The 278,941-nt window shown below is 38.5% G+C and overlaps 2 protein-coding genes across 7 annotated transcripts; one reads left to right on the top strand and one right to left on the bottom strand.

Annotated features, from left to right (window-relative positions):
* Positions 1-2,319: 2,319 nt before the first annotated feature.
* BCL2L14 (BCL2 like 14) lies at positions 2,320-54,205 on the top strand. 5 transcript variants are annotated; one of them, XM_032347327.1, is made up of 8 exons: positions 2,320-2,515; positions 21,141-21,195; positions 33,946-34,101; positions 39,164-39,603; positions 44,591-44,767; positions 46,834-46,904; positions 49,028-49,294; positions 53,492-54,204. In XM_032347327.1, exons 4-8 carry the CDS (start codon positions 39,171-39,173, stop codon positions 53,528-53,530), a joined length of 987 nt encoding a protein of 328 aa, XP_032203218.1. In that variant the 5' UTR covers positions 2,320-2,515; positions 21,141-21,195; positions 33,946-34,101; positions 39,164-39,170; the 3' UTR covers positions 53,531-54,204. The 5 variants fall into 5 exon arrangements, with proteins under 5 accessions (XP_032203218.1, XP_032203220.1, XP_032203216.1 ...); XM_032347325.1 differs by lacking the exon at positions 2,320-2,515 and adding an exon at positions 19,653-19,750; XM_032347326.1 differs by lacking the exon at positions 2,320-2,515 and adding an exon at positions 19,653-19,750 and having other exon boundaries at positions 33,950-34,101.
* Positions 54,206-68,483: 14,278 nt separating this feature from the next.
* Positions 68,484-241,649, bottom strand: LRP6 (LDL receptor related protein 6). 2 transcript variants are annotated; one of them, XM_032347330.1, is made up of 23 exons: positions 241,266-241,649; positions 215,426-215,819; positions 183,320-183,517; positions 152,009-152,205; positions 150,121-150,252; positions 146,571-146,967; positions 145,303-145,474; positions 128,375-128,591; positions 127,516-127,805; positions 125,943-126,169; positions 123,178-123,362; positions 121,975-122,301; positions 114,602-114,804; positions 112,283-112,494; positions 111,143-111,333; positions 101,532-101,741; positions 98,727-98,852; positions 85,427-85,663; positions 84,461-84,571; positions 78,909-79,139; positions 77,551-77,687; positions 76,779-76,879; positions 68,484-73,920 (listed from the first exon to the last, which is right to left on the bottom strand). In XM_032347330.1, the coding sequence occupies exons 1-23, from the start codon at positions 241,318-241,320 to the stop codon at positions 73,623-73,625; spliced, it is 4,848 nt and encodes a 1,615-aa protein (XP_032203221.1). In that variant the 5' UTR covers positions 241,321-241,649; the 3' UTR covers positions 68,484-73,622. The 2 variants fall into 2 exon arrangements, with proteins under 2 accessions (XP_032203221.1, XP_032203222.1); XM_032347331.1 differs by having other exon boundaries at positions 73,623-73,917; positions 76,782-76,879.
* Between the last annotated feature and the right edge of the window lie 37,292 nt (positions 241,650-278,941).

Here is a 278,941-nt window from a genome sequence, read left to right on the forward strand (position 1 = left end):
GATACAGATAGAGTTTGCAGACAAGGACTTTAAAATGACAAAAATGAGTATGTTCAAGAATTTAAAGGAAAAGAACAGACATAAGGAATGAGTAGATGGATAATCTTATCAGATAAACTACAAAAGAGAACAAAATGGGAACTGTATAATTTAATAATGTACAGTAATTGAAATAATGCACAACAGGCTTAGCAGCAGATTGGACACTGCACAAGAAAAGACTGGTAAACTTGAAGACAAAATACTAGTAACCAAATTGAAGCACACAGAGAAAAAGAACTGAAAAAAAGAACAGAGCTTCAGTTACATGTGGGACAATATTAGCCCATCTAATATAGGCATATCTGAGGTCTCTGAAGGAAATCAGAGAGAAATTGGGGAAGAAGAAATATTTCAAAAAAGTAATGACTTCCAAATATGATGAAAAATACCAACCCACCGATTCAAGAATCTCAACATATCTTAAACAAGACAAACACAATTGGAAGGCAAGATAAAGATATGTCTAGATAAACAAATGCTGAAAGAATTTATCACCAGCAGATCTACACAATGAAAAATGTTAAAGGGACTCTTGCCTGGGTGGCTCAGTCAGTTAAGCATCCAGCTCTCAGTTTCGGCTCAGGTCATGATCTCAGGGTCATGAGATGAAGCCCTGCATCAGGCTCTACACTGGGCATAGAACTTGCTAAAGATTCTCTCTCCCTTCCCCTCTGCCCCTATTTGCCTCCCCATCTCACTCCACTCATGCTCTCTCTCTCCAATTAAAAAAAAAAAAAAATGCTGAAGGGAGTTTTTCAGGCCAAAGAGAAATGATATCAGATAGAAACCTGGACCTACAATACAGAAAGAAGAGTACCAAAAATGGTAACTATACTGGGCAGAAATACAACACTTTTTTCTTTTGATTTATTTAAAATACATTGGTTCTTTAAAGCAAAAATAATGACAGTGTGTTCCTGGTTCTGTAATATACACAGAAGCAAAACACATACTGACATCACAGAGGAGAGAGGCAAATAGAAACATACTGTTATAAGATCCTTATATTTGGAACACCTGGGTGGCTCAGTGGGTTAAAGCCTCTGCCTTCAACTTGGGTCATGGTCTCAGGGTCCTGGGATCGAGCCCTGCATCCGGCTCACTGCTCGGCCAGGAGCCTTCTTCCCCCTCTCTCTGCCTGCATCTCTCCCTACTTGTAATCTCTCTCTGTGACAAATAAATGGATAAAATCTTAAAAAAAAAAAAAATCCTTACATTTCACATGAAGTCTTATCATATTAACTCAGGTCACACTATGATAAGCTAAAGACGCATATTTTCACTAACCACTAGATAAAACAAAGAGTTGTAACTAAAAGGCCAATGGAGGATGGGGCACCTGGGTGACTCAGTTAGTTAAGCATCACACTCTTGATTTCCATTCAGGTCATGATCTCAGGGTCATGAGATTGAGTCCTGCCTCCAGTTCTGCATTGAGTTGCAGAGTCAGCTGAAGAATTTCTCTCTCCTCCTCCCTGGGGCCCTTTCCCCTCTCCTTGCATTTGCACTAGCTCACTCTCTCTCTAGAAAATAAAGAAAGGAAAAATAAAAATAATTTTTAAGATAATACTTTAAAAAAAAAACCCAAAAGGCCAATAGAGGAGATAAAATAGAACACTAACAAATACTTCATTAATCCAATAAAAGACAGGAGAGGGGGAAGGAGGGAGTAGATGGCTAAAAGAGCAAACGGCACGATGGCAGAATTAGACCCAACCTAACTTACAGATCTGTTGCGTATGTAAAATAAAATAATAAAGCAATCCTCCTAAGAGAGAGGAGGTTTGGGCAGTGGGTTTTAGAATGGAGGGGAGGGTGGTAATACAGGAAGTGGGGAAGTGGGGGATGGGAGACCTCTAACAGAACGGGTTCCCAGCGGTCACGCTGCTGCTCACACCGATCTGTCTGGGCTCACACAGCCAGGTAGCAAGCACTCTCAGCAGTGAAGCATGCAGTTGGCTCCATAAAGCCCACGGGTGCCACTTCCATGGCTTTATGGAGCCAACCCCATGAACTCCGCTTGGAATCTACCCCCGCAGGAAGGCAAGTGGAGCCGGTTTACTGTGCTGTTGTTCAAGACGCATGGAAGGCAGAAGACATGCTTCTGACCTATCTCCCATACAAACACTTGGCACGAAGAGGGCCCAGCTGAAAAAAAACAGAGAGCGACTCTGTCCACTGCGCCGAGACGGGAGAATATGGCGGAAGAAAACAAAGATGGCAGATCCGGAACCGGAAGTTCTCATCATGACCTGGGCAGCAGGTAACTGAACGCTTAGACTGTGACACAGTGATTAGCAGGCAGAAGATTGCCGGCGACAGGGCTCTCACGCAATGTGTGAACCAGCTGCTGGTTGTTGACCGCTGTGAAGCCCCCTTGAGTGGCAACAGCAGCATCTCACTTAACTGTGTCAGCGCCAACACCATGTCCCCTGGATGACAGAGAGACGTGGCGGAGGGTCATACTGTTCAGGTAGGCCCTCATCCACAGAGCACCTGCTGATGCCAGGCCCTGAGCCAAGTGCTGGGGGTACAAAAATTACTAAGACCGTGTCCGTGTCTACAAGAAACAGCCAGATCCCCCGGAGGGAAGAGGTATAGAACCCCATCAGAAAGCAGAGTGGCTTTGGTCCTTGCATCCCTCTGCCATTTACTTGCTCAACCTCAGTTCTCTCATCCATACGATGGGGACAGCAATAGCTAGCCAGCAGAATTGTCATGGAAATGGTCGCGTCCACGATTTTAAAAGCACCTAGCACGGGGTCTCACCCTAATTCAGCGACTCTCAATTGAGAGCAGAGTGCATATTAGAAACTGATGCCAGACTTGAGGAGAAATCCCTCAAGGCAAGGTTCACTCGGCTCGCTTGGCTTCGCCTCCCAGACACCCACCAGAACTTCACCCTAAGTAGGCACCCAGTTTGTTGAACAGAGTCAAAATTAGTAAACTTCCTTCTCCAGTCCTTTTGCACCTCAAACTTTATCTCCAACCAAGGGATTCACTCAGTTGTGGTTTTTATTAAGCCTCCCAAGGGGTATACCATGGAGTGAGGAGAAAAGATAGAAAAGCAAATAATTACAATACAGTAAAACAAAACAAAACAAAAAGGTTGTAATTCCAGTGCTTGCAAAGTACTTTAGGAGATAGGAAAAGAAGCAATTAACTGTCAGGGGAATCCAAGAAAGTCTCCACCATGAAAGACATACTTGAACCGGGTTTTGAAGGAAACATAGGAGTTCAAAAGTCAGAGATTTGCAAGTTATTCCAGCTTGAAGGTGGGCAGAGGTAAGGAGGTAGGTGAGGGATCTGGAAGTTTCCAGGACCAATGATTGGTACTTCCATTCATGGCAGATTCGATATGAAATATAATGAGGGGAGAGCCTAGAACAGAGGTTTTTCAACCCAGGCTGCACATCAGAAACACCTAAGGAGCTTTCAAATGGTCGTATGCCCAAAGTACCCTCCAAACCAATTAAAGCAAGATCTTTGGGACTGGAGGCCAGTTGTCAGGGATTCTTTCTTAAAGTTCCCAGAGTGGATCCCATGTGCTGCCAAGTTTCAGAACCACTAGTCTAGAAAGAAAAAAAAATAAAGATTCACAGCATCTCAAGAGGTCAGGCCCTCTTGGTGCCTCCGCAGTCCGGAACACATGCCCTCCCCCAACTGACTCCGCCACAGGGGCCAAAGACCAGCCCAAACAATAGCCTTGGGCTTCTTACTGCTGCTCCTTCTCCCCCTTCCAGCTCTGTTCTCTGAAAAAGCAGCTCTAGAAATTTGGTCCCCAGTCCAGTAGCATCTGCCTCACAAGGGAACTTGCTAAAAACACAAAATTTTTTTTACTGCACCCCAGACCTACTAAACCAGAAAGTGGGGCCCAAGAATCTGTCTTAACAAGCACCCCAGGTGATTCTGATGCATGCTGAGATATGAGAACCAATGTTCTGGAACATTGATTCCTCTGAAGCAGCAGCCAAGCAGCGTCTGGGTGTGAGTCCATGCCATGGGAGTAGGGGCGCTGGGGGATTGTTGCTGTACGTGAGGAACCTGGTGGAGTCATTGTTAAATCAGCAGAGATGCCAGGAACTGGCCTGGGTGTTATTATGTTGGTCTGGTGTCAAAGATGCCAGAGGCAGACAGCTCAGGTGGTTTTCTGTGGTACCCGGAAAAGCTTTAGGGTAGGAGGCATAGGGTTTTATTTTCTCCTTAAGCACAAAGCAGTCCTTTGAAAGCAAACTTTCAAGATATTTTAAATCAGGACTGGCAGGAAAATCCATGATGTCAATGGGCATGGACATACTATTTCCGTTTTTCCTTTGAAGGAAAGGGGCAGGTTGAGATGCCGGGGCCGGAGGGGTGGGGGGTGGGGGTTCTTATGTAGGGAAGGGTGGGAAGGAAGAAAGGGCACGGTTGGCTCACTGCTCCATCCATCTCCTCCTCCCAGGTCCCAACCAGTTGAGAATTCACAATTCTTGGGAGGAAAATAAAATAAAGGAAACAACAAAAGGAAATTAGCTCCCTGTATAGAAATGGAAATTGCCTTTCCCCTAAGGTCAGAGGGCCAGGCATAAAGGAGTACACCCAAATGACCAAGGAGGCTGGAGCCCTAATCCTAGAGTGATTTGCCCTCACAGGGTAACTCTGGTTTTTCCTGCTGGAGCCTGTCACTTCCTGAGTCTGCACTCACTTGAGGAGTCAGCAGGCTCCTTATTTACCCAGCGAACTCTAAGGACACAAGTGCCTTCTCTGCCACACAATTAAAGAGGGCAACTTCTTTGGAGCTTTTAACCATCTCCTTTCAGTCCCACTGTTCCAAGCTGAAAAGTACTGGACCTACCCGTATTTTTGTTGTTTTTGTTTTTTCCTGCTTCAGTAAATTAGGGGAAATCCCCCAGATTTGAAAAAAACTGCTAACTTTGACAAGCGTGTGTGTGGCGCCACCTTGTGGTCATAGCTCATCCAAGCAGTTTTCTTCCTGCCTTGCTTGTTAATCGGAGGCACCGGATTCCAGGCAGGTACGTATTCCGCGCTCACTGCCTGCTCAACTCTCTCATGGGATTATCAGCTACTTTGATTTGCCTTGGCTGAAAACCCCTTGTTTTCTCACAGGCACAAAAACAATATAGATAAGCGACAGAACTTTCTTTTTCTCTGAAGTAGCCAAGCATTTAAAATCTTCTAAGGTATAAATTTCTCTAATTGACAAAAGGAAACGAGAAATTTCTGGTTGTGCCTGTAAATCATGACAAAGTGTCAGGAATTCTTTCTTCCTTCCCGTGATTTTTGGGGTCCAAGCATATAGGAGAATCGAACATCCTGAGTTTCAAGTTTCTGAGGCAGTATTTTCTTTTATTGAGGTGTAATTTACATATAACATCATATTAATTTCAGGTGTACAACATAATGAGTCAATATTTGTATACCTTGCAAAATGATCACCACAGTAAGTCTGGTTAACATCTGTCACCATACATACAGTGGGGGGAAGATAAGATGGTCTGGAGAGCTGTTAGTAGTGAAACATGCTATCAACTAGACATCAGGAGAAATCAGTTCTAGGCTTGGCAGTGCTGCTAACCCACTGTGTTAACTTTAACAAGTTACTTAATCTTTGTGGACCTTCCTGCCCAAGAGTTGTTACCCTCCTCCCGGCTTTCCCCGTAAATTCCATGAATTTTTAAGACATTGCCTTCCAAATGACAGCTCTAAAAATTTAACTAATAACTTTTCTGTCTTTAATTGTGAAATGTATAAATGCCCACTGGTTCTTCTGGTCATCATGAAGCAACTGGAGTAACCACAATAAGTTTACATCCAAGACAAAGGCCAAGGCACTTGAAAGCTCCTTTTTCTATACCCAGAACATGTATGATTTCTGGAATACTTTTAGAATATTGGAGGTAACTCACAGACCCTCGTTACAACTTTCTCAGGGCTGGGGAATCCCAGTTAGGGAACAAACAGACTGGATAATCCTCAACCTGGGTAACTCGAGTTCTTACAAACTAAGACGAGGGAAGAATGGAAGGCTGTGGTGCATGTATACAGGTAGAATCTCAATTTAAGAAACATCATTAAGGGAAATTAACATTTAAGAAATGCCAGTTCTGGGTGCCTGGGTGGCTCAGCCAGGTAAGCATCTGCTTTTGGCTTAGGTCATGATCCTGGAGTCCTGGGATCGAGCCCCACATGCAGGGAGTCTGCTTCTCCCTCTCTCTTGTTCTCTCTCCCTCTCCCCTTGTTCATCCCCTCTCTCTGTTTCTCTCTTGCAAAAATAAGTAAGAACTTTAAAAAAGAAACCCCAGGTCTATGCCAGGAGTTCTAAATGGAGAATTCCCGTTAGTCCCCACAATAACCTCTAAGGTAGACTTGCTGATGAGAAAGCAGGCGCAGAAGTTAAGGAAATTGTCTTCACCACGCAACTGGGATCAGAATCATGTCTGTAAAATTTCAAAATGCATAGTCTTTCAAAATAGCCGAACTTTGATACAAAACATGGCAATTTCCAGATAGGGACCAAACACCCAAACTTAAATCACTTTGTTAAACAGATATCTGAGATACTACCATGTTTCCACAAGTTCCTATCTTCTTCAAATATAATATTTTTAGTTTAATGCTTACTGACAAACCTTTCAAATATCTATGCAATGTTAATTCTTCTTACGATACATTCTTTTATTGTAGTAAAGCCAGTCTCCTGACCTCTGCTCCATTTATCTGAAAGCAAACTGTGAAGTACTTCCATTCTACATCCTGGTGATTTTTAGGGACTTGGGCTAATGTGTTGTTTCAAGATATGAAAGCTTAGTTCTGGGATATTTTCTTCTTTTGTTCCATTGATAATTTTTTTCCACCCATTATCTCTGTTTTCTCTTTCCAAAACTCCTAACAGTTGAATATTGGACCACTTGAACAGATAGTCTAGCTGTTTTGTTTTGTTTTGTTTTTAGAGAGGGGTAGGGGCAGGGCAGAGGGAAAGGTAGAGAGAGAATCTTAAGCAGGTGCCACACCCAGTGCAGAGTCCAACACAGGGCTCCATCTCACAACCTCAAGATCGTGAACTGAGCCAGAACCAAGAGTGGGACACTTAGCTGACTGAGCCACTCAGGTACTCCAGATATTTTCCTTGAACTTTTCTCTCTGTGTTAGGGAATCTGATTCAGCTAGGAGTAAAAGAATATCCAATTAAACAGCTTAACACATTAGGGTTTGTTTTTGTTTTGTTTTGTTTTGTTTTGTTTTATTCACACAGGAAGTCAAGAGGTGGTTAGACTGGTACTATTTCAGAGGGTTACAAATCTCAGGGCAAAGATCTCTGGAACTCTCTTGGCCTCTCAGCCATGGCCACAAGATAACTGCTGCAGCTTCAGACATCACTTCTACATTCAAGGCAGAAATGAAAAGGAAAGGGAGGAAGCAGGAAGGGTGGCATGTCTAGAAATCCCCTGCAGACTTACACTTACAACTCATTGATCAGAAATGTGTCAAAATGCAAATCTAACTACAAGAAACTCTAGGAATGGAAAAGAGACAAGAGAAAAGTGGGTTGTAAAAGAGGAATGAGCCAATCCAGTGTCCTATTTTCCAAGTTTTTTTTACTATTCTATGCAAGAATTCCTCAATTCCATTTCCCAAACTCTGTTGAATTTTTTTATTTCTACCCTAATCATTTTCTTTTCTTTTCTTTTTTAAGATTTTATTTTATTCGTTTAAGATTTATTTCTTTGACAGACAGAGATCATAAGTAGGCAGAGAGGCAGGGAGAGAGAGGAGGAAGCAGGTTCCCCACTGAGCAGAGCGCCCAAAAAGAGGCACAATCCCAGGACCCTGAGATCATGACCTGAGCCGAATGGCAGAGGCTCAACCCACTGAGCCACCCAGACACCCCAAGATTTTATTTTGAAGTAGTCTATACACCCACCATGGGTCTCAAACTCACAACCCCAAGATCAGGAGTCACATGCTCCAACAACTGAGCCAGCCAGACATCCCTGATCATTTTAATCTTTTTCATTCTTGTGTTTTCTGCTTTTCTCTGTTTTTGTCTGTTTTATCGGCATCCATTCTTGTTTCATGGCTGCAATATCATCTCATCTCTCTAAAGATACTTATAATTTTTCTTTAAAATTTTTGCCCCTTCCTTACAACATTTCCTTTTTCTTCTAATTGATAGTCTTCCCATACCTACACTTCATTCTCAGTCTTTTATTTCGATGGTGTCTCTCAAAAGTCTGATGATCCTTGGCTTAAAAATGAGACACCAGGTAGTTGTGTGGAAAGGCTGTGTGGTTGGATCAGATTTGTCACCTGGTGGCCAGAAGCGTGATCAGGTGTTGAGTCATTCTGTCATTAGAACATACACACCTCCCTCCTAATTGTCATTATGTGTGAGTATTTACTCTGGAGCCATCGAATTTTTCCATGGACTTCTCGCTCTGATCTCCAGCATGATGGGCTTGGTGAACTAGGTCTGTGTAGTAAGCCTGGCATGACAGTGGGAACAGAGTGATGATAGGGACCAGCTGTGATGGACCAGCTGGCATGGCCCAGAGCCACTGACTCTGGTCAGTTTCTTCAGAGAAGGAATTCCCTGATCTACAGTGATTAGAGAGAGGTTGTCCCACAATGGTGTGGGTCAGAGGCATAATATGTTCATCTCCCTCTTCTCGAGTCCATGACTCATCCTTGCTCCTTCCACTTGGCTAGTACCTCCAATTCCAGAACCCTTCAAGGAGCTCTAGGCAACAAATCTCTTGCTGCTCATCAATCTTCATTTCCACAGGCACTTGGGTTTCAGCCATTTCTATCTACTAAGTTGGTTACTATCCTTCAAAACACCTTTTGTCTCCCAGGTGTGAATACATCTCTTCTCTACTCCTATTTCCCCTCCAATTCTCTTCGTCTTTATGGGTTTAAGCCACTTTATTTTTTTTTTTTCCACTGTAACTTTGGATGGAGAAAGAAAGATGGAGATGGAGCTCAGATAAACGTATGTTTAAAGTCTACATATATATTTTTCAATTTCCTCAATTTCATAATACTTTTCCCCCCAAAAAAACACCTCATAACTATTTTATTATAAATGCGGCACCTGCCTTCAGTAAGAATATGCCTTAATTGGGGTGCCTGGGTGGCTCAGTCATTAAGCATCTACCTTCAGCTCTGGTAGTGATCCCAAGGTCCGGGGATTCTGCTCAGCAGGAAGCCTCTCTCCCACTCTCCCTGCTTATGTTCTCTCTCTTGCTCTGTCTCTTCCTGTCAAATAAGTAAATAAAATAAATTTTTTTTAAAAGAATATACTTTAGCAAGTTTATAAATATGTGCTAAATTTTAGACATTTGATAAACATTATCCTGAAAACCCACATTTGGTTGGTAGTCCCTATGGATTCTCCAAAGTAAATATAAAGAGAAAGAAGGTAAAACAAATCCGAATTGTGTTTGTGTTCTGTAAGTCACAGGGTTTTAAGGAGTAAATCCAGATCTTCCAATATTATAAGATCTGGAGGGTCAGGGTAAAGTGAGCTAGGCTTGTACATTAAAGAACTAGTTGAATACCTACAAAAAAAACTGATTGCTAAAGGAAACCAAATTGTGAAAATGTATAAACAACCTCATGATAATTATAAAGAGAAAAATGCATTTTCAAAAGTTAAGAGACATTGAGAAAAAAAGATCTAGCCTAACCATAAGGAAAAAATTAATGCACCTAGGGCTTATCTCATAAGAGAGAAAGACACCAGCAGGGTCATTGGCACAGCAATGAGCCAGAGCTAGGACTCACTGGCCTGTGTAGGATCCATTTAACAGTGATGTTTCAAGCTGCTTGTGCTCTCAGTCTCTCCAGATCTCTACCTGGCATTTGGAAACAAGGCTGACCTCGGACTGAACAAATTCCTGGTACAGACCATGGAAGGAGCCTGGGCTTTCTTCTCCACCTGGCAGTAAAGAGAAGCCCCTCTTTTTCCTGCTGAGGAGGCCTACTGGAGGGTCTGGATTTTTCACCATCACCCAGATTTATAAAATCACCTCCACCATGGTGTCAGTGGAAACTATACAGGAATTCCTCAACCCATGGACATAACAAAAGAAACAAAAGATCATATATCCATGACGTCCGAGTCCCAGGAGGAGAGAAGGAAGAAGGCAGAGAGAAAATAAAGAATTATCACAGAAATAAGGGTTGAAAACTTCCCCAATTTGCCGAGACGTAAACCTATAGTTTCAAAAAGCCGCGCAAACCACAAACAAGACAAATCCAAAGAAATGTGCACCCAGACACATCATAGCCAAATTTTTGAAAACTGAAAACAAGGGAAAATTCTTGAAATCAGCCAGAGAAAAACAGAGGCAAAACAATTAGAATGGCAGACTTCTTACCAGAAACCGTTTTTTTTTTTGCTATAATAAGCAAAAAAAATGAGGTGGTGAAATATTTTTCAAGTGGCGAAGGACTAGAACTGTTAATCCAAAATCCTATACCTCCAAAAAATATTCTTCTAGAATTAAGGAGAAATCAAGATATTCTCAGATGAAGGAAAACTAAGAAAATTTGTTACCAATAGAACTATCCTAAAACAATGTTGGAATGAAATTCTCTAAATAGAAAGGAAACAAGAGAAAGAAACTTGGAATACCATGAAGCAAGGAACAGAGTATATAATAAGCAAAAATATGGACAAATGCAATAGTCTTTCCTTCTCCTTTTGAGTTTTCAAAATTATGTTTGATGGTTGAAGCAAAATTTATAACACAGATGTAGTTCTTAATGTGTGTAGAGGAAATATTTAAGATAATTTTTAAAAAGAAAAGAAACAGATGTGAAGAGTAAAAAGGTTTCTATGCTTCAAACTGGTAAAATGATACCAGTTGACCATGATAAGTTGTGTATATATAGTATAATACCTAGAGCAACCACTGAAAAGGCTATACAAAGAGATAGATTCAAAAATGCTATAGATAAATCAATATGGAAAAATGTTCAACTCACCCAAAAGAAGGGAGAAAAAAGTAAACAGAGAAACAAAAATCAAAGAACAAATAAAAAACAAAAATAAATACATTAAATACAACTGGTTAAAACAGATCAGCTAAAAGACAAAGGTTGCAGAGTGGATTTTAAAATATGATGTGCCCTAATGATTTACTATATGCTGGCTAATTGAACATAATAATAAAACAAAATAAAATACGACCTGCTTAACTGTATTTGCTATATACAACAAATTCACTTCAAATAATGATATAGATAAATATCAGTATCTACATAATAACTTAGATGAAAGTAAAAGGATGGGGAAATATATGTCATGCAAGCATTAATAAAAGGAAAGCAAGATGGGCTATATTAATATCAGATAAAGTAGACTTCAGAGCAAAGAAAATTACCAGAGACAGAAAGGGACTTTATAAAATGATAAAAAAAAAAAAAGTCAATCCACTCAGAAGTCATAGCAATTCTGTTTATGCAGCAAAAAAACAGAGATGCAAAATACGTGAAGAAGAAACTGATAGAAGAAATAGACAAATTCACGATTGTGGCTGGAAACTCCAGCATTTCTAAACAATTGATATAACAACTAAAGTAAATATCAGTAGGGTGTAGAAGAACTCTCCAACATTAGCCAATGTAGAATACCTGACCTGACTGCAGAACATATATTCTAATACACATTCTTTTCAAATGCCCAATAAACACATACCAAGATAAATCATATATTGGACAAAAAAAAAAGAACCTCAACAAATTTAAAGGAACTATAAAAAATGGAACAAAGCTAAAAATCAGCAACAGAAAGATATTAGGAAAATATCTAAATACTTGGAAACTAAACAACACACTTCTGAATAATTCATGGATCAAAGAAGTCTCAGCCACATATTGCATTGGTCTCCTTGGTCAGCAGGGAGCCAGCTTCTCCCTTTCACTCTGCCTGCCACTCTGCCTTCTTGTGCACTCTCTCTCTCTGTGTCACATAAATAAATAAAATCTTAAATTAAAAAAAAAAGTCTCAAGAGAAATCAAAAAAGTACATTTAACCGGTTGAAAATGAAAATGTAATACATTGGGCACCTGGGTGGCTCAGTTGTTAAATCTGCCTTCATCTCGGGTCATGATTCCAAGGTCTCCAGATCAAGTCCTGCTTTGGGGAGTCTGCTTCTCCCTCTGACCTTGATCCCACTCATGCTCACTCACTTTCTCTCTAATAAATAAATGAAATCTCTTAAAAACAAAAGAAAAAGAAAGAAAGAAAGACAGTAAAGCAGTGTTAAGAGAAAAATGTATAGCGCTAAATGCATACATTAGAAAAGAAGAAAAGTCTCGAGTCAGTAATATAAGCTCCCACCTCAAGGACTTAGATAAAAGAAAAGGCAAAATATACTCAAAGCAAGCAGAAGGAAGGAAATATAAAGACAAGGGCAAAAATCAATAAAATTGAAAACAATGGAGAAAATCAAAAGAGTTGGTTCTTTGAAAAGATCAATAAAATTGACTAACTTTAACAAGACTAACAAAGAAAAAGAGGGAGAAGACACAAATTACCAATATTGGGAATGAAACAGGAGCTATCACTATGCCCCCTGCGGACATCAAAAGGATAATAAGGGAATTCTGCAAACAATCTTACGTACCTAAAATTTGACAACTTAGGTGAAATAGACCAGTTCCTAAACACACACAGACACACGTACACACACACGCACACACACACTACCCCAACTCACCCAAAATTAAACAGGCCATGTGAATAACCACAAGACTATAAGGAAATTGAATTAATATTTTTAAAATTTAAAAAAAAATCCCTAGGCCCAAATGGTTTCACTAAACAATTCTACTAAATATTTAAAGAATTAATGCTGGGGGTCTGAGTGTCTCAGTTGGTTAAACATCTGACTTCTGCTCAGGTCATGATCTCAGGGTCCTAGGATTGAGCCCTGCATCAGACTCCCCACACAGTGGGAAATATGCTTGTCCCTGTCCCTCTATCCTTCCCCTGCTTGTGCTCTCTGTCTCTCTCTCAATTAAGTAAATAAAATCTTAAAAAAAAAAAAAAAAGAATTCATGCCAATTCTACACAATCTCTTCAGAATATAGAAGAGGAAGAAACACTTCCCAATTTGTCTGATTTATGCCAAAAACAGACCAAGGAAGAAAACTATAGAGCAATATTCCTCTTGAGTATAGTTATAAAATCCTTAACAAAATATTATCAAATAGAATTCAGCAATACATAAAAAGAATTATACACCATAATCAAATGAGGTGTTTTTTTTTAAGATTTTTATTTATTTATATATTTGACAGAGAGAGAGATCACAAGTAGGCAGAGAGGCAGGCAGAGAGAGGAAGGGAAGCAGGCTCCCCGCTGAGCAGAGAGCCCGATGTGGGGCTTGATCCCAGGACCCTGGGATCCTGACCTGAGTCAAATGAGTTTTATCCTAGGAACAGAAGGCTCTTTCAGCAACATCTGGGTGGCTTAGTCAGTTGGGCGTCTGCCTTTGGCTCTGGTCATGATCACAGGGTTCCTGATCAAGCCCCGTGTCAGGCTCCCTGTTCAGTGAGGAGTCTGCTTCTCCTTCTTCTCTCCCTATATCTCTCCCCCGGCTCATGTTCGCTCCCTTTCCCCCCACCATCAAATAAAAAAAATTTTTTTAATGCTTTTTCAATATTCAAAAGTTAATATGTATAATTAACCATATCAACAACTGTGGAAGAAAAATTACATTATCAATTGACGCAGAAAAGACATTTGACAAATTTCAACATCTATTCAAGATAAAAATATTTAGAAAAAATGTGAATAAAAGGGAAACTCCTCAATTTGATAAGAGCATTTGCAAATAGCCCACAGCAAAATTATACTTAATGGTAAAAAACTGAACGCTTTCCCCTCCCAAGATAGGAATAAGACAAGGATATTCACTCTCATCACTTATTCAACATGATGCTACAAGTTCTACTCTGTGCAATAAGCCCTGGATCGGGCTCTCTGCTGAGCAGGGAACCTGCTTCTTCCTCTCTCTTTCTCTCTCTCTGTCTGTCTTTCTGCCTACTTGTGATCTCTGTCCGTTAAAAAAATAAATAAAATCTTAAAAAAAAAAAAAAAAGATAAAAAGACAAGGTACAGGAACATCAGTGTGTCTCAGTCTGTTAAGTGTCTGATTCTTGATCTCAGCTCAGGCCTTGACCTAAGTATCATTGGGTCCCAGAGTTTCAGCTAGTTATCAAACCATTGAACACCTACAAACTCAACAAGCAATCAAAGAGAAGAAGAGCAGCAATTCTAGGAACCGAAAAGCAATCACTTTCTGGACGGTCAGACGTGTGGAGAAGTGAATCCGAGGCAACATATGGGAAGAGAGACCATGGTGGGAGGGGCTGGCTCCTGGCAAGTGGTAGAGCAGTGGAGCACAAAATCAGAAATTTTATAAGTCAGCTCTACTGAGGGACATTGCTCCAGAGGATAAGCCTGGGTGGAACCCTCATGGAGACAGTGTGGTTTTAGGACCCACGGGGTCACAGAAGGATCAGGGGTGTCTGAGTGTAGCAGAGCTTACAGGTATCAGAGCAGGGAAACCTGCTATAGAGATGGAGCTAAGGGGTGAGCACTCAGCTCTGAGTTACCTTAAACCATGATCCACAGTGTTATCAGGCTACTGCTCTTTGAGCAGGGACCCCACAAATGGCAGATCTGGAGAGACTCACCTTCCTTCTCTGATGCAGGGATCTGCTGAGTTTGGAGACTCCAAATGGGGCCCTGTGCCAGAGACAGAAATGCTCAGTCACAGGCCAGGTGAGCTTGGAGTGCAGCCAGAGACCAGGGAGACAGGAAGGATTGACTGCTTTTCTCCGAGGGTGTACAGAGGAGTACAGCCCCAAGCTCTCGGCTCCTCCGGCCAGAGATTGGGAGGCCACCATTTTCATTCCCGTCCTCCAAAGCTCTATGGAAAGCGTTCAGGGAACAAAAGCTCCTGATGGTGAACTCGAGCAGATTATTTAGCCTGGCCCCTGTCAAGGGCGGTGCAATTCTGCCTCAGGCAAAGACATTTGAGAATCATGGCAACAGGCCCCGTCCCCAGAAGATCAGCAAGTAGATCCAACCAAGTCCGAGTTTACTGATCAATGAGAACTGCAGAGATCCAGAGCTAGGGGAAAGCAACACATAGAATTCATGGCTTTTTTCCCATGATTCTTTAGTCTTTCAAAGTTAAATTTTTTAATTTTATTTTTTTCTTATTCTTTTTTTATTCTTCCTCTTTCTTACTTTAACATTTTTTAACTATTTTATCTTATCAATACCTTTTTTATAATCTTTTAGAATTTTCATTGTTATAGTCATATTCTATACCATCATTGTATTTAACCCTATTTTTTGTATACATATAGAGTTTTCTTTCTTTAAAATTTTGGGATACAGTTTCTTCTAAAAGATCAAAATATACCCTAAATGGAGCACATGGCTTTGTTCTAATCTACAGCCTGATTGTATTCTTTCCTCTTTTTTTTTTAATCTTCTCTCAACCAACTTCTCATCTTACCAATTTCTTTTTTAGAATCTTTTTAAATTTTCATCTTTACAGTCATATTCCATCCCTTCATCGTGTTTACCCTTATTTTTGTGTATATATTTCTTTAAAATTTTGGGAGGCAGTTTCTTATAACAGACTAAAATACACCCAAAATATCAATTGTGTGGCTCTGTTCTATTCATGTATACATGAATAGATATACATATATATGTGTGTGTATATACCATATATATGTATATATACACATGTGTATATATACACACATATACATATATACACATGTATGTATATACATACATACATGTGTGTGTGTGTATATATATATATATATATATATATATATAGTCAACTAATCTTCAACAAAGCAGGAAAGAATGTCCAATGGAAAAAAGACAGTCTCTTCCTCAAATGGTGGGAAAACTGGACAGCCACATGCAGAAGAATGAAACTGGACCATTTCCTTACACCATACACAAAAACAGACTCAAATAAAAGGCCTCCGTGTGAGCCAGGAATCCATCAAAATTCTTGAAGAAAACACAGGCAGCAACCTCTTTGACCTCAGCCACAGCAACTTTTTCCTAGAGACATCCCCAGAGTCAAGGGAAGCAAGGGCAAAAATGAACTATTGGGACTCCATCAAGGCAAAAAGCCTTTGCACAGCAAAGTAACAGTCAACAAAACAAAACAAAACAAAAGACAACTGTCAGAATGGAAGAAGATATTTTCAAATGATATCTCAGATAAAGGGCTAGTATCCAAAATCTATAAAGAAATTATCAAACCCAACACCTAATGAACAAATAATCTGATCAAGAAATGGGCAGAAAACATGAACAGACATTTCTGCAAAGAAGACCTCCAGATGGCCAACAGATACATGAAAAAGTGCTCCACATCATTCAGCATCAGGGAAATACAAATCAAAACCACAGTGAGATACCACCTCACACCAGTCAGAATGGCTAAAATTAACAAGTCAGGAAATGACAGGTGTTGGCAAGAATGTAGAAAAAGGGGAACTCTCCTACACTGTTGGTGGGAATGCAAGCTGGTGCAGCTCTAGAAAACAGTATGGAGGTTCACAAAAAGTTGAAAATAGAGCTACCCTATGACCCAGCAATCACACTACAGGGTATTTACCCTAAAGATACAAATGTAGGGATCCAAAGGGGCAGAGGCACCCCAATATTTATAGTAGCAATGTCTATAATAGCCAAACTATGGACAGAACCTAAATGTCCATCAACAGATGAATGATAAAGAAGCTGTGATTATACACACACACACACATATGTGTATGTATGTATGTATGTATATGTATATATATGTATGTATGTGTGTGTGTATATATATACACACACACACATATAGATATAGATACTATGCAGCCATCAAAAGAAACAAAATCTTGCCATTTGCAATGACATGAGTGGTATTATGGTATTATGGTATATATAGGGTATATATGGTATATATATATGGTATATATACTCTCTCTCTCTCTCTATATATATATATATATAAAATATAGGGTATTATGCTAAGTGAAATAAGTCAGTCAGAGAAAGATAATTATCATATGATCTCTCTGATATGAGAGATTTGAGAGGCAAGATGGGGGGTCATGGGGGAAGGGAGGGGAAAAAAAAGAAACAAGATGGGACCAGGAGGTAGACAAACCATAAGAGACTCTTAATCTCAGGAAACAAACTGAGGGTTGCTGAGGAGGGGGATGGGGTGGCTGAGTGATGGACATTGGGGAGGGTATGTGCTATGGTGAGTGCTGTGTATTATGTAAGACTGATGATTCATAGATCTGTACCCCTGAAGCTAATAATACATTTTATGTGAATTTTTTTAAAAAGAACTCTCAAAATTCAACAGTAAAAAAAAAAACAAACAATCCAGTTGGAACACACACAAAACACATGAAGAGACCTATCACCAAAGTAGATATAGAGATGACAAATAAACACTTCATTATTAGACATTAGAGAAATATGCATTAAAACCACTATGAAAAATGATCCCATACCCACCAGAATGGCTAAAATAAAAAGTAATGACAATACCAAATTCTGACAAAGATGCGGAGAAAATGGACTGCTAATATATTGCTGGTGGTGATATAAAATGGTAGGATTTGGCAGGTGTTTTTTTTTTTGTTTGTTTTTTTATTTTCAAACTAAAATGCCATTATAACCTAGAAATTTAGCTCCTGGGCATTTATATCAGAGATATGAAGACATATTTACACAAAAATCTGTACACCAATATTTGTAGCAGCTTTATTCATAATAATTCCACATTAGAAACCACCCAGATGTCCTTCAGCAGATGAATGATTAAACAAATGTAGTCCACCCAGACCTTGGAACACTACTCAGTAGTAAAAGGTAATAAACTATCAACAGATGTGGTAACATAGGTAAAGCTCCAGTGAATTATGCTGAGTGAAAAAAAATCCAGTTCCAAAAGGTTACATATTGCATGATTTCATTCATGTAACATTCTTGAAATGCCAAAATGATAGAAACAGGATAGAATAGGTGTGGCCAGGGGTTATGGAGGGAGTAGGACCCAGAGGGAAGGGGATGTGGCTATAAATGACAACATGAAAGATCCTTATAATGATCAAGGTATTTTGTATCTTGACTCTATCAATGTCAATATCCTTGTTAGGATACTATACTATAGTTTTGCATGATGTCACCATTGAGGATAAAGGGTGCATGGAATCTTTACTATTTCTTTTTATTAAAAGATTTTATTTTATTTATTTTTTATATTTTCTGGTTTTTTAAGTAATTTCTACACCCAGCGTGAGGCTTAAACTCACAATCCCAAGATCAAGAGTCACATCCTCCACCAACTGAGCCAGCCAGGGGCCCTGGGATCTTTATCATTTCTTACAAGTGCATGGAAATCTACATTTATCTCAAAATTAAAAGTTTAGTTTTTCAAAACAAGAACCAAAAAAGCCTTATTTTTCATAAGTTTTCAAGGTTCAGCTAATATAGACCAGGTGGCTCTATTGATCTTGGCTGGCCTTCCGTGTGTGTGTGTGTGTGTGTGTAGGGGTTTAGGGGATCGAGGCTAGGCTCCTCTGTGCCAGCTGGAGAACTCGACTCTGTTCCATATATCTCTCATCCTCAGTGGGCAGGCCTGAATATATTCTCATGGCTACTGAACAGTACCTAAGAAAGCAAGCTCTAATGGACAAACCTCCCTCAAGCCTGGGCTTCAGTCTTGGCTTTGACATTGTAAAGGCTTAGCCTTACAACTTAGCCCAGAATCGAAGGCAAGGCAGATCATTCTAGTCATGATGGAAAGACACCACAAGGCCACAGGCATTGGCACCAGGAGAGAGGAGCAGCTAGGGCCATGAAGGACTCTACCCCACCATCCAGGATCACCTCCAGGACAGAAACCACCCCTGGCCACTCTTTCCTCTTCTGGGCAGTCTGTGGCTATTCTCTGTTGTTTCCAGGGCCTTACGGATCTCAGTGTTTCTTGGCCAAAGAGAGGTCACTGGGGAAGAGAATATACAACCTTTAAGACCTTCGTGCACTGACAGTCTGCCTCGACACGTACCACTCCCACGTGCCTCCACCTTTCCCAGCCTCAGTCTTTACTTTCTCCACCACCTGCACCTGATTCTCTTCCCACTATATCTTCTAGAATCCTGTGCCTTTCCTAGCACTCACCAGACTTTATTTTACTAGAATCCCTGTCCAAAGTCACCAAGATCAGTTCTTTCAGCCTCCCATTTCCTCATTTGTAAGACGGATAATAGCAGTACCTATGCGGCTCCATTGGTGTTGATGCGAGGATGAAACAATGTAATTCACAGAATGAGTTTACCCTGCTTGCTGCGTAGTAATTCCTCAATAAATGGCAGTGGCTTTATTTTCTTTTAAGATGGAAGCAAGGGGCGTGCTTAGTCTAACTGTAGGCCGTTAAAAGCATCCCAGCATTCCGAGTGAGAACTCTGAAAATACTTCCCCATGGAAACACCATTCTACATCGTCACTATATTCTGTCTGACTATTATTACCCCTAACAATTCTATGGTCCTGGTGTTTTAGCTTTAATCCTGCACGTTCAACGGGCTCTCCTGGACGGGCCTGGCAAACTAATCACCATGAGGAACATTACTGCAGGGGGAAAATGTGAGTTCCAAACAAGGCCCTTACAAACGAACTTTGGAAATAGAACCCACTCTTAAGTTTGGTATTGCCTAGAAATGAATGTTACGCAGGCAGATACTTTGAGACTGTAAATGAATCAGGCTGATGAACAGCAGATATTCTACTGACCTGGGCTCTCTGAGCAAGAGCCTTATGAATGAGGCTAGATGGCAGAAGAGCTCACAGCCAAGGGTAGGAAGCAAAACTGTGTTGTAAAGAAAACCAGGTAGACCTTAGGGGAGGGGACCTAATGGGATGTCACAATCAATACCTGCAACAGTTAGGGAGACATCTTGGAAAGGAGGCTCAAAAACGGGGAAAACAGGGACCTGAGAGCAACACCAGAGGGGTACCTACTAAATGTTGAGAAGCCTATGAAAATCAAAAGATTGTAGCCAGAAGCTTACAGAAGTCTATCCAGGACCCAGACAGGAAAGAAATAGCTAGGACCATAATTTGAAAATGTAATGGAATGGCAAGAAGAAACAGAAAAACTATACCTTCAAGTCTAAAAGCCCAGAAGGGACGGGTTTGGGGCCTCCAGGTGGAAGGGCTTGTTACGTTTTGAATAATGCAGTGACCCAAAACTAAGCTGCAAGGTTTCAAGATACAACCAGGAGACACTCAGGACTTTTCACTGTAGTAAATGTTCAGCATGAAGTTGACCTTCTGAGTGCATGGGACAGCAGTGAGCAGGACAGGAAAACGCAATGGAAGGGATATTGCAAGAAACACAGCAAGTGAGGAGAGGAGCTGGCTTTTCGTGGAGATAGTCTCCTTTAGCACACCGGGCTCATGAGAGCCAAGAAGGCACCTGAGTGCCATCCCTGAACCCAGGTCTGCCAGGCTCGGTCTCAAACCAGTGAGTGCACCAGGCACCCCTCCCATCTGCTGTGTCTGGGACTCCACGTGGATGGACCCTAACGCGGCACCAAGATCTTTATTGTTGCTGAAACGCAGCTAGCTAACAAGGAAACTCAGGGATGTAGCCTATATTCCTGCCTACTGCATCCCTGACAGTGGGATCCCTCTCTTTGAATAAGTTCACTGATGGGCTCTCACTTCTCATGAGACTCCCATGTCCTCGTTAAAGCACTGTCATGTGCAGAATTCTCTCCAATCAGCTGGATCATATCTGCCCTCTGGTGACTCCCAGCCCCCAGTCCTCATTCTGCTCTCCGGGGCTAAGTAGTTAAATCTAATCCTCCCTCCCCCTGAGACCGAGTTCCATTCTCCTTAAATCGTCACCCTTCTAGGATAAATGGTCCACATTACACAACCTTAATGACTAAGTTGATGAGCATTTCCTGATGGTCTTGATGTGAGCAGAGCTCAGGGCCCATGCTGAGTAAGTTGTCTCTTTGCTCTTCAGGTCAACAAGATGAACACAGAAGCATGGATAATGAACTCTAAAACAAAGAAGACTGGTAAGTATCATTTAAAAATGTTCAGAACTTGCTATGGTGTAGCTCTGGGGAAAGCGTAGACTAGTTCTCATTGGGGGATCTGAAGAGGCCTCTAAGAAGTGGGATTTGAGCTGAGACTTGAAAGATTTTGGCAAGCAAATGCACGGAAGGAGGCAGGTGGGGAGTGAACTGAACAGAGGACATGGGCTGGAGGACCCTGGTCCTTAATTTCCTACTTGATCTTGAGCATATTTAAAATGAGGGCCCTAGGGGCACCTGGGTGGCTCAGGCGCAAAGCGTCTGCCTTCGGTTCAGGTCATGATCCCAGGGTCCTGGGATGGAGCCCCACGTCGGGCTCCCTGCTCAGCAGGAAGCTTGCTTCTCCCTCTCCCACTCCCCCTGCTTGTGTTCCCTCTCTTGCTGTGTCTCTCTCTGTCATATAAATAAATAAACATCTTTAAAATATATATAAAAAATAAAATAAGATAAAATAAGATAAACTAAATGATCTCTAGTGTGTAGTGATAGAGACCCCAAAGGTCTGAGTCAGAACATTCCAACTCAGGCAAGAATCCAAAAGTATGATCCCTGCTCATATTAAGGGAGTGGTGTGAGTGTTTGGAACAGGTGGCGGAGGGGGATAAGAGGAGGATCCTTCCTTCACTGTTCTTCCTGTCACACTGATACAGCACCCTTCACCATCCTGACCATGTCATTTTGGGACACTGACAATGTCCTTCTTAGAATAGCACTTGCTATGAGCCAGACGCCTTTGGAAGCATCATATATTTACACTTACATCCCACTGAATCCTCAGAACAACCCTCTGAGATAAGTACAAATTTGATCCTTCCCATTTTACAGATGAGAAAACAGAGGCACCGAGAGATTAAATACCTTGCCCAAAGTTCCTTGAGCAAGTTTTACAGCAAAGCCGGGATTTGAACTTAGGGAATCTGGCTTCTGCTTTACTTTTCCAATAAAAACAACAAGAGCAGAATGGGGCGCAGCCCTGTAGGCATGCTCTGCCTCACGGGGGGAGAGGTCTATGACACTGTCTCTCCTCACGCATTCCCATTACTCGGCCTAAGACAACACCAGCTTTCTCGGCAGCCGTGGCACTTCAGTGATTCATGCTGAGTGGGCAGTTCCCTAAAGCCCCTAAAACACTTTGAACAGCAGGTGCTCCCAAACCAGGTCAGTCCCATTCTGCTTCCGCACAGTTGGTTAGTTATCCCAAACGCTGGGTTTTCCTTTAAGCCCTATGATAGACTAGGTCTTAGCTCATAGTTTCACCCGACATAATTCTGAAACACCATATGTTAGCCGACGTTCTCTCTCCCAGCTTAGTAATAATATAACATGAATGGCTACGGGTCAATGGAGCATTCCTTAACTGAATGTTTTTCTGATGGTATCTTCTATGATCATTTAATCTTTACATGAAGTCTTTTATGACTGTTGTTACTGCTATTCCCATTTAAGGGGACAGAAAATCAAGGCTAGTGAAGTTAGGAACCTTACTCGACGCCCAGTTAGGAAGTGACGGACCCAAGGTTCATATCCAGGATTGTCCAATTCTGGAGCCAGAACTCATCCATATGCTTTCTCACCTCTTTGCATTGTCCATAAGCTTACCATTATCTAAGTCGATCACAAAGAAATGTCAAACAGAATCAAGGACATAACTCAGAGGGAAATCCCATCCCTCCAGACACATATAAACCAATTACCCATGTAGTCATACAGAGAGGGAGGCATTTTTTACATATCGTATAGAAAGGCCAGAGAAGTGCAGCAGTTTGCCCGAGCTCACACACCAAGGGAATAAAGGAGATGGGAAAGAAAACAATCCAGAGAGCTCAGACCCTTCATTCCATCAGCACACACTTGGAGTGGAAATGAGTAGAAATAAACCCAGAAAGTTTTGTGATTGCAGCATTCTAGACTGCAATTCTCCAACTTGTTCACATGCATCTCACGACAATCTTTATCAAAATCCTTGCCTGAGTGAGCGGGCACTTTACCAAACACAACCCCTGACCCACGGGAGATGGGATGAGTTGGCCATGACCAACTCTCAGTGAACACTCGGAACCCCGCATTCTAACAGTTCGTAAATCATCTGTTTACTACTGTGGTGTAGGATTTTTTTTTTCTTTTGAAGATTTTTATTTATTTATTTGACAGAGAGAGAGAGACACACACACTGAGAGAGGGAACACAGAGAGAGTAGCAGAAGGAGAGGCAGGTTTCCCGTTGAGCAGGGAGCCTGATATGGGGCTCAATCCCAGGACCCTGGGATCTTGACCTGAGCTGAAGGCAGACACTTAGCTGACTGAACCACTCAGGTGCCCCAACTTTTGTCATAAATATTTTCAAGAACTTCAGGGCAGGCTGGCACTCCAGGCCTATACCACTCCTTTGTATTTGCTTTTTGTCCTAGCCACTGACAAAGATTCTGTTCTTGACTGAACCCCAGCCAGGCTCCTCTGGCCCAAAGAGGCCCCATCCTTGGGCATGTTCCCCAAGAGCCCAGTTTTACAAGAATCCTGCCAAGTTGGTTTAGCCAGAATCCCCCACCCTTGATATCTGACCAGATCCTTCATTTCCAACCATGCCCCAGGGAACGTCTGGCCACCCTGGCCTGCCTCCAGCAAGAATCCTATCAGGTTGGTTTAGCCAGATTCCCCTCCTTATCCCTGATTCTTCTTCTTGCAATTTTCTATCCACTGACCCCTCCACCCTGCTCCTTGGCTAGGAAGTCCCACTATTCCCAGCCAGATTCAAAGCTAAGCCCAGTCCCCCTCTCCTACTGCAAAACCTCAACGCAGGGTCCCTCTACCTAGTCCTGAATATTGTCTACCTTGTCATTTTAACAAGTGACAGAGTAGCTTTTTAACAATAACTCCTTTGGGTACCTTTTGCATGTGTTCTTTTAAAGTGAGAGCTCATGCAAGAACTTCCATTCAGCCTCAGAATCAAATGTCTTGTCTTGGCTTCCTTCTCCAGATGACTCCCTTCTACTTCCTACCTAATAAGAGGCAGAATCAGGATTCAGCTCCAACCTATTAGCCTATACAGCCAGAGCCCTTATGATACTGTCTTATTTCTAAATGGGTCAATAAATCTGTTAAAAACAGTCAATGCTAACACCTTGAGATCTCTATCCAAATGCCTCTCAATGAATTAGACAATCAAAGAAGAGTCTGACGGAAACATGAGGTGCAGAGAATGAATTGATTTAACCAATGTTAGGAGATAATTTCTTCCAAGGTAAAAAAAAAAAAAAAAAAAAACCTGGGTAAAGTGGTAAGGACAGCTTGTAAACAGTAGAATACTACTGCCATGGGGAAAAGAGTCCAGTGTGAGCTGTACTAAACTTGGATTTGCTCAGGGATGAATGGGTATTTCAAAGGGAGAATGAGAGCCAGTGAGCTGCAGAGAGTGAAAAATTTCAAAACAGACTGAGAGCTGGGTCCATGCAAAACCATCTGGGTTGGTTGGGCTCTAACCCTCCCACAGAGACAGCAGACAGGGGCCCTGTGCTCAGGTGTTGGCTGGAAAAAACAGTAAGTTCTTTTGTGATTCTTGAGTTTGCTGGGCAAGCACACTAAGGGAGCTTAGCTAGGCCACTGTAGGGTACGGATGAGGCCATGTGCTCTTGGAAATTATGTTAGAGCTCCATTCAAGTCTTTACGGGCCAAGGTGGAGGCTTAGTCAATAAAGAGCTCAGAATGAGTCTGGTTAGATTATGGTCAAAGAGAACCTTTGTCAACTCCTACATAATAAAAAAGAACATGTCAAATATTGTATTTACCTTATTAATGGAGGGTGGAACTGATATAATATTACAACCAGTTCAAGGGAGAACTCAAACTGTGCCCCATTTATAGTCAGCTAAGGAATACTGGAATCAATGACAAACAGAGGCAAACTGGAAAAACAGGTCAATACCCTCGGACAATCAAGAGCCCCATTCCTCTGGGAAACCATCTGCATTTTAATGGAAAGAACACTTTGCTGTTACTATCAGTCTTAAGTCAGCTTTGGTCTTACTGAGTTGTAAAATAACCCAATTGATGGAAAGCCCGCAAAGGTGCACATAGATATAAAATCAAAAAAATCTCCAAGGGCGGGGCACCTGGGTGGCTCAGTGGGTTAAAGCCTCTGCTTTCGGCTCAGGTCATGATCCCAGGGTCCTGGGATCAAGCCCCACATCAGGCTCTCTGCTCAGCAGGGAGCCTGCTTCCTCCTCGCTCTCTGCCTGCCTCTCTGCCTACTTGTGTTCTCTGTCTGTCAAATGAATAAATAAAATCTTAAAAAAAAAAAATCTCCAAGGGCTCCAGCATTCCACTGAAAAGATATGCAATAATATCTTTTGGTCAATTTCAAAATCTTCTTGTTTTTCCCCATACAGCTCAACAGCAGTAAAAGTGATTCAAGAAAATAAAAAAAATTTAAAAAATTAAAAAATAAAAATAAAAAAAGAGGGAGAGCCTGGATGGCTCAGTCGGTTAAGCATCTACCTTCAGCTCAGGTCATGATCTCAGGGTCCTAGGATCAAGCCCCACATAGGGTTTTCTGCTTGGATGGGAGTCTATTTCTCCTCCTCCCTCTCTCAAATAAATAAACAAAATATTTAAAAAAATATTAAAAAGGTAATTGAAAAACATCAGTGATCAGGGATAGGTCTATACAGTAAGTATGAAGAAGACAGTCAGTTTCAGTGGTTAGGTTCCTGAACTCTGAAGCCTGGCCACCTAGGCTCCCTCAAATTCCAACTTCGCCACTTTTGATTGTGTTATGTTGGGCAATTTTACTCAGTTTCTTTGTGCTTCAAATTCCCCATCTGTAAGATGGGCATAACTAGTAATTATTACATAGCTGAGTTAATCACTGATAAAAGTTCAGTAAATTACAGATGCCACCGTGATGCCTGTTGGAGCCTGTGGCCATGAAAGCATGCCTATCTTTAGTCTACAAGGCAGGCTTGGCTAGACCAGAATTCTATCTTCATGATCACTAAATTCTACACCAGGGTCAACATTAATTCTTTCTCCCAAGTTTCCCATTGCTTTTAGTAGACTAACCAGTTCTTCTCTCCCACGCATAACATTCGAGTGTAGGCAAAATTTATCACCATTGCTTCCTTTGACTTTAGAGATGACATTAGCATCAAGTACAAGGTTCTCTTTGTTTGTTGGGAATGTTTAGTGAAAGTCAAGTTAGTTTAAGTCTGCTGTCACAATTAAACTCTGCTTCTGTGCCAGTGCGATCTCTGTAACCACCATCCATCTTCCTTCTGGTTATAACAACTCCCCAAGACTATCACTTTAATTCCTTTATTTTGTCTTCACTCATACATTCTAACCACAACTTACCACATCTTTATTTGTAGATGACATATTATAACTCTAACCACAACTTACAACTTACTCATACATTCTAACCATAACTTAGAGGAGGGTGAAAACTTCACCTGGGACCCTGCAAATTAGACAAAGGCAGATTAACAACAGAAAAACAAATATAAGTTTATTAACACATACAACTTACATACACATGGGAGAAATTCAGTGATGAGTAACTCAAAGGGGTGGCTAGAACTTGGGACTTATATAGCATCTTAACAGAAGAACAATACATCTCCACAACTATAGCAAACAAAGAAGCCATTATTAATAGGCATGTAAGCACTGGCTGTGGCCATCCCCTAGGGCTCTGAGCAGAGGGAACAGGCAAAAATTCTCACTTTAGAGTCTTACCCAGGAAAGTTTGTACTTTACAAGTTGCTGCCCAAGGGTCTTGCTTCTAATTAGCAGACGTCTAAGTGCTAACTGCAATCCTTCCCAGAGCCTGAAAGAGCTGATGGGCACTTCCCCTGCCTCCTCCCTCCTACTGACTCCAACAGTAAAACCAAATTGTTGGTATCTCCTTGGAAGGATCTTATCAACACATCTAGTGTCCCAACTTTTAAGATTGCCACCTGAGGAATGGGCTGCCAAATCCCCCAGCTCTGATAGCCAACATAGCTTGCCTCTGCCTTTTCCCTCTAGCCCACTCCAAATCACCAGCATCTCCCTGGAAGGAGCTTATCTGGCACTCCAGCTTTTGCAGATGCCAGCCAAAGGATGGGCCCCCCGATCACCTGGTTCTAAAAGCCAACGGGGCTTGCATTCACAGATCCCACAGGACTATAGCAACCAATGAAGAAGTTCTTAAATGCATGCAGGGGTGCCCACCATCACAGCTGTACACTGAGATCCTGTGCAAAGGAAGCAGGCAAAAAAGCCTACCTCCCAGTTTCTACTGGAAGAACTCTAATTACATACTTTCCCAGCTGCTGCCTAAGGGTTTGGCTTCCAATCAGCCAGCATCTAGGTGATTCTACCCTTTGGGACACTGACAGGCTTTGGCACACCTCAGCTATTGGGCGCCACTAAGAACAAAGCTTAGATCATCACAAACTTTTGAGAGACAACCAAGAACCCCTAGTAAAGATATTGAATCAGTACTCAAAAACCTCCCCACAAAGATAATAAAGATGGCTTCATTGGTAAATTATACTAAACATTTAAAGAATTAATACCAATACTTCTCAGTCTCCCAAAAAATAGAAGGCAAGGGAATACTTCCAAACTCATTTTATAATATCAACATTACCCTGATACCAAAACCAGGCAAGAATACTACAAGAGAAGAAAATTAAAGACCAAAATCCCAGATGAACATAGATGCAAAAACCCTCAAAAAATATTAGCAAACCAAATTCAATCATACATTAAAAGAACCAATACACTATAATCAAGTGGGATTTATTCCAGGGATGCAAGGATGGTTCAATATTCACAAATCAATACGACCACTCCATACAACAAAATGGAAGATAAAAATCATATGACCATCTCAGTAGATGCAGAGAAAACATTTGACTAAAGTCAATTCATCTCATGACAAAAACTCTCAAGAAACTGACTATATAAGGAACACACCTCAACATAATAAAGACCAAATATGACAAACCCACAGCTAACATCATACTCAGTGGTGAAAACTGAAAGCTTTTCCTCTACGATCAGGAGAAAAAAAAGGATGCCCACTCTAGCCATTTCTAGTCAACATAATACTAGAAGTCCTAGCCAGAGCAATTGGGCAAGAGAAAGAAGTAAAAGATATCCAAACAAGAAAGGAAGAAATAAAATCATCTCTATTTGTAGATGACATATTATAACCCTAAAGACTCCGCCAAAAAAACCCTGTTAGATCTACTAAATGAATTCAATAAATTTCAGATACGAAACACAATACACAAAAATCAGTTGCATTTATATATACTAACAATGAACCAATGGTAAAAGAAAACAATCCCATTTACAGTATCCATTTTATAGTAGCATCAAAAATAATAAAACACAGAGCGCCTGGGTGGCTCAGTGGGTTAAAGCCTCTGCCTTCGGCTCAGGTCATGATCCCAGGGTCCTGGGATCGAGCCCCACATCGGGCTCTTTGCTCGGCAAGGAGCCTGCTTCCCTTCCTCTCTCTCTGCCTGCCTCTCTGCCTTCTTGTGATCTGTGTGTGTCAAATAAATAAAATCTTTTAATAAAATAATAATAATAATAATAATAAAACACTTCAGCATGAATTTAACCAAGGAGACAAAAATTTATACCCTGAAAACTATAAAACATTGGTGTAAGAAATTTTAAAAGACACAAATAAATGGGTAGATATTCATGTTCATGGATGGGAAGAATTAATACTGTTAAAATGTCCATACTACCCAAAGTCATACACAGATTCAGTGCCATCCCTATCAAAATCCCATTGGCATTTTTCACAGAAATAGGAAAATAATCCTAAAATTTGTAAGGATCCACACAAAATTCTAAAGAGCTAAATCAATCTTGAGCAAGAAAAACAAAACTAGAGGCAACACACTTCCTGATTTCAAACTATATTACAGACTGTAGTCATCAAATCAGTATGGTATTGGCATTAAAAACAAATACATAGATCCATGGAACAGAAGAGAAAGACAAAAAACAAACCCATGTGTATAAGGTCCATTAATTTTCATCAAAGCAGCCAAGAATATGCAATAGGGAAAGGATAGTCTCTCAAATAAATGGTGTTAGGAAAACAGGATATCTTCTGCAGATGAATGAAACTGGAGTCCTACCTTATACCACACACAAAAATTAACAAAATTGATTAAAGACTTGATCGTAAGACCTGAAACTGTAAAACTGTTAGAAGAAAACATGAGTTAAACTCTTTGGCATTGGTCCTGGTGATGATTTTTTTGGATTTGACACTAACAGCAAAGGGAACAAAAGCAAAAATAAGCAAATGAGACTACATCAGACTAAAAAGCTTCTGCATAGCAAAGGAAACCACCAACAAAATGAAAAGTCAGTGTATGCTGTGGGAGAAAACATTTGTAAAGAAAATGTCCACTAAAGGGTTAATATCCAAACTGTACAAGGAACTCACACAACTTAATGGCACAGAAACTGCCAGTTTTGTAAATGGGCAAAGAACCTCCGCAGACATTTTGCCAAGGAAGAGTTACAGCCAGCCATCAGCACATGAAAAGGTGCTTGTATTCTCTAATCATCAAGGAAATGCAAATCAAAACCATGATGAGTATCAACTCACACCTGCTAGGTTGCCTCTTATCAAAAAGGCGAGAAGTAGTAAATGCCCTTGAGGCTGTGGAGAAGAAGGGAACTCTCCTGGGCTGCTAGTGGGAACGTAAACTGGGAACACACACTATGGAAAACGATGTGAAGTTAACTCAAGAAACAGACATAAAATATTTTCAGCCTTAAAAGAGAAGGAAACCTTGCCATTTGTGACAACATGAAGGAGCCTGGAGGGCATTATGCTAATTGAAATAAGCCAGACAGAGGAAGACAAATATTGCATGGCCTCACTCATATGTGGAATCCGAAACACAAGAACAAACTCACAGAGACAGTGTAGAGTGCTGCCAGGAGCTGGGGGTGGGGAAATAGGAGGAGGTTAAAGGTTACAAAGTTTGTTATAAGATGTGTAAGATCTGAGGATCTAATGTATAGCATGGTGACTATATGGCTGATAAGACTGTATCGTAATATCAAAATTTAAGAGAACTTAACGTGTTCTCAAGTGATGAATGTGCTAATTAACTCTGTGATGAAGATTCTCTCATATGTATCAAATACGTTTCATATATCAAATCAAGATGTTGTACATTTTAAACGTATTACAATTTTATTTGTCAGTTACACCTCAGTAAAGCTGAGGGGGGACAATAAATTTGTACAGAAGTGACAAAGCAAAGTAAAAGGGCTTTTGGGCTTTTGGGGATGGCAAACCGTGGGCAGGTAAATATATGGCGAAACTAATGGGAGATTAGAGTTGTTGTAGTAAGGTTTCTCTGTCGATTCCTCTCGTGCCAGCTCTAGGCTGGGAAGAGTCTGGTGTAGTCTCCTGTGGTTCAAAATCATCCTTCTTAATCAGGCAGAAGGCAGACTTTTTCTTGTGTCGGCTTCTTCTTAATTGTTCTCAGCTCAAAATACTCCTGGGGGCCAAAGTGGCACGTTTTGAAGTACTTTAGTCTGAACCCCTCCACAGATAGACTTTGTAACAAATGGTGCTTCTCCTCTGCTCCTTTTTTCCCCTCAAATGTTTCATTTGAACCAGTTGTGCTCCTCTGTTGCTTCATTTCATCCAGTTTCATCATTGAGATTGAAAGAAAGATGAGAGTCAGCCCCAGAATAATATGGTGTCCATTCCGAAGTCTGCTCATCTGGACTTTCAAGTCTTATTTGGTATTCACTTGATTCTCACTTACAGAGATGGGCAAAAACCCCAGCGTCTTCCTGAGGGTGAGCTTCTTATCCATACCTCCAAACACATAGGGATTTTTCCCTTGGACATAGTTCCCATAATAATTTAAACAAATTCCAGAATCTAAGATTAAGGCAAACTCAAAATAAATGTAACAATTTCAAAAATAGCCATCATTGGGGCGCCTGGATGGCTCAGTGGGTTATAGCCTCTGCCTTTGACTCAGGGCATGATCTTGGGGTCCTGGAATCAAGCCCCGAATCGGGCGCTCCGCTCAGCGGAGATCCTGCTTCTCCCTCTCCCTCTGCCTGCCTCTCCACCTACTTGTGATCTCTGTCAAATAAAAAAATAAAATCTTAAAAAAAAAAACCATCGTCTATAATTCAACTCCTAGGAATCATTCCTCAGGAAACAATACAAAATACGGGCAAAGATGACAAAACTATACTCTGCAACATCGTTTGTAGTGGCAAACACATGAAAACAAACAGAACATTTGGCAAATAGCTGCCTGGCTGAATAATTTTAGTGCTTCCATTCCCTGGACTTACGCAGCCATTAAAAATTCTATTTCAAAATATGTTGGTGTGGAGATAACCTTATGATAGAGGTTAAATGCAAAAAGCAAGTCAGAAGGGGCACCTGGCTGCCTCAGTTGGGAGAGCACGGGGCTCTTGATCTCAGGGTGATGAGTTCAAGCCCATTGGGCACGCAGCCTACTTAAAGAAACGAGAAGAGAGTCACAAAGCTATGATAACATCTTAACAATGTAAAACCATGTACATTGTATTTGTTCAGGAATCCTTCTGGTTGAAAGAAACACTCTAATTAGCTGAATTTTTTAAAAAAATGCTTTGGTAAAAGGTATCTTCCAACCCCCAGGTGGTAAGTGGAGAGCTCTGAGGAACCAGGCAGCACTGTCTCCTACTCCCCGGGACCTTATTGCTCCCCAGTTCTCTCTTGATTGATTAGTTCCTCCATCACTTTGTCTGCCAGCTTTTACTCCTCTGCTGCGTGGGACCCAAGCATGACCTCCCAGTGAAAACACCCAGAAGAGACTGGCTGGAATCCCAGTAACGTAGTTCCAAATTTCCGGCTTATGGAATTGAACTGGCCCGGCTTGGGTAATAGGCAATCCGCCTCTCATCCAGTTGGCTATGATTAGACAGGCAAAGGGTCATTTTGTCCAGGGCCAGGGCGCCTCCCCATAAGTGCATAATAGGAAGTGGTGCCGAAGGGAAGGGAGTGGACAGGGCAGACGCTCGAGAGGTAGTTAGACGTTATTGTCATAGAAGGAAATACACCAAATTTTTAATAACATTTACCAACTGACGGGATCATGATGGGCTTAATTTATGTATATGCTATTTTACATTTTACAAGTTTTCTATAACACTATGTGTATTTTTAGAATCAGGAGAACAGTGGGTTTGTTTTTTTGTTTTTTTGTTTTTTGAATTTTTAATATATAACATGTACTAAATCCCTTCCCTATTATGTGCTAGCTTTTGGGTATGGAAGTTGGCCAAGTAATGCTTAATGGACGGTCTCTATCCTTGATGAGCTTGCCTCCCTGTGCAAGTTCCCCTTCTTGTGTTTGTACTTAACCTTGCCAAGACCTTGTGGGATTGTAAATGGTTTCTGCGACCAATGTCACTAAGTGATACAACTCTGAAAACCAATAACAACTCAAGCCCCTACTATCTGATTTAGTTATTGATGATAGGCATTTGTTGGTTCTTGAAATGTTTCAAATGAATAGATTTTTTTTTTTAAACAAGGTTTTTTTTTTAAGACTTTATTTATTGAGAGAGAGAGAAAGTGCACGTGTGTGCACAGGTCAAGCAGGAGAAGGGCAGAAGGAGAAGGAGTGAGACGCTCAAGCGGACTCCCCACTGAGCTCAGAGCCCCACGCGGGGCTCCATCTCACAACCTTGAGATCACAACCTGAGTGGAAATCCAGAGTCAGACGCTTAACTGACTGAGCCACGCTAGGGCCCCAAAACGACTAAGTTTTTTCTAAAAAGAAAAAATATTCTTAGTATTTTGTTACCCCTTGAGGTGACTGACATGCACATGTCATATTCTGTAAATACTAGTTTGCTGGGTTAACATTCTTGAGTCCCCAAAGATCCCATAACCCCTGTCCATTTGCTTCTCCGGGATCTGTTTGCCTAATATTTAAACGGCCAGTTCTTCCTTCATTTTTGTGCAATTAGCCTTAATTCCTTTTTCCCCATTCACACTTCTTCATCTTCATGTTCCCCTGGCCAGCTCCTGAGTTTTCAGGATCACACGTATGGCCATAAATGTCTCTTTCAGTCAACAATCTGGGTAGAATGTGAAATCATTTTTAACTCTCTTCTTTCATATACATAGGGAACTCCATCTTTAAAACTGTGGGGAAAAAATGAACTTGTGTGGCTTCTATGGCTGGGGTTAAAGCCTGTTTTTAAGGTTTTTCCAGTGGTCCCATTTGAATGTAATCTTTGAATTACAGAGGAAGGGTAACAAATACATAACGGGAAGCTAGGAGGGCCAGGGTTTGGCTGTCAGCTCCACTGACAGGGACCACTAGCAAAAGATGTTGCTTTCCGGAGTCCGATTCCTCATCCATAAAATAGGAATCCTAACACCTACCTCTCCGTGCTAAGATTAAATACATAGCCAAGGCTGTTCTCTACTAGGTGGTCAGTAAACGTTTGCTAAACTGATGAAAAACGTACAGAATGAAAAGAACTATCAGGGAAACACCCACCTAATCGTCCTGAAGGGCAGCGTTAGGTTTTGATAAAGGATGCAGAACTATTTCTAGAGTCAAATTACATGGGCAAAGGTCGGCCCCTCCTTCAGTGATAAAGCTGGGGGCAGGACTTAACGAGGAAGTGGTCATCCTTCTCCGAGCCTTACTTCAGCCTTGGTCCTCAGCCTGAGGAAGCTACAGCCCATGGAAGTCTTGGTCACATGAGAAGCCAAGAAGACCTGGTGAAAGTTTCCTCTGAAGTTTCGCGGAGAAGGACTCAGGTCTAGAAATTTCCTTGCAGCCACCTGCCCTGAAGAGAGGGAAACCTGTGCCAGCCCCATTCCCAGGTAAGACCAAGGAGGGCCAGTCCTGGTTCTCAGCCTTCTCAGGAGGACACGGTTGGGTCTTCAGTCCTGGTTTTGCTAAGGAGGCAAATCTAAGCAGAGGAGAGGTTTACTGGGTTTCTAGAAACTTCTTATCATGTTAGTCTCGGGAAGCAAAATGACAGCTAAGAATATGGGATTATTTCCAGGAAAAGGAGAGAAAAGATATATGAGGTTTCTCTTTCATTTCTCCTTGCTACAGAAGGTTTGAGAGAGTGCAGTTAAGCATCCATAACTGACTGGTTTGTTTTTTAATATTATGCAGCCCTCTATCATTGAGTGTATGACAGCGTGTGTGATGACATGACCGCAGGTGGGTGGCCAAGAGCCCGTGGCGATGCTGACTCCGTCCCCCAGAACCGGGATGGGGCTGAGGGCAGGAATCCATGGGTTTGCACCCAGAGTTCCGAGCACCTGGTGGGAAAGTGGTCTTGCTCTGGCTTGACCCCCACTGGCTTCCCTGAGGACAAGCCCCAGCTAAAATGGGCAAGCCCTCTCTCTCCCCTCTAGAAAGCTCCCTCCTCTCTGAGTCCAGGCCCCTCATCTTAATCACTAATGTGCCCTGAGGCACTCTCAGTTTAGTTTCTCTGGTGGGAAAAATTAAGACATGTTACCTTATTTCACCCTTAGGATTAAAAAATGGGTCATTCTCAGAAATGACAAGCTGGGGAGCGACATGGAGATACTAGGAAGTCTGAAGTTTGGGGAGGAAGGAAAAAAAGACAGGTCCCGAAGGGCCCCAGGGTTCTGACCGGAGGCTCAGGGCAGCCAGACATAATTTAGCTGACAATCTGGTCTGGGAGACCCCCTTGGGGGTGAATGTCTATGGGCGTGAGTGACAGCTGAGCCTCACCTGTCTGTCCAGAGCAGTGGAAGTCAGCTGTTCTGCTGAGCTTGTGCCTGTGACTCCCCTCCCCCTGCCCCGCACCCCGCCAGGCCTGGGCACAGCCAGCTGAGTCAAATGCTGCCCAGTTTGCTCTGGGCACTCATCGTGGCAGCCTCTGCTGGAACCCCAAAGAACGCATGCTTCTCCATAACCTGCCACAGGGAAGAGAGGTGAAATCTGACCTCAACAAGCAAATCCACTGCTAAAAATCCCCAAATCGGGGCTGGTGATAACAGCTGAAGGAGCTTGCCAGCAGGTTCCACCTTCCCAGCTCCATAGGTGGCCCCAAGGCCAGGTGGCGGGGACCCTGGGGGTACTTGGGCCACTTAGGAGGCTGGCGGGGAGAGGATCTGTGAGAGAGGGAATAGAGGCCAACCCAAAAAGCCTGGTGACCTTGCCTTTGAAAGTAGGTTTGCCGTCATCTGTTCCTGGTGAGGATGTGAACAGAGGGTAGAAGGCATAGGCTTGTGTCCCCTGAGTCACAGTGTTAGCATAAGCCTCACAGGTGTTCTTCGGCAGCAGATTCCCCAGACTCTGGGTCAGATCCACTGGTGGGGGGGGTCAGGGTGGGGGAAGCCGGGCTTCCTTTCCATATATGTGCATAATATTTATGGTGTAAGTTTCCATAAACCCAAAAGTTGGGCTTCTACTTTCAACAGGCATGGCAGAGAGCAGTAGGGACCCACTAGTTTATCCAGAGATAAACTGTCCCATCTGCTTTAAAGTAAGACTTAGCTACAAAGTTAACAAGTAGCTCTCCTTGGTGTACAGTGAAGATCAGTAGGGGGAGAAAACCCTACGCTTGCTAAATGCATTTCAAGTGTTGGAACCCATTCTTTGACGTGTCCACTGTTTGGTACTAGCCCAGTGTTTTCCAGGCCCTGGTCCCAGCACACCCCCACACCGCACCCCACGGTGGGCTTGCCTCATCCGGGCCATTCCAGAGGAATGAGCCCTGCAGTTCTTTCTGCGTCTTTCTCATTTTTGGCCCCCAACAGTGGGGGCCAAGTACTCCATTCCTTTCCGTGCCTCGCATAGGACAAAAATCTCCTCTTTCACAAAATGGAAAGACCGTGTGCTCCATCTTGACCTCATTGGTTTTCCCCTTTTCTGATGTTGCTCCTGCATCAGCATTCATTAAGAAACTTGTTTCTTAAAGAAGTCAGACCCTTCCTCTCCCCTTCAGTATCACACAGGTGCACGCGTGCGCACGTGCGCGCACACACACAGACACACACACACACACACACACAATTTCAGTCTTCCCACCACGTTAGAAGAGTGCGGGTGTCTTTGGAAGCATAGATAGTACGGCTTGAAGAGTGAGCTCACCCTCCCACCCAGGACGGAGTTCCTGCAGACCCTGAGTGTATTTCCTGCCTAGAGCTGTCCCGGGCTGCCCAATTGTAAAGGAAGCTTCACATTTAAAACCTCACTTCTGTCCTGACACAGGCCAGCTCTGGGCTCTTTCCTGGGCACAGGTCCTTGCACACCCCAGCTGCTGCCCCAGTTCTGACCAGCTGTCCTGTTCTCGCCTCACCCTTTCTGGCTCCTTCTCTTGCTTGTCTCAGGTTGCTCACTCTCCCCCGCTCCCTCGGGGAGGAGCCACTTACATGGGTCTCAGTTCTCACTATTTCTAAGCTACATCTTTCATTCATAGAGTTGCCGGATTTGCATATAAAAATGCAAGACGCCTAGTTTAGTTTGCATCTCAGATAAAAAAACAAATATATATTTTTCAAGTTAATATGTAAAAAACATGATCTGTACAATACTGGGGACATATTTATACTAAAAAATATTTGTTTATCTGAAATTCAAATTTAATAGGATGTCCTGTATGTTATCTGGAAGCTCTATAATCATTTTTCATTCATTCATTGAAAAAATATTCTTGGAGAACTTACTATGTGTCAGGCATTGTGCTGGGTGCTGGGAAAGCCGGCCAGGTCCTGGTCCCAGTCTTCATACCTTACAGAATATATACTTTATATACTTTGTACACACACATACTATATACATATGCACATATATATACACATATGTGTGTGTGTGTATAGGAACATAGGAAGAGCGTGGCTTTTGTACTAAACCTAATATTTGTATGTCACTAGTTAGTTTTAACTGAATTTGATGAGCTCGCTTTTATAAATGCTAATATTTACTTAACCAAAAAAGTAACCTATTACAATAATATAATTGTAATAAATAATGGATGCCAATATTTCTGGAACATTTATCATCTGCCATGCACTATTTTAAGTGATTTACACACACTAATTCTTTTTATCCACATACAAAGTTGATGAAGCAGATTTTTTTTAATCCCCATTTTGCAGATGGGAAAATGGAGACCCAAATAAACTAAGAAATACACCCAGTCACACAGCTAGTAAACAGATGACCCAGGATGTGAACTAGATTATCTAACTCAAGAAACCAACAGATAAACCACTACTCTGTACAGATCAATACTTGTTTTAAGGATTTTCACAGTCTGTAATTCGTCCTCCTCCATGGTCAATGAGTTAGATGATATGAGTCACATTTTATAAATAGGAAAACTACACCTCAGTGAGGTTAGTGATTTGCCTCAATCCCTTTGCCAGTAAGTAAAAAAGCAGTTCTTCAACCCAACTTCTCATTCCAAATACTGCACTCCCCCATACCATCCATAATCCTCTCGGAGCTTAATTAAAACGGTGGTGCCCAAAGTGAGTTTCATAAATATTCTTTACTGTAAGACTTAATCAGGCACTTGTCCGAACACTTAAGTTCTACTCTAAATGCTTTACAAGTATTAACTGATTCAATCTTCATAAGATGGGTACTGCTCATGAGATGCGTGCTGTTATCATCCCCATTTAAACATGATAAACTGAGGTGTAGAGTGACAGAGCCAGGAACTGAGCCCAGTCTCTCAGAATAGCAAAAAAATTCCACCAATCATTGTCAAATGATTGTGGTCCCTATTGTAGGCAGGGGGCCTATGGCTGAGGTAAAACATACCGACATGCCCGCCCTGTGGGGCTTATCTGGTGTTGAGGAGAAGAGAATAAATCTAGACAAACTTGGGCAAGGATCCTAATGGGGGTGACTAAGACCTGCACCAGGAGGGGGCAAACTGATGGCCTGTGAGACCACATGGCAGGAGAGGGGAAGAATGTCGGGTGGAGGGGGACGGAGGTGGAAGAGCGGGAAGGAGCATATGCTTTCCAGAGATACTGAAGTGACTCCAGACAGAAAGGTTTCACTGTGGTGCATCGTGACCGTGACATTGGGAGATGGTGAGAAAAGAAAGATTGTCAGATGGTCAAGTCCTGGAAGAGGAAGTGGGTATGAGGAAACGGAAGGGAGGAGGGAGCAAAGCAGTCATGACCCCCACCTCACACAATAGCCCTCAAGTTTTACTTAAGTTCAGTTACCTGAAGCAGATCTGTGGGACTCAGACCTCAACAAGCCAAGGCAGAGGATAAAGGAAGAAGGAAGAGAGTGGGGAGAGTCAGGAAGAGCCAGATATTTCCCTTTGCTGAGTCAGCCTCTCTCGTTGCCCACCTACCCTCCCCAAGAAGCTCTTTAACTGCTTCCCATGGTCTAGGTCTCCTTTTGAGGTATGCCGACAGATCCACTAAGACCATGCAGAGCTTTCAGCCCCAGAGTCGAAGGCCCCCATGGTCGGCCCTACTGCCATGCCACTTCCTGTCCCTCCACAACCCTCAGCCCCAGCTCTTCAGGAAGAGCATGCTCTGCCAGCTCTCTCACCACTCTTCACACACATTCTAGACTAACCAGAGTCTGCCCTCTGTCCACCCTGTCCCACCCACCTGCATAACCCCTTCCAGTCTGTCAAGGAGACTTGGCTCGCCCTTTCTTGGGAGCTGTCTGTTCCTCCCCACACAGGCTATCTGCACCTCTGATTCAGCTCCTCGCCCACTCTCTCTGTGCGGAGCTGTCTGTGTACCTTCTCTTGTCCTCATCTTTCACAGAGAATCCTGGATTTTCCATTTCTGAGGACTCCTTGCCTCCCTGCACAGAGTAGGTTCTCAGTAAATGCTGGTGGAGCTCCACGCCTGTGCCTCCTGACCCCCAGAGAGCAGTGCACCCACAGGGGAGAGGTCACTGTGGACTTTGTTGTTCCAGGCCCACCATGTGCACCGCCAGTTCCTGTGACCTGGAGGAGATCCCCCTGGACGATGATGACACAAACAGCATAGAATTCAAAATTCTGGCCTTCTACACCAAACACCATGTCTTCAAGAACACCCCTGCCATCTTCGCGCCAAAGCTGCTAAGAACAAGAAGTTTGTCCATCAAAGAGCAGGGGGGTTGGTCAGCAAACGAATCATGGACACAGGTGTCATGGCCTTGCAGAAATTCTCCATCCAGGGAGAAGCCCCTAGACCTGGCCAAGAAAAAGTCTTCCTGGAGGACATTCTTTGGAGTAATCGAGAAGGAGGAAGATGCACAGAGCCCAGCCGTATTCGTTTCGGAGGGTGCCACCGTGAAACGTCAGGATGGTCCTCAGAGTCAGCAGTGGTCGCGGTCCCTCACCAACGTGGGACCGCGCACAGAGCAGGAAGGTAGGCTTTGGGGGCCGCTGCTCTCCCACAGGAAAATCTTTCCCTTCCTTGTATGTGTGGTATTTCATCTCCTCCCAGCTGGTAATGTGGCCTGATGCAGGGTACTCCACTGTGCCTCAGTTTCCCAACTTCTTGATATTCAGTAATAATTGCCCTGCTTTTCTCGAGATTGAGTAGGAAGTGGGAGGCTGTCAGTGAAGGGTGGCAGGACTGGCGTCTGGCTCTGCTGGCTAGAGATAGGCTTCCTGCCCCAAGTCCTGATCATCTGTGCCAGAGACCAGGATGGAAGGAAGAGCCCTGAAGGGGGCTTCAGGCTGCCGTTCTTCTTGAGGTAAGTCAACCCACCTCTCTGGACCTCTGTTTCCAACTGTATGTTGGGGTATCCCACCCTCCCTACATGTTCGGGTGGTGGATGGAAAGATCAGGTAGCTACATACAAAAATACTTTCCAAAGTATAAGGGACTCTTAAAAACAAAATAAAACAAAAACCCAACAACTGAGAAGCATTTTGTAGGGGTTTTTTTGTGGTTTTTAAATTTTATTTCTTTTTTTTTTAATATTTTATTGATTGATTTATTTGACAAAGAGAGAGAGAGAGCAAGAGAGGGAAGACAAGAGCAGGGAGAGAAGGCAGAGGGAGAAGCAGACTCCCCACTCAGCAAGGAGCCTGATGCGGGGCTTGGTCCCAGGACACTGGGATCATGACCTGAGCCTAAGACAGACATTTAAGGACTGAGCCACCCAGGCACTCCTGGGTTTTTTGTTTTTTGTTTTTAAGATTTTATTTATTTATTTATTTATTTATTTGAGAGAGGGAGAGAGAGAGAGACCACAAGCACGGGGGAGGTTAGAGACAGAGAGAAGCAGACTTCCTGCTGAGCAGGGAGCCCCACTCAGGACTCGAACCCAGGATCCTGGGACCATGACCTGAGCCAAGGACAGACACTTAACCTACGGAGCCACCCAGGTGCCCCAGCTGAGAAGCATGTTGACAAAACCTTTCCTCAGTGGGACAAAATACATTATATTGAATAAAGCATTTTCATGAAGGGCTTCAGCAGAGAAAGCTGCCCTTCATCCACAAACCTGGGCACAAGCATCTTCTTCCCCTTCAATAATACCCAGTGCCAGCTGCCCAGATCTTGGAAGAAACTCCCTCTCCTGTGGGCTTTGATTGCTGGGCTATCGTGTCAATAATTAGTCAACAGGTGGCAGTAATGTCTCAATTTTAGAATGTGTGACTGTCCCGCTTTACTTGGGGAATCCGCCCACATTTGGCAGTTTTCCATCACTCACTATGATAGGGGAAACTTTTACTTCCCAAACTTTTGTAAGTCCCACAGACTAATAACATTTTAGAACAGAAGTTAGGGGTGAGATTTCCTGGGGGACGTCTCCTCTCCCCATCCCCGCCCCCAGTAGTACAGCAAGCTCCTGCTGGAGATGGTAGCCGAGCTCTCGGGCCTTAACAGTTTGGAGACATCTCAATAGGCTTTTCTGCTCTGCTCTCCCTTGGACTTCACTGAGAGGCAGACAGAGCATTTATAGACTCTAATCCTCTGGTTTCCTGAGCTAAAAGACACTCTATCTCCATAGTGCCAAAGTGTCATTCAACCTCTTTTATTTACTAAAATTTCAAAATCTTTATATAGATATTCTCAGAAATAGCAGAAATGATTACTTCCTAAGGAGCCCTTGCTGTAGACACTTACATTCAGTGTATCCTCCCTGCCCACCTTTCTCTTGCCCGCTTTCTGGTTTGGTGAATTACGTAGGTGGTTAGGTGGTTTTACATTGGACATGACTCAAGAAAGCCTCACGTTCTATTTCTATCTTGCCATGTATAAATCAGAGCATAGCAGTCATGTCACCTGGGTTCTCTAAATTATGAAGGTCACAATTTAGACCTCGCTGCCATGTCCAGGACTTAGACACCAGGCCCCATCGAGAACTGTAATCTTATGTCCCAAGATCAAAGTCTAGAAGTGAGAGGTCTTAGGAGGTAGAAATATGGGCATCAATACAAAACCAGGTTCTTTGACTTTGAACCCTTCTTTTGTCCACAGCTAGAATTTGCTACATGTGGAATGTTACAGGTAGAATTAGGTTCGGATACACAGAATGGAAAACTCAAATAACTGTGGCTTCAACAATGTAGAGATTATTTTTTCTCACCCATAAGAGAAGACCAAAGTTTGGCAGCCCAGGGCTCATGCAGCAGCTCCAACCATCGTTAAGAGAGTCTTACTCTGCCATCCCTTGGCTAGTGGCTTCCAATCTCAAAATCCCCTTGTATTCCAAGGTGGCTGCAGGGACTCCAGCCATCATCTGTACATTTCAAGCTGGAAGAAGAGGAAGCAAGTGGGGGTTGGGAGGCACAAAAGGGTGTCTTCTTTCTAGATAATTCCATTCCCTTTTAGAGAGTCTTCCTAAACCCATGCTCAACTTTTCTTATATCTCATTGGCCACTCCTGAATGTAAGGCAAGCTGGAAAATGGAGTCTGTTCAGCTGCCTGTGACAGCTCAGGGGGCGGGGGGTTGGGGGGGGGGTCTTTCTAAGAATGAAGGAAATGAATACCGGGAAGGAAACAGCTGTCTCAATCACAGAGAAATGCCCTACCCCCTCTATTTGAAACAAATGCCTCGGGGTGCCTGGGTGGCTCAGCTGGTTAAGCGTGGAACTCTTGATCTGGGCTCAGGGTCGTAAGATCCAGCCCTGGGTCAGTCTTTGCACTCAGCCTAGAATCTGCTTGAAGACTCTGTCTCCCTCTGCCTCTTCCCCCACCCACGCTCTCACTCTCTCTCTCTCTCTTTCTCTCTCTCAGATAAATAAATCCTTTTTTTTTTTTAATTAAAAACACACAAATGCCTCAGGCCAAAGGCTGACTGGCAGCCTCTCAACGGTGCTGTGCTCTCTTTCTCTCCTCAGCGCCACCGTGACCCCTCCCCCAGACAGACCCCACAGGAGGGGCGGCCTTCCCGTCCTCTCCCTCCCCCATCCCGTTTTCCCGGCCCATCAGAGGAAATCAGCTCTAAGAAGAAGGGAATCGTTTCTTTGCTCCGTGTTTAAAATTACGGTTTTTAAAATGGGAGTCTCAACGAGAGCCGGTTCCTCCAAGTCGAAACGTGTTTGCTTATCCTCTTACCCACACATAAGTCACCTGTTTCCCTCACCCCATGTTGCCCAGTTCATAGAAGTGGATACGCCTTAAGAAGGCGAGTCAGAGTGCCTATTTCCATGTCTTCCAGTGGTCTCCTGATTGCCCTGCCACAGAAATGGGCGCTGGGGGATGAGGACGGACCGCCTCTGAGGCCTTTCTCTGCCTCCTCTGAGTGCAAGATGGGCCACGCTCTGACCACTGCAGACAGGCTGCCCAGGGTTACAGAGGAAGAAAACACAAGCTTTCCTTTCCCACCTTCTGCGGACACAAGGGAAGGCTCCCACTGGCTTCGGGATTCAGCCTTTTCCCATCTCCCTGCTGGGGGTCATGCACAGCCAGTGTTCCAGAGGAGGCTGGTTGGGCAGCAGTAAGGTGAAAATTGTATATTTGGTTTGATTGTGAAGCATTGGTCCTTTTCTCCTTGAAGATTCTGTCCTCTCTCTCTCGATTCTCTCATCTGTTTTTGAAGCCGATGGGCCAAGCATGAAAAATGTGGCTTTTTAAGAAAACCATTATACTTTTCTTTAAAGGAAGGCATTGTGGACGAAGCATTCATTCCCATGGCTTTTCAGAGATGACCAGAGAGTGAAGGGAAAGAACCAAAGCACCCATGAAGCATCTAGGGCAAGAGGGTCAGAAATCACCTACAGGATGTCAAAGCTATGATTGTGACAATATCCCTCCTGGGACCCAGGCTTTGCCTCTCTCACCACCCTGTTGTACAAACCAGGAGTTCCCCTGGACATGCCAGCCTTCTAGCCAAACCCCCACTCTGTTCCTTTCTTTAAGTGTGTGAACTGAATAGTAGCGTTTTTTCAAATGTCCCGTTCACTCCATATGGCGTCAGAGACAGAGCTTCCACAGGTTTCTAAAACTTAAGAACTTAGTGACAAATCACCAATGAAAATGTTCATCCCAAATGACTCGGCAATACCACCTGCCCACCCCCACCAGCCCCCATCCCGGACCAGAGACAGAGCTGACTGGTCCTTTACAGGCGAGGACATTCAGGGGCCAACTGCCACTTGAACCTTACTGTCCTCACACACTTTATTCCGTAGTTACGTGTGCAAATACATAACTCTCTTCCTGGGTGGTAAATGCTTAAAAGGCATGGATCACAGCGCACTTCATGTATCCTGGTTTACCTGTTTGGCATGAAATGGATGTTTCCCATTAGACGAGGAGGAGAGAGAAGACGCATGACCGTATGTGCAAGGGCAAGGAGACGTCGGTGTTCACTTGATAATGGGCTTGAGTGATGAATATGGCCTGAGAACAGGGATATTTCTCCTCTTCTCTTTCCCAGTGTCCAACCCCCAAAGGCTTGTCAGACTATTAACTGCCCGCCTCTGCACATAGGGACCCACTCTCCAAGGTATAAAGGATAATAATAATAATAATAATAATAATAATAATAATAAAAGCATAATGAGAATTCCCTCAAACAAAGAACTAAGCACTTTCTTTTGTGTTTCTTCCCTTGCAGAAGGGAAAGGGAACCCTAATTTTAAAAGACTTCAAAAAGAGGGTGCAGAAGGGCTATTGTTTCAAGGTGGCAATCATTCCTTGGTGCACCCCGCCCCTACACCAGCCTCTGCCAGGCAACTCCCAGTGCTTTCTGAAGAATGGGTTCCCCTCACACCCCACACCCCACAGCACACACACACCCCCCATACTCCCCACACCCCCCAAGCACCCTACTGGCCCAGCAGTTTCCTCTTCCTCTGGGCGGGCCTTTTCACTTGGGGCGACTGTGGATACCAGTGAGCTAGACAGAGTTCTCCTGGGAAGGGCCACTCAGCCCTGTTTGGTCTGGTTTCAGCTGTGGACCCCAAAGTTGCTTCTATTGCCCACCGCGTTGCCGAAATTGTTTATTCCTGGCCACCCGAAGAGCAACAGGACCTGGTAGGAAGCTGCAAGTCCAAAGGGAGCTTTGTTCATCAGTTCCTCCGCCCCCAGGGCCAGTGTTTCCAGACTCAAGCCACCAGCACTAAGAAAGGTAGGAACTTCCTTACGCACACTTGGGTCAGGTGGAGGGTTTGGCGAGCAGAGGTGCATGAGCGCCAATGTCTATAGCCAGCACTGGGCATCTCTGATTTAACCGGCAGAGATTTCTGAGGCCTCTCTGCTGCCCTGGACCAAAAGCACGACAGCACTGTGCTGGAGGCCCCCACCTTTAGCCCTGGAGAGACCAGCCCCGGACAGGTGGAGCGCGCCAGCCACACACTGAAGCAGCGGGCCAGGTTCATTGCAAAGTACAAAGAGAATTCTCCTCCTGAGGGAGGGGAGGAAGTAGAAAGTGGGCACCTTGCCCACAGAGGGCAAAGCAGTCCTCAACTCAGTCCTGTCAGCAACGCCAGGGCAATGGTCTATTTGGTGATGGAACCGCACGCCGTTTTCTAACACTGCCGGGAGTTCTAGGGAAAAGCAAGGCATCGTCAGTCACCAGGTCTGGGGCAGCACACGAAGCAGAACCCAGAGGTAGTGACCAAGACGGGGTCCATTGCCAGCAGAACCAGAGTGGGAGCTGGGACCGCAGTTCCCATCAGAGGGGCAGGAATCCTGGAGGCGAAGGGAGCACAACCAAGTGCCCCAGGAAGAGACGTTCTGTCCTACTTTCCCTCCCGACGACTGTCCTTGCTCCCGGCTCCCTTTCCCCAAACTGCAGCAGAGGGGCTGAGGCAGAGGTGGCCCCCTGGGTGGTCAGTGTGCCCACATGCCAGGAGCTGGTGTCGGCACCTCCCCACCTTGGAAGCAGAGTGCTGGGTCTGCCTGCATCCTGCTGTGCTGCGGGGCTCAGAGTGAGCGGCTGGAGGAGAGGGGTTCCCTCTGGGTGCACTGAGAAGAAAGGTGTCTCCACTTTCCTGCAATCCCCTGGCTGTCTGGGTGACATAAAGTGATACCCCGCGCCAGGCTCAAGCTAAGGCTCTTGTCCCCTAAGTACATGAGAAATTGGGGCCCCAGTTACAGGGGCCGCAGCATCAGAGAAAACCTCCGCAGGGGCTATGAAGACCCTCGTTCTTGCTTCTCCCGCAGGACCTGGGTCTCAGACCTCTGCCTACCTTGCCTTTCGCTGTTCATTCTTGGGATCAGACTGGCTGGCTGGAAAGTAGCCAGACGATGTCCCGGCCTGCCTTTCCCTCTTATCTGGAACAAACATGAGCAGTCCACGACTTCAGAGATGGTTGCATGAATGATAAGTGCCACTGGATCGGTCACTAGCTTTTCTCTGTTTGGATCCTGTTCTGGGGCAACCGCCATTTTCCCTTGTGGGTAGCTTGTTTTGAGATGAGAAAAATCATACTCTGCTCCCCCTCACTCCCCCATTCCAACATCTACACCACAGAAACTGTAGCCAGCTCTCTCTCCACCTGCCATTTTAGCCTTTGGGGTGGGAGAACTTAATCATTTTATTTATTTCTACCCCACCTGGTTGTAAAGACAGCAAAGTTTACATTGTTAGTAAGAGAAAATAAATCCCACTTGAAAGATAATGGAAAATGAAAACACTCGCGGGGAAAGAAGATGGGTTTAGGAATGAGTTTAATTCCCAAAATGCAGGCCAGGAAGACGGTATCCTCTCTCACATGGGAGCCCCAAATTTGGCTCTACAGTTTCTAGCAGCACAAAGGGGGGAATATGAACCAAATGGAATTTATGGTGTCCACATGGAAAAATCACCGTCTACTAAGGAGAATCCTACAGACCAGAGAGAAAGTTCTCCTGAATATCTTCAGAGATGGGATCCTGAGCAGTGGAAGTAACATCTTCAAAGCCATTCTTACAATAAGTATATGATGCATTTCGTGGTGAGAAGTGGGGCGCTGAGGGGAAAAAAGAAGAAAGGAAAGGAGGGGTCTGTAGGAGACGGTGGCTGGAGTAGTTTGTGCCTTGTCAGACAAGGTGGGGTAAGAGTTAAGTTGCTAAGAATTATGAAGCACGTGTCTCCCTCAGTCCCTAAGCTGGCTACCCGTATTGTCCCTGGGGAGAAAAAAAAAAAATTAAGATTATATTTTTTCTTAAAAAAAATAAATAACGGGAATTTCCCCCCCCCCCCCCCGACAGATGGAGAAGACGAGATAATAGCGAAAATCGTTGAGCTGCTGAAATATTCAGGGGATCAGTTGGAAAGAGAGGTATGGAGCTTCTTGAACTAAAGTGATTTCTTTCTGTGCCCACGCTCTGGGACAGAGAATGGAATCGTACTCCAGATTGTATTCCTTTGCAAGTTCTGGTTTCCACTTAGTCCTAAATTTTATTTCCCTTGGAGTGAAAATTCTTCATGCTGGCAGCATCTCAAAAATGAATCACTTTGGAAAACATAAGTAAACCTTCTGGAGCCTCCCTGGAATTTTTGAAAATGAAAAATGTAACTTTGTTATTGCAAGAAAAGACACCAATAAATTAAAATTTGCTGAATAGAATTATGAATCTAGTTCCCCATGTAACTGATCCTTGGGGAAGTTCAGACTCTCGCATTCGCCCTGCAGTCTGGATATTAATGTCCCACGCTTGGCTCCAAGGCTGGAGTCCTTCCCAAAATCTCCCCCGAAAGTGGTCGGGCTGTTCTCTGCTCAAGGTCTCTCTCAGCAATTTGGCCAGGGAGGCGGGTAAAGTGTTATTTGGAGAACTTGGCCTTCCTGCTGTTTAGAAGTTGAGACTACATCATTCCAGTCTGTAAGGAGTGAGAGTGCCTTCAGATACAGAGCTGGGGAGCGGGACCGCACTGTCATCAGAGGGGAGTTCCGTGTGGCTCCCCATAGACTGTCGAGTAGTCTCTAGGGTGTGTTGGTCAGGGACTGGCCTGTGGACCCATTTCCTCATCCTACCAGGATCAGTGGGAGGAAGTCTGGCCTCATGGGGCTTGTGCAGGAGGAGAAAAGCACTATCTGGCCGACCAGACTTCCCCTGTCCCGACATGCTCAGCAGCTCCTCTCCCCATGCATCTGTCAGGGGTGTGCCCAGCAGACCCGGGGTGGTGCAGAATGAGAAACAGAGAGAACCAGGGACATAGCATAAAGAAAAGAGAACAGGGTGTGTGAGCTCCAGGTCCACAAGTAGAGGAACAGGAGTGCAGAGAAAGAACATCGAACATGCCTGCCTATGTTTCTCCAGAACTAACATCAGTGGATAGGAATCACAGGGCGATTGATTGCCCCATTCTAGGAATGGGCTTTCTAGCACTCAAGACCGACTTGTTCACAAGGAATGAGGTTCTTGAAAATTTCAAGGAGATGCTGATGACCAGCCAGCAGCACAGGACTTGAACTGGGAGGGACCTACTCGAATCCTTGAGGATTCTTTATAGCTTGAAGATTCTGTGGCTTTCTCATGGCCTTCTCCTTCCCAGCCTCCCTAAACGGTGACTTGCATTGAGTCCTGGAGGCAAGAAACGGGAGGTGGCAGGAAGCCGACCTCCATGGTTAGAGGGAGAGAAATGCTTTCCTTTTCACCCCATAAATCACTACTTTTTAAAAATCTCCCTTTTGTTGATGATTTGGGGTGATACTTTACATTCTTTATGTAGAGAACATGATTGTTTCCCCAGTAGCAGACATGGGTAGGAACACACAGACGGTCTGACTTTGCCGTGTGGGTGGGGGTTCCCACCAGGCCAGGACAGTGACGATGGGGAGGGCCACTCCATCCATGCTGCAGACGCCATTCATCCCGGAAAGCCCATGAGGCCTCCTCCAGCCCCTGCCTGAGAGGCCAGGCAGAGGCAGGGGCCACCCGAAGGAGCAAGGCTGGGACAGGCCAGGGCCCTCTGTGGAAGATATTTCTTTCTGGCATTTGATTTCCCTACTGTTGTGGCAAGCGCAGGCTTCCAGCTACCCACTGGGGTTTGAATCGAGCTGCTTCCACTGGGCCCCTGGTCAAAAGCAGGATGGTGAGGACACTAGCTCTTCTTGCTTCAGATTTGTAATTCAGACAGGCTCCTTGTGTATCACAAAAGTTGGGGGTATTGGGCTGGGCTCACATCAAGAACATTGCTCCACCAGAATCTTTATACAACAACAGATGCACCCCCAGAATATTCCTTTTAGAAACAATATTTATTGAGAACCTGCTTAGCTTAGCATTCCCCAGAGACAGAACTAGAGGACTTCTAAGGAAACATGGAGTCCTCGCTCACTAAGAAATTTCTGTATGACTGGAATCAAGGGTTTCCCACTGAGTGTGCGGGTGGCCACCGCAGAGCTCAGGTCTGCTCCCCGGGGCCAGGCTGCTCACTGATCGCATCTCTTCTTGTACGCAGCTGAAGAAGAACAAGGCTTTAATGAACAACTTCCAGGACCAGCTGTCCTACCCTGTTTTCAAGACCATCACGGACCACTTCTTAAGGGGTGTGGACACCAGGGGAGAATCAGAGGTCAGAGCTCGGGGCTTTAAGGCTGCCCTTGCAATAGACGTCACGGCCAAGCTCACTGCCATCGACAACCACCCCATGAACAGGGTTCTGGGTTTTGGAACCAAGTACCTGAAAGACAACTTCTCACCCTGGGTCCAGCAGCAGGGTGGATGGGTAAGCGGATCCTGTCTCAGAATCAGTCTTCCCAGATTCAGAGAAGGCGGAATGGAAAGTTACGGTTTTGTTTTGTTTCTTTTTTTTTTTTTTTTTTTTACATGAAGGGAACACATCTTTGAAGCGGCTCTCATGGATTTAGAACAGCCGAGTGGCAAGAGATAGATCCCAGTGATGGGAACATATTTTTAGTGATTATCTTCCTCATCAATAAATATTTACTGGACTCCCAAAGGGGACAGGAGTATGTGTGTTGGAGGGGAGTCACTGGTCAAATAGAACAGGAAATGCAGAGATAGTGAGATATAAAATGTTTAGATAGATATAATTTCTGTTTTTGCAAATTGTGGAGGCAGCAGAAGTCTTGGCAGTGAGACAAGGAGAGGCAAACAGTTCCTTATTCTCTCAGATGCTGACAGGCAGAGGGAGAGATGGCGCTCACGATATTTGGTCATTGCTGCTTGGACCCAGTCGTTCTGACAGGGACATTTCCATACAAACCAAAAGGCAAACAGTGAAACTTGTGTCTGTTTATTTGTTTGCTTTTTAAATTAAGTTTATTTATTTATTTTTTAGTAATCTCTGTACCCAGTGTGGGGCTCAAATTCACAACCTTGAGATCAGGAGTCACAAACTCTTCCCACTGAGCCAGCCAGGCGCCCCACATTTGTGTCTAACTCCTTGCTATCAGGCAGAACAGACCACTTCACCCCCATGCTTCAGACTCACCCCTCCGCCATCCTTTATCCTCATTCCGTGGGATTTCCTCCAAGCTGCCATAACCTCGTAAGGTTAACCTCTTCAAAACGCTTTAACCTATCGCTTTAAATCTCAGTAGGCTCAGGGCACTTTTGTCTGTTCAAACCCTTCCCTGGAATGACAGGCCTTTGCCCCACATTATCCTTAGTCATCCTTCCACCAAAACGGTCTAAGAGTACCAGGTTTGATTCTGCTCTACGCATGGCCCAGCATGGCCCTGCAGCCTTCACACAGGCTTGTATCTTGGCTACCAGAAGGAAAATATAGCTGATCTTGATAAAGGGCGGAAGGCACCAGCGTGGACTTCAGTGGCTGCCTATTGATATTGTAGCTGCCTATTGATGTCACCTAGTTTTCTGTTCCTTTCCTATTTTCCTCATTTGCACCAGATATGGTAGCCTTCAGTGACTGATCTGAACAACTAAGTTCTCAAGTATTCTAAACTCAAGCTAAAAGAGGGATAGATAATTTGACTTTATTTTGGCTTTATCTGTTCTATCTTCCAGGACCCCCACAAGTCCCTTCCCTGCCCCAGAGACTTTCCTGACCATTCTAGCTTAAGTGCCTCACCAGCCTCTGAACTCTTATAAGGCCTCATGTCTGCACCATAATTATATACAGGAAAGAACCATTCTTGTGGGTCTTGTAGGTATATTTTTCCAAAGAGATTGTAATTACCAACTGAGCTCACAAGCCTGTTCTCAAAAGTCTGTTTAGTTAGTTAATGGAGCTGGAAGGCCAAAAGTGTCCTATAAAAAGGTGATACCAAAAGCACAAACAACAAAAGAAAAAATAAATCAGACTTACATCAAATTTAAAACTTGTCGGGACGCCTGGGTAGCTCAGTTGGTTAAGCGGCTGCCTTCGGCTCAGGTCATGATCCCAGTGTCCTAGGATTGAGTCCCACATCGGGCTCCTTGCTCGGTGGGGAGCCTGCTTTTCCTTCTGCCTCTGCCTGCCTCTCTGTCTGCCTGTGCTTGCTTGCTCTCTTTCCCTCTATCCCTGACAAATAAATAAAATCTTTAAAAAAAAAAATTTAAAACTTGTCTCCTTCAAAAGAAACTACCAAGAAAGTGAAAAGACAGCCTACAGAATGGGAAAAAATATGTTCAAATCACAAATTGGATAAGGAACTTGTATTCAGAATATGTAATAAACTCTTACAACTCAACAGAAAAAGACAAACCCCAATTTTTAAAATGGGCAGTGGATTTGAATAAACATTTTTCTGAAGAAGATATACAAATGACCAATAAGCACATGAAGAGATGCTTGATTTACATAGTCATTTCAACATTAGGGGAATGCAAATCAAAACAGCAATGAGCGGCACCTGGTGGCTCAGTTGGTTCAGTGTCTGACTCTCGATCTCAGCTCAGGTCTTGATCTCAGGGTCATGAGTGGAAGCCCCACACTGGGCTCCACGCAGGGCTTAGAACCTACTTAAAAAACAACAACAGCAAAACACAATGAGATATCATTTCACACCCACTAGCCGTGCTTCCCTTTGGAAGCAATCTGGCAATTCTGCAAAACATCAGAGTTACCAATTCTGCTCTTAGGTATCTACCCAAGAAAACTGATAATAAATGTTCCTATAAAAACTTATACATGAATGATCCTAGTAGCATTCATTATTCATAATAGCCAAAAAGTGGAAACAACCCAAATGTTCATCAGTGATGAATGATGACTGGAAATATCAAAGTGGTATGCCCCTACAATGGAACAGTCTTTAGCCATGAAAAGGAATAGAACAGGTGGATAAACCTTTTTTTTTTTCAATTTTTTAAAATTTAAATTCAATTAATTAACATATAGTGTATTATTAATTTCAGAGGTAGAGTTCAGTGATTCCTCAGTCTTACATAATACCCAGTGCTCATTACATCACGTGCCTCCCTCAATGTCCCAGACACATGAACTTTGAAAACATTATGCTAAGTGAAAGAAGTTAGACAAAAGGGCCCTATATTATATGAGTCTATTTTTATGAAATATCCAGAATGGGCAAATTCATAGAGACAGACGAGAGGGAATGGGGAGTGACTGCTAACGAATAAGGAGTTTCTTTCTGTGTGATGAAAATGTTCTAAAATCAGGCAGAGTGGTTGGTTGCACAACTCTGTGAATACACCAAAAGCTACTGAATTATATACTTTAAAAGGATGAATTCTATGGTACATTTCAATACATCTGTTGTGGAAAATGGTGGTTCTAATTCTAGTAAGCAAATAAAAAGAGGAAATATATAAGAATATATTTTTATTTACTTATTTTTTAATTTGGCTGCTGGTGCTAGAGAGGAAAACAGTATCTATGTAGAGAAAATACATGGATTTTTGGTTGAGATAATAAAGGCATTCTCAAAGGTTTGGGAATTTGATGGCATTTAAAAAAATTACTTGTAATTTATTAGTTTACTTTTCCAGGCCATCATAACTCCTATTTTAAGTCTTGGCCACATTTAGGTTTAATTTGGAGCATGTAGCTGGAAATTAGGAGAGGGAGAAAAAAGAATGAGAGAGAAAGGACTAATTTTCCCAGAGCCGATAGAAAAGGACTTGCAAAAAATAAAGGAGGATGTTGATAAAAGAATATTTACACATTGATAGGAGTTATTGAATGCGGAGGAGATGTGGACTGAGACCTGTGTTTAGTGTCCATGAATAGGAAAGAAAGATGATGTTGGGGTGGCAAGCGTCTAGGAACTTCCATTGGCCCCAGGTATTTTGGTGGCTCTCCAGGGTGTGTCCTTATAGTGGTGAAGAAGGAAGAAAATGATTCCCATGCCCAAGGGTTCCAGGATTCCTGACTATCTCAGTATTCTGCATTTCACACAGGCGCATCTAATCTTCCCAACTAAACTGTAGATCTATGGGCTGGCTTAAGTATTTTATGCCTTTTAAGTATTTTACACCTGTTCTTTCTATATACATCATAGATTTTCAGCCAGTTCTCCTAACATAACGAATCAATCAAATGAGTAGCAACCGTATCTAAAAAGCCTGCTAAACAAACTGCCATGAGATTTTAATTCACTCGGCCATTTTTCCTCATTGTAAAGCACTGTTCAAATAGTTATGCTGTAACTGCAACCTCACCCATTTTACAGTAAATTGTAGGGAGATGTTTACAACCTCCCTAGTCTTCAACCTTTTAGCATGTACTCTTTTGAATTTTAAATACAACATCAAAGCTTTTCCCCATCTAGCTTGTTAGCCGTGGATGTATAACATAACTCCTTAGCATATGTTCTCCTTCCAGAATAGCAAGGCTGCTGGTCATCTTCCCAGACCCTCCCCCAAATCCTACCATAGTCTCAGAAGTCTGGGTCCTGCCTGGGATAAGAGAGCCGAATTCACAGCTGTCTGTTTTCAGTTCAACCGTCAGTCAGACTTGGAATGTTATGTGTCTATTTCTCTTGTTCCTCTCTAGGAAAAAGTACTTGGAATATCACATGAAGAGGTAGACTGAAGCATCAGAAGAGTTGTCATCTGGAATACACATGATTCAGCTGGGATCCTGTCTACACTGGTTTCAGCATAGAATGTGGGAGAAAATATGAATGTGCAAGGCAAAGGTTTCCCAAATCATTGTTCCTGTGAATCCAGAGGCATCAGGAGAGTCCTCGTCTGTCTCCAGCTCACAGAATGTAGCGTGGCCCATGACAACCATGTTTTTCAGGTCCTCCACTGAATGCGGGAGGAAGTCTAGGAAGACAAGTGGTAATTTTCCGTTCAAACATTCAGAACAGAAGCTATCATCTTGCTTCTGTTGGCCACCTTAGGGAAATTTTGTTCCAGATATTTGCGGACTCCATGAGGGTGAAATGATAAATAGTGCATGTGCTTACTCTTTGGTTTCTAGAACTATTTATTTTTAAGCTACACTTGGGATGGCGTAATAATGGCATTCTTTCAAGCCTACCTTTAGGAAGATGTTGCTATTTGTGTCGGTAGACAAAGTTCAAAGAGAATCAAGTTCACTGCACTAGTTTGGGGAGATACAGCCATATCTGCCATTTGACTCATTCCCCTAGAAAAATTCTTTGGCAGTTGGAAACACTTGGATTTGGCAGAAAATAATTACTCCTACCATGCTTAACCGTCTCAGTGACCCCACCTCTATTTCTTAAGGTCTCTGAAATTTTCTTTTCTTTTTTCTTTTTTCTTTCTTTCTTTTTTCTTTTTTTTTTTTTTTTTTTGGTGGTGGTGTAACAAATAGTCACTGGTAAAATAAATACATGGAAAGACCACTGCCAAAAGAGTACCTAGTGGTTAAAAGAAGTAAAAAGTAATAGTACTAAGATCTCTGTAAGGATCAATGAGTTAATTTATAAAAAGTGCTTACAACAGTGCTTGGTATTTAGTGCTGAGTTTTCACTTATGATCAGTATTATGTGCTGCCCTCAAAGATGAAAATTTCCTCTCAAAGCAGTCACTGATTGTTTTTCTGAAATTGATCCTGTTCAGAATGAGGTTTTATGGTAAGTGAGATATGTTTCACAATTGTTTAACAATTATTTAAGACAATAATTATTAAAACAATTTAAAAAATACTTTCAAATTAAAATCTTAAAAATTTCTGGATCCGTTGCTCTGGATGTAGCCTGATGTAAAACAGATGTTTAATAAACCTTTGATGAACAAATAAATGGATAAATTAATCAGACATATATTCAGCTTTGTGAGAAAATTGGACCTATCTAATATTGCATGCTTCACTACTCTACCAGTCTTAATTAAAATGAGTTTTGCCCCCAACATACACACGCACAGAAAATCATAAATGTTAGGGATAAAGGAGTTTCCTTTTACAGAAGGAAGCACTGGAGACTGCCTCTTTTCCCATGTTGATCCAACCATTCCACACTATTTGCAGTTTCCCAAATGTATCCTGCAACATTGTACCTCTAAGCCCCCATAACAATAGTTTCTCCACTTGTCATGTCCCTGCCTCCTGGTCCTCTCTCCCCTTATTTCCACTGATTGAATTAACTCCAACCTATCTTTCCAAATTTACTCCTTTCTTTCCTCTAGGAAACATTTGCTAAGCCTCCCTTGGCTGCCATAGGGCTATACTTGGATGCCTTTCCTCAAAAGCATGCACCATAACACACTGTTTATAGACAGTATACCTAATACATTATGCCATAAGAACTAGTCTTTTGCACTGGATTATAAACTTTTGTAAACAAGTATTTTGTCTAATTTAACTTTGTCTATCTAATGCCTGGGACATTTTTAATGTACAACTGCAAAATTATGTACCCTTGTCTTGCTGCTATAACCTGTAAATCATTGAGATTGGAGTATGGCCCAAGATACATGTCATTTTAACAAACTCTCCAAATGTTCCAATATTATTTGCAGCTTCCAGCCAAGATGAAGTAGTAGTAACTGAGTTTAATCTCCTGCTTAAAACACTGGGGGGAAAAAAACAGATGAAATATATGAAAGAATAGTTTTCAGTTTTCAAGACATTGTGCATCAGGTAATGAAGGATTGGTCCTGAAGAGATGAAAAATAAAGGAAGCCCTGTGACTGCCCAGGAGTACTGCAGATAGAGTTTCCAAGCTATGCTGGAGGGAGGGGAACCCACATAGGGCTCAGCAGTCTCCCAGAGTAGAGGAAATAGAATCTTAGAGTCTGGGAAGGTCAGGGAGCTCAAGTCTGCAGGGCAAATAATGGACAGAAGGGAATGGCACACAAAGCTCTATCCCATGTCTAGAGATTTATGGACAGTCCTCTCAAGTTTTCAGATGGCTACTGATCAGCACATGTGTGTGAAGAAGTTATTGAGAGGAACGCTCTCCAACGTTCAAGCTCACACAGGGCTGGGAGTAGCCCCCTTTTCCACTAGCCAGAATAGAAAAACCTCAAAATTTGCATGGCAGTAGGTAGAAAACCCAGAAAAACTTTGCCTCAGTATTGGGGGAAAAAAAAAAAAAAAGCTTTAGATTAGACATTCTTCTGGTTCTGCCCAACAAAGATGAAGAGCAAGAACCAAACAGGATTAAGCTATGATCAAGTAACTTAGCTGTGTTCCAGAACAAAGCTCAAGAATCTTTTTAGGATCACAAAAATATCCAACACCCAACAAGGTAACATTTACAATGTCTGACACCTAATAAAAAATTACAAGTATGTAAAGAAGCAGGAAAATGAGACCTATAATGAGAAAAAATAAAGAAAAGCCAACCCAGAAATGATACAGCTGATATAATTAAACAAGACATGAAAACTACTATAACTATATTCCATATATTCAATAAACTGGAGGGAAGGCTGAACATGTGAAGAACACATAGAAATTATACATATGACTCAAATCAGAAGAAATCTAGAACTCTGAGATGAAAAACACATTGCATTGAATTAATAGCAAAAAGACATTGTAAAAGAATAGATAAGAAACTGAAAGACATAGCCACAGAAATAAGGCTGGGGAGAAAACATTAACAGAGTAACAGTGAATTGTGAGATGACTTCTACTGGCCTAATTTAGGTGTAGTTGGAGTGATGATTTCAAAATTTGATGAAAACTATACACCCACAGAGCCAAAAAAGAGTCAATGAACACCAAGCACACACACCAAAAAATGTGGGCAACTCCACATTATAAGGCAGCTCACAAACTGCTCATAACCAGTGATAAAGAAAAAATACTTAAGAAGCCAGAGAAAGAGCACCTGGGTAGCTCAGTTTGCTAAATGACTGCCTTTGGCCCAGTTCAGGATCTTGGAGTCCTGGGATCAAGCTCCACATTGGTCTCCCTGCTCAGAGGGGAGTCTGCTGCTCTCTTTTCCTCTGCCCCTGCCCACCTCTCATTTGCTTGCTCTCTTTCTGTCTCAAATAAATAAATACATTCTTTAAAAAAGAAAGAAAGAAACCAGAGGAAAAAGATACATACAGAGAAACTAAAATAAAAACAGCAAACTTTTCTTGGGAAATGATACGAGACAGAAAAAAATAGAGTAACATCTTCAAAATAGCAGAGAAAAAAAAAATGTTAACACGAAATTCTATACCCAACAAAAATATGTTTAAAAAAACGAAGGTACTTTGTGAGATATACAAAAGCTAAAAATTTCATACAAGTAGATTTGAACTACAAAAAATTATAAAGGATGTCCTTTAGGGAGAAGGAACATTATACTACATAGAAATCTTTTCTACAGAAAGAGCCCTGGAAATGATAAATATGTGAGTGAATATAAGACTCTCTTCCTTATTTAAATCTCTTACTTAAAAGATAATGGAGGGGGAGGCACCCGGGTGGCTCAGTTGGTTAAGTGTCTGCCTTCACCTCAGGCCATGATCCTGGGGTCCTGGGATTGAGCCCCATTGTGCTCTCTGCTCAGCAGGGAGCCTGCTTCTCCCTCTCCCTCTGCTTGCTGCTCTGCCTACTTCTGCTCTCTCTCTGTGTGAAATAAATAAATAAATCTTTAAAAAATATATAAAAATTCTCTTTTAAAAAAATAAAAGATAATGGATCATTTAAAAGAAAAATAGTATATTATAGTGTTTTTAACATACATAGAATAAAATATATGACAATACTACAGAGGCTGGGAAGAGATGAAGGTACAATTTTAAGTCTCCCCACTATACATGAAGTGTATAATTTCACTTGAAAGTAGACTTGTAAGTTAAAAATGTATGCTATAAATCTAAAAAGCCACAGAAATGTATATATACGCCTACTAGTCACAGAAGATTTATAGTTAATAAACCCAACAAAGGTGATAAACTGGAATTATAAAAAATACTTAATCTAAAAATAAAGCAGAAAAGGAGGAAAAGGGCAACAAAAGACAGACAAGACAAAAAGAAATCAAATAGCAGGTTGGTATATTAAATCAAACCATATCAATATTTGTGATAAATGAAAATGTCTAAATATCCCAATTAAAAGGCAGAGATTACTGGGTTAGATTTAAAAAGCCAGACCTAGCTATATGTAGTCTACAAAAAGCCACTTTAAATATAAAGACATCATTATGTTAAAAGTAAAAGGGTGGAAAAGTACTATGATAACACTAATCAAAAGAAAGATCGAGTGGCTATATTGACATCAGTCACAAATTTCAGAGCAAAGAATTTAATATTAGTAATTGTCATTTAATAATATGGGTCAATTCATCAAGAGGACATAACAATTATTATTATTTTTTTTTTAGTGGGTCAAGTAATACAGCACAAGAAATGCTCCTTTTACTGCCCATCCACAGGGAAACTTTGTTTTTTAACAGCTCCATTAGGAGACAATACACGAACTATAAAATTCATCCATTTAAAGCATACAATTCAGTGTTCTTTAGTGTGTTCACACAGTTGTGTAACTACCAGTACAGTCTAAGTTTTAAAACATTTTTGTCTTCCCAGAAAGAAACTCCATACTCAAAAGCAGTTCCTGTGTTCCCCAGTCACACTCCTCAGCGCTAGGCCACCACTAATCTACTTTCTGTCTCTGGAATTTTACCTATTCTGGACATTTTTTAAAAAAATTTTTTTAAATTTTTTATAAACATATATTTCTATCCCCAGAGGTACAGGTCTGTGAATCGCCAGGTTTACACACTTCACAGCACTCAGCATAGCACATACCCTCCCCAGTGTCCATAACCCCACCCCCTTCTCCCAAGCCCCCTCCCCCCAGCAACCCTCAGTTTGTTTTGTGAGATTGAGAATAACTTATGGTTTGTCTCCCTCCCAATGCCATCTTGTTTCATTTATTCTTCTCCTACCCCCTTAACCCCCCATGTTGCATCTCCACTTCCTCATATCAGGGAGATCATATGATAGTTGTCTTTCTCCGATTGCCTTGTTTCGCTAAACATGATACCCTCTAGTTCCATCCATGTCGTCACAAATGCCAAGATTTCATTTCTTTTAATGGCTGCATAGTATTCCATTGTGTATATATACAACATCTTCTTTATCCATTCATCTGTGGATGGACATCTAGGTTCTTTCCATAGTTTGGCTATTGTAGACATTGCTGCTATAAACATTTGGGTGCACGTGCCCCTTTGGATCACTACGCTTGTATCTTTAGGGTAAATACCCAGTAGTGCAATTGCTGGGTCATAGGGTAGTTCTATTTTCAACATTTTGAGGAACCTCCATGCTGTTTTCCAGAGTGGTTGCACCAGCTTGCATTCCCACCAACAGTGTAAGAGGGTTCCCCTTTCTCCGCATCCTCGCCAGCATCTGTCATTCCCTGACTTATTAATTTTAGCCATTCTGACTGGCGTGAGGTGATATCTCATTGTGATTTTGATTTGTATTTCCCTGATGCCAAGTGATATGGAGCACTTTTTCATGTGTCTGTTGGCCATCTGGATGTCTTCTTTGCAGAAATGTCTGTTCATGTCTTCTGCCCATTTCTTGATTGGATTATTTGTTCACTAGGTGTTGAGTTTGATAATTTCTTTATAGATTTTGGATACTAGCTTTTTATCTGAGATATCATTTGAAAATATCTTCTTCCATTCTGACGGTTGTCTTTTGTTTTGTTTTGTTGACTGTTCCTTTGCTGTGCAAAAGCTTTTGGTCTAGATGAAATCCCAATAGTTCATTTTTGCCCTTGCTTCCCTTGCCTTTGGTGATGTTCCTAGGAAGATGCTGCTGCGGCTGAGGTCGAAGAGGTTGCTGCCTGTGTTCTCCTCAAGGATTTTGATGGATTCCTTTCTCACATTGAGGTCCTTCATCCATTTTGAGTCTATTTTCATGTGTGGTGTAAGGAAATGGTCCAATTTTTCTGTACGTGGCTGTCCAATTTTCCCAACACCATTTGTTGAAGAGGCTGTCTTTTTTTCCATTGGACATTCTTTCCTGCTTTGTTGAAGATTAGTTGACCATAGAGTTGAGGGTCTATTTCTGGGCTCTCTATTCTGTTCCATTGATCTATGTGTCTATTTTTGTGCCAGTACCATGCTGTCTTGATGATGACAGCTTTGTAATAGAGCTTGAAGTCCAGAATTGTGATGCCACCAACTTTGGCTTTCTTTTTGAATATTCTTTGGCTATTCGAGGTCTTTTCTGGTTCCATATAAATTGTTCCATTTCTTTGAAAAAAATGGATGGTATTTTGATAGGAATTGCATTAAATGTGTAGATTGCTTTAGGTAGCATAGACATTTTCACAATATTTATTCTTCCAATCCAGGAGCATGGAACATTTTTCCATTTCTTTGTGTCTTCCTCAATTTCTTTCATGAGTACTTTATAGTTTTCTGAGTATAGATTCTTAGCTTCTTTGGTTAGGTTTATTCCTAGGTATCTTATAGTTTTGGGTGGACATAACAATTCTAACATTAATGCATCTCTCAGTGTGTTTTTTCCTACACCACCAGAAATTCTCTGACACCAGCTGTTACCCTATAAACCAGCTTAATTAAACTATCTACCCAGAGATTATGTCAGATCCCACAGGTTAAGGGTTTAGTCCCATGAGCCTGGCTCCCCACAACACAGTCTTTAAACATCATGTAGGCTTCGGACCAATAGGCTATAAATCAGAAGTTCCTTCTTGGCTTCAATTAATTTGCTTGAACAGCTAACAGCACTCAGGGAAATATCTCACTGACTAGATTACTGCTCTAATATAAAAGGATAGAACTCAGAAACAGCCAGATGCATAGGGCAAGGCCTGGAGAAAGGAGCATAAAGCTTCTATGTCTTCTCTGAGTGTGCCACTCTCTCAGTACCTATATGTGTTCACCAACCTGGAAGCTCTCCCAGCCTCTTCCTTTGGGTTTTATGGAGGCTTCATTATACTGGCATCATTAATTAAATAATCAGCTATTGGCAATTGATTCAACCTCCTGCCCTCTTCCCTCCCCAGAGTCAGGGGGTGGGACTGAAAGTTCCACCCCCTCAATTCACAGGGTTGGTTCCCTTGACAACCCATCCATAGGTTACCTAGGGACTTTCCAAAAGTTGGCTCATTAACATAACAATAAACACCTTCATTGCTCACATCACTTAGGAAATTCCAAGGGTTTTATTAGTTCTGTGCCTGGAGGAGCAGGGACAAAGACTAAATACATATTTCCTATTATAAATCATAGTATTACAAACCATTAACAGCTCAAAGTACACAAAGCAGAAACTGATAGAATTGCAAGGAATATAGACAAACTCATAACCATGGAGATTTCAATGCCTCTCAATAGCTGATAGAACAGGTAGACAGAAAATCAGTAAGAATACTGTAGACTTCAATGCTGCTAACCCACGAGATCTAATTGACATCATAGAGCATTAAAACCAATAATAGGAGAAAACACATCTTTTTCGGATGCATACAGAACATTTACAAACTATATTCTGGGCCATAAAACAAATGTCAGTAAATTTAAAAGGATTCATATAATACAAAGTATGTTTGCTGAGCACAGTGGAATTAAATTATATATTGGTAGTAGAAAGATATCTAGATAATCCTCAAATGTTTGAAAATTAAATAACCCATGTCTAAATCACCCATGGGTTAAAGAGAAAATTTGAACTAAAAGAAAATGAAAGCATAGCATACCAGACTTTATGAAGAGAACTTAAATACTTATGGGGGTACTTAGTACTTGAGGGGAAATTTATAGCATTGAACACCTACATTAAAAAGAATGGTCATTAATTGATGACTTCAGCTTATACTTTAAACTATAAAAAGCAAATGTAGAGTAGGTGTAAGAAAGGAAATAAAGTGAATCAAAGAAACAGAAAACAGAAAAATAGGGAAAAGCAATGAAACCAAAAGATGGTTTGTTGAGCAGATCAATACAATCTTTAGCTTGACTGATCAGGAGAAAAGGCACAAATTACCAAGGAATGAGAGAGGGAAGGTTACTATAGGTTCTACAGATATTAAAGGGATAATAAGAGAATATTATATGCCAAAATTCAATGACTTAGATGAAACGGACAAATTTATTTTTTTAAAGATTTTATTTATTTGAGAGACAGCATGAGCAGCATGAGGAGGAGAAGGGGAAGCAGACTTCCTGCGGGACAGGGAGGCTGATGAGGGAATTGATCCCAGGCCCCCTCAGAATGAGCAAAATTTTTAAAAGACAAACTACCAAAACTCACTCAAGAAAAACAGAATGTAAAATTTTACATTTCCAAAATGGAAAACATTTTAGCAGTTTCTTTAAAAGTAAAACATCTACCAGTTCACCCAACCATTTCATTCTTAGGAATTTATTCAAAAGAAATGAATTTGGTCTAAAACTTATACCAAATCTAGTAACTATATTTGTTAAAGCCCTAAATGGGAAAAAACATTAACAGTTGAATGAATAAACAAATATGGTATATCCATATAATAGAATACTATTCAGTTAAAAAAAAAAGATTGAACTATTGGTATATGCTGTAACATGAATATGAATCTCTAAGTGAAAACTAAACAAAGCACATGCTATAAATTTATTTATATAAAATTCTAGAAAATGCAATTAATTTATTGTGACAGAAAACAGGTCATCGATTGCCTGGGAATGGAGGGATGGAAAGAAGGAATTACAAAGAGGCAGAAGCATTTTGGGATGATAGAACTGTCAGTTACCTTGTCTTATTATTTTGTGGGTGTATACAACACAAAATGAACTACTGTATACTTCAAATACATGCAGTTTATTGTGTGCTGATTATACCTCAATAAAGCTGTCATAAATTGTTTTTAAGTGAGGGCAAAATGAAACCATTTTGGACTATCAAAAGCACAATTTGTCATGATCAGACCAAATTTGTCATGATCAGACCATAAGATACACCAAAGGAAATTTCTTCAGCCCAAAGGAAAATTATACCATAAACCCAGATCTATAAGAAGAAATGAAAAGCACCAAAAAATAATAATTATATGGGTAAGTAAGAATATTTTACCCATGTTTAATTTTTTAAAAGAGAATTTAAAAATAGAACATAAGTAAATCTTTTAAAAAAATGATTGAAGCAAAAACAATGTATCTTGACGTAATATGTGGAACATGTATGATAATAGAACACAAAAGACTGGAAAGGAGAAATAAAACAAGACTGTTATGAGGTTTTCATATTATATTATGTATATTATTCCTAATAGACTACAGCAAAGTAAAGATATGTACTGTAAATCATACAGCAATGACTACATCTGAGCACAGCTGGTAAGTTCATACTAGAAATCAACTGGACTCCTAAAAGATATGCAATTCAAAAGAAGGCCAGAGAAGAGAAAAAAAAGGAACAGATGGGACAAAAAGAAAATATCAAGATGGCAGACAAAAATCCAACTGTAGCAAAAATTACATTAAATGGCAATGGCTAAAATCTGTAATTAAAAGGCAGAAATAATATTGATAAAATGAGACCCAACTATACACTATGTTTTATGTCTAAACATGAAAGAGAGATAGGTCAAAAGTAAAAGAATAGAAAAATAAATGCAAAACTAGTAAGAAAGTTGGAATGGGAATATTAATATCAAAGTAGACTTCAAGTCAAGAAATATGGTGGCAAAGAGGGACATTACATAATAAAAGTGTGAATTACAAAGAAGACAATGATCCTAAGTCATGGAGAGCTCAAAAATGAAGCAAAAACTGACAAACTGAAAGGGGGAAATAGACAAGTCCACAATTACAGTTGATTTCAACACTCTTTTCCCAGTAATTGATAAAACAGAACAGGAAATCAGCAAAGATCTAGAAGACTTGAACAATAGCATAAATCAAACTGACCTAATTGATCTTTATTGAATACTGTATCCAACAACTGCAGAATATTATTATTAGATAACAAAAATTCAACCAAGTAAATTTTAAAGATCTAATTGACTTTACTGAACAATTCATGAATTGGCAGTATCCCATCAAGCAAGTGGAGGAAAGCTCCAAAGTGCTACAGAAGAGGAAAGGTTTTTAAAGGCAGGACAAGGAAGTTGTAAACAGGAAAAAGGATTAATTAGAGTGAGGTCAAGGAAGTTGTAAACAGGAAAAAGGATTAATTCAGGTGGGGTCACCTTCCTTTGGTGAATAAAAGGATCTTATGAGGTGGATTATTCATCTCCTTTGGAGAATGGGGAGAGCCCATGTGACAGATTACCTTATTGGTGCTGACCAGAAAATTCCCGACAGGTTGAGACTACATTTCTGGGGGAGGGTGAAACTGCAATTAAGTTAAGCATTACACCCCGATTTGTTGATGTGGCCTAGCATAAATTACTCCATTTTGGGCCTGTGATTTTCTTCTTACCACTACTTGAGTGCCCATAAAACATTCACTAAGATAGACGATAGTCTGGCCTATAAAGCAAGTCTCAATAAATTCTAGAGTCAAATTCATACAGAATACTTACGACCCATATGGAACTAAATCTGAAAGTACCAAAATGATACCTGGAAAATCCCCAAATATTTAAAAATTATACATACTTTTATGTAATCCATGGATCAAAGAAGAAATCACAAGTGAAATTTAGAAAATGTTTTAACTGCTTTAAAAAACAAAACAAAAAAAGAAGTGCCTGGGTGACTCAGTTATTAAGTGTCTGCCTTTGGCTCAGGTCATGGTCCCAGGGTTCTGGGATTGAGCCCATCAGGCTCCCTGATTGGTGGGAAGTCTGCTTGTCCCTCTCCCACTCCCTTCTGCTTGTGTCCCCTCTCTTTCTCTGTCAAATAAATAAAATCTTTTTTTAAGAAAAGATTTTATTTATTTATTTGACAGAGATCACAAGTTAAGCTGAAAGGTAGGCAGGGAGAGAGAGGGGGAAGCAGGCTCCCTGCTGAGCAGAGAACCTGAAGTGGGGCTCAATCCCAGGACCCTGGGATCATGACCCGAGCCGAAGGCAGAGGCTTTAACCCACTGAGTCACCCAGGTGCCCCAAAATAAAATCTTTTTTTTTTTTTTTAAGATTTTATTTATTTATTTGTCAGAGAGAGAGAGAGCACAGGCAGAGTGGCAGGCAGAGTCAGAGGGAGAGGAAGGCTCCCCGCGGGGCAAAGAGCCCAATGTGGGACTCGATCCCAGGACGCTGGGATCATGACCTGAGCCGAAGGCAGCTGCTTAACCAACTGAGCCACCCAGACGTCCCCCAAAAATAAAACCTTTTTAAAAAGAAAAATATATATATATATTTTTTAATTTTTTTTTAAAGGTTTTATTTATTTATTTGACAGAGAGAGATCACAAGCAGGCAGAGAGGCAGGCAGAGAGAGAGGAGGAAGCAGGCTCCCGGCTGAGCAGAGAGCCCGATGCGGGGCTCGATCCCAGGACCCTGGGATCATGACCTGAGCCGAAGGCAGCGGCTTAACCCACTGAGCCACCCAGGCGCCCCAAAAAGAAAAAAATATATATTTTAACTGAATGATAATGAAAACATCAAAATTTGTGGGGTGCATCTAAAGCATGCTTAGAGGAAAACATATAGCTTTAAATGATTTTATCATAAAAAGAAGGTCTAAAATCAGTGTCTTAAGCTCTCATCGTCAACAGCTAGCAAATTTAACCCAAATAAGTAAAAGAAAATTTAATCCAAATAAGTTTAATCCAAATAAGTAAAAGGAAATAATGAGAAAACAATGAAACAGAAAACGGACATAGAATAGAGAAGAATAAATTAGAACAAGAGCTGATTTAAAAAAAAAAATCAATAAAGATATACCTTCAGTTTAACTGTCCAAGACACAAATTACCAATGCCAGAAATTAAAACAGACATTGAAAGGATAAGAGACACATTTTAGGCCAATAAACTGAAGCTTAGAGGAAATGGACAAACTCCTCAAAGGCCTAAAAGACAACAATTGACATAGAAAATATAAATAACTCCAAATCTAAACCGAGTTCTTGCTTAAAAACCTGTCCTGATATACATCTGCACCGAAGAATCACAGTATTGCATAAAACTGGAGGTCCCTTAATCCTTTCTTTCCCACGGAACCCCCAAGAGAAAAGGTTCTAATTACAGGACAAAACACATAACTCTTCAAGCCTGTGAAATTGGGTAATGGTAGTGGGGGAGCTTGTGGTAGGATGATCGGAAGTCAAAACGCTCTTAAAATAATCTTTTGTCTGCCATACAGGTAGCATATGATGGGCCGCACACTAAGTCTCTTGTGAGAGGTATAAATTACTCTGGAATGCGGAGCAAGACTAGAGAAGGGGCCAAGAGAGAAGGATTCCTCCAATAGACATCAGCAGAATAGCACACTTCACAGGTGTTTGGCCTCCAGCAGACTCTACCTGTAATACTGTTCATTGCCTAGAATGCCTTAGGTGTAAGCAGCTCTCTGGAACAAGTAGTGGAACTGGCCAATTAAAGAGTCAAGGTTCAGAAAACTCTATTAGAGCCTAATACCAACAAATACTGAGAGATTAAATGAGTGCAGGCATGCCTTGGCAGTTAATTAAAATAGAACAGAGATTAGAATCTCAATCTCCGTTTAGTGTCCTTTTCCCTCCACCCCTGCCAACTGCCTCTGATCAAAATTTTGCACTGGAGTTTTTCATACTCAAACTGGGCATTTCCTGTCCAGGTTAGGTATTAATCAGTTGATTGTTGAGGGGAAAAAAAGGGGGGAGGGGACACTTAGCATAGTACCTGGGGGGCACAGTAAATGCTGGACAAATCTTAGCAAAATTGTCCCTTATTTTTGGCCTCTTAATGGGGAAAGTTTGGCTTTATATGGTGGTTAATGATTAATTTACAAATGCAAATCTTGGGTAGATAATTTGCAGGGTTGGGGAGGAGGGGGCGGTGGTGAGTATGGGTTGTGTTTAACAAACTGGGACAAACTCAGCAAGGCCAGCTTGTTCAGATTCCTCTTCTGTGTCCCTTTGTCTTCTGAGGTAAGGATGCGCCTTTCCTCTGAGTACAGGGAGGGCACTTCTCACATTAGGGTTTGTGACTTGCTTCAGGGGAAGGTCAGAGGGTTCTTCCTGCATATGCCATTTCTCAAATTTCTTCAGCTTAAACTAGTGACTGTGCTAAGGTGCCACATTTTGGTGTAGCATGTCCTGAACCTCATCAATACTCACTCCCCTTTTATTTTCAATTTACAGAAATGCAACTGTACTGGAAGCAACAGATTAAAATGTAAAAGGCTGTATAAACTGAGCAGAAAACCCACCTGCAGAGAGAATTACCTGAAACAACTTGCACTGTCCTTCCCATTCTGAGCCTGCCTTTAAATCAGGCAAAACCATCATGGTTCTGCCTCTCCTTTCTTTGACTAGATTGAGAACAGCACAACTCATGATTTTTGTTTTCCAGAAGACTGGGAGTGAGTGTTAGTGGTATAGTGGTGAGCATAGCTGCCCTCCCGAAGACTGGGAGGGGTCAGCGAAGAAGTCAAGGTAAGCTCACTTACTCGAGAGCATCTGCTGAGAAAAGACCTTTACACTAACATTTGCTCCATCTAACCCCGATGTTTGAGCTTAACTAATGCCAGATAATAAACTTTCCTCTCTTCCTGTTAAGCCAGCAAACTTTGACTCAAGTAGAGGTTTTGAGTCCTCATTGTTTCTTTCATCCCTCTCTGCAAAGAGTATTGTAGGGGAGGAAAATAATATTCTGCCTACCCTTATCTAAGTTCTTAGTTGAGGCCCTTGTAATAAAAAAACAGATTAACAAGAGAAAGCAAACAGAAATTTATTAATGTGTACATCTTATGTACACACTTATTATGTATACACGGGAAATACCAAGAAACTCCCCCAAATGACTTAGGATTCAGGCTTAAATAGCATATTAATAGGAAAAGGCGAGGGATGATGCAGGCCTCTTGGGAAAGAGTGACTTTCAGGAAAGATGAATGGGCCCTTAGGAGAGGAGGTAGGAGGTGTGAAAGTTGTAGCAAAGTTTGTCAGGCTGTTTTTTCTAGTCCCCTTATCTATGATAAGAATCAATTATCCCTGGTTGATGAAACTCTCCAGGAGGGGATTTATGATTTATGTCATGTGCTCCTTTTAAAGGATCTGTCTTTAGGCTGATAAGGGGAGCTCAAAGAAACCCTCTATCTGTATCTGTTTTTATTATTTTTTTTAAAGATTTTATTTATTTATTTGACAGAGATCACAAGTAGGCAGAGAGGCAGGCATAGAGAGAGAGAGGGAGCCTGCTGAGCAGAGAGCCCGATGTAGGGCTCGATCCCAGGACCCTGGGATCATGACCTGAGCCGAAGGCAGATACTTTAACCCACTGAGCCACCCAGGCGCCCCTGTATCTGTTTTTAAAGCGCCTACCTGATGCAAAACAATCAAGAAGCCCGAGTGGCATATTTTGAGGTGCTATATTCTGCTACTCTTCAGTATCATAGCATACTGGACTCTGCATCAGGAGGAGCAATGTTTATTTTTAATGCTAATTTGGAGAAGAGGGAGGTTCGGCATCCACAGTGGAGTTCCTTCCAGGAGTTGAATGAAAACCAGGGCAGGAAGCACAAAATGTTTTCTTTTTTCTCTGTTCCCAACACAGGTATGGCCAAACACTGCAGTATGCAACAGGCCTTCTCAAACCTCTCTTCCAAGGTTGTATTTTACTTGAAATGTAAACAATAAAGGTGGGTTTTGTTGTCTCCCAAACACTAGTCACAGCAAAGCACAATCAGCTGTTTTGATTTCTTGCTAAAAAGAAATGACACTTTTATTTTCCACTGTTTTATTATAAAAATCAACATTTCATTTGTTACAACTCAGCTTATTGTAATAATCAAAAGGGGATTTATACAAGGTATTTTTATACAGTTTACAATTAAAGCACTTATTTTACAAAAAGGGGGAAGTGAATAGTGGACAAGGGCTGACCAAATGTTGGCCATTAAAATATAAATACATCCTTGCAAAGCACCATCGTACCAAAGTCCATGAACAAGAAACACCAGCTGACTTTAAGACAATAACAAAGATTAAAGCTTAAGAAAAAAATTTAAAAACACAAAGGATAAACATCTGAAAGCAGCACCAGATCCTTCACTTGCAAATAAGGCTAGTCCAGCTTAAGCTTCTTGGTATCCTCTTAACTCTTTTCAAATTTTCCTACTAACCCCAGATATTTAATTTCATGTAAAATTAGATTTATTCACTTTGTTTTCCTTTTAATATTCATATTTATGTATATACATATATCCTGCTTATATTTGTTTAAAAAAATGGACAGTTAAGCGTAAGCAAAAGCACACTGTTTCTAAATCTTTGGTGTAAACTTCTGGGTAAACCCTACCTAATGGTGAAAATCTATAAGTTAGTTTTCGTTAGGTCTATACTCTGAGTACAAGGAATCACATAGTTTATAGTTTTATCTGTAAAGTCATGAAGATTTTTTCCTGCAATAAACTTAACAACAGTTTAAGGATGTGTTATGAAAAAGGAAAACCAAGTAAAATTTACCGGGACTGAAGGAGGGAGAGGAGGGTAGTCAGTAAGATCTAAGATTCCTACTGACTACCCCCTTCTACTCAGGGGCAGGCTTAGTTTAATGAGATGCAGAATCAAGTCCAATGGAAATACCCTGAGTATATGGATTCATGATGCTCATAATTTAAAAATTTTAAACTATAAATGTAAAACGTTATCCCCTAAAACTGAAAATTTCAAAAGCCAAATTTTGGGACTATGATGAAATGATGCCATCCCAGAAGTCAGAAACCACACATATGCTACCAGTACTTTCTAAAATCATCTGTTATTTCTCTTGGCTCATTTTAGGCTTCGGATAAAGAGAGGAGTATCAAATAAAATTAAATTTGAGTTCAAGAATTCTGAGAACATGTTTTAAACAACACTTGATTATAAACTCATGACTCAGTCTCTGTCTACACTTCATGTATAGTCTCATTTGTGGATGCCCAAACATTTGTTGGCCAACTGATATTCACATACTCATAGCCACACTCCAAACATACTACGTATGTCATTATACAGACTTAAGCTTATTAAAAGCTTGGGGTATGAAAAGCCCAAGACTTTGTTTCTCAATTTTGTTAGATGTGTAATGGTAACCAATACACAACTCTTACGGCATGCCAATTCAATGAAGTGGCAAGTTTCCCCTGCAAGAGAAAAAACAATTTTAAAAACATTTCTAGGAATTGAATCTGGGCACAGGACTCCACCAGCACAACTATCACAGAGAAGCAGAAGTAGTCTATTATGATGGCTGGTATCAGGTTGCACAAACATACACAGATTCATCAATAGGCTAGCTAAGCTGCAGCTACTAACTCGGCTTGAAGTATTCTTCATTAATAGGCCTTGACGGCAAAACAAAAAGATTTTACCCCAAAACTAATGGCTACCTAATGCAAATGGTGGAGTTGGCCTTATACAATTACTGACTTTAGAGTATTTTAAAATGATGAACAAATATATCAATTCATGCTAAAATTTTACTGCTCAAAAGTCCTGCCCCCAAATTAATGGCCTATAGATGGAAATGTACTGTAAAGTCTTCATTTCTAAATATATATCATCCCTTCAGAATAGCTGTTCTCAAGGGTCTATAATAGCGCCTCATGGTGTATCATACAGTATTTTATATTAAAATAACTAATTTCCTGCTAGACAGACATCTAAGCTACTACAGAAGAGCAGCAGCATCAAAGGCATAATAAAATTTCATGAAAGAAAAATTAATACCGAGAATTCTATCCCTTAACTCTGTTTTTTTTTTTTTTCCTTGTGACTATGCCATTATCCGATTTAAGCAGCAAAATCCCTTAGGCCACTGTTCAGAGTTAAAAAGACCACCTCAATGAAGTCTAGTCTACTACATAGTACATAAAAAGTATGCTATGCAAGAGCTCATTTCTCAGATAATTTTAATCACATCAGTAAATAGAATACTTTAAGGCATATGTTCAAAATTAAATACTTCAGTATTTAAGGACTCTAACAACATTTTATTCTTTTTTTCTTCATGGATAATGAATATAGCAACATACCAAATTCTAAATCCTTTTCTACTTTTTCCCCTGATTTGTGCTCATGTTTATTTATCTGCAGTTTCTCCAATTAAACCTCTTGTGTCTAATAATCAAAAGAGTTTACTTATGCTTAACTGTCCATGTAATCTGAGGGCCAATCTTTCCTGAATTTTGATAATTCTCTCATTTAAAGGTACCCTCCCCAAAACATTAAGAATCCATCTCAAATACACCAGAAAGAGGATTCTGAGATTAAGCGGAACTGCCTTCAAATAATTTCAAACAAATTGGCACACAAATCAGTATTTTGCAAGAAGAGGCCATTGCCATCGCAGTACAAGCACTTGGACTGAGATATAACAAGGCAGTATTCTTCTTAATTCATTATAGTGCAAGTTTCCACATGGGAAGCCCACCGGATAAAGATGCACAATAAAAATGTAAACATATAGAATTCTCAAATTCTAATTGATACCCAGTTATTGCTAACCTTTCTATCTTCATTTAAGCATCAAAGGCCCCGTGTCACAGAATACAACTCCAGTGTCCATTCTGTTAAACTGTGAGCACTTTGTCTACCAACAGGAAGAGTTAATGCTTGTTCACCTGAAATGCAAGACACTGATGGATCACCATTTCTTTATATGCAAAATCAAGTGCACCTGATTCATATCAGGTGTCCCCAACAATCTAAGCATTATTCTGAAACCACATATTTTTCCTCTTTAAAAAGATTCCTTAGGTATTTTTAATTGCTTAAAAAGTTTACTTCATCCCTGCCAGAATTCTGAATCTCTTCTTCCATTGTTTTCTCTTGGCCCGAAAATCCAGAGAGGAGGCCTCAGCAAGACAGAATTAAAAAAAAAAAAAAAAAAAAAAAAAATCATTTGGTAACTAATTGACTGACATCTGGTAAAGTAAAAATACATTAATTTAAAAACATTTTCAGTTTTAGCAGAGAAGTGCTGGAAACACGTAAAAAGCAGGAAACTGACTTGTGGCAAGGTGGCAGAGCAGTGCTAGAACTGTCCCTCGTCAGCCCTTGAGAGCTAAAGATGCAGCAGCCCAAGGACCAGGCGGGGCAGGCTGATTATGTAAGAGCCTTCCATTATTCCCCTCCACCCAAGTTCTGACAGCTGAGAAGTTACTAGGTTGGCCTTCTCATTTAATCCATATTGATAAATTTGTTAAATCATCTTAATCCATAATGGGATAAGAGAGAACACACAAAAATATATAAGAGGTGAGTATAAGAATAATTTGTGGATAATCTGAAAACAATCTTAACATTCACATTGGGTAACAGGAAGATATTAAACTCACGTCACACATTAAAAGAGGTATGTATGTAGACATTGTTCTGAGAAAAAGTAACCTAAAGAACATGAAAATGTCACAAACAGTTAATAAAGGGAAAATCTAATGATAACAAAAAAATTCTCTTTTTAAATAGATTGTCTCTAACCAGAACATATTTAAATGTTTTACTAGGAAAAAAACATATATATATAAACGATTTCATATTGTGATATTATGTGCTGAAAGTACTGCAAGGATATATGATTAATTTACAACAAAAACATAATGGTTAAATTTGTAATTCTTAAACATTGCCTATATGTGTTGTAAAAAGAGATTTTAATGAGCATTAAAACAATCTTGGAAGAGGAGCAATAATATGTCTAACCTTTGATCATTATGCAAAAACAGCAGTCAAATTGAAGAGCTAAGCCTACAGAGGAATGGAGCTAGTAGAAATATTAAAATGCAACCTTAATTTAGGAAATTCCATTTAATCAATCCTCAGATAAAAAGTTGTGAATAAATTGTGATATTTTGGCAAAATGTCCTACAAAGCTGCTGGGGGAGGAAGCAAGGTAAAAAACACCTAGTGAAAAAATTAATTCTTTTGCCAGAAGTTGTGGGTTCCAAGGTAGGGACAGAAGACTTGCACACACAAAGAGCCCCACACCTTCTTACCAGACAGCTGATCTCCTAAAATAGCAACACCCAGAAGGGATTTTTATAAATACCTATTTATTCCTCACTAAAATAATTGGATTCCTAGAGAAAACAAAGCCCTTTGTCCAAAGTTAGTTTTAATTCCTTTTTTTTCCCTTTAGTGATTTCTTAAACTTGTTGGCCCTCAAATGTTAGTTACCATGAAGGCTATTTGGCTACTTCCAAGTATCTGTGGTTTGCTGCTCTGAGATGGACTTAAATTTTTCTTCTTCTTCTTCTTCTTCTTCTGTCTCTCTCTCTCTCTCTCTTTTTTTTTTTTGGTATCAATAAAGCCCAGACATTCCTGGTCAGTGATGCCTTTATTATTTCTGTTTCCTTTGTATTCAGTCACTTCACTGGGTTTAAGGCATGCTTTGTGTATTTAGTTTGCAAAAATAAAACTTTTAGTACAAATTTATTTTTTATACAAATTTTTATGGCACAAGCAGCAAATCTGCTGTTTTAAGAAAAATATATAAATATCCTTTTCTTCTGTACAAATATCTCCAGTATTCCCTACCCCATTTATAATTTTTAACTGTACATGGTCTGCCTCATCTTTCTCTAATAGCTCCCTCCCCCCCTCCAGATCTCAACCAAATTTGTATTTACATTTCTGCATTGGAGGCAGTCAGAGGAGGAGGGCCCCTCCTCAGGAGGAGTCTGTACAGGGAGAGGGCGGCGGTGGGTAGAGGTGATGAGAGTAGCTCCTCTCTGTGTATGGAGAAGGTGGGCAGCTTTCATAGTTCTCTTCTGCTGATAGGTACTGGCTTCGGGGTGTGGGAGGTGGAGGCACAGGCTCTGAGTCATAGTTCAAGTCACTAGTGTAGCCCTTGGCTGTTGCCACTGAGGTCATTCTCCGGCTGGGAGCATAGTCACTGTCACAAACATCTGTGCTGCAGGGTGTGGTAGGGGGTGCAAAGTGCCGGTAACTGTATGGCCTGTAGCTGGTATAGGAGGAAAATCAAGAGAAGCAGACACTTAGTTTTACAGAAAAGCTATTTTCCCTATCAGAATATAGAATTATTAAATGTAAACTTCACTTTGAAGATAATGCGCTACTACAGTTTAAATTTGTACAGACCAAGAGACAATTTGCAATGACCAATTAAAGGAAGATAGCATGCATTTCATATTTGCAAATAAAATGTGACTAGAGGCATTTAAAAATGGATAGGTTGGTCATACAGAGGTAAACTCAACCTAGCCTCTGGATGTGTTCTTATACCTTAAGTTAAACCGTTTCACTATATTCAAAGTTGTACTTAATGATCATCTCTGGAAAGTCTGTTATACGTTTTGCATTTAGTCTATATAGTGGACTGACCTCACCAATTCTTTTCTTTTCTTTTCTTTTTTTAAGATTTTATTTATTTGACAGACAGAGATCACAAGTAGGCAGAGAGGGAGGGGGCAGCAGGGCTGGAGACCCTGAGATCATGACCTGAGCCGAAGGCAGAGGGTTAACCCACTGAGCCGTCCAGGTGCCCCACCAATTTCTGCTGCCCCATAGTCTGTGAGAAGAATGGGTCTTCACATATTTGATCTTACTCAATCATGTTAGTATTCCTTTAACATTCTTTAACTTAATAATCTTATTAATTTATTAATAATAAACTTAATTTAACTTCATAATCTAAAAATGTCTGAAGACTTCATTCTCTCTTTAAAACAAATATTGTGCAAGCCATGCTGAATTTTGGTAGACAGCCTAAGGGGCATATCCATCCCATTACTGTCACTATCAGCCAAGAAAAAGTGCTATGGTTTGGAGGAAAGAGTTTTGATCCCCTGTATACAGACAAGCATACTGTCCTAACAAAAAAATGATTAATTCTAAATTATCTAAATAATGTAGGGACAGTGTATTTTCCAATATGTGTTTCAGAGACCTAATTTATTTCTTATACTTATTGTTCCACCTTTTCAAATAATCTATAGCCGTTAATCAAGTTTACAGCATGGCTCACTAATAAAAAAGGAACTGAGAAGATATGAACACACCAGTGAAGAGAAGAGCTAGAAGTGCTAGCCTTTCTATCGTTTCTACTTCTATCCGTAACCTCATATACCACTTGTATTCCAAATATCGTAAAGCTGATCTTATTTCATATTTATCCCAAGGTTTCTACAAACGCTTTGTCATCAAACAAAGTGACTACCAGAGAGGGGTAGGAGCATGTGTAAAACTGAAGGAACAAGCCATAAGATGATCAGTGCTACAGACTACCACAAGATACTATCCCAAGATATATACACCATTTGGTGTCACCCAGGGTTTGCCTCAAAAGAAATGGCTGCCAAAGACCAAAAGTTACATGACCTGCTGAGCAGGTTCCCAAGCGTTTTCACTACCAATATTGACATGATGTCATAGTACTTTTTAGGTTTTATCTTTCTGTCCAATCATACATTGAGTCCTGGTGAAATTTCCTGGCTCAACATTTAAAGGCCCAACACTTCCATATTCATGGGGAAGAAAAAAAAACAAAACAGCTAAGAAGAAAGGAAATAAAATTAACAAAATTCTTTTACATTCCAGTCCAGACAAAATCTCAAATAAGAAATGTTTTTGATGCAATTATATTCATTTTAATCAATGTTTTATTCAATATAAATATTTATTTATTTATTTATTTTTAAGGTAGGCTCCATGCCCAATGCAGGGCCTGAACTCATGACCCTGAGATCAAGGGTTATTGGATGCTCTACCAACTGAGCCAGCCAGGTGCCCCAAAGAAATTAGTTTTTTAAAAATAAAAATTAAGGTCTTTCATTTTGTTTTTTCAGTTTACAGGTTTCTGCTTCCTATTTTGGCTTTTGAGAACAAACTAGTGGCAAGGAAATCAACACTTAAAACACAAAAACATCAGTTCAATGTCAACATCAGACAGAATCAAGCCTGTCTCAAACAGTCTTATCTATAAAATGAAATGCAAGTGCTGAATAAGATGCTATAAACAGTTTCCACTTGGCTTCTCTACATCTGTAAGGCTGTATCAGGATAATTTGACTACAAGTCTAGGAAACACCTTAACTAGAAGATAACAGGCACTTCAGGGATGCCAATAAACACAACACTCAGTACTTAGAGATCATCACGCTGTTGACTTTCTGCTGGCCTTTGAAAGATAGTGAAGAGAGTAAGGATACAATACACTAGTACTTCTGCTCACTATGATCTACAGACACACAGTAGCAGAGAGGCATAATTTCCCCCTTTCTGTCTTACAAATATATTTCATTCATTTTAGTGAGTCACGATTTATTCCAAGCAATTTTATGAGAAATTTTTCATTCCCGATTGTAATAAAGTATGTGAAGCAAGGCCTGAACTTCAGCTTCTCTCGATTTCTCTCGAAATCTGTGCTTACTCTCCCTGCTATTTACAGCTCTCATGACTCTCTGAAGTTAGGTTTGATTGACAGTCTAAGGATGGGGTTTTAGACAGTCTTATGTCAATAGACTATCTTATGTCAATTAGACTATCGGTCAAACCTAACTTGAGCAGTCACCTATTTTGAGATCAGTTATTTTGGTGGGTAACTTTTCCTTAGAATTTTGCCAAAAAAATTAGGGGCTCTACTTTAGTACTTTGAAACCTAGCATTTGTGACTCTCTTTAAAAAAATATATAATGTCCGGAAGAAAAGGATGTGTGGTAGGGGCAACATTAGCACTACCAAGACAAAATGCCTATTCTCTCTCAAGTTACCATCATCTATTTATGTAGGGCTCCATCAAACACACAACTAGAATCCTTCTTTCTTTTAATAAATACCTTGATTATACTAGAGGAAGATACGCATTACCTGTAGGACCTATGAGTAGAAGGACTATTCGAAGAATAACCAAATTCCATAGTGTAATGTGATCGCTCTGTGGCTGGGGATGGCGGAGGGTTCAAAATCTAAACGGAAAAATAATTACATTATTAAAATAATAATAGTCTATGCCACATAAAGACCATTACACTTTCCTACATGCTCTTCATTCATCTGTTTGGTATTCCTTTCCATTACAGGATCAGCACAATCCTTTCCCAAAGAACTGACCTCCAATAGTGCTTAGGAATGGGGCTCTCTACTCCTAGAACACCATTTCATCACGGCTACACAGCGAAATGTGATAAGAAGGAAATCTGTAAGTCACTGATTTAAGTTCAGCACAGCTGGGTTCTGATTTTTTAAAATTATAAATGTTTAGAGAAACATTACTGACTTGGGAGAAATACCAGGTATGCTTCCTTTTTTAGAGAGGTCACAGAATGTAGATTCTAACCCTCTCAGGAGATACTACTCAGTAGTTCTACTTTTACCCAAACTATGAAATTACTGCCTAATGCTTTCAAACATGCTGGTTACTACATGGTAACTTAAAGATTTAGATTTAAGGGTGCTTGCATGGTAGTGGTAAATCCTACCTGTAAGCCCTCTATGCCTAAATTCTACACTAAAAAACTCTTTACATTACCATCTTTAGTAGTACCAAACTTTAATTACCACTGAGTACCCCCATTTAAATCTAGGATCCCATTTAACTTAGCATTTAAAGTCAAACAAAGGAAAACAGACTGCTTACTGCAGGGAAGTAAGTGCCTTTGGTGCTTGAAGAACTACTTGATGATGCTCCTGTGACATGAGCTCGGTCATAAGGGGGTCCACTGCTGCCCCCCATGATACTTAGGGAGCTGATCATTGATTTACCTCGAGACATTCCTAAAATGAAGGATAAATACTGAAGATGAATCAGATCTATAAAAATTATTTCCACCCACAAAAAGGTTTTATTCAATACTAGGATTACAATACCAATAGCCAAATGGTTTGATTTCAAAACAATTTATGCTCTCTTTTCCTAATAATAATTGAAAATACTTAATGGAGAAGAGAAATGAATATTCTCTAGAAGTGAACACTTCTGAGAGCTGGCCTAGAACAAGGCCTAGTAAATACCACCATCCCTTCTCTCCAAGGACAGAAGCAGAACTCTTCAAAATAAGAAGTTTTCAACTTTAGAGGATTTGCAGAAGAAAAGGACTACGGAGCGTGGGCAGGACAGATTAAACAACAGATTTACTCAGGAGGAAACTAATCCAGTTTTAAAGACATTAATACAAAGTACAGATTACTTCTTCATCTTCTGGATGCAAATGTTGTTGGAATCACAACCACTGATGCTAAAGAAAAAATTCTATTATTTTCTAAGTGACTTCCCATATTTCATTAACTGAAAATAGTTATAGCAACAAGGAATCATTAACTGTTTCAAAAATCTTAACCGTTTTCTTAGATTTATACCCAGAAAAACTTCTTTTTTTTTCTGAGAGATTTTGCCTGACACCTCCATATTCATTTAAAAAAAGACTTCTTTTCACTATAGGCACCAGAAGGCACTGAAAAGAAAGCCATACCTCCCTAGGGCAATATGGTCTACCCAAGGACATTGAATTTCTGGCTACTTGGCTATTACTTAGGCATAGCCTAATATATAGCCTAATATATCCCTCCTTACTATCACTCAGCTAATTCCAAATCTCTGCTGAAAAGGAATCTTAATCTTTTTTTTCCCCCACCTTTAGTTGCTGGGCTCTGTAGTACTGAGGTCCCCTGGTAGTGTGCCTAAAGGACCTGTGGTTTATGACTCTCCACCCAATGTCTAGTGATTTACTTTCAGGAGAGGACATCCAAAAATGCAGTGTATTTGTATCTGCAATAAATGCAGTTGGTATGTATAAATGGGCACTATTATGTATTTGCTTCATAACCTTTTATAAAAAGAGTGCTAAAAGTAAAAGAGAACATTTGTTCTTAAAATTTTTTAAACCCAAAGTAGTCTCGTTTGAAACAGACTCTAGGTAATACCCTGTTTCATAATGGAAAGTTGGCAATCCTGCCAGGATCCCAGACTTGATTCTCAGTGGATCAGTCTTAACTCACCTGGAAGAGATCCTGACAAAGAACTTGGATGTGGCACATAACCAAGGGGCACAGAAGCTGGTCCATGAACTACATAGTCATTAGTCATGGTTTCCCCATCTCCCTTCATACGTGGACACAACATTCTCTGGCAGATAAAGTATATAGTTCCGGACACAAAGATGGTGACAATTACTCCAATAACTGAACCAACGGTGTTGGTGGCCTGTGGAGCTGGTTCCTCAGTTGGATCTAAAATGAGAATGCAGTACAGTTATATAAAGGAGAAATAACTGTAGACTCAAGATAGTTATTAAAAAGAGGGCTTCTGAGTAGAATGTCTAGTGAAGACAACGCACAACCATTTTTTTTGTTTCTATAAATACTTACTCACCATGCCCCATTGGGTATACAGGTTAAGTATCACTAGAAATCAAAATGAACTATTTTTAAGTGAAGACAGAAATAAAATACATTGAAAAGTATATCTATAAACTGATGAAAAAAAAGTGAATCATAGATTTAAATGTCATTAAGTTCTAAACACATAGATAAAATTTGTTCTACTTCATTTTGTATGTCATAAAGTAACATGGTTATTTTGAATTTCTGAGAAAATTCTAGGCTCAAAAGGGATGGACCTAGGAAAGTCATCAAATGTTTTACCCGGCATAATGAAGAAGCCAAAAGCAGCTCTGAGCATGATTTTAGGTTTGAAAAGTAACATCCAGGCCTGGTGAAGGGAGATTAGAAGCTAAAGAGAGCATTAGCTCTTACACCCAATATGCTGGTGCTTTCAGGGTGAATCTACTGCCTGAGGTCTCCAAGACTTGAGTACTTACAAAGGCCAGAACTAGAGAGCATGAGAGGAAGATCCTGCCCATGGCATTCACCTTTACCAGATCCGTGAGCTATGTGAAGCTTTAGAAGCAGGGGGCATCAGTATCACAGGAAAAGGTAAACAGTAAAAGGGCTCAAGTTTAAAGCATTACTCCTCTATTTGGAAGGAAAATCGTTCCATTCTGAATAGTCGGACCGTATCTCACACTGCAGCTCTTTCGTTTGTGTGTGTGCATGTGTGTGCGCGTGCGTGCATGTGTGTGTGTGTGTGTGTATATATATATATATATATATTTTTTTTTTTTTTTTTTTCGAGACAGCGAGTGAGCGAGCAAGAGTGAGAGCAGAGATGAGGGAAAGAGGTGGAGGGAGTGGGAGAAAATCCAAGGCAGACTCCTTGCTGAGCAGAGATCCCTACAAGAGGCTCAATTCCATGACCCCGAGATCATGACCTGAGCCAAAATCAAGACTCAGATGCTTAACCGGCTGACCATTCAGGGGCCTTACACTTGCAGATTCCTTAAAAACCTTTCTTCCGCTTCATCTTACCTTAAATCTCCCACCCACACAGCTAAATTTGCCCTCCACTAGATTAAATAAATGAGAGAAAATGCTATCACTAAGTTTCAGAATATGCAGGAGCTGGCAGTTAGATACTTTGTCTGTGGACTCTGGGATACAGATTCCCCCTACTCCTTCTGAGCAGCCATCTATCTTTCTTATCCCTTTCCAGTGCCTTGACATTGCCTTCTAATGCCAAGATGCAAGAAAGGATAGTTTATACTCACTATCTCCAATTCTTAGTCTTCACATCTTAACTCACTGAAATCACACTTCTATCTTCATGGCCACAGTGAAACTTGTCTGACAAAAGTCAAAATTCTCCTATTTGCCATTCACTAAACTCTTCATCTTACTGACCTCTCCAACCATTCAAAACCGATGGCTCTTGTTTTCTTCTTAAAAATGTGTAATAAATATCCTTCCAAAATACCACTCTCTTAGTTTTATTACCTCTGACTATTCTTTTTCTGTTTCCATTTGTTGGCTTCCTTCCTTTCCATCTCTTAAGTGTAGGTGTTTGCCAGAGTTCTGTCTCTGTCCCGCTATTTTCCTCTACTAAGAAGGACTCTAAGAGAGTTCATCCACTGTCTCAGCTTCAATTACCTTTAATAAAGAGGCCAAATCTCTCCCTTGAGCTAAAGACTTATACAACTGACAACAACTTCCCGAATAGCTTCAATGGGATATCCCATTGACAACTTGAATGCAACCTATCTACCCTGCATTCATCTTCACCAATATCCAACAGGTTTTGTGGCTTCCAGGATAAAGCAGATCATAAATAAATGATGGCACCTGTGGCAAATCAAAGGCATTTAAATTAAATTTTAAAAAGTAATAAAAAACCTATATCAGACAAATATTATATCTGCAGCCCAAGATATGGAATGATTCTTCAGTTTTCAGTCTCTGCTATATGTTCCCGTTAATGACTCCAGTCACTCAGTGTGGTGCTTGTAAGTCAACCTAAACCTGTCATGGTTACAAAAACTTTTTTATTCTATTTCTAAAATCTAACCCCTCCTTTCCACCACCACTGCTTCTCTTGATTTAGAGAATCATCTTCTGCCTGAACTATAAGAGCCTCCTAAGTATTTTAAATTAGAGGCTGCAAGCCAACAGATGATGAAAAAAAATTAGTGGGTTGCAACCCTCACTTTAAAACAGAAGACTTCAAAAAAAAAAAAAACACAGAGAACTTCAGAATACATTCTATATCATATGAATAAGTACTGCTGTATGACGCTTCTGTTTCTTTATGTGAACACCCATATCTTTGTATTCCTCTTGATGTGATCAAAAAGTGTGAAAGCAATCAACCTAACATTTCCCTGCCTATAATCTTATACTTAAAATCCATCTAATTTTACAGCTTTCACAATTACAGAGCCATGCCAGTCCTTTACTTAATTAAGCTTCTCAATGGCTCTCTGTTACTCTGGATGCTGTCTAGGCTCTTTCAAAGAAAAGTAAAGTCTTCTCTGATCTCACCTTTACATGTTCTCTTGCTGATACCCCTCCTCAAGATATTGCCTGTATTCTGGCAATCCCAGTTACATGTAGTTTCCCAAAGGTGCCTGTTTCACTCTGTTTTTGGATAGCATATTCCTCTGCTTGGAATACAATCTCTCCATTTATCTGTTTAATTAATGCTATCACTGATCAAGACTCAATCTTAAGTACCAGTTTTCTAAGATGTTGTTTCCTTGATGAACTCCATCTTCATTCCTAAAGATTGGACCACTCTCTTTTTAAAAAATTTAAAAAATTAACATATAATGTATTATTAGCCCCAGGGGTACAGGTCTGTGAATCATCAAGCTTACACACTTCCCAGCACTCACCATAGCACATACATTCCCCAATGTCCATAACCCAACCACCCCCTTCCTCCACCCCCACCCCCCCAGCAACCCTCAGTTTGTTTTGTGAGATTAAGAGTCTCTTATGGTTTGTCTCCCTCCCGATCCCATCTTGTTTCATTTTTTTCTTCCCAACTCCCCAAGCCCCCCACTTTGCCTCTCAACGTCCTCATATCAGGGAGATCATATGATAATTGTCTTTCTCTGACTTATTTCACTCAGCATAAGACCCTCTAGTTTCATCCACATCATTGCAAATGGCAAGATTTCATTTCTTTTGATGGCTGCATATATTCCATTGTGTGTGTATGTATATGTGTACACACACCCCCACCCCACACCTTTATCCATTCATCTGTTGATGGACATCTAGGTTCTGTCCACAGTTTGGCTATTGTGGATATTGCTGCTATAAACATTCGGGTGCATGGGCCCCTTCGGATCACTACATTTGTATCTTTAGGGTAAGTACCCAGTAGTGCAATTGCCAGTTTGTAGGGTAGCTCTATTTTCAACTTTTTGAGGAACCTCCATGCTGTTTTCCAGAGTGGTTGCACCAGCTTGCATTCCCACCAACAGTGTAGGAGGGTTCCCCTTTCTCCACATCCTCGCCAGCATCTGTCATTTCCTGACTTGTTAATTTTAGCCATCCTGACTGGCGTGAGGTGCCATCTCATTGTGATTTTGATTTGTATTTCCCTGATGCCGAGTGATATGGAGCACTTTTCATGTGTCTATTGGCCATCTGGATGTCTTCTTTGCAGAAATGTCTGTTCATGTCTTCTGCCCATTTCTTGACTGGATTATTTGTTCTTTGGGTATTGAGTTTGATAAGTTCTTTATAGATTTTGGATACTAGCCTTTTATCTGATATGTTGTTTGCAAATATCTTCTCCCATTCTGTCAGTTGTCTTTTGGTTTTGTTGACGGTTTCCTTTGCTGTGCAAAAGCTTTTGATCTTGATCTTTGTCCTTGCTTCCCTTGCCTTTGGTGATGTTTCTAGGAAGAAGTTGCTGGCGGCTGGGGTCGAAGGGACCACTCTTCTTTTTTGATGCTACTACTTACCCAGATCTCTATTACAGTACACTTAGTATCACTTATTACATTCCCTTATCAAGAGTGTCTACTATGAGCTGGGCCATAGATATTATATACATTGAATTGTTTCATTTTCTCACAGCCACCAAGCTAAATATTATTTTCATTTTAAAGATAACAACAAATAATTTGCTGGTAAGAGGTGGAGCTAGAATTAAAATCCATCTCCATTTAGCTTTAAAATCTTTATTCTTACTATTACCTCAACCAGAGAGGACTCTAAGAAACTTGGTACAGGAACCCTCAACACATGGCAGGTATTCAGTCAAAGCCTGCTGAATAAATGAATAGGTTCTAAAAGTCTTAGCAAGGACCCCATTTGAATTTTGTAAAAATACCAGCTTGAAGTTTTCATTACGTGTAAAGAGTTTTTAAATGAATTCTACCTAAATTCCATTAAATCAGTCTGACAAGGTAGACCTGCCTTATGCTGAATTCTATTCAGAACTAAGTTTATCACTTTGGGATATATTTTATGTCAGGGCATTTGTCAATAGTTATGAACCTTGATGAAACTATCAGTTATGTACACTAGAGTCCTTAGGCATAGGGGTATATATTGGCCTACGAATCCTCAGCCTTCATTTTAAGGAAGCTCTTAAAGTCATTAAGAAACTGGTAGAAACATGTCAAGAAAAAGTGAGAGATGATAAACATGGGCTAATGTTCAGAATCTCAAGTTTACACCACTGATTTCTACATATCTAAATGGTTTGAGCATTTCCTAACTTTAGTTGTGGCAAAATAATATTTATTCCTTTCTGATGTTTTCCTTAATGTTTCTGTGAAGATATTTGTGCAAAGAAAACTGCTATCTGTAAGGAATTATTAAAGCAAAACAAAAAAATCCTGGTACAAATAATTAACTTAATATTAATGCTTCTTTTCTTCTTCTTCTTTTTTAAGATTTTTGTTTATTTGTTTTAGGGAGAAAGAGAGAGCACAGCAGGTGGAGAGGGAGAGACTCTCACACAGACTCCCAGCTGAGCAGGAAGCCCAATGTAGGGCTTGATCTCCTAACCCTGAGATCATGACCTAGCTGAAATCAAGAGCTGGACACTTAACTGACTGAGCCACCCAGGCACCCCTAATGCTTGTTTCTTAATAAAGAAATACTAATTATAAGAGAAACTCACCTATGAAGAAAAAGAAAAAGTATTTTAAAAATTCTCCCGTAAGAGCATTATATAAGGTTTTAGTCCTACTTACAACAATCCAATTCATCTGACTTGTCACTGCAATCCACATTATGATCACATTTCTTATGTTTTCCAATGCACTGACCGTTGGAACAGCGGAACTGATCAATTAAACAAAGCACTGGGGGAAAAAATGTAAATAGTTTACTTATTTTTACTAGCATGTAAAGTCAAAAAGTACTTTCTGGGTGTAAATGAAAAACAAATTAGACTTTAAAATATAACTTAAAAATTATTCTCTAGGGATTTCCATTGGTAGAGAGAAAAGAGTAGAAAAAAAGAAATCCAGCAGGAAATTTCCTATTTTGTTCTTTATATGAAATTAGGATCCTCTTTCACTAATAATTCTGATAAGAATTAAAGAATTCTATATATGTGCATTTTTTTAAAGGTTTATTTATTTATCTGAGAGGAGAAAGTGCACATGAGCAGTGGGGAGGGGCAGTGGGAGAAGGAGACTTCCTGCTAAGCAGGGAGCCCGACATGGGGCTGGATCCAAAGGATATTGGGATCATGATCTGAGCGGAAGGCAGAGCTTAACCTATTGAGATACCCAGGTGCCCTCTATGTGCATTTCTAGACATTAAACAATTCTAGAGAATTTGTTTTTAACCATGTTAAAGGTTAGTGGTGCAAAGAGGAAAATATGAAACTATTTTATATTGTAATAAACAAAGCTACTAATTCAGAGTTCACTGGAAACAAGGACTATTTTTACATACTGAAGGTCTAACTTTTGTGCCTCATCCCTCAATCTGCAAAGCTTATTAAGGTGTATAGACCCCATACACTTAAACTTATGTTTAAGTGGAGTAAAACAACAATTTGGAACATGCTATTAGGTTAAACAACATAAAGTCAAATGCACTTGAAAAAACCCCAAATCTACTAAGCCAAAACAATACTCTAAATTTCAAACAACTGAACATTAATGGAAAAAAAGATGACACAACCAGGCCCCAGGAATTTTGGATACCTTCACAGTTCTTCTCATCTGATTTATCCTGGCAGTTTGCATCTCCATTGCATCGGAGGGCACCATCAATACACTGCCCACTGGCACACTGGAACTGGGATTCTGAGCATACAGGACAGTTGAGCTCATCACTATGGTCTTCACATTCAGTAAACCCATCACAGCGCCATGCCACAGGGATACAGTCAATTTCTCCCGTGAAACAAGTAAACTGCTGAGGAGAACATGTTGGGGGTTCTTCAAATGAACAAGGGGGAGAAAAGTGACAAAAACACAACAGTCACACAAATGTACAAACATACTTGAGTGAAGCTCTCTTAATAATTAACATAGGCAAAACATTTAATAGATAAAATATGTAAACTAACCCATCTAACCAGAGGAGAAATACAATTTTTACACTACTACATTTAGATTTACCAACTTGCAAAAGTATAAGACAGAAAGTTTGCTCATATATTATAATTCAAGTACGATTATTTGCAATCCATTATAATCTCACACATAACCGAGGAATAATCACTAAAATCATCAACCTACAAATGTTTTAAAGTTAGCCTAGAGTTCATAAGTTTTCTAGTGCTGAGGTTCTCAAAGAGTGCTCCAGGAATAGGGGATCTACAAAGTCAAAACCATTTTATAATAATACTGAGATGCCATTTGCCTTTCTCGCTATACTTGCCCTGACTCATCAAAAAGGAATGACTGGTAAAAGTCTTGGCACCTTAGCAAACTCAAGGCACTGGTATCAAACCATTACTAGTAGTCACTGCATTCCATACAACCACACACTCACAGTTAAAAAAAAAAAAAAAAAGCCAGTTTTATATTTAAATGTTCTTGATGAATCAGTAAGAATATTAACTACATTAAAATCAACTCTTGGAATACATGCTGTCTCTTCAATAGAGTTTGAAAATGGGAAGAATGTGTAAAAATTCATGTTGTATACCTCAGTATGACAGTTTCTCATGGGAGACTGTGAGGTGTAAGCTCAGACCAAAATGGAATGCCATTTTTATATTAAATTGAAAGAACTGACAAATAAACTATAGTTATTTACACTTAGGTATCTGGCAAGAAGTTAAAAAAGAAAAAATGAATTAGCGAGGAGAGAGTCAAGGTGGTGGAGGAGTAGACCTCAGCTTCGTCTGGTCCTAGGAATTTGGCTAGATAGCTATCAAATCACTTTGAACACCTGTGAACTCAACTGGAGATCTACGAATAACTGCAACTCTACAAATAGAAAAGTGACCACTTTCTGCAAGGTAGGAGGTGTGGAGAAGTGAATCTAAGGCCATATATTGGAAGATAAACTGAGGGGGAAGGGAGCCTCCAAAAGCCAGCACCCAAAAGTGATAGAGCAACAGATCTCACAACTTTTAGAAGTCTGCCCTGGTGAGAGATGTCCCTGACTAAAAGGTGCCAGATGGCGAAGCAGGGCAGAAACCTGGGTGGGACAGTGTGGTCTCGGGATCCTCGGGGTCACAAGACAACCAGGGGTGCCTGAGCCAGCAAAGTTCCCAGGCATTGGAGCAGGGAAGATGGCTGCAATCAGTGAGCTCAAGAGTGGGCTCTCAGCTTGGAGCTGCCATATACTGCCAACCCAGGCACGGTGGGGCAACTGCTCTCTAAGCAGGGGCTCAGTGAGCAGCAGACCCACAGCAAGACCCTACTTTCTCCCCTGGGGAGAGTGGCACAGGCGCACACCACACAATTCTGTAGGGGTTGGATCCTTGAAATGGGGTTGTGGGCCTGAGATAGAAATGCTTGGTCACAGGCTGGGTGAGCACAGATAGCGGTCAGAGATGGAAGTGACCGACTGCTTTTCCCCGAGGGCACACTGAGGAGGGGGGCCCCAGCTCTCTGTGCAGGGGCTGGAGATTGGGAAGCCACCATTTTCACCATCATCCTCTAAAGGGAATGGAAAGCCTTCAGGGAACAAAAGTCACAGAGGATAATCTGGAGCCACTTACTTATCTGCCTCCTCGCAGAGGCAGCGCAATTCCACCTGGGGCAAAGACATTTGAGAATCAATGCAACAGGTCCCTCCCCCAAAAGATCAGCAGGAACATCCATCCAGCTAAGCCCAAGTTCATCCACCATCATACACAAATGCAAAACTACAGAACCAGGGGAAAATAGTATATAGAATTCATGGCTTTTTCCCCCCATGATTCCTTAGTCTTTCAATTTTAATTTTTTTGTCTTTCCTTTTTCAACCAATTTCTTATTTTAGCAACTTTAAAAATTTTCATTTTTACAGTTAAATTCTATCCTTTTAATTTTTGTATATATATAAGTTTTTCTTTCTTTATAATTTTGGGATGCAGTTTCTTCTAACAAACAGACCAGAGCACACCCAGAATCTAGTGTATGAACCTGTTCTCTTTACCTGTCTGATCATATATATTTTTTTTACTTTACTTTTTTTTTTGCCAAAGTCTTTTTAAAAAGTATCTTTCTAATCACATTCTATCTTTTCAATGTATTTAATTTTATTTGTGTGTGTGTGTGTGTGTGTGTGTGTATACATATATATATATATGTTTTTCTTTCTTTACAATTTTGAGATGTAATTTTTTCTAACAAACCAACCAAAATACACTCAGCACTGTTCTGTTCACCTGTCTGTTTATAATCTTTCTTGGTTTTTTTGTTTTTTTTTTCTTTTAGCATTCATTTTTACAGTTACATTCTATCCTTTAATTGTATTTAATTTTATTTTTGTACATATATAAGTTTTTCTTTCTTTACAATTTTGGGACCCAGTTTTCTCACAGACCAAAATATACATAGGATCCAGTGTACTGCTCGGTTCTGTTCAAATGTCTGATTATATGCTATATTTTTTTAATTTTAATTTTTGTCTTTTTTCTATTTGGGGTCTCTTCTGATTTGTCTAGTCTATATTTCTCTGGCATTGCTGCCATTTTTTAGTACTCTGTTCTCTCATTCAGCTATTCTTCTCTGGACAGAATGACAAGACATAAAAACTTACCTCAAAAAAAGAGAACAAGAGGCAGTTCTGACTGCCAGGGACCTAATCAGTATGGATTTAAGTAAGATGTCAGAACTAGAGTTCAGAATAATGATTATAAAGATGTTTGCTGGGCTTGAAAAAAGCACAGAAGACACTAGAGAATCTCTTTCTGGAAAAATAAAAGAATTATAATCTAATCGAGTCAAAATAAAAAATGCTATTAGTGAGATGCAATAAAAAAATGGAGGCTTTAACTGCTAGGAGAAATGAGGCAAAAGAAAGAATTAGTGATAGAGAAGACAAAATGATTGAGAATAAAGAAGCTGAAAAAAAGGGAGAGGAATAATTACTGGATCACAAGGGGAGAATTTGAGAGATAAGTGATACCATAAAGAGAAACGATATTATAATGAAGAGGAAAGTGAGGGGCAGTAAGTATATGGGAGCAAATTATACCAGAGAACTTCCCTGATTTGGGGAAGGAAATAGGCATTCAAGTCCAGGAGGCACAGAGAACACCCCTCAAAGTGAATAAAAATAGGTGAACACCCTCACATATAAAAGTGAAACCTGCAAATTTCAGAGACACAGAGAAAATCCTGAAAGCAACTCCAGACAAGAGGTCTGTAACCTATGAGGGTAGAAACATTAGACTGAACCACAGAGACCTGGCAGGCCAGAAAAGACTGGCATGATATATTCAGGGTGCAAAATGAGGAAAAATATGCAACCAAGGACACTTTATCCAGCTAGGATGTCATTCAAAATAGAGATATAAAAAACTTCCAGGACAAACAGAAACTAAAAGAATTCATGATCACTAAACCACCCCTGCAAGAAATATTGAAAGGGATTCCGTAAGTGAAGAGAGAGCCCAAAAGTAACACAGACCAGAAAGGAACAGAGACAATATAAAGAAATAGTGACTTTATAGATAATACAATGGCACTAAATTTGTATTTTTTAATAGTTACTCTGAATGGTAAATGGGCTAAATGCCCCAATCAAAAGATATGGAGTACCAGTTTGGAAAAGAAGCAAGACCACTGATATGTGCTGTCTGCAAGAGACTCATTTTAGGCCGATAGACATCTCCAGATTTAAACTCAGGGGATGGAAAACCATTTATCATGCTAATGGAATCAAAAGAAAGCTGGGTGGCAATCCTTATATCAGACAATTAGATTTTAAACCAAAGATGGTAATGAGAGATGAGGAGGGACACTATATTATAACTAAAGGGTCTATCCAACAAGAAGATCTAACAATTGTAAATATTTATGCCCCTAACATGGGAGCAGCCAATTAAATAAACCAATTGATAGAATTAAAGAAACACATTGATAATAATCAATAATAATAGGGGACATCAACACCCCATTTTACTGCAACAGACATACTGTCTAAGCAGAAGATCAACAAGGAAACAAGGGCTCTGAATGACACACTGGACTAGACAGACTTCACAGATATTTTAAGAACATTCTATCTCAAAGCAAAAGAATACACATTCTTCTTAGGTGCACATGGAATATTTGCCAGAACAGATCATGTACTGGGTCACAAATCAGGCCTCAACAGGTAACAAAAGACTGGGATCATTCCCTGCATATTTTCGGACAACAATGCTTTGAAACGTGAACTCCATCACAAGAGGAAAGTTGGAAAGAACTCAAATATAGGGAGGCTAAAGAGCATCCTACTAAAGAATGAATGGGTCAACCAGGAAATTAAAGAATTTTAAAAATGCATGGAAACAAATGAAAATGAAAACATAACTGTTCAAAACCTTTGGGACACAGCAAAGGCGGTCTTAAGAGGGAAATATATAGCACTGTAAGCCTTACCTAAGAAAGGTCTCAAATACACAACATAACTTCATACCTAAAGGACTGGAGAAAGAATGCAAGTTAAGTTCAAACCCAGCAGGAGAAGAGAAATAATAAAGCTTAGAGCAGAAATCAATGAAATAGAAACCAAAAGAACAGTACAAAAAGATCAAAGAAACTAGAAGTTGGTTCTTTGAAAGACTTAATAACATTGATAAGCCCCTGGCCAGACTTAAATCACAAAGAAAAGAGAAGGGACCCAAATAAAGAAAATCATGAATGCAAGAGGAGAGATCACAACCAACACTGAAGAAATACAAACAATTTTAAGAACATATTATGAGTAATTATATGCCAACAAATTGGCAATCTGGAAGAAATGGATGCATTCCTAGAGATGTACAAACTACCAATACCAAAACAGGAAGAAAAAGAAAATCTGAACAGATACATAACCACGAAGGAAATTGAAGCAGCAATCAAAATTTCTTACAAACAAAAAAACAAAAAAACAAACCAAGAATCCAGGGCCAGATGGCTTCCCAGGGGAATTCTACCAACCATTTCAAGAAGAATTAATACTTATTCTTCTGAAACTGTTTCAAGAAATAGAAATGGAAGGAAAACTTTTTTTTTTTTTTTAGGTTTTATTTATTTATCAGAGAGAGAGAGGGGAGAGAGCGAGCATGGGCAGATAGAATGGCAGGCAGAGGCAGAGGGAGAAGCAGGCTCCCCGCCGAGCAAGGAGCCTGATGTGGGACTCGATCCCAGGACGCTGGGATCATGACCTGAGCCGAAGGCAGCTGCTTAACCAACTGAGCCACCCAGGCGTCCCGGAAGGAAAACTTCTGAACTCATTCTATAAGGGCAGCATTGCCTTGATCCCAAAGCCAAAGACCCCACCAAAAGCGAGAGTTACAGACCAATATCTCTACTGAACATGGACGCAAAAATTCTCACCAAGACACCAGGTGAGGATTCAACAGTGAATTAAAAGGATTATTCACCATGACCAAGTAGGATTTATTCCTGGGCTGCAAGGGTGATTCAACATCCACAAATCAACCAATGTGATAACACTATGTTAATAAAAGAAAAGACAAAAACCATATGATTTTTTAAATAGATACAGAAAAAGCATCTGACAAAGTACAGCATTCTTTTTTAATTAAAACTCTTCACAGTGTAGGGACAGAGGGAACATACCTCAATATCATAAAAGCCCTACACAAAAGCCCACAGTGAGTATCATTCTCAATGGGGAAAACTGAAAGCTTGTCCCCTTAGGTCAGGAACAAGGCAGGGAAGTCCACTATCACCACTGTTGTTCAACATAGTACTTATGCTAGCTTCAGCAATCAGACAACAAAAATAAATAAAAGGCACTTGAACTGGCAAAGAAGTCAAACCCTCATTCTCCCCAGATAACATGATACTCTATGTGGAAAACCCAAAAGACTCTACCCCAAAACTATTAAAACTCATACAAGAATTCAGCAAAGTGACAGGATATTAAATCAATGCACAGAAACCAGCTGCATTTCAATGCAAAAAATGAGACAGAAGAAAGAAAAATTAAGGACTTGATCCCATTTACAACTGCTCCCCAAACCATAAGATACCTAGGAATAAGTCTAACCAAAGAGGTAAAGGATCTATACTCAGAAAACCATAGAATGCTCATGAAAGAAATTGAGGAAGACACAAAGAAATGGAAAAATGTTCCATTCTCATGAATTGAAGAACAAATATTGTTAAAATGTCTCTGCTACCCACAGCCATCTACACATTCAATGCAATCCCTATCAAAATACCATCAGAGCTGGAACAAATAATCCTAAAATTTGGAAGGAGCCAGGAAAGACCCTGAATGGACAAAGAAAAGTTGAAAAAGAAAACCAAAGTGGATGGCATCACAATTCCAGACTTAAAGCTCTATTACAAGTTTGTAATCATCAAGACAGTGTGGCACTGGCACAAAAAGAAATGCGAAGATCAATGTAACAGAATACAGAACCCAGAAATGCACCCTCAACTCAATGGTCAACTAATGTTTGACAAAGCAGGAAAGAATATCCCATGGAAAAAAGATGGTCTCTTCAACAAATCGTGTTCAGAAAATTGGACAGCCACATGCAGAAGAATGAAACTGGACCATTTCCTTATACCTTACACAAAAATAGACTCAAAATAGAGGAAAGACCTAAATATGAGACAAGTATCTATCAACATCCTAGAGGAGAAGACAGATAGCAACCTCTGTGACCTGGGCTGCAGCAAATTCTTGCTAGACATATCTCCAAAGGCAAGGGAAACAAAGGCAAAAATGAACTACTGGGACTTCATCAAGATAAGAAGCTTTTGTACAACGGAAAGAGTTCATAAAACCAAAAGACAACCAACAGAATGGGAGAATATATTTGCAGATGTCTTATCAAATAAAAGCCTATTATCCAAAATATTTAAAGAATTTATCATATCCAACACCCAATGAACAAATAATCCAATCAAGAAATGGGCAGAAGACATGAACAGACATTTCTCCGCAGACATACAAACGGCCAACATGAAAAAGTACTCAACATCACTCAGCATCAGGGAAATATACAAATGAAAATCACAATGAGACACCACCTCACACCAGCCAGAACACCTAAAATGAACAAGTCAGGAAACAACAGAGGATGTAGAGGTGAGAATGTAGAGAAAGGGGAACCCTTTTACACTGCTGATGGGAATGCAAGCTGGTGCAGTCACTCTGAAAAGCAGTATGGAGGTTCATCAGAAAGTTGAAAACAGAGCTACCCTATGACCCAACAATTGCACTACTGGGTATTTACCCCAAAGATACAGATGTAGGGATCCAAAGGCACACGTGCACCCCAATGTTTATAGCAGCAATGTCCACAATAGCCAAACTATGGAAAGAGCCCATATGCCCAGTGACAGATGAATAAAGATATGGTATATATATATATATATATATATACACTATGGAATACTACTCAGCCGTCAAAAAAAATGAAATCTTGCCATTTGCAATGATGTAGACTGAACTGGAGGGTATTATGCTAAGTGAAATAAGTCAGTCAGAGAAAGACAATAATCAAATGATCTCACTCATATGTGGAATTTAAGAAACAAAACAGAGGAACATATGGGAATAAAGGGAAAAAATAAAATGAGATGAAATCAGAGAGAGAGACAAACCATAAGAGACTCCTAATTACAGGAAACAACCTGAGGGTTGCTGGAAGGGAGGGAGCAGGAGAATGGAGTAACTGGGTGATGGACATTAAGGAGGGCAAGTAATATAATGAGCACTGGGTGTTATACAAGACTGATGGATCACTGACCTCTACCACTGAAACTAAGAATACATTATATGTTAATTAATTGAATTTAAATAAAAATGAATTAGCAAGCCTGTTACTTCAAGGAAAACAATGGCAAACATCACTGTACTTTTGCAACATATTATAACACTGGAGCTTTCAATCAGAAATTATAATTTTGGGGGCGCCTGGGTGGCTCAGTGGGTTAAGCCGCTGCCTTCGGCTCAGGTTATGATTTCAGGGTCCTGGGATCGAGTCCCGCATCGGGCTCTCTGCTCAGCAGGGAGCCTGCTTCCTTCTCTCTCTCTCTCTGCCTGCCTCTCAGTGTACTTGTAATTTCTCTCTGTCAAATAAATAAATAAAATCTTTAAAAAAAAAAAAAAAAAGAAATTATAATTTTGGAAAACCTGTATCCAACACTTGCAAGCTTGACAGATTCCCCTACTTAAAAAAAAGTTTTTTCTAATGAGATTGGTGGTGATATAAACACGTGATTTTTGATATTGTTTAAAATCTGAAGATCTGGAATTTCTGACTGGAATTCTAGTATTTCCAAATGACCATGGTGTAAAGTTACAAAATCATGCCTGGGTAAAATATCCATTCGGAGCACAAAACAGATCAATGGATTTTAATATAAGAGATTATAAAAAGTTAATATGGTTTCAAATTCCATACAGCAACTTAACCTACAGAAAACTACCACTTGCAATATCTGATACAGAATTCAAGATATATGCAATATTATTTGAAAAGACTATTACTATAGCTCTCTGTTCACCAACTACACTTCTGTCTGAGGCTAAATTTCCTTATGTATTTCAACCAAAATCACATACTATAAGAGATTGAATGCAGAAGCAGACATGAGAATCCTGCCACCACTGAAGAGATTTACAAAAATGTAAAAACAATGTCGCATTTCTCACTAAAATTATTTTGTTTCAGAAAACATAGCCAACTTTAACAGGTTTAACTTGAGAACATGTAAGGGTTTATTATTTTTTTTAATTTTTCAATGTTCTTGGTTTTAATTTCAACCACTAAATATAGATAAACATAACCTATGCAAACAAAAGGTGTTTGGGGTCCTCAATAATTTTTTAAAATGTAAAAGTTGCTGAGGTTCTCTGAGAATTCCCATTCAAGCCCAATTTCCTTGTTTCTGCAAATGAGGATACTGAGGCTCAGAGATGCTAAGTGACTGCCCAAGCTCACAGCGCTTCCTATAAAGAAGTGATAATTTAAAAAAAAAGACAGGACCAGAGGGGCAGTCTCCTTAGTTTTAGCCCACTGCCTCTACTATTATAGCACAGCCGTGCTGACTTCATTTAAAAACCTGTTAGTAAATTTACTAGATAACATAACTTTATTAACATGACTATGGATCAGAAAACCTTTTATCATTTTTTAAAAGATTTTATTTACTTGTTTGAGAGAGAGAGTGGGAGAGAGAAGGAGAGAGAATCTAAAGCAGACTCAACACTGAGCAAAGAGTCTGAAGTGGGGCTCAATCTCATGACTGCAAGATCATGACCTGAGCAGAAACAAGAGTTGAATGTTTAAAACTGAAGCACCCAGGTGCCCCAAACCTTTTATTTTTAAAATGGAGAATACTGTAAATCACAGGTGAACAGTTTGCATGGGGTATTTGAGATAGTATTTAGACAGGAATTTGAACTCATTACGTATTCAGCGTTATAACAGATCATGTGGAGATAAAAATAGGTAAAATATATGGTCCATGTTCTTAAAGAACTTTTAATTTAACTGGGGCTAGGAAGAGACTCATTAGTACAACACAAAACATCATTCTGAATTGCGTATCAGGCAAACTGTGGTAACAGGGCTATAATTCAGAGAAACAGGAGAACAATAATGGCTATTGAAAGTTTAAAGATCATGAGGAGATGCTCCCTGAAAAATAACTAAGGTTTAGGATGGCATGAAAAAAGAAAAAAAAAAAACTCTGGAATACCACAAGTCAGTCCACTGAGGTAAAGCAAAACAGGACGTGCAACAGTAATCATCAAACTCTAAATAGCCAAACAAAAATAAAGTGAGATACAAAAGGCAATGGATAGGTAAGACAGGTTCAAATGAAAACACATCCTGAAAGTCAGGCAGATGAATTAAAATTCTGTATTTCATTTGCCTCCACAGTAAAATCAATGTTAAATTACAAAAACAAAACAAAACAAAAAACACACCTTTTTTATTTATTTACTTGACAGAGAGAGAGAGAGAGAGGATGAGCACAACTAGGGGGAGCAGCAAGCAGAGGGAAAAGCAGGGAGCCCAACTCGGGGCTCGACCCAGGACCCTGGGGTCATGAGCTGAGCTAAAGGCAGATGTTTAACCCGTTGACTGAGCCACCCAAGTGCCCCCCCACCCCCAAAATCTTTTTTTAGAAAAGATCTTATTTCATTTCTTAAATATTTTATTTATTTATTTGACAGACAGAGAGCACAAGTGCAACAGGGGAACTGGCAGAGGGAGAGGGAAAAGCAGACTCCCCATTAAGCAGGGAGCCTGATGTGGGGCTCCATCTAGGATCCCAAGATCATGCCCTGAGCCCAAGGCAAACCCTTAAACTGACTGAGCCACCTAGGCGCCCCTGCAGTTTTATTCTTCAGAACCAAAAAACAAAACAATTAAAATGCCCCTCAACAGAATAAACTGTGGCATATTTTTACAATGAAACACTACTCAGTAATAAAAAGAAACAAATTACTGATACACTCCTCTATATGGCTAAATCTCAAAATCTTAAGTAAGAGAATCAGACACAAAAAGAATACATATGGGGCACCAGGGTGGCTCAGTGGGTTGAAGCCTCAGCCTTCAGCTCAGGTCATGCCCCCAGGGTCCTGGGATTGAGCCCTGCATTGGGCTCTCTGCTCAGCAGGGAGCCTGCTTCCCTCCACCCCACTGCCTGCCTCTCTGCCGATTTGTAATCTGTCAAATAAATAATTAAAATCTTAAAAAAAAAATGCCATGATTTCTACATAAATTTCAAGAACAGGAAAAGCTAAATTATGGGGATAAAATCAGAATAGTGGTTACTTCTAGAAAAGAAGTGGTTATGGAAGGATACCAGGGTACTTTTTTTAATGACAACATTGTATATCCTGGTTTGTGTGTTGGTAACACATTTACTAAAAGGCTCCATTATTTTAATACATATATTTAAAAAAAAAATTTAATACATGCATTTAAAATACTCACTAAATGTGAAGAAAAAACGCAAAGGTCTTTTTAAAAAAAAATATATATATATGTATTTTTATACCTTTTTTTAAAAAAAAAAACATATATTTTTATCCCCCAGGGTACAGGTATGTGAATCACCAGGTTTACACACTTCACAGCACTCACCATAGCACATACCCTCCCCAATGTCCATAACCCCACCCCCCTCCCCCCCAGCAACCCTCAGTTTGTTTTGTGAGATTAAGTGTCTCTTATGGTTTGTCTCCCTCCCAATCCCATCTTGTTTCATTTATTCTTCTCCTATGCCCTTAACTCCCCCTGTTGCATCTCCACTTCCTCATATCAGGGAGATCATATGATAGTTGTCTTCGCAAAGGTCTTTTAAAAGACATTTTCTAAGTGGAAGATGATATCCTTGACTCAGTTTTATCTATGTTACCATTACATAAAAGTAATTTTTCTAAGATTTGCCTTATAGTAACAACCTAGGACCTTGATATGAAAATACTGGCTAATTTTTTTTATTGTGGTAAAATATATGTGACAAAGTTTACTTATTTTTTAAAAGACTTTATTTATTTATTTGACAGACAGAGCAAAGGCAGGGGGAGCAGTAGGGAGAGGGAGAGGGAGAAGCAGCCTCCCCTCGGAGCAGAGAGCCCAATGTAGGGCTCAACTTCCACGACCTGAGCTTAAGGCAGATGCCCAGCTGACTGCACCACCCAGGGGCCCCAACCTTTACTATTTTAACCACTTTCAAGTATACAGTTCAGTGGCATTAAATACATTCACATTATTGTGCAACACTTGCTATTTTGTGGAAAGACACTTCAAGTACCAGAGCTTAACGTTTACCACGTTTACCACGTTTACCACACACATAGTTGCTCTCCCCAACTAAACTAAATGCTCTTTCTCAAAGATCTTCAAATCTCCTAGAGTCCAAGCAGAGTGCCTCACAGCTGCTACTCAATATGTTATTTATTTTTTTTTACAAAAGTAAACTTAGAATAAAATATTCTTATAATACCATCTTATCAATAATTCTGTATTTTGAATGTATAAACCAGTCTTTGTTCACAGAAGTGTGTACTTTATGCAGTTGTCATCATAGAGAAACATGTAAAAAAATTTTTTTTCTATTTAAGCCAAATTTTGGCTACATTCTTTACATAAGTTGATGGTCATAATGTTTAACAGCTGTATAAACTCAGTTATTTTACTTCATTTTCCTATCATTAGAAATTAAATGGCTTTCAATCTATAAACTGCCACTGTAGAGAAGAGTCTTTTCCCTTCAACTGAATTAACTTAGAATTATTGCCAAGAGGAGAATTTCTGAATTAAGGGAGTGAATATTATTACGTTATTTGATGCTACCACACTATGCTTTAACAAAGGAATGTACCAATTTGTTATGCTCTCATGAGTGATTGAACCAATTTCGCTACCATATTATATTAGAGTGATATTAAAAAAAATTTTTTTTTTTGGCTAGGTAAATAAGTAAAAACAATAGGCAACTACCTATAGATGTGAATAAAAGAATGTTCTTTTCACTGGATACATTCCTGGCAATGACACATAAACTTTGTAGAATCTAGAATTCAGTAGATGGAGATTATAGGAGGTAGAATTAATTCATTTTTTCACTCTCTGGGGTGAAAAAAGCTACTTTATTATTAGGAAATGCATTCATTCACAAGATTAATTTCCCCCCAAATAACGGCACTTCTAACTTAGTCCCAGGATAGGTTATGTGCTACCCATCATGATGGATTGATTCACTCTCAAAGTAACCCAAAAGGCTAGGATAGTACAGATGAATGGAATATAAGTGACTAATCAAGTTAGGGGAAAGAGAAACTTCATTGCCAAATCACAGAATGCTAGATTAAGTCACAGAACAGGTTAACTGCACAAGAAAATAACATATTTACCTCCGCATGACAGCTCATCTTGAAGCAGAACCAAATGCATGGGACAAGAGCACCTTGTAGTACCATCTCCTTTTACAAGACAAATATGTGAACAGCCACCGTTATCCTGAGCACAAGGGTGCTGTCCTGAAAAAGAAAAAAAAAGGAGAAAGAAAAGGAAGGGAGGGAAGAAGGAAGGAAAGAAAGGGCAGCTAAGTCAAAATTAATTATTTATGAATTAGCAAGAACACCAAATTTAAAATTACCTTGGACTTAATTCTACTAACAATAGAATATTGTGTATCCTTACACAATTGCAAGGAGGACAATTTAATAATGCAAAATATTTATATCTAACCACTGTCTTTAAATATTTATATATATAAAAAATTGATCATTGAAACTAAAAACATTGCTAGGGAGAATGCAGAAACCTGGACATTATTCTACTTAAAATACAAAAACTCTTCCAAAGATTTTTAACTCAGAAATTCTACCATTCTAACAGATGATTTTATTCAAAAACTGTAGTTTAATGAAATACAGAAATAATGAAATATGGAAAATTAAGAGTTATTATGTTAGAAGAAAAAAGTTCACATGGATTGCAACCACTCATAGACAATCAAAATTATTTGCTTAATCAATTGCAAAAGGTAACTTGCAATGTTACAAATGTTTAATTTCCTTAAATTTGGGCTAAATTAAATAAATACAAACTTGGGCAATTTTTCAAAGTCTGTTTTACAAATTAGACTTAATGAAGTTACTTTGAATTTTCTACTTAGCCTGTGTTACAAGCAACTTGATATCTGTCATCAGAATAGCGGCATCTACTGTAGCCTCCTATTTATTATCTGTGTTCTCAATAACACCTCAGTCCTGCTTCAGTGTGCATGGATGAGACTAAGGGAGGCAGCTATCTGAAACTGAACAGAAGTGTTATACTACACAGATGTCCCAAAACAGACATCAGTTCATACTGCACTAAAACACACAACCTACAAAGTACAACATTTTAATTCCATGACACTTTTTTTTTTTTAAGATTTTATTTATTTGAGAGAGAGCAAAAGAAAGAGAGATCACAGAGGGAAAAGGAGAAATAGACTAGCTGCTGAATGGAGAGCCCAATAAAAGGCTCAATCCCAGAACTCTAAGATCATTACCCAAGCTGAAGGCAGACACTTAACGAACTGAGCTACCCAGGCACCTCCTCCCGGCCATGACACTTCTGATAAACAAAAATCTCACTCTCTTTAAAGTCATTAGAAATTTGAAAAAATGCTTTTCCAAGTCTAAGACCATATTTAAGTGTCTAATTATTAAAAAAAAAAAAAAAAAGACATTCCCCCCTAAAATTCTGAAAACCTCCAAGGAGATTTTCTGCAATAAAATATTCATTTGTCAAGTGAATAAATAGCTTAGAAATTAAGGCCTTATTTCTATTAAATATTCAGCTTGAGTCACATGTCATAAATTAGAATGACAACAATTCTAACTCTAATTCTCAAATGTCTCTAACTTCTAAAAGCTCATCAACAGTGACAACAAAATGAAGACTTGAACAAGCAATGGTGTTCCCATTCCACTATTCTCCTTTCATATTCCAGTCTGATTTGAAAGCATCAGGTTGAGAAGTTAAGGAGTTCAATAGTTCTCTCTTTAATATTTCATTTAACATTAGCATTCCTGGGACAATCACATAAAACCCATAGTAGTAACTGCTATGAGAAGTCTTTTGAAATTAACAAGAAATTAAGGCAAGATGATTAGCCATATTCAAAAGCTTTCAGAAAAATTTGAGTACTTTTCTAAGATGAGAATACAATTGAGAAATTTATCTAGAAGAAAACAAAGTATCCATTAAGCAATCTTCTCTAAGTTCACTTCAAAAACTTCTGAACACACTAGTTTTTGTTTTTGCTTAATAAAGTTATTCCAAGATAACTATATTATTATACAAATACAATTTTTGTTCTTGTTCAAACTATGGGGGCACACAGGGAACAAAAAAAAAATACATACTTTATACCACTATTCTTAAAGGGGTTCAAGATTTAAAAAAAAAAAAAGCATGACAAGCAGTCTCTCTCTCTCTCTCTCTATATATATATATATATAAAACATAAAAATATAGGGGCGCCTGGGTGGCTCAGTGGGTTAAGCCTCTGCCTTCGGCTCAGGTCATGATCCCGGGGTCCTGGGATCGAGCCCCTCTTCGGGCTCCTTGCTCAGCAGGGAGCCTGCTTCCCTTCCTCTCTCTCTTCCTGCCTTTCTGCCTACTTGTGATCTCTCTCTGTCAAATAAATAAAAAAAATCTTCAAAAAAAATTAAAAAACATAAAAAATATATAAATATATATTATATATATAAATATCTGAGGAAATTTTTGAAAATGAGCCAGACCATTCCTTTCCCCCACTCCTGTTTTATGGGGAAAAGGTGTTTAATTTGAAAAAGCTCCCAGGTGAGTTCGATGTAAGGCTTTAAAAACACAGTTTAAAAAATTGGCAAGATTAAAAGTGCACGAAAATCTTTAAAGAAAAGGGTGAGAAGGAGCACCTGGGTGGCTCAGTTAACTGTCTGCCTTTGGCTCAGGTCATGATCTCAGGGTCCTGGTACTGAGTCCCTCAGAGGGGAGGCTGCTTCTCCCTCTGCCCCTTCCCCTGCTCTTGCTCTCTCTCAAATAAATAAAATCTTATAAATAAATAAATAAGTAAAATTTTAAAAAGGTAAGAAGACAGACAGGAACATCTTAATTCAGTCTTAATTTCTTACAATAAACATGATTCCTGCAATTATCAGTCTGCCATCAGCACTTACTATATTCCTGAAGGTTCAGCTCTTTCACTGCATGAATGTCACTAAGCTGGGCAATTCGAGCCTGGACTTTGGTTCTACCCTCTCGACCTGTCATGTCAATTTTTTCAATCATTTGCTGCTGCTTATCAATCCAATATAGCCAGTTTTCAAACACAGTCAGTCCCACAGGCTGTAAGATATTGGAGTCTTCTAATACTATCCGGTTGGCACCTTGGAAAAGAGAACATTCAACAGAAATGATTCATGTAGGTCAAATCAAACATTCAGCAACTACTTTTGATTCCGAAAGTACTGAAATGGAAAATATAAGGTATCTACCACAAAAATTAAAACGCATTCTGAAAAGATATATACATACCACAGAACAGACTAGACATTTAAATACAAACAAAAGCAAGTAAGTGCCCAATACATAGTAAATACTCTAGTTCAAAGAAACATAGAAAACACAGAGTGTTTTTCAAAAATTTTTTTAAAGGCAGAGTCCACTTTTCAAATTACATTTTATGAAAAGCCTTAACATATAAATCAGATAAAAACGGACTTCTTTGGATAAAGCAGTGGTGGTGAGCCCAGAGCTCTGAGCTCTTGGCCTCCCCTATTGCTGAGTACACCTGAGGCCTCTGTGAAGAACCACTCCACCCTCACGCCTTCTGGCCACTCAGAACACAGAAAAAATGACTGATTCAAAGATTATCTGGTTCAAACCACACCACAAAGTAAGAAGTCTTTCTACAACATCCCAGACATGGGATGTTAAATCTTAACAGGCAACCGTTCTACTGTTGAACTATATGGAAGTTCTTTCACACAGTGTGTTGAAATCTGTGCCCCACTCTCTCCATCCCCATAGTTTCTCCCTCATTCAAAAAGAAAAAAATATATTCATTCCCCCTACTCCCCATAATAGTCCTTCAAATAGCTATAGAACATTTTCCTGCTACCTAAGTAATGAGAATTTAATTAAAAAAAAGGGCCTTAGTTTGTATTTTAGAAATATCAGGGGAAGTTCTAGGAAAGAGGCAAGCATAATGCTAAGTTTGATAAAGGGAGAAAAAGGGGGAGATGCTCCAGATGAGAAGTCACTGCCTAAGTCAACATTCAGATCAAGGGTGGGTTAAACACAAATTTTCTTAGGCTCCTAAAATTTGTAGTAAAAAGTTAAGGTAAAACCCCATAAAGACAAACAAAAAAGCAGAGCACAAAATGATACAAAATTCAGAAATTGGAGAAGACCAGGGACATAGTAGCCCATAGAAAACTAAAAGCCTGCAGTTCGTGAAGCCAGCAACAAAATCAATTAGCTCAGGAACTGGGAGCACCAGGTAATTCAAAACAAAACAAAGGGAGGAGTTACATGGTTGGGGCTGAGAGAAGAGGGCTGAGTGAAAATAAGTATAAGAAGTTATTCAGCTCCTGGGTCTCCTCCCTTCCTTTATCAGGAGACCGAACATATACTTTCTAAAGAGGATGAACTAGATTTTAACACACCAGGCAAAGACAAAGAGGTGGTGCCATACATGGGATTTTACAGGGGCATTGAACATATACTTTCTAAAGAGGATGAACTAGATTTTAACACACCAGGCAAAGACAAAGAGGTGGTGCCATACATGGGATTTTACAGGGGCATTGATTAAAAGTCTACTTTCTAATTGGTGAGACTCTCCATTGTAAGTTGTCTCTTTTCCCACTAGATTCCACGAATTCTAGCAGCCAGCTTTTATCCTCCTACAGAAGACTTTCCTATACCCCTATAGAAAAAACAAACCAACAACAGCAATAATCAAATAAAAACCCTGAAGTTTCCAAGAGAAACAAACTTCAGACAGTGTCACCTGGGAATCCCATTAGAAAACAGCCAGGTGTCCTTAAGATTCCTACTCCTTCACAGGCAGCAGCAATGGGAAAGGCAGCATTTTTAATGCCTCACTATTAAATATAGACAACTAAAGATCACCAGATATTTAAGGAAAACAACTTTTAAATTCAAAGTCCAAAACGAATAAATAGAATAAAGGAATTTAGAAAAACAGATGCAATTAAAAGCAGAAAAAACCCCCAAATCAATAGCAACAAAACCCTAAAAAACATGCTGTTTTGATGGGAGCAAGACATCCACAGAACATAAGAGTCCTTGGAAATTAAAAATATGATACCTGGGTGGGGGGGGGGGGAAGAGGTTTGGAAAAAAAATTTGAAAAACTCTCTCAGAAAGCAGAACAAAAAGATAAAGAGACGGGAAATGAGTGAGAAAAACACAGTTATAGTCAAGATCCAACAACAGAGTAGAAGTTCCAGAATGAGAAAACAGATCATAAGAAACATTAAAACACACACACACACACACACACACACACACACAAAAGAAACCCCTATCCAAAAACCAGCTTTCCAGAACTCAAGATGTAAGTTTCCAGATAGAGAGGACTTGCCAGTTCAATGAAAGAAAGAGACAAAGAGGGAAGTCAGGGAGAGATCACACAAAGGCACATTATCATTAAATTCTACAACATCTGGGAAAAAGAGAAGATATTAAAAGCTTCTGGAGGGGAAAATAAAGGATCACATAAAAATAGTCAAGAATCACAATGACATCAGACTTCCCAACAACATGAGATGCTTGAAGACAACAGAGATAGTTCTGCCTTCAAAACTGGGAGAAAACAGTTATAAAACATGAATGCTATATACATCTGAATTATCAACCAAGTCTGAGGGGAAAAAAAATTCAGACAAATACAAAATATTTTAACCTCCTATAAACTCCCTTAAGAAGCTAAAAGAGGGGGCACCTGGGTGGCTCAGTGGGTTAAAGCCTCTACCTTCTGCTTGGGTCATGATCCCAGGGTCATGGGATCAAGCTCCACATTGGGCTCTCTGCTCAGCAGGGAGCCTGCTTCCCCCCCCCCCTCTTTCTGCCTGCCTCTCTGCCTGCTTGTGATCTCTGTCTGTCAAATAAATTAATAAAATCTTAAAAAAAAAAAAAAAAAAAGAAGAAGCTAACAGAGGATGTGTTCTAGCAAGAAAAAGAAATTAGCCAGAGAAATGGAATCAAGTAAATAGGTTTCAGCACCAAGGAGACTGGCAAGTACATTACCAGAATTAATAGTGAAAAGAAGTTGGCCTAAAAAGCAAGAAAATTCACACTGGAGCAAATGATAAAGAAATTCAAGAGGCATGCATTCAGTTAAAAAGAAAAAGGATGGACTGCTCAATGAACCTATTCTATAGGTACTGAAACAATACTTATATTAGACAAGATTAACTTGGGGAAAAAGAGCTATAGAAAGAAACATGCTAATGGTAATATTTTCGTAGCCATAAATAATAAGAATGAACTTAAAAAATTATGAGGGACCCCTGGGTGGCAGTCATTAAGCGTCTGCCTTCAGCTCAGCTCATGATCCCGGAGTCCTGGGATCATGCCCAGAGTTAGGCTCCCTGCTCAGTGGGAAAACTGCTTCTGCCTCTCCCACTCCCCGCTGCTTGTGTTCCCACTCATTCACTCTCTCTCTCTCTTTCTCTCTCTCCATCAAATAAATAAATAAAATATTTTTTAAAAATATAACTATCCTGGGAGGATGGGAGGAGAGTTCATATGAGTATTTTGGGGCTATATAGTTTAAGACAACAAAATATTTATTTTCCATCAAGGGAAGTCAACTTGTGATGTCTTAAATTGAAAAATCAAGAAATAGCTGTTTTAAGCAAGTTATTTTAAAAATAACAAGCAGATGTCTCAGCATGGGAATTGAGAGTAGTAGGTAGGACAGAAGACTTGTTTCTTATTATAAACTAAGTAGAAACATTTGATTTTCACAAATATTTACATGTATCACTTCAATGAAAATTAAAATTAAACCTAAAATAATAAGAGTAAATAAAAAAGATTAGCTGATGGTAGTGTGAGGATGGCTTCAAGTGGTCCTGGAGAAAAAAGAGCTGTCAACAGTGTCACTGCAGGATCCCAAACATGATAAGGACCTGATCTATTTTAATGGCAGTTTTAAGTAAAACTCTGGAGTCAACAATGAAAAAAGATGTTCATTTATTCAATAAACTACGCAAGTACTAAATACAACCCAATGTATAAAGCTCCGTGGGAGGTTAGAAATATAAAGTAGAAAGAGAGCCCATGATAAAAGTGTTTGTTTGTGAATATATAAGGAAGGGGGAAAAAAACCCAACTATCAACATTATGCCAACCTTTTTCAGAAAACAGAAAAAGAGGAAACAATTATTTTCATGAGGCTAATGTAACCTTGATGGCAAAATGCCAATAAGTACATTGTAAGAAAGAAAAATTATAGGGTACTCATCCTCATGAACACAAACACAAACATTTAAACAAAATCCAGCAATATATAAAAAGGAAAATGTAGCATTTTCTACAATGCAAATTAGGAACAGAAGGGAACCTCCCTAATCTGATAAAAATGTCATCTACAGAAAAACCTTAGTAGGTAATACCTAATCATGAAGTACTGAATGCTTTCCCCCAAATTAAGAAAAACAAAAATAAAACAAAACCAAAAAACCCCAAATTCTATTATTCTATTCAACATTGTATTGGAGGTCCTAGCCAGAACAATAACGCAACAAGGAAAAAGAAACCTTCATTAATTTGTAGATAAATGGTTCTATGATGTTCAAATCTTAAAGAAATCACAGATAACTGAATTTAGCAAGGTCCCTGGGTATGAGCTCATAATAACAGAATGAGAGAAAAAAAAGTAACTATTTTTTATTCCTGCCACAGTCAGACAATGAAATATTAAATATTTAGAATACTCTTTACCACTAACATTCAAACGCCTCAAATACCAAGGAATAACTAATGAAAAATGGGAAAGATCTCTATACAGAAAACTATAAAACACTGAGGGAAATTCAAGTTCTAAATAAGTGGAGGTATATACCATGTTCATGATTTGGAAGACTAATATAAAAAATAGTAATTCTCTCTAAATTGACCTATAAATTCAAAGCAAACCCAGTCAAAAATTCTACTAGGTTTGGAATTTTTTGGTGGAAACTCAGAGGCAGATTCTAGAATGTAAATGGCAATACAAAGGGTCAACAAATAGCTATCTTGAAGAAATATTAAAGATGAACACTGCCAGAGAAATTTGTTATAACATTATAAACAATTAAGACAATAAAATATCACATAAGACAAAGTGACCAAAGGAACATTAGATTCCAAAAACAAACTCATACAAATACAGTCACTTCATTTATAACAAAAATGATGTTGTTAGAGAACAATGGAGAAAGAATTATCTTCTCAAAAACTGATGTTAAATCAAATAGTAATATGGGGAAAAAAAATTTTTAACCCCTACCTCACAACATACACACAAAAAAGTTCCAAATGGATCATACATCTCAATGAGAAAAGTTAAAAATTTTCGGGGAAAAAAAACCACAACAGAATATCTTTGTGACTTTGCAGTAGGCAAAGATTTCTTAAATAGAACATAAAAGGTACTAATCTTAAAGGGAAAAATTAGTAAACTATACTGCACTAAAATTAAGAATTTTTTCATCTAAAGATACCACTGGGAGAATGAAAAAGGAAATCACAAACTGGAAGAAGATTTATGTAATATCTCTCCTTCTCTACAGAGGAAAGTGTAAAGATATACTAAAAATTATCAAACAAGACCTAAAAAAATGGAGGGATACGCCACAGTCATGAATGAAAGACTGAATTACTTAAACATGCCAATTCTCTTCCAATATATATGTAACTTGATAATGGATAAACAGTCAGATAAAGAATTTTTAAAAATCAGTAGTAGAAAAATGGGCAATATAGCAATTCATGGAAGAAATAAGAATAACTAATAAATTAATATCAGAGAAGTGCAAATTTTATTAATAAGATATACTTTTTAAACTATTGGACTGGCAAAAATTTAGAAGTCTAACAATATCAAATATGAGAGGGACAACTCATATACTTCTGGTGGGGGGGGTTAAATTGATATAATCACTGAACAGCAACCTGGATGTATCTGCTCAACATGAATGTATACATAGCACATTACAGAGCAATACTACTACAAGGTTTAGGCCACAGAGAAATGTTCAAATAACTGCATAAGAATACTCATTAAAACACTGCTTTTAATGCCAAAATGCTGGGAATAGCAGTTTAGACAGACAGAATAAAGTGTAGAATGATTCATACAATGAAGTACTATTTAGTGATGAAAATAAGTGAACAGAATTATAGATCAACAGGGATTATCTCAAAACTATATGTGAAAAATTCAAGCTACAAAGGGATACATGGGAATATTATATTAAGTTTAAAAACAAAAAAAATGTTCAAATGCATATGTGTGTAGGTATGGTAAAAAACACACACAGAATACAAAATATGCATGGCCATGAAAAACATCAAAAGTTATCTCAGGGAAAAGAGGGAGGAGAAAAGAATTGGGAAGGGATATGTAAGGGCTTCAAAATTGTAATGTTTCATCTCAAGTAAGAGAAGGAGGAAGGGAAGCAAATATGGACCCAAACTCTAGATTTAACAAAGTTGGATGGCAGGAACTTTATAATTTCTGTATGTTGGAACCATTTCATAATTAAGGGTGGGAAAAAAAATGCACTAAAAAAAATGGAAGTTTGGGGAACCTGGGTGGCTCAGTGGGTTAAGCCTCTGCCTTCAGCTCAGGTCATGATTCCAAGGTCCTGGGATCCAGCCTCGCATCCGGCTCTCTGCTGAGCAGAGAGCCCGCTTCCCCCCACCCCCCGCCTATTTCTCTCTCTCTCTCTGTCAAATAAATAAATTTAAAAAAAAAAGAAAAGGAAGTTAAAGTGTTACTAAGTGTTACTAATAATAGTGTTTTGGATTTTTTCTTCTTTTTCTTTTCTAAGCTGTTTTTAATGGACATTGCTTTTAAAAACGAAAAGTAAACATCACAAATGCAAAGAGAGGGAAGGAAAGAAGGAGAAAAAACCCCACCCTCAAGACTAAAAAGAGTTAAAACACTGACATAAATAACTATTATTCAAATTAGAGGTGACATATGAGATACAAGTGATCCGATGAGGGAAAGAATATACGGTGTGAGGTATGTGTACATAAATGTGTGCATGACCACAATCAGAAAAGGCATAATGGAAGGAGGCACCTAAATCTGAAAAGATCGAGTATTTTCTAGGTTTTAGAAAAATAACAAATGTATTCAACATAAAAATTCAAATAATACAGAAATAAATACTCTTAACAGATTAGTATGCTAGCCTTCCAGTCCTTTCTCAAGATATATCTGCTTGCTTATTCCTTGAGGAACATACAAACATACATTCGTATCTTTCTTTCTTTTTTTTTTTTTATTAACATATAATGTGTTATTAGCCCCAGGGGTACAGTTCTCTGAATCACCAGGTTACATACTTCATAGCACATACCTTCCCCAATGTCCATAACCCCGCCACCCCTTCCCTACCCCCTCATGAAGATATTTGCAAACAACCTATCAGATAAATGGCTAGTATCCAAAATCTATAAAGAACTTATCAAACTCAATACCCAAAGAACAAATAATCCAGTCAAGAAATGGGCAGAAGACATGAACAGACATTTCTGCAAAGAAGACATCCAGATGGCCAACAGACACAGGAAAAAGTGCTCCATATCACTCGGCATCAGGGAAATACAAATCAAAATCACAATGAGATGGCACCTCACGCCAGTCAGAATGGCTAAAATTAGCAAGTCAGGAAATGACAGATGCTGGCAAGGATGTGGAGAAAGGGGAACCCTCCTACACTGTTGGTGGGAATGCAAGCTGGTGCAGCCACTCTGGAAAACAGCATGGAGGTTCCTCAAAAAGTTGAAAATAGAGGTACCCTATGACCTGGCAACTGCACTACTGGGTACTTACCCTAAAGATACAAATGTAGTGATCCGAAGAGGCACGTGCACCCGAATGTTTATAGCAGCAATGTCCACAATAGCCAAACTGTGGACAGAACCTAGATGTCCATCAACAAATGAATGGACAAAGAAGATGTGGTGTGTATATATACATGATGGAATACTATGCAGCCATCAAAAGAAATGAAATCTTGTCATTTGCGATGACGTGAATGGAACTAGAGGGTATTATGCTTAGTGAAATAAGTCAATCAGAGAAAGACTCGTATGTTTCTTAATAGTATGTATACCTATTGGTATGAGTGTACACATACACATGTGTATACACAGTATAAATATTTTTAGAGAGCAAGCTGTCATCAAATATAGTGTGTGTGCAGACATATATAAAGTTAATTTAAATTTTAAACAAAACTTGGGGCACCAGGGTGGCTCTGTCGGTTAAGCATCTGTCTTTGGCTCGGGTCATGATCCCAGGGCCCTGGGATGGAGGCCCACGTCATCCTGCTCAGGGGAAGTCTGCTTCTCCCTCTCCCTCGGCAACTCGCCCTGCTCCTTCTCTCTCACTCACTCACTCACTCCCTCTCCCAAATAAAATCTTTAATAAATAAATAAATAATTTTTAAACAAAACGATCTTAATAAACATTGTTATGCAACTTAGTTATTAAAAATTACCCTCCTATGTCAGTGCACACAGATCTACCTCATATTTTGGAAAATGATTGTAATATTCTATACACTAGATATACCAGAATGTTTCTCTGCAACAAACTATTATAAATAATGCTCACAGGGACCCTTATACAAATGGGTATTTCTGTAAAAAAAAATAAAATAAAAAAATAAAAAAGCTATCCACAGGGGAAATTCACTGGCAAATTGCCCTCCAAAAAGATCTTACCAATTCCATTTATACCAAAGTGCATGAGAGCATGCCTTTCTCTACCATTTTAACCAATGTTGGGTGTAATCAACTTTAACATATTTTTGCCATTCTGATAGACATGAATAATGTATTATTTTAATTTCATTTACCTGATCACTAGTGAGGCGACACAGAGTTATTTGGACATCAGAAACTGGGGGGAGGTGAAGTAACTATGATTTAGACAGAGGTGTGAAGACAATAAAAAAGTAAAAGTACATGTGAAGAACCAAAAAATGATTTAATTTGGTTACAACACCAGCAATGGTAAGATTATTTGAGTTTGACGATGGGTTTGTGAAAGGCGAATACCAAATTAAGTATACAACTAGACTTTTTCTTCAGGTTCTGAGACTATCCTGAAGATTTTTTTAGTAGCAGTGACATGATTAGAAACCATGCTTCAAAAAATTTAGGAACAGTGTATAAACTTTCAAGGGGGGAGAATCAGCAGGGAGGAGATTTCATAGGCTAGACCCTAGGCCAGAGAAGACAAGAACATAAACTAGAACATAAAAATTAGGAAGGGAGAAGTGATGCATTAGAAATATATTATTTACAGAGCCCAAATCAAGAAAATTAGGAAATTATTAGATAACAGAGGAACTAATCATGTTGACAGTTGAAGAAAAAGTACTTCCCAACCAACATGATGCTAATTACCCTTTAGTAAATAGAACTGTAAAGAAATGTGCATAAAATGAATAGAATGGAAGAAAAATACATGTTTAACGAATCATCTCAATAACTCAAATTAAAATAAGGAAAAACACTTCTTGGGTACCTGAGAGATCACTGCTTTCAATTCGCCGGAGATCTGAATCTGCCCAAAAGAGCTTGCCCAATCTGCTATCAAGGGCTAATGCAATTGGTTTACTTAAGCCACTGAAAAAGAGGACCTCCCGTTCTGTTCCATCCAAAGCAGCCCGTTCAATTTTGGGAGACCTTTCCTGAAGATTGGTAAAATACATATACCTGAAGAGAGAAGGAAACAGGTCAGCAAAGAAACCATGCAAAATGAGAACATTCTTAAGATAAAAGGAGAATATTTTAAAATCTTATTTTTAAAAGTTTTAAAAAATATATTTTTAAGGCCATGGGATACCTTAATTACTTTCAGTAATAGTAACACAGGGTACATAGAAGTTCTTAGGGAGCTAATTTTCACGGATTAAAATGTAGTGATAGAGGTGCCTGGCTTGTTCAGTGGATAGATAACTCTTGATCCCATGGTTTTGAGTTCAAGCCCCACGCTGGATGTAAAGATTCTTAAAAATAAAATGAAGTAATAGACACAGGCATACTTATGCTCTTGAAATATTACAATATATAAATAAAATAAAAGAAATAAAAGAACAGTTAACCAGGAAGACCTGAACACCAAATTTTAAATTCCTTCTCCAATTAGTCTATTTCATAACTAAAACTAAGTCATACATGAATTATTTCTCATATTTAACTTCTAGAGCTCATCTCTTTCCTCTCTTCTGAAATAAGCTAGTTCCCCTGATGAATTCCTTATTCATTCAGGTGCAAATGAGTCTAAATGTAAAGCTCTGTATTGAATGAAGAAAATGTATTGGTTCTTGTCATAAAGGAACTTACAGTAGAAAACATAACCTGAAAAACAATTGAGTGTAAGGTAGAGTACTAAGAATAACTAGAGAGGCACAGATAGAGGGCTGGATACTTGGGAGAGGGGAAAATCACACCTGGCTGGGGTCAGATAGATCAAGGAAAACTTCGTACAGGATGTTGAGGTTCCAATCGTCCTGAAGGTACAGTTAGAAATTAGAACTATAGCAACAGTGACTAAGGAAAGAAATTCTAGGCAGTAAAATCAGTAAAGAACACATGAGCTGAAAAGGAAGGCTGATGAGGGTCTCAGACACCAAGATATCTGAATGCAACTTCAGTAACATACCCCTTCTCCGGGTTCACCACAATGGCTCGAGGTCTGTCTTGCTCGCCTTTTAGTACCACTCCAATTGATCTCCCATCTAATCTTGTTACGTTAATGACGTTGGTGGCCTCACAAGTCCAGTAAATGTAGCGGCTATAAATGTCAATGCTGAGGTCATAGGGTTGTATTTCTAGGTTCTGATTTGGAACTGAGCTCACAACCACAGTAAAGCCCTGGGGAAAGAAAAACACATACATACAGAAAATTAGACTCCAAGCCAAAGAGCCCTGAGGTGATCACTCACAATGCTTACACATATGTCGTTACAAACTTGAGAAGGAATGCTCAAGTCTCACCAGACATTCCTTACTAATACATTTTTTTATGGATAATGTGCCTCCTTGTTACCACGCATTTCAAATGTTCCCTTTGGTTACTATGACCTGGGCCAGAGGAGAGAGCGGAGGCCACATAAATTGTTCTAGGGACCTGACAGTGCATTGATTAGAGTGAGGAGGTGGCAGCTGTCTCAGCTAGAACCACTCCTCAGAAATACCACTAAAGCAGTGGTTCTTAACTCGGGGCACTTGGCATGGTATGGAGACATTCTGGACTGCTAGACCTATGGAGATGTAACTAGCATCTAGTGGATAGAGATCAGGGACGCTACTAAACAGCTTACAATGTACAGATCATCCCTCCACAACAAAGACCTATTTATACAGCCTAAAAAATGTCAACAGTGCTGAAGGGGAGAAATTGCTTACAGAGACAATAGCAATTAGGGCTACAAACCACACCTACCAGTCATGTCTTTCTCCAATCCTCAAACCACCGAAAAAAAATTTTTTTAACAAAGTAGTTAGAGATGTTCAGTTCATCTGTTCTACCCAAATAAATGATACTTCCTTCATTTGGCAACTCTGTGGTAACATATTCCTTAATGAAGCTATCTCATTTATCTTCTGTCCTCGGCTGTATAATAACAGCAATAATATAATTTCTATCTACTACTTAGCCTGTTAGCCCTGGCCTCTGTAGTAAAAGGTGCATCTGTAATACACCCCTATAACTGTACCCCCTCAACAACCCCTCAATAGCCCCTAAATACATTATCTCCTTGCTATTTTTTTCTGAAATAGTAGACATATCAAAAGTTAGTAATCCAATTTCCCCAAAGTTTGATACACTCAAAATCCACCATCACTGCTATAAGGAAGACTAATAATTATTTATGGCAATCCCAGTTTAAAACTGCTTAGCCACAGAAAGTCATGTAGTATGGATAACAGCATGCAAACTGTGACTGGTGTGTAAGCATAGACAAGATTTGTTAATAGCATTTTCATCCCCATCCCACAGTCACCATATAATAGCCCCTCCATCTCATTAGGTTAGTGATAACATATCCTAGATGTTTTTAATTTTACTGATAAGTTTCCTATCCTCTGAACGTTTTAAAAATAGTTAATAATAATAGAACTGTTATTTACTGCGTCCCCACCTACTATGTAACAGATAGTGGACTATGAGCTTTGCATAGTTTTCAGCTAAAAAGTTCATAAAAGGGGTTCCTGGGTAACTCAGTCAGTTAAGCAGCCTACTCTTGCTTTCAGTTCAGGTCATGTTCATAGCCAGTTCCATACTCAGCAGGGAGTCTGCTTGAGGATTCTCTCTCTCAAATAAATAAATAAATCTTTAAAAAAGAAGTTCATAAGAATCCTAGTGAGTGACAGAGCTGAGATCAAAATCAAGGTCTATTTGATTTAAAAGCTTCTAACATTCCATGTAAATGGAACCATAATGGAAAAAACTACAAAAACAGATATGAGTGGCAGCGACAAAGTCATTCCCAACATATGAGCATAAATTTTCCTTGTATAATTTTTTAAAAATTTATTTATTTGAGAGAGAGAGAGAGAGCATGAGAGGGGAGAAGGACAGGGGGAGAAGGTCAGAGGGAGAAGCTGACTCCCCGCAGAGTTGGGAGATCAATGTGGGACTCCAACACGGAACTCCGGGATCATGACCTGAGCCAGAGGAAGTCGACTACCCAACTGAGCCACCCAGGCACCTTCCTTGTACAAATTTTAATCCAATGGAATCATCAATTGTTTATTCAAAGATCATTAGGAGGGAAAAAAGCTGCTAGGTCCAGAATTCGAAGTCCCCCTCCCTTCTCCTCTTTCCCTCTCTCTCTCTCTCTTTCTCACACACACACACACACACACACACACACACATTCTCTTTCTCTCTCAAGAATTAAGTAAAACAGGATGGTTGGTTACTCCAACTACCAGGAAAAAAAAAACCCAGATTTTTAACTGAGCCCTGAATTACCTGGCTGCCATCTTCTTGTGCTTTTCGGATCATGTTTTGTCGTGAGTCAATCCAATAGAGTTGCTTGTCCAGTGGGTCATAGTCTATGGCCCGGACATTGCGAAGGCTGTGGATAGGAAGGATGATGTCAGGGCTCTGCTGCTCATCAATCACCATGCGGTTGATAGCACTCTTTTGACTGAAGAGCAGGAAAGTAGTTGGAGCTTAAAGAAGGACAAGAGCAAATTTGAAACACAATTACTCTAAGTCTTGTATCACCCAAGTGTTTGATTAACTTGTTGCCTGTATTTCATACAAAACAAACACAGATGCTAAGGAAGTAGGGCTGAGAACAAAACCCTTTGGAATGTTCCCAGAAACTCTCCTCAAGGTGACACTAATCAGCACTATGCAACCAAACCAGTTATGAATTTATTCAGTGACACGCTGCTAGCCTATTTTGTTCCATCTTGTCCACAGTGGTATAAAAGGAGACTCAATTTCAAGAAGCATTTGATAATGATATCAAAATTCTCCTTGTCCACCAAATGAATAATCCTACTCTTCCGTAACCTATTCTTGTGGGTGGCAGGAACATAGCTTCCATAGGTCAAAGCAAAAGCTTCACGACTGGTTTTAGTCTCAGCTGTCTTACTATCTAGTCACTTGATCATAAGTAAGTCAATGAACCTCTTTAGGTCAAAGTTTGTCCAACTCTAAAATAAGGTTATAATGATCTCATCCTGCGCATTAAGTTGCTCTAAGAATTTTACAACATATATAAAGATACTTTAAAAATTGTAATGCATTATGTCAATTATACCCCAATGAAAAATTATATAAATGTAGAGTAAAATAACTATTGCTCATTATTATTGAGCAGTAGCAGTAATAAAGTTGGTATTAACAGAAATTAAACAAACCCTCATGGACTACAGATACAGGTTTTATTTTGCATTGTGTATATATGATAACTGTAAGGACAGAGAGCCAGTAAAAATCTCTCTCTCCTCCCCTTTCCATCCTTCCTTCTCGTTTTCTCTCACACATACACACAGACACACACAGAACTAGTAAAAACAAATGCGTTATACTCATTAGCTCCGATCCTCATTAAAAAAAAACCTTGTATTTATATTTTCACTAAAAAATATTCTGTTCTGATGCTAAGATGATATCCTAAACTTATGAAATAGGGAAATGCAACACAGACTAAATTTCCCTTTCCTGGGGAGTAAGCCACTGATTACTACTATGTAATTATCTTTAATGCAGGCAAATATCTAGAAAACAACAGCACCTGACAGTGCTTCTGACAACTTCAAAGTCTACTAGCATTTTGAACATCTTCATTAAAACATAATATATAAAAATTCCATAATTACACTCTATTCTCTTGGTATCCAGTCATCACCTAAATCCAGTAGAATTTTGTCCTTCTCATGAATACAAACATAAATGGGCGATCCAGAACTCCTTGCTTTATTTCTTCCTAAGCCCCATTCTTCACAACTCCATTATGTGTCCTTCCCTGGTTTACTTTACATTTATACCCAAATGTACATTGGCTTCAATCCCAAAGAAACTCACTGGTATTCATAAAGAAGCTTGGTATTCACAACACTGAATTTTTTTTTTATTTTTTAAGTGAAGCATCATTGACACACAATGTTACATTCACAACATAGAAATCCTGCTTTATATAAGTACTTCACTGGCTAAAAGCCCATACCCAGCTTAGAAGATCAGAAAGTATTCCAATGATTCCAGTGGAATCCTTCATTATCTGGAGTTGACTCCATCACATATTGACTTACAACTTTTAGCAGTTTTAGTAGAACCCATGCCTTAAGTAGTAAGAATACATGTCACAACAGAGTAGCTATCTTTTTTTTTTTTTTTTAAAGAATTATTTTTTTGGCAGTATTACTTTCTTGTAAGTCAAGAAAAAAAGGGGAGGGGCTCTAAACAGTAAGTTTCTAACAGAATAATCACCACTTACACTAAGACATACAATGAAGCTTAGACTAAAGAGTTTTAGTTGCCAACTTCTCCTGCCTGGAAAACAATTAATCAAATATATATTTGGCTCCTACTGTTTTACTGGGCTTTTTGGTTTTTGGGAGGTTTGAGTCAGTTTTAACCTTCAATTAGATTCCATAGTTTGGTGTTCTAGAAATGTAGAATATGGCTCCAAAGAAATGCTTGTTTTTTTTGTTTTTCAAGATTTTATTTATTTGACAGAGAGAGAGCGTGCATTAAGTAGGGGGCAGAGGGAGAGGGAAAAGCAGGCAGAGGGAGAGGGGGAGTAGCAGGCAGAGGGAGAGGAAAAAGCAGGCTCCTCGCTGAGTGTGTGGCCTGATGCAGGGCTCAATCCCAGGACACTGGGATCATGACCTGAGCCAAGGGCAGATGGATAACAGACTGAGCCACCCAGGTCCCCTATATGCTTGTTTCAAGAAGTTTGTGGATGGCATTAACAACATTAGTTGGCTCAGTATTTCTAAGAGGAAGCTAATGTTCTGACTTACTTCAAAGAAGACTTGATTCAGTCATTCAGTGCTTAAAGTAAAAAAGAATATGCAATTTTATAAATCTAAATCCATCTTAATTTATGTAACCTCTAACCCAATTAACTTCTGCAAAATGGTACTTTAAAAATTGTCATCCAGGCTGAGTCTTGCATTTCTACAATGAAGACAGCTACACAAGTTGAAAGATGAGGTGTTACATAGGAGGGAGGTTTTCAGCTCTCTTCTGAAGGTACAACTGTTCACCTGCAGCTTAAAGGGAGGCAACGCTCTTGTGTAAGACCTTCATAAACTACAAGGCCAAGTCCATTGCATGTGATGGGCCATTTGTGCACTATGCCAAGGGCACCGAGTATGGACCAACATCCAGTTCACATGTCATTAACCAAGCCATGCACCTTTGGGCATGGCTGCCCAAAGCAAACACCTTTCCCTAATTTGCACAAAGGTGCCACAGAGACCTGGCACCTTGGTGATGAGCAAGGGATTCCACAATTTGGCTTCCTGTTTCCTCTGTGACTTAATCTCTTTACTCACTGGCCTCCTAGGTGTTCCTCTGATATGCCATTCTCCCTCCTTAGGCCTTCCCATTTGCTATCCCCTTTACTTAAAAGGTCTTCTCCCAGCTATCCACCTCGCTCATTTCCTTACCTCTCTCAGTTCTTGACATAATGTCACTTTATCAGTAACGATTTCTCTGATCATCATATTTAATGTTGCAATCCTCCTCACCCTTTCTTGCTCTTAATATTTCTCCATAACATTTATCTCCTAACGTGTGATATAGTTTTACTTATTGGGTTCAATATCTGTTCCACTAAAATAGAAGCTCCATGAGGGTAGAGAGTGATGTTTATTTCATCCACTGCTACATTTTCCACTGGCTCAAATGATGCCCATTATGTAGCAGACATTCAATAAATATTCATTGAAAGAATAAAGGAATAAACACATAAAGAAATATACATTAGATGACAATAACTATGGAAAGCCCTATAGCCATAATTCTGAAGGTAAAAGAATAAAATTGTTCTAGAGAATTGGGAAGGAAAAGAAACAAACATTTATTTATTTAGGACCTCCAACATATCACTCATCATTCTAGATGTTAATCCCCAAAATTATCACCTCCATTTTTAGGTAAGCAAACTCAGAAATGTTAAGCTTTTCCCCAAGGTCACATAGCTGTTGAATGAAAGAGCACATGTATTTTTCCAAGTCCTGTCTGTACTGCTTCTTCATCCTTTTATTTAACAATGATCTCCTGAATCATTACTATTTACCAAGCACTATTGTAGGCACCTAAGATATATCACCTAAGATATATCAGTGAAAACAAAACAAAAAATGCTGCTTCAAGGAGTTTATATTCCAGTAGACAGACAAAAGCAATTAACATAATAAATAAGTTATAGTATATAAATATTAGAGTATATAAATTGTATAGGATATAAAAGAGTGGTAAGTGTTATAGAAAAAAGAAAAAGTACAGGTAAAGAACACTGGCAATGCTAGAAAGGATGAAAGGATGATTTGGTTTAAATAAGGTAGACCAGGTCTCACTGTGTAGGTCACAATTAAGCAAAGACTTGGAGGTGAAGTATATCCATGAAAATATTTGCAGGAAAAACATTTCAAAGAGCAAGAAGCAGTACAACAGTCCTAAGGCAGAAGTAACTGGCATATCTGAAAGTAACAAAAAGGCTAGTGCGGTTGTCATGAGAAGAACAAGGGAGAAAAGAGTAGAAGCTGAGGTTAGAGAAGCAAAAGGGGAGGGATGCAAAGTGTAGGGTATGGAATAAGAAGTAGGTTTTTACTTCGTGTAAAATGGGGAGCCATTGCAAGGCTTTGAGCAGAGAAACAACACAATCTGATTTCACTTTTGAAACACAGGTCAGGGGTGCATGGGTGGCTTGGTTAAGCGTCTGCCTTAGGCTCAGGTCATGATCCCAGGATCCTAGGACTGAACCCTGCATCAGGTTCCTTGCTCAGCAGGTCTCCCTCTCCCTCTGCTCCTTCCCACTGTCTATTTTCTCACTTTCTCAAATAAATAAATAAAATCTTAAAAAAAGAAAGAAAGAAAGAAACACAGGTCAAGGAATAAATCACACACAATGCTGGAAAACATTCTGATGGCAAGTACTTTGTGTTAAAATTCTCTCATAATCTGTCTTGGAATCTAATATATCTCTACACAAACATTAAATAGTACTCATTATAGAAAGAGCACACAACAGAAAGCCTCGTGGAACACTAAAGATCTATCACCAAAAGGTAACCAAAGAGAGACGGATATTAGGGACTCCCAGCACTGATTTCTCATGGCCTTCACTCACCAACTATTATGCACAGATATAAGCAGCTAAAATAATGATCTCAAAAAGTCTTTCCATATTTCCCTTGTCTCCACCCTCCATCAGTCATTACCTCTATTTTCTCCTTCCATTCAAAGTCAAACTTCTTGAAAAAGATACTACCTCCCTTTCCCTTTCTCCTTTCACATTTTGACCAACTCTAATCTTTCACCACTACTTCCCTGCAATTACTCTCTTTAGAGTTACTAATAACCACCTTATTAAAAAATCCAGTAGATTAGGCTTCACCTAACTCAACCTCTCAGCAGCATTCAACAGTTCTTTTTGGGAGTAATCCTATTTCTGGTGCCTGCTTTTCCTTCTACCTCTTTGGCTGTGCTTTCTTTCCTCAAAGTTCCTTAGGTTACCAGATCCTTTCCTGTCTCTACACCCAGAGTTGGCAAACTATGGCTCACAGCTATATCTTGGCCTGCTGCCTGTTTTGGAATAAAGCTTATCAGAATTCAGACATAATTTAGAAATATCTTGATAATGGCTGCTTTCATGCTACAGTGGACAGAGTTGAACAGATGTGACAAACTATGATTCACAAAGCCTAAATATTTACTCTCTGGCCCTTTACAGCAAGTTTGCGGACCCCAGCTCTAAACCTTCTCCCCTAAGTCATCTTACCCATTTTAAATACATGCTAGCAATTCCAAAATCTATTATCTCCACCCTCATGTCTCCCCTCTTCTATTCAACTATATAATTAATATGTCTATTTCAGTGTCCCATAGGAAAATCAATACAAACATGCCAAAAACTGAACTTTTTAATTAGTCTTCCTCTCTAGTCTTCTAATCTCCTATCAACTTAACTATTCAAACCAAAAATCTAAGTCATCCTTGCTCCCTCCATCCTCTTCTTCCTCACATCCAACCGATTAACAAGTTCTGTTCACTCTAGCTTCAGAACAGACCTTTAATCTGCAGCTTCTCTCCATCACCACCGTTACCATCCCAAGCAAATCTACCTGATTACCACACCAGTCTAGTTCACTTCCCAGCTACCATGCCTTTTCTCTTCAAATACAATTAAATCATGTTGTATCTTAATTTTCACAGCAACCTTACACAGTAGTTATTATTATTCCCATTTACAAATGGGAAATTTAAGGCTTAAAAAATTCATGGCTTGGGGCACTTGGATGGCTCAGTTGGTTAAGTATCTGCCTTCAGCTCAGGGTCCTGGGATGGAGCCCTGCCTCAGGCTCCTGCTCAGCGGGGAGTCTGCTTCTCTCTCTCAGCCCAGCCCTAACACTGCACACATAAAAAAAATTTGTGTGACTTGCTTTAGTAGAACACAAAACTAATACATGGCAAAGACTCCAAATCATTGAACATAAATTTATAGTCTTCCTTTTTCACACCCGAAGCCTTGTGTCAGAACACACTAAATCCTTTCCTATGTGACTTCTTATACTTCCAGGCACAAAATAATTTCAATAGTTAATTGAATAGTTAATAGTTATTTTATATCATGCTATTATTTGTTACTTTATCTACTATAATTATATATGTTATATTTAAATGTTTATATATTTATATGATATATATTTTTACTTTGTTATATGTAATGTTTTCTGTATCATGTATTTATTATATGTTGTTATATATTACTAATTGAATAATTAATAGTTAATCTAATATCCTATAGCAGTTCTGTTACCACTTACCCTAGTGAACCATTTCCTACAATTCTCTGCCATGAATTTACTCTTTCTGATTGAATTCTCTATTTCTTTATCATATCTACCACTTACTTCTTGTCTATCCATCAAGACATGGGCATTCACATATACTTGAGGCAGAAACCAGGTTTCCCTAAGCCAAAAATGTTTATTACACACTGTGTTTTGCTGTTCTTAGCAAAGTGTGTGTGCGATTATGTGTGTTTAATATGTAATATTATTGCTAATGTTTATATATCAGAAGATACTGCAGCCAAAAAAAAATATGGATTCGTGACTGGATGAGGAGATCTGGTCATCTGGTCATCAACTGGAATTGAACACCCACTACGTTCACACATGTGCTAATTCCCATATATTTACATCTGTTTCATACCAGGCTAAATTTACTCATATGCATTTTCCACGGACTCTTACACACTTAAATTTTTTACCTTTAGTCTATTTTATGAACTTCAAAGGACAAGGAGGTTGTATTTTGAAGATTCTCCTTGTTGTACTGTTTTTACTGCTCTTCCTTTATAAAAATGAATGAATATAAATTATGTAGAGTAATGCATGTGTGACTATCTTTCTCAATGAAGCTATGCAATTGTGCACTAAATATTTAATGCTCAAAAGTAACAGCAATTAGATATCCTCAAATAGTAAGTTACAAAAACTTGCATTTTTCCATCTTTAGTCTTTCTCTTTTGTTAAACAATCAACTCTGGACTTCAACTACTTTTTACTCTAGAAAGAACATGAACGACACAGTGTTTTCAAAATCCTCCTTTCTCCTTGAATTCTAGTTTGCTTTACGGGGAAACAGCTTACCACTACAAGTCCTATTGTCAGCGTTGAGAGAGTAGTGGGCAGGGCATCCACAAACAAAACCTCCAACTGGCACAGCTAAGCAGAGGTGGGAGCAGTGCCCATTGCTGGAAGCACACTCGTTCCACCCTGCCTGCCGAGAGGAGTGAAAGACGAGGATGTCCATCACATAATCCAAATGGCCCTGAATGATGGTGCGGTTTTGGCCACTGGTTTTGTTGGCACGTTCAATGCTGCGTCGGCTCCAGTCCGTCCAGTAGATGTAATCTTGGTACTGAGTTAAGCCAAAAGGATGAGGCAAGTCATCTGCTATAACTTCACGGTTAAGTCCTATTTTCAGAAAGGCAGCAGACAGGGGAGAAGCAGAGGTATGAAACGTGAGAGTGTAAGTCTTATTGGTCAAAAAAAAGGGACTGTAACATATAAAATATAACATCTGTAAGCAATTTATTTTTTTTTAAATATTTTAAAAAAGATGTTATTTATTTATTTATTTGACAGAGATCACAAGTAGGCAGAGAGGCAGGCAGAGAGAGAGGAAGGGAAGCAGGCTCCCTGCTGTGAGCAGAGAGCCCAATGCGGGGCTCGATCCCAGAACCCTGGGATCACGACCTGAGCCAAAGGCAGAGGCTTTAACCCACTGAGCCACCCAGGCACCCTGACATTTGTAAGCAATTTAAAATAGGATTTTATTTATCTCAACTTATTTAAAAGCAATTTTAAAACCAGACCGGGCCACTGAAATCAATCCATCTGCAGTCTGACCCCATGCCTCAAACTTATATTCTTGCTATAAATCAATGAGTTTGTTTAAACTCCTACAAATGGTCTGTTTTGACTGCAGTCTTATTTTCTCTCCATAGGGGTCTATAAGTTGAGCTTTTCTTCTTCCTTCAATAAAAAGATGGAAATGAATATACTGTATTTTACTAGTACAAAAAGTCACTTCAGGAATATCTAGGGAGTTATAAATTCCATTACAAGCCCAACAATAATGAAATTTCCACAAAATAAAGAGATGTGAACCCAAGTACCTGGCCCACTATTAATAATAATAAACAGGATACAATGCCAGAGAGAGGAAGAATCTAGACATTCATATGAAGTTCTATTAATAGTACCTAACCAATGGTAAAAAGCAGCCACAGATTTCTGCATAGGAAGAATAACATACGATCTGTCTGAATAAAAAGAAGTAAAGCTTACCAAGCATATTTGAAGATTCTATTAAGTTGGTGTCCAAGTCTGTCCAATAAAGCCTCCTTTTAGCATAATCAATAGTTAGGCCATTTGCCCGGCCCACATTTGGAACTAATGTAGTACGTTCACTTCCATCCATGGCAGCTCGGTCTATCTTAGGTTTTCCACCCCATTCAGTCCAATACATAAATCTAAATCCAAAACAACAGATATTTAACAATTCACTTTTGGTTATTTGGGAGAAAGGGCCATATTTGCACACAGTAACTAAATAAGGAAAATACGCATTCAATCAAAGAATTTGATAAAACAAAATCATGGTTACAATTTTTTCAATTATTTTGGCAACCTCAACTAAATATTTTTTCTCATATCCTAAAAAGGAAGTGAGTCAGCTTTCTTTTAGTCTTTCCAATGAATTTGTTCCATCCAAAACCCAGAAACTGGAAATAAACCAATGATTTCCTTACTGCAGCTTTTGTATTTATAAAACGAATATTCAAGAAGATACCAATAAATTAAAGCTCTGGTCTCAGAATCTGATTCACTTCTAAATAAAATATTTTTATCTCTTTTTATATATTTCTGAACAGAAGTAATTTGAGTTTTAAATTTTTAGACTTGTTTTTCGACTTACATAATCAACTCTCCCCAAAAACAAGTTGCAGTAGTACACTGGAGGTAAAAATTAATAGTCTTTAAATGAAATTAAAAAGCAAAGTTTGAAATGTATTTGGTCACGCAGTACAAAGGAACATACTATAGATGTAAGAGCAATGAGTGTCCTTCTATTGCGTCAGGTGGGCAGTGACACTACTACTATAATCCCTGTGAAATTTTAGAACATTCTCTTGCTTTTATTTTATTTTGTCAAGTTTTTCACATTGACCTTACAATAGCCCCCACAGTATAGACTTTTTACAGATGTAAAGAGGCTAAAGCAATAAAAGAAATGTGAATGATCTAATTTCTTCAACTCAGTCACGTGGCAGAGCGAGAACTAGAATCTAATGCTTAGCTAAATGCTTTTTCAAGTAAACTGGTAAGGTGCTAGTTCTGAGACATTCTGAATACTGGGACTAGGAAAGCACTCCACATGCCAGCAAATACCTGAAGACACACATTCACTTCTCAGCCTGTCAGCTGATGGCTGACTTGATAGCAACGCATGAACATGCCTTTCTGAAAATTAAAGTTAGTCCTGGGCTTTGTTTGTATTTGCACTTGTCAGCTGACAGGCACATGCACACAAGAAGGAAGGAGGAACAACTGAGAGAGAAATGTCATGGTTGCCAGCAGCCACATAAACTAGAGTCCTTAGTCCCAGCTATTAAATCTATCTGTCTGGTAACTAATGCTTAGAGTAAAGATCCCCATAATCCAATCACAACATGTCAGCACACAGAACTACTTTGCTATGGCCTTCTAACCAGATGGTAACGAGCTAATAACGCGATTAATGTTATTTCAAGGAAACTACGCTTGTATGTTCACATTGTTAACTTCTGCTTTTATTTTTTATTTTTTTTTTTAAAGATTTTATTTATTTATTTGACAGAGAGAGATTACAAGTAGGCAAAGAGAGAGAGAGGAGGAAGCAGGCTCCCTGCTGAGCAGAGAGCCCGATGCGGGACTCGATCCCAGGACCCTGAGATCATGACCTGAGCCGAAGGCAGCGGCTTAACCCACTGAGCCACCCAGGCGCCCCTAACTTCTGCTTTTAAAAGTGGAATTACTGGGATGCCTGGGTGGCCCAGTCAGTTAAACGTCTACCTTAAGCTCAGGTCATGATCCCAGGGTCCTGGGATCCAGCCCTACATCAGGCTCCTTGCTCAGCAGGGAGTCTGCTGCTCTCCCTGCCTGCCGCTCCCCCTGCTTGTGTGTGTTCACGTGTACATGCTCTCTCGGACAAATAAATAAAATCTTTAAAATAAATACATAAATGTGGAATTATTCTTCAAATTCCAGATTTCTTAGCTGTTGGCTTTTTTAAACTTGCTAAATCACTTAAGAGGATCACCTATCCTTGAAAAATATATCATATTGTAAATAAAAAACTTACCATTAATTGAAAAGTTTACTATTTAATATCAAAGTTCTCTAAGCTTATAACAATGATCAAACTAATTGACCATTTTGAATTAATGACTATTCTAAAATGGAGCTTTTTAAAATGCAACTATTTCTTAGTATATGGCCTTATTTCAGTGGGTTTTGGAATCTGGTTTAACTTGAGAGAGGGGGTAAGCGAATGCAAAGTTGATACCTTCAAAAAGGTTGTTTATTAGCATGTAAGTATGATTGGTAATATTTAAATACTAATCCATTTCACTAATCTTTCTCTACCTAATGTTAATAATGACAAGTGCAAAATCTAGTGAGTAATTTATTCTAAATCAGTGAAATCTCAACTAATGGATCTTAAAGATTTTATTTATTTGAGAGAGAGAGAGAAAGCGAGTGCAAGTACAAGCAGTGGGAAAGGGAGAGAGTGAATCTCAAGCAGACTCCATTCTGAACGCAGAGCCAAAACCGGGGCTCTGTGTTCAATCTAAAGACCCTGAGATTACAACCTGAGCCAAAATCAAGAGCTGGATGTTACCTGACTCAGCCACCCAGGCACCCCTTAACTAAAGGGTTTTAAAATAAAGCCAGCCTGTGGTTTAGTTATTAGATTCCTAATCAGCATTACTTAAGACATCAAAAATACAATCCATAGTTGGGCTATGTGCAACATAGTTGCAAAGAATGCATACATAAAATCTGTTTACCCTTCAGCAGGGTCCAATGCAAGAGCTCTGGGGCTATCTAAGTCTTTCCACACCAAAACCTGTCGGTGCTGCCCATCCAACTTTGACACTTCAATTCGATTTGTTCCTGTGTCTGCCCAGTACAAGTTCTTCCCAAGCCAGTCTACTGCCATGCCTTCTGGATAATCTAAGCCGAATTCTACCACGTGTTCCAGTGCACTGCCATTCATAAAGGCTCTGCTGATGGTCTGCAAAAATAAGATTAACAACAAAGTCACATGGCTTAAGTACAAAACACCATCCAGGAAGAACGTTTGTTTTGGTTTTTGTTGGGTGGGAGGATCCAGAAGAGCCAGAGGCATAGTTTCTTAATATAATTCACATATTTTATAAGAACAGAAAAAACCTGATGTCAACCTCTAACAAATGCAACTGTGACCTCAAGTTTTACTATCAAGCCAGGGAGAAAATTTTATAATTCCTTTTTTTTTTTTTTTTTTTGAAAATTTTATAATTCTTAAGGACCAAAAATTTATTCTAGTAAGACAGCAGAATGACTTTGCTTTTAAAATCTATTAGTAATCAAGTAAAAAGATAAGACCAGAATGTTGTAGACTCATAACTGGTAGTCAGCTTCCTGAGGGTTCTTGAGAGTATGTCATGTCATTGTGTCCATCTGAAAAAATCTCAGCAATCTTATATAAGATGTATTAACCATTATCACATTATTATCACATTATTACCACTGTAATTCTGAATCCCCCCCAAACTCAAAAGCATAATTCAAGTTATTAATAATAGCTGCTACTTCTCGACAAGCACTACCTTAAGTACTTTGTATACATATTTTTCTCATTTAACCCTCAAAATGGCCCTGCGAGATAGGCATTATCTCTATTTTCAAGATGAGGAAACGTAGAAGGCCATACAATACAAGTCAAATGTATTTATTTACTTCATTCATTCACTCAATTAATAGATTTTACTGAATGCCATTAGATTTCAACTCTGGCTCCAATACCCCATGATTTTTGCATATTAGACAAATTTTATATAAGTTATCTGAAATAAGCCCAGGACTATCTAGAAGAAGCAAAAGCTATTCTCCAGATTTTCTGGTCAGGAGCTCCTCCTTCTTACTGACTAAGTATGCTTTTCAATACTTATTTTAGGAAAAAGAAAATAAAGGTATATATATATATATATATATATATATATATATATATATATAGTAACTCATAATTGGAGTTTTCTACCTGAGACAGACTACCAAATTTTATTTAAAATAAATTAAGAGTCAAGCTTCTATAAGCCATTTATATAACTGCTTACTCTTTATCTGTAGAAAATGTCACTCATTATCCTCAAATGGAACAAAGCAGAGGAAGTCAAGCAAAGCATCTTATATTTAAAAAAAAAAAAGACAATTAAAACTGAATGGACCTTGGCCTTGACTTCTTTTAAAAAGTTAAGGGCTTTGGTTGCATTCTGCCTACTAAGCAATGAGAGAGAGGGATCATAGCACGAAGACTCAGACATTTTAAAGCTCTCCCTCCTTGTCTTCAGTTTTAACATTCCAATTCTTTTGACTAACCTTGAGTGATATATCTGTCCAGTAAATGCGGTTGTCTGTTACATCAAAATCCAAAGCAGAAGCTTCTTTGACACCAGTAAGAGGAATAGCCACATTATTATTGTTAGTTTCCAAAGAAATTCGCCTGATATCTGCTCTCCGTGAAAACAAAAGGAAAGCCTCTGGGACAATGCAGGTCTTCATGTCACTGATGAGTTCAAAGCCAATGGGGCAGGCACAGCGGAGGCCCTGAGGCCTATAGAGGCAAAGATGGCTACATCCCCCATTTTCCTCAGCGCAGGGGTTGGAACCTAAAAGATGTATTAATTATAAAGGGGCATAGAGGACAAATACATTGACACAATCAACATATTTTCACTTGAAAATGACTGGGCATGTGGATCACAAAGACATGATTTATATCTGCTCCCAAATATACTTTCAATTCTAATCTCATAAATAAACACTATGAAGATTAACAGGGAATAAAAAGCCAGTGCAGTTGCACAGGCTTGTAGTCCCACCTACTAAGGAGGCTGAGGCAGGAGGAACACTTGAGCCCAGGAGTTGGGCTGTAGTGCATGCACTATGCTAGTCTGCTGTCCACATAAAGTTAGCATCAATATGGTGACCTCCTAGGAGCAGGGTCCCACCACATGGCTTAAGGACTGGTGCACTGGCCCAAGTCAGAAATGGGCTTATGTACTATATTTTGAGTACTAAGTCTACATTTAAAAGGCCTATTCCTGCTTAAAACAGAACAGATGATTTCTATATTCCAAAAAACATCAACAATTTACAGTGCTGCTTAACAAGCCAATATCTCTGTATTTTTCTCATTCCTGGTTTTCATCTCTGAGAGAATTTTGGAATTACTTACCAATGATTCGATGAACATTTGTAGCCTTTAGGCCCATGAGGTCAGGAAGCTGGTCTATGATGATTTCTCTCTCTGCACTTCGTTTGTGTACTCTTTCAATGCTACGCCTCTGCCAGTCAGTCCAGTAAACATAGTCACCCAACAAGGTAAACCCAAATATGTGAGGAATTTTGTCTTCTACTAGTACTCTTCTCCCAGTGCCATCAGTATTCATAACCTTCAAATTTAAGTTTAAAGACAAGAACTAAAGATGTGTACTTATTCTTCAAATGTATACAAAAATAACAAATCCAACTGCTTGCTGTATCAACACTGAAAAGTGTCATCTTGGTCATTCCTATTACAATGCCTTCTTTCACAAAAGGACAACATGCTAATTTAATAAGAATGATTTCAAATACTCAGTGTAAGCGCATATTTTATCTCTATTTCTCCAATCTCTTATTACCCTTCCTTCTACAAATTCTGACAATATTAGCTTAGTATTTATCTCTTCCATTAAGTAACTATGTAAAAATTAAAAATAAAATACAATTACCTTAAATTTGCTTGTACATTTGTTTTTATAATGTACCTTTGTATACATTACTTTATTACATATTTTGTTCTATAACATCTTATTTTTCCTGAGAGTTTTATCTTTTTACTCTGCAGGAAACTAAAATTCATATAAGATCACACAGCTTGGAAACATAGTATATTTTTTAGGACTCCTTCCGCTTACTATACTGCTGTTTTTGTGCACTGTTTTTTGTTTAAAGTTTTTTTGAAAGTCCACAGATAAAAGGGCTCTCAATACATCTCTCAGTCTCCTCAGATTATAACTGTAATGCACCCGGAATTTATAAATCTCTGGAACTAAGTTTCAAGTAACTAGCATGTACCTACTCTTTCCAACTACCCTAGGTAGCAACATTATTAAATTCATTCTGACACTCTCATTATAAAGGTCAACAATTTCCCTAGAAGTGGCAAAGGCATCTTTTCTGTCCCTGACATTCTAGCACCATGTACTAATCTTCGGTTCTAAAAGATGGAGCAAGTCTTCTAAAGCATCAACTAGCTAGTCCCCAGCTGAGACCACTTCTACCATTAAAGTGGCCTGTGTGCCAGGCAAACTAGCTTTCAGAAATGTTATTCTGGTACTAAAAACAAGTACATGCAAGAAATTTCTGCATCCCCCTCCTAAAAATAGTATCCCAATTTTTTATGCAAGTATGAATTTTTTTTTCCATAAAATCAGTAGGAAATAGTCCCTGTAAGTTAATACCGTGACTGCCTAAATGGAATGACAACCAGATGTTATCTTTATCTCTCCTCTTTAAAATTTTAAAATTCTTGCTGACCTTCCAAGAAGAGCCCAACCTTGGAAACAAAGTACTTAAAAACGGAGTGAGCAAAACTGTACTATATCCTTGTATTTTCACTTGTATGTATAAATAAATATTTCAGTTATACCTGATAGAAGAGATTATATTAACTGAATGTTTATCTGTTCATATCAAATACAAGAGGACTTCTATTAAGCCCGCTGTATAAATCTGTATTTAAACAGAATGTTTTCTATAAGAAAAAATATAGTTTAAAAGAATTAATAAACACTAATCCAATTCCTACATTAAATACTGTTTAAAATTAATAATTTCTCCTTGAGACATGAGTCTAGATTTTTTACATTCATATTTTCTTGCAACAGATCATTCGTGGACATACTTTATGTCTGTTATATCTTAAAATTACTTTGGTATTTAAAAGCAGAAAAGACTAAGCAAAGAAAAAGGGTCAATAATTTGTTTACATATCTAACTAAAATATAACTTCTAAAATAGCAGGAAACTAATTCATCCATTTATGTGTCCACCACTTCTATTATTAGTCTGACAAAGAACTCAATAAATATTTGTTAAATAATTTTTTAAAAGGAGATAACTTCCTAAGACACTCAGGAAACCTTCCTGAAAATGAAAATTTATGTAAATTCTTATCCTTAGATCCTACAGCTTAGCCATTTGAATGAATGAAAGGTATTCTTGCCCAAATTGTAAATCCATGTAAAAATTTTAAATCCATACTACTCTTTATTTTTGGAGAATGAATACATTCCTGATCCCTCCTAAAAACAGAGCTCCAAGAAAGAATTTCTGGCCACACCGTATTACTGTCTGGAAACTATGATCAGAGTGAAAATCTTTCCTTTATTAGACATACAATAGAAATGCCTTTATTTTAGGTAGGGAAATTTTTTTTAAAAACTCTATTTTTATCTGCATCCTAATACAGAGATTATTTCTTGACCTCCAGCATCTTCCTCTAAGCCCCTTATAAGAACTTCCTCTCAGTACTATTTCCTTCCTTCCCAGATTCCCTCTCCACAGGATCCTTTTTTTCTGCCTTTATCACAACACAATTTCCACCAACTTAGAAAGACACGATTTAGAAGTTGAATGATTGTGTTTTTACTGCCATATTCTTTGAATGTGATCTGTAACAGCTGCCTCCACCTCTTACCACTCATTCCCTTAACTCTACAACTGACTTCGGATCTATGACTCAGATGAAATAAATCTACTAGAAATGGTCAATGACTCCTTCCTTGCTTTTCTCAGTTCTTGTGCTCTTTTACTTTTTTTTTTTTTTTTAACATTTGATACGCTTAACCCCCACTGAAACTATACATCAGATTTTCAAGGCACCATGTGATCTTATCTCTTTTCCTATAGCCATCATGGCTTTTTATCTCTTCGTTTTACTAGTTCCCCTTCCTTTTTCAAACCTGGTTGGATACTTTCCAAGGCTTCCTGAGTTCTTCTTTGCAAATCATCTTTCAAAGCCTATCAAATCTTATAGCTTCTACTATTATCTTATGTTAAAAAAAATAAGAAATATGTAAAGTTCTAATCTAAGTTTCAGTTATCTTCAACTGCATCTCCTGGAAGATGTACATCTACCTCATCTAAAATGTCATATACTTAACAGGGAACTTCTGTTCTCTGTTAAACAGAGTTCATCATCCCATCAGAGAGTGTCTAACACATAGTACTAAATATCATGCACTGTAACACTCTAAATACTAATTTCTTATAAGCTTATGATATATTAAAACAAGTCTGACTTGATTTTATTCCTAGTTTCAGTATTATCTTAAACAATTATTCTGCATTATCTTACATTTAACAAATTAATACTAATTTTGCTGTACTATGCCCAAATACTGGCCCTTCCTTTTAAAATTTACTTGCTGATCTAAAGGCTACACTAAATGTCTAATACTGAACCTCTTTTAAGACAGAATTTAAACTTTTCCTCCAGAAACATTATAGGGTCAACCAACTCTTTCTCCTTTCAGTTGTTTTAGCCTGCCATGTTTCTATTTGTTCATTTTGATAAATGAACAACTTAAAAGATGGCAGCTTTAGTATGATCCGGATAATGGGCAAAGAATGAAACCAAAACTCACAGTAAGAAAAATAACAAAAGCACAAGTCCCAAAGATCCTTTTAGCTTACACAATTAAGCATCTTCTATTTAGCAGTTACTCTCTATGCTCCCACTCTCTACAAATCTCCAATCATTAGCAAACATTAGTTTGCTAGTTTTGGCACAACTAGATAGACTGAGATTTCAAATATAAGCTCTATCATTCACTAGGTACCGCTAGGCAATTCCTCACAAGTAAATCAGGAAAAGAACTTATATCACTGAATTATTTAAGATTAAAGAAAATAGTATTAAATATATAGCATAGTACTGGATATGCAGATGCTCAGCAAATGTTAGTTCTTGCCCTTTAAGATTATTTTAATAAAATGCTTTAGTCCTTTGAGGTAAATATAGCTATGTTGTTTTTTTTTTTTTTAAGATTTTATTTATTTGACAGAGATCACAAGTAGGCAGAGAGGCAGGCAGAGAGAGAGAAAGAGAGAGAAGGAAGCAGGCTCTCCACCGAGCAGAGAGCCCAATGTGGGACTCGATCCCAGGACCCTGGGATCATGACCTGAGCCGAAGGCAGAGGCTTAACCCACTGAGACACCCAGGTGCCCCAAATATAGCTATGTTTAAATAGCTGTAATGGATTTATTAAAATACAGTACTTCAAAATAAAAGCTGATACAGTAATATAAAAGAATATGTGGAAATAAAAGACCAAAACAACCACACATCGTTAAACTGAAGAATAAAAACAATACAGACCCTTTCTATGCCCTGGAAACCAGTGGAGAACTATAGGCATGCAGCCTTATTCCCATTTCCAGCCCCCAAATGGATTGTTCGCTTATCTACTTAGACGTACGTTGACTAAAACAGTAAGCCAAAAGGAACAAACAATTTGGTAATTAGAATACATATACTTTTGCTGCTCTACCAGATCCTCACTCCACTCCCCCAGCCCCAAATCAAACACTGACAAACATATCTAATGAATGCGAATCACCATGAAAGATATCATGCTGAATGCTCAAAAGTTAATTAAACGGCCTCTTCTAGCAAAGGTATTACAATTTAGTTGAGGCGATAAACTATATTTACATTAAAATCATACACATGTACACCTCTCTGGCCTGTAGCTTATCAGGAAAAAGTGTACAAAATAGTAGGAGCTTGAATCCATCTTGAAGAATTAGAAGAATTTTGACAAAGAGAAAGAGAAAAGGATTTTCCAGAACATAAAAGAAATAACACATGTTAAGACACAGTCAAAGATGCCTTGTGTGACTGACTTTGAAAGAAATGCACTGAGGCAGAAAGAACATTAAAGGGACTCAAAGGAGACAACATTAGGCAGATACCATCCTACGGCAGGTATGAAATTCCAGGATCAGAACTAGAGAAAACATGATACTTCTGAGAGCACTTAAAGGAGGGTGATATGACAAAATTCTATTTCAGGAAGACCTCATTTACCTCTGTCACTGTGTTCTGATTGTGCTAAAAATAAACATTTCAGCACATAATTATGGTTAATAAAATATTTTCATTTACTGTGGGGTGGTAATGGAGGTCCAAAATCTCTTATCCGAAAGTCTTAAGGCTAGCCATATTTCCGAATTCAGATTTTTTGTGGTATTTACAAAGGTGAACACAATGCACATAGCACATCACCTCTGCCTGGGTCCAGGGTAGCACTTAGTTGCCAAACGTGAATATTTTGTGCAGCAAAACATATACATATTCCCACAAAATTGGATAAATGAAGACTCCACATAGCCTTACGTTGCTTCAAGTCAGGTTTTCCACCAAATAAATTAGCAGAAATAACTTAGTTTTGAGAGCTAGAAATGCTTTGGTCTAGGCTCTTGTCAGAACTGGTGTATGGATCAGGGCTAATGCTGCTCTAAGTGCAAGCCAGGGTCTCAGGAAGAAGAAAAATGAGCAAAGGACATATTAAAAAGTTTTTAGAAACATCTGTTGAGCAATAAATGGTAATAAAGGTCTTACAAAGATCTTCAGATTAGCACAGTGGTCAGGAACTCAAATACAGTTCCCTAAAAGCCACTACTAAGGATTTTGTAGCTTTACCTGCTACAGCACTAGTCCCTTTTAACTAATCATTCTTCTTTCACTTTAAAAGCAAAAACCAGAAGTCTTCCCCCTAACATAGAAAGGGGTATGGTGGGAGGGAATAAATAAAGTGCACATTAAAGCTATATCTATCACATCTACTTCCAATTAAACAATGTAATTAAGATGAGCTAAAGATTTTTTAATGTAATTTTATAAGCAGCACACTGTTTGCCTTAATTTCCTATCTTCCTGTTGTCTGCCGTAGCTTTTACAGCAGGGTCAAGTCTAGAACAGTGCTGCCCAAGAGAAATATTTAAGCCGCAAATGTGAGTCACGTGTCTAATTTTAAATTTTGTAGTAGCCAGATTTTAAAAAGTAAAAAGGAACAGCTAAAATTAATTTTTTTACTGTACATACTGTTTTTTATCTAATCCAACATATCCAAAACATTTTTATTTCAACATGTAATCAATACTTAAAAATTTATTGAGACTCTTATGTTTCTTTCATACAAGGCCTTCTTCATATATGTATTTTGCACTTCAAGCCCCTCTAGTTAGAGTAACCACTTTCTGAGTACTCCACAGATGTATGTGGCCACTGGCTACCAAAATGAACTGTGCAGTATTAGAATTTCATGGTGGTGACTACAGAGTGTACAACAAAATTAATGTACTCTTTTTTTAGATATCCATAAGAGATCTCAAGAGGACATCTCTGTCCTCTCTCACACCTGCCTGTGGCAAGGCTTCCATATACCCTTCAGGCTCAGTAAAGCCACAAACAAATAAGGGTCTTCCATTTGGTCTTTCCTCCCTCTTCAGCTATGCTCTATTTAATTCTAATACAGATTAAAATTATTTTTTAAAAATTATTTCTGATGGGAAAAAATTAATAAAATGCTTTTTTCCCAGTTTTTATCACATTTGAAAGTTTAAATTTCAACACTAGCTGAGATTTGTAAGAATAAGGACAAAGTCTTGATTCTTTCATTTCTTTTAAGCTATCCCAACATTTAAATATTACAACCACAGTTATATTAATAAAGATAATCTATATCTGCCATCTCCTTGACTCGCCCACTAAGAGAGTATTCTAGATTGACCAGGTACTACTAATAATGGCTAAAGCTGATAGTTCATGAGAATCTTTACTCTATTTTACCACATGTATGAAATTTTTCATAATTAAAAAAAAAAAAAAGAAGCGAGGAAAGATAAGGTCCAAGTCCAAGGGCTCCTGAATAATAATAATAATAATAATAATAATAGCTATCATTAACAAATGCTGTTATCATTTTTGTTATGATGTGGAAAGCAATTATAAGAATCCTCTGAAGAGATTAAGGGATCAACAACTTAAAAAACCTGATTGTGAGACCTTACATCTAAAGACCATATATTCCCCTTTACACAGAGTCCAATGATGACTTTCCGAACTCTTGTTTCCTCCCATTACTTCTGCAGATGTGACACTTCTATTAGAAAATGGCTTTTCCCCTAAATATTTTTCTTTTACCAGCCACACAATCTCTACTGGGCAGAAGCAACACAGTGAAAAACAACATGTTGCTTTATCTCAAAGAAAAGCACTATTACATTTATCATACCCAACAAGTAACCGTTTTGGACAGGTTATTAGGTTTGTAAATATGATTTTAAGCCCCTTATGTCTAAAATAACAACACAAATCCTGGTTAAAGCTTGCTTGTACATTCTGAACCCAGAACAAATGAACCATTTTAAGCAATTCCAAAAGATTACCCTTGTGCTTTAAAAGTCGAGCCAACACTAATTAAATCTTCTGGCAGCTTCTGAGGGTGTGCTTTGCTGTATTACCTCAGAGTGGTTTAATTAGTTAAACTGACATTAGGCTTCTGTCACTTCTGAAATCTACCTCCAAATCTGAACCAGAGTCTCCAGTGGTTTTAACTGCTTCAACCACATTGTGGTAGGGATTAAACTATTCTGAGGCATTCCCAAATATTACAAACCACACTGAGAATATAGACTACACCAGGAAATAGATGTGGGTTAACCAGAATATCTCCACAGAAAGGAGGTAACAGCAAACCTTCTATAGATATCACATCTGGTTTTTTGAGCAGTTTCATCAGCTTATTAAATGTCAAGACAGGATTACCCATGAAATTTTGGAATGCAGCCAGTCTACTACCAAAGTTGTTGCTATGCAACTTCACTTGACTAGACACGTTCAAGAAATAGATGACAACAGGACAACCAGGCACCTATCATAAAATGAGCTACAGTGCGAATACTATGACATCCTAAAGGAAAAACCTAACTTATGCTCACAATGAACCATTCCTCTTCTAATGTTCCAGCCAATATCCAATGCAAGTAGTGAATTAATATTTACATATAAAGAGACACTAGATCTCATTGGAGGCTAACTGGTAACAATAGGGTATAAAGTATAATTCCACAGAAATGGTATTTTAAAAAATGGAATATATACACATGGAAAGAACAATTCAATCATTCAGGAGCTCACTGGGGTAACAAGTAAAGAGAAATGCTTTGGAACTAGCAGGGGAAGTAAAGAGATGCCATGCACCTAGGTAAGAGAGCATAAGGGCAATCACAGTCCTTTAAAGCCTTTTAACCTAGTTCAAGACTTACTATGTCTCAGTAAATACAAGTGATTTTTAATGTGAAAAGAGAAAATACCATAGTTGATTGAGTAGTTTTATTTTTTCAAGGAGTCATGCTTAGAGCATTAAATGGCTGCAGTTATTATGCTCTTTTACAGATAGAGCTAAGAATTGCTACTGTGACCAAAGCTTTCTAAAACCAAAATTACCCAGGAAAACTAGAAGTTAAGAAGAGATTTTCAATTCAAGGCATCATTATGATGAATACAACACCGCCCTGGTCAATTATACTCAACTATTTCATGAGACATTTCTGAGAGTCCCACTGTCCTAAGGTCTTCAAAAAAAAAACCTCTAATGCGGGAAGGCAGCTATGCTCACCACTATACCATCAACGCTAATGTGGGAAAACATAAACATTTTAACTAGGGAAAACTGCTCCCTTTCCTTTCATTCTCTTCAAGCACAACTTAAATAAATTCAACTTGGAGTCTGAGTAGAAATAATAATCAACAGCTTATTACTCAAAGGCAAAGTACTCCAGTACCAGTGAGCGTGCCTTATGTTCATATATTTTTATTTTTTTTAATTTTTTTTTAAAAGTAATCTCTCCACCCAATGTGAGGCTCAAACTCAAGATCCTGAGATCAAGAGCTGCATGCTCTTCCAAATGAGCCAGCCAGTCACTCCCCAGATACTGGTTTTTAAATACTATTCTTCAGTGGCTCAGATGGTTGAGAGTCTGCCTTCGGCTCAGGTCATGATCCCAGGGTCCTGGGATTGAGCCTCCCTGCTGCACAGGGAGCCTGCTTCTCCCTCTCCCTCTACCTCTCCCCCTGCTTGTGCTCTCTCTCTCAAAGGAATAAATAAAATCTTAAAAAAAAAAAAAGATACTATTCTTCATTAAATAGAACTATGGCTCCTTAGAGTAATAGCTGAGTCCAGGGCTGAGGAAAGAGAAATGTAAGATAAAATTGAATATATTATTGTTCTAGAAAGTGCTTTAAAATAAGGGAGGTTCCTTGAAAAACTAAAAACAGAATCACCACATGATCCACAATCCCACTTCTGGGTATATATCTAAAAGAACTGAAAACAGGATCTCAAAGAGATACTTATTTGCACATCCATGTTCACTGAAGTACTACGTGTAACACCCAAAAGGAGGAACCATCCTAAATATCCTTTATCTGATGGATGAACAGATAAAGAAAAACGGTGCATACATAAAATAAAATATTATTTGGCCTTTAAGAAGAGAATCCTGTTATATGCTACAAAATGGAGGAACTATGAGGATGTTACGCTAAGTAAAATAAGTCAGCAAACTATGAGATAATACTATATGATCCCACTTTAGGTATCTAAAGAAGTCAAACTCTTAGATTAAAAAATGATGGTTGCCGGGACAGGGGGGAAAAGGAAGTTGTTTGACAGAATTTCAGTTTTGCAAGATGAAAAATTCTAGAGATTGTGTTGCACAACAACATGCACATAATTAGCACTACTCTTCTCTCTGTCTAAAGGTGGTTATGGAAGATTTCATACAATTTTTTTTTTTAACCGACAATTAAAAAAAGGAGATGGAGGCTCATGAAAAGGTCACAGGTATCAAGTTGAAGGGGCTACTAATTCCAATTCTGGGACAATATTTGCAACAATAATAATGGAATATAACCTTATAATATTCTACAATTTTAAACAATAAATATCCATGGTTCCATATTAATATACATATGACAAGCTGAATAGAGAGGGAATAGCTCTTTCTTACAGGAAAATTCCAATCAATAAATATAATAGGAATAATGGAAATCGCATCAATGTTAAATTCCTAGTGTTGATAATTGTTCTGTAAGTATGTAGAATGAAAACTGGGTGAGAGATCTAGTATTGCAAATACTGAGTCTGAAATTATCTCAAAATGAATAGTCTAAAAAAGAGGCAACGGAGCACAACACAAAAAGTACTGTATTAGGAATCAGGAAATTGGAATTCCATTCTTTTTTTTCTCCTAAAACAGGAAGTTTATGACCTCAGGCAAATAAAAGAAGCAAATTAAACAAAAAGCGCCAAAGAATGCTGAATTTTAGGAAGAGAAACCTGGAGCAGAAAGAACTACTGCTTCTGTAGGCATTATATCTAGAAACCATAGTTAATTTTATGAGAACTAAAAACGGTTTTTTAATGCAAAAACAATTTGAAAACCCATGAAACACTGTTTACTTACTCTCTCGAAACTAATGAAATCCGTTATGGCATAGGAGGGTTTTTTTCATATTTTAAGAGTAACACTGCAGCTAAAACATAAAAGCAATATTATAAATCGCAACCAAATATAAAAGCCAAGTCATTAGTTAACCCAAAATCAAAAATAAATGAACAACAAAACAAAAAATCTCTGAATGGGGTGATATTAATTGCATAAAGCCTCTAATTTCATTCCTACTTAGAAACTCTAGAAGCCTGGAAAATTTCAGAAGCTCCTAATTATAAATGAAATACTAAACAAATACAAAAATCTAACTATAACCAAAGGAAGTCTAATCCTTCTCCAAGATTTTGTTATTTCAGATCAAATCTAACAACAACAAAAAATTACAGTACAATGAATGAATAGTTTGGGAAATCTATGAGTTCAACAAAAAAAAAAAATCACAGGGCCTGCCTTGTAATATTCTTAAAAGGTCTAAATTTTTAAATTGTAAACTACATTTAAAATGCCAAAAAGAAAAAAAAAAAAAAGGAGAAGCCTTTCTTCATTTTGGCTAACTTAACTATTACAGATCTTTAAATAGCTAGTGATAATTTTAAATTTAAGTAGGAAGTTAAAAATACTTGTCACTTTTAACTGCTCAGAGTTTTGTAAATTCCCTCCTAAGAAGTCCCCGAATTGTGGTCTTTACCAGTATTTCACTGCCTACCCCTTCCAAACCATTTAAAAATCAGTAAAAATAAAATCTCTAAGAGCCCTGAAAAATATAATAGTTTGCCACCTACAGAGAAATAACCTCTCAAAAAATAATGTTTTACACGGACTCCATTAATAAAAAACATTTACATGTTTGACTAATTTCAAACAACAGCTTTAAACATTTATTTAAACTTCCCAAGCATGTTAATAATGGAATAGCTTGTATATAGGTCAATAGAGAATATAAACAAATATTACAAGGAGAAGTTGCTTTCAGGAAAATTGAATTACTAAAGATTTTGAACCCCTAATAGGCAAGTTTTCTTTAGTTAATAGGGATTCAATGCACTGTAGATAAGGAATGTTTTAAAGAAAAAAGAAAATATTCATGTCACCTGAATATAAATTTCCTTTAAGGAACTCTTCCAAGGCAAATGTGTTATTTGTTTGTAATCTAAAATAATGCAGTTAGTACCAAAAAACACTGGAAAATGTAACAATGGGAAGAAACCTAAAGATCATCTGGTTTAAATGATCTTACTGGTCAAAATACAAAGACCAGATTGTTATGTGAAGTATCTAAGGTCGCTCAGTTAAATGAAAAATCAAACAAGAATTAAGGTCAGGGTGTGCTATTACAAAATGTTTCAATAAAGATCTAGAGATTAATTACCACTCATAACAGCTAAACACCGTTACCAATTGTAAAGAAGCTAACTTCTCTTTTTAAGAAAGTAGGACATTAAAATCAGCACTCCTTTACTTCAGGAGTACAAAAACCAAAGAAACAAAAAAGGAAAATTGAAACGAAAAATATCTCCACACATATTATACAGTTTTATGCTAAAACATGAGAAGAAGGTTAACAACAGAACATTTTAAAAACGATCCAAGAGCAAGTTCAAACTTGGTCACTAAAATAACATGCACGAAAATTTCCTAATTTACATAGATAAAACTACACTAACTCCTAAGTGAGGCAAAGTATCTTGTTTGGTGAGGCTCTAAGGGTTTGTTGTGGCATTTCAGGAAAGCATGATTATAATCATCATCAAGCAAGTTTCTCTCATTATATATGTGTAATAATTTTTTTAGAGCCAGACACAGCAGAGTGGATAATGAGACAACAGGACATATAATTAGATGATGTACTACTTTGGCTGCTGTAGATTATAACAAGTTAAATAATGTTGCTTAAATTGTACATCAAAAGGTAACTTTCAAATAGGAATTCAAAAATATGTTATCATAAAATAACTCCAAACAGATGCAAGATGATATAAAAGGATAGCACCATGTTTACATCTCAATGAATATAAGCTGCTAATCCAGGTATTCTGTTGAGCTGAGGAATCTAATGATGGTATTTTATCAATATCATTCTTCAGTTATAATATGCCAGGAACAAACGGGGAAAAATATACATTCACATACATTCATATAGTGTTAGAAAGGAGTAGAAATGGGCAAAGATTCAGGTATTTAGGCTCATTATCTTGAATATTTCCCTAAAATTGAAAATAAAATCAATTTTAAGGAGCACTGAATGTTTTAAACTGGCAAAGATTCAAAAGGAAGTACCTGTTGGTACTTGTCATATAATCAAAGAGCTTTATCTCAACAGCAGATGATTATATTAATTTCTTAAGGAAGAATTAATCTTAGAAACAAACGATTAAGAAAAATCATAATGGGCCCTTGTGTACTTTAACAGACTTTCACAATACACAGGCTAAAGATGCCAGACAAAGAAATTACAAAGAAACCTGAATACTTGGAAAACAAATTAGCGTATTGATAAAACAGAGGAAGTTGTCACAAGGGGAAAATGTAGCCCTGTAATTTCAGGCTTAGAATATGAAATAAATCATTCACCAACTATCAAGTTTTCAGCAAACATCCTAAACAATAATACCCTCTTTATTCAAAATTTCTTCGTACTTAAGGCCCTAATAATTTGTTTCCCAAAGTTGTGCCAGGTATAATTAAATTTGGACAAACTACCTATGGACATTCTATTTCTCTAAAGCAGGGAATTTGTAGTAAAAGACTAAAAACAAATCTACATGCCCATAAATTAGGTAAGACATCTCTTTTTATCTATAATTAGTAGGCATTGTTGTGTTTGTCAGAAGCTCAAAAATCAAAGAAGGAAAAATGAAATAAAAAGCATATAATAAAAAAAATACATTGTGAGAATAATTTAACTGACATCATTTCAATAAAACCAGTGATTCAAAGCACAGTGATTAATTTTTTCAATCAGTAAGTTGTATATAATGAGAAAAGCATCCTCAAAACAAAACAAAAAACCCCAAGCTAATGTAACATTCTTAATTTTATATAATGGCAACAAAATGCTTTAAACTTCTAAATTATTAATGATATGTCTCTGCTACTAAAAAGCAATACTACATACCCTCAGTGCTATAGATGTTTTTGGCAGTGAAACCTGACCAAGAAAAATACAAATGTTAAGACACAATGTGCTTCTGCCTACTGAAGGGTCTTATAAAAAAGAAATAAAGGCTTATTTGAGGAATGTCCAATCAGAAAAACAGACATGATCCTTTCTGCTAATGCATAAGGAAGCCCTAGAATACTGTAGTAACACTCGGGTGGGCCTAGGGGTGGGGGGTGAAAGGGAGCACAGTGCAGACAAGTAAACAAGACGCTTGTTTGTAAAAGGTGATGAAATGATTTTAGCATAATGAATAAGCATAAACAAGTACCAGCATGCAACTTTTATATAACACCTACAGATATGTGGTCACTATCAGCTAACAGGTAGAAAAATCAGATTTATCCTCACAGACACATTCTCTCTCTCTCTCTTTTTTTTTTAAAGATTTATTTATTTTAGAAAGAGAGAGCAGGAGAGCAGGGGAGAGTCCCAAGCAAACTCCCTGCTCAACATGGAGCCCAACACAGGCTCAATCCCATGACCCTGAGACCACAACCCACGCCAAAACCAAGAGTAGGATGCCCAACCAACTGTGCCACCCAGGTCCCCCTAAGACTTTCTTGTATTAAAGCACCAGCCAATATTATGACTATCTTTTAAAAAATGTGGTATCATTAGCAATTCCCTGTGTACCATCTCTCTTTGCAGAAGCTCGTTATAAATCCGAGACAAACCTTTATGTTCTTTCTGCAACTCTGCACAATAAAAACCAAACCTGAACCCCATAGCTCTCCAATATATCCAGCATCTGTTATATCACCACTTGCAGAAAAGAGAGAGAGAACCTGATCTGAAGGTACAGAGAGCACAGGTGGATGAACATTCTGAGCTCTCCCCATAAGACCCAATTAAAATGAAGAGTTTCCTATGCCTTATATCAGTATGTAAAACTTTACCAAATCACAATCTTTTCTTTTCAAATGTACTATAAACTCATACAGTCTCATCCCAAGTAAATTCAAAGTCTTTCATAAGAGAACAAGGCTCTACAACTATTATTTAATATTTTCTTAGGGTCCCAGGAAAAAACAGCTTTATCAAAAAGTTGGGAAGCATATCACCTAGACCAGGATAAGATCAGTAGATAGGATCACCTGCTACATACTAAAAGGTTAGCAAATAATGGCTTTAGAAAGAGAAGCATTTAAAAAATTATATATTTTTCCAAAAGTTTTCAAGTTCACTATATTCAACCTAGAATCGGGTAAAGGGAGATGAAAAGTTGGTTGTGGCAGTTGCTCTTATAATCATCAACAGTTTCAGAAAGAGAAACTAATGTTTTTTCCCCTCTAATTATGCAAGATTAATTTAGATGAAGAGCTGTGCTCTTTCCTTAATATGCTGTACACCAGAAATTTTACACATCATCATAAATTAAGAGAATAAATAATAACACCTACTCTCTACTTCCCAGATATGCCTATGAAAAGAAAATGACAAAAGCATTAATGCTCCATTAGAGAAACTTCATCAGAATCTCCAGGGCAAAGTATAAGGGAGGTCTTTGTATGTATAATCTGGTGGAGATAGATGTACCACTAACACCAAATAATCTGTCAAAGAGGACACAGAGCAAACCTGGAAGAGGAGAAATAGATGAGAAAGGCAGGCTTTTAAGGATGCTGGTACCAGTGAAGGAAGAAGGAAAAAAGGAAGTGAGGAAGGAAATGACACCACTGCATACACATGTATATAGCTCTAGAAGACAGAACAGGTCAGAATCAATGCTAATTTTAAGATCTATGGCATTGCAGACCAAGAAAATAAATCCTATTTAATCAATATTATATTTTGTTATATAATAGGATTCATTCTTATTTCCAAACACTGTCACTCAGAACCTCCAAAAATTCTCAGTTCTCTACCTAAATCATCCTAAACTATTCGTGATTTTGAATAAATTTCTATATCTAAATACTAAAAGTAACCTGAAGTGTGGGAAATAAGACCTGAAAAACTCCAAGTAAGAAACAAATGTCTTATTTACAATCTAATCAATCAGTCATAGTAAGCTTAAAAAGATACCAACAACAGAATTTTTTAAATCCCTAAAAAATAATAAATCAAGTATTCTTCCCTTATGTACAAACACTCTTGTAGGACACATGAGCTTTAAACGTTTTTCTAAGAGTAGTAATACCTATACTCTCATGTATGGTCCACAGCTGGTCAACAATACACATCTGTGAACTGCTTAGAAATGGGTGTGCAATTTATAGTCAGGCTGACCCAAGTAGGAAGCTAATACCCTATCTAATAAATAAATAAATAAATAAATAAATAAATAAATAAATAAAGAGAGCCCGTAACTTTCATCTCATTAGCACCACACTCAAAGCTGCTAAAGATTCAAACACTAAGGTGGATTTAAGGAGGGGGCAACGAAACACTAAGAGGGAGAAAATTTATATACTCAAGTCTATGCAAAATTTTCTATTAATGCAAACCAGCTGCACAAATAAGTAATGAAGTTTTTAGTATTTGAGCCTTGTGAAATACGAATGGGTTTTTCTATTCCAAGTTTCCATTCTGAAAAGAAGGCCCTTTATTTTTCCCTCAGAGTCTCTGGCACTCCTAAGAATTACCTTTCTAAAATAATGGCTCTGGAGCCCCAATTATCTATGTTAGGAGATAAGTGCTATGGCTCTGAATAGCCATTCCAAGTCACTCCTTACATGAGAGGTCATGCATCCCCCAAAGAAATACTGTACAAGAAACTGTTTTAAGTACATGATCCGTAGGACCTCGAGCACAGCCCAACTCAAAGTTGTGAAATTCAGAGCTCACATTCAACATCAAGGTATATGCCATCTACAAAACATTGTGATAAACCACTGGTTTATTGTGATTCACCACTGGCTGTTTCTACCAGAATTCTATTCTGATTGCCACAACTTAATTCTACCATATGGTAAACATTTTCCCCCAAGTTCTAGTTAATTAATCTTTTTCCTACACAGCTCATAAGTCAATTTAAAAATTGTTTGCATGTAACCACCTTAATACTTAATATATGCCACTACCTGTTTCCAACACTACTAACAGTAAAAGTTATATATACACATATGGGCTTTGTTCTCCTGACAGAAATAACAGCTCTTCCAGTATAGGTCTTATATAATATTTGATTTGTGCAGAAACTGTCCCTAGGAAATTCATACAGTGGCTTTATCCATAATAAGGAAAATCACTCACATAAGCTTTTAGGGCTAGAAATAGAGGAATATCGATTTCTCATGCCAGTAGAGAGCTCAGAAATCTTAGAGTTCAGTGGAAGAAGAATACATAATCCCTAGCATTCTTAAAGTTGAATAAAATTTCTGTAAAAGATATCTCTCGCACCCCAGACAGGAGGCAAGAAGATCTGTATCAAATTAACATCAACTTAAAAACCATTATAAAACTGGTTTTAAAATGAAAAAGCAAGAACAAACCTCAATTTTGTCTGTTTTGGCATCTCCCCAGTATATTTTGCCTTCATCATAATCCAAGGCTAAACCATTTGGCCAACCAAGAGAAGTGTTAACCAACACTACTCGGTCGGAACCATCCAGAGCTGCTCGCTCAATTTTCGGAATTTCTCCCCAGTCAGTCCAATACATATACCTATGGAAGTATACAAAAAATGAGCTAAAAACAGATAATAAACTGTAACTTTCAGACATTCTAAAGGTAAGGTCCACCCCTCCTATTACACTGGTATCAGTTAACGCCGTAGAAGGAAAAAAAAAGGACTTAAACATACTCAAAATTTATGTTTAACACAGACATAATAGTATATACATCCTTATAGGATATTTTCAGATCAGTGTTTTCCAGAAATGATCATAAAAATGTCTTCCAATAATGAGTTCTATTTTTAGTTATGTTTCTTCAAAATATTTTGTGCTTCTTTCCACTAACAATCATCTTTTTCTTTTTTCTAAACTTTTTATTTATTTAAGTAATCTCTATACCCAACATGGGGCTTGAACTCACAACCCCAAGATCAGAAGTTGCATGCTTTCCTGACTGAGCCAGCCAGACACCTCAGTCATCTTTTTTTCTTGCTGGCTTCTCACCTGACATAAAAAGGCTATCCCAATAGTGATATTCAGATGACAAACTAACCAACCAGTATGTTAACTCCTTCAGTAGTGCCAAGTAATTGCTGTGGTTCCTGGGAGTTTAAGTGGCTCCAAGGCATTGATATACACTAACGTATAATAATTTGTCACTATGTTCACCTTTAGAATGAATCTCATAGTAACAAATAACATTGGTGAGTATATAGAAAGCTGTGTTTCCCTACACTGTGGTCAGGGTGCTATGACCAAAAAAAAAAATCAAGTCATTTATGTATCTTGGGATATACCATATCATTCTAGAAGTACCAAAAATGGGACGAAATTAAATCTTCTAGGGGAAGTTCTGAAAACATTTTCTTTCCATATTTTTCATGGTCATGATGCAACCTCAGCAAAATGTGTAGCCAACACCCCAAATCAGCAAGCATTGACTTAATTTAGAAAGGAAAAGTATTCAAAACATTCAAGGAAAAAACCCTAGCAATTCGTTAACTTGAGATTTTATTCTAATCACTATGCTCTAAAAATGTTTATTGAAAAACAACACATACTTCATATTGTTTTTCTCAATGCTTTTAGGAACCTGTAGAAAACAGAAACACCAGACAAAGTTTTCTATCAGCAGAGCTTCTTACCCAACCATGGGATCTAACACAATAGCCCGGGGTTCCTCTAAGTCCTCTGAAATCAAGATCTTCCTCATGGTCCCATTCAGCCTTGTCACTTCTATCCGATCAGTGCCAGTGTCTGTCCAATAAAGATTTCGGGCAACCCAGTCAACAGCAATGCCATCAGGATGCGCAATTTGAGCGGTGACCACAAACTGACTGCCAGATCCATCTATGAATGAGCGGCGAATGGCCCTCACTTCATCATCAGTCCAGTATATATAGCCTTCCACAGGATCATAATCTATGGCAATGGCATGACGGATGTCTTCTAATTGCAAAACAATGTCTGTGAAATCTGGTGTATCCAAAGAAATGCGTCTCAAGTCTGTCCTTCGTGCTAAAAGCAGTAATTCAGTGGCACCTAGAACAATAAAGTGAGATAAATGAAGAAAAAATCGAAACCCACAGGCAAAATTTAAATAAAACTCTAAATAAAGAACGTAGAACTTCTTCAGGAATGAAAAGTAAAGGAGTATAAATGGATACTTGGGGTCCATTTTGGGTAGAAGTAGAAAGTAACACAGTGAACTAGGAAGAGCTTGACTATGAGGTCAAGCTCTATAATGGCTCAGTTCCTCAAATCAAGTTCTGATTCCTTCTTAGGTTCATTTGTTATATAGTCCCTGGAATTAATAATAGCTACTTAAAGGTATAATGAAGAGTGCCTAGGTAATGACTAAGAGGTTGAATAGCTAAATATTAAAGGAAGAAGGAGAAATAGGATATAGATCCTTTGTTTGAGAAGTATGTTCACAAAGGTAATGAATCCAAGACAAAGATCTTTTGTGTTTGATGAGAGTGTTCTAAAACTGGATTGTGATGGTTTCACAATTATAAATTAGTCAAAAACCACTGAATTGTACACTTGAAATGACTGAAATTTATAGCATGTAAATTGTATTTCAGTTAAGCTGTCTTAACAAAGAGACCTATAAGGCAATGCCTGACATAATTAATGACAGAGAGAGCTATGGTAAAGGAAAAAGCAGCAGCAAAGAGAGGGAAACACTTAAATGTCATACTACTTAAGAGTAAGAGTTGTGGATCTGACAGAACTGGTGGACTCAAGTTCCTATACAAACTTAGGCAAAACTTCATCTCTCTAAACCTAGTTTCTTCATCTGTATTTCAAGGATTGCTCTGAAGATTAAATAAGATCCGTGTAAAATTCAGGAATATACTGAACATATAAGTATTTGGTAAATATTAGCTAATATATTATTACTGTCATTAGAAAAGAAACACTTTCTTTTTTTTTCAAGATTTTATTTATTTATTTGAGAGAGAGACAGTGAGATAGATAGCATGAGAGGGGAGAAGGTCAGAGGGAGAAGCAGACTCCCTATGGAGCTGAGAGCCTGATGCAGGACTTGAACTCTGGGATCATGACTTGAGCTGAAGTCAGTCACTTAACCAACTGAGCCACCCAGGTGCCCAGAAAAGAAACATTTTCAAATTTTTATTTCACCGAGTTTTAAATCAGATTTATTTATGAAATGTTTTTAACTCAAAGTAGTACTGAATAAAAACACAGCTGAGGATGAGGACGTTAAGCTCAATCTTTTGTTTGTTTCGATTTTTTAATTGTTCAAGTACAGCACCAGTAAAATCAGCTAACTATTATAAAAGATAATAAGGAAGCTGACATCTGAAGAGTGAAAAAAGATTCCCAAAGAAGTGAGACTAAAAGAAAATACTGGCATTTAGCTTCACATCAATCTGGAATTACAGTTGAAAAAACTGAGAAGAAGAGTAAAGCTCTCAACAACAGCTTTTTGACTCAAGGACTAATTATAAATGAACTTGATCTCAGAGAAAATACAGTCCTAAATGCCATAGCAGTCACCAAGCAGGAGTAACTCTGTACCATTCACTGCCTCTGCTAAATACCAAAAGGAGCCAGTCCCAAAACTCTGCAAACAAAGAAGTCATAGAAAGTGAAGCTGTTAATTTGAGCAAGGTGATCAAAACAGTATAGTTAATTTGAAGCTACTATATGCCGAATGCACATCTAAAATTCAAAATACTAGTTAAACATGTGAGGCAGTAGTCAGACCACTATTGCTAAAATAAATCCTCTGTTTTAAAGTCAGGCTACATTTTTAAACAAAAACATTACAAAAACCTTTTGTTTTAAATTGAAACCAAATTGTTGTTTGCCATGGAAACTGTCTGACAAGAGTCAGCCAGCTTCACCTTTGACTAGGAGGATAATTTATCAATGCCAAGTCATGACAAATATCCTGTACACCAACTCAATTCCATCCCTCTGACTCCCTGACCCCCTTGCCAGGAACTCTGTAACCTACTCTGAAATAAAGGTTTCTGCTTTTCACAGTTACATAAAGAAGCCACTGCTAAATGCAACAATTTTCTCACCAGGTCTTGCTGGTGGCTAGAAGACCAGAGAGTGATCCATAGAGGTAAGAATGAAAAATAACATTCTCATTAAGAAGAAAAAGAGAAGAACTGGTGTACTCCCAAATCAGAAGTCCCCTGAAATGTCCTAAGTCAACATATTTCCCCGATATGCCCTCTTTCTATAGGGAATTAAGAGAGTAAGGGAAAGAGGCAGTGGTTAAGAATAGAAAGAGGTTGCTTTAAAAACAGAACATGGAATATTTTTTCTTCTTCTGAAAGTACATCTCAGTTGTTAAAAGGCAATTAAAAATATCATTCAATAATTTTTTAGAAATATATCTACCCCATGATAAGTCATTATAGTTTAAAGTTTAATAAACACTGCTTCCTTGCAGAGGTTCTTTATTTACAAATACTACCTACTGTTAAAAATATATTCTTTTGGGTGTCTGGGTGGCTCAGTGGGTTAAGCCGCTGCCTTCGGCTCAGGTCATGATCTCAGGGTCCTGGGATCAAGCCCCATATCGGGCTCTCTGCTCAGCAGGGAGCCTGCTTCCCCTCTCTCTCTCTGCCTGCCTCTCTGCCTACTGTGATCTCTGTCTAATAAATAAATAAAATCTTAAAAAATATATATATATATATATATCCCCCCTCTTTTAAGAGAAGTAATACTCGGGAGCACCTGGGTGGCTCAGTGGGTTAAGCCTCTGCCTTCGGCTCAGGTCATAATCCCAGGTTTCTGAAATTGAGTCCCGCGTCAGGCTCTCTGATCAGCAGGCAGCCTGCTTCCTCCTCTCTCTCTGCCTGCATCTCTGCCTACTTATGATCTCTCATTTTCAAATATTCATTTTCAAGAACCCACTGTGATATAAATGATTGACATTTCATAAAAAAAGAAATAGCACCTAATTTTCTTCAAAAATAGCACATTAAGAATTTAGTTAAAATGCTAAAATAACTTACAAAACAGTATTAAAGAGATGCCCTAAAACACAAAACAATTCGTTATATAAATTGATTGTGATGACAAAGATCAAGCAACTAGTCTCCCAAATACTGCAACCTACAGAAATTATTATAGAGAAATAAAATAAATCATAAAGAATTTCAGTTGCTATCTGAATTTTTTCCTTCTTGGAGACCATCTTCTTACCATCTTTGCAGGTTTTTCCATTCTCCAGGAGTTTGACCCCCGTTGGGCAAGCACACTGATAAAAAGGTTTGACTGGAGACATCAAACACAAGTGAGAACAACCACCATTATCAATTCCACATGGATTTGTAGCTGTCAAATATAAATCACATTGATTAATACCAATGATTATGGATGCCCTCCCTCTCTCTAGGTACATAAAGGTTAACAACCATAACATGAGCAACTGTGATAAATGAAATTACTACCAAATGTCATCCAGGTGCTTGGCTACCAAACCATTTGCAAGGAAGGGAATTAATCAGTGAGAAATGACTTAGCATTCTGTACCCAAAGAGGAATACACAAGAAATAAAGCAGGAGTCCCCTGCCCTAAAAGAGCTTACAATCTAGTCAGTACACCAAAATTAACAAGCTAGAAAATTATACAAAACAATGAAACTAAGCATTATCTTGCACATGACAGACCGTAAGTAACTATAGAGTCAAATAGAAAGTAAATCACTAGGAATTAAAGAAGAAAACTTTCATGGAGGACATAGGACATGACAGGACCCCTGAAGGATAGGAAAGATAGGAGGACATTTCAAATGTGGTAAAACTGTATGAGTAAGAGCTTGAAGGCTATACACTGGGAAAAATAATAAGGCAAATAGTCTAACTAAATATTCAGATTTCTGTTGACTAATAAGAACTAGAGCTGAGTGAGCAGAGAGAATGGGAACAAATTGTGGTGGATGGCACTGAAAGCAAAGATGGTAATTAGAATGGTAAAAAATCCACTTTGGAAAGATTAACTGGAAAGGATAGGCATGGTTGATTAAAAGAGGAAAAACAGAAAAGCAGAGATTAATTAACACTTTTGTCAAAACTATGGAAAGGGATGGATTTAAATAATATTCATAAAACAACAACATAAGATGGAGACCAACCAAATATGAAACGTAAAGCAATGATGACTGCAAATTTTGAAACTAGTAAAACATAAAGGTTCAACAGTGCCATTAAAAACAAAAAAACAGGGAAATTCTCTCCTAACGGCTAACCATGATAATAAAAAATTCATACAGCATTTTTTAAAAAGGGTAGCACATATATTTTAAAACATTTTTATGGACTCATGATCATCAGATTCCAATATAATATATTATTTAACTATCTCCCCCTAAATGGACAGAGCTAATACAAAGCAATGCACAATCAAAATACCCTTTATTTTTGGCTATGGAATACAATCTGAAATATACTTAGACACATGCCAGACATTTATTTATATACAAGTGCCGAACACTTAACATTCTCATATTCCTTTTAAACCTAGTTCTACTCCTCTCTTACAAGAAATTGTTGCCAGCAGTCGAAGTCCAAGTCACTGCATAGGTTGACCAAAAACAGAAGCAAAACTAAGAAAAAAGGTTGGGGCGGGGGAATGTTGGGCGGGGGAAAGGTTGGAAAGGGAATGTGCACAGAAAAGTTTAAGCAGGTATTTCATCAGGCAATCTAAGGAACTTAAATTCACCAGTTAGAGTCACAGAGGTTTCTATTTTTAAAAAGTGCTTCTTTTTAAAAACACACTAGAGAGAAATAATATAAAGAAATGCATTTGTATATAAGCTTAGCTATCTCAGCTTCTTATTTTATTTCTCTCTTCTCAACCACCATAACCCCAGATCCAAACAAAGGAATTAAGGTGGCCAATAGTGATAGATAACAAACTACAAATGGCTTAGGCTGCTGTTTAACCTGAATTACATTTTGACATTTTCCCCATGTTTAATTCCTTCCCACTACCTTTGGATATGACCTCTCTGCTCCTGCCTTCACTAAAGCCAGACATCTGAGTGCTAAAGCTATTCCAACTTGCAATTTAAAAACCAAGATCACTTACCATTTGGCTGCCTCTGTTGGCTGAAGGCATGTATATCCATGGGAGAGAAGATGTTAGAATGGATTTCACGCAGACCCTCGCCAGTGTACTTGTTGCAAGCCAAAATGGAGTGTGTATTCCAGTCAGTCCAGTACAATGTGTCCTCAAATAATGTCAAGGCAAAAGGATGTGGAAGGGAACCTTTAACCACTGCCTGCCTATTAACAAAAACAGAAAAACTCAAACATTTCTAAATTTTATCAAAACTTGATTCTGCCCATTAAAACATCCTGTTTTCCACAATAACACACACAAATCCTAAGTAACACAAATCTTAAGGTCAAATACACCGATGAAAAATAAGTCACATAATAAATGTGAATATATTTTCATAGTGTCCAAAACTCCCAACCAAGGACTTGGCAACAGGCCCCAGGTTCATTACAAACTAGCAGAGAGAAGGCTCAAGTATTAGCACTGCTGTCAATTCCCATCTCTGGACTCACATCTTCCATTCTTCCATAAAATTCATGTTCTTAGGTGAACAAAAAGAAAAATCCCCAGGTTTGAAGTTGGCACTGTGAAGTAATTTAAATCTGCAATAGGTTTTCCCCTTCTTGATGTGTAAAAAACAAAGAATCTGAGCCTGTTTCTTCCATCATTTCCTATGGTTTTGGTAACTGAAAGTAAAAACATATACTTGAGGCTAAAAAAGGTGTTTTGGTGGAGCTCATTCTGCAAACCCCAGTCTAGCTCTAGTAAAGGATCACATCTACTTACTTTCTGCTATATAGTGACTTAACCTCCACAAGTCAGGTAGCAAAAACAAAAACAAAAAAACAAACACCAAGTGCTGCCACTTGTGTTCATGAGACAAAACAGACCCCAAAATCTCACAAGCAATCCATACTATATGAAAGGAAAGGTAGAGAGCCTGATTAGTGCTCAACCACAGAACTTTGCAATGTCATGGAGAGTTATCAGTAAATATTCCTGAATAACAAACAAATCATGTTCTGCTCCAAAATAACATTCAAGAAAAAAAATTCTTTGATATTTACCTAATGTCAAATATAATCTTTTCATAGACAGACTGGGAGGGAGGAATGGAAAGTATAAGCAACCGAAGAGAAAGAAACAACATCACATATTGTAGGGAATACAATCCAGTTTTTAAGGTCCTGGACATTACCTGATGATCTCAAATACTGAAGAGACCACTAGCATACAAAATTAAATTCAAGAGCACTAAGGTAATTTTTATCTAGGCAGAGTTAATATCTGTTATGTACATGGAATGGTCCTAGCCTAAGGTGTTTTAAATTCAGGCCAGATTTTTTAAAAACTGAATACAAGAGTAGCATGACTGGTTTACCAAACAAATTTTCTATTTTAGACACTCATCCCTACTCTGCCAGCCCACGTCACCACAATTTTCTCTCATTTTTCTTCTTTTTCCCGTAGCAGATTACTTTTCCTTTTCATTTCCCCAAAAGAACTGTCACAATGTCAACTTCTGAGGTGGTTTCTTCCAATTTTTAAATGAACGGCTTTATTAAGTTTACCAAAGTGGTTATGTTAATTATAGGAATAATATCATAGTTTAGGTCCAAATTTAAACAGGTCTATATATTTCACACTATAATCTATCAAAATTCAGTATGGTAAGAGAGTTCTGAGAAGCTGCCAAGAAAGAAGTTACACAACTGGAAAAGGAAGAATAGTAATAAATGACTTAGAATTTCATTAACTACCCTAAAGAACTACAAATTCCATAATAAAATCTTTGAAAAACTTTGGGAAGAAAAAAAGCCTTCTAAGTCCTTTATATATTATTAAATAGAAAGTTAAAATTCACCCTATGAAGTAAATCCAGGAAAACAAACAGTAAAAACAAAATCCCTCCCTAAAAGACACACTTATAAAAGATATACACTTTATATACTGACTAAAAACATTTATATATCAGTAAGAAATTAGATAGACCAGAGTTCAATGTCCCTCTGACATTTATTACTTACATTATTTCTTTAATTTTTAATTTTATCTATAAATGAAAAATAATAATCTATCCCCACTGAGTTACTATAAAGTTTAAATGATAATATACGCAAAAGCATTTAGCATTATGTCTGGTACTTAATAAACATTTCACGAATAATCCCTCAATTTTAGGATACATTTTTCAATATTTTAGTATTTCTGAGATAGGGTAGCATTTTACAACTGAGGTGTACATTTCCTGTTTTAGTCTATAAATCAATAAAAAGTTTTTAAAATCATTATCATTTTAGAATCAAGTAAATACTATACTCTGGCTTATTTATATTCCCAAGATCTCACACAACACTGTGCACAAATTAAATGGGATGATTAGACACTCAGTACTCAGGAAATGCTTGATAAAATTAAATTTTTAAAAAATATTTTATTTATTTGAGAGAGAGAGAGAGAGAGAGAGAAGTAGACTTCCCACTGAGTGGGAAGCCCAATGTGGGACTCGACTCATTCTCAGGACCCTGAGATCATGACGTAAGCCAAAGGCAGACGCTTAACCAATTGAGCCAACCAGGCACCCCTAAAATTAAATATCTTAAATGATATATGTAATTAACAGAGCTGATGATGTGGGGCTCGATCCCAGGACCGTGGAATCATGACCAGAGCTGAAGGCAAAGGCTTTAACCCACTGAGCCACCCAGGCGCCCTGTTATCACTTATTCTTAACATATTTTTTGGTCATTTATTGATTCATCCAACCAATGGTGACTTGTTCCTGAAAATGGAAATAACTGTACATAGCCTTCACCTTTCATCTCTCTGGTTAGGATTACTAAGTAGACCCATCTCTTGGTTTCTCCCTGAAAACTTAAGTTTCTTTAAGGAGGAGTTGATCATGGGCACCAAAAACAAACATGGCAGAAAGATCAAAGCCCAGCTCTTCAGCAGTATGTCACAACAAGAGGAGTTAAAAAAACGGATCTCCAATATGAAGACAAAAGAAAAGAAACTGAGATTGCTGTTGATACTTTGATTTAGTGCTGACAACCTCTGAGTAACATCCCTTCCCCGTGTCTGTCATTTTCAGCAGTGTACTGATACGGCTCAATCCCACCAATACCCCCAAGTACATAAGCCACTTGCTGCCTCTTTCATATTCCATGCTTGGTGGGTGCCTCTCTCAAATTCTGTACCAACTGGACTTATCCTTTACAGAACACCTGTGCACTTGAATTCACTTTCTCTGTTTCTGGACCTCTTCCCAGAACGCTGTCCTCTGCCCCTGTTTCAGAATTCCCCCACCTGTGTGGGTAATAAATCTTTGTTTGGTCATACCAAAGCACTACTGTCATTAATTCTGACATGTGAGCCTAACTTTGGAAGGGAGCTTCCCTCATCGTAGTGAAGCTGTTATAATACATAATATATATATATACCTCTGCTCCCAGTGGTAGCAGCACAGGTTTAAAAATCTCCACAAGCCCTCCACAAGAAAACACAACAACCAGGTAGCAAAGCCAAAACCCATGGACAACGTTCACAACAGAGCCAAGTAAAAAAATATTACCACAAAACCCAAAATCCAAAAAGGTATGGCAAACTACCAAGAGCCATAAGAGCTGATTGGCATCAGTATCTGCAGGAGGAATCAAAAAGAAAAAAAAAAAAAACAGGGCCATCAAGAGACCTAAGAACAGGAAAACACACAAGATAGGTAACAATGAAAAGTAGGGCAAACAAATATGAGAACATCAGCTGACTAGGAGGGGTTCTGGCCACTCCAAGAATGATTGAATACAATGAATTCATGGTTGGCACTGAATGGGGCTAGTACATTTTAACCCACTGTGAACTCTCAAAGCTGACATTCCAGGGCTCCCTTCCAGACAAAGCCCCAAACTGAGGATAAATTACTGGGAGTAGAATGAAAAATGAGAATGATAGGTACAAGCAAGATAATGGAAAAATAAGGTAAAAAAAAAGTGGGAGAAAGAATCAGAATCAGGAAACATCAGAAAGCAAGCTGCCATTTTTAGAACACACACACACACAAAACGAGAGTTCTGTGAAATTACAAAAGTTATGATGCACCCGGCCTTCTTTGACGAGTTCAAGAAATACAATCACACATGAAAGTAAGACAAAAGAAGTATTAAGGGAAATCCCATGTAAAAAGTTAATATTCAAAACAAAACCAAAAATAAAGAGAAGAATCTTATCTCTACAGACAATTAAAATATGCCAGAAATATATGGCTCTTGAACAAATAGAATTTATAACCTATTGCAAAATAATACTTTAACACAAAAGAATAACACAAATTAAAATTAAAAACCTCAAAACTGAGGTGACAGAACTGATGAAAGAATAAGAAATAAAAGAATAAATCATTTCAGAAATGTAGTTTAAAGTAGAAATAATACAAGACACAATAAACACACAAATAAGGAAACAAATTGAAAATGAAAATTTTTTTCTTTTTTTGTGATTTTTTTTCAGTTTTACTGAGAAATGATTGACATACATCACTGTATTGAGTTTAAGGCATACATGATGATGGTCTGATTAGCATATGTTATAAAATTATTACCACAATAGGTTCAGCTAATACTCATCACCTCATGTAGAAACTTCAAAAAAAAAAATCAAAAAATTTTTATTTTAAATTTTAAAAAATTAAAAAATATTCTTTGTGATGAGAATTCATGGGATTTACTCTCAGTAACTTTCCTGTATGTCATGCAACAGTATTAACTACAGTCATTATGCTGTACACTGCATCCGTTAAGGAGACATTTTTAAAAATCAAAAAGAAATAGGAGAAGAAATTTAAAAATAAAAGATATGAAATACAAAGGACAGGGGAGAGCAGAATTATACTGGAGCAAGGATATGACCGAATGGTAACCTGAGTGGTAACCTGAGAATTAGGAAGTACCAGAATCAGCAAATATGTAGTTTAATACAAAAGACTACAAGCACCTGGGTCGCTCTCAGTTAGTTGAGCATCTGCCTTTGGCTCAGTCATGATCCCAGGGTCCTGGGATAGAGTTTCACATCAGGTTCCCTGCTCAGTGGGAAGCCTTTTCTCCCTCTCCTCCTCCCCCTGCTTGTGTTCCCTCTCTTGCTGTCTCTCTCTCTCTGTCAAATAAATAAAATCTTTAATAAATAAATAAATAAATAAATAGCAATCATAGCAAAAAGGAAGGGAAAGGGAATGGAGACACACCAGAGTAAAATTTCTATACTTTATAAGAAGTAACTCAGTTTATATAAAGTTGATTTTAACAAAATGCATATTGTAACACTTAGAATAATCACTAAAATTGTTTTATTCTCAAAAATATAGTTCAAGAGGGGTGCCTGGGTGGCTCAGGAGGGTTAAGCCGCTGCCTTCGGCTCAGGTCATTATCTCAGGGTCCTGGGATCGAGTCCCGCATTGGGCTCTCTGCTCGGCAGGGAGCCTGCTTCCTCCTCTCTCTCTCTCTCTGCCTGCCTCTCTGCCTACTTGTGACCTCTCTGTGTCAAGTAAATAAATAAAATCTTAAATAAAAATAATAATAATATAGTTCAAGGGGCGCCTGGGTGGCTCAGTGGTTAAAGCCTCTGCCTTCAGCTCAGGTCATGATCCCAGGGTCCTGGGATCGAGCCTCACATCAGGCTCTTTGCTCAGCAGGGAGCCTGCCTCCTCCTCTCTCTCTCTCTGCCTGCCTCTCTGCCTACTTGTGATCTGTCTGTCAAATAAATTTAAAAAAAAAATCTTAAAAAAAAAATTTAAAAATATATATATATAGTTCAAAAATTGGGATGCCTGGGTGGCAGTCAGTTAAGTGTCTGAGTCTTAATTTCGGTTTAGGACATGATCTCAGGGTTGTGATTTTGAGCCCCAAGATGGGGTCTGTGCTGGGCATGGGTCCTGCTGAAGAGTCTCTATTCTCCCTCTGCCCCTCCATACTCTCTTTCCCACTCTTGAAAAAAAAAATTAAATTAAAAAATCAACAAAGAAATTATCTATTAGAAAATACCTACTTAATACAAAAGAAGGCAGAAAAGAACAAAAAAAAAAAAAAAAAATCCCAAAAATGGATATGAAAAAACAAACATCAAAATGTCAGATGTAAACCCAAGCATATCATTAATAAACTAAATGTAAATAAACACTTCAATCAAAAGACAAAATGTTGGGGGCACCTGAGTGGCTCAGTCGGGTAAGCCTCTCTGCCTTTAGCTCAGGTCATGATCCCAGATCCTGGGCTCTCTGCTCAGCGGGGAGCCTGCTTCTCCCTCTCCCTCTGCCTGTCACTCCCCCTGCTTGTGTACTCTCTCGGTCAAATAAATTAATAAAATCTATTAAAAAAAAACCCTAAAAGGTTGAGCACCTTAAATATATAGTTTTTCCTTTTCAAAAAAAACACTTCCCTATATATAAACAAAGATTTTTAGACTGGGTAAAACAAAACAAGATTCAACTATATGCTGTCTACAAGAGACACATTTTATATTCACAGATACAAACTGAGAGTAAAAGGTCACTGTAAACAGTAACCATTAAGAAAGACGGAGTGACTCTATCAGACAAAATATACTTTAAGACAAAAAATATATAAGAGGTAAAGAAGCACATTTTATACAAAGATTCCAATCATCAGGAAGAAACTACTATAAACATATACAAAAACAAACAAACAAACAAAAAACAAAAAACAGAGCCTCAAACAAATGAAGAAAAACCTGACAGAAATGAAAACTATGATAGACGTAGTCCAAGATCTCAACACCCTACTTTCACAGAGGTATATAACAACTAGACAGAAATGAGATGCCTAGCTGGTTTAGTTGATAGAGCAAGCAACTTTAAAAACATATATTTTATTTATTTATTTGAGAAACAGTGCACAAGTTGGGGGTGAAGCAGAAAGAGGAGGAGAGGCAGACACCCTGCTGAGCAGGGAGGCCAATGTGGGGCTTGATCCCAGACCCTAGAATCACAAGCTGAGCCAAAGGCAGACACTTAAATGACTGAGCCAGCCACCTAGGTGCACCTAGAGCATGCAGCTCTTGATCTCAGGGTTGTAAGTTTGAGCCCAACATTGGGCATAGAGATTACTTAAAAATAAAATCTTAAAAAAAAAAAGAACTAGACATAGGATATGGATAATCATCATCATCATCATCATCATCATCATCATCAAGGATATGGAAATCCGAACATTATCAACCAATTTAAACTGGCCTCTAAAGAAAATTCTCATCCTGTAATAAAACATACATTCTTCAAAATATGCATGGAACTTACTCCAGGATAGACCACATACTAGGTCACAGAATAAATCTCAATTCGTTTTAAAAGACTGAATCAGGGGCATCTGCCTTTGGCTCAGGTCACGATCCTAGAGCACTCATGCACATACTCTCTCTCATTTAAATAAATAAAATCTTAAAAAAAAAAAAACTAAATCATATAAAGTATATTTCCTGAGAACTACAAAATTCATTAATAAACCAACAACAATAAAATTTGAGAAATCCATAAATGAGAATTTTCTAAATTCTAAATTTTTCTAAATTCTTCCTTAATGTCTTCTCAATAAGCAATAAGAAAGTCCAAGAAGAAATCACAAGAAATTCTTTTAAGTATTTCAGGTAAAAGGAAATGAAAATACAACAAATAAAACATTTATTAAAAAATATATAGGATACCACTAAAGCAGTGCTTAGGGTAAATTCTATAAATTTACCCCTTAAGTGCCTGTTCAATAAACTAATCTGTAAGCTTAAGAAACTGGGAACGGGGAGGGGAGAGCAAACTAAATGCAAAGCTAGCATAAGAAAGAAAATTAAAATATTAAGCTGGTGATCAATGAGATATTAAAACAAAAAAACAGTAGAGAAAAAGAGTCAATAAAACTGCATGTGGATTCTACAAAAAGATCCACAACTCTGACTATCTTTTAGGTAGACTGGGCTCCCCGAAAAAGAAAAGATGTAAATTGGGAAATTTGTGAATAAGTTCATGAATATAAGAGGGGCGTCACTACTGACCTTACACTATAAGAAGATATGATGAATAACTTTATGCCAACTTAGACGAAATGGAAATATTCCTAGAAAGAAACAAGTTAACCAAAGTGATTCAAGAAGAAATTTTTAAAAACCTAAAGATTTAGAACAAATAAAGAAGTTGACTTAATAATTTAAAATCTTCCCATAAAGAAATCCCCAGGCCCGGGTAACTTCACTGATGACTTCTACTAAATATTGCAGCAGAAATAATATCGATCCCATACTCTTCCAGAAAACAGAGGAAGAAGAACCTCCCACCTCATTCCATGAGGTTAGTATTATACTAATAACCAAGGCCAGATAAAGACGGAATAAGAAAAATCAACTATAGACTAACACCTCTAATGAATAAGGACATAAAAATCCTCAACAGAATGTCAGCAAACTGAAACTAGTGACATCTAAAAAGGATTCTAAACCATGACCAAATGGAATTTTCCCCAAGAATGCAACAGTGGTTTAACAACTAAAAACAATTAATGTAATTCATCATGTCCACAAAAAATAAAAAATAAAAAGTAAATCACATGATCTTTCAGTGGATGTAGAAAATGCACTGGACAAAATATAATATCCAGTCATGGTACAAATTGTGAAGAAACTAGGAATAGAAGGAAACTTTCTAAACCTGATTAAGGTGTCTACAAAAAAATCTACTGCTAAAATCATGCTCAATGGCAAAATAATAATAATAACAAATATATAAATATAAATAAAATATTTATATTTAATATATCAAATATATATTTAATATATAATTATAATGTGTAATGTAATTATATATAATTTTATAATATGAATTTATTATTATTATTTCCCCGAAAGTCAGGATCAAGCAGGATGACTTCTATTCAACACTGTAACAGTTCTAATCAGTACTATCAAACACAAAGAGAAGGCATCTAGATTGGAAAGGAAGAAGTAAAACTGTCGGGGCGCCTGGGTGGCTCAGTGGGTTAAGCCGCTGCCTTCGGCTCAGGTCATGATCTCAGGGTCCTGGGATCGAGTCCCGCATCGGGCTCTCTGCTCAGCAGGGAGCCTGCTTCCCTCTCTCTCTCTCTCTCTGCCTGCCTCTCCATCTACTTGTGATTTCTCTCTGTCAAATAAATAAATAAAAAATCTTTAAAAAAAAAAAAAAAAAAAAAGAAGTAAAACTGTCGTTAATTCATAAGTGCCATGATTCTAAATATAGAAAATACTAAAGAGTGAGGAAAAGAGGCAGAAGTTTCCTTATGGGGACAAGGAAAATGATAAATCAGCTCAACCACGGATGCCCCAGTAGACCTTTCCACAGGGCCCACAGGACTAGGCACACATTAACCAAAAAAACAAAAACAAACAGAACAACACCATGAGACAGCAAATGCTGGCAAGAATGTGGAGAAAAGGTAACCTCTGTGCACTGATGGTGGGAATGTAAATTGGTACAGCTACTACAAAAAACAGTATGGAAGTTCCTCAAAAATTAAAAATAGGATCAGATGATCCAGCAATTCAACTTCTGAGTAAATATCTGAAGGAAACGTGAAACCACTATGTCAAAAAGGCATCTATACACCCATGTTCACTAAGCATTATTTAAAGAAACCAAGACATGGAAACAACCTAAGTGTCTATGGACAAATAGATGGATAAAGAAAATGTGTGTGTGTGTACAATAGAATACTATTCAACTATTCCAAAAAAAAAAAAGGAAATCTTGTCACTTGCAACAACATGAATGGACCTTGAGGACATTATACTACATTAAATAAGTCAGAGAAAGGCAAATATTCTATGATTTCATTTAGATGCGGCATCTTAAAAGAATACATAAATTGAAATTAATAATTCATCCACAACACCACTAAAAATAACTAAATAAATACTTCAGAATAAATTTGACATAAGAGTGTAAGATGCCCTACAGAAAATGCAGCATAAATCTGAATGTAAGAGTTAAAACAATAAAACTCTTAGAAAGAAAACAAAGCTGTAAATCTGCATGACTTTGGGTTAGGCAATGATTTCTAAAGACATCAAAAACTCTTTTAGCAAATAAAAGCTAATGGATTACACTTTATCAAAATAAAAAACTTCTGTGCTTCAAAACACACCAATAAGAAAATGAAAACAAAAGCTGCAATTTGAAAAGCAATTATTTCTAAATCATATATGTAATGAAAAAAGTGTTTCCAGAATACAATGAGATTCTTAAAACCAAGAAAAATGCATTAATTTAAAAATGGGCAAACAACTTGAATAGTGTCTTATACATCTAACTGGGGATCACATGAAGGAACTATACTGTGTTCAAGACTGTAGGTAGGCCAGACAGAAGTAAATACTATAGGGGCACCTGGGTGGCTCAGTGGGTTAAGCCGCTGCCTTCGGCTCAGGTCATGATCTCAGGGTCCTAGGATCGAGTCCCGCATCGGGCTCCCTGCTCGGCGGGGAGCCTGCTTCCCTCTCTCTCTCTGCCTGCCTCTCTGTCTACTGTGATCTCTCTCTGTCAAATAAATAAATAAAATCTTAAAAAAAAAAAAAGAAGTAAATACTATATCTGAAATAGAAAGAGAGAAACATGAAAGGTATCTAAATCATTTCATCAAAATCTGGTATTTACTTCTTTCCAAAGTAATTCTTTTTTCCTGATTATGTAAGAAATACATGTATGTTCCCCATGAAAATTTGGAAAGAGAAATGAAAAGAACATCTTTCTAGTCCTTTACTAAAGCATGCACACAATACGTACATGTATCTATACCAATACAAGCCAATTCCCAAACATCTAGAAACAGAAAAACTGGCTTCTATTTTTGTAACAGTTAAGGTACAACAGAAAACCAACTAACGAATAAGGTTCAGAATTTAAAATATAGTAAAAATCCATTTGCTCTAAATCATAGCCCCCGAAGGACAGAAGGGAAAAAGCTGAGCCAAACCAAGAAATGATGAAGGCACCTGCAGTAAGCCAAGAATAAAGAGCATTTAGCACCCCAAATTACTGAGCTTCTTCATTGGGAATATATGCAACAAGACCCCAAAGTCCATGTTTCTCAACAGTGGTTAATTTGCCTTGAGAAAAATGGTTAATTTATTCTGAAAAGACCAACTCACCCTCTCGTCTTGATTTTTTTTTTTTTTACAAAATTGAGTTTTTGTAAATCTGTGGCATCATAAAGACCTGTTTTCATTTAACAAGGCATTGTAAAGATTTTTATCATGTTATTAAACATTTCTTTTAGCTATATAACACTACATTGAATGACTGTGCTATAATTTAAACATCCTTATTGTTCAACACTCAACATTATACATTCAAGTGTTTTTAAGCAGAAACTTACATTAAAAAGATTATGAAATGATCAGCTGATGAAAATATTTTAACCATAAGCTAGCAGCAATCTAATTCTGTATTTTCCAAGAGCACTGATTCTGTATTCACTATCTCAGTGTTTGTAACAACTTTAAAGAACTAAGTACCATGAATGTTGAGACTCCACTATAATTAACACTGTGGAAAATACTTGCTTTTATCAGTAAGAAAAAATACAATTAACATAAGTAAAACATTTTAAAATTTTAAAATGGACAAAATTTTTTTCTTAAACTTAATGTAATAAAAATAATAAGAGATGCAGACATACACTGTGTGTGACAGTGTAAATCATTAAAATCATGCCATGGAAAAAAATGGCAGTATGGTTAAAAGCAGATATTGTTCAACATTCAGATTATAGAATCTGCATCTTGCATTTATATTTAACAGCATAACTGCTGGATCCTACTCTTTCTTACGCTGTCCATTTTATTCATTCCTTACTCTCCCCCCATTTCTTTTTCACGGACTTTTCCCACTAGATTGAGTTTACATGCTCCCTCTATGTTTCTAGGTATTTGGAGGATATGCAAACTGTTTTACTCAACTTCAATTATCGTTATGTTTTTAAATCATATTTGATCCAATTTAGATAGCTATCAACTGCAAGAATAAGCAGTATATCTATCCTGAGAGCCCTACATACAAGGGAAGATGTTAAGATGATTTTACAACTGCAGGCCCTTCTTCCTCATCTAATCATCCCACCATCATTTCTCTTTTTTACTGATAACACCTGATAGTTACATATTTATTATGCACGTCATTATTTTCTATTTCAAAATATCTCGTGGTCTAAGTTTTAAAAACACTTTTGTTTTAACAGCAATTACTAGATTTAGCTCCACGTTTAACTGGTTTCATTCTTCACAAATATTTAATTATCTGACTTCCTCGCCCAAGCTCTACATTTTAATTCTAAAGCATATCAAGTAACTTTTTCAGAGAGAGCAAATGGAAATAGTCTATTTTGATTCTTTGCATATCTTATGCCTTTCTGTTGCCTTAACACATGAACAACACCTGCCTGCATCAACCATCAGATCTCAGATCTTTTCTTCCATCATTTCTTCTCTGCTTCTCCAAGTTCTGGGAGATTTTTTTCAAGGTTAAATTCTCTTCCACTGATTTTTTTTTTTTTTTTAAGTCCTTACTGCTTAAACCGTTTTAAACAATCATGCTGTTTACTATCATTGTTTTTACTGATCTTAAAAGTATTCTTTCATACTACTAACTCTATTTGCATGTATACTGTGTCCTCTTGAACTCTGATAATTTTTTTCTCCACTATCTTACAGGAGATTACAGGAAGTCATTTCCTCTGGTTCCTTGATACAGGTCATTCTTTGGATTGTAGTATCTTCTTGTATGCCGTTTCTGTTGTTGTTGTTGTTGTTTTCTATTTGCTTATATTTCAGAGAAAAGTCTATACTTTATTAGAAGTTGAGATCAATTCTGTTATAGCCTATAAATTCCTGGTCCAGGTTTTCAGATCAAGAAGAGAGAAGGTAAATAAATTTTCATTTGCAGTTTTACTTTGATTTGGAAATCAAATCACGCACAGAGGGGGAGGATTTGAGGCTAGCAATAATAGCATATTCGTGTATTTTTTTCCCATGTTTCTGGTAACCCTAAAAAATCTGTTACCATCGTGAGTCTGCTTATTCTCTGAAACCATTGTGCTCATTCACAGCCAGCTTTAACTACACCTCTGATCTTTGCCTAACATGCTCAATCATGTCAAGTATGGCTGCCATAATATATGTGTCCTTCAGTACCTGGTACATTTCCCAGAAGTACTAACAGAATCCAGATGAGGCCTACTTTCACCCTAGCCCACCTCCTCCCCCTCCTCCTCATCCCTACCTCCAGCCATCATCTCTGGAGAGATGAGGTTATTATTGCTTATTTGGGCAAATCTCTTCAACTTGCTTCTTTGAGAAGTCAATTCTACACAAGTTCCGTAGGTAATGAACCATGTCAGTCTGCCTAGGTCTAAGGGGTTTCCTGAAACCCAGACAAAAATGGATGATTAATCTCACAACAGTTCAGTCAGATTGGGACATCCTTCAATCCTGAACCATGCAGAAATTCTTCAAGGTTTCTGGTATTTTGTTATCTTTGCCTAAGTCTCTGGTACTGATACAAAATTCCCCTATGTTTATAGTTCATGGCTTTAATAACCATTAACTTGATAATGACTATAAATCTGTTTCTCCCTGTGAGGCTGCTCTGCTGAGCTGCAGGCTCATATATCCAAAGCTCTCCAGAATTCATAACCATAGTTTTCTCTAAGCAACTCAACTGCAAACATGTCTAAAGCTGAACTCAACCTCACTCTCTTCCTACATTTAAAAAAAAAAAAAAGACAGGAAAAAGAGAAGAAAGAAAAAAGAGAAGTAAAAGGAACCTATTCTACTCTTCTGAATCCCTCTCAAAGGAATGGCACTTCCATCTAACCAGCCATTCAAAGTAGAAAAAGGAGTCATCAAAGATATATCTTCAGGGAGCTACAGGTAGTTCATTAGGACTAGGTCTTAGTGTGTAAGGAAGGAATTGGTGAGAATATTTTTCCTAAGTGAGACAAAGGAATTAGATCATTTAAGTCACAATGAAGAGTTTGTACTTCACCTGAGAATAACGATGAGTTACTGGAAGATTTAAGGAAGTGAACTAATTATAAATAATCTTCAAACCATTTTCTACACAACTATCAACCTGGGACTTCCAAAAGACAAATCTAGCCAAGTCAGTTTGCTACTTGAGAATCTGCAATGACTCCCAACTACTTTTCAGGATAAAACTCAAATGCCTTTTCCTAGAATACTAGACCTGTATGATCTGGCTTCCATCCATCCTCCTAGACTTGCCTCCAACCATTGCCCCATTCCCTACAGCTGCTAAATAACACTGATCCAAAAAAAAAAAAAAGTGTTCTTTAATAACCTTAAATTAAAAACCTGACCCTAAAATTAGAGAATCGATTCCATTTACTATAGCACCAAGAACCATAAGATACCTGGGAATAAACCTAACCAAAGAGGTAAAGGATCTGTACTCGAGGAACTACAGAGCACTCATGAAAGAAATTGAAGAAGACACAAAAAGATGGAAGACCATTCCATGCTCTTGGATCGGAAGAATAAACACTGTTAAAATGTCTATACTGCCTAGAGTAATGTATACTTTTAATGCCATTCCAATCAAAATTCCACCGGTATTCTTCAAAGAGCTGGAGCAAATAATCTAAAAATTTGTATGGAATCAGAAGAGACCCCAAATTGCTAAGGAAATGTTGAAAAGCAAAAATAAAACTGGGGGCATCACGTTACCTGATTTCAAGCTTTATTACAAAGCTGTGATCACGAAGACAGCATGGTACTGGCATAAAAACAGACACATAGGCAGTGGAACAGAGTAGAGAGCCCAGATATGGACCCTCAACTCTATGGTCAATTAATCTTTGACAAAACAGGAAAAAATATACAGTGGAAAAAAGACAGTCTCTTCAATAAATGGTGCTGGGAAAACTGGACAGCTAGCTATATGTAGAAGAATGAAACTCAAACATTCTCTTACACCATACACAAAGATAAACTCAAAATGGATAAAAGACTTCAACGTGAGACAGGAATCCATCAGAATCCTAAAGGAGAACATAGGCAGTAATCTCTTCGATATCAGCCACAGCAACTTCTTTCAAGATATGTCTCCAAAGGCAAAGGAAACAAAAGCCAAAATAAACTTTTGGGACTTCATCAAAATCAAAAGCTTCTGTACAGCAAAGGAAACAGTCAAGAAAATGGGAATGGGAGAAGATATTTGCAAATGACAGCAGAGACAAAAGGTTGATATCCAGGATCTATAATGAACTCCTCAAACTCCACACACACAAAACAGACAATCATATCAAAAAATGGGCAGAAGATATGAACAGACACTTCTCCAATGAAGACATACAAATGGCTATCAGACACATAAAAAAATGTTCATCATCACTAGCCCTCAGGGAGATTCAAATTAAAACCACATTGAGGTATCACCTTATACCAATTAGAATGGCCAAAATTAGCAAGACAGGAAACAACATGTGTTGGAGGGGATGTGGAGAAAGGGGAACCCTCTTCCACTGTTGGTGGGAATGCAAGTTGGTGCAGCCTCTTTGGAGAGCAGTGTGGAGATTCCTCAAGAAATTAAAAATAGAACTTCCCTATGACCCTGTAATTGAACTCCTGGGTATTTACCCCAAAGATACAGATGTTGTGAAAAGAAGGGCCATCTGTACCCCAATGTTTATAGCAGCAATGGCCACGGTCGCCAAACTGTGGAAAGAACCAAGATGCCCTTCAATGGACGAATGGATAAGGAAAATGTGGTCCATATACACTATGGAGTATTGGGCCTCAATCAGAAAGGATGAATACCCAACTTTTGTAGCAACATGGACAGGACTGGAAGAAATTATGCTCAGTGAAATCAGTCAAGCAGAGAGAGTGAATTATCATATGGTTTCACTTATTTGTGGAGCATAACAAATAGCATGGACGACATGGGGAGTTAGAGAAGAGAAGGGAGTTGGGGTAAATTGGAAGGGGAGGTGAATCATGAGAGACTGAAAAACAATCTGAGGGGTTTGAAGTGGCGGGGGTGGGAGGTTGGGGTACCAGGTGGTGGCTATTATAGAGGGCACAGATTGCAGGGAGCACTGGGTGTGGTGCAAAAATAATGAATACTGTTATGCTGAAAATAAATTTTAAAAAATAAAATAAGGAAAACAAAAAAACCTGACCCTAGCTGTTAGGAATTATTTTCCACAGAGGGCTTTTATTATTCCTTAAAGATGTTAGTTTTAATACTTTCTTTTTTTTTTTTTAAGACTGTATTTATTTATTCGATAGAGATCGAAAGTAGGCATACAGGCAGGCAGAGAGGGGGGGGGAAGCAGGCTCCCTGCTGAGCAGAGAGCCCAATGCGGGGCTTGATTCCAGGACCCTGGGATCATGACCTGAGCTGAAGGCAGAGGCTTTAACCCACTGAGCCGCCCAGGCGCCCTCCCTAAAGACGTTAAAGTTTATTATTTTTCTTCAGTGTCTGTTAAGGCAGGTTAAAATAGCTTATTTACACCCTTGATATCTACTTTAAAATCAGTTACCTATACGTGCACCTGTTTCTGAAATCTATTCTGTTCCATTGGTCTCTATCCTTAGATTTAATACCTCATTGTTTTAATTATTCTAGCTTTAAAGTAAATCTTGAAATCAAGTTGAAAGATGCTATGTTTTTTTACCTTGATAAAATCAACTGAACTATTTTAATAGATTCTAGACATTCCCAGACAAACTTTAGATTCAATTTGTCAATTGGGTTTTTGTTTTTTGTTTTTTTTTTTTTTTAAGTGTGCACACACACATTCAAAAATTCCTTTGGAACTTTTAAGACTATGCTGATTCTACAGATCAGTTTAGGGAGAAATGCCATCTTAACAATACAATGGCCCTTGACAATGCAGGGTTTAGGGGCAATGACCCCCAACACAACTGAAAATACAAACATAACTTTTGACTCCCACAAACCTTAACAAGAATAGCCTACTGTTGATCAGAAGCATTACTGATAACATAAATAGCCAATTTACAAATGTTTTGTATATGTATCATAATTTATATCTTATAATAAAGTAAGCTAAAGAAAATGTTATTCAGAAAATCATAAGACAAAATACATTTACTGTACTGTATTTATTTAAAAAATACACAAGTAAGCGGACCTGTGCAGTTCAAACCCTTGTTTTCAAGAGTCAACTGTATATTGATAATTGTTTTTTTAAGCAGGCTCCATGCCCAGCATGGAGTCCAATGCGGGGCTTGAACTCACAACCCTGAGATCAAGACCGGAGCTGAGATCAAGAGTTGAACACTTAATTGAATGAGCCACCCAGGCGCACCTTGACAATTTTCTTAAAAACTAAATATTGTAGTCTTCCCAAAGATAAATATTGAAGTTTTCCCCCTGTTGCAACTGAAGATCAAAGAACTATGAATTTTATATCTCACAAAGCACATAACACTCTTACAGGTGATGTACCTTCTGCAGAGATAGTGTTTAGGAATATTAATGTATGTTAGGAAATGCCTATGAGAGCTTTGAGTAACCTGTGTCTAAAGGCAAATGATACTTAAAGCTACATTGCACAGCTTATATGAAGACTGTTTGAAAGGAGATATACAAATGTAAATAACTAAGTATACACTATAAATTCCTGTTATTTATTTTCTTTAAAGGAAGAGGGGCAGAAATGAATCTTTGAAGTTCATCATGGAAATTGTACAGCTCATGTGGGTTTTTCAGATTTGGAATCAACAATTATGTAGCTTTTCCCAGAACTGAACCGGTTAAGATAATTTTTTTTACTTTTGTGTGAGGTTTCTTTGCAGAAAGTAACTGACCTAAGGTTAAGGATATTGTTCTCAACTGAGGATCAATTAGCTTACTCCTTCCAAGACCAAACTGCATTCCTCAAGTATTTGTAAGGCTTTCTGACAAATGTATTGGTGTTCGTCTCAAAAAGAACTCAAAGTGTAGAAGTTTAAGGACAAATCCATTATCACCAGAAGAGTAGCTAAAAATATCATGCATTGCTAATGACTAGTCAAAAGCACCATTTTCATAAAGAACTGCACACAATTATTCTTCTGTAATAAATAGTATCATCTGGCCCACATTTACTGAATTCCTAAAAAATACTAGGTACTGTGGTCTGCTACATGCTTCTATCAAAAGCAAATATCAAAACACTGATCACTGAAGGAAGACTAAAGGCATACAGAGTTTATTCCTTCCCTGGGTACTCCAAGGTCTATTCTTATCTTAACTTCCAGAAGATGTCTATCTTGAATAACATTAGCTTAACCATTTGTAGAATTACCTCTACTGTATTATGCCCCAATTTTAAACAGAGACCACCATGGGAAAGTAATATAAAATTAACATATACACAAAAACTGCATTTTTAAAGTACATTACATCCTTTAGTGACTACATGTCAATTTTTTTTTCGTCGAATTTAATCTGATGAAAACATTCTCTTGCAAAGAACTCCTCTAAGTTTCCACCTTTCCAATGTGTGCTGGTGATTCATTTTCCTCTACCTGCTGAGAAGCTTCAATATAACTTGCTTTTTACCTTTTTATTATAAAATAAGACTGATACAGAAAAAAACCCCAGTGTAACCTTCACCCAAATCAAGAAAGAAATTTCCTAACAACCTCAGAAAACTCTTCATGGACCCTGTCTCAACCCTTCCTTCTCCTCAAAGTAACCACTATTCTGACTTTACAGTAATCTTTTACTTTTTAGTTTTATTAGCTGAGTGTGCATCCACAGAAAAGTTTAGTCTTGGCCACCTGTTGTTTTTAGTTTCCTATGTCTGTTAAGTCTCATGACTTTATTTTTTTAGAGCAGCTTTAGGTTCACAGCAAAATTGAAGGGAATGTACAGAAAATTTTCCATATACCTCCTGCCCTTATACATGCACAGTCTTCTCCACCATCAATATCTCCCATCAGAATGGTACTTTTGTACCACTTTTGTAGTATAAAAAAAAAAGTAACTTTTGTTACACTTGATGAAACTACACTGGTTTATGATTACCATCATAATCACCCAAGGACCAAAGTTTACTTTAGGGTTCAGTCTTGGATATTGTCCATTCTACAGATTTGGACAAATGCATGACATGTATCCATCATCATAGTATGATACAGAATTATTTTCATTACCCTAAAAACCCTGTGGTTGGCCTACTCATCCTCCCTCAACGCTCTTTTCAGTCTCTTAATCTACAGGTTCCATCATCATTCTTTATAGCTCATCTGTCGAAGGACCTGGGATATATTTAACCTCTGAGTCCAGAGCCACTGATGCAAACTCAAACAGCAGCTGACTATGTTCCTCTGTCCTTTGTTTTTCCTGCAAATTCCAAGTTCAATCAGACTCATGCTGAACTGATACCTTTGGCAAAATGAAACAGTGCACTTTTCCTCCAAATGCAGGCAAATAATGTCTATTCTTTTCCTAGTTGTGATGTTAGCAGCCACTCACGTTCACTGCCTAGATCCAATAGTTCACTGAAAGTTATAAAATGCTGATATTCTAATAGTATCACTTGTTTTTCATATATTAGTGGGAACAGCTTTCCCCTATCTACTGTTTTGTTAGCTACTGGTAGATTCATGTAGGAAGAAAGGGAAAATAAATTGCTTCTTTTCCTTTTTACCAACATTAGGAATAATGATGAATTGGTTCCCTACCATCCTCTCCAATGGACCACTTCCTTTCTACAGTATCATTATGAACTCAAGGATTTAAACACACTTGAAGTTTCTTTCCATTCTTGAACTGAGAGAGGCTCCTCAAGTTATTTCTCCAGGCTTACTAAAACAACCCTAGAGTCTCTTAACAGTTCTTTACTATCTGGTATGACATACATTCCCACTCATCTTGTGGATTTCTTGCCACAGACACAGAAACAACTTCATCTGAAAGGTATATATATATATATATATATTTTTTTTTTTTTAAAGATTTTATTTATTTATTTGACAGAGAGAAATCACAAGTAGATGGAGAGGCAGGCAGAGAGAGAGAGAGAGGGAAGCAGGCTCTCCGCTGAGCAGAGAGCCCGATGCGGGACTCGATCCCAGGACTCTGAGATCATGACCTGAGCCGAAGGCAGCGGCTTAACCCACTGAGCCACCCAGGTGCCCGAAAGGTATATATATTTTTTAAGGTGGAATGGTTTCCCAAGAATATAATATGGGTGCTTTTATTCCTCCTATTCCACTTCAGTGCTAATAGTTAGGAAATAAACATATTTGTGTGTATTTATCTGTGTAACATAAAATACCTTATAAGCTCATGCCAGTACTTCTTCTTTTTTTTCTTTTTTTGGACAGACAGAGATCACAAGTAGGCAGAGAGGCAGGCAGAGAGAGGTAAGCAGGCTCCCCACCAAGCAGAAAGCCCCATGCGGGGCTTGATCCCAGGACCCCAGGATCATGACCCGCGCCGAAGGCAGAGGCCTCAACCCACTGAGCCACCCAGGCGCCCAGTACTTCTAAGTGAAATTCAGAATTATCAGTTTTCCTTACTTAACAGGGCTCTACAGTATTATATTTACTTCCGTTCATACTGAAAATCCTGCATATGCAAGGGCAATAGAATACACTCAATGATTACTCACTTAATCCAACATTAAACAGTCTTAAAAAAACAAACCTCAGAATGAGTATTAATATAATATACCAATGTAGTTACTATGAAGAGTTCTACAAAGTTTTTGTATATAGTACCCTCTATTCTCCCTCCAGTTTTTTAGGTCATACTTTACCTTATCTAAAAATAACTGTTACATATTATACTCTCTGAATTTGAATCCTCCTTTAGTTTTTATATTACAAGTAATTATATATTTAATGTGCTTCATCAAAACTTTTCTGATATCTCACTCATCATTTTGGTGGTTTAAAGCTCAGACCCTAGCACATTTTCAGGAATGACTCAGGGAAATGGTATTTTTTGACTTCCTGCATGCTGGTAATAGTGGCTTTATAGGACAGAGTCAGTTATAATGTATTAAAAAAAAAAAAGCTTGCCTCACATTTTCTTACTCTTGAGTATCTTGAAAATACTACTCCACTTAATTCTGACATGAAGTGAAACTGTGGGAAAGTCTGATGCTAATTCAATTTTCTTTTCCTTTTAAGTAATTAATTTATTTTAGAGGCCAAGAGAATACTTTTTTCTCTATAGAATAATTTTACTAGAATATGTCTTGGTGTTGTTTGCTTTGACTATTATTCTCAGGTACATTTCTTTTTCTTTGCTTTTTTTTTTTTTTAAGATTTATTTATTTAATTGAGAGAGAGAGATAGCACACACAAGCAGGGAAGGAGCAGAGGGACAGAGAGAATCTCAAGTGGACACCCCACAACCCTGAGATTATGACCTGAGCCAAAATCAAGAGTCAGGCATTTAACCAACTGAGCCACCCAGGTGCCCCCAATAGCGTTCTCTTTCAAACTGAACTTTAAAATCTTGTTTTAAGTAATTTTTCCTGACTTACAGTTTTTCTTATGTACTCTATTTCCTTGCTTTGGTTATCTTCCTAAAAGGGTCTTCTATTTGTGTTGCTTCTTCTTTGACTATCTTCAATATTAGTTACTTCCTCTCCCACCCTTTTTATATTTTTACATTTCATTTTGGTCTTCAGATTTTTCTTCCTTTTCAACTCCGAAGATCTTTTCTGTTTACTCACTCTTTGGTCCTTCCAATTTAACTACCTTTACTCAAATAATTTTTCTTCTTTTAGTTATAATTCTTAGTTCTGTCATCCCTTCTCATTTCTGAACTTTTTTTTTTTTTTTTTAAATGTAGGCTCCACGCCCAGCATGGAGGCTCGAATGTGGGGCTTGAACTCACGTTATCAACTCTAAGTACAATGTTATATATTAAATTCTCAGACCTTATTCATCTTCTATCTTAAGGTTTATACCCTTTTACAAAACCTCTTCTTATTTACACCATCCCCTCAACCCCTGGCAACCACTTTTCTGCTCTTTGTTTTTATGAGTTTAACATAAAAAAAAAAAAAAAAAAAAAGTCCACAAATATCTGATACCATGCAGTATTTCTCTTTACCTGGCTTGTTTCACTAAACCTAATGTCCTCAAGGTCCACCCATGTTATCACAAATAGCAGGATGTCCTTCTTTCTCATGGCTGAATGATATTGCACTGAATATATACATACATCTTCTTTATCTATTCATCTATTGACAGACATAAATATTTTTAGGTACTGGCTAATATAAATAATGCTGCTATGAACATGGGGGTGTAGGTATCTCCTCAAGAACCTATTTTGATTTACTTTGGAAATATACCCAAAAGGGTATTACTGGGTCACATGGTAGTGATATTTTTAATTTTCTGAGGAGCCTCTATACTGTTTTCCAAGCTGCCTACACCTATATACAATTCCCATCAACAGTGCAAAAAAGTTTCCTTTTCTCGACATCCTTGCTAATACTTAACTTTTTGATGACAGAAATTCTAAGTGTGAAGTGATAACTCACTGTGGTTTTAATTTGCATTTCTCTGATAATTAGTGATATTGAGCTCTTCCTGCAGCTGACAGCCATGTGCATATCCTCCTTGGAAAAATTAAACTAAGTTCCATTGCCCACTTTTTAATGACATTTTTTACTATCAGGCTACATGAGTTCTTTACATGTTTTGGATGTTAGCAACTTATTCAAACATATAATTTACAAATATTTTATCCCATTCTGCATGCTGTCTTTTCATTTTGTTGACATTTTGTTTCCTTTACCGTGCAGCTTTTTAGTTTGATGTAGTCCAACTTGTTTACTTTATTTATTTATCCGACTTGTTTTGTTGATAAATCCAAAAATCACCACCAATAATGATGTCAAGGAGTTTATCCCATGTTTTCTTCTATGAGTTTTATGGGTTCAGGTTTTAAATTTAAGTCTTTAACTTATTTTTGAGTTGATTTTTATGTATGGTGTAAGAAACAGGTCCAGTTTTACTCTTTTGTGCATCTGCCCAATTTTGCCAATATCATTTAATGAAGAAGAGACTATCCTTATATTATTGTACATTCTTGGCCTTTCTGTCATAAATTAATTGTTCATATATGCACTGGTTTACTTCTGGGCTCTCTAATCTGTTCCACTGATCTTTACGTCTGTTTTTATGCCAACACCATACTGTTCTCATTACTGTAGCTGTGCAATGCAGTTTGAAATCAGGGAGCATGGTGTCTCAAAACTAATAGGTGGTTTTTGTGGTTCCATACAAATATTAGGATTGTTTATTCTATTGCTGTGAAATACTTCATTGGAATTTGATAAAAATTGCACTTAATCTGTAGGTGGCTTTGGGTACTATGGGGATTTTAACAAATTAATTCTCGAAACCTATGAGCAGGGATTATCTTCCCATCTATTTGTGTCTTCAAATTTCTTTCATCAGTGCCTTATAATATTCAGGTTACAAGTGTTTCACTTCCTTGGTTAAATGGATTACTGTAGGCTATATACATATTTTTTTTGATGCTATTGTAAATACAATTGTTTTCTTAGTTTCTATATCTGATAGTCTGTTACTAGTGTATAGAAATGCAATTGATTTTTGCATATTGATTTTGTATCCTTGTACCTCTACTGAATTTATTAATTCTAATAGTTTTGTGGTGGTTTTACAATTATCTTTATATAACATCATATAGCATGTAAATGCAAATACAGACAGTTTTACTTAATCCTTTCATTTATGGATGCTGTTTATTTCTTTTCCTTGCCTAAGTGTGCTGGCTAGGAACATCAGTACTAAGCTGAATGACAGCAAGAGTGAATGAACATCTTTATCTTCTTTGGATCTTAGAAAAAAAAGCTTTCAGATTTTTACTTTTGAATATAGTTAGCCATGGGTTTGTCATATATTGTTTTTACTATGTTAAGGTACGTTCCCTCCATACTCATTTTGTTAAGACTTTTGTCATGAATACTGCGTTTTGTCAATGCAATATATCTCACTGATCATTGTGTATGATCCTTTTAATGTACTATTGAATTGGTTTGCTAGTGTCTGTTAAGGATTTATGCATCTATATTCATTAGGAAGACTGGTCCATAGTTTTTCTTATAGGTTCCTTGTCTGGTTTTGCTATCAGGGTAATATAATAGCCTCATAAAATGAATAAAGATCCCCTCTCTTCTATTTTGTGTAAGATTTTAAGAAGGACTGTTATTAATTCTTCTTCCAAGTGTTTGGTAGAGTTCACCAGTGAAGCAATCTGGTCCTAGACTTTTGTCTGTTGAAGGTTTTTCATTACTAATTCAATCTCCTTACAAGTAATTGGTCCATTCACATTTTTTATTTCTTCATGAGTCAGTCTTGATAGGCTGTATGTTTCCAGGAATTTACCCATGTTTTCTAGGTTATTCAATTTGTTGGTATATACTTGTTCATAGTAGTTTCTTCTGATCCTTTGTATTTGTGCAATATCAGCTGTAATGTCTTCTCTTTCATTTCTGATTTCAGTCTTTTTTGTTAAGTCTAACTAAAGGGTTGTCTATTTTGTTCCATTCTTCAAGAAGGGCTCTTGATCAGACAGATCTTTTCCTTCATCTTTAGAGTCTCTATTTCATGAATTTCCACTCTGATTCTTTAGTATTTCCTTCCTTCTGGTAACTCCAGGCTTAGTTTCTTATCTAGTTCTTTGAGTTATAAATTAAGGTTGTTTGAGATCTTTCTTTTCTTTCTTTTTTTTTTCCCCAAGATTTTATTTATTTATTTGACAGACAGAAATCACAAGTAGGCAGAGAGGCAGGCAGAGAGAGAGGAGGAAGCAGGCTCCCTGCTGAGCAGAGAGCCTGATGCGGGGCTTGATCCCAAGACCCTGAGATCATGACCTGTGCTGAAGGCACTGGCTTTAACCCACTGAGCCACCCAGGCGCCCGAGACCTTTTTTTTCTTAATGTAGTCATTTATTACTATAAACTTCCCTCTTAGGAGTGCTTTTGTTGTACTCTAAGTTTTGGAATACTGCATTTCCATTTCCATTTGTCTCAGACATGTCTTTATTTCCCTTTTGATTCCTTCCTTGACCCACAGATTGTTCAGGAAGATCTTGTTTAATCACCATATATGTGCAAATTTTCCAATTTTTAACTTTTTTTTAATTAAGGAATAACATGGATTATATTAGTTTCATGTATTTCAAAATAATCACTACAATAAATCTAGTTAACACCCATCACCATACATAGAGTATTTTTCTTATAAGAAGAACACTTAACATTTACTGTTAATAACTTTCAAGTATGCAGTATAGTATTATTAATTATAGTTGCCATGCAGTACGTTATATCCCCCTGAATTATTTATTTCATAATTAAAGTTTGTACCTTTTTCTTCTGACTCCTTCCATCCGTCCTTTGACCATTCCCTACTCCTGCCTCTGGCAACCACCAATCTATTCTATGTATCTATGAGCTTTGGTGGTTTTGTGGGTTTTTTCTTTTCTTTTCTTCTTTTTAAATTCTACATATAAGTGAGTTCAGTATTTATCTTCGTCTTACTTCTTTCACTTAGCATAATGTTATTCCAGATGGTAAGATTTCATTCTTTCTTATTTCTGAATAAAAATATTTTTGGAATTCACAAACATTTTCTTCATCCATTCATCCATCAAAGGACACTTAAGTTGTTTCCATACCTTGGCTATTATAAATAATGCTACAAAGAACATGGGGATGCATATGTATTTTTAAGTTAGTGTTTCTGTTTTCTTCAGATAGATACCCAGAAGTGGCATTACCAGATCACATGGCAGTTCTTTTTCTTTAAGGAATCTCCATACTGTTTTCTATAGTGGCTGTGCCAGTTTACATTCCTACCAACCGGGCACAAGAGTTCCCTTTTCTCCATATCCCTGCCAACACTTATTTCTTGTCTTTTTCATAACAGCCATTCTAATGGGTATGAGGTAATAATTTTCCACTTTTCTTCTTATAACTGATTTCTAGTTTCATACCACTGTGGTCAGAAAAAATGCCTGATATGATTTCGACCTTCTTAAATTTATTAAGACCTGTCTGTGGACTAACATATGACCTATGTTGGAGAATATTTCATATGCACTTGAGAAAAATGTGTATTCTGGTACTATTGGATGGGCTGTTTTTAAACGTCTCTTAAGTCCACCCAAGCTAGCAGGTAATTTAAGGCCAATGTTTCCTTATTGATTTTTTGCCTAGGTGATCTCTTTGTTGCTTAAAGCAGGATACTGAAGCTCCCTAGTATTGCTGCATTGCTTTCTATTTCTCTCTTTAAGTCTGTTAATGCTGGCTTTATGTTATTTAGGCACTGTGATGTTGAGTGTATGAATATTTACAAAGTTATATCCTCTTATTGGACTACCCCCATTATCATTATATAATAGACATTCTTTGTCTCTTGTTACAGTCTGTGGCTTAAAGTCTATTCTGTGTGATATCAGTATCACTGTGTGATATCAGTAAGCCCTGCTTCCTTTTGGTTTCCATTCACATGTAATATATCTTTCCATTCCTTCACTTTCAGACTGTATGTTCTCTTAAAACTAAAGTCTCTTTTAGGCAGACAATATAGTGGGTCTTGTGTTTTTATCCATTCAGCCACTCAACATGTTTTCACTTAAGAATTTAGTCCATTTCTATGTAGTTACTGATAGGTATAGACCTAATATTGTCATTTATTTCATTGTTTTCTGGCTATTTTGTATTCCATTTGTTCCTTTGTTCTTCTCTGCTTTCTTTGTGATTTGAATTTCTATAGTAGTATGCTCAGATTCCTATTAATCTTTTCTATATATACAGATGTTTTGCTTTTGGTTTTTACCAGGAGGTTTACGTATGACACTGGCCACAGCAGGGTTCAGTGAAGAGGAAATAATAAGATCCATGTCCCAATATTTCCCTGTAGGAAATATAAGGTCAGGCTTCTAATTTAGCAGACATCCAGGGGCTGACAGCAATCCTCCCAGGAGACCAGAGAAGTCTGCAGACACCACCTCCACCTTTTCTCTCCAGCTCAATCCAAATCTCAAGTATCTCTACACAATCAGCTTATACACACATCTGGTGTCCCTAGCTTTTATAAATGCCACCCAAAGGAAGAGCCCCTGGATCACCCATCTCTGAAAGTCAATGGGGCCTGCATTCATACTTCGCACAGGACTGAGGCAATGAAGTAGTTCTTAAATATGGGTTAAATAGCAACCTCTTCAGTGGCTGTATACCTGGGTCCAGGGCAGAGGGAGCAGACAAAAATGTCCATCTCCAAGTCTGTCTCTGGAAGACCCCTAACTATATACTTTCCCAGCTACTATGTGGGGGATCCAGCTTCCAATCAACCTACCTACATCTAGGTGCTGTGATTTTCCCCTTTGGAACACCTGGCAAATCTTGGCACACTGGGGAGTCCCACTAAGAATAAAGAATAAAGAAAGAAGTCCCACTAAGAATAAAGAAAGCAGTTTGGGCAATCACAAAAGTTTGAGAAACAACCAAGAACTCAGACCAGGATGTTAATAAGATAAGGTTCATGTTCTACAGAATACCATTCCATCCAGACTAAGAAGGGAGCCTTTTTTATCTAATGTATAGAAACCAACACAGAGAGTCAAGAAAAATGAAGAAACAAAAGAACATGTTCCAAACAAAAGAGCAAGTTAAAACTCAGAAACAGACCTTAATGAAACAAAGATACATGATTTACTTGATGGAGTTCAAAATAACAATCATAAAGATGCTCACTAAGGTGAGCAGAACAATACATGAAAAAGGTGAGAATTTCAACAAAGACACAGAAAATACAGGAAAGACAAAAAAAAAAATCAGAGGAAAAGAATACAAACTGAATTGAAAAACTCAATAGAGAAGTTCAACAGACTAGATCAGGTAGAAGAAAAGTATCAGCAAATTCAAAGACTGGGCAACAGAACTCATCCAATGAAGCAGAAAGAAAAAAGAATATATATGAAGATGGCTTTAGGAGACCATCAAGTGGACCACCGCTCACATGATAAGGGTCCCAAAAAGATAGGATAAAGTGAAAGGTGCCACAAGTTTATTGAAAGAAAATGCTCCCAAACTGCCCTAACCTGGGGAAAGAAACAGACATCCAAATATAATGCATAAATTTTCAACTAAGATGAATCCCCCCCCAAAAAAAATCATACCAAGACACATTATAATTGAAATATCAAAAGTTAAAAAACAAGAAGAGCAACAGCAGAAATAGAACTTGTTTCACACAATGAAATCCCCATAAGACCATTAGCGTATTTTTCAGCAGAAACTTTGGAGGCCAGAAGGGTTTGGCAAAATATATTCGAAGTGCCAAGGTGGAAGGGTGGCAACTGCCAACCAAGACTACTCTACCTAGCAAAGCTCTCTGAATGGAAAGAAAAATGAAGAATTTCTGAGACAAGGAAAAGCTGAAGGAGTTAATCACTACTACATCAGCCTTAGAGGAAAGGTTAAGGGGACTTCCCCAAGCTGAAACAAAAGAGGCTAATTACTAACAAGAAAACATGAAAGTATAAATCTTACTGGTAAAAAGGTAAATACATAGTTAAGTTCAGAATACTCTAATTTTGTAATACTGTTGGGCAAATCACTTACAAATCTAGTATGAAGGTTAAAAAATTATAGTAAAAATAACTATAATGTGTTAATGGATGAATAAGGTAAAAAGATGTGAACTATGACATCGGAAACATTAAATGTGGGAGGAAGAGTAAAAACTATAAAGCTTAAGATGCATTCAAAGTTGTTATTAGCTTAAAATACTGTTATAAATATAAGATGTTCTTTATAATAACCTTAAATGGGATTTTTACTTTGATACTGCTGTGTGTCTCAAGTTTATGGATAATCAGTTTTCCTGAAATTTTAGAAGATGGTGTTTAAGGCAGTTTTTCTACAGAATTCACTCTTCTGTTGTTTTCATGTAACGTTAAACAATATGGTAGCTTCCTTTCTGAGACCTCCCAGCTCTTTCTCAGCCTATCCTTATCTGAACCTTCTCTTTCCTTCCTTTTTTGATCCTCTAATTTTCCCTGTTTTGTTCAATTTTTATGCTACTATTGTATTCAATTTTGTTTCCATTCACTGCAGTACCCTGTGTGCTGATAGAGATCTTTAGCAGCTCCATTTCAAGAATTCTTTGGAGCCAAATTGCTCTATCCTGTCTTTACCATGAACACATTGTACTTGGCTGATACTGGAGTGGGCAACCCTCCCCACCTCATTTCAGCTGCTGCTCTTAATATAGTCCACCACATTATCTAGTAAATAGCTGAGGCTATTTTGGAGGTCTCCTGCTTTTAAGATCTGTGAAACACCCCACTCAATTCTCTCTGCTTACTCTTGTACAAACAGTAACGCTATGGAGGTGCTGTAGCTCTTAGTGGTTTGCTCTTACACCTGCTTTTTCATCTGGATGCCTGAGGTTAGTTTCATGGTATGTTTCTGGATTTGCTATTCATTAGTTTTTGTGTATTTTGAGGAAGTCAAAAAAACAATGATATGGCCAGATTTACTTCCTACCATCCCTCTTAAAGCCAAATTTGAAGTTCAAACAAAGAAATTGTGTTTTTATATTCATCATATACTTATTATTTCTCGTCTTATTTCTATTTATTTTTTAAACCATCTTATATGTCTTTTCTTTTCTTTTTTTTTTTTTTTGAAGATTTTATTTATTTGACAGGGAGAGACAGCGAGAAAGGAAACACAAGCAGGGGGAATGGGAGAAGAAGCAGGCTTCCCACCAAGCAGGGAGCCCGATGCGAGGGTCCATCCTAGGACCCTGGGATCATGACCTGAGCTGCAGGCAGCCGCTTAGTGACGAAGCCAAGCAGGCACCCCTTTCCATTCTTTTAAAATGAGGCAAAAACAAAAACAAAAAAACTTCAATTCCATAGTTACAAAAACTTTATTTTAATAAATTCTTTAAATTCTTTCATGATTTTCAATACTTCTAAATGTTTCCTGATTCATAGTTCAGATAACTCACAAATGTTCACACTTGGAAAAAATGCCTTCAACTACTCCTAAGACTCTCTGTTTCTGTTATGACCTTAAGAATGAGACTACTAGAAACCAAAATAATCGTTCAAACACAAGAACATAGATAGTATCCTTAAAATTCTGAACATGATCTGACTAGAAATTCCATGTTTATGTATTATAACTTTGTCTTCCTTGCATATGGGTGTGCAGCATGCATTCAGATTTCTTCATAGTCCTGGGGTCAGCAAACCACAGCCCACTGACTTATCATATGTTTTGTAAATAAGTTTTACTAAATACATAAGGGAATGGGCATAGATGTGTTATCTACAGCTGCTTTCACACCACAACAGCAGAGGTAAGTAGTTGCAACAGAAATCATATTGAGCAGCACCTAGGGGCTCTATGGATAATTCTAAGTAGGATGACTGTTGTTCAGGGTGTCCAGCATACCACAGGATGTTTACCATCTCTGACCCCCCATAAACTAAAAGTAAAATGCCAGCAACACTCCCACTCCTCGTTAACCAAAATTTCCCACACTCTGGGAGAGAAAAATTATCCCTGTTTAAGAATCACTAAAGAGTCGGGCGCCTGGGTGGCTCAGTGGGTTAAGCCGCTGCCTTTGGCTCAGGTCATGATCTCAGGGTCCTGGGATCGAGTCCCGCATCGGGCTCTCTGCTCAGCAGGGAGCCTGCTTCCTCCTCTCTCTCTCTGCCTGCCTCTCAGTGTACTTGTGGTTTCTCTCTGTCAAATAAATAAATAAAATCTTTAAAAAAAAAAAAAAAAAAATCACTAAAGAGGGGCGCCTGGGTGGCTCAGTGGGTTAAAGCCTCTGCCTTCGGCTCAGGTCATGATCCCAGGGTCCTGGGATCGAGCCCTGCATCGAGCTGTCTGCTCCGTGGAGAGCCTGCTTCCTCCTCTCTCTCTGCCTGTCTCTCTGCCTACTTGTGATTTCTGTCTGTCAAATAAATAAATAAAATCTTTAAAAAAAAAAAAAAAAGAATCACTAAAGAACTTAATTAGCTCAGAGTAAAGAAAAAGAAAATACAGTCTGTAAATTCTAAATCCTACCAAGACAGATGAAAATGTAGTTACCTCTTTTTGAGAGCAAACTAAAAGTCTACTCTTCTTCCTCTTTGACATTCAGCCAAAAACACATTAAGTTCTTAATAAAGTTAGCCTTTATTATCTGATTATGATATTAAAACACCATGATGTTTACCTAAAATTTAAAATTAAATTTATGAGGCCATCTTACCGATTTGTTCCATCCAGATTTGATTTGTGGATGAAATTTAGTTTTGCATCTGCCCAATAAAGCTTCTGTTCCTCATAATCCAAAGTCAGTCCATTTGGCCAGTAAATTTCAGTGTTTATTATAATGAAGCGACTTGAACCATCCATTCCAGCACGTTCTATCTTTGGTACTTCTCCCCAGTCTGTCCAGTACATGAACCTAAAAACCATATAAACAAATAAACCCATGATATAAGCAGGTTAACAGCCCAGTATTTTGTAATTATCACTATTAGACAAAGAAAGCTTTCTCAAAAACACTACTACTGAAACCCTTAGAAATTATCAAAATTTTAATAATCTACCTTTTTGTCACCACCCTGGTAAGAACTGATTTAGGCAAGCATCATCAGCATGCAAAAAACTATGTGATCAGAGTTTACTGAGGAAAAAGGGTATTTACACTGTCTCTGTGTATCTCCCCACAGATTATTTATTAAGGACAAAGGGGAAAATGGTAACTTTAGAGAAAATAAATGTGCTGAACACTACCTTAAGCCCATCATCTAAGTTAACATGATCAATGAAAGAGGGAACAAGTTGGTGTCATGTATGTGACATACTTGCAAAGGACAAACCATATTTCATGAATATTCTCTTGCATAGTATTCTTGCCAAAAAAAAAAAAAAACCTATAACCTCACCAAAATTACAAGGAAAGGGAGAAAACTAAATTGATGAACATTCTAGAAAACAACTGGTCTTTGAAAATATCAATGTTACGAAAGTCAAAGGATGGCTGAGAAACAATGTAGATCAGAGGGCAATAAAGAAACATGGCAACTATAAAGTACATAATTCTGGACTGATCAGTTGAGGGAAGCGCTATGAAGACATTATTGGGAAACCTCGCAAAATCTGAAGGATTTTCAAATTGTATAACAGCTATGTACTGATGTTAATTTCCTAAATATGATCATTGTACTGAGGTTAGGGTATGAGGTTAGGGTATACAGGATTTCATTGTACCATTTTTGCTTCTATTCTACAAGTTTAAAATTTTTTCAAAATACAAAAAAAAAAATGGAAGTCTCCTATTAATAGTCTCATTCCAGAGGTAAAAACAAAATTTTCTTTGTTAAAGGTAAAACTCTTAGTATACTATATATACTATATTTCATGGAGGCTCCATGCCCAGTGTGGATCCTAATGCAGGGCTCAAACTCACAACTGTGAGATGAAGACCTGAGCTGAGATCAAGAGCTGGATGCTTAACCAACTGAGCCAAACAGGCTCCCCCAAAGACATATTTTTAAAGGTAATGAGGGTGCTATGAACTAGATATTATGTACTCAATAAATGTGTTCAGGCACAACTAAAATTCAAGTATAAATTTTACTCAAAAAATTGGTGAAATAAGATGATTAAGATGATTCCACTTGTACAAATAGATATTTCATATAAACTGCTTACTCAATGAAATAATGGGAAGAGAGTATGAAGTAGGGAATAACATACTTCCTAGACACAGGGAGGGCATTGTGCTAATGGTTTTATATACTTTATCTCACTTAAGCAGTGTTATGAAATATTATTTGTCCATCACTGTATTTCAGATGAAACAATTCAGAAGTTAGTATATTGCTCAAAGTCAGAGAGCTAATAAATGAGGAACAGAAATTCAAACCTACATCCCCCAGATTCCAAAGACAATTCTTATCACAGGTCAGAGCTTTAAGTTATAAGGAATAGAAGGCAAAGTATTCCCTAAAATGAGGATAACGACTGGATATCATCCAGAATGAGGAGCAGGGAAATGATTAGATTTATGCAAGGTAAAACTATATAAAAAAACAAGCCAGACAATATTAGACCATATTAAAATTTTTGGTTTTTATTCTGAGAGTAACATAAAGATACTTCAAGACTTTGAAGACTGGAGGTGAAATGACTAGCTTTGTGAGGTTTGGGGAGTAGGACTGCTAAGGAGGAAGAGATTGGCTACAGTGGAGAAAAAGACTAGAGGAAAACTAAAAATAATACACAGAGGCTCTCCTCTAAAACCAAAGAAAAACTAAGAAAAGTTAGTAAAAAATAATTAGTCTCTGAAAATTGATCAAAGGATAAACAACAAAATGAGAAGCATTTACTCAAGAAAATCTACTAACTCTCAGAGGAAATGTGACAATTCAAGTTGTCAGTGTGACAAGTTACTTGCACCACCACCCACGCTGCTAGGTTTATGGCACAAAAGTTCTACCCTGAGCAGACACAACAGACCTTGCTACCTGGCTCTGCAAGAGAATGCTGACTTTATTTGAAGTAATGGAAAAGTCTATGCCCAGGAATGTTATCAAAAATAAGAGTGCTCTCCACAGCAAACAATCAGAGAGGGCTATTATCCCAAGCAATACTAGCCCAAAAAGTGTAAATGTAATGTAGGTAAATTTCACTTGAAATTTATTTAATGGACACAAGACTTTACTAGATACTCCACAAAAGAAGACACATGAGTAGACAAGTGGCACATAAAAAGATGCTCAATTTCAACAATCATCAAGGATATGCAAATTAAAACTACAGTAACAAAAATAAAAAATAAATAACCCCATAGTAACATACCAACTCCACATGCACTAGAATGGCTGACATTTAAAAGATTAATAATACTAAGTGTTGGTGACAAGTTAGCAACTGAAACTGTCATACACCACTAGTATAATCAGTTTGGAAAACAGTTTGGCAGTATCTTATAAACTTATAAACTCTATGAATCAACAATTTCATGTTTAGGTATTTATCCAAGAAAAATAAAAACATATCCACTCAACAACTGTATATGCAAATTCACAGAAACTTATAACAGCTAAAAACAAGAAACAATATAAATATCCATTAACAGGATGATATATAAACTCTGGTATATTTATCCAGTGGAATACTACTTAGCAATACAAACAAAGTAACTATTCTTACATTCAACAAGAATGGATTTTTTAAATTAGGCAAAACAAAAGAAACTAGACTCAAGAGAACCTACTTCATGACGCTTATATGAAGTTCTAGATACAGCAAAACTTATCTATCGTGATAGAAATCAGATCGGTAGTTACTAGAGTGGAAACAGAGGTTGACTTGAAGGGGCCAGGACAGCTTTCTGGAGTGAGGTGACGGAAAATTTGGCGGGAGTAATGGTAGACATATACATTTATCAAAACATCAAACTTTTATAAATATAAAAATATGCATATTTCTGCATATAAATTATATCTCAATAAAGTTGCCTAGAACACATATAAGAAACAAGAGATGATTTTTTAAAAGCTAATTCAAAAGTACCTTCTCTATAGAAGCATATCCTAGCTTACCCAGAATTACTCCCTCCTAGGTGCTCCTGGAGCAGGTTTCACTGTACTTACCACACTTTATATATAAATTATGAAGAACTCATATGGACTGAACATAAGCAATTTGCACACTATCCAGATGGATACAGCAGTAAGTGGTGTTGTCTATTCTGTATAATAAAATTTAGGTAGGTCTCACAACTGTCATTAACCTAAGTAAGCATTAAACTTATAAGTAAAAATTTGGTATCTAGTTTATGGTGAAATAAAAAGCTAACAAATGAATTATCTCAATAAGAATTTCAGTAATAAAATTATTTACATGCTGCTGATTCTTCAAAGCTAATAGATAACTCTCACATTATTTAACAGTAAAAAATGTATCAGGTCATAGTACTTCAAGGATAAAGACTTCAAATACAAAAAGAGAAATGGAGACATCTATCAAGAATGATAAAAGTTTAGAATTTTTAAGTGAATCTTGTAGGTATTTTCATTTATCCAAATATTTAAAATGCAAAATAATAAATTTCATCAATACTAAAATTTCCATGTTATTTGATTAACATTTAAAGTAAAAACTCATTATAAATTTAATATAGAAAGGGAACAAGGCACAGGAAATAGAAAAACACAGAAATGTTTTATAAACTGCCAAGATATTACTCAATTTTTTAAAATGTACTAAATACCTATTAGGAGCCTTGCATCACCCTTGATATAATACAAAAATAAGCAAGGCAAAACAACTGCCCATATGAAAATTGCATCTAGGCAAGGAGTGATAAATGTGGCATGAGTTGTATGAACAGGGTGCTATAAGAGTACAAGGAATTGATACTCAATCAAGCTAGTTAATGTTAAGAGTTTTCAATAAAAGCTTACCAGAAGAACAATACTTTTATTTAGGTAGTTGCCAAAATGAAAAACAGCATTCCCAGCAGAAGACACAGCATTTGAAAAAGACATCAGAAGTCATGACATGTTCAAGAACCAGCAAGAAGATCAGCAGAGCTGCAGCATATAGTATATTAACAGTGGGGGACACCTGGCCAAAAAAAAAAAAAAAAAAAAAAAAAAGAGTCGTCCCACTGAAGGGACCTATTCTGCTGTACAAAGAAGTTTGAACTGTATAACCTATAGGTGGTGACAAGGTACTTAAGACTAAGCAGAAAAGTCAAGTCGTAAGATTATCCTTTAATCACTGGTGATAACACCAAGGGACTGGCTAGTAGGGGAAGAAATTACAGAAATATTCCAAATGAGAACTAATGAAGACAGAAGCTGGAAGATGGATCAATGTGGGAGAAGAAAGATAAACAAGAGAGAGTAGGATGGCTCTCAAGAGTTGGCAAATGTGAATGAGTCCATATTGGTGTCATTCAGCAAAATATGGAATACAGAGTTTAGGGGGCAACATGATGATTTCAGATAAGGATGAAATTAGCATCTTCACCTCACTGTTTTCCCTTATATAGCCAAAGAACTAGTCAACATAGTAAAAGAAAAGCTAGAATAAAAATTAGAGGAAAGTAGCATAGAAAAGGCAAATAAAATTAAAAGGATGTTAATAGTCAAAGTTGGACTATAGTAACAGGGCAAAAGAAACTTCAATAAAAAACTGCATATGAAACCAAACCAGCCCCAAAGTGTAAGGGTCAATGGGAACATAATGGGACAAATTATGGTAAAATTTTATAACCAGTGGGAAAAAAATTCTGACTCTAATGAGAATGAAAAGAAAAGGTACCATGCAAAATTCATATATCCATCCACTTCCTGATCCCTGAGCCAGTTCCATCTTAACTTTGGTTAGTAAATTGGGCTTTTAAGTGAAGAGGAGGTTGGAGATTTCAAGGATATGTTTCCTGATAGAACTACAAAGGAAAAAAACTGTGAAGAAGTGTTATAATTCCATGCTTCCCCTCTACTTAATTATTTGTGTTGGTATTATATCTTAAAAATAAGAGATGATTAATAAGATAGTGAAAATATTCATTTTAGAGGATTTGTTTTTAAGGAAAATGTATAGTAATCAGATGAAAAACATTCTACTATTAAGGGACAAGAAAGAATATGGAGATGGCTTTGCTGTGACAATATCCATCAGAATGGAATTCTACATGTATAAACTGGTTTTCACAGAGAAAATTAGATTGCTAAGAATGATCCTTAAATGCCCAGTCTAGGTGACTAATTTTTAAAACCTAGTGGACATAATACAAAGAATGTAGTTAATTCAGAAATAACATTTGGTATACTACTAGAAGAAAAAGCTTATAAACCTGGGAATAAATAATATACTAAATCAATTTAATTCCCTACTATTATAAAAAAAAAATGCTAGCTATAGTACAGGCACACCTTGTTAGACTATGTTCTGTGGTACCGTGCTTTTTACAAAATGAAGGCTTGTGACAACACTGCAAAAAAGGAAGTCTACTGGAATCTTCTTCCAACAGCATCTGCTCACTTCATGTCTCTATGTCACATTTTAGTAATTCTCCCAATATTTCACCTTCACACCATTATTATATTTGTTATGGTTATGTGTGACCAGTGATTATGACTGGCTCAAAGTTCAAGTGATGATTAGCATTTTTTAGTAATAAAGTATTTTTTTTTCCTCAAAGTATTTTGTAATTAAGGTATATACACAGTTTGTTTAGACATAATGCTACTGCACACTTAACAGACTACAGGACAATGTAAATATAACTTCATATGTATTGGGAAACCAGCAAGTTCACCTGACTCACTTCATTGTGATATCCACTTTATTGCCATGGTCTGGAACCCTCAATATCCCCCAATTATGCATCTTCCCCAATTGCTGTTATCTACAATCCTCTTTCTGAAGAAATTATAAGTGATGCATTTTCAGCTCCTCTAAATATAATAATGATGATGTATTAACTGTCTGGAAGGCCTCTCTCCTCCTTCTATACACTCTCATAAATATCCTGATTCTTCAGAAGAGTTCAAACGTCACCAAATTTTGGTGAAGCATTTCACAACTCCTTCAAGCATACTCTCCTCTGTACATTTCAAATAATACAATATTAGGACTGTTTACACACTCCTACCCCTCTTTATTCCAGGTCCTTGTTTTATTTATTGTTGTTATTATTTATTGTTTTATTTATTGTTATCCCTTATCCTAAAAAAACCTCATATAATGGCAAGTGTATGTACAGTCAGCATTCAAATGTTTAATGTGTCTGCAACACCTGCCATTCTGTATGTGTGTATTATTACAGAGAGCATGTCCTTAAAAAATAAAGGCAGAATCCTATTTTAATGAATATCATTATTCTTCTACTATGCTCCAGTTACAAGCTGTTTGCTATTCCTTGAATGTGCAATGGCATGAGAGTCTGGCACATAGTGTTCCTACTGACTAAAAGCTATTACCCATATTCATACAATGTCTCCCTGGGAAAAAACTGCTCACTCGGCTAGAAAATGCCAATCTGAAATAGCCCCCCAAATAAAACTGAATACTCTTTCCTTTGATCCCCCACTGTACAGATTTCAATAGCAATATCTGTAAAGCTTTACTGGAACAATATTTCCCTAAATTTAAAACTGGTTTATAACTAATAAATTATTTTTAGATAGATAAATTAGTCTATTTAGTAGACAGCATACTAATATAATTATGCTATTCATGTTTTGCTACTGGGTCACTTCAGAGGATATGCTAGGTTATCCCATCACCCAAAGCTAGAAGCTCTACATAGATAGCTCCACTTTTTTTATAATGCCCTGGTGAAGAGAATTTCTTTTTTCAAGATAAAATTATTTCGGTCATGCCTTTAATTACTGTCTGATACACTACAGGAATCTGGAAATTAGTTTTTGAGGAGAATCTTGCCCTTACCCTTGAGTATTTCCTCAGTTCACCTCTCAAGCTCATCTTACCTACTTTTATAGGGGCCTATATTCTTTAGATACATGTCATTCTCTGAGAAACCATCTTTTCTCCTGATAATGAAACTGATTTCTACCCCCATTAGTCCTCATAAGAAAGCTGCTATAATATCCATAGTGACAAATTTCTTTGGTATTGTTCCTGCTGAATCAGGGCAAAAGTTTGGGTTTTGCCTATCAGACAAACCAAGAAAAAGAGAAAATGGAGGCGGAAGAGAAGGAAGCATCAGTAAAGCAGCAGCAGCAAGGCCCACAAGCAATCCATGCTGGTGAGGTTGGGGGCAAAAGCAAAAGCTAATTAAATCCAGTTTGAATTAATCCATCCTTCTCTAACCCAGTTTTGCAAGGAAGCACTACCAGCACCTTTAGGAGTATCTGTTGCCTCACATCAGTGAGAGTACGAACAGTGGTAAATATGCCACCTAACAGTGATGCCATCACTGAACCAGGTCTGTGGTATGATTTTTATTAGCATTGTACCTGGCTACATACTCCAAGCCTGGTTCTTCTACAACTTAGGAAATTTTATGAGTAACCCAATAATGTCTTTAAAAATACCTTTTCTGTTTAAACCACGGGGATTTGTATTACTTAAAACTATGAATATTCACATGCATTTTTAGATCCAACACCATCCAAAAGCATCACCTTAAAGTTTAAATGGTCACTTCAACACTTCTACCAACACAGCCTCTTATGTTAGAAGTCTCCCCATATCAACATCTTACAAATGACATGTTTCAAAAGTTTCACAGCTCTTCCCTCAATCTACTAGGACTCCTCTCATAAGGGCCAATGTCAACATTCATGAGAATGACTGGCAGAGAACTATCAGGCAAATTACATCCTGAAACTTCCATCTGTACACTTATCTAAAACATTATCATGATGAAAACTGATGTAAAGGGGAATAATCTATGACAGAAAAGCCAAATTCACATTAAAATTTGGCATTTATGCCACCATAAACAATGAAAACTCAACTAACCTGTCTGATTTACTCACTACTCACTTTCATAACTTCAAAACCCAGTAACCATCAATTCATAATGACCATGACATAACCAGTTCTTGAATATTCAGAAGCTAGAATTGTAACTATAATTAACAATTATGCTATGGTCTGAAAGTCTCTCACCCCTAAAACCCTTATGTTGAAATCTCCCAATGTGATGGTATTATAGGAGGTAGGGATTCTGGGGTGATTAGCTCTTAAGGGTGGAGCCCACATGAATGGGATTATTGCCCTTATTAAAAAGGCCCAAGAAAGCTCCCTTGCCCCTTTCTACCTTGTGGGATTTCAGTGAAAAACAGCCATGTAGAAAGCCAGCCCTCACCAGACACCAAAACTGTCAGTACCTTGATCTTGGGTTTTCCAACCTTCAGAACTTGTGAGAAATAAATTTCTGCTCTTTATAAGCCACCAGTAATGGTACTTTGTTATAGAAGCCTGAATAGACTAATACAAGTTTTCTCGACCACAATGTTTCTTAGGCTGTGCTCTCCACTCCAAACACAAATACACTAATAACAGTAATACTAGTGATGATAATGATGATGCCAATTTTCAAACCTGGCAGCATTTGGAAATGACTTCAGAAACTCTTAAAATATCAGTAACTTGGGCTCTTCCATCAGAGATTCTAATTAATTTGGTCTGGGTTGGGACCCACACACATCAATATTGCCTAAAAGCTCCTCGACCTTCCAAATGACACCAGCTGTCACCATGTTCCATCACAGCGCAGCCCTCATGGCATCCAAGCCCACGGTGTCGGTCGGGCCCCAGTGGGGACCTGGGCATGCTGGTGGAGGAAGGTGCAAAAGGTGACAATAGTTTTGGGAAAGCAGAACATGCCGCCATCCACTTCATGTTGGAGGAGATCGACTCCTACCTGGACCACCTTCACAGAGAAGAACCACCACCTCCATGCCTGCCTCCAGGAGCTGCTTGAGTCCAGCTGGCAGACATGCCTTGTGTTCCAGCAGGAGCTGGGGGAGGGCCCTAGAGGCACCAGTCCCTAGGCTTTGGGAGCCACCAACCAGCCCCAACCCTGCCTCCCTGGGCTAGGCTCTGGCCTGGGCACTCACCACCTGGCTTAGATACCTTCTCAAGGGCTGGCCTTACAGGTCTGCCTGCCTGGGCCACCCTTCTGGTACTCCCCTTGATGTGCCTGGGCCAGCCCCTACCACCTGGCATCCTCTCCTGGGGTCAGGTGTGGGCCTGTGAACCACCCGCCTTGCCTGCCTATCCAATTCCAGGGCACTTCCCCACTCTGCTCAGGCCTTGAGCATCACTTTAACAGGTGGACAACAAAATAAACAAACAAATAAATAAATAAATATTTTTTTTAATTAAAAAAATAAAAGCTCTTCAAGGAATTCTAATTTACTTAGGGTTTAGAACCAGTGAAGAGGAATCTGATTTCTTTTTTTTTTTTTTAGGAATCTGATTTCTTGAAGCATCTGTTTATCCATAGCACTTTGTTCTTTCATAGTAGCATTAATATATTTAACTCACTAACCAGTTGGGCCTAAATATTAGTTAATAAGTAGCTCTTAAAACGGTGGAAGATTATATAAGGAAGCAAAGCATCAAATAAATTACTTCCCACACAACAGTCTTCCGTATTTCCCTCAAAAGTTTTATAACTTGAGAAATGGGATTTTTTAAACTTCACAATTACTGCTAAAATTTTATACTAAGTATAAATACCCAAAAATATATAAAGATGAAAGTAGATTTTCAAATCTCTATTACAAATTTTCAAACTTTTAGATTTCAATTCTTTACATACAAAAATATTTAGTGGCAACCCTCAATGGAGTTTTAAGTGTGCTTGTTCACTGACGGTCTTACACACACCAGAGTCTCATTTTACTTATAGGATATGAACAAACGAATATAATAAATATCCCTTAAAAGCTCTTATTCTTAATTTGGAACATGCTGCCAAAATGGGGGGGAAAAAAAAAAGAAGCAGCATGTTAGTTACCTATGATTTTCATAAAAATATATACACTACAAATAGTCACTTTGACAATCTTTAACTTTGACACTGTGTGACTCACATCTACCCTTAGCTATGCTAACTGAAGTGTGAAAAAGACCACAGAACGAACATTTTTTAAGGTAATTACAGTTTTTTTGTTTTGTTCTTCAGGTAGGTCCAGTCAAGTAGGAGATCAATATTTAAGAAGCCATCATGACTTTAACAAAACCTCATCCCTCAAAAGCAATTAATAATTCTGAGATTTCACCAGGGACAACTGGTATACTTCTAAGCATTTAAACACTCCTGAAAATAAAAGTTATCACAAATTACTCTCTTTTTCAAGACCACATAGATCAAGCAGAGAAAAGTTTTCAACCTTAATCAGACACCCATGGCAGACAGATACACCCCAAAGCCAACTCACTCTTTGTGGAGGTAGGGGAGACATCAAAACTCTTTGACAAAATTACTGACTCCATTTCTTTCTGAGTCTCCAAGAATCAGGGTGAAATATGATCTAGAAGATCTCCAGTCTTCTGATAATAGTGCTAATTTTAGAGCTACCTGGATACTATCTAGAGCCAAAAAGCAAGAATAAGTTACTCCTAATTTCACCGTGGAGTCAAACAAGTCAAAGAAAAAAATTTAAGGTAACCACTGAAAAAAACAAAACAGAAGCAGTTATTTAAAACTTTTTTTTAAACATCAGAAAAATGTATTTTAAATAGGTTCATTTCACAAATATTTAGTTTGCAAAAGAACACAAAACAGGTAAAAACAGTACCAAAGACGTTTAAATTACTAAAAGCTAAACGTATTTAAAGTAAAGAGCTAATCCAAAGAAAGTGCAAGAAAAATAAGGGGAGAAGAAATCCCCAAAGTATTAGAAAAAAAGAAAAGAAAGAAAGCACCACAGAGAAAAGCACAGGAAAATCATGCGCTTACAAAACTATATCAAGACAAGTTTTTAGAAACCTGAACAAGCTACAACTATTTATAAAATCAAAAGAGTAAATTTATCTTTCCTAGGTAGGAGCAAAAGGGAGGACAGAGCCCACATATCTACTGGTAAACCCTAAAATTCTCTAAAACCAAATAATTCTAATCCTAAGACAAAAACTACGCAGACAGGAAAAGGAAACACCCCAAAATAGGAGAATAAAGAGTCTTCTCATATATATAGAATATTCACAAGAATATGGGACATGTAACAAAGAACTGAAATATAGTATGTTCTTTGGCCACAAGAGAATTAGACTAGTCTCCCTATAAGAAAAAGTTATCTACAAAATCCTAAAAATTTGGAAATTAACCAATATACTTCTAAACACAGATATGCAATAAATGATTAACCCTGCCCTAAGAGAGGTCTGGTCTTTGCCCTCAGCCAGGGCAAAGGTAATTTCTAAACCCTTGGACTGTCTTCCTGATAAGAGTCTTTTTGTTTCTCTGAGGCCATAAGCCACCTCAGATAATCTAGGTGAACAGTGTGATTAGGTCGAATCTCTAGAGGGGCTAGAGACTAAAGTCAGCCAAACAGGAAGTAATGACCTGGTTTGCATTATTCTGCATGTTCTCACACATTGCAGAAGTAAACAGTCCACACAACTAACTCCACTGGAATCTCCCATTTGGAACTCTCATGGACCCTGTCTTGTGCACCTCTTTCCCTGGTTGATTTCTATGGTATTTCTATTTGTATTGATATAAACCATAACTAACATATAACAACCTTCAGTGAATTCTGAGAGAGTCCTAGTGAATGACTGATCCTAAAGTTAGTCCTGTGGCCCCACCATGTGCAACTGGTATCAAAAGTGGAAGTGGTTTTAAGGAGGGTATATGAACAAAATAGATGAAGGGGATTAAGAATTAAAAACTTAGTTAATAAATAAGTCACAGGGATTAAAACTACAGCATAAGGAATACAATCAATAATACTGTAATAACCTTGTATATAGACAGATGGTAACTACACTCATCAGAGTGAGCATTTTATAATGTATATAATTGTTGATTCACTATGCTATACACTTAAAACTATTGTACTTCATGTCAACTATACTTTGATTTTAAAAATAAGATCTGTCAGCTAAATTTAAAAGCTTTAGAAAGAACAATTTTTGGGGGGGAAGAAAGCATGCAAGGGGCAGGGGGTTGGGGGGAAACCCAAAGAGAGAGGAAGAGGAACTCTTAAACAGGCTCCATCTCCAGTGCAGATCCAATGGGGGGGCTCAACCTCATGACCCTGAGCACCATGACCTGAGGAGAAATTAAGAGTCAGATGCTTAACCGACTGAGACACCCGCGGGCCCCAAGTGCTATACTTTTAAATAATATAATTATGGAATATAATTTTTAAAAATCTCCTGTCTAAAAAAACCTAGAGTAGCCTATGTTTTACCAGCCATACCCTGACTTATATGCCAACCCAGGTAGAGCCTAAATTAGTGACTTTACCCAGGGATTAATCAGCCCTGAGAATGGGGGCCATCTGCCCCTCAAGCTGGACAACACCACCCTCCCTGCTTAGAAGCAGCACATGGCAAGGCTCAGACTCCACTGCATTTATACTTGAATCTTCTTGAGTATCTCTAGAATAATAAATATAAACAACCTATGAAATGCATATGCTGTATACTCTGAATTCTGCTCTGAATAATAAAGCTGATTTAACAGTTCTTAAAACACATACACACATACACACACACACACACACACACACACACACACACGAGATACCATTGCACACATTTAAGAATAGCTTAAAGGAAATGGACAATATCAAGTACTGGTGGGGATGCAAAGTTACTCACACTCTCATACTCTGCTAGTGGGAATAAAAAATGGTATAGCCACTTTGGCAAAATTTCAGTTTCTTATAAAGTTAATTATAGTTACCACAGAACCCAGCAATCTGACTCTTGGGTATTTACGCAAGAGTAATGAAAGAGAAATAAAAACTTATGTTCACACAAAAACCCATATATGAATAGTTAAAGAACCTTTATTTGTAACTGCCAAAATGGAAACAACCAAAATGTTCTTGAACTAATTAATGGATAGACAAACTGTAATACTTACCACTTAGCCACAACAAAAATACTGATACACACAACAACACAGATAAACCTCAAATGTATTACGCTGAGTCAAAGAATCCAATCTCAGAAGGCTATAAACATGCTGTATGATTCCATTCATAGACATTCCAGAAAACTACAGGACAGAAAACAAGTCAGTAACTACAAGGAGCTGAGAGTGGGGTCAAGAAGGTTAAGTACAACAAAGCATAAGGAAATTCTGAGAAGTGATGGAATAGTTCTGCATCTCAACTGTGGTGCTGATATGGACAATGCTGATATCTAACTCTAGCCAGGCTCCACTGAGGCCTTTTTCAGCTTGGCCTCAACTTTGACCTGCAAAGATTTAAACAAAATACTAACATAGTTTCTAACATCTCAAGGCCACATCCCTAAGATGACCCTAGTCCCTCATAAAGTGCCTGCCTGAGAAAATCATTGCTGCCAAAAGAATTTACTATTTGTTTCAGCCAACACTTGAACATAGGGCCCCTGTCTGCCAGTCTCTGTGGGAGGGTAGGAACCTTGGATAAGTGCCAGTTAGCCAACCCAGATGGTTTCACATAGACCAATCTCCCCTTCCAGCTTTTTGTAATTCATCACTCCCCTGACTCTACTGAACCCCTGCTCACCTCCTCCCTACTCCCTCTAAAACACTGAGTTACTCATGTACAAATCAAAGTAGGGTTCCAATTATGCTGCACTCTTTTCCATGTTGCGATAATATATTATGGTTAAACTCAGTCCTTACTGTTTTAACTAGGGTCCAGCTTTTTCCAGTTTTGACAATACACAATTGTATGCATTTGTCAAAATTCATGGTATCATACACTAAAGGGTGAAATTTACTGTATGTAAAATTATACCTCAATTAAACTAAGGAAAAGAAAACAACAGCAACAAGCTTCTGAACCATCAGTGATAATTCACTTCATTAATATGTCAAAGAAAAGTGATATATAGTCATCTGAAATGCAGGAAAGTCACAACAAACACCAATTCTAGAATTTTTGCTTATGTCAACAACTAAATGCACACACCCTTTCTCTAAAGCAAAAATAGGAAAACTATGGTCAGGGGTTCAAATCCAAAGCATGCCTTGCTTTTTGTATGAACCTATGTGTAAAAATGGTTTTTACATTTCTAAAGGTGGTAAAAACAAGACAGACAGATAGGGAAGGGAAGGGAAGAGAAAGGAAAAGAATGAAAAAGAAAAAAGAACATCCAACAGAGACCGTTTGTGGCCATCAAAGACTAAAACATTTATAACCTGGACCTTTCTAGAAAACTCTGGACCCCCCTTGCTACTCAAAATGTAAACAATGTACCAACAGTCTCACCAAATCTCAAGTTCTACACTGAACTACTAAATCAGAATCTTTATTGTTACAGGAGAGTAAAACCAAAGTACTACTTTTCCATACAGATGTGTCTTTAAAAAATCATAGAACACTCAGTGAACACGTAATAGAAGTAATATATAAAACTCTAGAAAAGCAATATTTCTAGGATAAATCTACATCAATTCAGAAAAAGCATCAATTATATCTCAATGATACTGTGACAGCATTTTCTGAACCCAAAATTATAGCTGACATAGCCCAACACCAAGATAAATTATTTTAAATCATTCTCCCAGAAACTGTGGTAAGCATTCATGCCATTAGCTAAGCATAATACAAATTACAAAGATACTCCAAGGTTTTTAAGAAATATTTCCCTAATTATTTTATTCAAGCCCTTTCTTTCATCAAAAGAAAATATAGGGCCTGTATTTTCGCAAGCCCTTATATGGCATGCTATAGTCGTTTATCTCAGCCTCCCACAAGGACTTGAAAAATGGCCATTCTACAAGTCTTGCCACAAACTATTGAATTAAAAATTAGGCACAAGTATTACCTACATTGAAACTCTGTTTCTGTGTTTCCTCTTGGGAATGAAAGAGAAGAAAGCAGTATGCCACATAAATTTAACAGTAATTTAGAGAAAATTACAAATACTGCTAAATAAAATCTTTACGATCAAGGGTTATATATTTGTATCAAATCTCCCTCATATCAGAAATCATTCAACAATATGATTGGTAATACACAGGTATGGACTTAGGACTTTCCCACATTCTGTAAGAAGTGACAAATCCTACAATACTTTTTAAAGCAAATGCTGAAAATATTAACTATAATATACTTTTCTACTAGTCCTATTTTAATTATACAAAACAAACAAACACTGCATTAACTCCAGGGCTGAAACTTTTATTTTTGATTGCTTTGAAGTTAATGAACTAAACTCATTTAAAATGCACACTGTATATTATGTTAAATATAAGCTCCTACTGATGTCTTCAATTGTAACCCTCTACCATAAGTATCCTTCTAAATTTCTCTCATTGTTTATCTGTAACTTCCCATTCCAATAGTAAGAAACCTGGTTCCCACCACATACTATTTGTTTTACTTAATTGTTTCATTCTAGGGTGCTATCAGAATTGTTCATGTACCTCTATGGGAAGCAATATTGACAACTAGAGTACACTGCTTATGTGCAGTTCCTTTTGCCTTCAGTCTTACAAGTTCCATGCATTTCCAAAGTTAATTAGGTCAGCACCTTTCCTCCCCCACTCTATTCAGTGAGATTCTTTCATAATTTCTAAGAGAATTAGACGTTTCTGTCTCAATCTGCAATATACCCTGGGATCCTCTAACCTCCTAAATGATTTTTTATACCATATACATTAAGATCCACTTTCTGAGGTAAAGATCTGTGGGTCTTGATAAATGTATAGTGTGCTCTTTTATGACGCTTCTCATCTTCCATAAATATAAAACATCTTACAAATGATTTTATCACTCATGCTTCAGGCAAACACACACATTTCCAAAGCCACCTTCAATTCTACTAAACAAGATACAGAGTTTACATGTTTGTAATCTTATCTCCATGCACATACCACTTTTTCCACAATCTCTGAAGAGACTCATTTCAGAAAACTTTACTTCCAGATTACTAATAGATGTCTGTTCCTGATGAGTCTTCAAAGAAAAGTGTTAGTTATATAAGAAAATAGATTTCACCTTATTTTACAACCAAGTTCTGAGAGTTTCACTTACACTTATATCATTAAGAAAGTAAAGAAAGCTTATATAAAGACAGTTATGAATTCATTTTACTGATTTTCTTCTACTTTGGTCTTCCTATATATAAACTGAGATGATGTAGATTCACGTACTCAGCTCAGTCACACTGTAAAGATTTTTAAACAAAGTCAGCCTAAACAGTATTTGTTTATCATAGATAAACTATTTTAATAAATAACAATATTATTAGATCCAATACCAATGGCTCAGGGAATTTGACTGAGGATATAAATAAGACCTAAGAGCATATAGGTTCTATTCCTAAAAGCCTCCCCCAATCCAGATAAAAAACCTCTGAATATTCCTAGAACTCATCTATCCAAATTAAAATTCCAGACTATACTATGTAAGATCCTCCTAGTTACTAGGTATCATATTATTCTTTTCCCACGCTTCAGGTATTCAGATTTTTAATGCAAGAAAAGTAAAGCCCTGACTTCCAACTTCCAGACCAGGATACAAGCGGCTGAGAAGCCATCACTCCATTCTAACAACAAGCAAAACCCTGAAAAATTAACAATTCTTAGATCCATCAGAGAAAAAGGGTTACAAAGCAAATTGCTGCCCTTAAAACTGGAGACAGACAAGCAAATCCAGAGAGTCACAACTTAAGGAGCAGAAACCTATAAACAGAAACCTCCATGGGAACCAGTACCAGGGGAGAAAAACCTAAACTATATTTGACTTGTAAGAGGCTTAGTGTGGACAAATTTGAAAGTTAAAAATTCCAGAGGGAACCAGTCATGAGGGGGTCCTCACACTTTTGTTCTAAGTTTTACCACTAGGAACTCTACCAGGTCCTCACAGTGAAGATCACTGAAAAATCACCTCATGCTTCCAGCAGTGGGAAAGATAAGCTAGCCATTTTTAAACACATCAGAGCATTTTATTCTTCTTAACAAGGTCTGTCCTCGGGGCACCTGGGTGGCTTAGTGGGTTAAAGCCTCTGCCTTCGGCTAGGGTCATGATCCCAGGGTCCTGGGATTGAGCCCCACGTCGGGCTCTCTGCTCAGCAGGGAACCTGTTTCCTCCTCTCTGCCTGCTTCTCTGCCTACTTGTGATCTCTGTCTGTCAAATAAATAAATAAAATCTTTAAAACAAAACAAAACAAAACAAAAAGGCCTGTCCTCAAGAGAAACTATTTTACCACAGCCTAACCAATGGGATTTTACCAGGGCATAACTGACCTAAGGGAAGGGAATTACCCTACTCCAGCAACCTATAGCATCCTGCACCACCTAAAGGGTGGTAAAACAAACAAACAAAAAACTATGAAGCATTTGTGAAGCTCACAGCTCAGGAGCACAAGCTCACTAAAAGACTGACACCTAATCACAGAATTATAGAATGCTTCTCCTCTTGCAATTATCTCAACACATTACTAAAGGCCTATTCAGTGCAATTCCTTTTACCCAGTATTTCACGCCCAGCTTTTAACAAAAAATTGTAAGACATAGCTAAAGGGAAAACAATCTTGAAGAGACAAGGCAAGCATCAGGAACAGACTCAGATATGGTAGGAATGCTGGAATTACCAGACTGTGACTTTTAAATAACCATGATTCATATGCTAAGGACTCTAATAGAAAAGATAGGCAACATAAAAGAACAGATGAATAATATAACCAGAGAGCTAGAAATTCTAAGGACCAAAAAAAAATACTGGGGATCAAAAACACTGTAACAGAAATGAATGCCTTTAAACAAAAACAAAAAAGGTTTTATTTATTTATTTGTCAGAGAGAGAGAGTGGGGGAGAGAGGACACAAGCAAGGGGAGCGGCAGGCAGAGGGAGAAGCAGGATCCCACTGAGCAAGGAGTCCACAGCAGGACCCAGTCCCAGGACTTTGGGATTATGACCTGAGCTGAAGATAGATGCTTAACCTACTGAGCCACCCAGGGTTCCCCGAATGAATGCCTTTAATAGACTCATTAGTAGACAGGACACAGCTGAGGAAAGAATCTCTGCCCTTACAGGTATGTCCACAGAAATAGCCAAAGAGAAAAAAAGATAAGGGGGTGTGGGAAACAGTACTGTGGGATAACTACAAAAGATATAACATATGAGTGATGAGAATACCAGAAGGAAAAGAAAAAAAGGTATATTCGAAGCAGTGATAACTTAGAATTTCTCCAAATGTCAGATACCAATCCACAGATCCAAGGAAATCACAGAACAGCCAAGCAGCATCAAAAACAAAGAAAAACAAAACCAAAATAAACAAACCAAAAACCTAAGCATATCATATTCAAACTCTAGAAAACCAAAGATATAGAAAAAAGTCTTGGGGAAAAAAAAAAATCCAGGTGAAAAAAAAAAACACAACTCATATACAGAAGAGCAAGGATAAGAATGACATCTGACTTCTCAGAACCATGCAAGCAAGAAGAGATTGGAGTAAAATATTTACGGAGGTGAAAGGAGGGAACCCTACCAATCTCAAATTCTGTACTCTGCAAAATTATCCTTCAAAATAAAAAAAGATGTTTTCAAACAAAAATTGAGGTTATTTATTGCCCATAGACCTACCTTGCAAGAAGTTCTGCAGAGAGAAGGAAAATGACATGAGTAAGAAACTTAGGTCTACGTTAAAGAAAAAGCATTAGCGGAGGAATAAAGTGAATATAAAATAAAAAACTTTTATTACGGAAGGGAGGAATTAGAAATATTTTGTTCCATTCAATTTTGCTATGAACCGAAAACTGCTTTAAAAAAAAAAAAAAAAAAGACAAAGGCCTGTCTATTTTAGTTTGCTGTTCTATAAAGCCTTGGTGCTCATTTGCACTGGTCAGTAAGATTAGTACCAAATCGTCAATTGGAACATTTTCCCAAAGGCAGCTAAATTATGTGTCTACAGGAAGGAATAAGAAACAGAGCCTGAAAAAGATAAATGTTATTTCTAAAATGTAACTAGTGAGTATCTCCAGTAATGCAATGACCTGACAGCAGAATGAGACTCTGTGATTGAGTATTCTCCACAGCAGTCACACAATATTTCTCCCTAGGGTTCAGGCTCAGAATCTGCCTTAAGAGACTTTTTCCTTCTCCAGGGAGTGCAGTAAAATGGCAATTTTACTCCTAAAGAGTCAGGAAAGAAGCATTCATGGCACTCAGGGATGCATCAATGAAGCTGATCCAAAGGGAACAGAAGCTACTGAACTTCTGAGGGATGCGATGCTGAAGAACTATAGCAGCTACTCTCAAGGATGGTACCATTTTGCAACCCAAACCCATCATTCAGCATGATGGGAAGAGAACAACTTTAGTGAGAGAAAAGAAAACACCTACACGGGATTTGTCCTCCAAAATTAAACAAAGTATCTTCTGTATCCAATGTAGACAAAGAGGATTTACTCTGTAACCTAGGTTATGATTATCTGAGGACTTTTTTGGGTCAGGTGATGAGAAAAAGTTGAGTTACAGTATTTTAACTTTATCAAATGAATATCAATTTATATTCCTTAGTGTAAGTGTAGTCCAAGAAAAGACTAGCATGTTCTGCTCTCAAATATGTATAATCCAGACATGGTACAAAGATAAAACATCTCTACAAATGTAACAGACATCTAGGTACTAAAGAAAGTAAAAGTCCATTCTATGTGTCTGAAAGATTTATGTGAACTAAGAAAATTACAGGTTTATAAAAGAGCTTTAAAAATTCCCAATAAATGGAACACCTGAGTGGCTCAGTCAGTTGGGCATCCAACTCTTGATTTCAGCTCAGGTCCTGATCTCGGGATTGTGCGATTGAGCCCTGGGCTTGGACTCTGCACTGAGCGGGAAGTCTACTTCAGATTCTCTCCCTCTCCTCCTCCCCCGGCTTATGTGCACTCTAAAATAAATAAAAAGATCTTTAAAAAAGAATTCCCAGTAAACTTTTTTAACTTTCCAATTTTTTCACATAAATTTATTATACACAGATAATTTAAAAACAAAACTGAATCCTTTAGGGATTTTTGTCATTTTTCAAAATACTTCTGACTTCATAATTTCCAGAAACAGAGTAGAGTTGCCAATACAAAGCATCATGGGGGCAATGAATGTCAAATAAATCATAAAGAGTTACATCTGTGCTGGAAAGGCAAGGGAAGACCATTTCCAGCACTAAAATATATAGAAAGTCTGGCTCTAATTGTTAAGCTGTGTAAGAGACTGTCAGAAATCAGGTGGGTTATGGGAAAGGGCACCTGTTTAAAGCCTGAGTGACATACCAAGGTATCAGACTTAATAAAGAGCAATATCTAGGTGTTGATATTCTTAAGAGAGCATTAATCTTTAAAGGGGATTGGGCACCAGCCAATAAGAGAGGTGTAAACTTTTTATTTAAAGATCTACTAGTAGAATAAAACATTAGACTGTAGCAGAATGGAGATTTCAGGATGCAGGGGGAAAAAAGATTCCTAAGGAAAAAAAAATTCTCCATATTCTCTGTTAGGATAGGACATAAACATTTTCTGTTATTAGAATAAGGAATATTTGACACTGAGGCTTCAAACCTTCCCCTTAAATCAGCAATTAAAAATTAGACTACGAGGTTGGTGTGCCTGGGTGGCTTGTCTGAGTACCTGACTCTTGGTTTTGGTTCAGGTCATTGGTCTAATGGGTCATGGGATCAAGCCCAGAGTGGGATTCCAGCCCAGTGCAGGGCTCTGTACTCAGTGGGGAGTCTGCTTGGAGATTCTCTCCCTCTGCAACCCCCCAGTCTCATGTATGCACACTCTCTCTCAAATAAAAAAGTAAATCTTAAAAAAAAAAAAAAAAAATTAGACTATGAGGTAAACTTCTTGACTACATCACTTTATCTTTCCAAAGATAAAAAATAATTGGGGTACACATATTAAGGAGTAGGTTTGGTTAGGCTTACTTCTTTTGTTTGGGGCAGTTAACCTAGCTTAGAAACCTTTGATTACCTAAAAGTACTTAACAATAAAGTTGGTAAATTCGACTACCTGTGTATATATTCTGCAAAGGCTTTTTTATCAGTATTTTTTTTTAAGCTAATTTTAGTATCCTTTAGGAAATGCAAGAGTGTCTGATAAATATATCCTGTGGCTTCTCAAAACCCAGGTTACAGGGTAAGAAATCTCTCTTCACCAACAATTATTACCAACTCTCCAATTATGTGGTCTATTTGGCCCCTAATTTATTTTGGCTTCAATGCATTCTATTTTGGCTTTGACTTAAGAGAAGATAAACATTCTTACTTGATACTGAAGAATTAAATATACATGGTTACAGCGCAGTTTAACATAGTATTCACATCTGCTATTCATCAAAAATCATAAACCAGTACCAGGCTGTTAAATGCTGTTCACTAGTTTCCATACAAATGTAATTTTATCACTGTATCTGGCCTGATATTCACTGCAATACTTTCTGGAAAATAAATTTTAAATGAAGTGAAGGGAGAAGATGGGATTTTTTTAAATTAGGAAGTAATTACAGTAAGTAAAGAAAATATTAAGTTTTCAAAACATCAAAATTTCTTATGCCAGAAAGTAAAAATATCTCAACCAACAATCAGACTACATTCCAGCCATTTTATACAAATTCGTCTTATACAGATTTATTACATTCCAAAGCATATAATGTCTAAAATTTAGGTAAGGGTAAAATAATAAATTTTCCAAAATATTCACAAACCCCTAATCTAGCATGTTACTCAATCTGCATCCAGTCTCCCGTAACAAAAATATTCAAAAATATTCAATAAACCTAAACTGAAAGGATAAATTTCACCCTTTACAAGATGTAATTACACAAAATGGTGGCTAATTAAGAAAACATTTAGAATTGAGTCATAAAAACTAAGTGAATCAGATCTATACTAGATCATAAATCACTTCATGATCCTTGAAGTTACTTATATAATCTACCTATAATTAAAATAAGTCATTAATACACATTATTAGTAAGTATGTATAATGCTCAACTATCATGTACATATATCCACAATAAGAAAAGGCAATATTTAAAAACATAAAAGTCAGAGTTTCTATTTCTGATAATTTAGTAACAAAATAACCAGAAATCCCTCCTTTCACAAAACCTCTAGAACCACTGGTTAGTCTATTTGATTTATACATTGCTATAGTCTGAATGTTTGCATTCCCTCAAAATTCACAGGTTGAAGTCCTAATGCTCAAAGTTGACAGTATTAGCATGTGGGACCTTTGGGAGGTGTTTAGTCATGAGGACAGAGCTACAAAGCAAACCCTTGGCTGTTCCACCACGTGAGGACACAGAAGGAAGGCACAGCTATGAACCAGGAAGGGGCCCTTACTAAAAAGGGACCACTCTGGCATCTTATTCTTGGACTTCCTAGACTCCAAAAACTGTGAGCAATAAATTTCTGTCATTATAAGCAAGTAGGTAGTATTTTGTTAAAGACCCCAAAAAGACTAATAAATACATATACACAAAATAAAAATACATAAACCCTCTTAAATGTACAGCTAAGGTACCGTGAAAGTAGGAGAAATCTACAGAGCCAAAAATGAACAGGGAGGTAAAAAACAGTGGATGTTTGATGCTACAACAATCCTGTAGGATTTTCTCATCTCAGAAACTGAGGTACTTGTGTTTCCACAGTGAAACAGGGAAGATAAAGCCCAGACACATAAGAAGCATTGTGTTAGATGTAAGATTCTTGCACAAAGCACAGACCCTCAGGGAACAATGAAGTAGAAAAATATGCCACTGGCAGAGAAAGGCAAAGAAGCTTTTCACAGTCTTGGCCTAAGCTCTGAAAAGGTGGGAAAAATCACCAAAAACTCTGTATCCAACACTCGCTCACATAGGTTTAGAATTTGAATTAATTCTCAGTATATGGTACAGGAACTTCTAACTCAAAAAAATAAACATAAAAAGTAATCTCTGTTTGAATGAGATGATAATAGAGATGTACACATTTGTCAAAACTGCATGATTAAGGTCTATGCATTCTACTGTATAGAAATTATACTCTAATTTACAAAGAAAAAATAAAATCGTTCCTGGAAACACCCCTAGGGTGTCTGGTAGAAACAAACTAAAACCTCTCTGGAGGAATATGCACCCCCATGAGGCACTCAGGATTCTTGACAACCCTTTTGAAGATCAGCTCATAACCAAACTATATGACATCTAAGGAAACAGTTCACCTTAAGCAAGAATCAGCAAATATAACAAAGAACAGAAGTGAATTTCTAAGAACTTCAGACAACTGACCAATGTGATGGAAACTGTAAATATTTCAACGATTAAAACACATAAAAGATGGAATACAATACATGTGGTAAAACATCATAAAACAGTAACAAATATCCCTAATGAAATAATACAAAAAATGATCCCCAGTGGGTGTTAAAACAATCACGTGATGAGGAAATGGATATTGGTAGGTACAGAAGGATCATCCCACAAATTATTCACAGACAAGAAGAAAAACTCAACCTTATAATAAAGATACTAACTTTCAGCATCTGAACCTACTGAACAATCTCAGTATCACTGTAAGTAGGACAAGACATTATATACTTTCTGATGTGATGAATATGAAGTACTCATTACTATACTGCCTATGAAACATTCATGACAAAAACTGAATTTGTCACTTAAGTCTTCTATTCTAAATCTCATTTTATAAGAAATACAAAAGAATAAAATTAAGTTAAACATCACAAGAATCTCTTAGAAAATCCAAAATCTAAAACATTCTAATGGACAACTGCACAATCTTTCCAGTAAGTCAAGGCTGAAAGAAAAAAAGGGAGGGGGATGGAGGGGATGGTGTTCTAGAGAAACTTGAGAGGCAAAACCAAATGCAACTTGTGAACCTTGCTTTGGATCCTGATTCAAACATACCAACCATAAAGGACATTTCTGAGACTATTTTGCATATCTGAATGTAGGCTGAGTAATATAGAATATTAAAGAATTGTTCATTTTGGAGTGTCTGGAAGATTATAGTACTGTGGTTATGGAAGAAAATGTTTTTCTCTTTTAGGAATGTAAAATGAAGCATTCACAAGCGAGGGATCATTGTGTGGGTTTGCTTTAAAATATCTGAGCTAAAAAAACAGCCCAAATGTCTAAACATAAGAGGGTGGTTGAATGAACTATGGTACATTCATACAATGGAATACTATAATCATTGTAAAAAAGAATGAGGAAGAGCTCTATGGAATGATATTCAGGATGTATTGGTAAGTAAAAAAAGAGATAATGCCAAAGAGCACTTTAGTATGTTACCCTTTCATGTAAGATAAAAAGAGAATATAAGAAAATACTCATGTATTAGTTCATTTGTGCAAAAAGGATTTCAGGAGGATAAAACCAAAAATTAGTAAGAGTAAGGTATCTATAAATAAGAGGGAACAGACAAGAGAGAAAGGGAGAATAGGACCAGGGTAGAAGGATGGGGAGGAGGAAAACTGCTCTCAGTCTAACTCACGTTATCTCTAACTCTCAAAAACGTGGCAACTGTTTCACATAACTCCAATATAAATCAATACTTAAAATCAGCTAGGATATTGAGGTGGATATTCAAAATGAATACAAACCATGATAAATATATTACGAATGAATAATACAGCCACATTGCAACAGGTAAGAAAGAAATTACCCAAATAAATTTAGAAAACAGCATTTTGACTCTGCAGACAATAGTTTCATAGTATTGTACTCTAGACAGTAAATTTGTTGCTCATAAGAGTACAGGTTAGCAATTCTGAAATCCTTGCACACTACGAATAATATATGACAATCTATTGTGTATCTGATAAATATTTGATATTTATATTGATAAACCCGGTTTCTGACTGACACAGAATTGACCAAAAAAGGAAAGGGCCAACACTATAATGTAATACTGTGGTGGTGGATTGGAACTGGATTGTGGCAGAGATATCAACATGAACTCATGTTTTTTAAAATTGGTTATCTGGAAGACAAGTGAAAAAATAAACCACATAGTAGCCAAGAGAGAGACAATATGAAAGCAAGATCAAGAGGCATGGAGCACAAAATTAGTCCATCATACATCAAACAGGAGCTCCAAGGGAATCTAAGGATGATGAAGGAAAATTTAAGAAATAATGCATAGTAAGTTTCTAGAACTATCAGATAACAATAAGGATTAGATTCTACAAACATGAATTCTAAGCAGGATATATAAAAATAGAGCCACAACTAGACACAGGGTAGGAAAAGCTACAGAATATCAAAAGATGCATAGGGGATGCTTTTAAAGAAGCAGGAAAAAAACAAAACAAAACAAACAAAAAAAAAGATAAAGTACTTACAAAGCAACAATAATTAGGAAATACCAGACGTCTCACAGCAACAAGTAAAATCATAATACCCTCCAACAACTGAGTGAAAATAACTATCATCCAGATTCCATTATCAACTAATTATCATTCAAGAATGAGGGCAAATTAAACACATTTCCACAGACCAAGAGTTTACCACTAAGCAACTTTTGCTGAAAGAAATATTCAAGAACATACTCTGAGCAGAAGGAAACTGAACCCAAATGGATTAAGTGGATGCAAAAAGCAATGGTAAAATAAGAAACTGATAGAGTAAATCTAAAAACAAAGAATTTATAAAAGCCTCCTTTAAATAAAGCTAACACATTGCATTTTTAAGGTAATTCAACTTGTAAAACAAAACACACTACTTTAGCAAGATACTTTTCATGAAGAAAAAAGAACCAAATGTGGAACTGGAAAATCTCAACTAAGAATCTGGCTGTCTCCTATTTTAGCCAAGGCCTTGGTTTCTTCAGCCTCAAAGTGAAGGCATTTAGCTATAAGATCCTCAAGATTCCCTATCAGGTCTAGGATTTAATGGGTAGAAAATAGGCTTCCCCAGTCTACCAGGCCTGCCTTGGGCTCAGGTCATGATCCCAGGGTCCTGGAATGGAGTCCCTGCATTGGGCTCCCGGTTCAAGGGGAGTCTTCTTCTCCCTCTGGCTCTCCCCTTGGCTTGTACGCGCGCACACCGGAGCACACTCTCTCTCTATCATGTGCATGCAGTCTAATAAATAAAATTTTTTTTTTAAAAAAGACAATCATTTTATTCCTATTTCACAAATTAGCTATCTGGCAAACTCCTCCTTCTAAAATCTTAAAGGCTCAATGGCACAAATACTTGGTGGCAGTCAAAACTAATTTACTACATTTCTAAAGAGCCAGTCACAGTGGAATAGAGCAAGGTACGTAAGACCACCAAAATACAGAAAGCCAAAACTCAGTTAAAGGTATCCTATTCTTGAATCTCACAAAATTTCGTTCTTCTTTCTGCTAAGGCTGAATTAAAAGATCAGTGCTAGGGGCACCTGGGTGGCTCAGTGCATTAAGCCTCTGCCTTCAGCTCAGGTCATGATCTCAGGGTCTCAGGATCTCCTCAGCAGGGAGCCTGCTTCCCCCTCTTTCTGCTTATTTGAGATCTCTCTGTCAAATAAATAAAATCTTAAAAAAAAAAAAAAAAAAAAAAAAAGAAAAGGAAAGAAAGAAAAAGAAAAAGGTCAGTGCTACAAGCAAGGAAAGCTCTTCTTTAAAAAGCAAAGCTATCGGAGTGCCTGGGTGGCTCAGTGGGTTAAAGCCTCTGCCTTTGGCTCAGGTCATGATCCCAGGGTCCTGCAATGGAGCCCCGCATCGGGCTCTCTGCTCAACAGGGAGCCTGCTTTCTCCCCTCTCTCTCTGTCTCTCTGCCTACTTGTGATCTCTGTCTGTCAAATAAATAAAATCTTTAAAAAATAAATAGATAAAAATAAAAAGCAAAGCTATTAAGAGACAGGGCTAGGTAAAGTCATTTAGTTATACTACAAATATTCCCTTTCAATGTTTCTTCAATAAAAGTGGACCTGAAAATACGGGACATAAAAAAATTTGTCTACATAATTACAACTCAGTCTAAGAGAGGGTAATGGATATCAGAGGGTTTTTTTAAAGGGAAAAACCCCACACTAACATTTGAGAATACACATATATACACATACTTATTTATTCTTAAAAAGTTGTTCGTGTGTTGGGCGCCTGGGTGGCTCAGTGGGTTAAGCCGCTGCCTTCGGCTCAGGTCATGATCTCAGAGTCCTGGGATCAAGTCCCGCATCGGGCTCTCTGCTCAGCAGGGAGCCTGCTTCCCTCTCTCTCTCTCTGCCTGCCTCTCCATCTACTTGTGATCTCTCTCTCTGTCAAATAAATAATAAATAAAAAATCTTTAAAAAAAAAAAAAAAAAAAAAAAGTTGTTCGTGTGTTTTTCCATTGTCAAGGGCTTTGAATCATATCCCAGAGGCTGGTAAAGCTAAGCCAATACTCCAGATTTCCTGGATTAGTGGCTGTTCTAACACATTTCTCTTAAATTTGGGACAATCTCAAAAACCCCACCACCAAACTATATTGAATCTATGTAATCTGCCTGAAAGTAACTGACTACACCTTCATTCTTTAAAAAAAAAAGAATCTTTTGAAATTTTAAAGTATTTTCTAATTTACATCCAGTGGAATCAGCAAACTGGTGTTATGGGTCAAACAGCCATAAAAAAAGGAGGTTGAGTACGATGACTTATACAATAAGGACAACAGAAACAAAATTTCAAGACTCTCTTCCATACAGCACCTAGCTGGCTCAGTCGGTTAAGTGACTGCCTTTGGCTCAGATAGAGTCCCACATCAGGCTCCCTGCACAGTGGGGAGAAGCTTCTCCCTCTGCCTCTGCTCCTCCCTGCTTGTGTGCACTCTCTCTCTCTCTGACAAATAAATAATAAAATAAAATAAAATAAAACTTTTGAAAAAAAATCTGTTCTGTAGAAACACATTCTAAGTGTAGCATACCTAAATAACGGACTTATATAATGTCCATAATTGTAAAATAAAAATTTTAAAATAGATAGAGTACTTATTTAAATATCTCACTTTTCAAACTTAATGTTTTGGACTAAAGTCCAAAAAAATAAAGTGACTTGCTGGTAAATAAGAGATATAGATGTGATATGAAACAAGCTCTATTGTCTTGATAACTTGAAACAACTAAAAATCTTAAATATGCTTTAAATAAACAATTGTAATCAAAACCATACTGGGGTAGAATTCATGAAACGATGCTAAAGTCTGTACTTGCTTAGAAAATACTTTCTCCTCTAACAACGAAAACAGGATTGTGAAAGGAAGTATAAGGTCTGGTTGCTCAAAAATATTTATTGAACATTGTTATGTGGCAGGAATGAGTTTAGTCAGCTGGAACACACCAGTGTATTAAATACTTCTAACCATACCCAAGATATGACAATTATATGTGTGTGTGTGTGTGCATACATACACACATACATACATATACACATACATACTTGTTAGGGAAATTATACATTATTTTTTCTTTGTGTTAGTTCTGCAAGCATTTTTAAAGTGAAACTTTTAGTGTTATAAATATTCCTGATGATAAAAAATATATTTTAAAAGTATCTCTTAAAGCTATTAAGTATGAATTTACTTCAGACTGAATCCCTAAAGTTTAACTTTTTAAAAAATATTCAGAAGAATCTGGAATATGTACAGATATCCTTAACAACAAAAAACCCTTAAAACTACTTTATTTGTACCTGAAACAGCTGGCCCTCAACATCACTAAGATTAGTTCAGTCATTGTGGAACAGACTAAGGAACTCCGTAAGTAGAGCAGTCAAATAGTCAGGAATTACCTCACTAAAAGAATACTGCTCTCTTTAAGTATGTTTGTTCATTCCTACAACAATTTCTATACACAGGTTTTCCTGTTCCTTATTCTGAATTCTACACTGCCATCACTCAAAAGGAAAAAAAAATCTCAGACTAACAGAGGCCAAATTTCAGGAGGGAAATAAAAATCTTCCTTCCGTCTAGGCTAAATGGACTGATTACACAAAGAACTCCATACATCCGAAAGCACACAGATGTCTGCACTAGTTCCCAGGGCTCAAACAATACCAGTCATTCAATAGCTTTCCTTTTACATAAGCTGATGTGAGAGAGTTCAGTCAGCTCTTCTGAACCTTATAACCCAGGATACTGGAACTCTGATAAAGCCTATACTTTTCTTCAGCACTGTTTTCATGTACTTTCTCTGGAAAGTAAACTTCTTTTCTCTCCCCCAAAATAAATCTGGAAATCATTTCTTCTGTTCAATAAGTGATGTACTCAATCCAAAATTACTTTTCCAGTAAAACCACAATCCTTAACATAAATCTAAGATCAACAGTGAAGACTGATAGAATGTATTTTTAAATGCATGAGTTTAAAATAGAATTTTACACTCCATCATGCTAATTACCAAATGTATACCATTTGGATGCATTCTATTAATTTTCAGTTGTGTAATTTTAAAAATAGCCACATGATCCATAACTTTCCAAAAATTAAAAAAAGATTTTAAGAACGGGGGGAAGGGTAAATTTTCACACATTCATACACATAAGCAACACTAACCACAACCATCAAAAATAATGAAAAAAAAATTTCACTGAGTATTTGACCAAAATTTAAGGCCTCAAGAAAAAGTATTCACTGATTATCCCTTAGAAGCTTAAATAACACTACTTTCTACCTTCAATGCACACTTTTATTGATTCTTTTAATAATATTCTTGATCTGCTAAATCACTGGCAGTTTCTCACCTTCAATGCTGGTAAGTATCATGGGTAAACTAAAGCCACAGAAACTCTAATGTATTTTTTTAATAGTATGATAAACTTACTCCCTAAGACACTTATCAGACCTGACACCAAGAAGTAAAGTTCATTACTTTAGGATACAAAATGAGAATGATTTGTTTAATCATTAGATGATTAGATCCTGAGTAGTCAAGACTTCCCTATAAATTTGGCTCCCTTGAGTATGTACTATCATAAAATCATTATTCCTTGTAGAAATGATCTAAATGCTGCTATGGAATTGTGGTAACCAAGCTATATTATCCACCCCTTCTCCATAAAAGCTCCTGTGGCCCTTCCAATTCCCTTTAACACTCTTCCTCTCACCACATACATACTGTATAATACAAATAAACATGCTTTTGAAGAAGGAAAAGTTCTCTTGTCCAGGTTTTCTGTCCTTAAAAAGATTGTAAATCCTTAAAGATATTCTCTCCTCTCTCCCTAACAATAGTACAAAAAAAGCAGAGCTCTAAACATACTACTTAAAAGATATTTGGCTAAACTGCCATCACTGCCCTTACAGTTATAAGATTAAATCTGTCAAAAACAATTTAAGAAATATTTCTCTTTTCACCAAAGTATTATTCCCTAATGACCACTGAGAGCACCAAAACCCTGTGTATTCTATAAAGCAGTAACCTCACAAACATTTCAACACTCTTTGCGACTCACAAACTGTTGGCAAAACAAAGATTCCACTTCTCAAAAGTATCTTGCAAGTTCTCAACAACCAAATTTTTCATCAGTACAGTTTACTGCATATCCAGCATCTCTGATCTCCTCCTTGGGACAGTCAATCCTTTTTCCTACCATGAGAGCTACATACTTCCTGATGCTTTATTAAGAGACCATCTGACTTTAGCAGATACCTCTTAGTGTCCCTCTAAAAAATGTATTTTTTATATATTATACAAATTACATATATGTGTTCCAGAACTTCTCTCCCTAAAGTTTCACTACAGTATTATCCACATTATCTTTCAGGGACAGACAAATCTTTTCATTTTCCTACAACATGGCATCTTCTTTAAATTTTGTCACCAAGTAAGGCCTGATACCAACACAAAGGAGCACACATAAAACTTTCTTTCATTCCCCCCCCACATTCTATTACACAATATTAATCCACTCCCTTCTAGAAATGTGTTTTAAAGCATTCCAACATACTTGAAAGTCAAAGAAAACAGAGTGTTAAGATGGTTATTTGCAAGTTACGTATCTTTACATTTTAAACAATTACAAGTAACTCATTTCAGGTTAATGTTTAGTAATCTATCATGATGGACTCTGGCATAAGAACATACTCAATAAACAAGTATCAAGGAATGGTATATGACAGAAGTGAAGCATAGTAACAGGAGCATGTGTTGACAGTTCACATTTTCTAATGGGATTTACTCATAGCTTGAAGTTTCCCTTCTCTTTAGAAAATAAACCTTTAAACCTTTACAGCACATATATGTTTAAATAGAAATGAGTTGTTTAACAATTTAATTTTTGTTTTTCATTCAATACTGACATATTAAATAATACTTCAAAGTTTAATAAAAAGATACTAGTATAACAAAATGACTGCATATACACTAAAAGTTGTAAGATCCATAAGACTGCTTTACATTGTCTTGAGCTATCAAATACTACTCTTGTAAGGCCTTCATCCCTTCTTCTCTGCCATCTAATTATCCTCTCGTAATTATTAAATGCAAAAACTCTATCTATGGCTATCCCATAAGTAATGTCAGAAACACAATTATCACAAATTTACAGAAACACCTTACTTGAAGAACACAACATAATTTCCCACATTCAAGTCTACTTGACAAAGAAGCTCAAAGAATCTGAAATTTAGTTTTTGATCTTTCTTTTCTCTTGGGGATGGGAATGGGGGCTGTCTATGCTAGCAAATGGAAACCAGGAAACAGAGATAGTCTGGTCTGTACATTGCACAAAACTTACCCACTTGAAGGATCTAACGCAATAGCTCTGGGTTGATCCAACTCTTGCCAAAATAACACTTTTCGTAAAGATCCATCTAAATTAGAAACTTCAATCCGATTTGTTTCAGAATCTGTCCAGTATAATTTTTCTCCAAGCCAATCACATGCCAGCCCATCAGGGGACAATAATCCAGAGACAACAACATTCTGTACACTCTCAGTTTTGTTAAACTCTGTTCGTTTAATGGCTTCTTCGCTGACATCACTCCAGTATATCAAGCCATGACCAAATACAAAGTCCACCGCAGCTGCATCCTCCAAGCCTCCAACTACAATTGTAGCATTCTCTTTGCCATTTGTAGCATCAACCAATCGCAAGTCCCGTCTGTTTGCATAAAGCAACAAAGGGGCCGCTAGAACAGAAAAAGAAAAATATGTAAGTAAAAAGAAAGGAAATGTAATGGTTCCTATAAATTGAGTTTCAAATCAACATTAGTGAACAAATACTATAAAAAATAAGAGTAAATAAATCTACAAAAGACTGTCTTAAGTCTCTTCACAAACAAAACACTATTTTTGCAGCATTTAAATACAAAAAGTTGCAAGAGCAAGGAAATAATTCTACTAGGTCAGTCTTTTCTTATTAAAACAGTCTGTCATATAAAATTAAAAAGTTTGGCCATACCAAGAATTCAAAAGGATATGGAGCCAGTGGAACACTCACACTCTCCTGGGGGGGAATGTATATGGTGCAGCCACTTTGGATAACAGTTTGACAGTTTCTTAAAAGGTTAAACATACATCCTACCATATGATCCAGCCATTCCATTCCAAGGTATTTACTCAAGAGAAAAAAAAACATATCTCAGTCAAAAGACCTGTACATAAATGTTCATAGCAGCTTATATGAAGTAAGGCCAAACGGGGATCAACACAAATGTCATCAACAAATTAATGGATGAACAAACTGTGATATATTCATACAATACAAAGTAATGAACTATTTGTACACATAACATGGGATCTCATGGAACATGTGAATCTCAAAATAATCATATACAGTGAAAGAAGTCAGACCCCCCCCAAAAAAAGTATAAATTGCATGACTCCATTTATATAAAATTTTAGAAAATTCAAATTACTCTATTGTGAAAGAAAGCAGATCAGTGGTTGTCTGGAGGTAGACAAAAAGAAAGGGATTATACAGGGAGAGATTATAAAGAGGCACAAGGAAATCTACAGGTAATAGGTGTATTATGTCTATGAGGACAGTTCGAGAGAGGTATATTTATCAAAACTTACTAAATACACTTCCATATGCATAATTTATTACATTATCAATTATATCTTAATAAACCTGTTAAATAAACAATCTGGCAGAGGCCGTTTTTAACACAACAACTTTATTCTGTTTTCAATTGTTATCATAATGATCTCTGGGAGCACCTGGGTGGCTCAGTCTGTTGAGTGGTTGCCTTCAGGTCAGATCATGATCCCAGGGTCCTGGGATCAAGCTCTGCATCTGGCTCCCTGCTCAGTGGGAAGCCTGCTTTTCCCTCTCCTTCTGCCTACCACTCTGTTTGCTTGTACTCTCTGTCAAATAAATTTTTAAAATCTTAAAAAAAAGAATGATCTCTGAATGAGACCTAATATCAAAACTAAATATAAGGCTTATCCTAAAGAAATAATATTTAACTTTGAAAAGGCTGAAACTGGTAGAATTCTAAGTTGTATAAATTCTATGGTTTGGGAGTTTTTATATATCTTTTCCAAGTTCCTGACACGTACTTTCCTGGCATCATTAGTAATTAAAGATCTTGGGGGCACCTGGGTGGCTCAGTGGAATAAAGCCTCTGCCTTCGGCTCAGGTTGTGATCCCAGGGTCCTGAAATCGAGCCCCCCATCGGGCTCTCTGCTTGGCGGGGAGCCTGCTTACCTTCCTCTCTCTGTCTGCCTCTCTGCCTACTTGTGGTCTCTGTCTGTCAAATAAATAAAAATCTTAAAAAAAAACATCGTGAGCACAACTATCCAAAAGAATTTTCTCTGATGATAGAAATATACTCTCCACTGGGTAATACAGTATCCACTGGCCACATGCTAGAGAGCACTTAAAATGTGGCTAGTGTGACTAAGAAATTAAATCTTTATTTAACCTGAATTCACTTAAATTTAAATAGACAAGTGGTTGTATTGGATAGCATAGATCTAAAGGCTGAGATGAAGAATACAAATGAGGGGAGGAAAAATAATAACAGAGTTATGCAATAATGTACACAATCTTCTCTCACAATTACTTAACTAAAGGTCTAAAGCTGTGTCATCCAAAGGCAATACCAAGTACCATTTAAAAGTAACCACTAGGGGCACCTGGGTGGCTCAGTGGGTTTAAAGCCTCTGCCTTTGGCTCAGGTCATGATCCCAGGGTCCTGGGATCGAGCCCCGCATCAGGCTCTCTGCTCAGCAGGGAGCCTGCTTCCTCCTCTCCCTGCCTCTCTGCCTACTTGTGATCTCTGTCTGTCAAATGAATAAATAAAATCTTTAAAAATAAATAAATAAAAAAGTAACCACTACCTTGTTTAAGAATTTAATTTCAAAAAAATTAAGGTGCTTAAAAAAGTATGAAGAAAAAAGTGATGTTTATCCAGTTTATGAATCTATAATCCAGTTTATGGATTATGGCTGCCAAGTGGAGTTATAAAGTCCACAATTTTCATCTAGAAGTATAACATGAATGTCCCTCCTAAGCTTAAATCCATCTGTTTTAATAAAAAACAAACAGGTGGATAGTTTTTTTTAAAAAAGTAACTAAGAGCCCTGTCTGCTTATTCTGTTTATCTAATACTGCTTTTGGCAAATTAATAAATTTCCCTCACAGATTCACTTTTAAACTAATTTCATGCCTTCATTCAGCACAATGATTTATGAGTACCCAGTGTCCACTGCACTCTCTTATACTGAGCCCTTCATGCTATGAACCAATTACAAAAATCAGGAAAAGAGTCCCCAGTAGTTAGGGGCACAATGCTAAGTACTACACAGGGCTAAGCAGGTTAAACAACTGCCTGAGAGAACTTACAATTTAAAATCCAAAAGTGATAATAATCTAATATTCATTGAGCATCTTTCTTTACGGCACTATCCTTGGAAAACTGTGTACTAAATCTGTATGGGGCATCAGGTATTAGCTATCTGTTTATGACTTTCAAATCAAACATTAATATTTCTACTGAATATTTGATCTACAAAACCCAAAGAACCTTTCTGATCATTTAAGATCTCAAAAGGCTTCTACATACAAGGTGTAAAAAAAGAGGGCTGATATTGGGGGACGAGTTAACTTCTTTTAACTGAGCAGTACTATTTATAATTAAGATTTCTAAGGGTCTATTCGTAGGGCCGCCTACCCGCCTCAGTCAGTAGAGCATGTAACTCTTGATCTTGGTTTTGTGAGTCTAGAGCCCCATGATGGGTGTGGAGATTGCTTTAAAATCTTTTCAAAAAAAATAAAGAACACTGTGTGAACCTACCAACTATTAAAAGGAAATCCAGGATTCACTCTGTCTAACCACCCTTCTGATATTTGAATACTTTCTACAATATTACAACGAATATCTATTCAACAATATGTTAAATGAGATATCTGGAAGGTATAATTTGATTGGTAATATTGTTTTAATCTATGAAAGAAATACAATGGATACATACATACACACACACACACACACACACACAGTTGTAGCATATATGCCATGCATTCCATTAACTTCCATTCCAAAGAGCTTACCTTCTAACTTCCTAATAGCCAGATAATCCAAATATCTGCCAACATATCCCTTTAGTGGAACCTGCATAGATGCTTAGAAATCCTCATTTTCCTTTTTTAACTTCCTACCAAACTTTCTCTAGTAGCCTTTCTAAACTTTTTCTGCTTTCCTAAAGAAAAATTCCATGCCTTGAATCCTTCCATCTCAGATCATCTCCTAAAATAATCTCAGTGAGACAGAAAGCAAGGTAAATGTCATATATCCCCAACATCTTAATTTGAACTTCTCAAAGATTTCTATATATCCCACCCATCCTCCTTTATCTTGTCTTCAGTCACAAATGACAAGTTACCTTTTCTCCTTTTTATGGTTGAAGCAATACTTTTGATTCAGTCTCTCCTTCCTCTCTGCAACTTTGCTCTATGGATTATTCCCTATTTCTTGTGTCTTCAATGGCTCCTGCCAGATGCCTGCTATCAAAAAAATTTCAAATAACCCTAACCTTGTTACCACCAAGAGAATTATATTTCTCCTAGCCACAAAATCTTACAATATTAAATACACTTCATACTACCATCTTAGTCTAACTGAGACTAATTTCCCACCCATCACTCACCTAAAACTGCTCTCGCCAAGTCTCCAGAAGCAAATCCAGTGGCCTTTTCTCAGGCCTTATTTTTGACTTCTATTTAGCAACAACAGACCATAACCCTACCTACGTAAAAGTCTCCTTATACTACATTTACTCGTTTTTCTGGTCATGCTTCATCTGCTTTTTAGTTTCAAATCTTCCTCCCACTTCTCAAATATGGGTATGCCCAAGATTGTCTCTTGTTCCAGAAATGTAAAGAACAAAAGAGAAAATCTGCAAGTTCACCTAGTCAGTAAAGCAACTCTATTCAGATAATTATCAAATCATCATCATTTCCAGCCTAACCGTCAGTACTGCATCTGTAACATCTTGTTGGCCATCTCTTCCATACATTAAATTAAATTCATCACCTCCCCCACAACCTGCCAAAAACTATACACATACATACACATATGTGTGTGTGATTTATGTATATATATACATAAATATATCTTCAAAAGTCAGTGGTACCATTTTCCTAATATTATGGGTACACAGTGGACACCCTCTTTGACACCTCCCTTTTCCCCAGTCTGTCAAATACTGTCCCGCTGACTCTTCTTTTTTTTTTTTTCTTTTTTTTTTAAGATTTTATTTATTTATTCGTCAGAGAGAGAGAGAGTGAGAGTGAGCACAGGCAGACAGAGTGGAAGGCGAGGCAGAGGGAGAAGCAGGCTCCCTGCAGAGCAAGAAGCCCGATGTGGGACTCGATCCCAGGACGCTGGGATCATGACCCGAGCGGAAGGCAGCTGCTTAACCAACTGAGCCACCCAGGCGTCCCCGGCTGACTCTTCTTTAGCATGCCCTTAAATCTGCCTCTTTTCCATTTTCAGAACCACTATCCTACTCTAGACCTTCATGACCTCATGCCTAAACTACTTTAATAGTAAGTGATCTCAACACTCTCCCACCATTTTCCACTTTTAGTAATTCTACTTGATCCAACTCAAAAAGCTTTCTGATTTCCTTTGCCTAACATAAAAAGTCTCAATACTTCAGGACACCACCAGGTGACTTCTACCTAAGACTCTAACTTAATTTTATAGCCTCTGCATCATACAAGCTGGTTTTGAACAGATTGACTGTGAGGACATCATACTACATTACTATAGCATATTCATTTTCCCACCCACTCCATACCTCCCTTTCATTATCCCAGCAGGCAAACTCTTCAAGGCCAATTCAAATCTTATCTATTCCATGAATCTTCCCAATTGCTTCAGCTTTCCTTCTTTGAGTTCTTACAGTCTTTCCCACTTTTCTGATATTAGCATTTTCTACTTCAACTAGGATCTCTGCCCTTTGGGAACAGGAGCAATATAACTAAGTTTATCCCCAGTACATAGCAAGAGTTCACTGCCTGACAGTGATACGGTAAATATATCTCCTAATATCCAAAAGGAATGCTGCAGAACCTGATTTAACAATATATTTGTCATAAACCCAAAAGAATTTTACATTAATTCTGGCCAAGAGTTCACAAATGCCCATTACTGACCTATTGACTTGTTCAAAGTTCAGTAAAGCTTATCTCCTCCCCACAGACCTCTGAACTTTTTAGCTAGCTCTCAGCTTAAGCAAAACACAGAACACCCTCTCTTAAGGACTCATTCTGAGTATAAGGTGACCACAAGAAAAAAACATGTCCTGTTAAACTACCATGGCCATGTCATCTCCTAGCTCCCACCAGCTTATCCCACTCTCCCAAAAAGTTCCTCCTGGCACTATTCACCTCCAGAGCTGTCTTTTTGTGCTTGCTCTTGAGACACCTATATATCTTGTGGTCAGAATATTCTACCTATTACAATAATCTTTTTGAATAATCTCCCTAAGTAGGGATTTATTTTTGATATCTGTATGTTGACATGACTTGGATGAGGGCTGGACTTCACCAGTGGACACACACAACCCCCACTTTGATAATGATATTTAAATTCCTTTCTTGTCCAGAGATTCATTTCCTTAAGGTCAGCTCTTGAACCAGTGCTCCAGACATCTAGTCTGTTGCAACATGGTACTTTGATATTTTCCAGTGAAGAAAATTTTCTTCGGCTCTTTGAGAATCACACCCTGACTCCTGAGAAGGAATATTCCCAGCTATTCTATTATCCCTTGACTCCTCCATGGAGATTACAGTGGGAATTTCCTTGGCTCATCACAAGGGAATATAGGCACACCTCATTCTTTCACACTTCACTTTACTGCACCTCCCAAATACTGCATTTTTTACAAATTAAAGGTTTGTGGCAACTCTGCATCAAGCACGTCTATTAGTGCTATTTTTCCAACAGCATTTGCTCACTTCACGTACGTATTTCACATTATGGTAATTCTCCCAATATTTCTAACATTTTCATTATAATTTTATTTGTTGTGATAATCTTTGATCAGTGATCTTCAATGCTACTCCTCTAATTACTTTAGGGCACCACAAACTGCAGCCATATAAGAAAAACAAAATTGGTAAGTGTTTTCTGTGTTCTGAATGCGCCACCAACTAGACATTCCCCTCTCTCCCTCTCCTCAGGCCCCTGTACTCCCTGAGATACAGCAATACTGAAATGAGGCCAATGAATAACCCTTCAATGGCCCCTAAGTGTTCAAGTGAAAGAGTCACAGATTCCTCACTTTAAATCAAAAGTGATTACACTTAGTGAGGAAGGCATATCAAAAGCTGAGAGAGGCTGAAAGCCAGGCCTCTTGCACCAGTTAGCCAAGGAGTGCAAAGGGAAAGCTCTTGAAGGAAATTAAAAGTGCTACTCCAGTCAAGATAAAAATGATAAGAAAGCATGACAGCCTTATTGATGATATGGAAAAAGTTTCAGTGGTCTATATAGATCAAACCAGCCACAACATTCCCTTAAGCCAAAGCCTAACCCGGAGCAAGGCCCAAATTCTCTTCAATTCTATGAAGGCTGAGAGAGGTGTGGAAGCTGTAGAAAAGTTTGAAGTTAGCAGAGGTTGGTTCGTGAGATTTAAAGAAAGAAGCCATCTCTGTAACAAAAAAAATGTAAAGTAAAGCAGCAAGTACTGATATAGAAGCAGAACCAAGTTATGCAAAAAATGTAGCTAAGATAATTAAGGAAGGTGGCTACACTAAACAATAGATTTTCAATGAAAACAAAACAACCTTATATTAGGAAAAGATGCAATCTAGAACTTCTATAGCTGGAGAGCAGTCAATTCCTGGCTTCAAATCGTCAAAAGATAGACTGACTCTCTTGTTAGGTGACTCTAAGTTGAAGCTAATGCTCATTCACCATTCTGAAAATCCTAGGGTGTTTAAGAATTATACTAGATTTACTCTGCCTGCTCTGTAAATGGAACAGCAAAGCTTGGGTGACAACATATCTGTTTACAACAGGGTTTACTGAATGTTTTAAGCCCACTGTTGAGACCCACTTCTCAAAAAAAAAATGCCTTTCAAAATATTACTCCTTTTTGACAATGCACCTGGTCACCTAAGAGGTCTGATGGAGATGTCCATCAAGATTAATGCTGTTTTCATGCCTGCTAACACAACATCCATTCTGCAGCCCACAGAGCAAGGAGTAGTTTCAATGTCCAAGTCTTATTATTTAAGTAATATATTTTGTAAAGCTATAGCTATTGTAGACAGTGATTCCTCTGATGAATCTGGGCAAAGTAAAAGGAAAACCTTCTGGAAAGGATTCACCATTCTAGATGCCATTAAGAATATTCATGAATCATGGAAAGAGATAAAAAAATATTAATATTAACAAGAGTTTGGATTCCAACCCTTATGGATGACTTTAGAGGTTCAAGATCTCAACAGAGAAAGTAACTGCAGATGTGACAGAAATGAGAATGAGAAGTAAAACCTAAAGATGTGACTGAATTGCTGCAATCTCATCCAATTCAAAAAACCTGAACAGCTGAGGAGTTACTTCTTACAGATGAGCAAAGAAAGTGGTTTCTTGAGATGGAATCCACTCCTGGTGAAGATGCTGTGAAGACTGTAGAAATGACAACAAAGGATTTAGAATATTATGTCAACTTAGCTGATAAAGTAGCATCAGGGTTTGAGAGGTTTGACTTGAATTTTTTAAGATTTATTTATTTGACAGAGAGAGAAAGAGACAGCAAGAGAGTGAACACAAGCAGGGGGAGTTGGAGAGGGAGAAGCAGGCTTCCCGCTGAGCAGGAAGCCAGGGCTCTATCCCAGGACACAGAGATCATGACCTGAGACGCTTAGCGACTGAGCCACCCAGGCACCCAGACTGACTTCAGTTTTTAAAGAAATTGTACTATAGGTAAAATGCTATCAAATGGCATCACATGGTACAGAGAAATCATTCATGAAAGGAAGAGTCAATCAATGCAACAAACTTCAACTGTTTTCTTATTTTAAGAAATTAACACAGCCACCCCAGCCTTCAGCAACCACCAACCTGATAAGTCAGCAGCCATCAACATCAGGACCCTCCACAAGCAAAAAGATTACAACTTGATGAAAGCTCAGAATATGATCAGCATTTCTTAGCTATACTTTTAAAATCTAGGCATATATGTTGGGTTTTTTTGGACATAATGCTAATGCACACTTAAAAGACTATAGAGTACAGTGTAAACATAACTCTTATATAAAACAGGAAACTAAAAAATTCATTTGACTTCTTTTGTTGCAACAGTCACTTAACTATGGTGGTCTGGAAGCAAACCCACAGTATCCGCAATGTACACTTGTACTCTTTCCCAGTTCCTCTGAATTCTTTTTTTTTTTTTTAAGAGTTTATTTGTTTATTTGACAGACAGAAATCACAAGTAGGCAGAGAGGCAGGCAGAGAGAGAGGGAGAAGCAGGCTCCCTACTGAGCAGGGAGCGCGATGCGGGGCTCGATCCCAGGACCCCAAGATCACAACCTGAGCTAAAGGCAGAGGCTAAACCCACTGAGCCACCCAGGCGCCCCCCCTCTGAATTCTTATTTATGATTTAATCATTTAATCCCATAAGAAACTCATTATGTTGAGCACCCTCCCTCCTCCCCCACTGACTGCATGCTTCACCATTTTAGCACTAATTCAGCTCAGTGTCTTCAAAATTGGCAAAACTTTACTCTCTGGCAAATAAATAAATAAATAAAATCTTACAAAAAAATTTTTTTAAATGGCAAAACTTTACTAGAGACAATTTAGAACTTCAGTATCCTCCTTGCAAAACTTGGCACCTCCCCAAACTGGTTCAGCTAAAACCTCTCCTTTCCCATCACCCTCTGTTCTTCCTTTGTCCTTTTTACCACCCTCAACCTTCCTGTCAGTTTCCTTGAATCCTTTATCCATCCTCCTTTAGCACCCCAATCTCCTCCAACCCTCTATCTACCCTATCAGACTTTTCCCTTCCTACTCCAAACCCTCAACTCCCTATAGTCAGCTGAGCATTAACCTCCCTTTTCCCTACTAGAAACTCGTAAGGGGCTCTCAGGGACCTGAGTTAAAAATATGAATTGGAGGGGCACTTGGGTGGCTCAGTCATTTAAGTATCTAACTCTTAATTTCAATTCACGTCATGATTTCACGGTCATTAGACAAAGCCCTGTGGTGGGTTCCACACTAGGCATGAAACTTGCTTAAGCTTCTCTCTCCCTTTCCCTCTGCTCCTCCCCTACACTTGCGTATACACGCTCTCCTGCACTCAAAGAAAGAAAGAAAGAAAGAAAGACAGACTTGGAAGCAGCCTGGATCTTTTATCTGCTCAGATGAGCTCTGAGCTATCTAGACACCCAGATAGCCCTTGGTCTTTAGTCTCTCACCCAAAATTTGGTACACAGTCTCCATAAGATTACACATGAGGGAAAGAAAGTCTTAAAAGATTTCCTCCACAAATACTGGTGGAGACACTTCAGTCCTCATACTGACTGAGCAGGTAACCTCAACTTGCCCCATCTACCAGAAACACAACCATGGTAAAAATATAAAGGAAAAATGAGAGCTTTTATATAGACTACCAGTGGGCTGAAACTTCCAAACTGAAGCTATAGGCTATTTATTTGTGTCTGTTTGTGTGTTTAGATAGATATATAGATAGATAGATGTTTGCTGCAACTGTTTTTAGCTGAAGAGGCAAGCAGGGCAGACCAGGACAGGTCTAGAGGCCTAAGAAAAGGGCTTGTCTTTATCTCAAGGGCAACAGAAAAAGGTACTAAAGATGACCACTAGAAAAGATTGACCAGTAAGGTGAAACAGATGTGGAGGAAGAAGCTGGAGAGGCAGCAAAATTAGACAAATCACTTAGGACTTGCAGCACTCCACACAAGAGAGTGATCACTTAAACCAGGGTACACATGGGTGTCAGTGAATTGCTTAGAGAGAGACTACTCTCAATTCCTTACTGTGGAAATGAGCACAGATGTCTAGAGAGGTCAACTGACCTCTCCAAAGTCCCGTATCTAGACAGGATAGTGCTGGTGCTGAAGCCGTGTTCCCTGCCTCCAATACTAGAGGTATGGAGGGGAAAGTAGGTCACCATGTCTTTCACACAGTACGCTTAAAATAAATGTTCTTCTTATAATGATATGGTCAAGTTAATAATCAATATTAATCAAAATGTGAGCAATGGCACTTAAGTAGCCTGTTGATAGGGCCCCATTTGGGAGACACACCCACCAAAACTTCACTAACGTTTAATCTTTGTAACATTTACATATAATATTTTTATATTTTTAAGAACAGTTTAACATGTATGATTCCATTTGGTTTCATCACTTCCCTGTGAGGGTTTTGGGTCAGGTGTCCCTTCTTTGCTGGTAATTAAGAAAACAAAGATGCAAAGAAATGACCTATCCATGGTCATGTCACAGAGCCAGTAAGTGAAGAACCTAGATTTCTTCTGGGTTCCATATTTTCTTAAAAAAACTGCTCACTCTGGGGCGCCTGAGTGGCTCAGTGGGTTAAGCCGCTGCCTTCGGCTCAGGTCATGATCTCAGGGTCCTGGGATCGAGTCCCGCATCGGGCTCTCTGCTCAGCAGGGAGCCTGCTTCCTTCTCTCTCTCTCTCTGCCTGCCTCTCAGTGTACTTGTAATTTCTCTCTGTCAAATAAATAAATAAAATATTTAAAAAAAAAAAAAAAAAAAAAAAGAACTGCTCACTCTGACATTTACCCACAGTGCCTTACCATAACCACAACTCTACTCTTCCAGAATGATGCCAAAAATGTCAACAGAATACAAAACAGTTATGCAAATAATGATGACAATGATAGCAGCATCCTTAGTGCTTTATATACAGTGTCTCATTTAATTTTTAAAACGACCCTGTAAGGAAGGTTGTATCATTATGCCAATTTTACAGATGAAGAATCAAGACTCAGAGATATTAACTACCTGACTCAAGACCAGCAATTATTAAGTTTATAATGCAGAGAAAAAAAACTCAATCCCAGTTCTGAGTCCAAAGCTGGACTCAAACCACCAAAATCTACTTCCCCATGTCTGGGTGCCTAAAACTTTCAGCCACCTCTCATGTAGTCTATATCACGTCAAACCTGTGGTCAAAGTTGGCTAAGATCTGATATATTTATTTTGTAAGAGTTTTGAAAAGTGCTTTAGTATCAAATACAGTTACTTGCACAAAGTGAAAATTTGATCTTCTATTAAAATACAGAATTTTCTGGAGTCACTGGTCTACTCTTGATAAAGAGGTTTATAAGGGGCACCTGGGTGGTGCAGTCAGTTACGTGTCCGCTCCTGGTTTTGGCTCAGGTCATGATGTCAGGGTTTTGAGATGGAGCCCCACACTAGGCTCCATGTGGAGTCAGCTTGAGATTCTCTCTCCCTCTCCCATTTGTGCTCACTCTCTAAAATAAATAAATAAATTTTAATGAATAAAGGTTATAAAAGTTTTTTCTTTACCTTCTGAGTAATCTCCCTAGAAGGCAAAAACACTGCATCTTATCAGAATTTCCTGTGCTTGAAACTGACTTTATCATATCTTGACTATTTAAAAAAAGACAAAGTCTTCTCACTTTTGAAAGAGCTATGGTTCATCATGTTCCTTCCTATGTTTACTTTAAGTAAAATTTTTTTGACACTTTGGTAAAATAAGTAGCCAAGTATTTCTTCTCCCTGACCCATGATCCTATTTAACCAAGTGTTCAAATCTCTAACTCTCCTGACAACTTCTGACATTCCACCTTTTCAAAATCAAATCCTAAATGATGCCCCTATGACTATCTTTGAAATTTCCCAAAGGTTTCCTGGGAATTCACAACGAATTTCTTCTTTCACCTTGTAAAGAGAGGTATTAAAAAAAATTAGATTGGGGTGCCTGGGTGGCTCAGTTGGTTAAACATCTGTTTTTAATTCAGGTCATGACCCCAGGGTCCTGGGATCGAGCCATGCACTGGGCTCCCTGTTCAGTGGGGAGTCGGCTTCTCCCTCCTCCCCCCAACTTGTACTCTCTCAAATAAATAAATAAAATCTTCTAAAAAAATAATAATTATAATTAGTTTTACTTGATCAAATGTTATGATTTGCATGGGAAGCACTTCAAAATCAGAAGTGATGCTTACCTTTGCTAGGTTAAATCTATATAAGTAAAATATATTATTATTATTTCAGAAGTTATATGAAGTCTAGATATTTATCAATACTCTCACCATCCATATGTTTCTATTTATCAGGAGTCCTGGTGCTGTATTGTCTAATATTAGATTACAATATTATAGTATCATCACTGATAACTTCAGTTTATATAGTTAGTTTTATGTTAACTTGGTCATGTACAGTATATCTAATACACTATATTCTACCAGACAGGCCAGTGTTTCTCAATCAGAATTCTCATCACTTACTTATGAGTTTTTATTATACAAATGTTTAGGACTTATTCTAGACTTACTAAAAAATTCTACTTAATAATCTTGATATATTCTTTTTGGTTTAGTTCCCCTCCCACCCTGTTCCACCACTACCCCTTCCTAATCTTGATATATTCTTGATGTCCTCTAACTATATGTTTGATGGCACATGTGGCTCAGGATTATTATATATTTTACAGTTTCATTCTCTGCAAAGATCATATACACATTCATACATAAATTAGATGTAATAGCTATTCTTCTTTAAAATAAGGTTAATTATTATGCTTACAGATAATTTGTTTAAAACTTTTTTGGATTGACCTGACTTTGGTTTGCATGCCACCAAACAACCAAATTTCCTCATTACTAGCATTATATTTTATAACACACTCTCATCAGATCTTTCACTCTCATCAGATCTTTCACTTTTACCAGAGTGGGGCACCTGGCTGGCTCACTTGGTAGAGCAGCTGACTCTTGATCTCAGGATCATGAGTTTGAGCCCCACACTGGGCATGGAGATAACTTAATTTAAAAATTAACTAGTTAATTAATTTAAATTATCGAGTTAAGTTAATCGCCACATTTTAAGTCTTCTGTCATCTACAGTAAGTTTTTTGTTCTATCTGATGCTTCTCTGAAAGTGCTTGCAAATCAGCTATAAGCTAGAGTGCTCATCTTCAATAACAACAAAAAGGTCTGTTGAAAAAGGACTATACCAAGTATAGTCTTGGGCTTCTAATGGCATCCCTTAAATAACTTTGAAACCATACCAATGGACTAAGTCAGGATTTCCAAAAGGCTAGTGGAGAAGCAGATTCCTAAGACTACTAACCCAAGATCTAGCAGAACAAGAATTAATAGAACAAACCAATGAAGGATGTTTACGAATTTTATTTGAGATATTGCTGATGCTTTAATGTTCCTTTTTCTGGATATAAAGAACTCTTTTCTTTTTTCTTTTATGTTATCTATAACTTATTAGTGACTTAAAGCAGACTATGCTTTTATAAACAGAAATAAAATTTTTTTTCCTCCCTGCCTAACTCTTCCATCATTCAAAAACTTTTATTGTGTATTCTTATTTTCACAGCAATATAAATATTAGCACAGGTTCAATAAGAGTCTGTCCCCTAGGTGGAAACAAACATTGCTTATGCAACTGAGGCTTTGACTAGAATGCCATATTTGAAAGCAGTGCTCATTTAATTAAATATAACCAGACAGTTTTAAGGAGCTATGGCTGACGTCATGAAGCCAGTGCTCACAGTTCTCTGAGGAAAACTATACTGGTACCTGGCCTGGGGTTCCCAGCCTCACAGGTGAGATAAGCAAGATCACTTCCAGGCCCAGAAACTCTGGGATATGTTTGAGAACCTCAAGAATTCACCAGAATCTACAGGTACTACCTGTGAAACCTGATAGTGAATTCTTGACTTTGCTTCCTTGGCTTCAAGAGGTTTTTATAAAACTGAAATCCAGGGGCACCTGGGAGATACAGTTGGTTAAGCATCCAACTCTTGGTTTCTGCTCAGTCTGCGATCTCAGGGTCATGAGATCAAACCCCAAGTAGGCTACTTTCTCAGTGTAGAGTCTGATTGGGTTTCTCTCAAGGAGGGAAGAGAACTGTCTCTCTTTCTCAAATAAATCTTTCAAAAAATGTGAAATCCAAAATAAACTACTGAGTATACAACAAAATACAGGCTTTTGCAGAGCAAAGGAAACCATCAACAAAACAAAAAGGCAACCTACTAAATGGGAGAAGATATTTCCAAATCATTTATCTGATAGGGGATTAATATTCCAAATACATAACAAACTTATACAGTTCCATACCAAAATAACAATCTGATTAAAAAATGAGCAGAGGACCTGAAGAGATATTTTTCCAGAGAAGACACGGATGGCCAAGAGACACATGAAACAATGCTCAACATGATTAATCATCAGAGAAATGAAAATCAAAACCACAATGAGATAATCACCTTGCACCAGTGAAAATGACTAGTATTAAAAAGACAAGAAACAGGGGCTCCTGGGTGGCTCAGCGGGTTAAGCCTCTGCCTTCGGCTCAGGTCATGATCCCAGGGTCCTGGGATCAAGCCCCACGTCAGGCTCAGGGAGCCTGCTTCTCCCTCTCCATCTGCCTGCCTCTCTGCCTACTTCTGCCTACTTGTGATTTCTCTCTGTCAAATAAATAAATAAATAATTTTAAAAAAAAAAGACAAGAAACAACACGTGTTGGCAAGAATGTGGAAAAAAAGGAACATCATGCACTTTTTGTGGGAATGTAAACAGGTGTAACCACTGTAAAACAGCAGAGATGTTCCTCAAAAAATTAAAAATAGAAATACCATATGATACAGTAATTCCACTACTGGGTATCTACCCAAAGAAAACAAAAAAAATAATAATAATTTGAAGAGATAGATGTACGCTTTTGTTTCTATAGCATAATTTATAATAGCCAAAATAAGGAAGCAACACAAGTATCTATCAACAGATGAATGAAGATGAGGCGTGCATGCACACACATATACAATGGACTATTTCTCTATCATAAAAAAATAATGAAATCTTGCTATCTGTGACAACACAGATGAGCCTAGAGGGTATTATGCTAAATGAAGTAAGTCAAAGACACATACCATATGATTTCACTTATATGTGGAATCTAAAAAACAAAACCAATAAAAAAAAACAGACTATTAAATACAAAGAACAAGTTGATGGTTGCCAAATTGATGATGGGGGAAGGGATGGGGAAAAAAATGAAAGAAATTAAGAGGTACAAACTCCCACTTACAAAATAAATAAGTCACAGAGGTGATAAGTACAGCACAGGGAATACAGCCAGTAACTAACACTGTACAGCAACAGAGGACGTCTGCACTTGTCATGATGAGCACTGAGTAATATACAGAACTGTCAAATCACTATATAATGTACACCTGAAACAGAACATGGCATGTTATGTTTGAAACATAACATGGCATGTTATAACACTGCATGTCAACTGTACTTTAATAATAATTTTTTCTTCAAGTCCAATCTAAGATTCCTTATAAAAATATTCAGCAAGGGGCGCGTGGATGGCTCAGTAGGTTAAGCCTCTCTCTGCCTTTTGCTCAGGTCATGATCCCAGGGTCCTGGGATCGAGCCCCACTTCGGGCTCTCTGCTTGGCGAGGAGACTGCTTCCTCCCCCTCCCACTCTCTCTCTCTCTGCCTGCCTCTCTGCCTACTTGTGATCTCTCTCTGACAAATAAATAAATAAAATCTTTTAAAAAAAAATCTTAAAAAAAAAAAGGTTCAGCAAGGCCAACTCACAAGGCCTATACCTACAGAAATAATCAGGTCAAATATAATGATATCAACTTCACAATGACTTTTATTCTACCTTTGAGGGACTAAATGTGCCCCCCAAAATTGCTCTTGAAACCCTACTCCCACTATGTGAAGGTATCAGGAGGTGAGGCCTTTGGGGAGTTATTAGCCCTTCTTACATGAGGTCATGAGTGTAGGGGGGGATGGGGTGAGGGACCATGAGGGTGAAGTCCACATGAATGGGATTAGGTACCCTTTCAAGAGCCAAGAGCTTATTTCCTCTCTCCCTATCTATCCTGTGAGGATTCAGAGAGAGGTCAGCAGTCTGCAACCCAGAGAGGATCCTCACCAGAAACCATCCATGCTGGCGCCTTTGATCTTGGGACTTCAAGGCTCCGTAACTGTGAGAGATAAATTTCTGTTGTTTATAAGCCATCCAGTCTATAATATTTTTGTTATAGCAAAAAGCTATAAGCCTTAACTGACTAAAACATATCCCTAATAGTGAAAAATTTTGTTTTAAACAGAAGAACTGACCATGCGCTCACGCTGTTCATTACTTATCCACTGATTTGGCTTGACCAAACTTTAGTCAAGCTTTTCTTCTTTCCCACAAGCTCCTAAACTTTGGCTTGCCCTAAGGTTAAGCAGGGAGTGCAGGACTTCCTCCTTAACAGGGCATTCCAAGTATCAGCTGACCATAGGGGGAAAACAAATCCAGTTAAGCTATCCTGATCATGTAATCTGCTTACCTAGCCTACCCTCCTCACTCACTCCCATACAAAGTTCCTGTTGGTCCTGGTTAACCTTCTCTATAAAAGGTTTTTTGTGTGTTTGATTTTGAGACACTTGCAGATCTTTCAGTCAGAGCATTCTCCTTTTTTAATAATTATTTTGAAAAGTCTCCCCTTACCTAAATCCAGACTGGTTTTTATTTAACAGTATTATGACAAACCACCAATTTGCAAACTCCAAAACAACAATGGCATTTATTTTCCTCTATTAAAAATGACTGGTATCATTTCCAAAACTTAAAGGCCAACGTAAAATTAGGTGCATACAAAAAGCACTACATGTGAAATTACTGTCCAAAGTACCAGCACCCTAACCTTAAATTATTCATTCACCTTTCTACTTTATAAAAATGAAGAGTTTGGGTCAGGTAATTGCTAATACCCCTTCTATCCTATTAATCTAATAGGAATTTGGTAAAAATGTTCAACTGAGACAGGGCTCTATGTAAGTCAATACACAGAAATAGGGTGGTGGTGAACTGAGCACTTTTCCAGCAGAAAAACAAGAACTTAGATTTTTTTCATATCTATTTCTACAACTTCAAAAAGAGATTTCAGAAATAATTTCTGAAGATAAAGATCCCAATGATCAAACCCATACTCATTGTAAGTACTTCACATAGCCACACAATGGAATATTATTCAGTCATAAAAAGGAAGTACTGATATGTGCTAGAAACATAAATGAACCTTGAAAACATTATGCTAAGTGAAAGCCATACTCAAAAGGCCACGTATTGTATGATTTCATTTATATGAAATGTTCAGAACAGGCAAATCTATAGAGACAGAAAAGTAGATTAGTCATTACCAACCGCTGGGGGAAGAGGAAATGGAAAGTGACTACTAGGGATACAGAGTTTCTTTTTGGGGTGATGAAATGTACTTGAATTAGACAGTGGTGATGGCTGTACATCCCTGTGAATATACTAAAACCACTGAAGTGGCACTTTTAAACAGAGAACTTTATGGTATGTGAATTATATCTTTAAAAAAAAAACTGGGTTAAAAAAATACTTGCACATGTTAATTGTATTAACAATGCAATAGTTATATCCTAAAATCAGAAAACACATTACAAAATCCACATTTCGGGACGCCTGGGTGGCTCAGTTGGTTGAGCAGCTGCCTTCGGCTCAGGTCATGATCCCAGAGTCCTGGGATCGAGTCCCACATCTGGCTCCTTGCTCGGCGGGGAGCCTGCTTCTCCCTCTGCCTCTGCCTGCCATTCTGTCTGCCTGTGCTCGCTCTCTCTCCCTCTCTCTGACAAATAAATAAAATCTTTAAAAAAAAAAAATCCACATTTCAAATTCAATCTCAGACATAAACACACTGATTTACTTCTGATTAGTTTTCTCTATCTAATCTGTGATAAGAAAAAAATTATAGTAGCTACAAATTTAAATTATGTCTAATAATTTGAGATAAAACACAAAATGAAGCCCTAGACTGCATAAATGTCATAAAAACTCACATCTTTTAATATCATGTTAAGTGTAAAATTTAGAATACTTAATATATGCAAAGCTCTGGTTCATGGTGGTCTATGAAGAGGAAAAAAAATCTATTCTTGAAACACTTTATATCTAACAAAGAGTTGTTGTCTTCACTGGCATTAATCAAGAAACTTACAAATAGAGACCATATAACAGTGTAGCTAAGAATTCATGTTAATGAAGTTCATATGTAGCTTTCTCAGACTTGCAAAATACATCATCTTTAAATTGGATATATGGATACAATTAAATTACATCTAGCCAATAATGAGAAAGACTCCTATACCCATATCCTTGATATGGGTATCACTTAATGTGATTTTGGTCTAAGAGTAATAAAGTAATGACTAACCAAGGCCATCAGAGAAAAAGGCTTTGTGGCCAAACATACATAATTTGATAAAGGTAACTTTTCCAATATCTGAATGACTACTTCCTTGAAAAACAGGATCACTGTCAATCATATTCACCTCTGCATTTTTATTTTTACTGAGAATGTAATCAACAACTTTAGTCCTAATGTCAATTTATAACTTAAAAATTCACTTAATAAATTTTTTGCCTAAAAATATGATTTCACTTTGCATCCCCAATCTCCTGGCCCTTCCACACAAGGTATCACAGAAATAAAAATTAGCAGTTATGGGGCACCTAGGTGGCTCAGTCACTTCAACATCTGCCTTCAGGTCAGGTCATGCATGATGCCAGGGTCCTGGAACCAAACCCCATGTCAGGCTCCCTACTCAGCAGGGAGTCTGCTTCTCCCTCTCCTTATGTTCCTCCACCACCCCCCACTTGTGCACATGTGCACTCACACTCTTGCGCACTCTCTCACTTGCTCAAATAAATAAATAAAATCTTTTAAAAAATTAGCAAGTTACCTTGCTAAAAAGGATCATAGCACTGAAGTACCAGTAATCTTCACCATATAGAGCCCAGACACATTTTAATATTTTCCTGTCTCACATGTAAATGTCGTTGAACTGTTTGTGAGGATAGTCACTGCCACAAATAACACAAGTCTAAGAAACCAAGCATGTGCTAGTAATATCAAATAACACTATTTTCCTTGTATTTATGACAAATTATTTTTTAAATTAGTAATTTCAAGGGCAAATATCCCATTCTTAGGTTGCCTGGTCTGCGTATTTGACTGTATTTCAAAGTTATTCACATGATGGTTTTCTATTCATTAAGATGAGGCTCATTTTACAGGACATACATAAACTCTCACACAAAGAGTTAAACATGTAATGCAAGAACTCAGTATAGCATTTACCCATCCTGCAGGGAGAAGTCTACCAACTGAATAATTTTAAATAATACAATAAAAAATTTCTCAGTTAAACAATGTTTTGATAAAATTATTTTGCCCATGCTTAACTCTTAAATAAGTAAATAAGTATCACAATCAACTCTACTATTTATCCTCTAGCTTATTTATAATAATCACCTAAAAGTGTTAAAGCTGCAATCTTTTAAAATAAATTTAATATAGTAGCCATTTTAGTTATATAAAATAAAACAGAAAATATCAGAAGTGGGGTGCCTATCTGGCTCAGATGATGGAGCATGTGACTCTTGATCTTGGGGTTCTGAGTTTGCTTTATTAACAAATAATGTATTAGTTGTTTCAGGGGTACAGGTCATTCATCAGTCCTACACAACTCACAGTGCTCACCATAGCCCATACCCTCCCCACTGTCCATCACCCAGCCACCCCATCCATCCCACCACCCTCCACTCCAGCAATCCTCTGTTGGTTTCCTAAGATTAAGAGTCTCTTATGGTTTGTCTCCAACTCTGGTTTAATCTTATTTCATTTCCCTCCCTTCCCCTAAGATCCTCTGTCTTGTTTCTCAAATTCCTCATGTCATGGAGATCATATGATAATTGTCTTTCTCTGACTGACTTACTTTGCTTAGGATAATATCCTCTAGTTCCCTCCACATGACTGCAAATGACAAGATTTCAGGTTTTTGATGGCTGCATAATATTCCTGTGTGTGTGTGTGTGTGTGTGTGTGTGTGTGTGCACACACACACACCACGTCTTCTTTATCCATTCATCTGTTGATGGACACCTAGGCTCTTTCCACAGTCTGGCTACTGAGGACATTGTTGCTATAAATATTGGGGTACACATGCCCCTCTGGATCACTACATCTGTATCTTTGGGGTAAATACCAATTAGCGCAGTTGCTAGCTCATAGGGTAGCTCTATTTTTAACTTTTTTTTTTTTTTTAACTTTCTGAGGAACCTCTATACTGTTTTCCAGAGTGGCTGCACCAGCTTACATTCCCACCAACACTGTAGGAGGGTTCTGAGGTCCTGAGTTTGAGCCCACACTGGGGGTAAAGATTACTTTAAAAAAATAAATGAAAACTTTGGGGGAAAAAAATACATATATATATATATAAAGTGAAAGCATCTCATGGAACTTCTGTTTTGAGGAAGAGTCAAAAAAAAAAGTTCAAAAACCACTGACCTAAAACTATTGACTCCCTATAGCAGTGCCTGACACTTAAATGTTTTATTAATCTTTCCTGAGCACTAATATTTCTTTTAACTTAGCCACCTAAATATTAGTAACCATTTATTCAAAGTCTACTACTGACTATGCACTATACTCTCCCTTTGCAAATATTATCTCAACAGTTCTCATAAAAATCTAGTAAGGTATCATCCCTATTTAACAGAAGAGGAAACTAAAGCTTAGTTATTTATCCAAGGTTGCATGAAGTAGTACTTGGTTTATCAACAAAGCCCATACCTTCCTGCTATAGTGCCCCACTTTACAGTCTTCTTTGAATATAAACTTGCAATAAAACTTCCAAGATGAGATTGAATATTCAAGAATATTTACCCATGACCTAAAAAGGTTACTATTTTACTTATTTTTCTGATATGTTTAAATTTTAAGCTCACATAAAATATTCTCACTTTATATACCCTCCATACAATCTTCTTTGATAGTCAAAAAAGACAGTCATTTCTGATAAAGCAATGTAACTGTATGGAAGAATACTTCAGTTCAGCAAATGGACAAACCTCCAATTAAAGCAAAATAAAAGACTCTGAGAAACCAAACTATGGGAAATCTCTGTTAAGCCTCATGATTAACAATGAACTGAAACCTTACACATAACTAATCAGATTATTCCCTAGCTCGATGAGCAAACCTAAAACCAAATAAGTAGGAAAGTATCAAATTCAACTACATGAAATTATCATTAAATATCATCACACTAATCAACCTCATGCTCAAAGGGTCATCCAATCCAGTTCTCTCCAAGTGTGTTGCCTGCATCAAAGGTGCAGCCGAATGTTAAAAGGATTTATGGAAAAAAAATATCAAGTTTGGGGGGCACCTAGGGTGGCTCAGTCAGTTAAGCATCTGCCTTCAGCTCAGGTCATGATCTCAGGGTCCTGGGATTGAGTCCCACATGGGGCTCCCTGCTCATTTGGGAGCCTGTTTCTCTCTCTTCCTCTGCCCTTTGTCTGGTTGTGTGCTCTCTCGCTCTCTCTCTCTCTCTCTCTCTCAAATAAATAAATAAACAAAACTTAAAAAAAAAAATCAAGTTTGGGAAACAGTGGGTTAAACAAAATTAAAATTGGTCTCTCTACTTCACATTCTCTCAGAGCCCTTAACATGTTAATGTAAATTAAGGATCTCCAAAAGAAGGATTCATCATCCTCATGCAAATAAGGTGTACAGAGATTAAATGACTTAACCAAGGTTAAAACACAGACAGTTAACGACAAACTTGGAGCCAGAATCTAATTTTCCTGATGCCCACTCCAAAATTCATTCTACCTCCTTGAGATTTTACATTTGATATTAAAGAAAAAGCTTTCCCAAGGACCACTTCTACAAAAGATAAGATGGAAAACACGGTGGCTTGTCTGTACAGTATTTTTCACCATCCCACCAAAACTAATATACTTTTTAAAAAACTAAGTAGCAGAAAATGTTTATGAAACAACAAAGCCTCCTCAAGCTGAGACAAAGTATCTGCAGATCATATGCACAATGGTATTCCAAAATTTATATTCTTATAAAAATATTCCCTCTAGAAAAATCAGAGATATAAACTTTTCTAATCAATACCTAGATGAAACTAAAAGAATAGTAAGGAAGACAACCCAGATTGTTAGATCTATTAGAACAGAGACATGTCTATTTCCCTCACCACTATAATATCAGAACCTGATACCCAGTAGGTATTCCAAACATATTTGCTAAAAGAATGAACACTTGGGGCGCCTGGGTGGCTCAGTGGGTTAAAAGAACAAACAATAAATCCTTACCATTAATAAATTCCTACTAATAAATCCCTAATATTCCTCTACCATTAATTAGTTATAGGAGCTTAATCAAATCATAATCTTTCTGAATCTGAGTAACCCCCCTTGCCAATGAAGCTGTTAGACCAAAATGATCAGGATCTCTTCTACTTGTAACAATTTGTAAATTTTATACAAATTAAATCTCAAATTCCTACCATTTGAGGGTATGTCCACAATACAAAATTATAACAAAAGTAATGTTAGCAAATCATTGATATTGATCATTTCATTTAATGTGCCCATTACACATGTAAATCAGATCAGTACTACTACCTACATTTTAGAGGTAAGGTACTGAAGCCCAGAGAAAATGACTAGACTGGAATCACAGTCATTAAGTAGAGAAGCACAGACTTTGAACCCAAGATTTTAGTGTCGAAATCCCCAAATCTTTCCATTACACTTTGTCTTCCCATGGTAGGGATAGGGATGCCCAGATGATGACAGCAAGTAATTCTTTGGCTTTCAGATGTTGATTTAACAGCACTACAGCACAAAAGGTCTCTCAAACTCTCATAATCCCACCATCCCAATGTTAAATTTTCAATGTTAATACCCATTCTGTGAAAAAATAATTATTTTAATGCAACAAATTAATCACATTTTTCTTAGACTCCAAGGTTAACTAATGCCACCATTATTAACAGAGAATGACAGAAGAATGAAAAGAATCTACAGTATGAATAAAAATCTTTCACATCAAAATACCTTTTTAGTTCAAACACTATGTACTCACATTTAAGTAATGTTAAATTCAAAGACCATCTTATATCATTAGATGCTACATTTAAAACAAGAGGTCCACTTATGTAAACTTTGATACCAGAAATGAGGCTGTTTAAACCATTAACTCTTTTAGGTCTTGTTACGTAACACCATACTTCAAATTAATACTCCAAGTGCAACTTTTCTAAACTCCAGGAAGGAACAAACCCAACTCTAGGCTCAAATTTGGTGTTAAAATAAACAAATGGCATTTATATCACACTCTTACCCTCAGAGAAATACAACTGGGCAACCAGAAGTATCCCAGGTTATGGACTTATACCTCCCCAAGACTTTAACCAATCAGCTGACTCTCACATTTAATTCTACTAATTTCCTGTCCTAAAAAATGTACATATCCTTATATCAAATATGATTCTCACAGTTATAGCAAAATCCCTTTCAACGAAGAGTATACTATAATGAAATAAACATACACTTATTAAACCTCTCAAAGACACAACACTGCATTAAATTCTCTGCCAAGAAAATTAAGTAAGCACTATCTTTAAAGGGTTACATATGAAAATGGTTTGGAATATGCTTAGAGTGAGTCATAATTATTAAGTATAAGTAGATATAACATGCTAACAATAATCCTGCAGAAGAGTAAAATAAAATTCCTCCTCCTCCAAAAAAAAAAAAAAAAAGTCAATTGCATTCGTCCAAAATAAATATACACACACAGAAATGGCAACACTGGGCTCATTTGTGCAAGATCCTGAGTTACCATCGTGCCCTGTAAACTTCACCAAGTTCTGGAGGCTTACCAAAAGTTTAGCTTGTTAAATTAAGAGTTAAAAATCTCCATCGACTCAAAAGGTCTTCTACCTGAAAAGAATTTACCACGAACACAAATGAGAATTTTAACCAAACCACAGCCAGAGCTAATAGCATCGATCCGTACTTATAATTCCTCTGCTGGTAAAATGCTCAAGAGCACAAGACTCATCAGCAGTTCAACACTGGTAAGTTTGAGAAGAGCTGTTGAAATCTTGCGGGCCAATCAAAAAATCCCAGTGAACTGTCACAAAATAAAAGTCACAGCGTATGTGACAGCTTTACAGGCCAATTCAAAAAACCACAGGGCCATCGAATGTAGGCGATTCTCTGAGCAAGTTATCTAGGCTAGCCCATGTTATTTACCAAAGTGCAAGCTGTCCCCAGGGGAGCGCAGCAAATGATAACTTGGGTCTCAGGACAGGCGCCTCTTCCCACAAGGATGACTTTCCTATTAGTGCCAACTCTACACTTGCATGCTCCGAAAATAGGGGCAAGTCCCGAATACCAGGGGTTACAACGGCAACGTTGTCTATGATGGGCTGAGGCTCAGAAGAATCCCAATGCTGAAACGCTCGGACCTATAACCCCGAAGTCACTTTCCAACTGTGCCCTCACCCAGGATCATTCTATCCCCAAAGGAAGCCAATCATTAGTAGTAACGAGGCCTGGGAAAACAGTAAGAAGGCTCGAAAAGTTCACGTACGAGACACGGAAAAGGTGGGGGCTTCGAGAGGGGAGACCAACGGTAAGGCATCTTGGGCTCAAACATTTTAAAAGCCAAAATGCATACAAAGACCCTTCTCCCGGAGGACTCCGGGCAGAAAGAGACGCACAGCCCCTCAGTCACTGCGACAGAACGGGGCTCCAGGGGTTCACCCAGACCAGCAGCCCGGACTGAGGCTCCGATTTGTCCAGGGAAGGTCCGGAACCCTGGGAAGGGGTCTGCACGGTGGCCGGGCGGAGCGCACAGCCCCTTCTCCCGGGCCCCTTTCTCTCTCCTTCCCCACGACCAGGCCTCTCCTGGCTCCTCTTCCCCTTCTCCTCCCTCCCTCCCCCTTCCCCCAGTCACACACAAAACAAGGCCACCTCCCCCCCCCCCAAATCCCACCAACTTTCGCGTTCCCCCGTTCCCACCTCTCAGGAGCGCACAGAAACTGCAGGCCAGGAGGCTCCTCAGGACGGCCCCCATCTTCCCTTCTCGCGTTCTCTTCTCTCACCGGCGAGGGGCGGCCAGAAGAGGGGGAGGCGAGGAGCCGGAGCGGCCGCCGCAGCGGCAGGTCTGCACGCTCATGCTTCCCAGCTTTCCAGAGAGAGAAGAAAGAAAGGGGCACGTCAGGGCTCCGCGCGCGCCGTCGCCGCCGCCGCCCTCTCTACCGCGCCGCTCTGCCGGGGGCTCGCGCGACGCCAGCGTCTGCTTCCATGCCGCCGCCTCCTCCCCCGGCGCCCCGCTTCCCCCGCGCAGCTCCTCATTCAGCCTCTTCCTCTCACGCAGCGGCGCAGGGATACCGCGGGCCCGCCGCCGCCGCCGCCGCCGCCACGGGTCGCCGCGAAGGTCTCCCTGCGCGCGGGCGAGCCCCTCCCTCGGCGCCGCCTCCCGTTCAGCCACGAAAGAAAGTGGGGGGCCGCACGCGCGGCCTCCGCGTGGAGACCCCGGGAGATCCGCCAGACAAGCGGAGCAGAGCTGGAAGCAAAAGGCCTCCCGCCGGCGCATTCCTATGGGATTCTTTCCTGGGCCGGCCGCGGCGGCCCTCCCCGCGGAGGGCGTGAAGCGACGTCGAACAACATCGGCCCGGCCTGGTCGGGACTACTTTCTGCGGCTCGGCCGGGCCGCCGCCTGCTCCGCTCTTTGTGCGGTCGCTGCCGGCCGAGCCAGGTGGAGGTCCGGGCGCCCGCTGACGGACACCTGGGCCGGGGCTGTGGGAGGCGGCGGGCCGCCGGCGGGGCTGCGGGCGGTGCTCGCGGAGCCGCGCGGGTCGTGACGCGGGGCCGTGAGCTCAATCTTCGGGCTTGGGGACGGGCTTCAGCTTTTTTCCTTTAGGGAAAATAAAGACGAATGCTGCTAACACCAGCTGTAAACGTGATACAGCGAAAGGATGTTCAAACGCCAACTCAAAGCGGAGATTTGTCTTTCTCTCCTGGCTTTGCAAAATTACAGACTGTCCCCAGCATTAGTCCAACAGGGACTACCGATTTCTTATACCGGCCGGTGAAATGCCGAGATAAATGTGTCAGCGCCTAAGACAGAGCAAAGGGACAATTGGTAAGGACTATGTTTGGGATTTTACAAGTTGCGATTATTGCTAAGTGTTTGGCATTTTTGATCGGCTCGCAGCTTGAGGAGGAAGAGATTCACCAGAGTCTTAGACTGGTTTTGCACAGCCTCTTCTAACAGCCCATACATCCCCCTGAAAAGAAGTGGCAGCTTCAGCCTAGGAAGGAACTCCAGCCAGAGTTAACCATAATGGAGCCATCAGATGCATTCCGTCCAGCTGTCACAGGCCCCTACCTGGAGGCACATAGGCGGGGAACAACTCCCACAATGTTACTAATACAGCAGGCCCCCCTACCTTTAAGGGGATGCCTCCAAGACTCCCAGTGAATGCCTGCAACCATGAATCGTACCCAACCCTGTATACACTGTATTTACCCAGACATACAGACCCAAAATAAAGTTTAATTTATAAATTAGGTATAGTAAGAGATTAACAACAGTAATTCACAATAAAATAGAACAATTACAACAATATACTATAATAGAAGTTACGTGACTGTGATCTCTCAAACTATCTTCTTGTGCTGTACTCACACTTCTTCTGATGATATGAAATGATAAAAATGTATCCATGAGAGATGAAGCGAGGTGAAATGATGCGGCACTGTGAGGTCGCCTTAGGCTACTATTGATCTTTTGACAATAGGCAGAAGGGGAATCATCTACTTCCCAACTGTGGTTGACCATGGGTAAATGAAACTTCGGAAAGCAAAACCTCAGATAAGGGGCACTACGGTCCCTCAGTAACATGGGAGTTCACTAGGTGATTGCACATACATCATCACACTGGATACTCAAAACTAGCCTGGAGTGAGGCAGGTTTTCTTACTTGGTAATGACTTACCAAGGCCACGCCAGTAGTGAATAGCAGGACTCGAACCCAGCCCAAGTCTTTCAACTTCAGATAATTCTTCTTTCAAGGAATGTGTGCTGAACCAAGATGACACGTGTCTGTTAGCAGACAGAGGGCAGAAGTAGTCAAATCACTTTTTCCTAGATTCATCTGAGAAAGTCTAACCACCACTGATTTAAACCACCTTCTTCCAAGAACCTTGTCAAGACTGCAAGTTTTGGGACACCTGTGTGGCTTGGTGGGTTAAGCGTCTGCCTTCAGCTCGGGTCGTGATCTCAAAGTCCCTGCTCAGCACAAGTCTGCTTCTCCCTCTACTCCCCACTCATGCTCTCTCTCACTATCTCTGCCTGTCTCTCTCTCTCAAATAAATTAATAAAATTTGGGGGGGGGGAAGACTGCAAGTTTTGTCTCCTGGCCACCTCGAAACAGATAACTGAGAACGAGGTTTTTTTAGCAACAGCCTAGAAAATATTACTGTGAAGCCAGTGAGGCTGTGAAGAGACCATGATGTAGTGGAGAAGAGAAGGCATGAGCTTTGGACTGAGACAGTAAGGATCCAAACCCCACCAGTTACAAGATGTGTGACTTTGGGCATGATATTTAAATGCACTGTACCTCAGTTTTCTCAACTGTAAAGTAGGGATCATACCTCCTTCAGGCTTCTAGTAAGGATTAAATTAAATAATATATATAAACTGCTCAATATATAATAGGTGCTCAATAAATGATCATTTCCTTTCCCAACTTCTTCAAGGTGAATGGTGTCATAATAACTTGGATTCCTTGGAAAATAATAGAAGAGGGGGAAAAAAATCACATGCTCAAAATGCTTATTGCAAGATTATTTATAACTGGAAGTGGATCACCATGAGGCTGATGAAGACTAACCTTCAGGATGCCTCACATTCACAGGCCCCTTCCAAACCCTGGCAGGGGGCAGGGGGCGGGGGGAGCCTTCATGGTTTACAAAAGTAAGATGGTTCTGTATTCCTTTTCTGAAAACATCTCTCAAAATTGTATAAATTTCAAGTCCCACAAAACCTGAATCTGTTCCTATTTATAACAGGAAATGGAGTACAACCTAATCTCTTTAGGCTGTCAACCTAAGTAGGGGGATAAAGTATTATACATTGTTAAAAATGAGAGTTCAGATGACTTTGCAACAGTGTTAGAAAATGTTTACAGTTAAACTTGAAACCATAGTAAAGTGCAGATACATTTGAGTTATAGCTATGTGAAATATAAATATATACGTGTACAAACATACATTTTTTATTTACCACATATTTGAGCAAAGATCAAAAGTAAATAATAAGTATGTTGAAACAGGTATTAGGATCATAAAATAATATGAGAGTTACTTTACTTTTCTGTTCTTAAGCTTCCATTAATACATTCTATATTTTTTTTCCAAATTTTTAAAGGTACTTAAGTGAAAACCTATAGTTTAAGGTTAAACCCTAGCCTGCACATTATTCCCACTAATTAACGAATTTATTTTTGCAACCATTCAAGTGACTATTAAAAATATTCAATACTAGTCACTGTGTTAAGTGCTCAGGTTGCAAAGATGAAATTAATCACGGTCCCTACCCTCAAGAAGCTTACAACTTAGTTTGGAAACACTACTTGATAAAACAAATCATTAAAATGTTAAAAATGCTAGGGTGCAGGTGTTTAACCTATCAGTAAGGAACTCCAGTGTTTGTCTGCCTGAAGCGTTTGTCTGCCTGCACAGTTTGTGTGTGTGTGTGTGTGTGTGTGTGTGTGTTTGGTTTTTTGTTTTTTTGCCTGCACAGTTTTTTAAAAAGGAAAATAACCCTAGAGCTGAGGCTTGAAATTTCAGTAGGAGTTTGTCAGGCCAACAAGACTGACAAGGATTCCAAGTAGAAGGGTAGCAGGTGCAAAGGCACTGAATTATTAGAGAGCTTGGCATGTTGCGGATTTGAAAGCAGATCCATATAGCTGAAGCATAGGGTGCTTCCAGAGAATGTTAGAAAATGAGGCAAACCATTAAGTAGACACTGGATAAGAAACAGCTTTTTAAGTCATGCTTAGAAGTTTAGATTTTAGCCTGCTGACAGCATGGACATTGAAGCATTTTTATCATGGTAGAGAATTGATTTGCCTGTTAAATAATTTCTCTGAACGCAGTGTGGGTAATAGAAGAGAAGCAAGGCCAAAAGTAGGAAGACCAAAGAGGAAGTTATTTATAGCCTGTGAAAGAGATGATCCGGACAGCAACACTGGGGACTGAAAAGAGATCAGTCTGGGATTTGAGGAATATAGGGTGGAAACCGCAGGACGTGGTAAACTATCAGATGTAAATGGAGAGCGATAGAGAGGAAGAGTGAGAAGTAGTCTAGGAGGAAGTTCCAGGTTTCTAAGTTGTGCACCCAAGCGAATGAGAGGCTCATTTACTATGAAAAGAAATGCATCAGTAGGGATGATTTCAAAAGAGGTGATGATAAGTTAAACAATGGATATTTTATATTGGTCCTATCTGAAAAACACCCCTCTGGAGATACCCAGAATACCGTTTTGATGTAGAAGTTTGGACTCCGGAGAGGAATGGAAACTAGAGCTGTTTGCTGATGATTGTGAAGCTTGCACCCCACGCAATCCAGGAATGTACTGTGGAATATTGAAGAGTGATTGAATAGTTACCACCACAGTTTTCTGGATGGTGACAGGAAGACATCAGGAAGGGAAGGCTTTTTCTAATTCAGGTGAAGGCAACTTTGGGTCACTTCACTGGTGGGCTACGGGTAAAGATTAGAGCAGAAGCCATAACCACACCTAAGGGGAGAATAGGGCATTTAGTGTGACTAGAAAAGTGAGCGAAAGCAGATTCCTGTGGAATACAAATACCTGGGAACAAACGGAGGGATCTGCTCAGGCCATGGTCTCAGGGTCATGGGATCCAACCCTGTGCTGGGCTCCATGCTCAGTGGGAAGTCTGCTGGAGATTATCTCCCTCTCCCTCTGCTCTTACTCTACTCTCTTTCTTTCTCTCTCTCTCTCTCTCTCTGTCTCAAATAAATAAATAAAATATATTTTTAACTGGCAAATACAGGGTACAGTGGAGAAGTCTGCTATGAGAACCACTGAAATGAGGCCTCTGTGACTTATAAGTTCCAAAAAGGTCACTGATGGCAGCCAACAGTGACCATTATGCCAACATTTTAGGGATGCAATCAAGGAGTTAAATATACACACCTTTTAAACTAGCATCCCACCTCTTGAACTTTATCCACAGGAACAAAAGTTTATAGACATATATGTACATAGATATTTACTATAACACTGTAATAGAAAATGAACAAAACAGGGACACCTGGGTGGCTCAGTTGGTTAAGCATCCAACTTTTGATTTCAGCTCAGGTCATGTTCTCAGGGTCATAAGATCAAGCCCCGTGTCAGCCTCCATGCTCAGCAGGGAATCTGCTTGAGATTCTCTCTATCCTTCTCCCTCTGCCCCTCCCCCCTTGCTCTAAAACAAATAAATAAACCAAGAAAGAAAGAAAGAGAAAATGAACAAAGCAAAACAAAACAAAACAAAAACCCCAAAACCTATAAATATGGTAGTTTTATATGGTTCAATCTAATTTTAAAAAACCTGAACACATTTCAAAAGGGAACAGTTGAATAAACAACAGGCTATCCTCACTGGGGAACACTATACATCTGTTAAAAAGAATTATGTAGATTGATATATACGGTTTGGAAGTGTAGCCATAATATACTGTTAATTGAAGAGCAAGTTAGAGAACACTATGTTCTGTGTGGTGGGATTTTGTTTAGGAAAAGAAAGAGTGAAGGAAGGGAGAAAGGGAGAGAAGAAGAGAGAGGGAGAGTGCTGGATGGACTGGCCCTGGATGGGAGGAAGAGGGGGACCACCACTTCCAGGTAAGGGAGAAAGAGAGTGCCTACCAAGAGCTGCTGAAATTCCAGCTCCCTCCCTCCACCGCACTTTCACAGGCTTCTTCCTGAGGCTCTAGGAGGGATCCTAGCCGTGATAGAAGGGCAATAGGGTGGTGCCCATGTCAATGAAAATGGTGCAGTAGGGAAATCTAAGGGCCTGTCTCTTCCCATAAACACTGAAAAAAAAAAAACTAGCAAAAATTAGCAGAATCCTCTTTATCAGAGCTCTAGAAGACAGTCAAAGGTTTACAGCAACCAGGGCTCCTGATGAAAGAGAAAGGCGCAGAAAGAATATTTGAAGAGACAAGAGCCAAAAACGCCCCATATTTGATAAAATAGATGAATGTACAAGTCTGGATATCTCAATGTATACAAAGGAATTACAAATACAGAAACAGAAAAAAACTAGAACAGACGCTGTGATGCTGTATTGGTGCTGGATGTATTGATATGGATTCATGGTTTTCAATATATGGGGATAGATATAGAAATGAACATGGCTGTGAATGTGTACTGACCGTGAGTGGGGATTCTCTACCTCTGTCCACCAAGCAGATATGTCAGTTCATTTACTGAGAAGGAGTCACCAAGACAGGATTAGATGTGCAAGAAACATATTGGGGGAGTGTGACAGCCTCCAATGCAGCCCCCAGTGATTCTGACTTCTTGGCAATCCCATCTCTGTGAAATCCTCTCCTGTACTCAATACAGTTGACCTATCGCTGCAATGACACAGTGTGAATTTAAGGTTAGACAGTAAAAGACATGGTTAAAAAACAAATTTCAACTGGGTAAATTTTAAAGACCTTATTGGCTTAATCAACAATTTATGAATCAGGCCACAACCCATCTAGAAGATAGAAAGGAGCTCCAAGGAACTATACATAATGGAAGACTTTTATAGACAGAAGGAGTGGGACAAGAGTCATACCACAAAAAGTGCATTCACTGTGGCACAGTTACTTTCCTTCAGGGAATGGCTGGGGTCTATCAGGCAAATTACCTCACTAGGGCTGACCCGGTGATTCCTGATGATTGGTTTAAGATTCCATTTCTAGGAGAGGCCAAAACTGTGATTAAGTCTCAGTTTGGTGACATGGGGCTTAGCATAAGTGACTCCATTTTGGACCTGTTGTCTTGTTTTTAACAGTGGCTTCTGCTTTCTTCTATCAGAGCACTTGCTGTAAGGGGAAAATCAGCTGTCAAAGCACAAGGACACTCAAGTACTCCTATGGAGTGGTCCATGTGGTGATGACCTGAGACCTCCTGCCAATAGCCAAGTGAGCCATCCTGAAAATAGATCCTCTAGGGTCAAGCCAAGCCATCAGAAAACTATACTGTGGCTGACATATTGACAGCACATAATGAGTTTCCAGACTAGCTAATCTGCTCTGAAATTCCTGGCCTACAAAAACTATGAAATAATAAGTATTTGTTTTGTTTTAAACTGATATATTTTGGGACAAATTGCTACATAGTGATGGGTAACAAATACAAGTAGGAAACAAGAAGGGAGAGAGATCCTATAGACTGAGATATATTCTGACATTAGTGGAAGGAGACAAAGAAGGAAGGATTGGAGTAGGAAAAGTCTGGAAGAGCAGCACAGTTCCAAGAGGGATTTACTAGTAGATGGGGAGTTCCCAAGTCAAAGTCATCCATGGAAGAATTCCTACGTTTTGCCACAATGGGCCCACTGGTCCCTTCTGTGCTTAAACACTGACTGGGAGTAACCCTTGGGAGATATGGCCTCAGTGCAAACTGGGTGGTAGATCCAAGGGGCAATAGTTGGGGCTATCAATCGATTATGTTCCCTGTAGCAGGAGATCTGAGTGACACATTTTTATAGGTACCACGGCAAGTTTGGAAGCACTGACAGCCTGATATCAATGAGCACAGCTAGTCTCAAGATCTTGGCTTCTAATTAACATTTTCCTTCAAGAGGAACCAGGGCTGCTTAGAGAAATGGCGGACCCCACATCTGGGGCAGGGAAAGTTTGAGTCCAGAACACCTTGCTGGGTCAGAGCAAGGCAGGGCTCAAGAAATGATATGAATGTCTCAAAAGGACCTAGAAGCCAACTTGAAGGGCTTTCTACTGGCCAAGTCAGTAACAACTTGAGCATCAAAATTAAAAATGACAGTAAAATATTATCACCCATTAATTATGAGTAAGAAGACATAAGTAAATGAGTACTTCAAAATTTGATGAGAAATGGGTTATTTACATGGCTTCAATAGGAAAAAGAATATGTTCACAGAGGATATGCCTGGCAGATACTACCTTAAGCAAGGAATCAAATTGAACATCATTGGTGATGGAGCAGCTTGAAATCATGTGCCACATGGCAGGATATAAAGAGATGAAAACAGCCTCACTTCTATGATATTCCTGCCAAGGTTGTATAACCTGAATATAATCATAAGGAAACACCAGTTAAGCCCCAAATTAAGGGATAAGTTACAAGATAACTAGCCCATCTTCTTCAACAATGTCAAGGTCATGAAAGTCAAAGAAAGACCATGGAATTGTTCTGGGCTGAGGGAGACAAATCAGTGCAGTGTAGGATTTGGAATTCTAGCCTGTTGCTAGAAAACATGTCCCTGAGACAATTGACAAAACTTGAGTAGAGAGCCTGAGGACTGGACAATAGTCATGCATCAGTGTCACTTGTCTGATTTTAATGGTTGCATCATGATTAGATGGAACAGAGTCCTTGTTTGTAGGAAAAAGTATTTGTGGGTAACGGGGCCTCAGGTCTGTACTGACTCTCCAATGGTTAAGGACAAAAAGTTCTTTGTACTGTACTTAACTCCTTTTTTTTTTTTTAACTTTGTGAATGTTTCGAAATAAAAAAGAAATAAAAGTACTTACGGTATTTGGAAGATAAATATGTTATAAATATAAGGTTTTATTATTTAAATCCAGAAAGCCCTTTAACATTTTTCAACTTGATGAATAACTGCCCTTTCTTTTCTCCTCATCCAAGATTACTGCAGTTCATTCACAAGACTGAATGGAATCTTAACATTTAAACACCTAATCGCTTTCTTTCATCTTTGGCACAGATGAACTGGATTTCCCCACATGTATGAGTCACCTGATAACAAATTTCCCAGCTTAAATAGGTTTAAAATTGCACTATTAGTAAAGCAGAATTGTGAATTGTATCTCAGATTCAAAATTTATAGTAACAATGTGCTTTCAGCATTCATGTTCTTTCTCGATATACACATTTTTCTTTCATGCCGTAAAGTTTTTCTGGTGTTGAAAAGTTTTCATGCAGCTGTGCCATAATAAAACCCCTCCCCCACTTCTCACTCCCAGAAAATCAGACAGCTTGATATGCTTTTAGCTTTAATTTGAATTGTAAAACACTGCATTCTTTTCACTTTTCCACAAAATGAAATAAAAGAAATATGCAATTGCTATTTGGAGGGCATATGTCTAGATAAATAAAGTGCAGTCCTAACCTCCATCCCCAACCTTGCCATTTCTGAGAATGAGGTCGTAAAGGAACACTGCAGATAGGGAAAGAGGAATTCCTTTTCCTTCACCATTGTCAGAATCTATTCAATTTGGAGGCATATGAATCAAATGTTTGCCTTGGAGAAAAATCAGTACTTACCAAAATTTAGCTTATCTAAAAATGTTTCAGCAGATTCCCTAGACTAGTGGTTCTCAGTGGTGGGGATTAAGGGTGGATTTTGTCCCCTCTCCCAGACTCTTGGCAATGTCTAGAGACATGTTAGGTTGTCAAAACCAGGGGTGGGAGATGCCACTGGCATCTTGTGGGTGAGAGGCCAGGACTGTTGCTAAACAGACTACCATCACAGGACAGTCTCAAAACAAAGAATTGTTAGTGCCAGGATTGAGAAACCCTACCCAAGATGAAAACAGGGAAGAGAGGCAGCTGAGGAAGAAAACAACCAAAACCAAGAAAGACAAACACAAAACACACACACAAAAAAACCAGTAATCGAACTATGGATTTTACACAGATTTATAAAAATACAGATTTTTAGGGATTAAGATCCTATTTTGTGGCCTTTTAGGATATCGCCAAGGGTCAACATAAGGCCATTTTGAGTTTTCCCTGGACTGTGTTTTTATCAATTCACTTGCCAAGTATTTCTTGAGCACCTAGTATGTGCCAGACACTGAGAACACAAAGAAGGATGACTGCAAAAGAGAATTATTAAACGGCAATCGACAGGGCATGATCTGATTTGATATCAACCCTTAGGTTGGTATTTTTCAATCCAGAACAAATCGCTTCCATTTCTTTCTGTCCCCCTGCTTGTTCTTTAATGCCACTTCTCCTGGTTTGAATGTTTCTGGTATGAGGGAAGAGAAGGAAGAATCTGGGCTGCCTCTCCCTTGGCACTTCTTCCCAGCAACCCCCACCCCACTGAAGCCAGCTGACATACAGGAGTTTTAATGATGACGGTGCTGGTAAAAAGCAGGCAACAATGTGATGCAATTACAACCTGAATTGCGCTCTCTAGATTGATGTGGTTGGATATATTTTGAGTTTGATAGGGCTCTTATTAGTAATACTCAGCAGTGCTTTATAGTTTACAAAGCTTTTTCACATGCACTCTGCTGTTTGATCATCAAAACAAAGCCAGGAGGTAGGTATTATCCCATTTCACAGATGTGGAAGCTGAAGCTTACAGAATGTGTGTGAGTAAGTGGAAACAATGAACACAGAACTCCAGACTTCAAGTCTTATCCCTGCCCCCCCTTGCCTTCTTGCCTTTCCTTCCTCCCTCTTTAACAGTGCTTTTTTATATGTGTGTTGATTTTCCTACTTGTATGAGACAGCAAAACTCAGGGAACCTGCCTTTGCCCTCTCTTCTCTTATGTAGGTTTAGTCCACTAGAGCCCCTATTCTAGTTCATGTGGCTGTGTAAGGTTTTCCTAAATATATCCTGGTGCCTTTAGTGGCATCCTGATGGTCAAGTGTGTACTTCTTTTCATGGCACATCTGACCTTCTGCATCCTGGCTGCTAGCCAAGTGTGACCAACCAACCTGGTTTGTCTAGAACTGGGAGACAGGGGACTTTCAGTGCTAAAGCTGGGACCATTCTGGGTAAAGTCAGACAGGTATGGCTGTGACTCCCTCTCCAGCTCCTAAAGTGCTCCTCTCAATGTGGCCTTCTGAGAATCTCTAGTCCTAGCATTTGCTGTCCTGTTAGAATTCCCTATCTTTGATGATGCTATTCCTTTTACCAGAAGCATATACCTCCCTTTTTCTCTCAGCTATTCCATACTTTTTCTTTAAGACTACACTCTGAAGAGCAGGTACTAATTTCGCCAGGACAACTTCCCTGATCTGAATGTCCTTTTTTTCGTGCTTCCACATTATCCCATATAGACCTTTGTCATAGCATTGAACTTCACTCTATTTTTTAAAGATTTCATTTATTTATTTATTTGAGAGAGAGAGAGATCACAAGCAGGGGGAGAGGCAAAGGGAGGAGTAGACTCTCCACTGAGTAGGGAGCCTGATGGGATGCTGGACTCCATCCCAGAACCCCAGGATCATGACCTGAGTTGAAGGCAGACGCTTAAATGACTAAGCTTTTCACCTTTCTTCCACTCTGCCCACTACTCGATGCCTGAAATTTACTCTATTTAAATCATTTGGTTTTTTTGTTTGTTTGTTTGTTTTTGTTTTTACTCTCTCTTGCAGAAAATGGTATACTCTTTTTTTTACCCCAGTCCTTAGCACAGTCCCTGTCATCAGGCAGGTAATAAAGGTCTGTGAGCTAATCCAGTGGTGCTGGAACCCCATAAAAAGTGTTCTTAGTTTTCTTGCACAGACTGCTTGCCAGAGAGTATCAAAGCAGGGAGAAGGCTCAAGAGAGACACAGAAGTGAGGTCATAGAAGGAAGGGGTGTAGCCTTTCATATTTAGCAACTTTCATTAGTGTAACTTTGTGAACTCAAGAAGAGTCTGGATAGGAAAGAAAGACATGCGGGTAACCAGCACATCCAGAACAGACTAGAGACCTTCTGGTCTGCCTGTAGTTCTATACATTGTCCTCAGTGTATAGCACCTCTGAGTGTGAGTCCACCTGAGCTACAGGCGCACCTGGCTGGAATGAGTGATGAAAAAAGTGGGAATCATTTCCTGACAGAAAAAAAGCCCTCAAATAGTTTAACTGCAGAGGCATACATACAGGTAGGTATTGTGTAAACAATGGCCTGGCATGGTAGTTCTAGTTCTCAAACTTGAGCATGCATCAGAATCCACTGCCTGACTTGTTAACGTGCAGACTGCTGAGTCCTGTGCCCCAGAGATTCTGAGTCAGTTGGTCTGAGGTGTGGCCTGAGCATTTTCATCTTTGAGGACCACCACCCTAACCACTACCCTAACACCCCCTCCATCTCTAGCCTCAACAGATAATCCTGCCAGTGCTTTCACTGAGACAAGCGTTATCAGCCAACATCCAAGATTCATAATGACAAAAACACCTTCCCTTGATAGAGCTACTTCTTAACATCACTTTATTTCTCGCCTTTTCTTGCAAATGCTTACAATTGCTTATATCGATCAATTTCATTTCTTCCCTGTTCATTCCCCTGTTAATGCTCTGTGATCTTTTGTCTACTCTGCCCACTATTTGACTGTTCTTAAAGATTATCTATAACTTTATGACCAGTGGGTATATGTTAGATAGAAAGAGAAAGGTGACAGCATTTGGGGTGACTGTGAAGGAGGTTGAGACTGATTTTTTTTTTTTTTTTTTTGCTTAAGTAGACTCCTGAAAAACATTTCTCTTCCTGTTTTCACCTCGAGAAACCTAATTTCTCCTTGCTTTATTTTTCCCCTGGTGGAGTTAAAAATAGCATGGATCTATTTATTGTGTGCCAATTTCCCTTAGGATGTCTGCAGATGTTAACAGATACTTCAAAGTCAATAAAGAAACCTCAGATTTTCACATCGGAGTAGGTGGAGAATAGAAGGCCCTTGATCCCTGTTAACTAACTTGGTTGGTTATCATCATCTTTGTTTTCACTGCTAAGAAATTTTTTCATAATGAGACTACAAATTCTTTTTAAAGTTTATTTATTTTTTTAGTATTCTCCATACCCGACATGGGGGTCAAACTCACAATCCTAAGATCAAGAGCTGCCTGTTCTTCCAACTAACCCAGCCAGAAGCCCCAGGAATATATTTAATTTTAATTGTAATGGTAGTTTTAGATCTATAGTAAATTCATGGACATTAATTCATTCAAAACCAAAATGTACACTTCTCCGAACTCAGACACACAGCCTATATTCAACAGGATACATTTGACCTAAGAACGAATTAAACTGGCAAGAAAAGGAAAATTACATCTATTTGCAAGTGCAGAAAGGATTTTAGGCTATCATATTACATGCTGATTAATGATATTAGAGCAGTAAATTCATTTATTGATTCATTAACAGAATTAACTGAGTACCTCTCATATAAGGCACTTAAATAATAGGGGTGAATACCACAAAAACAAAGCTCGGAGTCAGTTACACTTAAGGGAAGTGTTGTGTAGTTGAAGAAAATAGATATATACATAAGAAAAACTAATTAATAGTGGAAAACATCTCACAAGATATTTTTGAGAGGCAGAGAGCCAATTGCATGGTGGGGACAATAGGTACCAGGAGTTCATAGTCATTGGTTCCCTCAGTAGCTTGATTTCATGAAGCAAAGTGAGATTACCCCATAGGAAGCTGGGAGAGGGGGAGGAGAAGTAGACGGACTCTGATGATCACAGTATGGAAAAGGGGGGAAATAGAACGGAGAGGATTATTCTATTCAAGGAAGGCCTAAGACTGCAATTGTGTTCAGAAACCAGTGACTAGCCCAGTCTGATTGGAGCAGAGATTTCAGGTGGTGAAAGCAAAGAAGTCACATTTTCGTAACACTAGAAAATATCTTAAGATTTCATCAGTGAGTACCCTGGAAGAAATGGAGACTGGAAGGTTTAATTGATTGGCGTGTAGTAAGGTTGAAGATGCACATATCATTGTATACTGGTTGGCATCTTGCAAGGAACAGAATGTTCTCTCTTGAAATTTAATAACAGAACTAGTTACAAAAACACAGATAGGGTGAATGGAAACTTAAAAAAACAAGAAGGGTAGCAATATCAGGGAAGCTTGGGGAACTTCCTTGCTATCCCTATGTCTGAAGGGGCAAAGAGAGAAAATGGTCACCAGATCCCCAGAACCCAAGGAGCAACAGTTTTGGGGAACCTAAGGGAGCCTTAGAGAGGCGAATACAGCCAACCCGCAGAGACCCAGCAGGGTGGGGACCAGGAGGATAAAGGTCCTGATATCAGCCTCCCTTTCCTTCACCCACCCACTCTCTTGCTTTCCTGCTAGCACTTCTCATTGGCCAAATCCGGCAAGAAGGTAGAGGGAGAGGGCATTCGTAGATGTAGTCCATAAGGGCCGGCTTCCTGGGGCGCAGAGCACAGTAGAGGAGAGAGTGGGTCTGAGGGGCAAATGGAAAACATCTGGAACACCACGATCCTACCTCCAGGTTTGCACCCTGTAGAAACTCCACATGTGCGAAAGGACATGCCAAGTAATTATTTTGCAGCATGGATCATAGTAGCCATAAACCATGGGGAATCCTTCATCAATAAGGGGCTACATAATATTTGAGGTATATTCTTTTGTAAGAATATAGTGCAGCCCTTAAAATGAATGAACTGGATAGACACAAGGGTGTGCGCATGCGTGTTGTAGAGATACAGGCAGCATGATAGATAACTGTATAAAAATATTTACAAACAAAGAGAAAAGACATTTGTCTGCTGCTTATACCCACACATAGGGTTTAGAAGTATAAAAACGTGAGTAGAAGAACACATGAATTATGGTAGCGGTTTCCTCTGGTAAATGAGGAAAAAGGAGTGACATTGGGGGAGATGGGAAAAAGACTTTCATCTATATTCTGTATTTCAGAAAGATCTGAAACAAATACGACAAGTTGAGTGATAACTGTTCTGAAGGACACAAAAATGCAGAGAAAGGAGACAGAGAGCACAGTGGATAATACTAGCAATGTAGATAGAGTGGCTACAAAGGCCCTTCTGGGTAGGTGACATTAGAAGGGGGACCCAAATGCAGGGAGCGTTAAAGCAAGCAAGTGCCGTGGCACCACTCTTGCAGGCTGGGGGAGCAGCAGGTACAAGAGCTGAGGGAACACCATGTCTGACCTGTTCAAATGGGAGACCAGTGTCCATGGAGGACGGTAAGCAAAGGGGAAGGTGAGAGGAAAGAGCTCAGAGGGTCAGGCAGAGGACAAGTCTGATAGGCCTGGTAATGAAGAAGGTAAGAGGGTCGAGGAATGGAGAGAAGGCAAAAAAAAAAAAAGGGGGGGGGGAGTACCTAAGAAAGAGGAGAAGAAAAGGGTCATTGAATGACCAGCCTCCCTACAGGAGGATATAATTGGGGCTGTCCCCACGTAGAGCAGTTCCAGTGCTTGGTGTTGAGCAGTAATATATATTATATATAATATATATAATATACATACATACACACACATACATATATACACATTTTTATTAATATATGTTGTATATAAATATTCTTTTAAAAATTTTAATGTAATGAGGTGATAATACATTCACAGGGTTGTGCAACCACAGTCTCTATCTAGTTGCAAAATATTTCCATCACTCCAGAATACAACTCTGTATCCACTCAGCAGTTTCTCCCATTGCCTCCTCCCCCACAGCCCCTTGGCAACCACCATCTCTGTGGATTGACCTATTCTAGACATTTCATATAAGTAGAATCATACAATATAAACTTTTCTATCTGTTTTTTTTCCATGTAGACTAGTGTTTTCTGGGTCATCGACATTGTAGCATATATCAGTGCTTCATTTCTCTTTTATGCTTCAATCATACCTCATTTATATGTATTTTGTGGTCATGATTTTTATAATTTTTGGTGGTAGTAAAATATGCATGACATAAAATTTTCCATCTTAACTATTCTTAAGTGTACAATACTGTAGCATTAAGTACATTTACATTGTTGTACAACTGACATCAGCATGCATTTAAAAATGTTTTCTTTTTCTCAAACTGAGAAATATCCATTAAAAGATAATCCCGACCCTCCCACACGCCTGCCTCTCTGCCTACTTGTGATCTCTCTCTCTCTCTGTCAAATCAATAAATAAAATCTTAAAAAAAAAAAAAAAAAGATAATCCCAGTTTCTCCTTCCCCCAGTTCCTGGTAATTACCATTCCACTTCCTGTTTCTGTGAATCTGATGGCTTTAAGTTCCTCTTATAAGTGGTATCATGCAGTATCTGTCCTTTTTGTAACTGGCTTTTTTTCACTTACTGTAATGTCCCCAAGCCTCGTTCATGTGACATGTGTCAGAATTTCCTCCCTTTTTAAAAAAGCTTTTTAAAGTTTCTTTTAAGGGGTGCCTGGGTGGCTCAGTCAGTTAAGCGTCTGCCTTCAGCTCAGTCATGATTCTGGGGTCGTGGGATCAAGCCCCACATCAGGCCCCCTGCTCAGTAAGGAGCCTGCTTTTCCCTCTCCCTCTGCAGCTCCCCCTCCCTCTGCAGCTCCCCCTGCTTGTGCACTCTCTCTCTCTCTCTCTCTCACTCTTTCTGTCAAATAAATAAACAAAATCTTTAAAAAAAAAAAATTCTTTTAAGAAAGCCTCACGCCTGGCATGGAGCCCAAAGCAGGGCGTGAACTCATGACCCTGAGATCAAGACCTGAGCTGAGATCAAGAGTCGGATGCTTAACTGACTGAGCCACCCAGGCGCCACAGAATTTCCTTCCTTTTTAAGGCTGAATAATATTCCATTCCAAATGTGTACACCACATTTTGTTTACCCCTTCCGCTGTTGATGGACACCTGGGCACTTGGGTTTTTTCCACTTTTTGGCTATTGTGAATAATGTTGCTATGAACATGGGTTTGTAAGTATCTGTTCAAGCTCCTACTTTCAATTCATTTGTGTATTATATTACAGTCCTCCAGAGAAACAATAGGATACATACATATGGAAATTATATATATGTATATAATGGAAACTGTAGATATATACAGAAAATTACTATGTAATGAGATTTATTATGAGGAATTGGCTCATGTGATTGTGGAAGCTGAGATGTCTCATCATGTGCCATCTGCAAGCTGGAGATCAAGGAAGCTAATAGTGTAGTTCTAATCCAGGTCTGACAGCCTGAGAACCAGGGGCACTGATGATGTAGATCCCATTCTGAGAACAAAAGAACAATATCTCGGCTCAACCTTCAGGCAGAAAGAATTCTTCTTCCTCCACATTTTGTTCTATTCAGGTCCTTAACAGACTGAATAATGACCATCCACATAGGGAAGGGTCATCTATACCATTCAGCCCATCTGTTCAAATGCTAATCGTATCTAGAAATACCCTACAGACACACCCAGAAATAACGTTGAACTGGACACCTGGGCATGCTGTGACCCAATCCAGTTGACACATCTCAGGTAGACATCTAGGAGTGGACCATCACAAGTGTATACCCAGAAGTGGAATTACTGAATCATATGGTAATTCTATTTTTAAATTTTTGAGGAACCACCACTCTGTTTTCCATAATTGTTATACCATATTACATTTTTACCAATAATGTTGTGGTCGTGGTATTTTTTTTTTAAAGATTTTATTTATTTATTTGAGAGAGAGACAGTGAGAGAGAGCATGAGCGAGGAGAAGGTCAGAGAGTGAAGCAGACTCCCCATGGAGCTGGGAGCCCAATGTGGGACTCGATCCCTGGACTCCAGGATCATGACCTGAGCCGAAGGCAGTCGTCCAACCAACTGAGCAACCCAGGCGTCCCATGGTCATGGTATTTTAATGTTTTCCAATTCAGTGTGTGTAGGGAGGACTGGGCAGTTCTAGAGCAGATAACTTGCACATTGCCTGATGGGTCTCTCTCATGGGTGCAGGAAGGCAAGGCCAGGCGGACCTGAGTAAACCAAGTGTTCATTTTGAATAACTAGGGGGTCGGGGACAGGAAATATAGAGGTAGTGCTAGAAAAGCCTTGAAATCAGGGCCCAGCGGACCAGTTGAGGGCTTACACTAGATGATGCCTCTTGGAAGGTGGCTAGAATCAAAAAATAAGTGTTGGCAAGGATATGGAGAAATCAGAAATCTTAACACCGCTGGTCAGAATGTGAAATGGTGCACCAGCTTTGAAAAGCAGTCTGACAGTTCCTGAACTGTTCACACATGGCATTACCATATGACCCAGCAATCACTCTTTGGTATATGCACAAGAGAAATGAAAATATATATCCACTTAAAAACATGGTCACAAATGTTTAGAGTAACATTAGTCACAGTAGACAAAAAGTAGAAACAAAACAAATGTCCTTCAACTGGCAAATGGCTAAACAAAATGTAGCAGGTCCGTAATTGAAATATTATTCAGCCATAAAAAAGAATGAAACACTGCTACATGCTATATCATGAATGAACCTTGAAAACAGTATGCTAAGAGACAGAGGGCAGTCAAAATACCACATATTGTATGATTCCATTCTTATGAAATGTCCAGAACAGGGAAATCTATAGAGCTAGAAAGTAAATTTGTGGTTGCTTAAGGTTGAGAGTGAGAGATATATAGAGGTGATAGCCAAAGGGTGTGGGCTTTCATTTTGAGATGATGAAATGTTTTAAAACTGACTATAGATGGTTGTACCTATCTGTGAATATACTAAAAACCATAGAAATGTATATTGTAATTGGGTGCAATTATAATTGTAAATGAGTAAACTGTAGGGTATGGGAATGATATAAAAAGTTGTTGGGGGAAAAAAGGGACAAGAAAATAGAACTTTTATTTCATGAGGGACTAGTAATCAGGCTACAAAGAAAATGTCAAGTATCAATTCATTATGATGGGAAGAATGTGATGGTGATTTCCACTGATGGAAATAGGGCAGTATAGAAATACAAAGAATAAAAGCGCAGTTTGGAGGAAGAGATCTAATAAGGTTAAGACAAAAATATCAAGTCGTCATAAGTTATTTCTAGGTTGATTTAAATTTTACTAGCTTCTTTTCCAGAAGCTCCCAGAAAATGTGTATTTCACATTTTTCCTATCTCATGGTCATGTTCCCCAGCCAAACCCTGACTCGACTTGGTGTGATAAAGATATGAATTACCCCTCAGTTTCCACACTGTCCTTTCTCCTTTTAGCAGAAGAACCAGCACTTCCCCCACTTGCAGCTTAGAACGTGGCCTGTACCCAGTTCCTCTTTTGGGTGGACTTGATCCTGTGTCTGAGTTCAAGTCAATGGGGTGGGAGAGAAAGTGATGTGTACGACTTCCAGATCATCCTCTTAGAGACCAAAAACTGCCTCCAGTGCACCGTCTCTTGGCTCTGCCTACAGAAAGGAACGAGGGCGTGCAGCTGATCCAGTTTCAACCACCGGGGGAGAATGACACCTTAGGAGATGCGGCATAGTAAAATGAAAGTAATCTGTGTTACTTAACGGCAGGTGGCACAGCATTACCCCCCAAGCCCCAGATTTCCGGTCACTGACTTTCCTGAGAGTTAGAGGTGAATTTCCATTATACATAAAGAACTATTTTGAGGTCTCTTTGTTACCATATCTTGGCCTCTACCCAAATGAACACTCCATGGGAACGGAATGAGCTGATTGACTTAATCAATTCAGCCCCACCTTGAAGGCTGGGGAGGGGTCAGCTTCCCCTGTAGCACATGGGTTTATAGTAAAAGGTGAACATCTGAATGAAAAAATCAAGATGCTGGGTTGCCTGGGTGGCTCAGTGAGTTAAGTGTGGGACTCTTGATTTTGGCTTGGGTCCTGATCTCTGGGTGGTGGGATTGAGCCCAGCATGGGAGTCTGTGCTGGGCATGGAGCCTGCTTAGGATTCTCTCTCTCCCTCTCTCCCCTGCCCCTCCCTCACCTCTTCCCCACCCCTAGTGGGCACAGGTGAGTGTGCTCTCTTTCTCTTGAAAGAAAGAAAGAAAGAAAGAAAGAAAGAAAGAAGAGAAGAAAGGAAAGAAAACAAAACAAAAAAGAAAAGAAAAGAAAAGAAAAAATCAAGGTGCTTTTCCTAAGAAGAAGAAGGAAGAGACACCCAGCAACCCAAAGCAGAAGCTGCCCACTTACAGCCTAGAACCGAGTTTCCCCACTTTGGTACTATTGTCATTTGGGGTTGGATAATTCATTTGGGGTTTGGGGGGAGTATGCTGTCCTGTCCATTGTAAGGTGTTAGCGGCATCCCTGTTCTCACTGTTTATTGCCACCACCAGCTCCTCCTTAACCTCAACCCCCCTCATGAAATTAAAAATGTCTCTAGCCATTGCCAAACATCCCCTGGAGGCAAAAATCTCCCCTGGTTGAGAACTGTTGCTCTAGAAAGCCTTGAGGCTGCCTTTTCTGCCTCTCACTTCTAGTCTTTTCCTCATACAGCCTGTAGATTTTCTTTTGTAACAAAAACATATGTTCAGAAATGACTACTCTTTCTGCTCATATGGTAAAATCTCAACTCTCAAGCAGGGTTACCAAAAACCCTTCCAAAAATCTACCTCACTAGTCTCATGTATAATCCTATTCGCAATACCCATTGCACTAGTGACACTAAATTTCTCACTCCTCTCAAAGTTGCCACAATTTTTTCCCCCTCATATGCATTTGTACATATTATTCTTTCTGCCTGGAGTGCCATTGTCTACCTGCTCTTAGGGAAACTCCCATGCATCTACTCTTCAAGACCCAACTTGAACATGACTTCCCCTACTTAAAAAAAAAAAAAAAAAAAAAAAGACCTTGAATTTCCTAAAAAAAACTTTGTTTCTCCATGCTACTTTGTTCCTGCCTCTAGGATCATGCATGGCCCAACTTCTTATAATTGTGTATTTTCTCTCAATCACCAGTTCCTAACACAACGCCTGACACCAAGACGTTGCTCCATCACTGCAGGTTGAATGGATGAGGGCAAGGAGGAAAATTGTCCCAGCACTGCCTTCAGATTTCACTAATTAAAATTGTAGACCGGCCGGAGACCATTGGCTTTTATGAACTCAGACTGCCTTACAACAGGTGTCTCTGTCACTGAACCGGAAAGCAGGTGGAAGGCTAACCTCAGACTGGGAATTAAATACTTTGAGCGCTGTGCCTTGGTAGCCTGTGGATCAGAGAGCGTGAAGTGTTTAAACAGTAATGTCCAGCTGCCGCTGCCAGGAAGATATTGAATGATGTTCCACACCAAGTATCATGTTCAAGTTTGTTACTCTGGGAGAGTAAACTGTACAGTGGTGTGCTTCCCACAGCATGAGCTCAGTCTTTTCAAACACTCCCATTTGTCTGTTATCTTTATAAAGTCTTGACTGAAGGAATCAAAACTGTATGTTTTGGACATGTAGAAATACCTGATTCCAGAACAATATGTGCCCCGCCACTTAAGTCTCTAAACCAAAATTCTGGTGTCCACAAATTCTGGTGTCCGGCACAACCGTGAGAAGAGTATGTCTGTCTTTTTACAGAATTACAAAGCTCCTTTTAATCTTATCGGGCCACAGGTCTCCCTTCACTTTAGGATTTCAGAATATGCCCACTCTACTCTAGAAACAGCCTCCAAACTTCCTTTCTGCTTCTCATTACTAGTCCCCTTCTCACAGGACTAGCGGAATAATCCTTCTGTTAACACAAATATTCCATGTTGGAAATTGTAGAGTCTGTTAAAGATAACACAAACCTGCAGTTGGGCCTGAGAATAATAAAAACATCATAAATGATCCCCCCGTCCTCAGGTGGGATTTTTATTACTATTGTATTTATTTATTTATTTTAAAGATTATTTATTTGAGGGGGGAGGGGCAGAAGGCAAGGGAGAGAGAGAATCTTGAAACAGACTTCCCGCTGAGCACAGACCTGCCACAGGGCTCAATCCCAGGACTGTGAGATCGTGATCTGAGCCAAGGACAAGAGCCAGCCACTTAATCTATTGTGCCATTCAGGCACCCTCGTTATTTATTTGAGATAGCGTGAGTGAGCAAGAGTGCATGTGTGTGCTCACAAATGAGAAGAGGGGCAGAGGGTGGAGAGCTTGATGTGGGGCTCAGTCCCACAACCCATGAGATCACAACCCGAGTCAAAACCAAGAATCAGACATTCAACAGATGGAGCCATGCAGGCACCCCTCGGGGGGAGGGGTGGTTTAAAATCAGAAAAATCTTAATTCTGTATTAACTGTCACAGCACAAATATCTACTTTATGATATGATAAGCCAGATGGAAATTAAAGAGGGAGAAAGATGGAGAAAGGACAGAGGGCAAGAGAGCTCCTTGAGTTAGTGAGAGACAGGAGCTCTCAGCATCTCCTGTCGTGGCTTGCTTACCTTAATCCTGTGGATCTCAACACTCTCTGCATGCTAGGACCACTTGGGGAACTTGAATACTGAGGCCTGGGCCCCAGTTGAATCAGAATCTCAAGGGATGGTTGGTACAACCAGTGCCTAAATATCCTATCACATATCTGGAGTCTGAAAGTCTTATTTCATAAACGCATTGCCTATCCCCGTGTGAGGGAAGCAGAGGGCTTTGAGAGGTCCACCATGACTACATGGCCCCAGGGAGGAATGGTTTCCCTACTCTGCCCCTTCCTATCCACGACACCCACCAAAAACACAAGATAGTGTTCCCTAAAGGAGCAGGAGGGGTGCCGGGCAGGGGGAAAAAATAAAAAATAATTATGATTGTGGATCTAATTATGCCTGGTGCATGAAGTCTATACATGGCCTGAAGAGCGATTACTAGCTGTGCCTAAATCTTATTTTCATTCAGGATCAGGGCGGAGTTGAGCTGGAAACTATAGGTAAACAAGTCTGGGAACACAAGGCTCCAACACAGGTAGCAGCAAAAGATATGGGCATATTTTCCTAGCTTTGAGTGAAGGGCATAAAATGAGAAGGGAGTTTCCCTTTCTTTTTCCTGTTGTGGTTGATATAATGTTGGAAATTTGAAGGTAAACGTTTATAATCCTTCCCCAGAAAGTTTCAACTGGGTTATATAACATATAGCCAATTGGATTAAAATATGATTCATAATCTATATGTGTGGTTCTGTTTCTTAACCATAAAATGTGTAATGTTTGTGAATGTTATGATTTAAGGCTTAAGAGAAGAAAGTGAACTTGGCTTTGAACTCCTCTTATTCCAACAGAGACCAATAAAGGCAGTAAAACCCCATTTTTACAGGCTGCACCCACAGGTGTGGTGCAGAAGAAGAAGCTGCTGTTGCAGGTGAAAAAGCCTTGTCCAGAGATAGAATAATCTGCATGTCATTATGAGGTTCCCCTCTACCTAGGCTCCTGCAGGTCAAGAGGGATCTGTGTCCCAGGTGGACTTTACTCAAGAATTTCTTGAGTTGGTTCATCAGGCAAAATGTTTGGGAGGAACATTGATTTTTTTTTTTTTTTTAAGATTTTATTTATTTACTTGAGAGAGAGAGCAGGTGTGCAGGAATGGTGGGGAGGGGGCGCCGAGGAGCCAAAGGAGAAGGACATGCAGACTCATTCTGAATGTGGAGCCTGTTGGGGGCTCGATCTCACAACACTGAGATCATGACCTGAACTGAAATCAAGAGTTGGATGCTTAATGGACTGAGCCACCCAAGCATCCCAAGGAACATGGATTCTTAACGACATACACCAAAGTCCCCATTTGATAAGAGTTGAAAAGCACTAACAATAATAACAGTGGTGACTTCAATTTATTTCTACCATGTAGGCTCTGGGCTGGATATTTCATCGGCCGTGTTTTATTATCTCCACCATAACCCTGCGAGGTAGAAATTAGCACTTGGTGGCTTGGCTGAACTGAGTATGTCTGAACTAGGACATTCAGGTATGTCTCTGAAACCATGGTTTTCCCATTTTTATCAACAGCCTCTTGAACTGAGAGACCGTGTGCACTGGTTCCTTCCCCTCAAATCACTCATATAAGTTCCAGTACCTGGAGCTGGTGCCTGAGTCCCTGCTGCTGAATCTCCTTCTTGCCAATGGCCTCTTTGGCCTTCTTCCCATCACCTGCTGCTGCCTGCCCCACCCCAGTTTGGGCTGACCTTCAGATACTACTGTGACTTGGGTTATAGAAGTCAAAGTCCATCTGTCTTTTCCCTTTAGGTTTATGCTTGGGTTTTGGTATTTTCTTCAAAGCTTACATCCTTAGGCATGCACCTATCTCCAGGGCATTGGCCTCTACATATTCCCACTGGTATGCCTGATTTCTGGCCTGTCCTGGCTAGAGTTTAGGAAAGACCTATTTGAAGAAAGAGATGACTTTTCAGACTCCAGACACACTATTAGACATTGAAACAGTGGCTGTGTAAATTTTCATATTTATAAGCACTGTAGCAAATGCTCCTTTTCTAAAAAAATGTAAATTGTGGATCCTTATCTTTTTGGGGGGCTGGAAGCTTCAACATTAAAAATATAAATGTGGGGAGCACCTGGGTGGCTTAGTCTGCTAAGGGCCTAACTCTTGATCTCCACTCAGGTCTTGATCTCATGGTTTGCAGTTTGAGCCCCACATTGGGCTCCATGCTGGTTATGGAGCCTACTTAAAAAAAAGTAATAATAAATAACATATAATAATATAATATAATGTAATTAATGTATGATGTTTTAAGTGTTTTTAAAAAATAAGTTTTGTGGTTTTTAATTATAAAAATTTTAGTTTTTTATAGACAACATGTGAAATACAGATAAATATAAAGAAACAAAATCACCCTAAATCTGATAACCCAAAGATGGATAATCATCATGAGTGTTTTGGTGTATTTGGTAAATTTTCTTTATACCTTTACACATACAAAAACACACACAGAAGCAAAATGGGGATTATACCTAATATGGTATCATATTTCATATAATATTACCCTGCTAGCATTTCCCCATATCATAAAAATTCTTTCCCTCCCAGTTTATTGGGGTATAATTGTCAAATAAAGTTATATTTAAAATATGCAACATGATAATTTGATATATACATACATTTTGAAATCAAATCGAACTGATTAAAAATAAAATTGGGGCACCTGGGTGCTCAGTAGGTTTAAGCCTCTTCCTTCTGCTCAGGGCATGATCTCAGGGTCCTGGGATGGAGCCCCACATTGGGCTCTCTGCTCAGTGGGGAGTCTGCTTCCTCCTCTCTCTCTCTGCTTGCCTCTCTGCCTACTTGTGATCTCTGTCTGTCAAATACATAAATAAAAAAATCTTTTAAAAATAAAATAAAATTAACACATCCATCATCGCACAGTTATCTTTTTTTGTGTGTAAGAATGCTTAAGATCTATTCAACAAATCTTAAGTATACAGTATTATTAACCATTGTCACTATTCTGTGCACTAGATCCTCAGATCTCATTCATCTTACTCACACCTGAAAGCTTATACGCTTTGACCAACATCTCCTCCAGGTCCTGGTAACCACTGTTCTACCCTGATTCTACAAATATGATCTTTTCTTTTCCCTTCTCTTCTTTCTTTCTTTTAGATTCTACATATATATGATACTATGGAGTATTTGCCTATCTCTTTCCAATTTATTCCACTTAGCATAATGCCCTCTGTGTTCATCCACATTTTTGTAAATGGCAGGATTTCCTTTTTGAAAAGGCGGGGTAATACTCATTGTAAATGTAGATACACACCACATTTTCTTTTCCATTCATCTGTCAATGGACACTTACGTTATTTCCCTACCTTGGCTATTGTGAATAATGCTGCAATGAATGTGGGGGTGCATATATCTCTTCAAGTTAGTGATTTCATTTCCCTTGAGAACACACCCAGAAGTGGGATTGCTGGATCAAATGGAGGTTCTATTTTTAATTTTTTGAGGAACCTCCATGATGGTTTCCAAAGTCGCTGCACCAGTTTGCATTCCCACCGATGGTGTACAAGGGTTGCTTTTTGCCCCATCTTTGCCAGCATTTGTTATTCCCTGTCTTTTTGATACTAGCCATTCTGACTGCTGTGAGGTGATATCTCATTGTGGTTTTGATATGAATTTCCCTGATGATGAGTGATGATGAGCATCTTTTCACGGGTCTCCTAGTCATCCGGATGTCTTCTTTGGAGTAAAGTCTGTTCAGGTCCTTTGCCCATTTTTTAATCATATTATTTGGGTTTGGTTTGGTATGGTTTTTGCTATTGAATTCTAAGAGTTCTCTATGTATTTTGGGTATTAATGCCTTATCAGATATGTGATTGACAATTTTTTTTCCATTCCATAGGTGGCCTTTTCATGTTATTGATAGTTTCCTTGGTTGTGTGGAACATTGTTAGTTTGATGTAGTCCTATCTGTTGCCTGTACTTTGAGTGTCATGTCGAAAAAATCATTGCCAAGACCAGTGCCTATATTTGCTTCTAGGAATTTTATAGTTTGGGGTATTAGATTTATGTCTTGAATCTATTTTGAGCTGATTTTTGTGTATGCTGTCAAATAATCATCCAACCTCATTTTTAGCATGTAGGTACAGTGTCTTTCCAAAACCATTTTTGAAGACTATCCTTTTCCTATCTGTGTATTCTTGGCACCTTTGTCCAAAAACAGTTGTCTGTATCCATTAGAATTCTTTGACAATATGCCAGTAACCTTAAGAATATAATATGAATTATGTAACTTAACTTGTTCAGAGACTTGGGTTGGTTATATTGATAAATGTGTTGCAATGAACATACTATATATGAATTTTTATGCGTAATTCTGTGTTCTAGATTATTGGGACAAAAAGGAATATTACCTAAAGCAGCGATTAACAAATTTTTTATCTTTTTTTTAAGTCTTTATCTTACTTTTTTTCATTTTATTTTATTTCTTTTCAGTGTTCCAAAATTCATTGTTTATGCACCACACCCAGTGCTCTATGCAATATGTGCCCTCCATAATACTCACCACCAGGCTCATACAAACCGCACCCCCCTCCCCTCCAAAATCCTCAGTTTGTTTCTCAGAGTCCACAGTCTCTTATGGTTTGTCTCCCCCTCCGATTTCCCCGAACTCACTTCTCTTCTCCATCTCCCAACATCCTCCATGTTATTCCTTATGCTGCACAAATAAGCGAAACCATACGATAATTGACCCTCTCTGCTTGACTTATTTCACTCAGCATAATCTCTTCCAGTCCCATCCATGTTGGTACAAGAGTTGGGTATTCATCCTTTCTGATGGAGACATAATACTCCATAGTATATATGGACCACATCTTCTTTATCTATTCATCCATTGAAGGGCATCTTGGTTCTTTCCAAAGTTTGGCGACTGTGGGCATTGCTGCTACGAACATTGGGGTACAGATGACCCTTCTTTTCATTACATCTGTATCTTTGGGGTAAATACCCAGCAGTGGAAATGGAGAGTCATAGGGTAACTTTATTTTTAAATTTTTTTTAAGATTTTATTTATTTATTTGACAGAGAGAGAGAGAGATCAGAAGTAGACAGGGAGGCAGGCAGAGAGAGAGGGAGAAGCAGGCTCCCTGCTGAGCAGAGAGCCCAATGCAGGGCTCGATCCCAGGATCCTGAGACCACGACCCAAGCTGAAGGCAGAGACTCAACATACTGAGCCACCCAGGTGACCTATTTTTAATTTTTTAAGGAATCTCCACACCATTTTCCAAAGTGGCTACACCAACAGTATAAGAGGGTTCCCCTTTCTCCACATCTTCTCCAGCACATGTTGTTTACTGTCTTGTTAATTTTGGCCGTTCTAACTGGTGTAAGGTGGTATCTCAATGTGGTTTTGATTTGAATCTTTCTGATGGCTAGTGATGATGAACATTTTTTCATGTGTCTGTTAGCCATTTGTATGTCTTCTTTGAAGAAGTGTCTGTTCATGTCTTCTGCCCATTTTTTGATGTGATTATCTGTTTTGTGTGTGTTGAGTTTGAGGAGTTCTTTATAGATCTTGGATATCAACCCTTTGTCTATAGTATGATTTGCAAATATCTTCTCCCATTCCATGGGTTGCCTCTTTGTTTCGTTGACTGTTTGTTGTGCAGAAACTTTTGATCTTGATGAAGTCCCAAAAGTTCATTTTCGCTTTTGTTTCCTTTGCCTTTGGAGACATCTTGAAAGAAGTTGCTGTGGCCGATATCAAAGAGGTTACTGCCCATGTTCTCCTCTAGGATTCTGATAGATTCCCGCCTTATGTTGAGGTCTTTTATCCATTTCGAGTTTATCTTTGTGTATGATGTAAGACAATGGTCGAGTTTCATACACATAGCTGTCCAATTTTCCCAGCACCATTTATTGAAGAGACAGCCTTTTTCCCACTGTATATTTTTTCCTGCTTTGTTGAAGATTATTTGACCATAGAGTTGAGGGTCCATATCTGGGCTTTCTACTCTGTTCCACTGGTCTATGTGTCTGTTTTTGTACCAGTACCATACTGTCTTGGTGATCACAGCTTTGTAATAAAGTTTGAAAGCAGGCAACATGATGCCCCCAGTTTTTCTTTTTCAACATTTCCTCAGCAATTCGGGGTCTCTTCTGGTTCCAAACAAATTTTAGGATTGATTAACAAATTTTTTAGTCTTAGGATCCCTTTACACTCTTCACTATCATTGAAGACCTAAAGAGATTTTGTTTATATTGGTTATAGCAATCAATAGTTACTATATTAGAATTTAAAAATGAGAAATGTCAATAATATTTAGTTAAAGTATTTAAAATTTACCTTAAAAATAACAGTAAGGAACACATTGTATCTGGATAAAGGGTGAAAATTAGTGAGAAGTAGAAATCAAGTATGCAGCTTTCCTCTAGGGCCTTAAAGAAATTCCCAGGTTTTCTACTGGTCCTGTCAGAGAGATGGCAAATAGAAAAGCAGAGGCGTGGGAGGCTTAATGGAAGTAGAGATGGGAAAGATGGTGAGTCTGAGGGAGTGTCAGCCAGTCTCCTCACAGAACACATGGGAAGTATTTAAGGTTCTGGTCCACTAGGTGAAACTTTAAAGGCATTATCTTCCTTCTGATACTTCTAGAATGCCTCCTAAAAGACCTGCTTTGTAGAGTTCAAAATACCTGCTTTATAGGGTCCTTGTACCAACATTAAGCCACTTATTTTTTAAGACTTTATTTTAAAGTACTCTCTACCCCCAACATGGAGCTCATACTCACAACCCTGAGAGCAAGAGTCATATGCTCCACTGACTGAGCCAGACAATTGCCCCGAGTCACTTATTTTTAAAACCTAAGCAAGAGATACATTACACAGATAGGAATTCTCAACCTATTTGTGAGGAAACTGGTAGGTTGTGTCACTGGTCTCAGGTTGGGGTTGGGGGATGGGCACAATGGAATCGCCATATCTAGAACCCAGTGGTCCTAATTACAAGTCGAGCGGTATGGCCATTGATTCTGGACAGAGAATACTATTAGTTCAGGAGTCTATCTTCGGAATTCACTGGCTCTAAAAGTGACTGAAAGGTGTAAAAAGCACAAGCTACTTGCTAGACTACTAGGCAGGTTCCTAGTTGTATCAGTGCGAATTTGTGTATTTAGATCTGTCCCACCTTTCACTTTCCACCCAGAGACAGAATATACAAATAGGCAGTGGCCAAATATATGGCCTGTATGGCAGCAGAACTCTGACCCACAGCCTCTTCTGCAATCATCTGAAGATGCCAAGCAACTTGGCTTCCAACTCAGGATCCCCACCCCCATTCTAACCAGGACCAACCCGAGAAAGCCAAATATGCTCTCCAACCCCATCACTTCTAGATAGCCCACCCCCGCCTTCCCCATGCCCATAAACTCCAGTTGGGGATTACCTGAAGTCTTCCGTCTTTCCCATTCTAGGGTTTAGCTAATCCCCTGCCTGGCTCTTGTACCCACCAAGAGCAAGTGACGGTGGCTGACTCTCATACTATACCAGACTCGGAATAAAGAGCCTCTGTGCTCATTTGGCGTGTCTTTATTGATTTCCACATCACTGAATGACTAGTGAAGGCTGTCACAAAGCCAAGTTATGAAGAAAGCATCAGTGATTGAACATTCGTAAAGTGCTTTTCAATCATTTTAGGATGCCTTGTAAACACCTTGTGAAACACTGATATCCCCATTCTAGAGCTGAGAATATTGAGAAAGAACCAGGAGATTAAGCTCTGTGCCCAGAGCTGGGATCAGAACATAAACGCCACTGTGTCTAAGGTCTGTTGTTTATCCACTGAGCTCAGGCAGCACTTTGGAATCATTACCATTTTAAAGCATTTTACTCTGGGTTGAGTGAATATTAAGGAGTAGATCACATTTCAGCCTGGCAGACGCGAAAGGCTTGTTTTTAGTTTGTTTTTCTAAGTTTTAGTAGACGACATATGGGCTCCATTAACTTTACTATGTAGCACAATTTCGAAGATAGTTTCTCTTCCAAAATATTTTTCACCGTAATTTAACATTTTCAAGTTCAGCACACACCGTCAACCTCTGATACTTTGTTTTTCTCAGAGTTGTGACCTTTTCCTCTCCCCTAAAGGGGTGGAGGACCAGAGGTCATCAATCCAGCCAGGGACACCCGTTCTGTTATTGCCACTGCGTGGGAGTGAGGAGGATGAGAGTAACTGTGCCTGCGCTGGAAAAAGTCCTCCTAACGGAAGGGCTTTCCATTTTTTTTTTTTTTTTTTCTTAGTTTTAAACATGAAGGAGAGGCAGAGGGAGAAGCAGGCTCCCCGCTGAGCAGGGAGCCCGATGCAGGGTTCAGTTCCAGGAGCCTGGGATCATGACCTGAGCCAAAGGCAGCTGCTTAACCGACTGAGCCACCCAGGCACCCCTCCATTTTTTTTAAGATAAGAAGTTTTGGGGGTTACCCCAACTCACTCCCCCATCCCCTACCACCAAGTCTTAAGATTGCTGATGATGTTAACTGAAGGTGACATGAAGAAAATCAGGATGTAGAGACTGACTGGAGTATGAGGCCCCCCTAGGAGGCTCAGGCAAATGGGAAGGGATCATCCTTGGTAGCTCATCCTGTCTGCGAAAATGCATTGACCCCTGTTCCTCTCTACCCTGGGGCATGAAAGAAAGGAGGAGGTGAGGCAGCAGCTCTGGGCCCATGCACCACTGGACGTGAAGACCAGCGTGAACACCCTCGTGGTTTGTTAGGGCTCACTGGCCAAGGCCGATCAATTTAGCACCGAGTGTACTTTCCTTAAATGTAAACCAATGACATCAATTCACTGGCTCATGGTTCATCTGTCCAAGTCCCTGGAATCCTCTCCTTCCCCCACTCTCCCTTCCTCTCTCACTTATAAACGTATACACTAGCCTCAGATCCTTCTTCCTTCCACATTATCCTTTCAGATTTCTTCATTTTTTTATGTTTACTATGCATAAGCCTGCATTGAAAGACCTTCCAATGTATAGGGTCAGATATGTGTTGTGAGAGCTTGTAAGGTGTTCCTATGGTGGTGCAAGTTCACGGCTTTCAGGGACCCTGAGAACAGGTGAAGGGTCTGAGGAGATGGGCAGCTCCAGCAGAGCCCGCCGGTTGCACAAGTCTCGCATTTCCCGGCGAGCCATGCCACACAAGGCAGAGAGGATTCTGGGTGGGGAACAATGCTCCCAGGGCCTGAGGCGTTGAGGGCGGTGCTGGGGAGGGAGGAGATAAGAACAAGACGGATGAGGGGCACAGGACAGAAGTATGCAAGAGCCCACCACCATTCCAAATTTTTATCATTTTTGTCTGGCTGCCTTTGGGCTTCCCTTCATCCCACAAAAGAAAGGCCCCAAACCTTAGAGTTCAGAAGTCTGCAAGATGTTACAAGTAACAGATGCTTACTGATCACCGATTCAATGCATAGGCCAGCAGGAGCTGTCGCAGCAGAAAAAGCAAGGATGGAGAAGCAGAGGACAAGGTTGGGCAAGCTCTTCAATTCTCTGAACTGTATTTTTCTTATCCTTTAATGGGCTGTAATTAGGATTTGGTGAGAAAAAAAAAATAGGCTTGAGCCTCTAGCCACAGGTGACAAACAATAAATGACAGTAACAGATAAAAAAGAAATGTAAAGTGCTAATTTTCCAGGCACTTTTCCATACTGCTGGGAAGACAAATTATCCATATAAAAAGATGAATACAGAAGGTTGCATAGTTGACCCTTTATAAAGACAGTATTTTAATATAATCGCTGAGATAGAATTTAGTCCTTAACAAGTCCTATGTGTCCTTATTTTCTATTATTTAAATGTAAATGGGTATTTCCCATTGAGAAAAGATGACAAAAAAATATGACCAAAGACATTAGAAATTGTATAATGTACAATGAAATTCAGGCTCAAAATTGGACCCTCCCCCTGGGGCACCTGGCGGGCTCAGTGAATAGGGCATGCAACTCTTGATCTCAGGGCTGTAAGTTCGAGTCCTATGTTGGGTATAGAGATTACTTAAAAGTAAAATAATTTTTAAAAAATTGGACCTTCCCCTCCTAATGTTCTGGGTGAGTGTGATACTAGATGCATTATTTCTATAGGGACTCAGTACAGTATGGTGGAGAGAATATTGAATCTAAAGGTTAGAGTTCTTGGTTTCAGTTTTGACTCTTCTGCTAAGCAATATCTTAATTTGGGAACAGAAAGCTTAGATTCTAGGCCTGAGCATGGCGGCTATAGAGGTACTCTACAAGTTACCTTTGAAATTAACCAAAATAGAGACTCCTGAGTGGCTCAGTTGGTTAAACCTCTGCCCTCGGCTTAGGTCATGATCCTGGCGTCCTGGTATTGAGCCCTGCATCGGGGTCCCTACTCAGCAAGGAGCCGCCTTCTCTCTCTCCCTCTGCCTGCTGCTCCCCCTGCTTGTGCTCTCTCTCTCTCTGTCTCTCTCTTTCTGACAAATAAATAAAATCATAAAAAGTAAGAAAAAGAATAAAAAATAAAACGAGACAAAAAGGGGCACCTGGGTGGCTCAGTGGGTTAAAGCCTCTGCCTTCGGCTCAGGTGATGATCCCAGGTCCTGGGATGGAGCCCCACATCGGGATCTCTGCTCAGCAGGGAGCCTGCTTCCCTTCCTTTCTCTCTGCCTGCCTCTCTGCCTACTTGTGATCTCTGTGTGTCAAATAAATAAATAAAATCTTTTTTAAAAATGAGCCAAAAATATAAGTGCAAAAAGAAAAACAAATTCTGCCAGCTCACCGTCCTACAGGCTGAGTAAACGGTACTACCTCCCTTCTAAAGAGCAAAATAAACAAAACCAAAATGCTTATCCTCAGCACATGGTCTTAGTTAAAATAAAAGTATACACTTCAGTGCTGTATAGACCTGGATTGTATCCCACTCTCCTAAAAAAGTCATGTAAGTGGGGTCTCGACTGGCTTCTCTCTTCATGATGTAGGAGCTGTTGCATGTACAGCTGATCACGTTACCTTCCATCGCTGAAAGGAATGAACTGTAACAAACAGGCTTTAAAGTTCACACGCGATCATTTACCATGTGTCTACTATGCATCAGGCCCACTATGGAGAATGGTGGACTCAGAATAACATTGTTCTCTAATGTATCAGTCCGGTGGTGGAATATATAAACTGATACTTTATATGCGAGGGTCTTGCTAATAGTATAAATCAACAGCTGAGCCAGAAATCTGGGAGGAGGAATGCTCTCCTGGGAGACTCTGGGAAGACTGTGGTGGAGATGATGTTTGAGTTGAGTCTTGAGAGGCAAGTGGAACTTTGCCAGGTGAAGAAAGAGAAGGGTATTTATGAGCAGAGGGAATAGAGTGGCTTGGGAAAGTGCCTAGCACATACGAGAAATAGCGAAGAGAGATGTGTAGCTGCAGCCCAGGGTTTGTGGGAGGGAAGGTGGATGGACAGATAGTTTGGGGAAAGAGATGGGGAGCTTTGTTATCCCACACTCAGGGGGGAATCACCCCTGTAGTCAACAGGGGACCACAAAGGTGTAGTGCGTGGTATATTGTATGTGTTGTGCTTTTATCTTCTTTTTATTTTTTATTTTTCACAAGATTTTATTTATTTATTTGTGTAGAGCATGCTCATGAGCCAGTGAGGGGAGAAGGGGCAGAGGAAGAAGGAGAAAGAATCTTAAGCAGGCTCCACACCCAGCATGGCGTCTGAGGCAAAGCTTGAACCCATGACCCTGAGATGATGACCTAAGCTCAAATCAATAGTGGGACGCTAGGGACTCCTGGGTGGCTCAGTGGGTTAGCCTTTGCCTTAGGCTCAGGTCATGTCTCAGGGTCCTCGATCAAGCCCTGCGTTAGCCCTCTGCTCAGCAGGGAGCCTGCTTCCCTCTCTCTGCCTGCCACTCAGATCTCTCTCTCTGTCAAATAAATAAAATCTTAAAAAAAAGACAATAGAAGAGAGTCAAGACACTTAACCGACTGAGCCACCCAGGCACCCCACGATTTTATTTTTAAGTAACCTCTACACCCAGCACGGGACTTGAACTTACAACCTTGAGATCAAGAGACTCCAGCTCCACTTACTCAGCCAGCCAGGCACCCCATGCACGCATGTGTTTGTCATACTTTTAAGGTAACGGGAGGTTGTGCAGAGGGAGTGTGTAACTTGGCAGTAAGGAAAAACAGGTTAGGAGACCAAACAGGAGGTGGTGGGGGGAAGGGCTGACTTTGAGAAGCACTTCTTCTTTTTTTTTTTTTTCCCCTGAAGTGGGATTCTATATTGGAACTTAATGTTTACATTGACAGACTGCTGGACCCAAATGTTTATAAGTTTTTATTTTTTTCAGTGTTCAAAAATTCATTTTTTATGCACCACACCCAGTGCTCCATGTAATACGTGCCCCGCATAATACCCACCACCAGGCTCACCCAAGCCCCCCACTTTCCCTTCAAACCCCTCAGTTTGTCTCTCAGAGTCCACAGTCTCTCATGGTTTGTCCTCCCCTCTGAATTTCCCCAAGTCACTTGAGAAGCATTTCTGAAAGAGAAGAGATAATATGTGGTAAGCACTGGATGTGGAGGCTGAGGGGGAGGCAGAAATAGAGTGTGACTTTGAAGTTGCTCAATACAAGGGAGACTGGGTGGCTGGTGGTACTGTTGACTGAGGTCAACTCAGAAGAGGTTGGGTTCTTGACTCCAGTGTGCTCCTGGCTTAAGAATCAACACTGACAGCACCACAGGTGGTCAGTGCCCAAACAAGAAGACAGGATATCAGTGGCTGACAGAGTGCATGAAGCCTACCCTAGAATGAGACAACTGATCTTAATTGCCAGACTTTGGGCTAAAAGTAAAACATAACTTAAAAGTTCTTTAAGGGGAACCAGGGTGGCTCAGTCGGTTAAGTATCCAACTCTTGGTTTCAGCTCAGTTTATGATCCCATGGGTTGTGGGCTTAGGATTCTCCTTTTGCCCCTCTCCTTGCTTGTGTGCATACTCGCCTTCTCAAAATAAATAAATAAATATTTTTTAAAAAGTCTCTTTAAGTAGTTCTGAACAGTTCGGTTCAACACCATTTAAAAGCTGTTTTCTAGGGGTTCCTGGGTGGCTCAGTGGGTTAAGCCTCTGCCTTCAGCTCAGGTCATGATCTCAGGGTCTTGGGATCCAGCCTCACATCAGGCTCTCTGCTGAGCGGGGAACCTGCATCCCCCTCTCTCTCTGCCTCTCTGCTTACTTGTGGTCTCTATCTGTCAAATAAATAAATTAAATCTTTTAAAAAAAAAAAGCTGTTTTTTAAAATGTGTCTCATTTATTGCAAACCTCTTTTTTGGTTACACTGTGTATGATTTCCAGTTAAAAGAATGCAGAGTGAGAATGCCGGAGCCGGATTACCTGGGCAGGTGACCCTAGGCAAGACTTCAACCTCTTGTGCTTCAGTTTCCTTGCTTGCAAAATAAGTTCTTCATGAGGCTGTTACAGGAGTAATTTCATAAATGTAGAAGTGTGCCTGGCACATTGTCAAGTACGTTATAAGTATTTGCTATCATTATTAATAAATAATAGAATTCTCAACTAAAAATGGTATAAATGTTAGAGACTTATCATGGAACAAGATTTTAAGTGGACTGTTCCAGAGCTGGTGCTGTTGCTTGATAACCAAGTTATGAAGGACCAGTCTCTTCCCATATAGCACTTTGCCATACTCAGCTTGTTAGTGATGTCTCCCTTCATGGTGGCAGAAAGGCTGCAATTGCTCCAAGTATCAAGCCCTTACACGACTAGCATTCCAAGTAGGAAAGGAGGGTTGGAAGGAAAAAGGACTTTTTTCTTTGTGCCGCCCTCACTTACTAAGGAGGAGAATTTTTCCTAGAAGCCCCTAGTAGGTTTCCTTTCAGCTAGAACCGGGCCATGGGCCCATGCCTAACTTCAAGAGGGACTGGGAAAAACTCTGACACTTCTAACCTACAACAAACGAGGCAAAAGTGAAACTGGGACCAGCTGTTGTATGGATAACTGCAGCGCCTTCCACAGCCTTCTAAGTAGTTTCAAGGATGCCTCACTCAGGCAGGGGGTTCTTGAGAAATAAGAGTGTAGAAGTCTTTATTCAGAGCGAGTCAGCCATAGGTTTCACCCTTCAGAGGTCATTAGCTGTTTTAAGAATAGCTTTTGAGGCATAATATTCCATTATATGTATGGACCACATCTTCTTTATCCATTTGTCTGTTGAAGGGCATCTTAGCTCTTTCCATAGTTTGGTGACTGTGGCCATTGCTGCTATAAACATTGGGGTACAGATGGCCCTTCTTTTCACTGCATCTATATCTTTGGGGTAAATACCCAGTAGTGCAATTGCAGGGTCATAGGGAAGCTCTATTTTTAATTTCTTAAGGAGTCTCCACACTGTTTTCCAAAGTGGCTGCACCAACTTGCATTCCCACCAACGGCGTAAGAGGGTTCCCCTTTCTCCACATCCTCTATTATATACAATGGAGTATTATGCCCCCATCAGAAAGGATGAATATCCAACTTTTGTATCAACATGGGCAGGACTGGAGTAGATTATGCTGAGTGAAATAAGTCAGGCAGAGAGGGTCAATTATCACATGGTCTCACTTACCTGTGGAACATAAGGAATAACACAGAGGACATTGGGAGTTGGAGAGAAGTGAGTTGGGGGAAAGTGGAGGTGGAGACAAACCATGAGAGACTGTGGACTCTGAGAAACAAACTGAGGGTTTTGGAGGAGAGTGGGGTGGGGGGTTGGGTGAGCCTGGTAGTGGGTATTGAGGAGGGCATGGATCACTGGGTGTGATGCATAAACAATGAATCTTGAAACATTGAAAAAATAAAATAAAGTTTAAATAAATTAAAAAAAAAAAAAGAATAGCTTTTGAACCCAGGAAAAGTCCCTGTTGGTAAAATATGGAGAGATATTTTTGAGCAGGGCTTCCTTCCTAATATTCAGGTTCCTTCTTAGCTGTCAACTTCCCTTCCCACAAACCAAAGGAGGGGGCTCATAATTCAGTTCACCTTGTCTAAAAGGTTGACCAATCTAGTCACTGTTAAAGTTATTTGCAAGAAAGCATAGGCAGGCTCTCTTCACTGACCCAGCAGCAGGGGGTTATAAGCAGGGAGAGCTGCATGAGAAGAGCTACTCTTTCCTCCTTAGATGCATGTCTTAAATCCAGCTGTTTCCCTACAATGCATATCCCGGACTCTCTACCAGAGTCGGGGCCCAAAGCACCCCTCATCTGGGCTCCTGCTCAAGTCTTCCCCTTGCCAGAAAGAATGTGGTGCAAAAAGGTAGACAGAGAACTATGAAAGAGCCAGAAGAAAATGTTTCTAAACACCCAC

This window comes from Mustela erminea, chromosome 6 (genome assembly GCF_009829155.1).
Source record: "Mustela erminea isolate mMusErm1 chromosome 6, mMusErm1.Pri, whole genome shotgun sequence".
NCBI lineage: Eukaryota > Metazoa > Chordata > Mammalia > Carnivora > Mustelidae > Mustela > Mustela erminea.

Coding starts and splice junctions, on each gene's coding strand:
- LRP6 (XM_032347330.1), bottom strand. CDS start 241,320: ATGGGGGCCGTCCTGAGGAGCCTCCTGGCCTGCAGTTTCTGTGCGCTC. Junction 126,170..127,515: donor GGACAGATATATCACTCAAG/GTTAGTCAAAAG, acceptor TTATTTTTGCAG/ACCATCAGCAGAGCCTTTAT. Junction 111,334..112,282: donor GTGGTGAACCCGGAGAAGGG/GTATGTTACTGA, acceptor TTCTCTCTTCAG/GTATATGTATTTTACCAATC.
- BCL2L14 (XM_032347329.1), top strand. CDS start 39,171: ATGTGCACCGCCAGTTCCTGTGACCTGGAGGAGATCCCCCTGGACGAT. Junction 39,604..44,590: donor ACCGCGCACAGAGCAGGAAG/GTAGGCTTTGGG, acceptor GTCTGGTTTCAG/CTGTGGACCCCAAAGTTGCT. Junction 49,295..53,491: donor TCCAGCAGCAGGGTGGATGG/GTAAGCGGATCC, acceptor GTTCCTCTCTAG/GAAAAAGTACTTGGAATATC.